The sequence below is a fragment of the Gobio gobio genome (assembly GCF_949357685.1).
Source record: "Gobio gobio genome assembly, chromosome: 14".
Taxonomy (NCBI): domain Eukaryota; kingdom Metazoa; phylum Chordata; class Actinopteri; order Cypriniformes; family Gobionidae; genus Gobio; species Gobio gobio.
The window spans coordinates 29,183,705-29,445,729 of NC_137107.1; the positions used below are offsets into that span (position 1 = coordinate 29,183,705).

At 39.7% G+C, this 262,025-nt stretch overlaps 6 protein-coding genes across 19 annotated transcripts; 3 read left to right on the forward strand and 3 right to left on the reverse strand.

The window, feature by feature from the left end:
- Positions 1-8,620: 8,620 nt before the first annotated feature.
- Positions 8,621-40,768, reverse strand: capn5b (calpain 5b; the record flags this gene model as incomplete). Its single annotated transcript, XM_079836024.1, has 13 exons — positions 8,621-8,803; positions 8,976-9,112; positions 10,320-10,370; positions 11,347-11,468; positions 12,836-13,032; positions 13,222-13,344; positions 13,454-13,649; positions 14,776-14,853; positions 16,076-16,269; positions 17,949-18,141; positions 18,243-18,451; positions 29,178-29,309; positions 40,604-40,768. 13 exons carry the CDS (start codon positions 40,766-40,768, stop codon positions 8,621-8,623), a joined length of 1,980 nt encoding a protein of 659 aa, XP_079692150.1.
- Positions 20,391-20,852, forward strand: ompb (olfactory marker protein b; the record flags this gene model as incomplete). Its single annotated transcript, XM_079835140.1, has 1 exon — positions 20,391-20,852. The coding sequence occupies one exon, from the start codon at positions 20,391-20,393 to the stop codon at positions 20,850-20,852; it is 462 nt and encodes a 153-aa protein (XP_079691266.1).
- Positions 40,769-52,931: 12,163 nt separating the features above from the next.
- On the reverse strand, positions 52,932-69,306 carry cul5b (cullin 5b). Of its 6 annotated transcripts, none has more exons than XM_079835077.1 (20): positions 68,946-69,306; positions 68,496-68,620; positions 67,757-67,866; positions 67,397-67,532; positions 67,128-67,304; positions 66,858-66,999; positions 66,624-66,769; positions 63,889-63,969; positions 63,605-63,743; positions 63,151-63,281; positions 58,137-58,244; positions 57,239-57,303; positions 57,001-57,133; positions 56,743-56,874; positions 56,530-56,653; positions 56,271-56,446; positions 55,486-55,647; positions 55,195-55,313; positions 54,481-54,604; positions 52,932-53,491 (listed from the first exon to the last, which is right to left on the reverse strand). In XM_079835077.1, exons 2-20 carry the CDS (start codon positions 68,517-68,519, stop codon positions 53,297-53,299), a joined length of 2,424 nt encoding a protein of 807 aa, XP_079691203.1. In that variant the 5' UTR covers positions 68,520-68,620; positions 68,946-69,306; the 3' UTR covers positions 52,932-53,296. The 6 variants fall into 6 exon arrangements, with proteins under 6 accessions (XP_079691203.1, XP_079691206.1, XP_079691204.1 ...); XM_079835080.1 differs by having other exon boundaries at positions 67,433-67,532; positions 68,496-68,573; positions 68,946-69,291; XM_079835078.1 differs by having other exon boundaries at positions 68,496-68,573; positions 68,946-69,291.
- A 45-nt stretch (positions 69,307-69,351) lies between these two features.
- slc35f2 (solute carrier family 35 member F2) lies at positions 69,352-77,012 on the forward strand. The gene is made up of 9 exons (XM_079835874.1): positions 69,352-69,483; positions 71,078-71,210; positions 71,308-71,480; positions 73,303-73,430; positions 73,532-73,691; positions 73,866-74,022; positions 75,727-75,779; positions 75,898-76,052; positions 76,295-77,012. The coding sequence occupies exons 2-9, from the start codon at positions 71,095-71,097 to the stop codon at positions 76,535-76,537; spliced, it is 1,185 nt and encodes a 394-aa protein (XP_079692000.1). The 5' UTR covers positions 69,352-69,483; positions 71,078-71,094; the 3' UTR covers positions 76,538-77,012.
- Positions 77,013-78,247: 1,235 nt separating this feature from the next.
- On the forward strand, positions 78,248-89,108 carry elmod1 (ELMO/CED-12 domain containing 1). 5 transcript variants are annotated; one of them, XM_079834730.1, is made up of 13 exons: positions 78,364-78,454; positions 78,873-78,946; positions 79,681-79,763; positions 80,318-80,463; positions 80,572-80,600; positions 81,171-81,268; positions 81,360-81,489; positions 81,639-81,772; positions 83,292-83,360; positions 83,752-83,775; positions 84,065-84,115; positions 85,541-85,674; positions 87,216-89,108. In XM_079834730.1, exons 3-13 carry the CDS (start codon positions 79,702-79,704, stop codon positions 87,389-87,391), a joined length of 1,053 nt encoding a protein of 350 aa, XP_079690856.1. In that variant the 5' UTR covers positions 78,364-78,454; positions 78,873-78,946; positions 79,681-79,701; the 3' UTR covers positions 87,392-89,108. The 5 variants fall into 5 exon arrangements, with proteins under 5 accessions (XP_079690860.1, XP_079690856.1, XP_079690857.1 ...); XM_079834731.1 differs by lacking the exon at positions 83,752-83,775; XM_079834732.1 differs by lacking the exon at positions 79,681-79,763.
- Positions 89,109-97,965: 8,857 nt separating this feature from the next.
- Positions 97,966-219,313, reverse strand: gria4b (glutamate receptor, ionotropic, AMPA 4b). Of its 5 annotated transcripts, none has more exons than XM_079835701.1 (16): positions 219,018-219,313; positions 216,049-216,207; positions 151,799-152,038; positions 140,100-140,284; positions 139,492-139,545; positions 138,825-138,983; positions 132,731-132,898; positions 131,652-131,756; positions 126,468-126,578; positions 122,970-123,176; positions 120,470-120,843; positions 108,038-108,236; positions 104,411-104,658; positions 101,285-101,399; positions 100,430-100,567; positions 97,966-99,752 (listed from the first exon to the last, which is right to left on the reverse strand). In XM_079835701.1, exons 1-16 carry the CDS (start codon positions 219,103-219,105, stop codon positions 99,588-99,590), a joined length of 2,715 nt encoding a protein of 904 aa, XP_079691827.1. In that variant the 5' UTR covers positions 219,106-219,313; the 3' UTR covers positions 97,966-99,587. The 5 variants fall into 5 exon arrangements, with proteins under 5 accessions (XP_079691827.1, XP_079691826.1, XP_079691829.1 ...); XM_079835700.1 differs by lacking the exon at positions 101,285-101,399 and adding an exon at positions 102,254-102,368; XM_079835703.1 differs by lacking the exons at positions 101,285-101,399; positions 151,799-152,038; positions 216,049-216,207; positions 219,018-219,313 and adding exons at positions 102,254-102,368; positions 140,498-140,633.
- Between the last annotated feature and the right edge of the window lie 42,712 nt (positions 219,314-262,025).

Genomic DNA, 262,025 nt, shown 5'->3' on the forward strand with positions numbered 1-262,025 from the left:
ATTTTTTAAAATCTTTTATTTCAAAGTCATGCCACAAGTTGACAAAATACAAAAGAAAAAAAAAAGTACTCCAAATAAGTATATCAAATAACCACAGTGTAACCCAGGAGAGACTTACACGCAAAATAAAAACACATTTAAACAGAGATAAGATACGGAAACCCTACAATCAGCAAAGATAGTATATGTCTGTGTTTGGTTGTTTGTTTTTTGAACACAAAATTCAATGGCTAGATATAAAACAGTAAACAAATGAGTATAAAATGCTGATAAAAGATACTTGTTATAAAGGTAATATCAGCTATGTTTCATAGAATGATACCATGCAAGATATTTTGTATATTTCTGTTTATGTATATATACGTCCGTTTCAAGTTCAACATCAGCAGAAAAAATACAAGAGTATCACAAGCTCATTCTCTGGACATTGACCCATGTCAAAAAAGAGCTACAGGATTCACTCGCTCCACAAGCATTCACTGGTTATTAAGGCTGTACTCTATCAAGATGCCTAGAGAAAGTCCAACATGGCATGACAGTATTTGTGACGGCGTGTGTTAAAGAAAAGAGGTTCACTCAGCCAAAGTACATGCAGCAGTCAAGGCCAGAGAGCCAGTAACATCACAGAGAGCAAAGAACGGCCAGCAGAAACACTCAGGAACATCATTCACGTGATCATATGAGTCGAAACAATGCCAGTGTTTCAGAGGATTTGAATTTGCCTCGTGACTGCAAGCAGTTAAAAGTCTCCACAACACAATACGTGTCGAGATTGTGAATAAATTACGCAAGAGAGTGAAACTAGGCATCCTCTGCAAATGTTATTGTTTCCTTCATACGTACATTGCATTAGCTGCGCAAACATTGGGTTACTGTATAAATTCCTACTGTGTATAAATCCTGTTTGTAAACAAACACAAACCCACATGCAATGTAAGATTACACTTTCACATGAAAGCAGCATCAAGATCCACTCGACACAACATGGCAAAGGTTCCTCTATTTGATCTGAAGCATGCACCACTATCCGAGTGAACCACGACCTTCTAAGACCATTTGAACGTTGCCAATTAAAAAAAAAAAAAAAATGCATTAAAGGAAACACAAACAATCGATTGAAATATAAGAAATCTTTACACCAGGACTTTTAAAGGCATTTGAACTTCAACAGTTCTTATTATATGCCATTGGCCACATGTGTTATTTGGCAAAATAGACCGAAAATAAATATAACAGGAAATGCATATGGCTCCAACTGTACTGGCACATTGGCATCTTTCACAGCATTCTCATTGAAATCAAAACCTACATATTTAAGCTTTGGATGAAATAAAGTAAAAGAAAAATGAATGGTTTGTTGTCTTTAACGGCTAAAGAGAAACCGATTAGATTTAAGGCTATTTATTAGTTTGTTTAGTCAGATTAAAAGGTATAAAGTGTGTAATTTCTGCACACATTACCTAACCGAACTGCACAAATTCCAGAACACGCCCCTCGTTTGCCATGGGTCAGACAAACAGATAGCCCTGCCCCAAACTCACCCCATTGGTTAAGCCAATGTTGCTGGTCAGATTGCTCAAACAAACAGAGCAATGTTTTGATAGAGCCACAGAACCACAGGGTTAGACTTCAGGGAAACAATTCACATCTGAGCTAAATTCTCCATATCTAAAAAGCAAAAACAAGGTGGCTAAGCCATATATGTTGCTATTTGAATTTATACTTTCAAATCAAACACCTCTCTGCTCAGTATAAACTGCTTTCTATTATCTAAATCAGTCAGACATAGAGGTCCAAACGGAGATAAGTAAAATCCATCCACAGACATGAAATTTTCCTTGCTAAATCCCCTGTTTAACCGTCATAATCTGGCCTGTGGAGGTACGAATGATGTAAAAGAATGACTGGGCTATTGTTGGGGATTTCCAATCCAATCTGGTTGTATAAAAACTGAAATGTAATGGAGCTAAAGAAAAAGCTTCATTCATCCCTGAAAAAGATCTGTTTGTCTCTGATGTGCCATACCAGCTAATCCATTGGGCTTTAGCGTGATCTTGTCATCCAACATTGTTACTCTGATTGGCACTGCATTGTTAAAACCTGGTATTTAACACTGTTTGTATTTCTCTTCTTACCACCTCTCTCTGTCTTGCTCATCTAGGTTTGAGTATCAATACTGGCTCAACTTTAAAAACATTACAAATTGTATAAACATTAGTCATTATAACCTAATGTTTGAGATTCTTATGCTACATTTTTGACACAAAATAGTAAAAACTGCAAACAGGCTCAAGGTAACTCTTCTACCATTTGGCCCTCACATCTGTTTCATTGCGGAAGAATTTTAAGATTATTATTTTATACAAAAAAGAACATTTCAGAGGCAATGATAAATAAATACATTTTAAATTAAATTAGCAAAGATGAGTTATGAAGGAATAAATCCTCAAATTTTCAAGCAGAAATCATGTTCATGTTCTTAATCAGTGTTTTTGTCTTGTGTTGAATAATTTTAACATCCTTAAAACAAAACTGCATAATATATTAAGACTTCTTCTCAGAGAATGTCTTGAATTAGGTGGTAAACTGCATTTATTTATTATAAATTGAGAGAAGTTTAAGCTTAAGAAAACGGTTTGCCATTTTGGTTAAAACAAATCTTAATATGTTATGCATGTTCTCTAGTATGCTTTTTCCCCCCAGTGTAACTGACATTCAAATCAGAGGATGATAAAACATAGCCAACCATGATAAAAGACTGATGTGGACTTAATAATTTTTTTCTCCAGAACTCACTTATAGTGACTGAAATCTTGTCATGAAGCATAAACATGACATTGTAGTGCACAAAGAGTTTTGTATCAGTCTCTGGTGAAACAGCACAACTAGCCATTGGAAAGGACACAAAGCTGGTGATGATAGTCACCACATGTCTGTAGTTACAGTGTAGTTCCTCATTTTCAAGAGAAGTTGAGAAAGAAAAAAAACCAAGGATCTTCTCTGAAGTACAGAATGTCTGTTAATGCAATCGTGCAGCAGTTCTTGCGAATCTCTAACAATGGCACATGCTGTTTGGCAGGAGTCTGACTAGAAAGTCATTAAGACACAGACAAATCCTTGTTTTACAGTCTCGCGATCCTCAGAGCAAGAGTGAGGTAAACCCAGAGATATTTGTGGGTCCAAAGGCCTGCTCCTCCATCTTTTGAGCACTGCTAGCACTGATAGTTTTCCCTTTGATTTAAATGTGCATAACCTTTTAATGGTCCTTAGGTCATATTTGAGGGCTAGTGGATCTCTCTCTCTCTCTCTCTCTCTCTCTCTCTCTCTCTCACACACACACGCACAAAGGTGACCAGAAAAAATGATAACAAAATCAGTACACGTGCACACACAACAGGGCTCAACAATAAGGACTGCCCAATGGCCCAGGGCCAGTGTGAAAGACTCTTGGGATAGCTGACAGAAAGTTTATAATTTCCACATGTTTTTAAGTCTTGCCAATTTAAACATTGTAAACCATTCAAGCACAATAAAACGCAAAAGAAAACTGTACGGAAAATCCTGTACTCAAGCAGTGTCTGAGGGTGCACACACCCAAAGCATGTGCACAGAAAATAGAGAATTTACTGCTCTTTCGCGTCTTTTTGCACTTGAATTGACAAACACATACAAAACCGTGTAAAAATTCCCGTCTTGCAGCATATTGTTGTAAACACAGTTGTTTATGTCTTTAGTGAGCGTAAACAGTTGAGAAAGAAAATGCATATGTCTCAGTATATTGGATCCGGCATTAGCTCTTAAAATGACAGCAGCCTAATAGACCTAATGCTGATCCTTAATGTTGATCAAACAACATCTATATAGTAAAGATTTCTGTACCTGAACACTACTGTTAGGCCTACCTGAACAAAAAACTGTTTATTTCATTTTTATCTATTGTATTTATTTGTGCTATTAATTGTAACTTGTTTATTTGTTTTTATTTTATTACTGAACTTTATATTAGCAAGGCTAGTAGTTTCTTTCTTTTTTTTTTTTTTTGCTGTGATGGTATCAAAATTAGAATCAATAATTTTGGTGTCTTAAATTTAGGTGTATCCCAAATCCCGGCATTTTGTAGTATAAATAGTGCGAGTAGTGTGTTCACACTGAAAATTCCAAAAAGAAAAAGTGCAATTTAAATACCGGATGATGCATTTAAATAACCGGAAAAAAACTTTGTACGAATTAGCTACCTCGTAAAAATACGTACAACTTGTCATGAGATCGGGTTGGAATGTTTGACACACACTCAACAGTTTTAGGCTATCATTCTCTATCAACTTTTGTTTTTACAGTACAAGGTTACATGGGTCAAAAACAGCGAAAACGGTACTTACAGTAATTATTTTAGTTATGTAGCGGGGTCAGTGAAAGTAAAAATGTGAACCACTGTCCCAACTGGGCCAATAGAAAAAATCCTTAGCATTGAGCCCTGTACACTATAAGCATATTTTGACCCGGTGTGATTGAAAACATTCAAAACAGCATAAATAAATAATTAAAAAAAAAACATTAACGTTATTATTTAAAAAGACTTGGATACATCTGATTTTTAGGCCACAGTAAAATGAGTCAAAACTAAATGTTAGTTATGTAAGTTTTTAGCTTAAAGGAACACTCCACTTTTTTTGAAAATAGCCTCATTTTCAAACTCCCCTAGAGTTAAACAGTTGAGTTTTACTGTTTTCGATTCCATTCAGCCGATCTCTGGGTCTGGCGGTAGCACTTTTAGCATAGCTTAGCATAGATCATTGAATCTGATTAGACCATTAGCATCTCTCTCAAAAATGACCAAAGAGTTTAGATATTTTTCCTATTTAAAACTTGATTCTTCTGTAGTTATACATCGTGTACTAAGACTGACGGAAAATGAAAAGTTGCGATTTTCTAGACCGATATGGCTAGGAACTATACTCTCATTCCTGCGTAATAATCAAGAAACTTTGCTGCCGTACCATGGGTGCAGCAGGCGTAATGATATTACATAGTGCCTGAAAATAGGCTCACTTCCGTCAACATAACCAACGTGACAACCTGCTTGCACAGAGAGCATGCTGGGGACTATTTTCAAGACCGGCTGAATTGATTCGAAAATGGTATAACTCTAGGGGAGTTGGAAAATGAAGCTATTTTAAAAACATGTTCCTTTAAGATTTCTTAATTTACCCCCAGTTTCACAGACAAGGCTTTAGCTAGTCCCAGACTACAATGCATTATTGAGCTGTTTTAACTGAAAGTAACTTGCACTGACATTTTTTAAAATATGTCAGAAATGCCCTAATTGAACAAAGGCCTAATCCTGGCTTAGTCTAAGCCCTGTCTGTGAAACCAGGCCTTCATGTTTTAAGATGACTTAGATTTTCATAAATTTGTATGCATTTGTATCGCATGCCGGATGTTTTTAACAAAGGGTAATTTTTAACTAAAATAAACGCTATTAAAAACTATGCATAAAACAAAAAATACTGAAAACTAGAACTGAAATAAAAATAAATTAAAGCTAAACAAAACGATAAAAGCACAAAATAAAAATTATATATATTTTTTTTAACTGAAATGAAAACTGACAATATAAAAATATAAGCTGATATTTCTTATATATGTATAAACATTAAAATAACTTGGTCAAAAGGACTACATACATTAACCCACCCTCTCTTTTGGGACGAATAGCTACACATCAGGCTGCTGGTTTCTCATCATAGTGATGACATTTTAAAATATTGTTTATAGCTGTCAAACTAAAGGCTAATTATTAGGACAAATGTCATCCTAAATGTAACTTGTGTTGTGGGACATGGCTTCTCAAATCAGTTCTATTTGGTCACCCAAACACACACACACACACACACACACCCACACACACACACACACACACACACACTTTCACACACAATATAAAATGCAGGATGAAGGTGAAATGCTCATCAAACTTCCCTGGCATTTTTGTAATGCCCATCCATGTTTTCAGGCAAAAAATGCCATGGCAGATAGTCCGGGTGGGCTTTTGGTACTTTGTATCCACTGGTAAGAGTAGAACTTGTCTTCATGCTCCAGTAGGCTCTATTACAGACTCCTGTTGTCAAGCGACGTGACCCGGAGAATCTGAAGAGGTGCCCGCTGCGGCCCACCGGTCACTGAAATCTTTCACCTAAATGAGAGCCGATCAGGTCTTGCTAAAGATCAAGGTCTCTGTAATCAGGTGGACCTCCACATCAGTGCATCTTGAGGGAAGCTGTGTGAACGGGCACATGTGTTGACACTGACTGAATATGTGATGAGTGAAAGCGTGGAGGAGAGAAGGGATGGAAAGAGAGAAAGGAGGGGGGGGGGGGGTATCGGATTTAAATCATTTCCCTGGGCTGGGCTGCATTCAGTGATCTGGCAGACGAAGCGAGGCTACCTTAGACCACCTCAGCTGCTCATGCAAACACAATGCATAGCCCTTTATTACAATATCAGTTCATGACTGGGTGGTATTAAAAGAATAGTCCACTGAGAAGTTAAAACGATGTTATAATTTACCCACCGTCATGTTATAAACCCATGTGCTGTTTTTTGTGGAACACAAAAACATAATTTTTGAATCTTAATGTAGCCATTTTTCATGCAACAGCATTCCGCTCCAAATTCACCTTATTCAAAGTCTTCTGAAGAGTATCAATAGCTTTACTTTACAAAACTGAATTCATTATTCACCTATAATCTTCCTCTCCAGTGAACCGTTAAATTAATAACCACTGGAAAACTGATCAATGAATTAGGGATCAAATGGTTCATTGAAAAGAACAGGCTCAAAAGATGAATGATTCATTCATGAATCAGAATGGACAAAGCTGTTTCCGAAATCGCCCCCTATACCCTTAAATAGGGCACTATTTGAGGGGACAGCCATTTGTAGTGGTGTCCGAAACCATAGTGGACATTAACGAGTGCACGTATTCAATCCCACAATGCACCGCAACAACGAGTGTACAACAGATGTAGACTCAACGGCTAGAGAATACCCATAATGCACTGTGAGAGTCGTGCGCCTTATGAATTTCCACGTCTTGCCAGAAGATCGCGCCCACAGCTGAATCAACCATTCATCTATTTTCCAAACTGCTGTTCCAATGTGGCAACAGTGTAATATTAAACAGTATAAATTCCTTTTTCATTGATTATTAAATTGCTTAATTAAGGTTTATACATAGATTCCATAGACAGAGTTCAATCTAAATCGTTTCATATTACTACTGAAGTTGCCAGTTTTGCACAAACTATGCAAAAGCGGCAGCCCTTCCGGCACACAAAGTGTCCGAATTCAATCACTCGTTTTCATTCACTCCCTCAAGTGAACTGTAATAGTGGACTAATGTAGGGAATAGTGAATGAGGGTATAGGGGACGATTTTGGGCACAGCCCAAGTTCAACTCACTGATTCAATTCTGTCACAGGTGTTCTCAAGTTAAAGGGTTAGTTCACCCAAAAATGAAAATTCTGTCATTAATTACTTCTCCTCATGTCATTCGACACCCGTCAGACCTCCGTTCATCTTAGGAACAGAAATGAAGATATTTTTGTTGAAATCTGATGGCTCTGAAAGGCCTCCATTGGCTCAATGGCACGTTACACTCTCAAGACCCTTAAAAGGTACTAAAGACGTCGTTACAAAGTCCATCTCACTACAGTGGTTCTAAAATAACTTTATGAATCGGCGACAATAGTTTTTGTGCGCAAAAAAACCCCTAAATAACGACTTATATAGTGATGACGATTTCAAAACACGGCCTCATGAAGCTTCGAAGCGTTATGAATCAGTGAGCCGAATGATGATTCGGATCGCGTGTCAAACCGCCAAACTGCTGAAATTTGGCGATTCAAACTGCTTATTCGACTCACTGATTCATAACGCTTCGAAGCTTCATGAGGCCGTGTTTTGAAATCGTCATCACTATGTAAGTCGTTATTTAGGGTTTTTTTGCACACAAAAACTATTGTCGCAGATTCATAAAGTTATTTTAGAACCACTGTAGTGAGATGGACTTTGTAACGACGTCTTTAGTACCTTTTAAGGATCTTGAGAGTGAACCGTGCCATTGTGCCAATGGAGGCCTTTCAGAGCCATCAGATTTCAACTAAAATATCTTCATTTCTGTTCAGAAGATGAACGGAGGTCTGACGGGTGTCGAACGACATGAGGGTAAGTAATTAATGACAGAATTTTCATTTTTGGGTGAACTAACCCTTTAACAATCACTGGAGCAGAAGATTATCACTGAATAATGACTTTCTGTTTCTCACATAAAGCTATTATATGGCTTCAAAAGTACTGTATGGATTACTGTGGTCACTACCAACTGTGAGGATTACTCAAAACGTCCTTTTTTGATCTATAGAAAACATAACAGCAAAAGGGGTTTGGAACGACATGAAAGTGAATAATGACAGAACTTTCTATTTCTTTGGGGTGAACTAACCCTTTACTGTAAAAAAAAGCAGAAATTTATAAGTGCTAAAGGCATTGAGGGTGAATGAGGAAACCAAGCTGAAAGTGTGAAGTGGTGATATGCACAAGGCTGCATTTAGTTTCTGATCAGATGTTGGTTAAAGTGGTGCAGGTGATCACGCGCACAGTCAGCGTGCCTGGAAGGTTGTTGTCTTGGCGACTACCCTTGTCTTTAAGGTAGACCGTGTGCTGCTCTTGGCGGTCGTTAGGGTCACTAAAGAGGGTCACCTGACCCAGGAAGGTGTCAACAATCACATTCTTATTGTAGATCTGAGTTCGTCAAGGAGCGGTCAGAGGGGTTAAGCGAGGGAAATAGAGAAGAAAAGCAGAAATAAGGAGAGAGAGGAACAGATCAGTGTGATCAGTACAGGGAAGGAGATCTGTAGCAGTTGGTGAAACAGACTGAAGGAGGAAGAGATGTAATTACATACTTCCAACTTACCTCGATGTGAATGCCTTCCTTTGGCTTTTTGCGGTAGAATATTCCCTTAATATCAAAATTAGGGCAGCGTGTGTCTTTGTGCACGGGGGAGCGAACTTTCTCCCCCTCACAGGTGATGATCACATATGGGTCAGAGGCTAAAAAAAAGAAAAAAAAAAGACACGTGTCAGCCACACACTTTATATAACAGGATTCAGTGCATACATTTGCTGCCTTTACCACTGACACGCTGCAAAAATATTATCTTAATCTGTATTTTTTCTAGTAAAAAATATTACAATTTAAAGTAACTATGTTTTCTATTTGAATATATTATAGAATATAATTTATTCCTGTGAAGTCAAAGTATTTTTATGGAACCTGATACATTTTTTTTTTTTAATTTTTGATGACTAAAAAGTTCCAAAGAAGAGCATTCATTTGAAATAGAATGTAACATTATTAAAAAATCTTACTGACCCCTACATTTTAAGCGGCAGTGTATTTTCATATTCAAGTCTAGAATAAATTTACCTTGTTCTTTGGATGCTTAAGACAAAAATAATGATTAAGAAAATTATTTTTGTAGTGCACCATAAAGAAACAAATACAATGCACATGCATTGAATACAGTCAAGTTGGAGATTAAAATTAAAAAATTAAAAAATCGCTTGCTCCGAACCTGAGTTCAGTTCCACCCAGTTTCCCAGCAGGTCTTTTTTAACATTACGGTATGTTTACATCATCACTGTGAATACCATTTGTTTACCACTTTAGCTAGGAAACAACTCTTGTTTTCTCTGAACAACCAAACACACTGAACTCTGATGTCAAACCAAAAGCTTAATTCATTCATTTACAACAAATTTCACAAAAAAAACTCCACAACCTTCAAAATCTTCAGTCACCAACTCCACAAACACACAGCACTCAATAACTCGGTAATAACTTTGCAATTGTTGTGGAATTCATCTTGGTTTTTGAGGAATATCTTAGCATATTTTTGATTTGTACACATTATCATTATTAGCTTTGGTAAAAAAAGAAAAAAAAATCACTAAGAACATAAATGCAGAACCACAGTGCTGAGGTGACAGAAACACTTAAGCAAAGGAGACAAAGGCACAGACTGACACTAGAGAATTTAGAGCACAAAGTAAAACCAGTCACACTGAAAACATGTTAAAAATGTGTCTTCATTGTGCATGACAAATGTGTCACTTTCACTATTCAGTGCTACAACTAAAGTAAATGAGAAAGTACAGTGTGGCAGATTTAGACACATTTCAGAATTCGAATGAATCTTGTAACATGCTCACATTTCTATAAGGGGAGGGAGATGCTAGTGGCTGCTAATATCAGTACCTCCTGTGTAGAAGTCAGAGCGTGTCTTGTGGGAGATCAAGCAGTGCAGCTCTGTGTGCGGTCAAAAGAGATTTCTATATGTAAAATGCTCTAGACTTATTAAGCAGCACAAAATCGGAATCTGTAATGGGTTACAGGAATAATTCATCATTTACAGTCTGTACTCGATGACAGAAAATCCATTTTTGGGTGAATTCTCCTTAAAAAAGGGTCTATGGGGAGAAATCAACTATGCAAATTGTTAGTATAATCACAATAAATGGAATCCAGAAGCAATACATTTTATTAAGAAGAGAAATCATAAATGCACCTTTTATCAAGGTAGATTAATAGTGTTGATCTTCAGCTATTAATTTTATGTGCCTCGAAACACACACTTATAAGGGGCTTTCGCACCGGAGGAATATTTTTATAGTTCCTATGTCTATTGGCGGAAGTAACCACTTTTTGGCGTGTTCGCACCACAGGAACTGAGAACGGTTTTAGCTATAGGAATGCTTTTTGGGGGGACTAAATTAGCTTTACTGCCATACAAAACACAGGCACCCACCATTTTTAAAAAGCAGTGTAAACACAGTTTAACTTTACATATAGTATACTTACACCACTAACTAACTCCACAAACATGGAAAACACAAACATTGAATTCTTTAATATGTAGCAGTGCAAGTTGTCATCTGAGATTTTTGTCTCTTAGCCCTCATTTTTACACTTTAAATCACATAACATATATGTCTACATTCCATCTCCGTTATCACGAAACCCACGACACACAACAAAAACACAGCTCCGTTCACAGCGTCCTCAAATCCTCCAGATTTTGAATGCAACTTAAATGACATCCCTGTTGATGGCACTTCGGAGTTACTACTAGTGGTGCGAATGCAACCAGGAAAACGGCCCTAGGGGGAAATTAAATTCCTGGGGGACCGCCCTGGTGGCTAGCTCTTATAATTGAGTTTCCATAACTACCCGGTGTGAAAGCCCCTATATATGTCTGTTATTTATATAGAAATAGTAGGCATACCTCCATTGGCGTCTTGGCCCTGCAGGCCGTTGGCACTTAATACGTGCACCTGGGTGACCAGCTGAGGGTAGCCGCAAATCCCAGTCCAGCATGTCTGAGGAGGCTCGTCCAGTGTTAATTCTCTAAGGAAACACAAGCAGGAATGATATGAGCCTTTCTGGCCAGGTACCAGTCTTGTTATAAAGGATGCACCGAAATTTCGGCTATTGAAAATATTTGTCCAAAACAGGTGTTTTCAGTTACGTGCCAAAATTCGACTTTTAATTAGCACTTCTCTGATGCCGCATTTTGCTTGTTTCATGCACACAATGTAGATAACACAGTTAAACACACCAGCTGTGCGGACACTAGCTCTGGATTGCACAATATTAATTTCTCGATTTTAATCGGTAATGATATGGTTTCTTAAATCTTAAAATATTTTAGTCTGTGCTGGTTTCTGTTGATGCATGAACTTAAAACATTAAACATTAGCAGCCATCCAATAATTGCAAGAAGCATAAACATGGGTGAACACCAGAAGGTATGCTGAAAGATACATTACAACTATTCAAAATGTACCATGAACCAGGGAAAGATGTTCAAAAATCATACAATGTCACTTTATGTACTCTCATTTTCAGTGGCGGCTGGTGACAAAAAATAATTTTTTTTGGGGGGGGGGCAGGGATAAATAAAAGACAGGGAAAGCAATAAAGGGCATTGCTAACAACACATCCAGCCAGCCACCTCGGTTTCTCATAACAAGCGCGTGAAACTCAGAGTGCAGCTGCGTCCTGTCACTGGCCTGCTGCTGGATTTGTAAATCGCGTTGGTCCGGGATCCTTTATCCTTTTTTTTCTTCCAGCGAACGCCTTGTGAAAGAATTTGGTTTAACTGCTGCCATCTCTACGAAAGTGATCATCCAAACAAGGTTTTGGCGGAGTCGGAGTGACAGTGTCGCCCGCGCACTTCCGCTTTAGTTGCCAAGAACGGAAATTTGAATGACAGGTGACGAGAACCAATCAGATTGGATAAAAGGAATCTTTAAGAAACCAATTAGAGACCAGTTTCAGGTCACATGCTGCCCGTAGATTTTTGTACTCAGATAGACATCCATTTGTCCGGCGTCCCTCGCGCATGAAACCGCATGAAACATATTGAAGAACATATAAAATAGTTTACCGATCAAAGCCAGTTTTTATTAAATGCTGAGGCTCTTACTAACAGCCGGCACATCGTATGAGTAAACTGTTTTATTTTTATTTCATTTTAATATCATTTTTGTACATGTGTATTTCTGGAATTTTGATGGGTGCGGCGCCCCAAGGCCCTCTATTGACCAGCCGCCACTGCTCATTTTGCTATTTATTTGCTCTGAATTACATATTTATACTCTTCTTAATGTACATATTTCAACTGAAACTGTACATAGAAAAAAAAAAGAATATGGCAAAGGGTTCATTTGGACAGTGCAGGTTGATCAGATTTTCTCTGAAAACTAATTTACTTGCAGTCTGAAGGCACATCAGTGAAGACTCTGAGCAGGAACTCTCCTTGTTGACCAGGGTCAAAGGTTGTGGGGATGATGACGTAACGCCCCTCCTTAAGCTCTTTCCTCAGAAAGACGCAGCGAGAGTTGATGTAGATCGACCCTGCGACCTTCTGCTGAGCTGAGTGCATTCTGTATTTTCTGTTCAACTCCACCTGGTGGTTGGACAGAGGCTCAATGAAGACAGAAATATAATATGGACTGACAGAATACCAATTGTATTTATTTTTTCATTCTTATAGCATTGGCTTTAGTCTCTTATACTATATGACAGGCAGATGTGAAGGCTTGTAATGTGCTGCAATATGAAATAAAGATTTTTATGTGTGCATTTAATTCTGTACCCTATGGATGTCAAATCCAATGGCCAGGTTCTCGCCTTTGCCCTCCTTGGGAGTAGCTCTGCGTTCCTTTTGCTGCAGGCAGATCAGCACCTCGTCTTCCACTTTTCTCACATCAAAAACATACTGTGGGCAGAAGCGAGCGTTAAACTCACTCCAATGAAGCCCGCAAGCTTTAAATGCCTCCAGGACAAGAACAACATTTTACAAGGCACATGCACACAGGCATACTGACCTGTGGGTTTTGCAGAAAAGTGGCTTTATGGTTAATGCAGCCTCCGGTGCGGTTGCGGAGCGGGTCGTCTCTGTGGATCCAGGATCCCCTCATCACCTCCTCCTCCCAGGTCTTATGTATGCTCAAGTAAGATGTGTTTATCAGTCGACACAGGATCAGGTCGGTGAAGTAGTGACAGAAATCCTCAAAGTTCATCCTGGTGATGCAGTTTATAGCCAGCAAGGGAAGTGAAGTTTATGATGACTGGAGAATTTAGGTGTTTATCAGATGCAGTGGTGTACAACAGTCCTAAACCTGGGATTCTTGAGATTTCTCTAATCAAATCTGATTTTAAAGCAAAAGGGCAATAGGGGAACAAGTTTTAAACCAACAAGTCAATAGTGGAACATATCAAATAACATGTTGATTGTTTACTTTTTACTCAAATTTGAACACTTTACACTTTATGGTAAGTCTTTACAAAAAGATTCAATTCGTTACGATGCATTAGATATCATGAATATCATGAATTGAAAAACCTGATAAATCATAAAACATAACACATTGTATTATTATTAATTTAGGTTTATGTCAATTTCTACATATACTGATACATTAGTATCATTATAAGGTGTTTAAATGAACATTTATGTATTATGAACAAACATTAATTAATAATAGTACATTACTTAATTGGCATTAAAGTGATTATTAAAGGCAATAAAAAGGAGTAGCAATGAATAACATATTTATTAATAAATTAAGGTTAACCTAAATTAAAAAATTCTGTAAAAAACAGAAGTTTAACCTTTCTGTAAAGAGTTAATTATATTATATTATAAATGGAATAAACAATCAACAATAGTTGATCTAAATTAATAAATTCTTCATTGTTACTACATGATATATAATATAATATAATAGTATATTTATAAATAAATTAACAATGATCTAGATTAATAAATGCTGTATTGTTGGAACATGACACCTAATGGATTAACGAACATTAATGAGTTTAACCTTATTGTAAAGTGTTAATATAATATAATAATATAATATAATATGAACAATTAGCAATATTTATTTATAAATTAACATTAACCTCTAAATGTATAAATGTAAATGCAAAAATTTTTGAATTTATTATTTGTTCATAATACCTAATGCTAATTTAGATTAGTTACTGCAATGTGTTACAATATAAACTACAAAGAATTTTTTTTTTCAATATTAAAATTGCAAAATAGAAGCATTTTTACTAGTGGTCTCAGACTTTTGAAACCCATCTGATTAGAGACAGTGATCTAGACTGATCTAGAAGGTAAGATCAGAGCAAGCCTCACCAAAACTCTCCATCATCCTGAACAGTGACGCCCAGTTTCTCTCTCTCACTCTTGCTCACTTTCTTCCACTCCTCTGAGCTACAAAACAGACCAGTGATTATTCGGCGTATACCAGACTGTGAGAAATAAACACACACACAGCACTATATACACTGACGACAGCCTGTGTCCATAACCATCAACTAAGATTTTCTAGGATGCTGTGAAAGAAATAGAGCACGTCACCAAGTATGGTATTTCTAATCAAGCCCAGAATAAATAATTCATCAAAGCAGAAATATTAAGAAAGATTGCTTTCACCTCAATAAGATTCTTCTGGCTAGCCAGTAAATAATTCAGAGGCCAATATAAGCCTGCCTGTTGTAGCACTTGAACCAAGTGTGATCAGAAGGATTGTGAAGATTTTCCTCTCTCCAATTACACAGCCCCGTTTTAATAATATGCTCTTTCCTGCAGTGGTGGATATTTAGGGTAGGTGTCATCAAACAAGAGGCAACACAGTTATTTAAATGAAAGGAGGTGGATGTCTAAACACCCTCAGACCTCTGCGTTTCAATCACAGCAGCTTCCCATTTTATACCAGCCTGCCTGCCTTGCTTGATTTCTCAATTTCACACCAGCCAGCGATAAGAATAGACACTTCGGCTATGTGTTATTTATAATGAAATCATCTCAAGAGGAGGGAGAGAAATGGTTTTCTCTAGTCTCTGAGGATGTATAGCACAACACTGCAAAAAGCGTAGAGAAGGCAAAAAGTAAAATCATTTCGGTATATGCTTGCACTATTTTTGTAGAGATTATATAAAATTGACTGTTGGGAAGATGTAAGAAAAAAGAAGTGTAAGAAGTTGTCTGATTACAATGCCACATCATAAAGCAAGTGCTCTGTCACATTGAGCTTTGGCGCTCATGTGGGAAATTTGGGTTTGAGTCTGGCTTGCAACTTATCTCCCTTATCTCCCAACATTTCCTGTCATAAAAGTGGCAAAAAAAGAAGGGAAAAAAAGTTGATTATCGTTGACAACACGCCAGGGATTCCCAATTTTTTTGTCAGCCTTGACCTACAATATTTAATTGAAGTACCCTCTGTGATTTTAAGTTAATATTTCAATAACTTAACAATACATTTGCATGTTCTTAGTTCTCTGATGTTGGTTAATGGTCCCATGAAATTTTTTATTGAAAGTAATTAAATAAACAATCAATTATTAGCTTTTCGTAAACTAACAAACCCCAAAGGCTTTCACAAATCCCCTGCTATACGCTATGCGACCTCCAATCCAGGAGGGGGCAGTCTCACCTGTCGCTCCAGGGTCCACTCCACTCCTTCTCGCCCCATGGGTTCCTCATGCGGATCATGTGTAGCTTTTCTGACTTGAAATATGCCAGCAGTCCATGTCCCAGGCGAACTTTACGAACGTCAGTCACCGCATATGCGTGGCCTTTCACTAACCCACAGTCCAGTCTTGCCTCCATGTCTTCTATCGTGGTTGCCTGAACACCAAAGGTCAAATTTCAGGTTGCTTGCAGAACATCTGACATTATTAAGTCTATCCAAAACCATAACCATCTTTATCCTTGATTAGAATGCAAGCACAATCCATGTCTGTGAATTATTGATTATGAATGGTCCATAATTACATAGTACAGTAAAATATAGTGATGTTAATCAGTAGGAGACAAGCCACGCCCATTTATTATTTACACTTGAATGAGCAGAGGACTTGCTGTGCAAATGAAGCTGACAATATACACAGGCGTGTGTAAGCACTATGTGACATGAATAATTGTATCGACATTATCAACACTAGGTTGGAATGACGGACAGAGAGTGACTGAACTTGGACATGGAAGGACTGTGTTGCGTATCAAATGGAGCATTTTTACATAAATGCAAACAGTCATTTTCTCCTGCACATTTAAACAAAACCCCTGAAGTTAAAGTGAAACTTGATACAGTTGCTTCTGTTATGAACCCTAGACAATCTCCATAAATTACAGACCTGTCTGGTACATGCTGTTTAACTGGATTCCCAAATGTTGCTTAATACACAATGCAGTCCTCTTAATCGACTCAAGTATTGAGAGGCATTTTATACAATATTCTATTGAAAAAAAAAACAACAACTATAAAATAAATACAAATTAGCCCATGATTTACTCACCCTCAAGTCATCCGAGGGGTATATGACATTTTTCTTTTCAGACGAAAAACGTCCTGGCTCTTCCAAGCTTTATAAGGGCAGTGTTGTTTTGTTTTTGAAGTCCATAAAAGTGCATGTATCCATCATAAAAGTGCTCCACATGGCTCCGGGGGGTTAATAAAGGCCTTCTGAAGCGAAGCGATGCATTATAAAGTAAAATATCTAGCTTCCACCCGAACGCCTTCTGTATTCAACTTACACAGAAAGTGTAGTGCCTCTCTCGCAGTTCAAAATGCTTACGCTACGTTTTATGAGATTGCACACCAGTTACGTTTTTTTCCGATCTGGCGGAAGCTAGATATTTTACTTTATAAAGTTTTAAATATGGATATTTTTCTTACACAACCGCATCGCTTCACTTCAGAAGGCCTTAATTAACCCCTGGAGCCATGTGGAGCAGTTTTATGATGGATAGATGCACTTTTATGGACTTCAAAAATGAAACAACAATTCACTGCCATTATAAAGCTTGGAAGAGCCAGGATCTTTTCGTCTTTTCTCATCTTTTTCGTCTGAAAAGAAAAATGTCATATACACCTAGAATGAGTTGAAGGTGAGTAAATCATGGGCTGATTTTCATTTTTGGGTGAACTAACCCTTTAATCAATAAAAAAGATATTCAAAAATGTTCACAAAGTTTCACAGATCATTTGCAAGCAAGTCACACACAACCAAAGATTGCTTTGACTGTGGGAAAGTACACTTTCATGAAAGAAAATAAATGAGAGCAGAAAAAATGATGGATGGTTGGATTAATAGATGGATGAGTGTCTGAATACAAATCTTGGCACTTTTGCAAAAGTGAGACATGAGACACAATAACATGTACAATATGTGCTCTGGGCTTCTACAATGTGTTTATCATGGGAATAAATATAATAATAATTCAAATGTAATCAAATCAAATCAAATCAAATAAAATCAGAATTGTGCTGATTGTATTGTAAACTTGCATTATGTCTTTCTCACCCTGATAGAGCAGCTGATGAGGCCATCTCGATTATGGACCTTGAGCACTCTTTCAAAGAGCTGGTTTCTGGCAACTTCATCATCAGCAAACTGGCCCTCCAGAAGGTCCATAGGTTCTGACACGCCGCCAGTGAAGTCCACCAGGGCATCGGAAGTGTTCCCACCATCCAAGGCTTCATAGCAACCATAAACTCTTGATTGGTACAGAGAAATAACTTAGCATTACTGTCATCACACTTTAATGTTAATCTCTATATAGATTCTTTTAATTTGTCTGCTGCCTGAACTGCTTACTTGGCATAGGCTTTTTCCACAAGGGCGCTCCAGAATTCGTTGCTATCATTTGAATGGCAGTACACCAGCTGGTTGTCCACCGTGGGGAGACGGTCATCGATCACCACGTCCATCCATTCCCCAAACCGCCAGAAACGGAAGTGGAATATTCCTGCATAAGAGTCTTCCTTCTCTGGATCCCATTCCTGCTCCTTCCAGTCTGGAATAACCTTGAAAGACACAGAAGTGACATGAGTGTTTACTAAAAGTGGTGACAAATCATAAGACATATTCAGCATAATTTTATTATAGTATTTATTCATATTTTAAATAGTGTGTAAAGCATGGATTCCATTATCATATCATTTTACTGCAAAACAAATGTACCTGCGGGTATTAATAAAGTAACCTAACCTAACCTAAATTTGCATTTTTTTATATTTACAGTTTTCATTTTAATTGTATAAGTCTTAGTTTAAGTCTTAGTAAATTTGTTGTACTTATTTTTTCTTTTTTTCAGTTTATTTTTTAGAAATTTTAGCTCTTCAACTACACAATTCAACTTACAATTAGTTGCCAAGACGACCTTTCTAATTTTTGTGTACGTTTTTAAAGTTATATTTATATTATATTATTTAATTTCAATTAATGAAAACTTATTAGTCAGACACAACTCCTGCTTTTGCAAAATAAGCTCTTGGTTCTTGAATTAATCAAATTAACTAATGTTTAAATATAACAGAATTAAATATGACATGAAAAAAAATTGACTAATTTTAAACAATATTTCATCAAAAGAAAAAATATGACAACACCAAAAAACTTTATAAAAATGAACTCTAAACCATATGAATTTCCAATACTGTTCAGTGTAATATTTAAAGCCACAATATGTCATTTCTTGCCGCTAGAGGTCACTTATTCAAAACAAAGGCGTAGCTTGATGACGCCTTGATTTCGCGGAGCTTTCATTATGCCGCAGACGAATGCTTCCGCTTATTCCAGTCATACGTATGTGGGGTAATTCAGTGCTGTTTAATCATTTTAGATACATTTGAGTGTGTTGAAAGTTATGTTATAATGCTATAATCTGTGCGTTCGCTCTGTGGCTACTATGAGACACTCATATTAGGCATGTTAAAACATGGTACTCGCGATAAATCAAGAAAACGAGTTTTAAAGAATAAGACTTACTGTGTTGAGCTATATAATAATGATTAGTTTTCTGCCGATGAATGTATCCAAACAGTTGCTCACATGTCTGATAAGACATACATTAAATATATTCATATATTAAAGCGTCTTTGGTGTTTCCATGGTTTCTACAAAACAAAACCGGAAATCGTGGGTAACGCGAGTATGATGTCATTGATAGCAGACGCACAATTACCACACAATTACCAGAGATGTATACTAGAAATCTGATCTCTGTACTGTCCCAGAGGACTCGCTCAGGATGAAAGAGATGCAGTTCTGCTATACCGCCTCCAAATCACCCTGGTGTCCAACTCACAACTACCCACTTGTGTTCTAACATTATCCCAAATGTTTCCAAGAATGTTTAAATCCAGAGATATAAGCAATTTTAACCAGCTGGATTTAAACATTCTGTTTCATAAATGCAGGTCAAAAAAGCAAGATTTTCCTGAATGTTAAAGTCTGTTGTGGGTAGGACACCAGGGTGATTTGGAGGCTTTATAGCTGAACTACATCTCTTTCATCCTGAGCAAGTCCTCTGGGACAGTACCGAGATTAGATTTCAAGTACACCTCTGTGGCAATTGTTCCAAGAGGAGCAGGTCCATTATCTGGACACATTGTGATACTGACTGCAGGTGACGCGCCGACCCACAGTTCTGTTCACCTCTAACAGAATCAGCCCCTGTTCTAGGTAAACTTTATGGACAGGTGAATGTGGAACAAACACACATCGATGTCTCAAATTCCCTCTTGAACGTGGCATTGCTGTTGCTGGGAGCAACAAACATCTACACAAAACCCCCCACTGTGAAATAAGTTGGTTTCAGAGCGCAAAGGCTCATTGTGGCACTTATACGCAGAAGACATCAGCAGAGAGCCAAGGGGGTCACACAGTGGATAAACAAGCCTAATTTGACCAGGCAAAAAATAAAACTTTGCAGTCAGGTTTCAAAACATCTTCTCTAGGAACATGTCTCTTGAGTTGACGTTCAACCTTGATATACAGCTGACAGAGATGATGCGTCTGCGCGTACAGTCTCTGCAGCAGCGGGGCCAGAAACGGCAGGATGGAGAACGTCTCCTGGGGCCTAGTGAGCACGTCTACAGCCTGGACTTCTCCCAACAGGCCCTGCATTTCACCCGCTGGAACATCCGCATGTCCGCCCCTGGCCGCCTCAACATCATTGCCACCTCCCAGCTCTGGACGCCCGACCTCACCCATCTCATGACCCGCCAGCTCCTCGAACCAACAGGGCTCTTCTGGAAAAGCGCAGACGACGATCTCATCCAATGCTACGAGGCTGACGCCCAGGAGTTCGGCGAGAGGATAGCCGAGCTGGCCAAGGTCCGCAAGGTGATGTATTTTCTGTTTGCTTTTGAAGACGGCTTGACTCCGGAGAGCATTGAGTGCTCCATTGAATTCCAGACCTGAAACCTGAAGGGTACGACGGCTTTTTGTTCAGTCTGCTTAACCTAGACCTAGTACTTTAAGTAGTTAGACCATAAAATAATGTTCCTAAAGATCTATAAAGTTATGACCATTTTATGCAATTTGATGAGCTGTATCTGTGTGATTGTTCATGTTTAGCTGTTTTTGTGACTGTGATGAGACTGCAATGGAGTTAACCCACTATAAATCACACTAATAATTCAAGAAAATCTAAATTATTCATGAATAAAAGCAAAACTTGTGCTTTTAGTAGTCGTAGTCATTAATCCTTTGAATAATTGATGCAAATAACTTTACTCGGTTGTAATGGCAGTGCCCTTGAGCTGTGGTCCTCAATCTTTTTGACACCAAGGCACCCCAATGTCCACAATAATATTCGAAAGCCACATGACTCTTCCAGTTGTTCATGATTTTCTGGATAAGGATTAACTCAAGGATAAGAATTTTTTAAAAATGACAATTTCTACCCCATACAATATTTTTTAGTTTGGCATAAATATATACAAATGCCCGTGGAGTTATAAGATTTTATTAATTTACAAGACTTTTCCAGATTTAGAAATGAGACTACCTCATATATCCAGTTTTTTCTAGACTGTGGGAATACTGGTTCTTCAAAGAAAAGTTGAGGGTGTGATTTAAATTTTAGTTGTTTTGGTTTATTTAAATTCTTTTTTTGTCTCGTTTTCAATTATTTTAAAGGTCCCATGGCATGAAATTTTCATTTTATGAGGTATTTCAACATTAATATGAGTTCCCCTAGCCTGAATATTGTCCCCAAGTGGATAGAAATGTTGATCGGTATAAAACCGAGTTCTGGCTGTCTTTCTCTGCCTTTGAGAAAATGACAGGCCAGACGAGCCAATCCTGAAGTCTCCTGGTTTGACGTCCAAGCAGGAACGGTTACCTCCCTTTCCCCCGCCCAGAGAATCTGGCACGCCCATGCAAACACTCGAGATCATTAACGTTACTTGTGAACGAGTGAACACTGGCAGTTTATCAGTGTTTGGATGTACAAATGAAAACAGAAGTCTTTCTTCAGTTCCTTCTGATCTGTGATCATTGATTTCTTATGTGTAGCTTATTATTTATTATTTGTGGACACGCAGCGGCTTCTCGCTCTCCCGACAGAACAGTGTTTTCTATCTTGTGAGTCAGTGTTTTTGTACGTCCTCGTCGCGTCTATCGGTTCTAAAATGTGCATACAGTCTTTTCTGTTTAACATCAGCAGTAACATCTTTAGAGATAAACTTCACACACGCCGAAGCTCGGCCTCCAACATCCCCGACCCCCAGTACTGCATCTGGCCCACAGCGGAGGCACCAAACGCGGCGTGAGATTAAGCAGAAGGGGGGTAAGCGTGAGGGTATCCGGCTAGGCTAGCCAGCTTTCCCCACAATAAACTGGATTACATTCGATTACTGCTGTTGTGTCTTTGTTTGCGCTGTGTAACGTTACTCAATGCGCGTCAATGACGCTATTCATATGATTGGAACATATATAGAAATAATGCTATACTCAACACTTACTAACTCGTTCATCTCGCTGTAATGGTACATTCCAAGTGTTACAAAGTTGGTAGAATAATGATGAAGAGGACTCGGTGTGACTGGGACTCGTGTTTATTCAGAACTCTCAGATACAAACACAATAAACTCGCGCTGACTGACAGCGCTCTCATAACTCAGTAGTTACTATAAATAACTTTGTTAGCAATCACTTCGTCTCCGTGATGTCCGGTTCGCGAACGAATCATTCTTTTGAATCGGTTCTTTTTAGTGAACCGAACCAGTTCACCAAATCGGACTGAATCGTTCTAAACGGTTCGCGTCGAGTCAGCGCTGATCCATAATTTACTAAAGTTACTAACTTTCTGACATGAGTGACAGCCCCTCCGACTAGAAATAAACTGATAAACTGAAGTATATGCTAGTAACTACAACAGTTCACCCTGAACTGAGACATGCTGAGAGAACTGATGAGAAGTGAACACAGGTCCATCCGTCTCTCTGGCAGACTCGTGCCTGCTCGTGCCTCGTTAAACCACGCCCCCTCCGCTCATTTAAAATGCAAAGATGTCAGCCAATCACAACAGTGGGCGGTTTTACTGAAGTCTCACAGCAGACACGCCTCTTGAAGCAGGGCATTCAGCCACAGGGCAAACAGCATTATAGAAAAAATGCCTTTTATTTCTAAATTATGACATTTTATGATGTAAAAATCATACTAATAATATAAGTACACCTCAGAAAACACTATAAAATAATAGAAAAATGCCATGCCATGGGACCTTTAAGTCATCTTGAGGCCACCTTGGAAGTTTGCTGAGGCCCCCTGGTTGCGAACCACTGCCCTTGAGTATGTCTCCATGCTGAGTGCATGTGATTAGGTGGGATAAAAGGTTGCTGCAAAGACACAGGGCATAGATAGTATCACACACACACCCTCATTTATCAATGCCCGACCCTGTCAGGAAAACTAATGACAGGACAGGGGAGAGGAGTCACATGGGAAAGCCCCATAAGTCATCTCCTTCATGGAGATGTGTGTTTCTAGGGGAGTGGACATGTTTCCCCAGGCAGAAGAAAACACCTCACACCCTGGGGAGGATACAGGGAGACTGAAACTTAACATTTATGACTAATTAACACACTTTATCTGCCTGCCACCACCAAAGCTACAAAAAAAAACTGAAACAAAGTTACAGTACTACCGGCTGGGACTCCAAGGTTTGTGTGTGTTTCGAAGCAGAAGTGGATTTATTCTGAAATATACTGCCGCTTCAGTGTGTACATTCATGAAGCCACAAGTGAGCAGATATCTCCCCTGTTTAACCATCATCAGGTAATGGTTCCTAACAGAGCACACAGCTCCTATGGCAGCCTGCCACTTACAGTCGCTAATAGTTTTGCTCATCCTCACAGCTTAACACACTCAATATATAAGATAACAAATAAATATTCAGATAGACAAGGCTTGACATTAACACCTACCAGCCTGCCAAATGCAGGTGGATTTCAGCAGCGGCGTGTAATGCAGTCACTCCTACTAGCCTCTTTGGCGGGTTGAATTTTATATATAATATATACATTTTTCTATTGTAGTCTTTTAAAAAGGCATATGAAATAATAAACTAAGTGCAATGTTGTGTTGTCAAAACTATTGATTTCGATACTGAAATATCTGAAGCGCTTCCAATACTCATTTTCTGCAGAATAGATACACGATACCAGCTGCGCTTTTTCATTCTCTCATCTCTCCGAGTTGACACACAAACCTGCCTCCCCTCACTCGTTTAATTTTCTCTAGATGAATATTGTCGGTGTTACAGGGCTTGAATTTTGCCGTGGGATTGTGCATATTGCAGATTTTGTGCTCACACACAAGTGCGTGCATATAAAGCCACCACTCAGTACTAAATCGAGTTCCCTTTCAAAGGAACTCGCACTGCATCACCGCTTTGGGAACGCCTCTGCGTGATTGCGCTGTGAAGCACGTATGTCATCAGTCCAACAGAGAGACAGAACGTCATAGGCGGGTGACATCATAGACCCGGAAACTATAAAGCACTCCGGCAAACACACGCCGTTAGCTTCTGTTGCCTTCAACAAGCGCTCTGTGTCATTGTTCCTGTCATTTCTGTGTTGTGTCTGAGTTCAGACTTTCTTGTTTTTCCCACAAAGTTTGCACTCACACTGACAAAAAAAGAGAGATTATGGCGAGCGAACAGCACTTCAGACAATGTGTTCCTCCCTGCTCATGCTACATCATGAGTGGGGATACACATTTGATGTGTGTTGTTTGTCTGGGTGAGCAGCACGCGCAGTCGGCACTCGAGGGTGTTTCGGCTGCGAGCATTGTGAGGCGCTGCCTCTTCGCGTGCTGCGATCCCGCCGGGCGCTCTTCGAGGAGGGCGTCCCGGTTCGCGTTCCCCACGGCACGGGTCCCGCTGCTGCTGAGGCTCAGTGGCGACTTATGTCGTGGGGTTCACAAAAGGATCTGTTGGAGGGGCTTGAGATGGGCCCTGCCCTATCTCAGCCTTCACCCGGCAGATCCAGCGCCACCTCTTTGGGTTCGGCAGCCCGCGCTGCAGATTCTCCCGCCCGGGGAGCTGCTGCGGTGCTACAGTTATCTTCCTCCGAGGAGATTGATATCTGTAGCATCGATGCAGGGGGTGAGGACTCGCCACTTCATTCCCCTGCAGGTGAGGAGCTAATGGATGTGCTGAGCAGAGCTGTGGCCAGATTACACATCGACTGACCACAGGAACAACATGAGCTTTGGGTTGAGCAGACGCTTGCGAGCCATCTCTCACCCGAGTCTGCATCTGCCATAAAGGCTCCGACTTTGCCCACAAAACCCCTAAAAGTGACATCATCTTTTGTGGGCAAAGCGTACTCGGCAGCAGGTCAGGCCGCTGCATGTCTGCACACTATGTCCATCGTGCAGACATACCAGGCTGATCTGCTTAGAGACCTGGGTGAGACCCACGAGATCGGAGTCGATACCATCAATGAGCTCCGATCTACAGCTGATCTCGCTCTCCGGGCCACCAAGGAGACGGCCAGATGCATCGGCCGTTCTATGGCAGCCCTGGTGGCCATGGAGAGACATTTGTGGCTCAATCTTACGGAGATAAAGGAATGGGATAAAAGCTTCTTGCTTGATGCGCCGCTGTCTCCGGGAGGCCTGTTCGGTGACGCTGTCACCACTGTTACCGACAGGTTCCTGGAGGCAAAGAAACAGGCGGCGGCGCTCAAGCAGTTCCTTCCCCGTAAGCCCCAGGTCTCGTCTGGGTTCAAGCTCCTCCCATAGGGCGCAGCAAAAAGTGAGTGTTGCCACTCGTACACCCCCTCAGAAAGGGTCGTCGGGTGCGTGGCGCTTGCAGGCGCAGCCTTCTAAGCCCAGGGCTGATCTGAGGACAGTCATTGTGGCGAGGAAGGCTGCGTCTAAAAAGTCCTGACGCCTCTGGGCCCAGGACAGTGAGGGTGATCCCCTCCGGGGGCACACGGTGCTCACCGCTGTACACGGTACCCGTACGTCCGCGGGGCCCTCACGGGGTCAATCCGCCAACCCCGCCTGAGTGCCGGGGCGTGTCGGGGCCCCGCGGGTCATCCGAGGATGGCCCGCACCCTCTTCGGAGGGAAACTATGCCGTTGAGTCAGTTGTTCCCTGCCGGTTCGCCGCTTCAGGGCGCTGCACTCCCGGTGCAGAGTACATCAGAGGCCAGCCTCGAGAGGCTGGTACCCTTAGTAGATTTGGTGTCAGAGTGGGAGAATCTGCCTCACATATCTCGTAGGGTCCTGCAATGTATAAATTTGGGGTACGCCATTCAGTTCAGATGCCGTCCCCCCAGCTTCAACGGGGTCCTCTCCACTGTGGTGGACCCCGAGGAGGCTCTGGTGATGACTCAGGAAGTACAGACTATGCTGCAAAAGGGGGCTATAGAGATGGTGTCCCCTGGAGATTCCGATCAGGAGGGACCTTCTCTCTCAGGCGGGCGGAGTCTTCGTACACTCCCGCCCGGAGCTGTGGAAACTGTGGGCTTGGCCTCTGAGGGGGGCCCAGCTCATAAGTTCCGGTCTCTTAACCGAGGTTGTTGAGACCATTCTACACTCCAGAGCTCCCTCTACGAGGAAACTTTACTATCTAAAGTGGAGACTTTTCACCTTATGGTGTCGAGATCGCCTGCGGGATCCAGTCAACTGCCCTGGGAGCGTGGTGCTAGAGTTCCTGCAGGAGAGATTCTCTGCTGGGTTAGCCCCCTCCACACTAAAGGTGTACGTGGCGGCCATAGCAGCTTGTCACACTCCTTTGAGTGGAGTTTAGTTAGGGCGACACCCGCTAGTAACCCGTTTCCTCCGTGGAACCTTGAGACTGAGACCTGTGACACGCACCAGGGTGCCGGCCTGGGACTTATCCATTGTTCTTCAAGGCCTTTCCGAGGCTCCCTTCGAGCCGCTCGAGGAAGTTTCTGAGAGGTTTCTCACTCTGAAAACTATATTTCTTCTTGCTATTTCTTCCCTTAAAAGAATAGGGGACTTGTAAGCCCTCTCTGTTGCACCCTCGTGCTTGGAGTTTGACCCGGGTATGGCTAAGGCCTTTCTCTCTCCGAGGCCCGGGTATATTCCTAAGGTCCTCACTAATCCTGTGAGACCTATTGTGCTCCAGGCCTTCTGTCCTCCTCCTTTTACGATGTCAGACCAGGAACAATTAAATCTGCTTTGTCCTGTTCGCGCACTAGATGCCTATGTCCACAGAGCTGCCCTGTGGAGGAAAACTGATCAGTTGTTTGTTTGTGTCGGAACCTCCTCGAGAGGGGGTCCAGTCTCAAAGCAGAGAATGAGCAAGTGGGTGGTCGAGGATATCTCACTTGCTTATGTGGCGGCCGGACAGCCCTCCCCTTTAGCTGTTCGGTCCCACTCCACTAGGAGTATGGCTGCCTCTCAAGCTCTTTTAGCAGGGGCCTCCCTGCAAGACGTTGTGATGCGGCGGGGTGGTCCTCGCCTCATACTTTCTTCAGATTCTACGAACTGGATGTGAACACTACTCCGGGGTCTCGGGTGCTCGCCTCTTAGCTCATGCCACAGGCGGGCATCCAGACTCGCATGGGGACGGGGGTATTCTCGTTCCCAAAGCGGTGACGCAGTGCGAGTTCCCTTGAAAGGGAACGTCTCGGTTACGACTGTAACCTTAGTTCCCTGAATAGGGAACGAGACGCTGCGCCACCCTGCCATACTCCTTGCATGCCCACAAGCGCCTTGTTTCAGGCCTTCTTCAGAAGCTAACGGCGTGTGACGTCACCCGCCTATGACGTTCCGTTTCTCTATTGGACTGATGACATACGTGCTTCACGACACAATCACGCAGAGGCTTTCCCAAAGCGGTGACGCAGCGTCTCGTTCCCTATTCAGGGAACTAAGGTTACAGTCGTAACCGAGACGTTCTTTTTAGCTGCTTATTGGGCTTAAAGTCAAATCCACAAAAAATAATGTAAAAATGCTGGTCTTGGCGACTATCCATGTAAACACAGTCAGTTATGTTTTAAGTGAACATAAACTGTTAGGAAAGAAAACCCATGTGTTACAGAATAATGGATCCGTGCTTCAGGTCTTAAAGTGACAGCTGCCTAATATACCCGCTGCCAAATTATGAGACAATATTTTTCCCCATGGTATCAATGTTACAATTGTGGCCAGTAAAATTGCTGCACTAGCCACACTTTCTGGTGAGCAAAAAAGTTAATGTCAAGCCCTGCTGACAGAACAAGCAGGTTTTAATCCTACAATGCAGATCTAATGGGCAACCTCTGCAGGCTTAATATACATAACGTGGACAAATCACTTTAAATTGTAATGTAGACGCATTTTTCTGTGAAACTGCTTTGAAACGATATGTATTGTGAAAAGCGCTATACAAATAAATGTGAATTGAATTGAATACATTATCAAGAGAAAAGCGATACATGTAGGCAAAAACCTAAAAAATGTTTGTGCTTGCGGAGCAATTTTTATTAATATAATAAATTCTTTAATTCTATACATTATTGTATAATAATCTTTATTGTTAGTTTTATTTTTGTATTGATGATTCAAAACCAAGAATCATATATATATATATATATATATATATATATACATTTTGAATTATCAACACAAAAAAACTAACAATAAAAAATGTAAACAAAATGTACAATAATTTTTTTTTTATCAAATATATTGATAAATATATTATTAAATATAATTCACAATATCAATGGAAAAGTGAATTAAAACTCTAAATATCATTATTGCATTTTATTTAAAATGCATAAATTAGTTATTCAAAATACATTTGTATATGTAATTTATTTTATTATTCAATTGACTGACATATGAAATACATTTTGGTTGCCAAGCAAACTACTAACAAAATAAATTACATTATATTATAATTACATACATTATTTTTAATAACTACTGAATAATAAATAATTCATGCTGTTATATTATTAAATAATCTAACATATTATTATTTTTATTTAAATGGCCTCCATATTCAAGGATGCTCTCCTTATCTTCCAAATGAACCAATGCTGAGTGTGTGTCTTCAACTGTGTCTTCTCACAGTTGCACTTCCATACTGAAAATCAATGGACATTGAGATGGAATCTGTTCCTTCATTTAACTCTGATTCAAGAAATCTCTCGCTTTTTCCCAAATATTTTGGTATCTCTATTTTTTTTCCATCTGCACGGGAGCAACGTCGCAGCTTAGAGGGAACATTACATTCATGATATACACATGTTTACACACTCCACTAACTTACTTTCTGCCACAGAGACTCTCTGGAAGCCAAGCTAGTGCAGGCCGCCACAAACCAGCAGTTTCCCAGCTGGCCTTGGTGCAGATCATGGGCGCTGATCCCATCCACAAACAAGTGAGGATCAGTGCACAGCTCCTGATGGAGAAACAGACACAAAGAGAGATAAATAAGAGTGTGAAATTGGTGAGAAGACAAAAACAACAACAAAAAGCATAGTGTGAATAGCAAACATGCACCGTGTACAAAAATATATATTATAAAAAAGACTGCAAAGACCATGGGCCAGATTTACTAAACAGGGCAAATTAGTGTGAGAGCACAAAACCAAAAAAGTGTGGAAATTTCCTGTGTGTGATCTAACACAGATACAGCCGGATGATTTCCATAATGACCAACACAATCTACCATGAGCAGCACAAATTAGCGTCTGGTTTAGGACATGCTTTTTTCGGCATTACAGAATGCCGCAAATACCAGTAAATTGACTAGCGCAAACCTTAGAAAATCAATTTGCATGATTCAATTAAATACTCTCCTCCCATAAATGTTGTTTCTGAAAGGGAAACTCACAACATATGTAATAAGGTCAGCCGCAAAAATAACCCTGTCCATGCCTTTTTAGTGCTAGTTTGAGACTTGTTACAGTACTTGCATATTGTTGCCCTTGACTGTCCTAGTTGCTTCTATTGCACTCATTTGTAAGTCGCTTTGGATAAAAGCATCTGCTAAATGACTAAATGTAAATGTAGTAAATCCTGACAGTATTTTTTAACACCAAAAGAGGGTTTGCGTTGGTGCAAGCTGTTAGTAAATCTGGCCCCATGTCTAAAAACATTGTCCAAAAATATAGTACATTTAGCTTCATTTTGGTTAATGAAGAGAGGGGAAACACAGTACAAGAAGACAGAAGCAGGGCACAGGCTCTTTAATTAATTTAATAATAGTTATGAATGTAGATGAAGTAATGCAGCACTGAAAGCTGTTATAAATCAAACGACTCTCCTTTGCTCTGACAGCATCTAGCACACCTCTGCACCGGCCTCGTCACAACCACCAGGACACATAGCCCTGAAACAACAGGGAGGGGGTGAGATTTGAAGTGACCTAAAAGTAAAGGTCTGGGTCCCTTTAAACAGCTGACACACACTGAGCACAGTGACAGCACTCACAGGCTATAGCTCATTTTGAATATCTCTCAGAGGAGCCGCCATAAATGAGCTCTGGTAAAAGAGTAAATGCTTTAAAATAAGCACCTAACAAACCGGTTTTGCCTTTTAAAAGCTTAGGGGTGATTCTTCTGATGACAGACAGACAGATAGATAGATAGATAGATAGATAACAAATATATAACAAATGTGGAAGCTGTTGGGAACAACAGCAACTCTGTTTGGGGATGTCCCTTCCTGTTCCAACATGACTGTGCACCAGTGCACAAAGCAAGGTCCATAAAGACATGGATGAGTGAATTTGGTGTGGAGGAACTTGACTGGACTGCAAAGAGTCCTGAGCTTACCCCGATAGAACACCTTTGGGATCAATTAGAGGGGAGACTGCGAGCCAGGCCTTCTCGTCCAACATCAGTGCCTGACCTCACAAATACACCTCTAGAAGAATGGTCAAAAATTCCCATAAACACACTCCTAACTTTGGAAAGCCTTCCCAGAAGAGTTGAAGCTGTTATAGTGGAGTATTAAACCAACGATTCAATGGTCCATTCATAAAGAGAGACATTTTCAGCCATTTGAACTAATAGAATGAATGAATTAATTAATGTTTTTCTCATTTACCACAATAATGACTTTAAATGATCTTTTGGGGGTAATTTCCCGGACAAATTGGATGTGCGATTAATTTGCGATTAATTAGATGAATTAAATCAGCACATCATGTAATTAATTAGATTAAGCACTTTAATCGCTTGACAGCCTTAATTAAAATATATATCACTGGAAGTATGATAACAGGTTCAGTTTGTAAAGGTGCTGTCACATTAGCGAAACGTCTGTGAAAATTAAGTAGGTCCATTGTCAATAGTGTAGTGATGCAGAAATTCCAGATTGCTTGGATTCCTATTGACATGAATGAATTTGTCCCATACAAAGGTAAATGTGACATATTAATTCCTGAGTCATGACTCATCATGAGTCTTTTTGAAATGACCGTCTCAAAATAGTAATTTGTTCAGGAATCAGACTACACTGGTTGCACTATATGTTTCTGATTCACTAAAAAGAACCAGTTCATAAGAGTCTTTTATTCTTAAATCAGACTATACCAAAGTCTGATTCTGAATCGTTTGTTCATGAATCAGACTACTGTTTTCTTGCCATTATTTTACAGTACACATTTTTGTATCTAAGGCTAATTCAGGTTTTTTCTTTTAATTTTGGATTTTAAGAATCAATATTAAGTTCAAATAAGAAAACAATAAATATCTACTAATCGTCTCACACTTATTATACTAAAAAAGTGTTTTTTTCCAGTGGTCATGTCTTATCTCGCCTAAGGTACCAATTGAGCCAGGATCCCCTGAAAATCCATATGAGCATGACACCCCTGCTGGTTCGGTTGGTCTCTGGAGGTATAAAATACATGTTCTCACTCTCACGACACTTATTTGTCTTTCACATTGTGCTATCCGAAATCATTTCCACAGCTCAGCAGGCAAGGACTCTCCTCACTACCCGGCCGGCACACATCCAGCCCAGCACTCGCAACATTTCATTCTTTCAGCGCTGGGCCTCTCTCACCCCCTCAACAACTTACGAAAAACCATCAGAGATGAGACATTTCATCATGCCCCCATGGTGTGCGAGAACGAAGTCCAATGATGTCAAATTGATGAGGCAAAACACACACACACAGCACACGGTAGACACACTTCTCTATTCCAGAGCCAAGAAACTGAGACGTGCGACACTGAAACTCTGTTTTTGTTTGTGGCCTGCATATAAAGCATGATACACACAGTGCATGACTGATTTTCCATCAGACCCTCTGATATTACCACTCTGTCATTCATTCCAGAATGTTATTCAGTCAAAGTTTGATTCAAACATACAGGAATACAAATTCGGTTTGGTGCGGCAAGTTGGTTCAAGCCGCTGTCGTCTCTCTAAGAGCAATGCTACAGTGGGTAATTTTGGATTTCATTTATCTGATTAAATATCAATCCTCTATAACTTGATTAATTGCTGCCTTCTCATTTCTGACAGTTCTTTAGAATTCTGATATTTAATCAACAAGTGAGAAGCAATGAATCTAACAAATCTATTCAAAACCTTCAAAAGTGCTCTGACTTCAGATTAATCAATAAAACACTTGTCTAATAAATGTCAGTTGTGTGTGCAGTTGAGTGAAAGAAAAAAAACCCCCAGACATTTATAAGAAAAAAAAAGGTATTTTATAAGAACAAAGGTATTTTAGAGCTCATAAATCAAATGAGCTACCTTGCTGTCTACTCTCTACAAAGACAGCTATCTACTAAGGTGGTATCCAAACTGAAACAAACCGTGCAAAACAAGATATTACAAATTTAGCCTGTTTACAAGATAGGCAGTACAAATACAGCTGTTCACTCTGGCATTCACATGTTGCTAAGCTAATGCCATCATAGGCTGCATAAAGGCTAATGAAATCATGTTAACAGCGCCACGTTGTTTAAATAATGCACTCGTGCCCATCTGTTCGCCCCTTGGGCGTGCTGGTCTGAAAACCATGTGTGTTCAGGCGCATTGTTGGCGCGTTGTTATTTTGAGACAACTGAAAACAACAAAACCAAAATCTGGTCTAAAGTCAATAGCACAGTATTGCATACAGTCTGCTGATTACACACATAAGGACGCGCAGCAGCACACAAACATTTTTAAATATAAAAATAAAAAGGATTCCTCTCTGGAGAAGCGTTCAGTCTTTCCTCTTTCAAATTCCGCCATGTAAATAGTGAATCCGCCATGGTGCGAGCACAACTGGCTTTTCAAGGGAATGGGAGATGAGACTCTGATTGGTTTATTGCACCTTACGCCCAAAACACACCCATGACTCTTTAAGAGAATAGATACAACCCTTTTTTTTTCTTTTAATTTACCTCTTAACAGACGATCGCGATCGTCTCTGAGCTCCGCCATCACTTCCGGAAAGTAAGGTCAAATTAGATCGTGGTCATAGATGTATAAGTAGATGCCTCATTATCGAATGCACGGATCAGTAGAATGAGGCATCTACTATCGATATATCTATGACCACGATCGAATTTGACCTCACTTTCCGGAAGTGATGGCGGAGCTCAGAGGTGATCGCGTTCGTCTGTTAAGAGGTAAATTAATAGCATAAATACTGCTCGGTTTCTTGCAGAAACTGATCGTTTGGCTAGATATGACCCTTATTCATCGTCTGGTATCGTTTAAAGCCCTTTGAAGCTGCACGGAAACTGTCATTTGGACCTTGAACCGTTTGTTGCCCATTGAAGTCCATTATATGGAGAAAAACCCTGGACTGTTTTCATCCAAAACCTTAATTTCTTTTCGACTGCAGAAAGAAAGACATGGACATCTTGGATGACATGGGGGTGAGTAAATTATCAGCAAAAGTTTATTTAAAGTGAACTAATCCTTTAAACTGGTTCCTACACAGGCAATTCACTATAGGTTACCTCCAGTCAGGCTAAACTATAGAAAACCTTAATAGGCCTCTCTTGTCACAGGGGCAGAGACAACACCGTTTGTCTCCAGCGTGCAATACATCAACCTTTATTTAACGAGCGTTTAGTCTCTGAGTTTTTTGTGATTACCTTCACAGCTAAAAAGCCTGAAAATGGACATAATATCTAAAAATCCTTCACAAGTCTATTGTTTCCCCTGTTCACTCATAGAACAAAGGACCCTGAGACAAAGACACAGACAGAGAGAAAGAAAATATATTGTTTGTGTGTGAATGCTCTTTTCAGAGGAGGGTTTTCAGTGGTACATCTGTGGGTTGGTAGCTATTATGGAGTGTTATGTGTGTGTGTGTTAAGAGGATGGGTGAACTGACTGATTCGAGTGCAAGGTCATTTGTGTTATAGCTCAGCACTCCAGCCACCTCTGCGAACACACACACACACACACACACTTTTTAATCACAGACCAAAATGGCATCCAAGGGGCAACCCTCTCCTGCGGCTAGGAGTTTCATGTGTGTGTCTGCTTCTTTCGCATTATCTCATATATTGAGAGTTCACACACTAATATGAGTCACACTGATTCTGCCTTGACCAGCTTTGAAATATAAGACAGATCGAACTGCCAGACCTATCACAGAATCAATGAACACAAACTCAGACACCAGTGAGCCCAGAGTATGGATAAATTACCGTCTATCACCCAGTCCACTGGCTTCAACTCATAAAACACAGTCTTTCTTCTCTTTGGAGAGTGGAGGTGACAAGAAATGGCAGGAGGGGAGGCAGAGAAGGATGTGGGTGGGAGTGAGGAATGGTAAGTGGTTAAAAAAGCGTGATCAAGGACCCAAGGGGGGAAAGACAGTGAAATATGAAGCAGCTGCGGTGAACTGCATTAAAGCTCCTAATGCCATTTACTCATTCAGAGTGATTTGTGGCAATGTCTTCATTCACGTCAAACATGGATGGAGTAAGGAGCATTTCATTTTTACAGTTCAGGGACAACAAACAACATGTCAACGTACGAAATCATTAGGCTCCTCCTTGATGTGGAGTGATTTAAAGTCAACATGGAATCAAATTTGCCTTATTGTGTATGGTTCATCCACACATTTTATTCCAAAGAAAAATAATGTGTTTTTTTTTTTAATCAAAATGTAACTTGCTTTCTCTGTGAATCATGATAGCTATTAGTTAGCCAAGTAGCTAAGCAGTCTTTCTACCTTTCAGAAGTGTGGGGTCAGTAAGATTTAAAAAAAAAAACTTTTATTCAACAAGAATGTATAAATGGATTGAAAGTGACAGTAAAGACCTTTTCTATTTCACATAAATGCTGTTCTTTTGAACGTTCTATTCATCAAAGATTCCTTAAATTATGTATCATGGTTTCCACAAAACTGTTAAGCAGCACGACTGTTTTGATAAAAGTAAGAAATGTTTCTTGAGCACCAAATCAGCCTATTAGAATGATTTCTGAAGGATCATGTGCCACTAAAGACTGGAGTAATGATGCTGAAACTTCAGTTTTGCCATCACAGGAATAAACTGTAAAAACATCTAAAAATAGAAAACAGTTATATTAAATTGTAATAATATTTCACAATATTACCAATTTTACTGTATTTTTGATCAAATAAATGCAGCTTTGATGAGCATAAAATGATTCTTCCAACCCTAAACTTTTGAATGTTAGTGTAGTTAACGCAGCAATTTAATGCAGGTTAAGATTAAAGGGATAGTTCACCCAAAAATGAAAATTCTGTCATTAATTCCTCACCCTCATGTCGTTCCAAACCTGTAAGACCTTCGTTCATCTTCGGAACACAAATTAAGATATGTTTGATGAAATCCGAGAGCACTCAGGCCCCTCCATAAACAGCTATTTAATTAACATTTTCAAGGTGGACTAAAGGACAAAAAAAATTTAAATAGTCCATGTGACTCCATGAAGTCCATGAAGCGACAAGAATGAACTATCCCTTTAAGGTTACGGTAATAATACCACCATATAAACTATTAAATACATCACATCATAGAAGTAATAAAAAGGGATAGATTGAGAGTCCATGTGTAGCAAGACAAACATAACTTGACAGAACTGTAATAAACTGTAAAAAAAAGTCCAAAATATTCCTCACAGTCCCATTAAGCATAAAAAAAGCAGGAATCCAGATGCAAAAATAATCAGAGCACCAAGCAGTCTCTAAGTTCTTATTTATCACTACAACACAATGAATCTGATATTAGCACTGTCTGCACTATTTTCCTAAATTCCCACATTCCCTGCTGCTGCACTGACCATTAAGGAGAAGATTTTAGCTTTGAAATGTTGAATTGCGGTAAAGACAGAACCAATCGTAGTGTTGACTTCAATTATAACCTATATTAAAGGGTTTGCTCACCCAAAAATGAAATTTCTGTCATTAATTCCTCACCCTCATGTCGTTTCAAACCTGTAAGACCTTCGTTCATCTTCGAAACACGAATTAAGATATTTTTGATGAAATCCGAGAGCTTTCTGACCCCTCCATAGACAGCAACACCACAAACACTTTCAAGGCCCAAAGTAAAGAGATCGTTAAATAGTCCATGAGACTCCAGTGGTTCAATCATAATTTTATGAAGTGACGAAAACACTTTTTGAGCGCAAAAAAACAAACAAACATAACGACTTTATTCAACAACCTCTTCTCCTCCATGCCACTGACCTACACGATTCACATAAGCACCACAACGCATGCATGTGGTGCTCAACCAATAGTGAGCGGGCGTTCTGCCGTAGAACGAACAACGTGAATAGCGTAAGAGAGTAAAACATCAAGGTTGAACCACTGTAGTCACATGGACTATTTTAACGATCTCTTTACTACCTTGAAAGTGTTCGTGGTCGTGGATTTCATCAAAAATATCTTAATTTGTGTTCCTTATGGGTTTGGAACGACATGAGGGTGAGTAATTAATGATATCAATTTCATTTTTGGGTGAACTAACCTTTTAAGGGCCACAGGAGCTGCTATGGGTTCAATTCAGACACCCCGGACTGGAGCACTTCAGTGTGTTTGAGCGAGCATAAGTGTGAATGAGATTCTGGGTCGGGCATCGTTCCAGGAGTGTGTGAGTGAGAGAAAGGGATAATTGACTTGGACAGGCTTGACACTTAGCATGCCCCTGGGCAAGACAGGCGTGGGAGGGGGGGTTATCACATTCCCAGCATCTCTGGGATTCGAAATGTTACAGATAGTTTTTAGGAAGCTGCAATGTATCATTAGCCCAGTAATGAAGCACAAGAAAACCATCATGATGCTTCAAGAAGCCTGTTGATGATTTCCCCACAGCCAATGAGGTTTTACAGATCTAATGTGTCCTTGTGAACTAACATTGACATGTTGTATCAAAAACAACCCCGTCTAACAATTCTCAGAAAAACAAATTCCAAAACAAAACAAAAACTGCAATTTAGTTTAGAAATTTCTGTGTCATCCGGTGATGGATGACAGACCTCCATTATGGATGAAAGCCTCAGGCTGACCTTTCCTTATGCCTTTGCTTGACTAACACAGATTATTGATTATACTAATGATGAATTACCAACCATATGTTACTATATATTGCACAATAACAAGCAGAATCCTATATTTAGCACATCTGTGTTGTGATCTACAATTTCTTAGCATCCTGCTGAGCATGTAGACTACTGTAAGAAAAAGACTAAAGGAAAGATAACATGCTTGTATTTTTGCAACTACGAACACTAAAGCACATAACCTACATTTAATGGAATACATGGGAATTTATAAGCAATGTTTAATTATTTAAGCAACATTTAGACGGTATTAGCATGTCTACGTTTTTTGTCTTGCACAATTATTCAAGGTTGGGCTCTGAATAAGATTGTTTCATGTTTTTGAAAGAAGTCCCTTTTATTTACAAAGGCTGCCTTTATTTGATCAAAAACATAGTATAAACAGTAATATTGTGAAATATAACCGTTTTCTATATATTAGTATATATTTTAAAAAGTAATTAAATAACAAGACCATGTCACATGATCCTACAGAAATCATTCTAATATGCTGATTTGGTGTTTAAGGGCCCTTTCACACCTGCCTTGTTTGGTCCGGATTTTTGGACTTTTCAGTTTGGTCCGAATCAAAATTATAGGTGTGAAACCTCCCCCGGACCACAGTTCGGACCAAACAGACAAAATTTCGTCCGACGAAAAAAGGTAGTCTCAGTCCAGATCAAACTGAACAAAGGTTCGGTTCATTTCTAGTGTGAAAGCATTTTCTGTATGGTTCTGACTTTCAGACCATTTACAGGAAGTTATTTTAAAATTTCATCTAGGCTATATTGATTATGAAAGGGTTAGGGTTAACAAAATATGTCAGAAGACAGAAGGTCAGAAATGATTTTGACCACTTCATTAAGTTTTGTTTTGTAGAAAGCCTTTCTTTAAGGTGAATTTCGTTTTGTATAAATTGTATCTTAATTTTAATCAATGTTTCATCAGCCAATTAGCCTTTCACCCGTGTGTGTCAGTGACCTTTTTTGGAGCAATACCTCCAGATCGAGGCAAAAGGGGTTACAGTATGCAGTGGAGGGATATATTCAAAATATAAAAATACGCAATGAAGGAGACACGACTACTATTGAGGCTAATGCTTACCGGTCTCAAGCGAAATCTGAGAAACCCCATGACCTGTACCTTAAATGCAACCAGCACAGCCTTGTGGATCAGTCATGCTCTTGCACTGCCGGGTAAGTTTTCTTTCATATGGTATGGTCTATTATTGTCTATTGCGAGTAGCTATTTTGTTCAAATACAAGGGTATGTTAGCTAGCTACACCTACATGTGCGTCAAAGCCATTCAAAGCTAGCTAACATTTCTCTGTTGTTTTGAACACAACTCCTCCAGACAATCTCTCGGGGTATCTTGTGTCCGATTTCCAAACGCCGTGGGCGCACCGCTTCACCATCTTGCTTGGAGTCAGTAGGTACGTTTACATGGAGCACTGTAATCGGTTTAAAATTACTGTGCTCCATATAAACACCTCAATCGGAATAAAAATGCCCAAACCGAATGAAATTGTTATCGGTTTGAGAGGGGTGGAATAAACCTTTTCATGAACCGATCAAACGAAAAATTCCACCATGTAAACGACCTGATCCGACTACTTTGAGTGTACATCTTTCTGTGATGTGATATACAGCGCGCACGCCTCCAGAACTGAAGAGCGCGCGCCGCGCTCACACCAGGCTAATGTTGACGAGAGGAAAGTTTTTCGGAGGTATTAAACTTTTTTATTTCATAACAAGTTATGAACATAATATTGGAATAATGACACAGACATAGCGTTTGTCCTAGGCTTCAATTTATTTTTCTGAGGTGATTCTTAAACTTTACAACAAATAATAAATAGCTTTTATAAAACTGTATAAGTCCTGGTGTCCGTTGAGAGTTGCCATTGCAACGGGGAACATTCAAGCTGCTGGAGAGGACGTGTCGATATTTCTCTGTTTCTCGTAAGTTATATAGCCTATATATATATATATATATATATATATATATATATATATATATATATATATATATATATATATATATATATATATATATATATATATATATATATATATATATATATATATATATATATATATATATATATAAAAAAAGTTAAACTGCTTCAAATTGGTTAAGTAACATTACCCATTGTCTTTAATTACTTTTAAAAAAAATATTTATACCTTTGTGATTATGGTATCTTTCCTTAATCATCTGAAATATTTATGCGTTTAGTATGTATATAGCCTAACATTAGTAATGATGCTGAGCAATGTTTGTCGGACCTGCTCACATAGTAACGGTTGCTATGATGTGTGATTGGACAGTGGCCGTTTCGGGAGAGGGGCCGGCGAAAGGCTAATTGCCTGGATTTAATAAATAAGAAGCAAATAGGCTATAGCAGACAATAATCGGGACATGGAGGTGCCGGAGCGATTACTTGCAGTGCTCTTGAACATGTCTCATAAATAAACCCCCCAAAAAATGACGACAGGACGCAAGTATTTCATGTAAAGTTCTTAAGTGCGCTCGCATAATTGCAATGTGAAACCAAACCAAATGTATAAAATGTATCAAAACATGTACTTTGGTTCGGACCTTGGTGCGGACTTCCAGGTGTGAAAACACCCTTAGAAACATTTATTATTATCATCAATGTTGAAAACTGTTAAGCAGCTTAATATTTTGGTGGAAATCGTGATATAGTTTTTTAAGGTTTCTTTGATGACTAGAACGTTCAAAAGAACAGCATAATGTTTTTAACATTATAAATATCTTTTCTGTCACTTTTGATTCATTTAATGCATAATTTCTAGATAAAAGTATTATTAACAAATAATAAGAACAGAAAATTATTTAGAGTTTGTATGTTTTATAATTCCTGTAGCTGAAACAGCAGACTAGCGCAAGCTGCGCAAGGAATGCTAAGCTCGCAAGTTTGATTACCAGGGAAAACGTATACAGTTGAAGCAAGCATAAATGTAAATGGATTTACTTTAAAAGGAACTGAATGTGTTCATTTTCAAGGGTCTGATTTAAAGGTCTAACAAAGCAAAATCAATATCTTTTTTTAACCTGGAATCTGCTAAAGAACCTCTTGGGAACCTGGAAATCACAAGCAATTCAGGCCTCCTGTTTATCTCATTCACTTTGCTATCTGCTAAATGAATAATTGTAAATGTAAATCGTGAGTTCTAAGCACTGACCCCGGGTCTTTTCCAGTGCACACGGCCAATCCTGTTACCCAGGTAGAAGAGAGAGTTGTCTATGGCCGGAAACAGTGGGTCCTCAAACAGCGCTCCACTCTGCAGACACTGCCTCTTGAGGGTGGAGTAATGCTGCCCCTCAAAGGCCTTCACAGAAGAGAACATCTTTCAGCCTACAGAAGGAAAACACAAACAGACAGAGAGAGAGAGAAGTGCCAATGTAAGACAGATGCAGTGCAGACACAGCACAAGGCGCTCTTGCTGCTGTTAAGATCTCATCACCTTCTTTTTCAGGAACATTTGTGTAGTCATGACTTTCTAGCTTGGTGTCTGTTCATTGTCTGTCTGATGCATAATGCTCACAAAAACAGCACAAATGAACTGAAATTTCCAGTTCTATAATTATTGGGTGGCTTTATGCACTTTTTGGAAGTATGGAAGAACAGGTTTTAGTAGGTTGGAAATGTTTGACAGGTTAGCAGCATCAAATCTTTTGTTTGAGGCACAAAAGTAAACTAGATATTCACAAGCACAAATGTATACTGTTTTGTATTTTTTTGAAGTTGACCATCATGTCCTTCCCTCGTAGCGACTGGACTGATCAAACACACAAAATCTTTACGATTTAATCTCATTAAGGACCCAGACAGGCTCCGTGATGGCTAGCTGCCCCACTGTGAATTTGCACCCTGATGCGGATTCATGCTTTTCAAAGACACTTGGGCTGTGTTCTCAAACGAGGGAACAGTATAACCAACAGAAACTCAATCCCCTATAGAAATGGAATTCTAGCCACTAATTAATTGACAATCTCTTAAATGAATGAACATGCATTTCCCCAGTACATTCTGTGTATCATTACTGTTAGTATATTGTCTGCTATATTATATAATATGTTATGCATGCTTGATGATAGAACTAGCCAACTAGTTAATGTTAGCCCATCTAGCTGATGTCTCCTATCAAAATATTCCTCATGTAATGACTCAAACTTTGGTGAACATCACTTTCTTATAGAATGCAGAGTGTTCATTTTATTTATCAGAATAGAAATTAACACAAATTTCCAGCTCACTCCATTGCGAATGAGTCAGCCCTTTGTTCAAACAAAGGAACTCTCCCGTCTGAGAACGCACCTTTGTCATTGGTCAAGCCAAACCTCAAAGGCTTGACATCTCTGTGGAACTTAAAAGGCCAACACAAAGTTCCCTCAACATTTAGACAGAGTGTCGCCTTCTTCGACCATCACATACGCTCTGCAAGTTCACTGTCATTCCTTTGCTCAACACGGAAGGAATCGATTGAAACAAGATCGGACCGAACTATCAAGACTTTCTCCTGCGACTGTATCTAGGGACGCCTTTCAAGGCAAATGCAAGTAACAAATTTGCTGTGTATATAAAGTAAAAGCTGTAAACCCCTTTGTTTAAACAAAGGCGCTCGTAGTCTTAACTGGTGGTTCTCTCAGGTTTAGACTATTTAATGCTTCATTCCTCTGTTCTGATCCGGGTTTCCATCACTTCCACTCTCCATTAGACCCTATGTTTGTATGATTTTGTGTTGTGCGTTTACGTTAGTTATGTGTTCGTGTTTTAGTTAAATAAACTCTTGTGCACATTCGTCTGGTCTGCTTGTATACAAAATGTCACTTTAACGAATCGATCATAGCTATGAGCTAATTCAGTTAAGTTAATTTGGTTAACTGATCCAAATATTCATAATTAATTGTAACGAGTTATGATTAATTATTAATATTTCCCCTTTGAGCTAATTTGTTACACTCTTATGACAACTCTCTGGAGATTGATATGGTAATGAATATGGCAATGTTAAAGGGTTAGTTCACCCAAAAATCTAAATTAGATCATGATTTACTCGCCCTCAAGCCATCCTAGGTGTATATGACATTCTTCTTTCAGGCAAGTTATATTAAAAATGTCCTGGCTCTTCCAAGCTTTATAATGGCAGTGAATTGTTTTTGAAGTCCATAAAAGTTCATCTATCCATCATATAACTGCTCCACGCGGCTCCGGGGAGTTAATAAAGGCCTTCTGAAGCGAAGTGGTATGTTTGTGTAAGAAAAATATCAATTTTTAAAACTTTATAGATTAAAATAACTAGCTTCCGGAGGTCAGCGGTACGAAAGTCGACTTGCGCTAAAAGAGTAACCCCTGATGCGATGTACAGGAGCATCGCAAGCTTTTGTAACTTTTATTTTAAAGTGAACTACTCCTTTAACCCCCATAACAGATCTATACAGGTGGAGCTGGGGAAGGTGGAGGGTTCTGAAAGACAGAACTGAAGAATGCTAACAGCAACACTACCGGTATTTGTTTGAATGTTGAGCCGCAGCTCATTGGCCGCTGATGCAACAGCAACCAATAAGCCAATCAAGTTAAAGACCAGTCAGCCTGCGCCATCTAGAGTTTCATGCCAGAACTAGGTAATTATTTGAATTCATTTTTCCATGTTGGTCTAATCATCTCATCTTATCTAAAGTATCTTATTTCATCTACACTACTTCTCAAAAGTTTGGGGTCAGTACACATTTTTTTTGCAGGAAATTATTACATTTATTCAGCAAGGAAGCATTAAATTGAACAAAAGTGACAGTAAAGAAATGTTACAAAAGATTTATATTTCAAATAAATTCAGTTTTTTTTTTACTTTCTATTCATCAAAGGATCCTAAAGAAATCACTGTTTCACTGTTATCAACATTGATAATAATCGAAAATGTTTCTTGAGCGGCAAATCTTCATATTAGAATGATTTCTGAAGGATCATGTGACACTGAAGACTGGAGTAACGATGCTGAAAATTCAGCTTTACCACCACAGGAATACAAAACATTTAAAGTATATTTTAAATAGAAAATAGTTATTTTAAATTGTAATAATATTTCACAATATTACTGATTTTACTGTATAATAAAAAATTATTTCAAAAACATAAAAAATCTTACCAACCCCACCCTTTTGAACAGTACTGTAAACCCTAAATGCCATATAAAATAAAACAAACTCTATTTGATCTACACATTGGTCAGATGTCGAAGTGTGCAGTTCTGGGCCAGAATAAGCTGCATTGTGAACCAAACAAAGTCGTAAGCGTACACCTGGCCAGACTCCATGAGAACGCAATTAGACTTGACACACAAAAGATATACGAACAAACTGCTTTTTAGAGATTGATTTGAAGGAACACGTCCCTCTCGTCTCGACAATCTACAGGACACAATTACTATGTCTGGCAGGAGGAGGTGATGTCACACGGCAGGAACTGTACCAGCAGAACAACCATGTCACTGTGACCAGGCGCTGCTGTGACACTTTTTCTTGAAATCCAGGTTGCACTGGAACGTATATCAGTAGAGAGTTGTATTCATCTCAGAGACTGGTAGAGTAAAAGCGATGCCAACTGGGATGAGTGTGTCGGATTAGCACCCCTCTTCCACTGACTGGGGAATACCTTTTTTTGAGAGCTATTCAAGAGTTTGAAAGTAGTTCAGATGAGCGAAACTAGAGAACATCTTATCCAGAGACGCCACATACAAAACGCCATATCTGTTCAAATATAAAGAAAAGGATCCTTCCGTCCATTTTTCTGCACATTGGCGACGACTTGTCTGAAATGCATGGTCAGTCTGTCAATCACAGCTCTCTCAGAGGCTAGTTTCGAGAGCAGAGCTGCGGTGAATTATTCATCTCCACTCCCAGACCTTCAGGAAGATTAATTATGTCTTCAGCTTTCTGCCCATTTTCTCAGCACTAATGACAGAAAACTCTAGCTTATGTCATTCTACGGCCACATTTCCACTTAAAGCAGCTCTGCAGTGAAAACGTAGACTATGTCTTCGGTTGATAACAGTTCCATTATATGGTCACGCAATATCAGGTTAACAAATGTAGGATGAAGATTCTTACATATTTTTTTTGACGAATTGCCGATGATAATTATGACATCATATTTGCATGTTATATACAGAAAAAATATAATGATAAATTATGGTTAGGAATATTCTGGATTACAAATTAAATAAACTCAACAGAATTTGGAGCAAAATCTTTTTTTTTACACTGCCATTCCAAAAAATTTGACCTGTAAGATTTTTTGGTTTTCTGCTCACCAAGACTGCATTTATTTGATTAAAAATACAAAAAAAAACAGTAATATTGTGAAATATTATTAACATGTAAAATAACTGTTTTCTATTTGAATATATTTTAAAATGTAAGCTATTTCTGTGATGCAAAGCTGAATTTTCATCATCATTATTCCAGTCTTCAGTGTCACATGATCCTCCAGAAATCATTCTAATATGATGATTTGCTGCTCAAGAAACAAGAAAGTTCAAAAGAACCGTATTTATCTGAAATAGAAAGCTTTTGCATTACAGTTCAAAAGTTTGGGGTCAGTAAGAATTTTAGTAAGAACTTAAAGAAATTAATACATTTATTCAGCAAGGATGCATTAAATTGATCAAAAGTGACAGTAAAGACATTTATAATGTTAGAAAGGATTCTATTTCAAATAAATGCTGCTCTTTTGAACTTTCTATTCATCAAAAAAATGTTACACAACTGTTTTCAACATTGATAATAATCATAAATGTTTCTTGAGCAGCAAAGCAGCATATTAGAATGATTTCTGAAGGATCATGTGACACTGAAGAAGACTGTAGTAATGATGCTGAAAATTCAGCCTTGACAACACAGAAATAAAATTACATTTCAAAATAGATTCAAATAGAAAACAGTTATTTTACTAAAATAAATGTAGCCTTGGTGAGCATAAGAGACTTCTTCTAAAAAACCTTACATACAAAAAACTTTTGAACAGCAGCATACATAAAGCAGAAATATAAAGATATATAAATATTAGATGAAAAACGTAAACTAAAATGTGAATTTGAAAAAAGGTTGCAAAAACGTACTTTAAAACATAAAAATGATGAAAGCGTATAAATGCTGGGTAAAAAATTAAAATTGTACTATAATTATTAATTAGTATGTATATATAAATACACAAACATGCATGTATATATTTAAGAAAAATATATATATAAAAAATATATATATATATTTATATATAAGATAAATTATATATACAGTACAGTACACAGTACACACACATATATGATGTAAAAAAACTTTTATCTTGGACGCGATTTAATCATGATTCATTTTTCCCCAGCACTAATAAAAACACAAATAATTGTAACATTTTATTACAGAAAAGCTTAAGTGATGTTACAGTGAGCAACTTTTATTACATGAAATCTTTTGTTTAAACGTATTATTTAAGCTGTTAAGCTGTATATTTTTTAAGGTTACATTTACATTTAGCAGACGCTTTTATCCAATGTTATGCAACAAGCAATTAATCTTAAGAAGGCAATAAACACGAGAAGTGCCAGTAATACGTTTCAGTCATCGTTCAAGTTAGTACAAGCTAGAACATGAGGGACTAAGGAAAAGTGAGAGCATAAAGGAAGGAACAGTGAAAGCTTAGAGGATAAATATATATATATATATATTTTTTTTTTTTTTGCAGGAGACAGTTAAGTGCTCACCGAAGAGATGAGTTTTCAGCTGTTTCTTGAAAAATAAGCGATTTTACTGTCCGAAAGTGTTTGGGAAGATCATTCCACCAGCAAGGAACAGTGAACGAAAACGGCTTGTGAGTGATTTTGTGCCTTTCTGTGATGAAACAACGAGGCGTCGCTCACTTATAGACCGGAGGCTCCTTGAGGGCTCGTCAACTCGTGAGAGAGTGGAGGTAGGAGGGTGCAGAGCCCGTGGCTGTCCTGTAGGCAAGCACCAATGTCCTGAACTTGATGCGAGCCGCAAACGGAAGCCAGTCTGGATAGATACACAGCGGTGTGACTTGGGCTCATTGAAGACAAGACGTGCTGCTGCGTTTTGAATCATTTGCAGAGGTTGGAAGTCCAGCCAGAAGAGCATTGCAATAGTCCAGCCTTGAAATGACAAGGGCCTGGAAGAGAAGCTGTGTTGCAGGCTCTGCTAGGAAAGGCCTGATCGTACTGATGTTATGCATGATCGTACGGTTTTTGCAATGTGAGTTTAGGGTTTATGGTCATGGTGTTAAAGTTGTAAAATTGGGCATAACTGTACACAGAAAAGATGAAATGTTTTTTTTCCACCACAAAAAAATCATCTTAAAGGGATAGTTCACCAAAAAAATGAAAATTACCCTATGAATTACTCACCCTCAAGCCACCCTAGGTGTACTTGACATTCTTCTTTCAGATGCATACAATCTGATTTATATAAAAAAAATGTCCTGGGTAATCCAAGCATAATAAATATAATTCATATACTTATCTTACTTAATCCTCACGGCTCCGGGGGGTTAATAAAGGCCTTCTGAAGCGAAGCGTTTGTGTAAGAAAAATATCCATATTTAAAACTTTTTAGAGTAAAAAATCTAGCTTCCGCCAGACCACCTTCCGTATTCAACTTTCACAGAAAGTGTAACACCTCTCGCAGTTTAAAACTCTACGTCTGAAGTCATAATTCATGCTTTTTTTGTAAGTTGAATACGGAAGGTGGTCCGCCGGAAGCTAGATGTTTTACTTTTTAACGTGTTAAATATGATAGTATAGTATAGATCAGTGGTTCTCAAAGTGTGGTACGAGTACCACTAGTGGTACTCAGGCTGCCTCTAGTGGTACTCAGAGGAATCACTAAATAAATTAATGTTAAAACACATACATTTTAATTTCATCTTTATTTGAGTAGTTTTTTGGGGTTTTTTTACATTTAAGTACAGTACAGTTTTAATTTAACTTTACAACACATTTTAATTTAATCATTATTTAATTATTCTATTTACCTGTATGTAAGCACAGTGCAGTGTTAATGTACAAATTGTGTATTTACAATGTTAACAACAATAAATTATTCTTATTATGAATAAACTGCCTCGTTTTTGAGCTGTGCAGAGCTGTAGCTGAATAGTTAGGCCTACTACGCTACTGTATTTTAATGTTGGTCATTATGGTGGTATTTGGAGAGCAAAATATTTTCAGAGGTGGTACTTGGTATAAAAAGTTTGAGAACCACTGGTATAGATAGTAAGTAAGATATTTTTCTTACACAAACGCATCGCTTTGCTTCAGAAGGCCAGAGCTGTGTGGATTAAGTTTATGAGTTTATGACAAAAAAAGCATGACTTGTGACTTCAGACGTAGCGTAAGCGTTTTAAACTGCAAGAGGCGTTACACTTTCTGTGCAAGTTGAATACGGAAGGTGGTCTGGCGGAAGCTAGATATTTTACTTTATAAAGTTTTAAATATGGATATTTTTCTTACACAAACACATTGCTTCGCTTCAGATGGCCTTTATTAACCCCCCCGGAGCCGTGTGGATTAAGTTTATGAAGGACGGATGCACTTTTTTGGTCTTAAAATTTTGGGCTGCCACTTACTGCCATTATAATGCTTGGATTAGCAGGACATTTTTTTAAAACTCCGATTGTATTCGTCTGAAAGAAGAATGTCATACACACCTAGGATGGCTTGAGGGTGAGTAAATCATGAAGTCTTTTTTATTTTTGGATGAACTATCCATTTAACGCATATTGTTTACGAAACACGGCTATACTTGTAACAATATTTTAACGCTTACAAGTTAATTTCCATTGTAAGAGCCTCATTATGAACCAGATTTTTGCTTTTATATTTCAAGATAATGAGGGACATGTGGTTATCAGTTTTTGTGGAAATCAACACTTGACCGAGCTTACGTTGCACTGAACCCTAAATGTTCCTTTCCAATGCTTTGTAGCATCTCTTTTTTTTGAAACAGAGAACTTGTGAGTTCATGACTATGGACTGGTTTGGTACAGGAAACGCTGTTGAGTACACTTGACTTGAGCACCTGGGGAAATGAAAACACAGCAGTTGGACAGCCAGCACGGCAGATGGTGCCTGGCCTTGTCTCGTGACTGACTCGTGACATCAGTGAGATGTCCACCATACAAGCAAACGGTCTCTCCTCTACCTCCCGACGAGAGGAAGCATGCAGGCAGTGCTGATGCTTGCAAGTGGAATTCACACTTCAGGGTACCAAACTGTAGAACTGAGAGATCAAAGCAGCAAGAATAGTATGTGATTATTATTATATGCATCTGTTCAGAAGCACAATATTGGCTTCATGAATTTGCAATGTTAAACTAAGGCCGACAGATAGAGGGCTTTTGACTCTCTCTCACACCCAACTTATGCACCTCTAGCTCATAAAAGTTTATAACCGGGGTAGTGAAATGATGTGGTTTATGGTCTCGGCACTATTAAGCATTTCGCTTCATTTGGAGAAAAAAAAAAACCAGAGACCCAGAATATTGATTTCCCAGAAAAAATGCACTGTATGAATCCCACGGGACAGCAAGGACGACACGGTGCACTACCAACTGAAACTCCTACTGTGGCATTAGAAGAGTAGGTGTTAAAAAGAGTAGGTAGTAAAACGAGTGAGAGCGCTAGAGAGGAAGCTGCACTGGATACCTGGCAGAGAAACAGTGCACCAAAGAGCTTGATGAAAACCCCCTCCCCTCTCCGACAATCACCATTTCAGGGTATCCCAGCTGCGTCACTGCGGCCACCTCATGAATACATGTAGTGTGTCATCTCACCAACCATACAGTACACCTAGAATTACCCCAGCACTCCATGACTCAGAATGTGCCTAAAACATGCATTGCTGAATCCATCACAATTGCAAAATACGCTCGATTCAAAATGTACTGCAGACAGTGGTGGATGGCTTACTTTTGAAATGCAATCTGGTTACAGATTACAAATTGAATGACTTTAGGTGATATCATCTCAACACTTATGGATATTACTTATTTATGTGGTGTCACAAACAACAATAATTCGGTAGTAATATTGAGTAATTAACACTCTTTTCATTAAACAATTAACTAGTTTGACTAGTAAACTTGTAAAGAGTACTAGCCCTGCTGGAAAATACAATTTGGTGGTTGTTATGCTGGCTTCACTTGCTCTCGGAATTATCGTAAATACGAGTTTCCCAGGTGAAAATTGCACATGAACGCCCTCTGATGTCGTGTTTACCACTGGGAAGTTTGTAAATAATTTTGATACCCAAATTCCTGAGATGTGCGATCAGTAAACTTTAAAACATGGTGGCGGGGAGAATTACTGCTGTGGCATGTATGATTTATTAGTTTTTTCCCTAAAACATCTAGATCGTCTTGCATTAAAGGTGTCATGAACTGGCTTTTTAAAAAAAATGTATACTGTTGTCTGAGGTCAACTTATGCCGTTTACGTGGTTTTTACATTCAGAAACATCATAATGAACAAGTAATAGGCTACTTTCTGCCTTGGTTTTGAGGCTCTCTGAAAAACGCTCGGTTTTGATGGGCGTGCCTCACTGAAGACTTGGACGTAAACCCCCACGGCTAGGATTGGATAAGATTTGCATATTTAATGAGCTTCAGCTCCCCTCAGTACATATGGGAATTGTTTTGAAAGCGTCTGGAGAAACACTCACAGGGCTCAAAAAATATCTTTATAAAAAAAAAGCAAAGATTCATCTCTCATCCACCCGCGATTGATTGGAATGTTATTTCTGTATCATATCGCCCGATCATCAGTGAATATAACCGCGAACCGCGCACACACACACACACACACACACACACACACGCACACACACACACGCACACACACACACACACGCACACACACACACGCACGCACGCACGCACGCGGCAGGCCGTGATAGCCCGTCTGAAAAACACAAAGCCCCGGGACTTTGGGCTTTGCGAGCACTGGCGTTACAAGTCCAGGTCTGATCACGAATGAAGCAATAACACCTTCTCCAGCCTGTGACAGCGTGCTAAGGTATGTAATCAATAGATATCAAACGATCTGTAACAATGCAGTACTAACACATATAAAAAAAACATGTTTTACTCACATAAGTGTGTTGCACTGTTCCTGTCGGATCCAATATAGAAGGCACAGCATTGTGTTTTAATCTCAATATGTCTGCAAATCCAGTCTCGACCTCTATCTTGTTTACAATCGATTCTGCTGTGAAATGAAGCGAACAAACGCACAATGTCTTACGCACGTGAGCTGGAGCCGGCATGTTTATTGCGCGACCCGTTTAGCTCCACAAGTCGGTGGGCGGGCTTGGGGCGGTGCTTCAGCGTCCTATTACGTCAATGGTCAATATATTGTGAGAGCTCTCGTTTTCTGGGCCTGGTGTCTATAAAAGCTTTTCTTTGACTAACAAGGACGTTTTCAGCTCTGAAACTTACAGGATATTCTTATATCACGATGAACTTTTATATACCAAAGGCTCAAAGGAAAGTTGATTTCTCAATTCATCACCCCTTTAATGTAGTGCATATTTACATTTGAAGCGTATTGTATATTTTATACACAGTGAATAATAGCCTGCATTTTACCAAAATTACAGAATCTGCAGAAAGCTGGACAGCATTGTAATTGTTTATATGGTTGTCAGTGCATGTGAGACATACAATGTTGGTTTTAATAAGATTTTCCCAATAAATAGGCAAGAATAAATGCATGATCCCTGTTCATTCCGACAACAAAGCACTTGAATGCAACAAGCTTGTAATCTCGACTACTGAAGTGGGAATTATGACATTTCCGATAGCACGTAAAGGCAGCATTATTAGATGGTTATTTGGAACATTAGCTGTGGCTGTTTTTTTTATAGTCTAAGATGATCATCATTAGCTGGTAAACAAACCAGTTATCAGTGTTAGTTATCACATTTATGGTGGTTTATGTAACATGGTGGCTTGCTAACCAGCTAATGACCATCTTCGGGTTAGACCTGAACTAGTTAGAGAAGTAAATTAGTCAAATTTATTAGCCCCACTGAAGAATCTGTATGGTATTTTGGAACATGGCAGCTGGTTTCTAGGCAGTCTAAGATGATCATTAGCAGGCAAACCAACTTGGACCAGCAACAAACATGCAGCTATCAGTTGGTTATACCAGTTTGAGGTAGTCAGGCAGATTTTTATAACATGGTGACTGGTTAACCAGCTAATTTCAATAGGTTAAAGTCATGAAATGTATGTAATTCATAAAAATTGTTATGTTGTATCTGATTAGGTCAAACATTCAAACAAACATGTCATCAGATGATTTTGTTGCATTAACAGTTCTGGGTTAAAACATAGGCTATTATAACGACTTAAGGACTACACACTCCTGTCAGACCGGTGGTCAAAGTTATCTTAATAAGAAACGCAAGGCGTGGGAACAACTAAAATTAAAAACGTGCCACGGAAAGTGATTTCCTTTCCTGTTCAAGAACAATTGGGCTCTGCTTTATCCGAACACACCGAACAGATGCAGTAGGCTTCCAGTTCACACACTACCTTTAAATACATGCCAAATTGTGCCGGAACAGCCACGAAGCTCCATCAAATAAGAGCGCGATATTGTTTTTTTCGCCGCTGCACGCGTCCCGTCAGGTGGCAAGATTTACCTCTCGCGCTCAGAATTAACATAAATCAGCGCGCTCATCTCGTGTGTACGGATGATTACAGTCCCGCATTCTAACCGTGTCATATTCGATCGGTTGTCACACACTGCTGGTGTAATAGATCAACACGGCCTCGTTGATTGTGAAATAATTCAATACCTGAGCACAACTCCAGTCCCACGGCGGCGTCTCTCTCTCCGGTCCTCCCGGGATCCAGCGACGTTCTTGCGGTCCCGTGCAACCGACGCTCTTCTCCGAGCTCCGGATCACCCTCTCACGCGTGTCAGGGAGGGGCCTACGAGCGGAGGGGGGACTCCTAGTCTGAGCATGTGCGGACGGAGGGGTAGACACCAATGTATGCTTAGACACACACACACACACACACGCGCGCGCGCGAGATGATGCATTATGTCATTTTTTTGTTGAAATAGGACCATTATTCAATAGCGTTAGCGTGTAACTCAACATAATACTATTATTGCAGTATTATAATCAGAAGCTACTGTCTATCTCGTCAGCACCATGGACAGCGGCAGTGTACGTTTCTAACTTGCCACTAGGGAGACAAACTAAGCAGAGACTGTGAGCTGAGGGGAAAAACTACTGAGGAGGAAAAGACGCCTGAGGCCTGCAATTATCTGCAACAACATACAATGCTGTTAATCATGACGATAATTTGATCACCAACAAGAAAACTGGCCTAAACATTACATTTTCTTAATGCAATTAAATTGCTTGTGATTGGATGTTCAGAGTTAGGTTGATAAGCCGGTGGTAAACCCAAAACAAAACACAGCTGGATGGCTTTTTCAATAATGTAAAGTAATATTTTCACCTGGGGCGTTGGCATCAAAGGTGACAAAACATAATCAAAAGATGCATTTAAGTTGCCCGAGATCGCTGACATGCATCAGATGCATATAAATTAGCTAAACAGAATTCTGCTCACTTTACTCCTCTATTTCTTCCAAAGTTCATTTTTATTCATTTCATAGATTTGTGTAGTAAGGCAGGGATTTCTCAGCAATTTCTCAGCGTGATGTGTGTTGAGACCTAGTCAGTCACCCAGCAGGCCAGGCTGGGCAATGAGCTGAAATCAGATATGGAATCCTCCAAAGGAGCGCTAGTGTCCCATAAAACGTCCCAGAGTGCAGTGGGCGTGGTCGGCTACGCCATGTAGATAAACGTGTTAATGTCCGTCTCGTCCCGTTTGATGTACTTGTGTTCTATCAGCCACTCGATCTGCTCTTTGATCATCTTTTTCTGGGGTAGAAACATGTTCTTTAGGATCTCCACCAGCTCCGTCTGAAGCTGGGCATTGCTGATCCTCTTCCTCATCTTCATAATCTGAATGATAGCTTCCTGTACAGAGTGAAGAAGAGGAGTTTGGTGACAAATGAGGTTTCCTTCAGTGTCTGAGAAATGTCTAGTCTAAAATGTTTCTCATGATTTAAGCTAAAATGTTTGAATTTAGCTTAGTAGACAAGTATAAACTGCCTGCATATGAATATACTTACAAAACAAACATTTTCATAAAAAAACAAAAATAGATGGGTGAGTTGGACCAGATGGTAAAGGAAAAGCAGCCAACAAGTGCTCAGAAACCCATCACCATCCATGCACCATACCCATCACAGAAAACTTTCTGCATTTTTACATTTTCAAAAAACATAATTTAGTATGATTTATAAGATGTTTTCATCATGGGGACCCCAAAAAGTCTCCACAAGGTCAACAATTTTTGGTATTACTATCTTTGGGGGGACATTTGGTCCCCACAACATAGGGTTTGCCATGACACACACGCATCTATGGAAGCATACGGGTAGCAATTTTCAATTTGAAATGGCAATGCATTTCGGTCATTTTTGTTTCCAACACCTGGTCTTGCCTTGATGCAATGATTGACAGGCTCGGAATGCATTTTCAAATCCACACTGAATTTTTGGTACTTTCATTGCGGGACATTGAATTAAAATGCAATTCATGTAAATGCAATTAAGAAAAATATTTTTGCTTGAACATGTTGAACATATCTAATAATTTCTGTTATACATTTTCATTTTGCAACTTCTAAAACGTTAAAATATATATTTAAATTATATGTTAAAACCAGTGTAGGAAATGGCAAATGTAAATTATATTATTGAATTTGAATGATCATTTTGCTCCAAACGTTGCACATATGGTATGGAAAATGTAGATTTAAATACAGAACTGCATTGCCGTTTTACATATTGCATTTCAAATTGAATATTATTCAGCCCATACGCTTCCATAGACATCAGACTTTATTTTAACAGACAGACCGACAGATAATGTGGCAGTGGTAGGTTCAATAACTTCAATACCTGTGTGCGTAATATCCTAAGTTGCACTATGCCCTCATTTTCTTCTTCACGCATTCTCTCTGTGGTGAGTTGTAATCGACCAATCAAATTGATCTTCCCTCTTTTCTGGACCTTTGAGTTTTTTCTGTGCACAAGAGATCATTTAATTGAACCAATGTCTGTTAAAACATGCTATTAAAAGAATAATATAGCAGTCCAGCAATATTTGTAATTAATAGATAACCTTTTATGTATATACCCTTAAACACCGTTCAAAAGTTGACTATAAAGACTTTTGCTTTGTACATTATATTTCAAATAAATGTTGTTCATTTGAATGATCATCAAAGAATCCTGAAACAATATTCCACAAAAATATGAAGCAGCACAACGGTGACTGATAATAAGAAATGTTTTTTGAGCAGCATATTCAAATGATTTCTGAAGGATCATGTGACACTTATGCTGTGAAAATTCAGCTTTGCCATCACATGAATAAATTACATTTTAAAATATGTTAAAGTAGAAAACACTTGTAATAATGTCATACTCACTGTAATAAATGCAGCTATGGTAAGCATAAGAAACTTACCGACCCCAAACTTTTGAACGGTGGTGCATGCAATGTGATGAAAATATACTTTCTATGCGTATGATTCATTAACACACTTTTTATAGTATTATTTGAATTATTCAACATTCTTAATCAATACAACAAGTGATGAGTGTCCTTACATTAAGGAAAACTCTTGATTGATGTAAAATACAGTGCCTTCCGCAAAGTCTTTAGGAGAGCCCACCACAGGTTCATATGACAGCACCTGACGCTTTAGTTTGGGGAAAGCTACAAGAGACTACACATTTAAAAACAACAAAAGTTAGGCAGTATTCAGCAACCAAAAGTCAAATCATATCAGATCCCTTCGTTTTCATTCCACAGGATCAGACCATGTTCATCCCATAGCTAACAGTCAATTGTTTTAAACACGAATTGGGGAAATGCCATCAAAATAAAGGCTCCGTTACCCAGAGGGTCCGGCGCAGCTCAGCGTCTGGAAGCTCCGTGGCTAGTTTCAGATTCTCAAAGCTGATCCTCTCTCTTGGCCTTTGGTTCCAGGCGAACAGCACAGCTAACTGGAATGTCGTGACTTCCAAATCATAATGCCCAACTTCATTCTTGAATGTGATCTAGAGATAGAAGAGATGAGATCAATCTTGACCTGTTCCCTTGACATGACGGACCCCTATAAAATGTCAAATTTGAAACAACATCCACTGTAGCAAGAATTCTGACATTTCAAAGACTAAATGAAAGTTTACAGCAACACAATTCAGAGTAGAGGAGCTTGTGAAAATCAAAGTTTAGTGCTTTTAAACTGGGCCGTAACCACAAGTCCCACTCAATAATTAGATATGACCAAATTGTTCATCCCCAATATTTGATATTTTTGATACTGTTCTGCTGCGCTCCATTACGCACTGCTCTGTTTGTAGTTGTCAAAATGAAAGGCGGCCAGTCAAATCAAACGAGGTTCACAGAGGGCAAGTGTGAATTCAATTTTTTTTATTCTTTTTCTTTATTCACTTAAATCCCTTTAATCCTTTATTTAATTACTTTAAATAGACCAAATAACCCCTCCCCCCACCCCATGTTCAAGACATGTTTGCTATTTTTTTTTTTTTTACTGATTACCGTATAAAACATACACACAACAAATTAATCTTCATGGAAAGAGGCACGTTTTTGGTCTCCCTTATTTTCACAGAAAGTAGAGCATGGCGTTATGCAAAGGGCTAAAGCTGCCACTCACAATGCCATTGGACATCAGATGGTGCCAGTGTAATTTTCTTCCACTGTGATTTTTCTTGTAAAACTCCTCAACTTCAGGAATGAGATCTTCTAGTTCGGTGGGCAACGATACAAACACTTTCTCTGAACTCCGAGACCATGCTCCCGCATTCAAGATCTTTATATTGACCGAGTCGGCTGTAGTGTCAAGACATAAATAATAATTAGTCCGAATGTACAACAGAATAGTTCAGAAGCATCAAAAGAAAGCCATATCTGACCTGGCAATGCAAGTTTGTTGTGTTTATGCGTTTCTTTGAAGGACTGATTTAAGTCTTCTGATACTTTGATGTCCTGGAACATTCTGGCGAGCTTGTTCACGTAATCTGCTGGCATACCAACCTCCTGTTCACACACACACCCAAGTCATTTGATAGAGATTCACGAAAAAGTCTTTCATCAATAATTATAAGCGTGCCCTCAAGCCCACTTACCCTGAGCCACTCCACCATGTTCTCTTCAATCTCACTGTCAGCAGAAATGTCAAGAATAAGCCTGCGCGTCAAGTGCGCTTTGTGATACCTCATGAAGACATCTTTGTTCTGAACATACTTTAGAACCAAGAGCTGTAATCAGTACATAAAAAGAAATAATTAACACATTGCCTCTGATTTGGCAGTGAGTAAGATTTTCAAAAAACACTGTCACAAGAAAACACAAATATTTAGTGGTAAATCCACCTACACACTCACCACTTCCTTCAGCTTGGCCTCTATTTCCTCTGAGGTGAGTTTCTTGCTCAGTGGAGTCTTTCTAAGGAGCATATCACAGTAGTTGGCCAGCAGCTCTGGACATTTGGACTCTGGTTGTGTTTTCAGACCCACACTGCAAATAAAGGACAAATAATCCAAACCACATCCATAGTAAGTAAAATATACCCCAGATCTACAGATAAAAACATATACATGTGTATATATTGAGATGTCTCACCCTTTCTGTCTTAGAGGGAGCTCTAGTTTAAATATTGTTGCGTCATTCACTACTGCTTTGTATGCCTGCGTAAATAAATACGCATGTAAAATATGGTAATAAAATAGGAATGAAAAATGGAAACCACGTCCTCTCCACTTCACTTTTCAACATGTAGAAAAGAAAAAGAAAAAAAAGATACACCATTGTTCAAAAGTTTGGGGTCGGTAAGATTTTTTGGTCACACTTTTGCCTTTATAAACTCCTAATTACTGCTTATTAATAGTTAGTAAGGTAGTTGAGATGTAGAATATGGTATTGCAGAATAAGGCTTATAATATGCGCTTTATAAGTACTTATAAACAGCCAATATCCTAGTATATGCATGCTAATAAGAAACTAGTTAATAATGAGAATTGGACCCTAAACTAAAGTGTTACCGATGTTTTAAAGAAGTCTCTTATGTTCAGCAAGGCTGTGTTTCTTTGATCAAAAATACTGTTAAAAACTGTAATATTGTGAAGTATCATTCCAATTTCAGATAATAGTTTTCTATATATTTAAAAATTTGGCAAAGCTTTATATCTTCAGCCTCACATGACGTCACAGAAATCATTCTAATATGCTGATTTGGTGCTTATTATTATTAATGATAAAAACAGTTGAGCTGCTTAATATTTTTGTGGAAACACAAAAAACTGGGGGGAAAAGTAACATAAAAACAGTATTTATTTGAAATAGAAATTTAAACGCATCCTTGCTGAATACAATTATTCATTTATTTTATTTAAAATGACCCCACCTTTTGAACAGTAGTGTATTTGTTTTATATAGATTATATGAATATATTGTATTGGGTTTTTTTTGTGAAGTCTTTCAAAGTGAATGCTTGAATTTCAGGTTAATTCTTGAGACTTACTTTATCCCTGGATGTCAGGAAACGCGGGTCATCTTGGAATGCTTCCTTAACTAATTTACTAAAGCGGTTAAACAATGTTAGGAGTTGCTCGACATATTTTTCAGAGTCCTGCAAAAATAAAACATCAAAAAGTCATACAGAGCATTAATTAAGAATTTTGAGAAATAAATTGGAGCCATATTATGCATATTAGTGACTAGTCTAAGAAACCCCCAGATGACAGTCAAAAACAGTCTGTATAAGAATTCTATTTAAAATAGTCAACTTAAAGGTGCACTATGTAACTTTTCCGTCCACGAGAGTTCGCCTGTTCAAAACAAAGGCGTAGTTTGATGACGCCACGTTTGAACGCAGAATTTTGTGCCTTTTAGAACTTCACCTCACAGCCGGTGGTAAAGAATCAGGATAGGACTCGAGCAGAAATCATGTTCATGGATGCGATTATTAACGTTACTGTAGTATGAAGCAGAGCAGGACCGAGTGTTGTGGAGCTGAGCAAGGCCGCTGGAGTGATCGTTAATGAGAAGAGCGGCGGGACTTTTATTGTGACACAGTCGCCGGCGGGACTTTTATTATGACACAGTCGCCGGCTCCACTTCCGGTTTTCCGATCATGAGTATGAGGTAACGCAGCTCTGTTAATCATATTAGATACATCTGAGTGTGTTGAAAATGATGTTATGACTTTACTCTGTGCGTTCGCTTGGCGGCTGCTATGACACTTACAGTAAGAGTAAAGCGTTTCTGCAGAATAAAACCGAGGGGAACGCAAATAGGACGCCATCGACAGGCGACTCCCTCACACGTCCCGGTTCCTTGGTTAAAATAGCAATTTCTCACAATTGACAAATAGTTGGAAAACATTTGGGATATTGTAAGTACTCAACTGAACAAAATATATAACACTTGCCTAGTGGTTTTTGGATATTTTACTGAATTGTTTTTTACATAGTGCACTTTTAATCAAATCAAAATCAAACAGTCAAATCCCATACTGAATTCCACTGAAAAATAGATCATATACATGCACTGTGCTTGCCTTGCATTATGATTATTGAACGTTAATCTTAAGCATTCACTTAAATCAACCAATCTAGACATATTTATTAAAGGAACACTCCACTTTTTTTGAAAATAGGCTCATTTTACAAGTCCCCTAGAGTTAAATAGTTGAGTTTTACCGTTTCTGAATCCATTCAGCCGATCTTTGTATCTGGCGGTAGCACTTTTAGCATAGCTTAGCATACATCATTGATTCTAAACAGTCCATTAGCATTTCATTCAAAAAATGACCAAAGACACTTTCAATATTTTTCCTATTTAAAACTTGACTCTTCTACAGTTACATCGTGTGCTAAGACAAACTGAAAATGAAAAGTTGCTATTTTCTACACTTATATGGCAAGGAACTACGTAATCATTCCTGCGTAATAGTCACGGATCTTCGCGGTCGTACCATGGCTGCTGGGCGCAATGATTTGTTGGTATTCTGTGAAACATGGTGGTAATATACACCTTCGACTTACTATCACAGCCCTTTACAACACACAGAACCATGGCTAATCACACAGGTAAATCCACAACACAATTTGTCGGCTGCAAGCCTGAAGCTTTCTCTGCAACTATATGAACTTAGTGCCGGTCACATTGAAAGTTACCTAGCTGGGGGCTACTTTCAGGCGCTGTCATATCATTGCGCTGCTGCAGCCATGGTACTGCAGCGAAGATCCGCGACTATTACGCAGGAATGAGAAAGTAGTTCCTAGGTGTAGAAAATCGCAACTTTTAATTGGTCTTAGCACACGATGTAACTGTAGAAGAGTCAAGTTTTAAATAGGAAAAATATTGAAAGTGTCTTTGGTCATTTTTTGAATGAGATGCTAATGGACTGATCAGAATCAATGATGTATGCTAAGCTATGCTAAAAGTGCTACCGCCAGATACAAAGATCGGCTGAATGGATTCAAAAACGGTAAAACTCAACTATTTAACTCTAGGGGACTTGTTAAATGAGCCTATTTTAAAAAAAGTGGAGTGTTCCTTAAAAATCAACGGAATCACAGGCAGTGCAATACCAGTAAGTACAAGCTAAATAATATTATAAACAGAATTCCTCAAATAAAAGTTAGTTAACATAAATCAGCCCATGTCAAGGTATTGCACCCATCGCTTGCACATCTGTGTTTGAACGTAGCCTTTGTAAAAAATATAAAGCAAAACGCAAATGTGCAAAAGAAACTAAAATGTAAAAAAAAAACCAGTATTTCCAATGTCAAAAAGTTTTTTAAAGGGGTGGTAAAACACATCCTTTCGAAGGCTTGATTGTGTTTGTGGGGTGCACTGTAACATGTGTTCATGCTTCGTTTTTAAAAAAATTAATTATTTTTCATATATTTTACCTTTATTCTACACTGCTCTGTCCCTCCTTGTAAAAACGGTCTGATGGTTTCCGGGTTGTATGAAGCCAGTCCCTCAAATAAACGCAATGGGCTCAGATTGATTAGCTGGCCCAGTGTGTTGTGATTCGCTAACCGCCTAGTGCACGTTTGTCGGAAACGTCACGCCCCTTACCTTTACCTTTGGTAGTATTAAAAACAAATGGCGTCAATAAAACCATACCAATTTGAGCCCGAATCGGACCCAGACAATTTTTGTGAAGATGATCGAGCAGAACCTGTTCAGTCCTCAAGAGTAAAGACTGCGGATCTATAGTGATCGCTAATGGCACTGTTACTTTTGTATTTTTAGAACGATTATAGCCAAATATCTGTCGCAAGAACTATTAACCCAAAACGAACACTAAACATTGGCTTTACTATAGTAGCCAAATCAAACACAGAACCATGTTTAGCATGCCTTTAGATAAACAAGCATGTAGATAAACAATACATAAAAGCTCTAATCAAAGAATAATTTACACTAATTCCAAGTTCGCTGTTGAGATTTTAAAAAAGTTTGTAACGTTAGGTGTTTGTCGGATAACGTTAAGTATGAATGAGCGTTGTCATTTGTTTACTTCCTTGCTACAACGTACAATTAACAATACGAACTATTACAGGAAAACACATCGACGAAAAATAAATCAGACTTACAGGTTGTGGCCCGTAAGCAGCTTCTGTTTTTAAATCCATCTTTCAGGACAAGCCGTTGTGCGAATCCTGCATTAAACTCGCAAAGATCGTGAAAGCTTTCCTCCGTGAAATGTGCAGCGGGAGCCGCGCGCCCGTTGTGCATTCACTCTGGCAGTGTTTATCTCGCGCAGCTGAACCGCGGCTCGTGTATTGCAAATACAGACGAATATTGTCCATTATGTCACATTTTCCAGTCTTCTCCTCCGACCCCTGTCTGTCTCGTGCTTTGATTTATGATGGGCAGCATATATCTGCTGCAAATGCGACCTGTTCCCCTCTGTCTCATACACACATGCATATAACATGTTGTATGTTAAACGCACTGCAACGCACCCCCGTCCCACAGGAAGGCTGAACAAAGTGGACCTGCAATCCGGATGAAAATAACAGCGTTTCGTCAGCATTGCGGCAACAACACTCCAGCCTACTAACTATACCACAACAACTCTTCCCCACAGCGATACAAAATGGCCTCGCCCCCTTTATTTAATATTCTCGGAGGAGGGATTTATGTAAATATTGGGACTGGTGATGTCAGCAACCCTGGAGGAATGTCTGTAGTCCCTACCGGCCGTTTGCTGTAGTCCTTAGAAATTGATTTCTTTAAAAGCAAATATCTCCCTTTGCTTTAAACTTTGAACGTTGTAACTTTGCAGATGTTGTTTATGCTCAAACAGCAACATTACACACTAGCTAAAGTTAGAAAAATGAAATCATGTTTTACCACCCCTTTAATGTCGACTAGCAACAGCAGTTACGTTTAGTCGAATACAAAATTTACAAGGAATAATAACAATAAACGACTTCCTATCATTCAGTGATTGCACTAACAACAACTGGACTCATGTATAGGATCTAGGCATGTGCCGGTATCAAATTTTCATGTTGCGATTAATTGCTGAAGCTTTTATCACGGTATACGGTATTATCACGATATTTAAAAAAAGTTGCAAAAAAAGTGTTGTCATACTATAACAGGTTTAAAAACTTTATTATAACAAAAGAACCAAACATTTAAATACAATAAAGCAATACACAAAAATGTATAAAGTAAACAAATATTTGAAACAGATTAAAGTGCTAAAGAATTATAAAGAACAATAGGTAACACTTTACAATAATGTCTCGCCAGTTAATGCATTAACATTAACAAAGAGCGAATAGCTACATTTTTACAGAAGTTATTCTTCTTTGATAATGTTAGTTTAAGAAAGCAACTGTTAGTGTAAGCTCAGGTCCATTAAATAATACAGTTACAACTTTTGATTTTAATAATGTGTTATTAAATGCTGAAATGTACATTTAACTAAGATTAATACATGCTTTAGAAGTATTTTTCATTGTCAGTTTGTTAATGAATGAACTAATGTTAAATAATGGAGCCATATTGTAAAGTGTGTGATTGAACAACAGTCAGAACATATTCAAACAATATCTAGGGCATGTAATTTAAAACTTAAAAAAAAAAATTAAGTTTGAAAATGACTTTAAGTCTAAGTATTAGGTTATGTGATGACGAGCACCGGATTGTGGTTACTGGGGAAATGGTGCTGTTCCATCAGCGCCCTCTGCTGTCTGAAAGTGAATGTGCACTTCAGTGCGTCTTCACGCCTTCCGCCATGTGCTCGGCTCATGAACGGTCTGTTTACATCAGTGCGCTACTCTTTGACGCGTTGTTCATTTTAAACGGTTGATGGGTAAAGTATTCTTAAAATACATTCTAAAAATCTGAATAATTCGTAATAAATAATTATTCACGGTATTTTGAAGTGCCCACGATAACAATATTGTGCATGTTCATTATTGCGGTATATCGTATTACCGTTTACCGGCACATGTCTAATAGGATCCATGATGCAACTGTCAGCTACTGTTTCCACTCACTGTAGTAATGGTCTCCGCTGAGGCCACCATATCAGCCAGACCTGCGTTCATGATATGATCCTCCAGGTCCTTCAGCATAGGCTCAATCCCATTGGGCACTTTGTCCATCAGTGAGAACATGAGGTGCAGCTCTGAGGAAACACACCAACAACAGAACAAACACACTTCAATAACAGTAAAACATATCGAAACAATTAAAATAAACATTTAGTTCCTGTCTAAGAAGCTCTTAAGCCAAAATTCACATGAATTAAACCAAGTATTCCTGATGCAAACATACAAATATTTGGGATTTCCTTCCCTTTACATATAAAATATATACATATTGTATATGTTGTCGTGTTTGTTTACAGTTGAAATGGGTTGGTGGACTTTAGCACACAAACACACAGATGGTGGGATGGGTGGGGAGGTGTTGGCAAGATATAGATGGGAACTGGGTCCCATTGCCAACCTGAACTTGCTGAGCCTTTGGTGCCAGAACTCCTGCCGTACTCACTCTCTGTCTCGTTCCGTTTGATCATTCCCGGACATTCGGCCAGGATTGTTTCTTTGAACGATGTCACCAGCGCATTCACACAACACTCCATTAGCTGAATGAACGCAAAAGGCACAAACTGAGCACCCGATGTTAGTATGCGAAAAAGACAAGTGCGCACTACATGCTGAGCATTATTTAATAATGCGGCACACCACGGGGTCTTGTTTTGGAGCATTTTTGGAGCAGGAAACACTCACTGCCTGGACGGAGTTACATTCACGTCTGGTTTCCAGATATCGAAGTGCACGCTTCTCCTCTTCTCTTAACTTGCCATCTGCCTGTCAATCAAAAGCGTCACATTGGAACAACATAATTATGACACTTCAGAAATGTGCTGTGATTTACAGTTCATACACATAAACGTTTGTTAAAAAAAAAACATCAGAGTAGAAAGCTGAAGAGTCAACTAGAGTTGTCATGATACTGAAACTTTAATATACCTTGTAAAATATCGAGTCTATAACATTATCGATAGGAAAAAACTGCCACAGCAAAACCTCAACAGTTAGAAAATGACTATGATCAAAAGGTCTGAAGGTGATTATATAATAATAAAAAATCATTATTATTATTATTTCTAAGACAGAATTACATCACTGTGAAAATACATTGCATTGTTAGATTAAAAAAATATTTCATAAGTATATTAATAATTTTACTTTCCACTACTTCTATCTTTTCTATTTTATTTTAATTTAATTTACAGCATTTCCTTATTTGCTGCTTTAAATGCTCGAGCTCTTTAAAGCAGGATGGATTCTGATTGCTGTTTTTATTGTTCATAATAAAATATATAACAACGATATCGTTCCAACCATATAGTTTCTCTGTGCCGTTATCATTATGGTTGTGGTTTTTAGAACTTTTTTAGATCTTGGTAAAAAAGAACGCCCATTGACCAAAAAGTAAACATCCATATTGACCGACCACCCCCCTGTATCTGCATGAAATGGTTTGGTCCTGCCTTAGCGCACTCATCAGTAGCCGCGTTTCCATTACAGATTTGCACAACACATTTTGCGATATTTTCTAAAAGTCGATAAAAAAATATAACTATAAATGACGGCGTTTCCATTAACTGATGTTATGCGACTAAAACCATTTTTTCACTCTCGTGATAAGTAATTCCAAAAATGATACCATGTATGTTGTTAGGTTTATATCCCAGCCACCGCCCGCCATTATTTTTAATGGAAGGAGACGTGTGTGTTATCCAAGCATTGATGGCAAGGAAAGCACCGTATACTTGAGTGGCACATATGAGGTGTTTCTGGGTGTTTCTCTCTCTTATCTGCTTCAAGCTCTTGATAAATTGTTGCATTTTCTATTCTACTGTCTTTTAAAAGTTTAATAAAGAACTCTGTCTCGTCTTCTGTCCAAACATACCATCATCTGTAAAGAATGATCCACTTTTACGTACACCAGGTAAGGTTATTGTGATGCATTGCTGCCACATATAGAGAAGAGCGGAATGTTTGAATTTGCATGGTGGTAACTAAAAAATTTTTTTTACCACTTTGTTATTTCGGCTTGGATTTTCGTTTGTTGGAAATATAAACTGAATTTAGAAATGCTTTTGAAATGAAAAACTTTGCGTTTAATAAACAAAATATATTTCTGAAATGAAGAAAATAATGACAATAACAATTTCTGAAGTGAAAAATAATCAAGTTTAAAATAATAATAATAATAACAATAATAAAGTTTCCTGCGTCCACGGCCTTTGTTGTTATTGTGAGTGTACAGAAATAAAAGTAGACAGTTTATAGTTTATAATTATGTCTTGCATTTATCTGTATGGCTAAAAATGATGGAGTATTGTGAGTTGTTTCCGCTGTCATAAAGGAATAAATCCATCAGAAGGCACGACGACTTCGTCAGCCATGGGTTAAAGAAAACGTAGCATATTAAGTTTCATAGTTAGGCTTTGTTTAAATATTATTATTATTTTAATTTCATATGTTGATTATGAAAAGTGAGCAGCATGAGTAAGGCTACATAATCAGATGTGGATTTTGAGCATGTACTTCATTGAATTTTGTTTCCTATAAAGTCTTTCTTTAAAATTAATTTCCTTTTGTATAAATGTTATCATAATTTTAATCAATGTTTCATAAACCAATTGGCTGGATTTAATAAACAATTAGGAAATATAGCAGTCAATATAATCGTGACATGGAGGCGTCAGCGACATTAATAGCATTGCATGTGAACTGGAGCACGTCTCACAGACATGAGAAATATGTCGCTTGAAATGTCTACTTTTAAACAAAACAATTCGAAATGAAAAGAAATAGGCTACTCTCTGATTATGTAATAAAATGTGCATTTCTCTCTTGGCACGTCCACTACTGCGGAGATGGCGAGTCAGCACCGTCAGCCGACATGAAAACTCTAGAGTTTATTGATAAACAATTAAAATGTCTCCTTGCTATTTTTGACACGTTCATAATCAATACTTTTGCCGGTTCTTTGAGGCAAGCTTAATGCGTGCGCTTCAGTGGGGATAATAATAGCCTTTTATATCGGTAGCCTACTCATTACGGTAATATTTTGATATATTACGTACGCTCGGGTTTAGAATTCTCTCATATTTATGTAATTAAATTCATAAAAGTGCTTAGTCAACAAATGGCTTAAATTAACTACTAGTATATAAAAAACTTTAGTCGGGGACAGCCCTACTTATTTCACATATTTTTGAACATGTCACAATGTGAATTCTGGGATGAGCGAGCCTCGCTGAGCGGAATGAGCAAGCTCAGCTGCGGCGCCCCTGCTCTGAAACATGGCGCAGCTAACTATATAAATAAATGCAAATGAGTATCAAAATAATTTCAAATATCCAGAATCGATATGTTATTTTTGACAACACTAGTGTCATCCAGGTTTTTCAAGTTAAGGCAGGACAGCAGTTTGAAAATACACTCACATATTTCATATAGTTCTGAACGCCATTCTGTTGTAGATAGGAAGGGGCTTGTGTCTTGTAGAACCTCTCTGTGGAATCCAGATATGCCTTCTCAAAATTCTCTCTATAGATCTGGAGCTTGTCATCAGGGTTGGAACACAAATTCACTGTGAGACAGAGCAGAAGACAAGAGTGTCCATCAGGAGAGGTCCATCTGGACAGAACCCGAGTGGCTTAGTATTATGATCGCTTTACCATATGACTCGCGCACTCCGATGACAAGCTGCGAGTCGAACGCTTCTCCTAATCTCTCAGCATGGACCAGTTTCATGGCACTATCCTGGAGCCGGTTCTTTATATTACAGAATATGGACTCGTTCCATGTGTCTAGCATAAGCTTTAGCAAAAAATAAGGAAAGAAATAATTAGGATAGATGTTGTGCATGTATTGTTACAATAATAATTAAATGATAATATAGATTCATGTAAAGCATATGGTCAGAATACGGAAAGAGAAAAAACCACCTTTCTAACAATACTGTCTTCAACGCTAGACTTCTTATTGCTCCCCTGGTTGCCCAGCAGGGTGATCTCTAACTTGCAGAAGGGCTTAGGTAGAATATCACACTGTGTGAAGAACTTCCTCCACTCTACAATGTAGGCTTTAAGCAAAGCCGTGTCATCCTGGTGACTGAGTACTCGCTGTAGATCAGAAAGAGTAAGAATAGACTCAGCATGCATTGATTACAGGACTGGGATTAATTTCTTCAGAGATATTTAAATATGATCCTCACTTTATTAAAGGTGCAAAAGTGGTATACAGTACATACTGCCTGTGCTTGCTTGATGAAATCTAGGATGTCTTCTTTCAGTGCCTGGTGAATCTTTGCCGGGCCTTTGTCGTCCCATAAACACACTGCATGGACGTCTCTGCAAGTCAAACACGGTATCAGGAGATCATTTAAAGTCTGACTGTACTCATTGTGCAACAATCTAACCCATGGTTTGTTGTTATTCCTAGTTGCTATTATTGAACATCAGACCCAAACAGCACCATCAGTTAAATAAATATAACACATTCAGTCTTGATGTACAGTACACAGATTCCTGATATTTCTGTCAACCCAGACTATGTCACACTGAAGACAACTTACGAGAATAAATCAAACCACTGCTGCTTAGTAACTGACTCCTGACGGAGTAACTTCAAAACAATGGGCCGCATCAAATCCCATTTGTCTTCAAACTGCAGGGAGCCTTTATTCTGAGAAAGGAGATGCAGGACAATAAACAGTTCTTTAATAATATGTTATGGGCTTTATGCATACAAATAAAAAAAAAACATTACATTTAATTTATTTTACTTTATGGCAAAAAAAAATCAAAAACACTAACAGAAGGTACAGTGCAATATAATATATGTAGATAGATTATTACAGCTTTATCATGCAATATAATATATGTAGCTTCTATCATTAGAGAACAGAGGCACCAGGTGAGCTTCGAGCTTGACATAAAGTAGATATGCACAGGCTGAATGAAATATGGCATTTAAATAATCAACTTTTGGTTTGCAATTTTATTCAGGACAAAACATATATCTATATTTTACATTCTCATGATCCACACAATGCAGCCTCATGATAGAAGGACGTTTTGTGGTTGTAGGTTGTGAGGAGAGACCTCCTAGAATAGAGCACTGAAACCCTAAACATTATAATAGCTAAAAACCTCACTAGCTACAATGAACAACTCGAACAACGTAGTTTCAAATGAAGGCGTCATGTAGCGATCTAATTAGAGGCTGACAGTCGCCGGGGCATAGGGTCACTGTCATAACACTAAGGGAGACGCAAACGATGCAAAATAATCGTATATCGTGGGACCTCCTACCTTCAATAAATTAGACGTCGCCATGTTTCTTCAACTTGGTCCCCGTGCAATCTCGCGATGTTTGAGAAGGTTTGGTTGCTAGGGAGCATTGAGACGGACTGCATCAGCAGCACTGTCTGATATTGCTGTTTATGCATACATATTCGCGCGCCACACACACACACACACACACACACACACACACACACACACACACACACACACACACACACACACACACACACACACACACACACACACACACACACACACACACATAAAGAAAATATCCTTTTACTTTTTTGTCTTTATTAATAGCGCAGTTTATGCTTGCATCTCATACAGCTTTTGTCTATTCTGTACATACTAACAAACTAGAATTAATTTTGATATAAGATCACACAGCTGTTTTATCATCATACCATTAAGTAGAGCCAGTGTGATAAACATTTAATAAATAAGAAATATTACCATTTCATCTACCAGGGTCAAACGAATTGTCCTGTCCTTGCGGGTTTAGTTATCACCCAAATTGTACTAACTTATCGTGACAACGTTGATAATCTGGAGCCAGCAGGTCTGATCGAGGAAGGACACGAAGAGTTCTTTCCCATAACAATCTGAAGGACGACCAGCTGCAACTGTAGCTGCAGATAAAAACTCGTTTTAAAATCACATCTCATTCATCATGCTAGAAATAAATGTAACGGCTGTTAAAATGGCCTTTCCAAACTATTAATCTTTAAAACCACTTAAGAAAATTTCTTTTCGATTTAGGACACCCTATACATGTTCATTGCACACAACTTCCGTGTGTGCTGCCATTGGTCACAATTTAATAAATAGGAAGTACATGAAGCTTCAATTGGCTGTTTGGGGAAATGGGCGGGGCCTCAAGTTGACCGAGCGCATTTATGATCTCTCTCGCTTTCATTGAAAGATGATATTGTGGTTGGATATATATCTGGTTATTCGTACACTACGGACATGACGGATCAGTTATATCCAGGTAGTTAACAGACCCTTGGTTTTATTATTTAACTTGTAAACACGTGATATATATATATATTTTTTTTTTAGCTTAGCTATAGCATGGCTAACTCTGATGGAGATAGTGAGATTGAGAAAGTCTAAAATGCAAACTAATTCATTATTTTCTATGGACGAGATCACCCTATTTTGATTTGTGTGATCAAGATATGTATTGGTCTATTCAATATTGTCTATAAAGTGCCTGCAGCCTGACCGGTCGCCACGTGCCTTGAGTTGTGCCGCACTGTAACAACACCATCACAGCTTCACATGTTCCGCATTTGTGGCCGAAGCGCTAGTCTGCATATGTAAACAACAACAGAGTCATTCAGACAAACTTGAGGCCATGAAATAGGTCTTTATGTAAAATTCTTTTAATTCAGTTTAGAGGGTGTCATATAGGTTTTTAAAGTATGTTGTACACTTTTATTTAAAGGAGTAGTTCACTTTAAAAGGAAAATTACCCCATGCCATCGTGCCAAAGCAGAACACTGAAGTTGAGCATTGGTAGTTAAAAAGTATATACATTTGAATTTTTTTGAAGAAAATGGCAGATTTTTTCGTTAAATTAAACCCTATTCCTCGACTGGGACCATGCAGAGCTCGTTGAAACCCTTTGAAACTGCATTGATTTGGACCTTCAACCCGTTGGTTGCCATTGAAGTCCATTATGTGGAGAAAAATCCTGGAATGTTTTCCTCAATAAAAAACGTTATTTCTTTTCGACTGAAGAAAGAAAGACATGAACATCTTGAAATTATCAGGAAATTTTCATTTTTAAAGTGAACTAATCCTTTAACTCCCGTAGCCTTGTTGAGTACAGTTATGATGGATGGATGCACTTTTTTGAGCTTCAAACTCAATGGACCCCGTCACTGCCATTATAAAACTTGGAAGCGTCAGGATATTTATTAATATAACGCTGATTGTGTTCATCAGAAAGAAGAAAGTCATATAAACCTAGGATGGCTTGAGGGTGAGTAAATCATGGGGTGATTTTCATTTTAATGTGAACTACTCCTTTAAGTACTTTACGTTGGTGAGTATTAAAAAAGGTGAATTTCCTTTTTATTTTTGAATTATGACCTTTAAATTACATTAAAGGGGCTATATGCGTTTTTCTGAAATTTAAACTCGCAACTGACACCTGTGGCCAAAAAACAGAACTGCTCTCATTTTCTGCTCGCTCTCGCAGCGGTGGTGACGTCACATCCGCAGACAGCGCGGGAAAAGACGACCCGCCAGAAAATAGGAAAAATAGGATACAGGCTTATAGGTGCACCCACTGTGAGCGGACAAGGTGTCAGTATGCTCATCAGGAGATGTTTGAGTCATAAATGGTAAAATAAAAAGGCTATTGTTACGTTTATTTTGGGGAAAAAGTTGCATATAGCCCCTTTAAACAAGGAAAGCCTTTTTTTATTAAAGAGGCCCAGCTGAGGTCAGCATTATTGGGCATAAATTCCTGACGAGATTAAGATTATTTTCTCCATTAGTAACTAGATGTTACCCAACATCAAAGCCTGTGAGTTTGATTGAAGTTCTTTCTACACTTTCTCTGAATTTTCCAGGTCTCTATGTGTGAAATATGGACCGTGAAGTGGTAGACGACTCGTTTGCTTATGGAAGCTTGGGAACTCTCAGCCGCTGGAGGAAATTCCTTTGTGGTCCACGGAATCTAACCCTCAAAGATGTGTTTACATGGTATGATCACTCTCTTGGTTTTAAAATGCTTTTAGGTTGCAGTTGTCTGCATATTGATGGTAATTCTTTTATAGTAACTGGAGAATTGAATTTACAGGCAGCTCTTCAAAACTATTGTAATGGGTCAGGCCCTGTCCATGCTGATATGTGGGACGGCAGTTACATGTCAGTATCTGGCAGATGCTGGGGTAGAGACGCCAATGCTGCAAAGCTTTCTCAATTACACCTTGCTGCTGCTCACCTATACTTTAGTCCTAGCCTTCAGGAGAGGTACGCCGCAGCACACCTTCCCTGCATGGAATCACTCACTCACTGCTTTTATCAGATGTATCAGAAGGGCAGAATAATATTTCCATGACCATGCTAATCATAGCATTGCTCCAGATTTTAAATAAATTTATTTATTTCACCCTAAAATGAAAATTGTGATTTACTCATCCTCAAGTTGTTCCAAACTGTATGAATTTCCTTCTTTTGCTAAACATAAAATATGTTTTATACCCATAGAAGAATATGGGTAAACAAACTATAAAAAGAAAAATATAATCTTTTGTGTTCATCAGAAGAGAGAAATTCATACAGATTTCGGTAAGTAAATGATGACAATTTTCATTTTGGGGTGAACTATCCCTTTAACCCTTTATGACCTACAGGGGCACCCACGCTCTCATTTGCGTGTCTCGGTTTAAGAGCCAATAGATACTGAAACCAAATGGGTAGCACAATAATTCTTTTTGCATGCAAAATCAGAGATGTTACATGTTCCGATCAAGCCTCCAACATGCTCCTGTTGCGTTGTTTTTATCCCTTTAAGTCAAGCACTAACTAAAAACAAATATAGATTTCACTAGGCGTTTTCGCTTATAACTTCATGAAACATGCACAGATCGTAGAAAATTACAGCATTATTTACAGCAGATTCTTACGATTAAAATGCATTGCATTGATCACGAGATATTCCTCATGGAGGAACAATTTTAGAAATGCCCATTAGGGGGCGTTAAGGGTTAAACAAAAAGGCTACCTTGGTTCCAAATGCTGTAACTTTTCATTACTTTATGCTATCACCACAAATTGTGTATTGATTAATGATCAATAGTTTTCCTCCTACCTTATTTCCTTCCTGAGTAATTGCGTGTCAAATAAGAAAAAAAAGTATACATTTTAATAAAAGTTTTATATATGTTTTTGTCTTGTCAGCAGTTTCTCAGCACAGAAATGTCCAAATTTAATTAATATTTTCTAAACGATGCCTACCTTTTGGCTCTCCTTGCTATAGTTTTGGAGTTATGAGTCTTTACTTTTGTGTATGTCACTCAGAAAAGAAGAAAAACTCTAAAAATGCCTTCAGGTCTTAAAGGGTTGTGGCTTAATGCTGTCTTCACGTGCTATCGGAATGATCGTAAATACGAGTTTCCTAGTTAAAAATTGGACATGAATGCTCTCTCAAGTCGTATTTACCACTAGGAAGCTTGGGGATAATTTTGATACCCAAGTTCCCGTGTTGGGCGGGCCATGAACTTTAAACATGGCGGAGGGGAGACCGATTGCTGCTGTGACTTTATTTACTTCTTTCTTTTTTTTTTTTTCAGAACAGCTACATCACCTTGTCTTGTCATTTAAAGTAGTGCATGTTTACATACAGTATATGAATAATCATTTAATAGCAAAAATTGCCTGTATTTGACCTAAATTCCAGATTTGTCAGCAAGCTGACTGACTAGATAGAGTAGAGGATATTTAACTGGTTGTCATTGAATGGGACGCTAAATTTCATTTTGGCTATAATAAGATTTTCCCAATAAATGGGCAAGAACAAACCTGGCGTCCTCCTTGACACCTGTTCTTTCCAACAAAAAAGCACGTAAATACTACAAGTTCATAATCAAAACTTCAGTGGAAAGTAGGACGTTTCTGATAGCAAGTCTTTAAAATATCATGCGAGTCTCCTTAACATGCAAAATTAAAATGTACTACTCAACAAAAAAAAAAAACTCCAGTTTTCCTCCAGCAATGCAATTTAGTACAGAAGATATGCTGTATATATTTTTCACAGCAAAGAATAATATATATATATTTTTTCATAATTTAGGTGAAAGTAATATCATTCAAATTCTAAAAACAAAGTGGTGGAAGTATTTTCTGATGGCTCTCACGGATGTGGAAGCTAACTACACTGTTGTGAAGGCGTACCAATTCACTACGCTTACAAGTATACAGGTAAGACTTTTTTTTTTTTTTTTGGTCAATTCTTTTTTTGTAGCGTTTGTGTCTTATATATTATATTATAATTGTAATATAATAACTGTTATGTGTTGTAGCTGCTGGACTGTTTTGTGATCCCGGTTCTGATGGTGCTCTCGTGGATCTTCTTGAAGACTCGCTACAGACCATTGCATTTTGTAGCTGTGGTCGTGTGCATGTTTGGGGTCGGGGCAATGGTAGGAGCGGATCTGTTGGCGGGAAGAGACCAAGGCTCAAGTGAGTACGGTATTTTATACTGGGGGGCGGGGGGGGGGGGGGGGGGGGGGCTTCTTCATCTTGATGAAGAAGATGCATAAAGAATTTATCATCGACTGTTGTTTGAAATCTTACACAAAAACAGCTGATCTCTGTGTCTCTTTCCTGTGCTTTTCTGTGTTATTGTCACTACAGGTAGTCATGTGTTGTTGGGGGATGGACTAGTGCTGGTCAGTGCTGCTCTTTATGCAGTGTCTAACGTCTGTCAGGAATACACGGTGAAAAACCTGAGCAGGGTGGAGTTCTTGGGCATGATAGGGTTCTTTGGCACCCTCATCAGTGGTGTGCAGATGTAAGTTTTATTTCCACCACCTCATTTTAAAAGTATAAACCGGTTCCAAGTGAAATGCACACATCATGACATAAGGCCTGGCTTTTGACAAAGAGAAGCTATATATGTAAGCTACTGTGCAAGTTTGGGGTCTGTTACAAAAGATTATTTCAAATAAATGCTGTTCTTAAAATGACCCTATTACACTATTTTAAAGGTTCCTAATTTTGTTTTGGAGGTCTCCTAGAATAGGTTTACATGCAACCAAAACTAATCATAATAGCAATAATATACATTGCATATCACATCATTTCTCAGAGTCTGAAAACGATTCATTCAAAGATTCGGTCTCTCTAAATCCCTTCTTTCACGAGAGCCAACTCTGCTCTGATTGGCCATATGTCTGTTGTAATTGGCTCACAGCATGGGGCAGAAACTGAACAGCTATTACCATATTGGAATTTCAACTCCAGAGGCTTATGATATGAATGATGTAGTCGGTTTTTCTGTATCAATTCAAGCGTGCGTCCTTACACTTGGATTTGCAGCACTGAAAATTGTGTCTTCTCGACATGTCGATGCCGCGAACCAAACTCTTCCAGTCTCAGCTACAACTACAGGCAGCCAATGAAGACCATAGGCTGGCATTATGTAAATTTGTTACATTGTTACGTAGGTTTGTAATATGAAGTGAGACTTGAATTGCAGACGACTTTCAGCAGTTCAGAATCGATAGCTTTTTAACTTTATTTGCTATGCACTTTGACCTTTAAAACTTTGCAGACCTTTTACATTCACATTTTACATAACGGCTATATTACACACTGTATTAAAGGTAAATATTTGATGTTTTTTCCCATAGGCTTTTGGATTATTGCTAAAAACAAGCTCTGTGATCAACAAAAGTTTATGATACTTACACATTTTCTACATCAATCTAATTATCACAGATGATCACAAGTTTAATGAATTCTGAAGCCTATATGCAGTCGCCAGAGGTAAAAAGCTAAAGGTAGGCTATAAACGAACTATACCACGGTCCCACGATTCACAAATACAACGTCACCACCACTAAGCTTCCGATAACTCTTTCAGTTTTTATCTAAAAACAAAATTTTCCCAGAAGGTTTGAGTTAGAATAGTTTATAAGAGCACAATTCTAAGCATAATGAGGCTGTAAAAGCGGACTGAGCTCAGCATGACTGACTGCCTCTGTAGTCCAATTTAGCCACTTAGTTGTTAGCAACTGACTTTTTCAAGATGTGTAACCGTTTAAAAAAACACGAGTAATACTGATGTATTTCCTATCGTAAAATAAAACGGCAAAGTTTCTTGAACCTCATTTCAACCATTTAAACAAAACCCCATTGACTTCGGAATTATGGAACCAGAAATACTAAAATGTTAACTCGCTTCCGCGCTTTGGCCTACAAAGTGATGTCATACCTGCACCACTCTATTGCAGTTTCTCTCATTCAAGTCCACCGTCTTTATATGTCTATAGTCTTTGATCATGTGACACTGAAGAATGGAGTAATGATGCTGAAAATTCAGCTATGCACCACAGGAATAAATGACATTTTAGAATATTAAAATAAACTGTTTTAAATTGTAATGTCGTTTTTTTTTTTTTTGACTGACCCCAAACTTTTAAACATTATTATAAATGTAAGTCATTAGCCCTAGTTCTTTTTGGGTGAACTATCCTTTTTTATTATTTTAAAGGGCTATACTTGAATCCAAAGCTATACCTGTCATCAGCTGGAACTGGAGAATTTGTGAGTAACTAAGTGTAAAATGCTACCTTTTCATTGACATTGGCTTGAAGATAATATTATCTAGTCGTCATTGGAATCCATCATCAGATAACTAAATGATTGCATTTGTATTCTGTAGGCCTGCTGTTTGTTGCGTATACTCTGTGTATGTATGGGCTGTACAGTTTTATGCCTGTCGTGGTGAAGATGACCAGTGCCACTGCTGTAAACCTCTCACTGCTGACTGCCGACCTCTTCAGCCTCTTCTGCGGCCTGTTCCTCTTTCACTACAAGGTGAGTAAAAAATACATTTCCAGAAAATCAATAAAAGTGCCAGGACACAATGTTTAAAACCTTTTCCAATACCTTCATCTCATGCTAAAATGAAAATCGGTAAGGGGTGTTGATGTGTTTGCACCGATTCTTGATATTTCTGTGGATACTTGATTTATGTATTAAATCGTTTATTTAAATATTTTTTTTATTGGCTTGATCACATTGATATTTTAGTTTTAAAGCACTTTCTGTCTTCACAGTTCACCGGCCTGTATATTGTGTCTTTTGTGGTGATCACACTTGGTTTCATTATGTTCAACGTTGTACCAACCTACACTGGCGATCAGCTGAATGCCACTAATGACGGAGCGTACCATCTTGCTTCATCTGCGGATGTCCATCAAGACGGAGACGTAGATCGGCTGCACAAGGAAGGACATGATCTGGATAGGATAGGGTCCAATCACCAAGCGCATTGCAATGGGCTCTATTCCCTGACATAAAGCTTTACAATGTACAGTAATGGATTTCACAGATTGTCTTTAGAAGAGTCTGTCAATTTTGCCAAAGGTGGTGTTTAATTCGTTTTTTTTATGGATTTTAAATCCACTTCAGTGTGCCTTCAGTCTGTATTTTTATATACACCAATTTGCGTATAAATGTTATTTAAATCTGCTGAGATCGAAGTTCAGTGCATTCAAACGAGAAAAAAAATAATGTAATGAGCTGTACAGTACTACCTTAGACCACTAGAAGTGCTAACATCTCAATGAGATGCTGTTAATAGTATTATTTTTTTTCTTTTTAACTTGAGTTACAAAATTATAAAAAGTTATGAAAAGTTTTAATGTATGTTTTGTTTCTGTATCCACATTTGGAGATATTATTTATGACCATTAAAGTGTTTTTATGTCTCATAGTTAATCCGTAATTGTGGTGTTTGTCAAATGGCTTTACATTATAAAGTTTTTGGCCTATAAAACAGATGTTTTCAGACTCCTGGTCCATTCACCCAGACTTTCAGCCAACCCAGCAACTGCGTAGGAAGTTATTAACCTAATAGTTCTAAATTGTATGAATATAAAAAATGGGTAACATTTCACAATAAGGTCCCATTAGTGTGAGAAAGTTCAAGTTTACAGAGGTTTCGTGTCAGTACCACAACATAAAGTTAGACTACATATAATGTTGAATATAATGTATAATAATGCAATGGGGGAATATTTGTGGGTCCTCCTGATAATGCCAAATGTCATGTATGTTACCAGCAAGAGTGGCCTACATTATTTTAAATATATCTAGTGACAGTGCAAGCATATTCGTAATAATGTTTTTTCGAAAGTTCAAGTTTACAGAGGTTTCGTGTCAGTACCACAACATAAAGTTAGACTACATATAATGTTGAATATAATGTCAATGGGGGAATATTTGTGGGTCCTCCTGATAATGCCAAATGTCTTGTATGTTACCAGCAAGAGTGGCCTACATTATTTTAAATATATCTAGTGACAGTGCAAGCATATTCGTTATAATGTTTTTTCAGCTTCAGAATCATGAATATGTTTACTCTAGTGTCACCAGCGTGTCCTGTGCATTGGTTACCAGCACCAAGCATATTCATTCCCACCCCCAATGTAATACGAAATTTAGCACTAATAAATAGTCAATTTGTTGTTAACCTATTACCATATGTCCCAGAGTATTGCTATAATGTATCGAGTTCAGTAGCGTACGATATGTATCGAATCGAATCCTACTTTAGTTTAGACTTATTTTTCATTGTTATTTTTTCCAAAAAAGTCGAGGTTTGTAGACTATAAGTTTTCAACTTTTCTTGTCTCTGTTGTCTGAATATTTGAAGCACCCCTATATGAATATTTTTGGTACGATATTATTGATATTTCTACTGGAATTATGACAAAGCTGCTTGTTTATAAACTTATAAATTATATTGATATATTAAAATAATTTTATGATTCCAGAAGTTTCAATAAATGTTTGTTAGAATAAAATGTTAATTTAGAGTTAGATTGTTAATGTATCAATAATCATTTAAGTACTATAGCCTATAGGTCCTAAGCCCCAAGGGAGGCTAGAAGAGAACAATATTCCAATCTAAATGATGGGAATCCAGTTATCTATATACCTAACCTAGGCCTATGTATAATCTATACATTGGACTTGTCTTTCTGTAAACGACTTTTGTAATGTAGGCTACCTCAGCACGAGCACAGGCAGTGGTTCGAGTGACAGGTCTGTTGGGGTCTTTCCGCCGCCGTGCGGCACAGCAGCGCTGCATTGCGATGCTCTGAAGCGCCCGCCCTCCCTCATTCACATGCTCATCATGGAGGAATAACAGGTACCTGCCTTACAGAGAGAGGAGGACAGGCATATTCCCATTCCCAGCGACATCTTGAAACGTATGTTCCTGTCATTTATTTATCTTTTATCAAATACTCAGATGTATTGTTTGATACGCAGTTTTCACACCTTCATGTGTGGTGTAGAATAGAGAACAGAGCAGTATAACTCCTAATGCTAAACAAGATGTAGTCTCGACGGTTAATGAGTCAGATTGGTATTATATAACCTGTGGTATTTGACTTTATTATAAACGACTCATGTATGATGAAATAACGCATAATACATTAAATATATGAAAGTGGAGATTGTACGTTGGTTGTAGGAGCAGTTGCCCACGGCAACGTCTTAATCCGCCTAACGCCACACTGACGACCTTAAGACATTATCACTATTTGTATCCACGGCTGTTTAATACAATACAACAGTTAACGAAAGATACATTGCAGTTTTTATTATGAATTGTGTTTCGTGCAGGCGGTCAGACCATCTGCGAGTGTGAGTTGCACAGTTGTAGCAAAGCAGACAATCACAATGAAGCATTTTCTAAGGTAAGTAGGCTACGTCTTATTGTTTAGTGACATGCATTTTAGCTTATTATTATTATTATTATTAGAAGCTGAAATGTCATTGCTTTCATTTTCCATAAAATAAATAAATAAATAAAAATCACCGGTAGGTTTCATAATGCATTGTTGAATGGCCCAATTATGTCATTGATGTGGAAACAGAAATGAAATAATTATTAAGTATTGTAATCAGGTAGGCTAATAATAATAATACAATATTGCATGCACTATTGCTCATGGCCCAATTATGTCATAGATGTGGAAACAAATAAATATTAGGTGATCAATTATCTTATATAGTATTATATACAAGCTATAATATATCATAGATATCAAATATACCCCCCCCCCCCAATTTACTCAAAGGCCTTTTGAGCCTATTTTTGTCAGCAATAGCTCTTAAAATGTAAGCAACTGATAAATACCTTTTAATTAACAATCCCTTGTTGAGTTGTCCCCTGACTTTCAGTTTTAAGTGCTTTCTTATCAGCCTCTTCTCTTAATTATATTGTTTACAATAAATTATGTTGAAATGCACTAAACCTAGAAGGAAGTTGCTCCCAGTGAACCAGTATAGTTTTGTATTTGGCCTAAACCTTTAGAGGTAGAGACCAGACAACAGCCTATTATTAAAGTACTGGAAAAGGCAATGATCTTCAAGACACGTCACTCCTGAACAACAGTTTTCACAATAACACCTTTTTTACAAAACGCAGGTTTGACCTCAAATTCATTGCATGCCGATGGGGAGGCAGGTCTATCCTGTGAGCAGTAACTCTCAGCAACCGGACTCAAACAGGTTTATTCCTAGTCCAGTGTGTTTCCTGTAGTAGAACGCAGTTAGATTAGTATATAATGGATGGATGGATGGATGGGTGGATGGATTCAACCATGCATTGATTTAAAAACAGATGCATACAGTAGTTAGACATGTCATGAATACATACTGCTTAATACATGCAGGACACGAAACCTGCTTAAAGAATTATACTTTCACAATTATGTTTCACTTTCATCACACACATCTTTGCAGAACTGTGACCCATTTCATCATCATGGCCCACTTATCTCTGTGTCTCAAAACACAGATATGCTTTTCAATACAGGGATTTCAATACTAGCTTTTGTAGACCAGAGACAAATAATGCATTTCTCTTTGAACAGCAGTGTTCATGGGAAGCACACATCTGATGGTTATGCAGTTCAGGGTTATTGTACTCAAATATAATGAGCTTTCAAAGTACCCCAGTGGGTACGCTTTATTCTGGGACAGAATACACAGGTGTATTAGGCCTATCAGTATTGGACTTGTGTCAGTTTAGTCAGGCCTCTTTATTTCTTTGAATCTTCTAGGGTACTGACCCAGTTGCTGGTGTTCCTTTACTGTAAGTGTTTGTGGCGGGGCCTGAAGTTTGTCATCAGGAAGGTGACCGGACGATGTGAACTTCAACGCATCTGTTACAATAACAAACCTGGTGCTCGAAGGACGCTCAAGATCGGTAAATACTATCAGTACTAAATACTATTTAGTGGTACATCTACAGTAAAATACACTATATCATTCTGTATTGGCACATTTTTGATGTTAGTTTCCTTTAATTTCACAGAATCCTCACTCAAATGTTCTAAACATGAGGTGAGTCATGAGGTTGTTGGTTTATGAAAACAAATATTTTTTACACATTGATTGTATCTATTTTACTGTAACAATTATTGATTATGAAATGGTCTGTATTTTGAAATGTATGTAATATAATATTATTTAAATATAATTAAACTAGCAATATTTTAATATACTAATAGCTTTTATTTTTAGGATATATTTTCATTTTAAATTAAGTTTGTCATTTTGTTTTGTGCTTTTGTCCTTTTTGTTAGTTTTTTAATTTTCTGTTTAGCTTGAAATTATGTTTATATCATTTTTAGTTTTAATAATTTTAGTACTTCAAAATTTCAAATTTTCATTTAAGTTTTTGATCTATTATTTATATTTATTTCAGCTTTATTTCAATTAATATTTCAATTAATTGAAATATTTCAACAAATTTCAATATTACTATTAGTTTAGTTAACAATATCAACACTGATTATAAGCTGATTTAAGGCCCGTCTCAAAAAAGGCTACATTTTTGACATATTATGGCATTTTTTTTGTATATTAGCTAATAACTGAATAATCTTTCTTTCAATTACTCTACCTCCATAGCTTTTGCAGTCTGCCATCAGCGTTCACCCAGATTCTGTAGAGAAAACGATTGATGATATTATGTCCCTGAAAAAGATCAACCTCGACACTAATCCACAGTAAGGACCTTGTCATTTGCTGATACAGTGTATTCATCTACAAATACCTCACTTTTTCAACACATATGCTGTATTTCTTGTCTTCTTCCAGGCTTGGCATCTCACTCCAGGCTTGCCTTCTCCAGATTGCGGGTTACCGAAACCTAGTAGTGGAGGTGGAGAAGCTGCGAAGAGAGCCGTATGACTGTGAAAACCCAACACATGAGGAGATGCTCATGAAGGTATTAATGGTTGCCAGTCTTTTTTAATGACTGAGAAATATGTTATAGACTATTATAATTAAGAACTTCAGTAGTTAAAAATGTAACATATATAATGTAATAGTCTGTAATAGTGAAACCTTTCTCAAATATCTTGTTTTTTTCACCAGCTGTGGAAGGAACTCCGTCCTGATTCTCCTCTCTCTGGACGCATCTCAAAGCAATGGTGTGAGATTGGTTTCCAAGGAAACGACCCCAAGACTGATTTCCGGGGCATGGGTCTCCTGGGCTTGCACAACCTACTGTGAGTAGCCTAGGAGAATCTGCTGAAGTGAAATCAGTACAAAAACATTAGATCTTTATATTACTTTAAACAAATACCAGACATTAACTCTGTTCCAAAACATAGTGAGCCTTGCTGTCTACTAAATAAAGGCAGCTATACCTTTTAAAGCAGATATCCTAACCATTATGGAGCCTAATAAAAGACCAATTTAGAATGCTCTACATAGGCATGCACAAATAAAATAGCAATAGATTTTGCCGTTAGCATGTTGCTAAGCTGACAACACCATACTTTAATAAACATTAAATACATAACATACATTGAGTATAATACGTTTTTGAATGACACTGAACTAGTTTTTATTAGCTAGCAAATTTTGACGTTAGCATGTTGCTAAGCTAACATCACCATACTTTAATAAACATTAAATACATAACAAATATTGAGTAAAATAAGTTTTTGAATGACACTGAACAAGTTTTTATCAGCTAGCAAATTTTGACGTTAGCATGTTGCTAAGCGAACATCACCATACTCTAATAAAATACATAACATACATTGAGTAAAATAAGTTTTTGAATGACACGTGAACTAGTTTTTATCTATACATTTTGACATTAGCATGTTGCTAAGCTAACAACAATACTTTAATAAGCATTAAATACATAACATACATGAGTAAAATAAGATTTTGAATGACACTTGTAGTTTTTATCAGCTAGCAATACATTTTGATGTTAGCATGTTGCTAAGCTAACAACAATACTTTAAGCATTAAATACATTACATACATGAGTAAAATAAGATTTTGAATGACACTTAAGTAGTTTTTATCAGCTAGCTATACATTTTGACGTTTGCATGTTGCTAAGCTAACAACAATACTTTAAGCATTAAATACATTACATACATGAGTAAAATAAGATTTTGAATGACACTTAAGTAGTTTTTATCAGCTAGCTATACATTTTGACGTTTGCATGTTGCTAAGCTCACAACAATACTTTAATAAGCATTAAATACATTACATACATTAGTAAAATAAGATTTTGAATGACACTTAAGTAGTTTTTATCAGCTAGCTATACATTTTGACGTTTGCATGTTGCTAAGCTAACAACAATACTTTAATAAGCATTAAATACATTACATAAATGAGTAAAATAAGATTTTTTTTTTAATGACACTTAAGTCATTTTTATAAGCTAGCTAACAAGTTGAACAAAATCATAATCTAATCAATAAACACTACACTAAAGTAGTAAAGTAGAACTACACTAAACTACTTTTTTCTCATTACTTTGTATTATAGAATTAAATAAATTCATATTATAAACAGAGTAGCCTATTTCATTTACCATCTTAGATTTGTTTTCCACTGAGCTTGTTGCACTGACTTAGCATTTGTTCAAAACAAAGTATCTTAGGGGGTATCTTAGTATATTAAGTTGCCTAGCTTTTGGAACTCTATATAGTTATCTCACTAGGTTTTTGAACAGAACAATTCAATGGCTAATTTTCTCTCGTTTATTTGCAGATATTTTGCAGAGCACGATAAAGCCACCGCTCTCCAAGTTCTCCATGACTCCTTGCAGCCCAAACACAGGTCAGATCTTTCAGATAGTCCTCTTGGGTGGTTCCTATGTATACTTTACTGTATATACTCAGTTATGGTACATTTTTATATCCAAAACCCCCCCTAAATATGATTGATGAGCTTTAAGACATATTTAAGCTTTAAACACATAAGCAAACACAGCATCAGGATCTCAACCACAGGATGTCAGTTAGGGTGTAGTTCCCCAGAAGCCTCTTATCAGTGTATTGCTTTTTACTGTGTGTGCATACCGTGTTTATGTTAATAGGTGATTTTTTTCATGCCGTGTAATTGATCAAACCTTCAGCATGCTCCGTCACCATCATGCACATCATGCACCCACACATTCTTTTTTTTTTGTTCCTGCTTCTTTTTTTATTCCCTTCACTGTCATGCACAGGAACCCTTCCAAAGAGGAAGCCAGGTACTCCATTTTTTCTCTCTAAGTAAGAAATTCATTTGATAATTTTGCCTCGATCTAATGGCTGTATTTTGTTGTTGTTTTAATCTTGAAACGCCAAACCTCACCTCACTCTAAACACAAGGCATTATGCTCCATTGTAACGTTGGTTAGTAGCTGTGAATGCTTTCTCTTTTCTCCAGTCTCACATGTGTAATTGTCGTTGTTGACGTATTTGACTGCATTATATTAGCCTTTTAAGGACTACTTGCACAGGATTGAGTGGACGCTAACATTTTGGTTCTTCACACAGCAAGATGAGTAAAGCTGAGTGGGACAAGAAAAAATTTGACAAAGCGATTGGGTGAGTTCAGAATATTGCAGACTTTCACACACAGCCAAATTTAGTGACCAGAACAGAAACTTTGTGCTTTTTGTTTTCACTTGGGCCAGTAAGCAACCAAATCACTGTTGCAACCTCACAGCAACGTCCTAAAAGCTCTCTGAACACCTTTGCAACCACAAAGGAACACCCTGGAAAGCATCCACAACAGTGTAGCAACATGGTGGACACTTTTGTCTAGGCAGGCAAGCACCGCTCTTAAAGGGATAGTTCACCCAATAATTTACTCACCTTCAAGCCATCCTAGGTGTATATGACATTCTTCTTTCAGACGAATACAATCAGAGTTATCCAAGCGTTATAATGGCAGTGAATGGCAGCCCAAAATTTGAAGCCCAAAAAAGTGCATCCATCCATTATAAAAGTAATCCATACGGCTTCAGGGGGTTAATAAAGGCCTTCTGAAGTGAATCGATAGGTCTGTGTAAGAAAAATATCCATATTTAAAAAACTTTATAAAGTAAAATATCTAGCTTCCACCAGACCGCCTTCCGTATTCAACTTGCACAGAAAGTGTAACGCCTCTCGCAGTTTAAAATGCTTAAGCTACGTCCGACACCATCGTCGCGTCAGTTATGTGTTTTTTTTTCCGTAAGTTGAATACAAAAGGCGGTATGTCGGAAGCTAGATATTTTACTTCATAACGTGTTAAATATGGATATTTTTTTTACACAAACCCATCGATTCACTTCAGACTGCCTTTATTAACCCCCCAAATGGATTACTTTTATAATAGATGGATGCACTTTTTTGGGGGTCATATTTTGGGCTGCCATTCACTGCCATTATAATGCTTGGATTAGCCAGGATAATTTTTAATATCTCTGATTGTATAAACTCTGATTGTATTTGTCTGAAAGAAGAGGGTGAGTAAATCATGGGCTAATTTTCATTTTGGTGTGAACGCCCTTTACAGAAAATAATAAAATATTTAATTTAACAGTGGTGCTTTAAATTAAAATAAAATATAACATTTATTTCATGAAACGATTAATAAAATAAAATAAAGTATTTTAGTTATTTTATTATCACTACATTGTAGAGTGGTATTGCCTAACACGGAGAGCAGTTCTTAAATCTGCGAATGTTAAAAATAATTCTGCTATGTGTGCAGTAGCTATTAGTAGTTGAGTCCCTGAACCCTGCTTCTGTGGCAGCGCTGATGCTTTGTGTGAGGATTTGTCATGAGCTTTCATGATGCATTAGCTCTGATGTGTAGCATGGAGCCTGTTAAATCGCTGTGCAGATGACATGTGCACACAGAAACAGATGTAATCACACAGACGAACACTGGCAGTGTCTTAACATTTTATAATGTGTATTTACACCAAACAAGGATTTCTTTTACATTGTGTTTTGTGCTGACCCAAATCTTTTGTGGCGCAGATACTCCTTTGCCATAGTTGGCATTAACATCACAGACCTGGCATATTCCCTGCTGGTGAGCGGGGCTCTGAAGACTCATCTATACAATGTGGCACCAGAGATGCCAAGTCTAGTGCACTTCCAACAGACCTTCTGTGAGTGTTATCATAATGTTGCCATTGTTCTTGTATACAGTGGCAATAACAAGTATGTGAACCACTTGCAGAATCTGTGAAAATGTGAATAATTTTAACTAAATAAAAGAGATCATACAAAATGCATGTTATTTTTATTTAGTACTGTCCAGAATAAGATGTTTTACATATATATATATATTTTTTTTACATATAGTCCACAAGACAAAAAAATATCTGAATTTATTAAAATAACCCCGTTCAACAGTTTATGAACCATTCATTCTCATTACTGTGTGTGGTTCCCTGGATGATTCACGGCTGTTTTTTTGTTTTGTGATGGTTGCTCTTGAGTCTCTTGTTTGTCTTGAGCAGTTAAACTGCCCGATGTTCTTCAGAAAAATCCTCCAGGTCCTGCACATTCTTCAGTTTTCCAGCATCTTTTGCATATTTGAACCCTCTCCAGCAGGGACTGTATGATTTTGAGATCCATCTTTTCACACTGAGGATGATTGAGGGACTCAAACACAACTACTAAAAAAGGTTCAAACATTTACAGATGCTTCAGAAGGAAACACGATGCATTAAGAGCCAGGGGGTGAAAACTTATTGAATTTGAAGATCAAGGTAAATTGTACTCAATTTGTCTTCTCGGAAACATGCAAGTATCTTCTGTTGCTTCTGAAGGGCAGTACTAAATGAAAAAATAAATAAAGATATTTAAACAAAATAAGAAACATTTGGACATCTTAATCCTGCTCGAAAGTTTTCACCCCCCAGCTCTTTATGCATCGTGTTTCCTGCTGGAGAATCAGTGATTGTTTCAACCTTTTTTAGTGAGTTCCTCAATCGTTCTCAGTGTGAAAAGATGGATCTCAAAATCATACAGTTCCTGCTGGAGAGGGTTCACATATGCAAAAGATGCTGGAAAACTGAAGAATGTGCAGGACCTGGAGGATTTTTCTGAAGAACATTGGGCCGTTTAAAGGGATGGTTCACCCAAAAATGAAAATTCTGTCATCATTTACTCACCCTCAAGTTGTTCCAAACCTGTATTTGTTTCTTTGTTCTGCTGAACACAAAATAAGATATTTTGAATAATGTTTGTAAAAAAGCAGATAGAGCAACCATAGACTACCATAGTATTTTTTTCCCCTACTATGGTAGTCAATGGTTGCTTTATCTGCTTGGTTACAAACATTCTTCAAAATATCTTCTTTTGTGTTCACCAGAACAAAGAAACAAATACAGATTTGGAACAACTTGAGGGAGAGTAAATGATGACAGAATTTAAATTTTTGGGGGAACTATCCCTTTAACTGCTCAAGACAAACAAGAGATTCATGAACAACCATCCCAAAACACACATCCAGGGAACGACACACAGTATTGAGAATCAAGGGTTCAACTTTTGAACGGGGTTATTTTAATAAATTCAGCAATTTTTTTTGTCTTGTGGACTACATATAAAAAAAAATATGTAAAATATTTTATTCAGGACAGTACTAAATAAAAAAATGTGTGTGTGTGTATATATATATAACATTTCTTGTTTTTCTTAGGTTATCTGATGCAGGAGTTCCACAAGTTCTGGACTGAGGAAGATCCGTGTGACATCATGGAGTTCAATCGCGTGCGCACCAAGTTTTACAAGCATGTCCTGAAGCAGCTGAAGAACCCTGACATGGCACTGTGTCCTCATTTCACGGCCTCTGACCTTCACCTGGTCAACCTGTAGCTTCTCATTCATCTCAACTCTTCTCATCCTTCTCAAGCCCATGTCTCATTACTGCCAACTGCTTAGCCGGTCTATTTTTCACACATTCTCTCACCGATGTCTCCTCCAGCCCATCTGACCAGAAGCAACCGAAGATCACCAGCACTGCTGAAGACCATGTTGATTGTACGTGCGCATGGCAACAGTGCACCTCATTACAGCTTTCACAACGATTGTTATATATACAGCTACTGTATGCTGAAGTCTTAATCAGCATCTGAATGTGGATCGGAGGGAGATCTCTCCCGATTGGACAGGGCTCCCTATCCACCAGTAGGTAGAGCTGTTGGTACATATTAGATAAGACAGTGAGCTTCAGGCATGCGAGAGTTTCTTCCCACATCCACCGCAGAAGGCTGCACTGATACCAGGCACACTTAGAAACAGGTGGCCCTTGTTTGTATACAGTATCATATACTTTTTGAGCTGTTTTATGAAGGATAACCTTTCTTTAATTATTGTGAGTCTGTTAAAGGAATATTCAAGGTTTAGTACAAATTCAGCTCAAACAACAGCACTTGTGGTATAATGTTGATTACCAAAAAAAAATATTTGGTTTACAGTGAGGCACTAACAATGGAAGTGAATGGGGCCAATTTGTAAAATAAAGAATATAGCCTACATGTTAACATGATTTTAGTGTGAAAAAAATTCTTAACCTTTTCTGCGTAAAGCTATGTGTTAACATGACAACCCTAAAACGACTGTGAATACAATGATTTAAACAGCTTGACAACTCAGAAAATACGTTTTAACAGAAGAATAGATGTTGAACATTATTTTTGTGGTAATCAACAGATGCTGCCAAGCCTAACTTGCATTGAACCCGGAGTAGCCCATTAAACTGAAATGATTTCTGCTTGCTGCATTCACAGATAATCATAAGTTCATAACCATTACCATCACCGTCACATTCTGAATTCTACTATCAAATACTTACATAGCCTACTATATGTTGCCAAGAAATCAGAGCTTAAAATCAAATATTTACTTGCCAAATATGGTAGGATAATGTGTGTTTTGTGAATGTTTTCATGCAGAGCACATGATTGTTTTACAAATGTATTAGTGTTGATGTAAAAAATATGGAATGTTCCATTTTTCTGTTCTAGCACCAAAGCAATAAGTGACGTTTAGAACAGTTAGTAGAACAGTCTTGTTTTCTTTTGCACAAGTGGTGCCTCTATTGTGTTACCAAGACACTAATTATAATAATTAATGTACAATCCTAAAGTTTAGCCCTAAGTGTGAGTATTTCAGGCTTTTTGTTTTTGTTTTTTGGCCTCTTCAGCATTTCTTTAACTTTTACAGTTGTGTCACATCACAAATGCATGTTGCTTTTTTGTTTATGTTTGTCCATTAACCCTTAAACACGATGGACGTTCACAGGGTTTGCATGATGGTTTAGTTTTTGCTTGCAAAATAATTGTGTTATCAGAATGTCACTTAATTTTAGTGTCGTTAATCGGTGCAATGAATGTCCATGCTACTGGCAGTGTTAAGCAGCTTCTTTTTAATAGCTATTGGTTGAATTGTGTTTCCACATGATTTTTAATGTGTAAAAATTGTCATATATTTCCCATTGCAGCACTTTTACAGATAAAGCACTTGCTGTACATAAAGCCTTAGAGGTGAAATCCATTGAAACATTATTAAAGATCTTCATTATGCATGGCTGAATATTTATGTATCTGTTCAGTTTTTGTGTTTTCTTTCACAAGCATAACACTCTTAAACCTTAAACCCTAAAATAAAACAAAATTGGTTCCTGCAGAAGCTCAAACGTGCTGCGTGACATGAGAATGAACCTCATAGGTTCTTGCTGAAGCTCAAACGTGCTGCGTGACATGAGAATGAACCTCATAGGTTCTTGCTGAAGCTCAAACGTGCTGCGTGACATGAGAATGAACCTCATAGGTTCTTGCTGAAGCTCAAACGTGCTGCGTAACATGAGAATGAACCTCATAGGTTCTTGCTGAAGCTCAAACGTGCTGCGTGACATGAGAATGAACCTCATAGGTTCTTGCTGAAGCTCAAACGTGCTGCGTAACATGAGAATGAACCTCATAGGTTCTTGCTGAAGCTCAAACGTGCTGCGTGACATGAGAATGAACCTCATAGGTTCTTGCTGAAGCTCAAACGTGCTGCATAACATGAGAATGAACCTCATTGGTTCCTGCAGAAGCTCAAACGTGCTGCGTAACATGAGAATGAACCTCATTGGTTCTTGCTGAAGCTCAAATGTGCTGCGTAACATGAGAATGAACCTCATTGGTTCCTGCAGAAGCGCAAACGTGCTGCGTAACATGAGAATGAACCTCATTGGTTCCTGCAGAAGCGCAAACGTGCTGCGTAACATGAGAATGAACCTCATTGGTTCCTGCAGAAGCTCAAACGTGCTGCGTAACATGAGAATGAACCTCATTGGTTCCTGCAGAAGCTCAAACGTGCTGCGTAACATGAGAATGAACCTCATTGGTTCCTGCAGAAGCTCAAATGTGCTGCGTAACATGAGAATGAACCTCATTGGTTCCTGCAGAAGCTCAAATGTGCTGCGTAACATGAGAATGAATCGCATTGGTTCTTGCTGAAGCTCAAACGTGCTGCGTGACATGAGAATGAACCTCATAGGTTCTTGCTGAAGCTCAAACGTGCTGCGTGACATGAGAATTAACCTCATTGGTTCCTGCAGAAGCTCAAACGTGCTGCGTAACATGAGAATTAACCTCATTGGTTCTTGCAGAAGCTCAAACGTGCTGCGTAACATGAGAATGAACCTCATTGGTTCCTGCAGAAACTCAAACGTGCTGCGTAACATGAGAATGAACCTCATTGGTTCTTGCAGAAGCTCAAACGTGCTGCGTAACATGAGAATTAACCTCATTGGTTCTTGCTGAAGCTCAAACGTGCTGCGTAACATGAGAATGAACCTCATTGGTTCTTGCAGAAGCTCAAACGTGCTGCGTAACATTAGAATGAACCTCATTGGTTCTTGCAGAAGCTCAAACGTGCTGCGTAACATGAGAATGAACCTCATTGGTTCTTGCAGAAGCTCAAACGTGCTGCGTAACATGAGAATTAACCTCATTGGTTCTTGCAGAAGCTCAAACGTGCTGCGTAACATGAGAATTAACCTCATAGGTTCCTGCAGAAGCGCAAACGTGCTGCGTAACATGAGAATGAACCTCATTGGTTCTTGCTGAAGCTCAAACGTGCTGCGTAACATGAGAATGAACCTCATTGGTTCTTGCGGAAGCTCAAACGTGCTGCGTAACATGAGAATGAACCTCATTGGTTCTTGCAGAAGCTCAAACGTGCTGCGTAACATGAGAATGAACCTCATTGGTTCTTGCAGAAGCTCAAACGTGCTGCGTAACATGAGAATGAACCTCATTGGTTCCTGCAGAAGCTCAAACGTGCTGCGTAACATGAGAATGAACCTCATTGGTTCCTGCAGAAGCTCAAACGTGCTGCGTAACATGAGAATGAACCTCATTGGTTCTTGCTGAAGCTCAAACGTGCTGCTAACATGAGAATGAACCTCATTGGTTCTTGCTGAAGCTCAAACGTGCTGCGTAACATGAGAATGAACCTCATTGGTTCCTGCAGAAGCTCAAACGTGCTGCGTAACATGAGAATGAACCTCATTGGTTCTTGCTGAAGCTCAAACGTGCTGCGTAACATGAGAATGAACCTCATTGGTTCTTGCAGAAGCTCAAACGTGCTGCGTAACATGAGAATGAACCTCATTGGTTCTTGCTGAAGCTCAAACGTGCTGCTAACATGAGAATGAACCTCATTGGTTCTTGCTGAAGCTCAAACGTGCTGCTAACATGAGAATGAACCTCATTGGTTCTTGCTGAAGCTCAAACGTGCTGCGTAACATGAGAATGAACCTCATTGGTTCTTGCTGAAGCTCAAACGTGCTGCGTAACATGAGAATGAACCTCATTGGTTCCAGCAGAAGCTCAAACGTGCTGCGTAACATGAGAATGAACCTCATTGGTTCCAGCAGAAGCTCAAACGTGCTGCGTAACATGAGAATGAACCTCATTGGTTCTTGCTGAAGCTCAAACGTGCTGCGTAACATGAGAATGAACCTCATTGGTTCCAGCAGAAGCTCAAACGTGCTGCGTAACATGAGAATGAACCTCATTGGTTCCAGCAGAAGCTCAAACGTGCTGCGTAACATGAGAATTAACCTCATAGGTTCCTGCAGAAGCTGAAACGTGCTGCGTAACATGAGAATGAACCTCATTGGTTCTTGCAGAAGCTCAAACGTGCTGCGTAACATGAGAATGAACCTCATTGGTTCTTGCAGAAGCTCAAACGTGCTGCGTAACATGAGAATGAACTTCATTGGTTCCTGCAGAAGCTCAAACGTGCTGCGTAACATGAGAATGAACCTCATGGTTCCTGCAGAAGCTCAAACGTGCTGCGTATCATGAGAATGAACCTCATTGGTTCCTGCAGAAGCTCAAACGTGCTGCGTAACATGAGAATGAACCTCATTGGTTCTTGCAGAAGCTCAAACGTGCTGCAGCTGTCAATAGAGGGACAGAAATCTCTCAGATTTCATTAAAAACATCTTAATTTGTGTTCTGAAGATGAACGAATTCTTACGGGTTTGGAATAGCATGAGGGTGAGTAATTAATGACAGATTTTTAATTTTTGGTTGAACTATCCCTTTAAATGGATTATTTGACTTCTGGGTACACTTTAAAACTGACACTTAATATGTATCAAATACAAATCACACATCTGTAAAGCATGTTCAGAGTTATTAACCAGTGTTACCACAGTTACTTTGAAAAAGTAATCTGATTACTGATTGCTGATTACTCATTTAAAAAGTAACTTAGTTACTTTACAGATTACTTGATTTTAAAAGTAACTAAATTAGATTACAAGTTACTTTATTAATTCAATTAAGCAGCTGCCGACAACACCCCTGCCGCCTCAACATAAAAATGACAACCGTTTTTGCCAACACTGACTTTATTGGAAGTGCATTTTTAACAGTAACGTTAACAATGTATCTCCTGACATTTTAAGTTGAAATAAAAAAATATTTCCTGAAAAAAAAAACATGTTTTAATAAAAAATTTAATAAAGTCTTTCTTGACTACACTTAATTACATAAATACATAAATACTCTCCCCGAGACGCAAGAAGGAAGCGGAAATATATATTTTTACTAAGGAAAATGACAAAAATAGTAACGCACAGTCCCTTGTATAAATTACTTTAATCTGATTACTGGTTTGGAAATAGTAACGTGTTACTGGCATCACTATTATTTACCTATGTTTGAGTTCAATCTCCTGCTTCAATTCTCTCACATAATAAAAAGCAGTCCAAATTAGTGTTGTTATTGTTAACTAAAATTATTAAAAGTTATTTTCAGTAATTGAAATAAAGCTGAAATAAAATTATAATAACCAAAATAATTAAAAGTTGGAGTCCTACTAAAACTAGAACTGAAATAAAAATAGAGCTATATTGAAATACAAAAAAATACATAAATAAATAAATTAAAAATGCAAACGCACATAACAAAATAACTAAAATGGAAAATAAAGATAAACTTGTCAAATGAAAACTGAAATATAGTATATACAATTTTCACATTATGCACTTTATCTGTATTCACAGAATACCCGGATGACCTTACATTAGCCATTTTACATTTACAAATCCAAAATGAAAACAAAATTATAAAATCTAAATTAATAATCTAAATATTAAATGAAAAACTAAAACTGAAGTAAATTAAAGTTATATAGAAATATTAAAAATAATAAAAATATCAAAACTCATTACAAAATTACTCAAATGAAAACTGAAATATCAAAATAAAAGGAATTAAAAATATAAGTATTACATATATATAATAGTATAGGCTATCTATAATCAGAAAACAGCACTCGCACAGATAAAAAGACGGGTTATTCTGAGTTGAATCGCACGGGGGCAGTAACGTGCAAGATATCGCGAGCACTGTCAGGACTCTCGTTCATCCTCAGAAAGGTTCGTTTTGGAGAAAACAGCCATGGTTGAGATGCGATAGCATGAATGATGTTGTGCTTCAAACAATGAATTCTAAATAAGTAACCTACCTAATGCGTAACATTAATTATTTATAAGACATACCCGCGAAACTTTAACACTTTATAAAATATGTCAAATCAGCTGAAAAAACATCTTAAACAAGCAAGGCTGATTTGCTAGTCTTACCCATAGGGTCTTACCTCGTCTTCCAGGCTGGCCTGACTGATCTGTTGACTAGTTTTAGATGGGATTTGGGCACTTTCAACTGGTCAGACTGAGAGACCATCTTAGCTAGGAGGAAAATGAAAAATCCCCAAAATGAAAATCCTGTCATCATTTACTCACAAGTTGTTCCAAACCTGTAGCCTATGTATTTCTTTCTTCTGCTGAACACAAAAGAAGATATTTAGAAGAATGTGGGTAACCAAGTAATTGATGTAGGCTACCCCATTGACTTCCATAGTATTGAAAAAAATTATGTCAGAATTTTTTTTTTTTTTTTGGGGTGAGGTATACCTTTAATCCAGCTAGGTATAAGGCTGGTTTAATGTGTTTTTCAGTAGAAGACACATTTTGATACAATATTTAGTTGCACGGCCAGAGATTGTGCAAATTTATGATGCAAAAAGTGCCTCTTATCTGAGACTACAATGCCTGTGTGATGACAAAAGGTGTTCAGTCTTCTCATAAACACAGGTTATGGATTAGACAGGACTATTATTTACCCACTCATAACAGTCAAGGCCTAATGCGACATGACAGCCAATCTGACATCAGACACACTCTGTCACATGCAAGTTCCTGTTTCCCCAACACGTGCCTGATTGTGGAGCGGGCCAGTGACAGCGTTTAGCATAATGTCCAAACATCTCATGACAGGGGTGTCGAGAGGCATTAAGAGACCTTTTAGCATGATAAATAATAGGAGCTCAAACCGAGACCAGGCATTACCATTAACCAATACAACAATCACAAAACACAAATCAATCCATAAAATTTTCCATAAGATTTCGCATCAGGATGCACATTACTTTATGATGATCATTTTAAAATGTCTTTACGCCAAGCATGCAATAGTAGAGTGCTACAATACTTCTAGTATGCATTGCAGTGATTCCATTTCAACGACCGTCTGGTTTCATTGCCTGTGTTTATAACAGGATACCACTGCACTCATACTGCATACTAGTTGCTTAAAATAACTGAAGCAGTAAGCAGTGTAACTTTATTTAATTTAATTTAACTATACATGTTCTAAAAGTACCATACTGCTTGCTGGAGTATCGAATACACTGTTCACTTTATGTAAATGTTCTGTTTTCACAGAATACCCAGATGAACTAAACATTTGCCAATATTGGATTAAAAATGCAAAATAATATTTTTCTTTTGTTTCCGAAATGACCGAAGAAAATATATAAAAATGTCAATATGTTATTTTAAACATCTTATGTGTGTATGAAATGTCATACCCTTTACGTATGCATTACAATACTTATACAAAATGTAGTATGCAGTAGACAATGAATTCCATTCCAAATGTGCATTGCACAAAATTTGGTCAGGTGACCTTAAAAATGTGCTTCGCGTGGTAACATTAATTGGTTTAATTAAAGTTAAAACATTATTAACTGAATAAGACACCAACAAAATGAGTTGTGTAAGCGTCAGATCAGGTAGAAGTAGTTCCTTAACGTATTATCAAATAGGGATGGACGTATCGATATGAAGTATCGATATATCGATACTGATGTGAGCATCGAAAAGTATCGGTACTCAAATAAAAATATCGAAACGCAGCTCTGAACAATACTCATCAGAAGACAAAAAACATATGTTTGAGTTATTTCACAAATAGAAATTGTAGCCTACATAGAGCAATTACTCTTTAAATGTAATGTTAAAAGCTGATATTGATCATGTTCTATACTGTAACTAATGTTAATATAAATCTTGTCAGAATAAAAAGGTTGCATTTTATGAGAGCAACTTCCTGTCACTGGCAGTCCCTTATGAAAATTTAAAAAAAATGTACTACAGTGACCATAGTTCAACTAGTGTTTGTAGATTTCCATGGTTACCACTACAAGTAAACATATTTTAACCATGTGTAAACAAAAATATGATATAAGTTGCAATTAAGGCATATTGAATGTTAAAATTCCTTTCAAATGTAATGTTAAGTGGGTATCTTTACCCATTTTACTCTTAGTGATTTTAATAATTTAATACATTTAATAATATAAAAGTTCAGTTTAGAAGTATCGTATCGGTATCGGTGATACTGGCCTTATAAGTAATGTTATCAGTATCGTATCGAAAACAAAATAAGTGTTAAAATAAACTATTAACAAATGCTCATTTTCACTGTTGACTTCATAGCGACCGTCACGCACACAAATCATAAGTAGGAACGTACGCACAACACCTAATAAATAGAGTGGTGCAGGTATGACATCACTTTGTAGGCCAAAAACGTGGAAGCGAGTTAACATTTTAGCACTTCCGGTTCCCTCGTCCCAAAGTCAATGTTTTTTTTTTCAATGGGATTTTGGTTAAATGGCTGAAATAAGGTCTGTGGTGAACAAGCTCAAGACACTTTCACGTTTTATTCAACGACTTAAAATACAAAGAGATATCGGAAGCTTAGTGATGGTGACATTGAAGTCAAGGGACCGTGGTGTAGTCCGTTTATAGCCTACCTTTAGCTATTTACTTCTGGCGACTGCATTTAGGCTTCAAAATGAATAAAAGTTGTGTTGATCTGTGAGAATTATCTTGATGGACAAAACGTGCAAGTATCATAAACTTTTGTTGATCACAGAGCTTGTTTTTTGTGATAATCCAAAAAGCCAATGGGAAAATCCTATTGGGTTTTTATCGAGGGAACCAGTGCGATGCTAACTGCTAACCTACAAAGTGACGTCATTCCTGCACCACTCTATAGAGGGCGCTTTGGAAGGTTTTTTTCACTAATAAGAACAGAGGGCGGTTTGGATCCCTGCAAGCTCCACATTTAGGTGACACTCGCAGCTTTTATCCTATACGTGACCTTGAGGGTTTGATAACGGTAGCTCGTTGTTAAAATGTCAGCGCTGCATGCATCTGAGAACGCTAGCTGAATTGGTCCTAGTATAAACAACACCTATACTTCAAATAGTAAATTAACAAACCGGCATGAAATGTGGGCTCAACACTTTCTGCTCGCTGAGGTGTACATTTGAGATGGTCCTGGATGACATACTCCTCAAGGTCATTAGCGTGTGCTAACATATGTACCAACATCTGTTAAAGGAGGGCATTTAGGTTTTCAGAGCCAACCGCTGTTTTCCTGCAATATTTATTTGTATTCCCATCATGCGCCACTTTGCCCTTTCTGCAAGGATTTCTGTAGGGGAAGAAAATCACACTATTTACATTAATATCATACTTTGTGTCCGTTTCTCCAAACAAGGTCATTTTTACCCTCTGCTCTACAAAAGACAAGTGAACTTCAGGGCACTTGCACGGGTGAATACTCAAATAACATTTCTAATAGATTCTGTCCCTGAAAAATAATTGAATATCTTTTTGGTCATGCATAGTCACGACCACATGCATTAAGTTTTTAATGAATGCTCTCTGCGTGTATCTTAACTACCTATAATGCCTCTCAAAGAAACAATTACTGTCATTAAGTACTTTGGTATAAAAGTTGTTGTTTTCTCCCTGTCAAATTGCATCTGTTCCAGTGTCACTGGATCCAACTCTCTTGACCCTGGCATGCTTAGTGACTAGAGTACAGATATATAACTCAGAGCATACATCACCAATGTATCACATATCATATTTATGGGCAATACCAACAATTGTGCTATATTGGCTTGTTTATATACATGGATTTTCACTATATATTGATGATTTTACACACATATTTTCAGTTAAATGTTTGAAGAGAATATTACTGAGGAAGTTAGTTAAAGTCAAGTCTGTGGAACATATTTTGAGAATTTTTTGCCCCCATAATACAATAACCAAGATAACATTCTTGACATTATCTTATTTTGTTATCCACTTAAATGAAGTCATACAGGGTTGGAATGTGAAATTTGACAGAATTTAGTTAGATCCTGTGCTAAGAGTTCACTGGCTAAGTGCTCACGTACTTACATTAAGCACAAAGGAAGATATTTGGAGGAATGTTTGTAACCAAGCAGATCTCGGCCCTCATTGACTACTATAGTAGGAAAAAAATACTATGGTAGTCAATGGGGGCCAAGATGTGCTTGGTTACAAACATTCCTCCAAATATCTTCCTTTGTGTACAGCAGAACAAAGAAATTCACACAGGTTTGGTACAACTCGAGGGTGAGTAAATGATGACAACATTTTCATATTTGGGTGAACTATCCCTGTCTGGATTGGATCTTGTAGAGTCCAGTCTCTGTTTGAGCTAGATGTTTTTTGTTCTTGGGACCCAAATAAAGACACAGAGGTGAAATTTCATGTCCATTGATATTTTACTAAAAAATGATCAAAATAAATATTTACAATTTTAACATATTAACCTAGTAAGGACACCACTTTCATCACAGCTTTAGAAACCATGGGGAAAAAAACCTAATGCCAGTCTCCAGACACACTGAACTTCAATATGCATCAGGATCATTGTGTGTGTGTGTGTGTGTGTGTGTGTGTGTGTTTGAGACAGAATGAGAGTAGAAGGCAGAGAGGAAAAAGAGGGAGAAATACAACGAGAGACAAACATTGTGTGCTTGAGTAAAAGTACATGTGTGTTTATCGAGACGAGGTGTTGTTGGAACAGGAGGAACCATAAATTGCACTTTGAGATCAAATGCAAGTTGAACAGAACTGGGCAGAGAAAGATTGATCCGTTTTCCACGATGGTGTCCTGAAGCTTTGAAATTGTCCTTTCGTCCAGACGTCCATTGCTACAGTTTCTGGAGAACATGCTAAAGGCCTGAATGAGGTTACACAGTGTTTTTCATAAAAAAGGCCAAAGCTGAACTCTGACAATGGCTCTCACGATACAAACAGTGTCTTCAGAGGCGGTCAGTAGAAAGAACGCTTTCTATTCTATTTCTATACACATTTGCGCAATTATTGGTTTCTTGTCCAATTTAATTTCTTTATATCATTCATAAAGACGCCTGCTCTAAAATGAATGGACAAACATTTAATTACTTCTCAGTATTTCCATTTTTTTTCTTCAGTAATCACATAAAATCAAAAATAAAGTATGCTTTTGTGGAAAAAAATAAAACAGTCTAGAGGGTACCATGGTCTACGACTGCACAGTGATTATGCAGGGCATGGCTTGGGAAAGAGCAGCGGCTGAGATGCACTGAGAGTGTGTGCCACATTCCCGAGAATCATGGGCGCATAGGTCACTGGCACTGATAACATGCCCATGTTATTAAATCCATAAAAGTTCATGTACATCTACATATATCAAATCATCTTTTTAATGTTTTCTAACCATTATTGCGATGACTCCTTTGTCTAAAGATGGTTTAAAAAGAGAATTACACCCTGTCCACTACAGAATCGGCTATTTACAAATTCATTAAAAAGCAAGCGAGTTGTACAGTCTTCTATTTACAAAACGATGTAAATAATTTATTTTAGTTATGATTTTATAGAATATATATATATATGAACTCTTCTTCACAGTTTATTTAATAAGTATTCATTAATACCATATCCATGTTAATAATACCCTCTTGGGCAAACAAATGCCCATTTTTAACTACGTTAAGATGTCGAGTTGCTGTGTTTCGGTTTGGCGAGGGTTATGGCAGAGTGTTAGAACGAGCAGCTCATTTTTTTTACCGCCAAACAGGCTATCAAGATTCAGTTGAGTTCGCTGTTCTCTTTCTTCCCACCTGCTTCACCCTCAAAGGCAGCACGAGTTCTTTGAATGTACATGACGGAAACGCAGAAGTCTGTGCGATAACCATCCTTCATAGAGTATAGTATCTTGCGGTGGCACCTCGGCACCTTGCGAAATCTACCTTGTCAGGTGGCGTCATTTCTGTAGGGTCGGTTTTCTGATGTCTGTTTTGCGGTCTTGTGGAGTTTAAGGCACTTGAATGTTTTTGGTATTCACGGCAAGTCGGACGACACCAGAGCCAGTCCGGAGCTCTGCCGCAGAGACGGGCCGGAGTGGACAGCCTTCGGGCAGTCGGGAGTCAGGACGCGCCCGTTCTCGCCCACGCTCCCCGTAATGGACAGGCGCGCCTTGTTCCGCATGGCTTCGGTGAAGGTGAGCTGCGTCCGGGGAGAAAAGACAAACGGGGACAGGGAGAACGGAAGTCAGCTGTGTGCATTTAAGAGCCAGAGCACTATTATTTGAATGAGTGCACATTATCAGCAAGCACATACAAAACACCAGATTATGACACAGTTCAGCGATGAAGCATCTCAAATACATCTGGCATAGTCCTTTGGAGCTAAAAATTACTTGAAATTGACAACTAGGGGGTTTTCAAGACTATGCCTGGAGTGAAATGATCGTCTTAAGCTTTGTTTAACTATTCTTCCCTCTATAAGAGAGGTTACCGCACTGGCGTGTGATTACAAACATGTCCAGGGACCTCGGTCTTCAGCATGCACAGATTATGTGAATGCAGGTCTCCGACTCGGAGTACACGTGGAGGAGACAGAACAAGGACGTCACAAACACAAGAAGCTTTACCACGGGCTCACATACGGCAAGCTACGGCAGCGAAAACAGAGGAACTCCACTTACGACTGCCGGGCACCTACGTACATCTGACCTCCTACATCTCTACTCCTTCAGTGGCGTAGACGTTGTAACCCTCTCTATATGTGGCTAAACTCTGAGTGCTGTGGGTGGGACTGGGGCCTGGGGAGGGATGGGGGCTGGGGAGGGGGACAGGACTGGGGAGAGGAGAGGAAGAGGGGCGACGTTCAGACTGTTCCACCTTCATTCTCTTGGCTTCGTTTCGGGACTTGTAGCAGAACTCGATGAGGGCCACCAGCATGGCCAGGCCCAGGCCCCCGACCAGAATGTAGAAGACCCCAGCCACATTACTGAGGCTGAGGGCCTGTGAGCTCTTGTCCTGGATGCGAGAGGAAGGAAAGGAACAGGAAGACAGGAAGTTAACGGGGCAGGAGCGGAGCGCACGTACACACACACACACACACACACACACATTCAGAGCACTAGTCTACGAATCTACTCGCTACCAAACACATTCACACACATTTACAGTGTACAGACAAATCAATTCATATCCTCCCAATCAACCTTTCGCTTGCAGGCTAATCTGAAAAGCTGATGTTTTTTTTTTTGTGGCGAATTCTATAGACAGGCATCAGTGCTTTGACAGCAATTTAAAGGGTAACAATTAGTATGTAATTACAGGAGATGTTTTTCATTTTTACTTTTGGCTGAGCTCTCAAATGGATCGCTAGCTCCATGTGCGATTACACACTGCGGGTTCTCCGAAACAGGATTTAACTCCTCGCTGTGTTCTAGCTTATCTCCACAGGTGTCGCATTTCTCGCTTCACAAAAGTCAGGCTTGCTTGGTTTGTCATGCAAAAAGAAATCAATGGTACGCTCAGCTAAATAAACTTGGGACACCCAGTCACTTCCATTCCTCTCAGGTACTAGGTATGTTACTGAAAACAAAGATTTAGTGTGGAGAAGCAGGGCATGCTGGAACTATCTTACTTGGTGCACATCTGAAATCTCCCTACAGATGAGCATGCGCTAGATACTGGTGACTTTCTACCTCACTGAGCATTAGACAACAGTGATGGTCCCAGACTGACCTTACTTCCCGAGTCCTTGGGTCCACACTCGCCCTTATCGTACCACCATTTGTTTTTCAGCTTGTCTAAGATGCCTGATTCGCTCAGTTTCAAAACGGCAAGGTTTACGGGGGTTCTTCAACCGCGCAGAGGAATGTAACACAAATAACATAAATAACATCATAGGACATGTTATTTTATGTTATTCACTCATAACAGCTGACACAGCAGTTGCACTGGCAAAGTGACCGAGCCAATGGTCCCGTTGTAGTACATGTCTCTGTGCTCCTTTTAGGGGAACAGTGTTTTAGGGCCTGGCACTGGAGCCACAGACATATGAACGGGACCTTGCTCCATCGCTTTAGGTAACGGGCGCATACTGCCACGGCCTTCTTCTCAATCAACACTGGAGGCAATTACTGTTAAACCACAATTATTGGAATATACCACGGGCACCAACCTTTCTGTATCCCTCTAACCAAGGTCATCATTATAGATATGACTGTTTGGTTTCATTTCAATTTGGATATAATTACAATCAGTTTTAGTCGTGCATATTAAATCAGTTTTATTTTGTTCAACTGCCTCCGCCTTTAGATCATGTCTTCAATACATAATCATAATGCGACACTGCAGCACCTGCAAAGACAATGAATGTTCTCTGCATTCCTATAAAAAATGCAGTTAATGCGCCTCAGGAGGAGAATAACAGCAACTGAAGAAACTGGATGTAAAAAGACACAACTACTTCAAAAGGAGAAAATGTTTCCTTGACAGGAAACATGATGAATGACACAAGATCGACGAGGGAATCTGTGCCCAGTATCCACAGCGAATATTTGTGCTCTGACAGTAATTGCGTTCCTCTCTCTCTCTTTCTCTTCAGGCTAAATAGGGTCAGGATGAAGGTCAGCTATGCGTTTGCGCCCCGGCAGATGCTCCCGTTACAGAGGAAACTGTTTACCCGCGTTGGTTGACATAGTGGCTAACCTTCTCACCACCTCCTCCGCTGCCACACTCTCCTTTGTCGTACCACCACTTGTTTTTCAATTTGTCCAACAGGCCTTGTTCATTCAGTTTTAAAACTGCCAGGTTAACTGCACTTCTTGAAACGATAAAACATAGTTTGTCAGTAGCAGCAGTTTGTCATAGTTGAGCAGAATCCAATCAGATTAAATAAAGGAAGAAAGAAAGGGGTGGAAAGCTCTATAGATTAGTCGCCCGTCCCCACCCCACTTCCCCTTAGAAAACACAGAACCACGGAGGACAAACCTCTCTTTCCCTGTTTTCATGTTAATTCACACCAGCCTTATTTGTCTACCCATAACACACACCTCCAGATGGAGGAATGGAAAAATCAATATCTGATGACCGCTTTAAACCCCCCTCCCCAACCCAAGCTATAGCCTTATTTCCCATCCTCACTCGACCGCTTTACAATGTCCTCAATATTGCGGTGAGATGCGCAGAGGGACCTCACCATATTGAATGCCTGTTACTTTCCTTATATGCTGCTTACAGACAGTTTAAATGAGCACTGAGGGTTTAAGCCTCTGAAAGTGCTGAATGAGTTTGATCCTATTCCCCAAACCCCTGCATTCCCACCTTTGGCTCAGCCACAAGGGAGCTGGCAATGCAATTCTGTTCCTAAATACCAGATAACACCTTTCCCTGCAGTTCTCAGAATGCTTATAGCGTCTGTAGGTAATGTTCTATAAATATAAGCAGAGCCTATTAATTAATGTCATTCTAAGAACTTGCTGTCACATACAATGTGGTCCAAAAGTATAAAAGACCAGTGAAAATGCTTTTTTGCATTTTCAAATTGAATACTTGCATTGTAAATTACGATCTTTGAGGAACAGCATCTTGTGCTTAAATGGAAGCAAGAACTTCAGACCTTTTAACACTTATTTAGGAATAGTACAAATTCTAAAATATTTACTAAATTTAAATATTTCATCATAATAATTCGTTTTAAACGAATAATAATAATTTCAAAATCATAAAACTTTAGGATGATTTGAATAACAACAAAAAAGCAAGCTAACAAACAAACAAACTAGAAATGAAGCATAATCTAAAATATTTATCAAATTAAACACATTAATAAATACATTACATTTGTTTTAAATGACACAACCCTAAAACATTATCTTTCAATGACAATAAATAAATAAAAATAAATGTGAGCTAGAATCATAATCTTAATTATGATCAAAATAGTCAAAATAATATCAACACATTCATAATAAAATCACCTGTTTTAAACGTTTAAATCCTAAAACGTTATATTTCCATAAATAAATGAATACATTTCTATGATGTGGTCTCAGACTTTTGGACCATTGTATGAGTCTGATCTAGCTAATCTACGATCTAGTTAAGGGTCAAATGTATATGATGGGAATGATTCAAGAGAGGTTTATCCTGAATGCAGTTTATCTGAATGCAACATTAATAAACACGCAGCCCACAGGAACAAAGAACGGGACAGGGAAAGAATGTAGTGAGACATCTGAGCTGAGGAGGGGAAGAGAAAGAAGAGCATTAAGGGCACTGTAGATCTGAAGCCGTGTGAATCTCCTGCACTGGTCTGACATCACAACAGCAGGAGAAAAGCTGCTACGCCATTGGATGCTCTTCCCCCCGGTATCAGGAGAAGAGTCAGACAGACCACGGTAACTCCTCAACAAAATGGCTGATCTTGGGAGCTACCGTCATCTGTAATTGACTCTTCTCCGCCTTTTCTGTACATGCTTCATGCTACTTTAGTGCTTTTTAATGTCTGTACCTCCCAGTCTACGTGGGAAAGAGATTTGGGTAGCGTCAGACTAGGCAGAATATTCACAGGCTTCCAAAATTCACATTCTTTGTTAAACATCCAGACATTTCAGCTCAAAAAGTCAGTGGCATCAACATGCATGCATCAGTTTGAAATTACCTGCTTGAGGCTACATAAAAATAAAAAAAAAATGAGAAAAAATAAAAACAAACACATATAGCGCTAGGTATTCAAGACCATTAACTGCACACAAGAACACATGAAAAAAGCAAAACAAAAGAAGAGAAAAATAGAAATAGGCACGCCAGGGAAGGTGGAATACCATAACAACACGTGACATATTGTTATACTACTCCACCCACCTTAACTGTGAGCCCTTGGGCGTGGCCACCCCGTAGCCTTTGGAGTCCAGGTTGCCTCCCACTTTCATGGTGTCGCAGGGTTTGCGCTGCTCCGTGTACTCGTTCATTGTGGACTCCAGCAGGAAGGCGTACTTCCCTTTGGACTTTCTCACCCGTGCCACGCCCTCTCCCGTGGTCTTCGTGAACACCGTGGGTTCGGCCGACTTCATGTAGCTCCACATTTTCTCATAAACGGCGATCTTTGACCTCTGAAAGTTGGGGTAAAGGTGTAGAATGCCAGTGAAGTGTACAGGGTGCAGATTATTTGTTAGACATTGAATTAAATATTCAGAGGTTCTCAGCCTTGTGGGATCATGGGAGATTTATTTATCTTATTTAACATTTATAAATGAATAAAATCATCTCTGAATTATAAATTATTATAGACTTTACTCAATGTGCCTTTCAAAGGTTTAAGGTCAGTAAGATTGTTTTTAATACTTTTATTCAGCAAGGACGCGTTAAATTGATCAAAAGAGACAGTAAAACATTTATAATATTACAAAATATTTATATTTCTAATAAATGCTGCCCTTGAACTTTCTATTCGTCAAACAATCCTGAAAAAAAATCCACTGCTGTTTTCAACATTGATAATAATAAATGTTTCTTGAGCTCCAAATGGATCCAAAGGATCATGTGACACTGAAGACTGGAGTGTCATTACAGGAATAAATTACATTTTAAAATAGTTATTTTAAATTGAAATAATATTTTAGTGATGTAATAAATGCAGCCTTGGTGAGCATAAGAGACTTCTTTAAAGGTCCCATGGCATGAAATTTTCATTTTATGAGGTTTTTCAACATTAATATGAGTTCCCCTAGCCTGAATATTGTCCCCAAGTGGATAGAAATGTTGATCGGTGTAAAACCGAGTTGTGGCTGTCTTTCTCTGCCTTTGAGAAAATGACAGGCCAGACTAGCCAATCCTGAAGTCTCCTGGTTTGACGTCCAAGCAGGCACGGTTTCCTCCCTTTCCTCCGCCCAGAGAATCTGGCACGCCCATGCAAACGCTCGTCGAGAGATCATTGCATCATTGCTTGTGAACGAGTGAACGCTGGCAGTTTCTCAGTGTTTGGATGTACAAATGAAAACAGAAGTCTTTTTTCAGTTCCTTCTGATCTATGATCAGTGATTTCTGATGTGTAGCTAATTATTTATTATTCGTGCACACAATGCGGCTTCTCTCTCTCCAGACAGAACGGTGTTTTCGTGTTTTATATCTTGTGAGTCAGTGTTTTTGTACGTCCTCGTCGCGTCTATCGGTTCTAAAATGTGCATACAGTCATGAGTTTCTGCTCAACATCAGCAGAGATAAACCTCACACACGCCGAAGCTCGGCCTTCAACATCCCCGACCCACAGTACTGCATCTGGCCCACAGCGGAGGCACCAAACGCGGCGTGAGATTAAGCAGAAGGGGGGTAAGCTTGAGCATATCCGGGCTAGCCAGCCTAGCCCCACAATAAACTGGATTACATCCGATTACTGCTGTTGTGTCTTTGTTTGCGCTGTGTACTCAACACGCGTCACTGACGCTTTTATTTTATTTTAAAAATAATGCTATTATCAACACTTACTTTTAACTCGTTCATCTCGACAGCTGTAATGGTACTTTGCATGTGTTACAAAGTTGGTAGAATAATGATGAAGAGACGGACTCGGTGTGACTGTTTATTCAGAACTCTCAGATACAAACACAATAAACTCGCGCTGACTGACAGCGCTCTCATAACTCAGTAGTTACTATAAATAACTTTGTTAGCAATCGCTGAGCTCAGTCTCTGATACATTAGTGATGTCCGGTTCGCGAACGATCTTTCTTTTGAACCAGTTCTTTTTAGTGAACCGAATCAGTTCACCAAATCGGACTGAATCGTTCTAAACGGTTCGCGTCTCCAGTCAGCGCTGATCCATAATTTACTAAAGTTACTAACTTTCTGACATGAGTGACAGTCCCTCCGACTAGAAATAGACTAATAACCTAAAGTATATGCTGTAACTAAAACAGTTCAGACATGCTGAGAACTGATGTGAAGTGAACTCAGGTCCATCCGTCTCCCTGGCAGACTCGTGCCTGCTCGTGCCTCGATAAACCACGCCCCCTCCGCTCATATAAAATGCAAAGATGTCAGCCAATCACAACAGTGGGTGTTTTTACTGAAGTCTCACAGCAGACACGCCTCTTGAAGCAGGGCATTCAGCCACAGGGCAAACAGCAGTATAGAAAAAATGCCTTTTATTTCTAAATTATGACATTTTATGATGTAAAAGTCATACTAACAATATAAGTACAGCTCAGGAAACATTATAAAATAATAGAAAAATGCCATGCCATGGGACCTTTAAAACACCCAGAAATTACAGACTCCAATTTTTGAACGGCAGTATATATTAATATATATCCCATTAAATGCAAATAAACGATTAATATTTATAGTTTTTTCAAGTGTTATTTTTATCTATGAATAGCGCTACACTGTCATTATTATTAATATTTTTATGTTAAATATTGTCAAATGTAGGCTACAATATTATCTGAACCCTAAAAGTGAACAGTCTGTTCACACTGTTAGTTTGGTTCGTTTGGTCCGGACCAAAAATAAACAACAAAATAATTTAGTTCTGGTCCAAGATACCGAACCTAAACGCACAGAAATATGTTCACAACCTGATTGGTCGGCTTTTATTACGTATATTTTGCAACTGAACATCCAAAACAATGCATTATGTTGCTGGCATAAATGCGCTCGTTGTATGAGCGTAGCCTACATATGATGGTATTTTGACCAGCTGAGAACTCGTGAAGAGCTTATAAAATGTCTAAAGAAGTCAAAAGCGGCAAGAATTCCTCTATCACACACACAAACGAAGATCTGTTGCGAGGAGATGCGGTTCTGATGCCTGTACCGAACTGCGATGGGCAACATTACGACTATGATGAGAAAAAACAGGTATGCATGAGCATTCAGTCCTTTTTAGGGTCGCATCTCGTAACATCATGTCCCGTTTTTGGTTCGTTTACATGTTTTCGGTCCGTGTTGTGTTCATATTTCATTAGAACCGCACCAGAGATAATTTGGAAGAGGACTGAGACCCATCTTCTCAGTGGTCTCGGTCCGCTTGTTTGGTACGCACCAGGGTTCGGGTGGCAGCGTTCACACTTACTCAGATGAACCACACTAACAGAACAATCACACCAGGGTTTGTTTTAATCGAACCAAACATGCCAAGTGTGAACACACCCTTAATTGACAATGAAAAATGTATATAAAGTAGTAAAACCTGTTGCTGTTTGCCAGTTTTAAAATTATACATACAAGATATAGCTAGGTTAATTCTGTGATGTGGGGTTACAAGAATAAAAAAATTTGTTGTGGACCAAAAAAGACTGAGAACCCCTGGTGTACTTAAGAATTAAAAACATATATTTTTAGCTTGGTTTATTAATCTGTGGGTTTTCACTGATTCTCGTTTTTCTTCTAATACAGCACTTGAAGTCTTCTCGGTCTGGAGCCATTTCCTTTCACCCCTCCTAAACAAAACACTCCCGACCTCCCCTCAACCCATTAGCTTTGCCCACTCACCCTGAAGAACTCTTTGGTGGAGCCTGAGTCAAGTGTACCATACGCTATGTCTGTCTGCTTGGCTAGGTCCTCAGCGCTCTCAATGGGCGACACCATCCTCTCCACAGTGAGGAAAGCCGCCAGGTTGGCTGTGTAGGAGGAGATGATGATGAGGGTGAAAAACCACCACACTCCACCCACGATACGTCCAGATAGAGACCTACACCGCCGGAATGGATGAGAGTGGAGAGGAAAATGACCATTCAAGGAGAGTTTGAAGGAGCGGAGAATGACAGTGCAATGAAAGAAAGGATAACATTGAAAAAAAGAAGGGAAAAGGAAATTGAGGAAAGCAGGAGGAGAAAAGGAGAGAAATGTTCTGTCAGACATCTTTTAGAATCTAATACAAATTAAATGCAAAGCCTTTGTTAGTTCAAAAACTCAAAAAATTAAGTTGTTCCAAACATGTAGGATGTTATTTCTTCCATGTACACAACTGTTCAAAAGTCAATGTTTAAAAAAAAAAAGAAAGACACATTGTATTTACCAAAAAGTGACAGTAAAGACATTTACAAAAGGAATGCTGTTATTCTTTCTATCCATAAACGATTCCTGAAAAGACATGACGGTGAGTTAATAACAAAACATCTTTTTGCTGATCTCCCTTTAAAATCAGGTAACCAGTAGTTCCTATAGTGACCCTACAGAAGGTACAGATCTTCAGTAGCTTACGGTACAAAACTTAGTCTGTCAAAACAGTCTTTCAGTGCCGTGATCTTTTAATTGACTCTGTGTAGGTGAGGGTCTCCTCCACTAAAAGGGAGATCTCCCTGACCGGTTGCCATGAAGACAGATTGGCTATTTAGAGTGGGCTGGCAGGGACGTCAACCATGATGGGGGCGAAGTGCTAAATCCCAACGCTGTTTAAATTCTCACCTCACCCCGATCATGCATATCAGTTTACAGGATTGCATTGTGAATTTATGCAGGCTTATCCTTTTTCCGCTGTCAAGAAATGGTTATAATAATTAGCTTTTAAGAATGGACTCGAGGTGGGCCGCCACCCTCCTGAGGTTTGAATCAGAGAACACTGTGTAACTTAAAATCCACCACTAAACGCTAACCTGGATGCAGACGCACCATTCAGGCCTAGTGACGTCGGGGTATCAGATGCGCCGGGGCTCGCGTTAACAGCGGCTAATCGATTTGACTTCATGAGACAAAGCCAATTTAATAAGAGCCTAAATTGAGTGGACGCGAAACCAGTGAGTCACCCCTTGGCCCGCTCTGCTGCCCTGCCGCTTGGCATACAGTATCATTCATAAAGACATATGATCCATGAACAAATAGGAATTCTCTCTGGTCCTCATAATGTCATTTCTTGTAATACAGACCCTCTGATCACAGCTCAATGATAAGAATCAAACTGTCTCTGTGGATTTCACACATACTCACAAGCACAAAATAAGCAAACTATTACCAGTGTATCCCTCAAAGCAGTTCATTATCAAAGCAGTGCCATTCGAGCTGTGAAATGGGATGTGTTACTGTCAGTGAAACTCTGCGCATTACTCACTACGCCGCTTTTATGCAGATTTCCCATCGCGAAGAACACATCAGCATGTGTGTATCTGAGCAAAAGTAACATTTGGTGAATTTATATTACATTCTGAAACGTTCGTAGAGGTGTATCCTGGTAGAGTCAAGAAGAGAGAATGCCGGGAGTGAAAGGAATGGAGAGACCTTGACATGCCGCAGATAAATGGAAAGGTCACTGCCTGCAGCCACAGTGAGCCTCCAGCATTTTATTTATTCATGGCTTCCTCTCTACTGCTCTGATTAAGATTTAATACCTGCAAATCAATTTCTCCATGCATGAGACTAGAGTCATTCACAATCATACTCCACATTACTGATCTCTGCTTCCACTGGCAAATTGGAAAAATAAAAAAGCAAGCTCCTACATTAACTCATTAAAAATACATTCATTCCTATTTGGGAGCAATTTCTGTCTCTTGGCATTGTCGTATACAGCATGTGGTGTCTTCAAACACCTGGATGTCTCAGTATGGCCTAAACATTACAGGAACGTTGATGTGTTACTTATAAAACAGAGCTGATTGCGTTGCGCTGAAACGGTTTCTCATCGAGAAGAGAAGGTATTTTTTTACATGGGAAGTGGTCAAGTGTTTATCCCCATAGTTTGTATGCACTTACAGAGGCTTTATCAGAGATCTTCAACGTTTTTGATGTCAAGAATCCGCAAATATGATGATCCACTTTCTAATATATATATATATATATATATATATATATATATATATATATATATATATATATATATATATATATATATATATATATATATATATATATATATATATATATATATATATATATATATATATATATATATATATATGTATATATGCACCAGTCTTCAGTGTCACATGATCCTTCAGAAATCATTCTAATATGCGCATTGGCTGCTCAAAGAACATTTATTCTTATTATAAATGCTAAAAACAGTTGTGCTGCTTAATTTTTTTTAGGATTCTTTAATGAATAGAAATTCTAATCAATTTAATACATCCTTGCAGGATCACTGCTATCACAAAATCTCTCTCCTCTCACGAAAACCCACGAGGTGAAGATGTATTAAAGGCGGCATGAAATCAAATTTTACAATTCGTATTTTTATATTAATATTGTAGTGTTTACTATAACTGATTTATCTGTGCACTTCATTATTTTTTAAAAATTAATTTACCCTTATAATCTTTAATCAAATATGTTAACTTTCCCTCCCCCATCGAAACGACCTCTCTTCTCTCCCGGTCATGTGCTATGGCGCGAGGGCGGGGTTATCGCCCCGTCTCGTTTCTGCACCTCCTCTCAGAAACATGTCACTGATCGTGGTTAGGTGCATTTTTCTCGGTATACACAATACCTTCTTCAAGAAGGACTTGAGGCAAAAAGAGAGAAATATATGAGAAATAAAAGCTTTTTTTTTAATGTAAAAATTACTCAATATAGTCGGACGAACAGCTTATCGTGATGACTCGCACTGAGGAATGCATTGTGTGAACACGCGTACGGCGCGCCCCCTTTATAAGGGAGAGCTGAGAAAAAAGCTTTACAGAAATAAAGCCATAAAAGGCTTAAAATAAGTCAAATCTGTAGCATAAACCAGCGAAAAGTGAGGAAATATGCTCAGTAACATTATGTAGAAAATATTTAGAGAGAAAATATATTTATTTAAAAGATAGATCGATTTTTTTCTCCACAACTGAATGCAAACTTCAAATCTGCCTCCATTTTGTTAGCAACGCCCCACTTCCAACGATCCAATCAATTCCCGAAGGACGAAATCAAGCCTCGCCCTAAATTTTTTCTAATTTCAGAAGCCGTTTCACTCGGATATACGTCACAATAAGGAGAAAAAGACGATCTCAACTTCCGTTTCATGCCGACTTTAACTCCACTTTGAAACTGTGGGGAATTAGGTTCATACAGATGTGTGACTGTGTGGTTTGTTCCCGCCCCTTTCAATCAAATGCAGGCGCCACCTGATGAAACACTTGAAGCTTCATTTAGCCAAAGTCACGTGACATGGGTGTTTCCAATCACAGTTCAGAGCAGTGTTTCGAAACAACTGCGCTTCGGGATCTCCACAAAGCGCCGAAACGTCAGTTTCATGTCAGCCATCCCTAGGGATAGGTTGCCACCTGTGAAATAAGTCCATTCGTGAAATTTCCTCACTACTGAATATTTCTCAGTCACCAGTTAGAGGTATTATAAAGTGGAAGCAATTGGGAACAACAGCAACTCAGCCTCGAAGTGGTAGGCCACATAAAATCACAGAGCGGGGTCAGCGCATTCTGAGTCAGCAACTTTCTGCAGAGTCAATAGCTACAGATGTGGCCTCCAGATTAGCTCAAGATCAGTGAGTAGAGATCTTCATGGAATAGGTTTCCATGGCCGAGCAGCTGCATCCAAGCCTTTCATCACCAAGTGCAATGCAAAGCGTCGGATGCAGTGGTGCAAAGCACGCCGCTACTGGACTCTAGAGCAGTGGAGACGTGTTCTCTGGAGTGACGAATCACACTTCTCTGTCTGGCAATCCGATGGACGAGTCTGGGTTTGGCGGTTGCCAGGAGAACGGTACCTGTCTGACTGCATTGTGCCAAGTGAAAAGTTTGGTGGAGGGGGGATTATGGTGTGGGGTTGTTTTTCAGGGGTTGGGCTTGGCCCATTAGTTACAGTGAAAGGAACTCTTAATGCTTCAGCATACCAAGACATTTTGGACAATTTCACGCTCCCAACTTTGTGGGAACAGTTTGGGAATGGCCCCTTCCTGTTCCAACATGACTGCGCACCAGTGCACAAAGCAAGGTCCATAAAGACATGGATGAGCGAGTTTGGTGTGGGGGAACTTGACTGGCCTGCACAGAGTCCTGACCTCAACCGACAGAACACATTTGGGATGAATTAGAGCGGAGACTGTGAGCCAGACCTTCTCATCCAACACCAATGCCGGACTAAACAAATGCGCCTCTAGAAGAATGGTAAAAAATTCCCATAAACACACTCCTCAACCTTGTGGAAAGCCTTCCCAGAAGAGTTGAAGCTGTTATAGCTGCAAAGGGTGGGCCAACTCCATATTAAACCCTACGGATTAAGAATGGGATGTCATTAAAGTTCATGTGCATGTAAAGGCAGACATCCTAAAACATTTGGCAATATAGTGTATAATAATATATCTATATATGAATATAATATATACATATACATACACACACACATATTAGACTCAAGTCGTCTTGCTTCCTGTCTGTGCACGTTCATGTGTTTTGGAGGAGGTCTGGCTTTGGACAGTGATTTGCAAGGAGGGTGGGATCGTATGCTTTAAATGCTAGCAGGCTAAGTTAGCATTTCCCAGATCACCTATGGCACCTTTAATGCAATCATAAAAAAACAACAATATAAAAATACACGTTGTAAAATCTTTTTCTTTTCGTTAAACACTTCTGTGGACCTTCTAGCATCCCCCTTTGTGGCTGTCTGGAGGTCCCCTGAGTCTGACCCCAGTCTGAAAGCCCCTTGGCTATATCACTCAAGAGTTTCATGACTATTTAATGTGGAATCAGTGTATTTACTCAAGATTCAAAACCGCTGGAAACAATGCTTCTCTCTCTGTTTAACAGCTGTCCTTTTTATTCTCAATCTCATGCACAACAAACAAAAAAGCAAGACTCACACCAATTGCCATGATGACAGCAGAATTTAGGGCGGTTGCACCTGTGAGTTCAAGGGCAGAGAAATCCACCGCTGCTCTGAGACAACAGACAAATTATTGTCCACTAGTGTCCACTACAAATAACTATGTTGACAGGATTCCACTAAAGCACCAATAGCTTTTTGAAAATAAATCCAAACGTCACTGATAACCATGACACACACTCTCTAGTCTAGAACAATACCCATCATGGCCAGCTCCTACAATGCATGTCATGCGCACAATGCCCCTATTGCTTCTAACATGGAGAAAAGAGAGGTTTTCAATTGCACTTGAAAATTTGAAATTTAATTACGAAAACCCCCCCACAAGATATCTTGTTTGAAAAGGTCAGATTTTACGGCATACTTCACTTGAAAACAAGTCATCTGACTCGGTCACGTGCATTACTTGTAACGCAGCACATAATACTTGCTATTTCAGGGATGCGTTTCATCTGTGTATGGTCATAAATCTAAAAAGGAAATTACAGTTCAAGGGTATCAACTTTTATCCCAGAGTGTCTTATGTAGATAAATGATTTGTGGGCTGAAATGATCATTTTGGCATGGAGAAAACCTGGGGCAAAGCTTTCTCTGCTATAGCGTAATCTCCCTTCTCTCATTTCCGTCACTGTTACAGCACTGGCCTGGTGAGTCAATCATATCCTTACATCACTCCCATGATCTCTCTCTCATCCAAGCCCCACAATCATTCCCAAGCCATCTGAGGAATAAAAGAATCAGTGAATAGAGGCAATTACTGGAGCAAGATCGGCCATAAAAACACAAAAGTAGGAACAGAAGAAGAAAGCAAGAGAGAGCGGGAAAAGGAAAATTGTTCTTTGACATACCAGAAAAAACATGTTTGTAAAACGAGAGATGAAATCCTGGGTGCTGAGAAAAACAGAAAATATATTTTTTTGACCAACAACAACCTCACATTTTCCATACATCCCCTCCATTTAAGTACACACGCAAACACGAGCATTCTTGAAAACATTCGGCAGCTTCACACACACTTGAATAAATATTACCCAGTCAGTGCAACCGAAGCACTCCAGGGACTTGACACTTCAAGAAAAAGCTTATCGAAAGGTTTTTTACATAAGGGCTGCAACTCCGTTTTTTGACTCGCGACACAATCTTACAAGCCGCATACCGAGCCTATGACTATCATTAGCATATCTTAATTCCCCGTTCATCCCATGATGCAATTTCAAGAGGCTTCATTCACTGAGGCTACGTGTGTTTGAATCAGAAAATGAGTTTTTTTAATCTTCCCATGTCTGATAGGGTCCGCTGCCCACATGCATTACAACTACAAAATCACAGCAATAGCGCACACGCCAGATGCTGGCTGTTTCCGAGGCCCAGGAAGCTGCTCTACCTGTCTGCTGATGACACCTGCCAGCCCGTCTGAGCTAAAAACACGACAGGGAAAACAGGCAAGAGTTATGACCCTGTCCGGCCCCATCACACAAGACGCCCTCAGCATTTTTATACCCCATCATTCCCACATCATCCTCATCAATCATCTTCCTTACAAACTGTGAACAAGAAGTATACACGTAATAGAGTGGGGTGCTGAATGACACTGAATTAATTACATGTGGATTGACAGTAAAAAATTATAATAATAACAATAATAAAGTAAAATGCCTCAAAATGACAAAATCAATGCCTTAACATACCAGTGCAGTAAATCAATATTTCAATGGTACATGATTCAAGCTCAAACTGTGCACTGTCTTATCACACAAGCTGAAGTGTATCATTTCTGCACTACTAGCATCTCAAAAATCGAATATAACAATACCAGATAACGAACTGAGAACTATAATTGTGTCTCTTAGAACAGGACTTTTCTTAAACCAAATATAACGATCCACTTGCTAAAATATAAAGGCAGCAATATATTTCCTGTATAAAGATTCAATAATACGGTGAGAAAAATATTAAAGGGCATGTCTAATACTATTTCATGCATTCAGACTCATTTACACTGGTAAAGAGTTGGATTCTCATGCTAAACATGGCGAGTTGGATGTATGACGGAGTATTTCTGTGCTAAAATACATTCCTTCAGGGTTCGTATAAGTTTCGGAACGTTTTTTTTTAGAGTATGGTCCTGTATGACGTCAGCCTGGATGCCAGACAAACTTAGCACTTAAAATGTGTGTTATCTTGGCAGGGCTGCCTGCCTAAATTCGCATTCCTGGGTCTGTATATCACATAATTGGGGTCGCTTCAACCCGCGGACATGGAAAACAACCCGCGGACTTGGCTACACAGTGCAGTTGAGTTCTGTTGACATTTGACAACTAACGTTGTGCTTCGCTCCGTTGCTCTGATTGGTTGTAGGTCTAACCAATTGAGGTCTTTCTTGGTTCGGTTAAAACACGCCCTATAATCACAACCCAATGGAGCAGTATCAGACTCATATTCTGACTAGAATTGACCAGATAACGAACTGAAGACCTCCGTTCATTTCAAAACACTGCATCATGAAGCTTCGAAGCGTTATGAATCAGCGAGTCGAATCATGATTCGGATCGCGTATCAAAACGCCATACTGCTGAAATCACGTGACTTTGGTGATCCAAACCGCTGAATCGACTCACTGATTCATAACACTGCGAAGCTTCATGATGCAGTGTTTTGAAATCAGTCTTTTTTTTTGCGCAATAAAACTATTCTCGTCGCTTCATAAAGTTATTGTAGAACCACTGTAGTGAGATGGACTTTATAACGACGTCTTTAGTACCTTTTATGGGTCTTGAGAGTGTGAAGTGCATTGTGCCAATGGAGGCCTTTCTGAGCCATCATTTCAACTAAAATATCTTCATTTCTGTTCCGAAGATGAACGGAGGTCTTACGGGTGTCGAACGACATGAGGGTAAGTAATTAATGACAGAATTTTCATTTTTGGGTGAACTAACCCTTTAATAAATCCTTATCTTGAGCAAAATAAGCAAGCTGACATTCAGTACAACCTATATATTTTATTTAGAATTCATACAAATGTAATTTACGTCTTTTAGTTTGTCAAGAGATTTAAAGCACTGATTTTAAAGAGCGCACATGTGCGTACATGCTCTAGTACGTAAGGACGAGCCAATGATTGAATCTGGAAATAAAGCAAAATAAGTGAGAAAAATTTGAATTACTCCTCAGATGCCATGTTCATAATTTATAGCAAAAAATCTAGCATTAATTCAACCTTAAACGGATTCATTAAAAGAAGTTTTATTAAAAGAAGGTTTCATCTCCACCACCTGCGTGACATTAACCAACGTGGTTGAACGACAAATTTGCGACAATACGGTTTCTGGAAACAGTCGTCAGTAGCTGGTTGATTTCTTCAATGATGCATCGTACTATGGTAGTTAAGCAGTGAGTTATGTCGTTGTACGGGAAAAAGAACATGCCCATCAACGAGCTTCGTTCAGGTTACGGACTGCACAGGACTTGCTCGAGAAAGAATTGTCATTTTGTTTTTAGACCACGAAATCAACAATGTCACCAAAGAAGTGTGTTTTTGGTTGTGAGGGAAAGATAACCTTGTTCAGGTTCTCAAAGAACCCAGTGTTAAGGGAACAATGGATGCAGTTAGTTTTTCTGGTATTCCAGTGACAAATGTTTTATAAACAAGGCCCAGTTCGATGCTTGATTTGCAGATCATTTGAAACTGAAAGATGGAGTGGTCCCAGCGATAAAAGTCATGAGTCGGAACTGCAGGTGGTAAGTAAAACTGCATCAAATGTCTGTGTTTTGTTGGCAATCGGCACGTAAATGCATATTAATGTAAACAACACGAATGTATAGTGAATCAAAAGTTATCCAGGGATAATGTCATGATGTATTGTGTGTGTGTGTGTGTGTGTGTGTGTGTGTTTGTGACTCGAGCTCTGCCGACGGCACGCCTCCATGAGTCCGGCTGTTTTTCGGAAATAATCGGTACAGCGTATCTGTCTTTTATAAATATGATCAAACTAAAGACTTTTCAGAGATATGAAGGATGCAATACTACTCTACAGATACTCAAGATTAACATGAGATTGGCAGAAACTGTGTGTTATGTGCCCTTTAAGTGTGATATTATGAAGACAACATGACTGAATAAATGGTTTGTCATTCTACTAAATCCAAAACAAATAACAAGAACAACAATGAAATAGTATTATTATTAGTAGTAGAGGTATCAGTATTATTATTACTATATCTAAAAAAACAAATAATAACAATAGTAACGATAATAACAATTAAACATTAATATTATCTTGTATAAAACTAATTAACACTGTGATCAAAATATTAATGGGCCCTTTTCACTGATGGTGATGACTCGTTTTAACGGTCATCAACATAATAAATTCTGCAATGTTTAACTTTTTTTTTTATTATGTACATTTATAACATTATACTTTGTATTATATTATCTTTTCTTCAAATGACAAGAAACTAGTTAATACTGCTGTGAGGGTGTTTCTAATACAGCGGCTGTGGGAGTTTCTCTCTTCTGACTGTCGTAATCAATCTCTCTCTATTTTCTTACTCTTTTTGAAAGTTGTGCAAACACTATTGTGGATATTTTCTTTTGCTATTTGAGCAAATGGCAACACACAAAAAATATATTTAATGTAGTCTCTCATTAACCACTACAGAAGATTACCCAACTATGACGATTTCCGCTTCTGAGAAACCCGGAAATGTAAAAAGGGTCAACTGTGATATTACGAAGACAACATCATGATAACAAAACTGAATAATCTGGAAAACTTGTACTTTTCATTATATTAAATGTGTATGTTTTACCTACAACTACAAATGTTTTTCGTAAAAAATATATGTGCAAATTTGTTTTTTATTCTTACAGTTAAAAACTTTCCCTTCCTTGCACCTGCTTACGACCCTCAGGAAAGTTCACAGAGCCCAGTTAAAAAAGACAAAGAAAAACCTGTCTATATATAATCTTATACAGAATATAATCTGTCCAGTGACAGATGGGTTTGGCTCCACTATGCTTAAAGTGAAAATGTGAAAATGAATATCAAATCAATCAAGCGCTTCGCAGGGCAGTACAGCCCTGCGGGATAAGAAAGTATTTTTACCATCAAAAAATTACACACTTTAGCTGTTAAATATGCATAAAGCTATAAAGTGCTTAAGAAAAAGAAAGCAAATCTGCACAATTGAATAACCAGTAGGCTATTAGAAGAGGAGGAGGAGGAGGAGGAGGAAAGGACAAGTACCGACACCCGCGTAACACTGCTGTGCAACTGCGTCATCTTGTCTAAATCAAGAACACTGAGGTAAAGGCACATGCTGACTAAAGAGAATTAATGGCATGTACTAAAGAAAATTAACGAAAGTGCTTTTTCCTGCTGTTTTTCACTGTTTATCATTGGCTCCAATCCCTATTAGCTGTATGCAAAAACGATGAAGTGCATGATTCTTACAAGTCCTAAATGGGTCCTCTTAAGCCAAATTAAAACCATAGGCCCTCTACAGCACTGTGATGAACAGGCTATAGAGCAGTGAAGATAGACGCTATGGTTTTGACGGCTCTCTAAGTACCTGCTGTCTTCCTCCATGTGCTGTGCTTTTTACTGCTCTTCTCTTCCCCTTGGCCTGTCATGAGTGATTTCTTATCTGGTAGGGGCTGAAAAATAAAGCCTGTTTTTTTCTCTCTTCTCTTGATAACACTTCTTAAAGAGCTCTATCGTGGTCATGCAGGTGCTTATTGCACAGAGAAAAGAGAGAGCGGGAGGGGGCGAGTGAGTGAGTGAGAGCCAGCGCTGAAACGAGCCTGATGTTTTAAACCCGCAGGCGAAGGAAGGAGCATGAGACAAATAACAAAACAAACTGCCACACAGAGTAACAATGAATGACTAGCACATTTCCTGTGAGATTTGAGAAGTAGCCAGCAGGACAGACGGGCGATATGTGGACATCAACGGCACATAGCAATGGGGCAATGAGCGATCGCATTGTTTCCGGAGCACACCGGACCGCCCACTGGCTTCACTAACAGTGAAATTCATCAAGGTGCAAAGTGGGGTGACACCTCAATTAACTTACTGAGGAACAAGCGAGACAAGGGTGATGTATTCAGTACATAAACAGCGAAACAAGTTCAAGGGATAATTCACCCATAAACGAAAATTCAAAACCTGTTGGTGGAACACAAAAGAAGATATTTTGAGGAATGTTTCAACTGATTTTGTCCATTCCCAAAAATATCTTGTTTTAGAACATAACATCATTTTTGGGTGAACTGCCCTTTTTAGACTGACACTTGCTACATACAAATGGAACATGACCATATCGGTAAACAAATTTACAGGCACTCCATTCGATTTTAGTTGAAGTATAACAACAATTATTGAATCCTAATATTGTATCATGTACACTGCCATTCAAAAGTTTGGGTTATACTTGAAAGAAATCTCTCTTCTGCTTACTAAGGCTGCATTTATTTGATCCAAATACAATAAAAGAAATATTAATACAAATGAAAATAACTGTGTTCTATTTTAACATACTTTATTGATTTGAACATATTCCCTATTGATGGCAGAGCTGACTTTTCAGCATCATTACTCCAGTCTTCAGTGATCACATGATCCTTCAGAAATTATTCTCATATGCTCATTTGGTGCAGATGAAATCTGTTTAAAAAAAGCTGCTTACTATTTTTTTTGCGTTCTTTGATGAATAACTACTTTTATTTGAAACATTATAAAAGTCTTAGTCACTTTTGATCAATTTAATGCATCCTTGCTGAATTTCAGTAAAAAAGTTCAATCTTACTGACTCCCAACTTTTGAATAGCAGTGTATACTTGGAAAGACTGCAACTCGATTATAATTGTGCATGTAAATGAATGATGCCGGCTGTGATTGGTTGTTTTCCCACTCCCCAAAGATCCAAAGCACATACAATGAATAAACACAGTGTTAAATGCAAGTTCTCCCACTTGGCTTGCCTGTGTGTTCTTTAATTCAGATTTGCATGAAACTAGTCATCAAATCACTATGGAAACTACAGCAAGGACTCTTTCAGGTATCAGATATGACCATATCAGAGAAATGAACTGTGCTAATTTCCACTGCAATATACGTGTCTAGTTCCTCTCAAGAACTTAGCTCAAGAAAATTCTCGTTTGCTGACCTGGGCGAGATGTCGCAACCCTGCTGCATGAAGGCTCCCAGGGAGAACCAGAGACTGTTGAAGATCCCAAACTCATTGGGGGGCTGGTCGCTAGGCAGACCGTCAGTGCCCTCCTCGGGCTCCTCGGTGTGCCACTCGTACGGGCTGAAGCGGCTGACCAGGAAGAGCACCACGCTCACGCCGATGTAGGCGAACACAATGCACATCCAGATCTCGTAGGCCAGCGGGTCCAGGAAGGAGAAGACACCCGGCTTGGATTTCTGGGGCTTTTTAATCATGATGGAGATGCCCAAGCTCATGAAGGGTTTCGAAAAGTCTATAACCTCCTCCCGGACCAAAGTGATAGTCAATGGGGCCACAGCGATTTCCGCTTTCTAGAACAAAAGCAAAAGCATGTGTCATATCAATGTTTTTCTTTAATCACTTCCTGTGCACACTTGTTTACAAACAAAACAGACGTAATGACATTGCTAAGTTTATTAACTAAGCCATTTGACTGGATAAGCCGATGCAACACTAAATATTTGCAGTTTTTATATCCAAAGCTGAGACCTCATATTTGAACATTATATTCAGATGAGAAAAGAGTGAATAAAAAGAGAAAATAAAGCATAATCTGCTGATTCCCACCTCTCCTTGCATCACATTTTACAACTTCTCTAATTGAACAAGGCTTTGCATATTAATGGCAAAAATTCAAGCAGTTAATCCAAGAGGCTTAATACTGAGGTTTAGTTTTGGAGGAGAAGGATAAACTAATCAAGGCAAAAAAAAAATGCTTACAGCACAAGATAGAAAAAAAAAAAACTGTAGAGTCTAAAATCTGGCTGCAAATTTTGCTGCATGGTAAATCCAAAAACGAGATTATTGTTGGTGACTTAGTGACATTTTAGACCTCGACAGGGCTGCGTACGGCTATTAATCCAAAAAAGAAATTAAAGTTTCTCATAGCTGTCCGACACTTTCAAGAGGAATAAAAAAAAGACTTCTGGGTTGTGTTTTCCAGTGCTCAGCAAAAATCTACGAGATGACAAGCATTGGCTCTATGCAGTGTTCATTAATAATCATCTGCCTCTAAAACGTCTTTTTTTCCTCTTCACCAGACACGGAACTCAACATTTACTCAACGTGAATTTTCAGCATCATTACTCCAGTCTTCAGTGTCACGATCCTCACGAAATCATTCTTAAATGTGACCACAAAACCAGTCATAAGTCGCACAGGTATATGTGCAATAGCCAACAATACATTGTATGGGTCAAAATTATCGATTTTTCTTTTATGCCAAAAATCATTAGGATATTATGTAAAGTCATGTTCCATGAAGATATTTGGTAAATGTCCTACCGTAAATATATCAAAAACGTATTATTAGTAGTAATATGCATTGCTAAGGACTTCATTTGGACAACTTTAACGGCGATTTTCTCAATATTTCGATTTTTTTGCACCCTCAGGTTCCAGATTTTCAAATATTGTGCTATCCTAACAAACCATACATCAATGGAGATTATTTATTCAGCTTTCAGATGATGTATAAATCTCAATTTTATTTAAAAATGGACCCTTATGAATGGTTTTGTGGTCCAGGGTCACATATGCAGATTTGATGCTCAAGAAACATTTCTTCTTTTTTTTTCTTTACGATTCTTTGATGAACAGAAAAGAACAGCATTTATTTGAAATATTTTTGTAACATTGTGCAATCGTTACTATAAAGTTTGATCAATTTAATACCTATTTAAAGTATTACATTTCTTTAAAAAAATAAAAAAATAAAAAATATCACTGCCCCCAAACAGTATAACTGTAGTGCTGGGAAGGTTACTTTGGAAATGTAATAGGTTACAGATTACAAGTTACCCTATTTAAAATGTAATAAGTAGTGTAACTATTTTGTTACTTTATTAAAGTAATGCAACTGATTACATTTGATTACTTTTCTAATTTCCAGCACTGAAACTTTTTATCACTCGCCACGGTGGCAACACTCAGACAGGTTGTAGCCTAAAGCTTTCAGCGGCAATGTGGATTGATGTACTTAGCAGATGTGCAGATTCAAACAAGAGAGCCAATCAAAAGCATCCGAATGGCATCGCTTTACTAAACAGCCTTTAAATGTCAGGCGGCATCGTGCACATCAAAAAGCGGCAAAGCAACAAATTAATGTTATTCAACATATCATAGCTTTTTACAGAAAAAATTCAGATGTAACCCCCTTTGTAATCGTTAAAATTTTCACAAGTAACTTTCTCAGTAACTGTAACTGATTACAGTTACATTTATTTTGTAATTAAATTACGTAATCTAGTTACATGTACCAAAAAAAAAAAAAACATTTGCCTGTCATTCTAAACAAATGTTCCTTTTTTTTGTTCCGTTTTTCCAAATTTATTGCAAAAACACTTTAAGAATCCTGCTTCCTGGAAGCATACAGATGTCATCTATAAATCTCATGCTGAGTCAGAAGACTGCAAAAAGTAAGAGGAAAATAATTTACCCCGTACACCAGCTCCCCAACCATCCCGTTCCAGATCTTTGTCTCTGGGTCCCGAGCTCCATACTTTCCATCCGGCACGATGGAGATCTTATACTTGAAACCAATGTGTTTAGCGATTTCAAATGCCAGATCCACGCAGTATCCCTCATATTGCTCGTTCCCCTCGTACAACTCCCAGTTCTTCTTCAGCATTACATACGGCCCTTCCTGAACGGACAAAACAACAAAGTACTTTCAATGGGCAACATGTTACACTTTTGTAAACCAGCAAGTGTTGAAATTTAGCCATGCTGTTAGATTTAATTTGCATTTTATATTCTAAATACGATATACTGTGGAGTTACAGATGAATAAATCTGTTTTAGAAGAGATATTAAAGATAATTACAGCCATTATGTACGCATGTAGCTAATTGATTCACTAATCAAAAGTTAGCCATAAAGAAACTATTGAAATAAGAACATATTGCTTTTTTAAATGGACACGAGTCAATATTTTCCCAATATTCTTCTTCCTTAATAAAACCAATAAAGATTTTCAATCAGGGTTTTTAGTGTAAGAAAAGGTGTATGAAACCATAACAAAGGGTTCATAAAAGCATTCAAATTTCATATAAAGCACACAAAACGTGCACCATGTACTGTACATGATTCAAAGCAATGATAACTGACCCATACAATTAATCACTACAATTTATTACAATTGCCTTGCATGCCTTTATCAAACATCAAACATTTAAATAGGAAACTGCTATTGCAAATCTGTTACACGCAATGATGCAAAATGTTGATTACATTTCAGAGGAAAAAGGAACGATTCTGTACAAAAAAGCCACACCACGTACACAAACAGTCATTCTTAGACATCAGTATGATGTACTGTCATACCAAACAATACCTAAAACAATACAGGTGCTGTACAGCAGCAAATAGAAATGTTTACCTGCAAGTAGACAGCAGAAGATTTACATAAAAATCCTGAAAACCTGCTTTCCTTTTTACAAATATTTTCTAAGCCATATGGCTAGCCTAAAATGATGAAAGGCAGAAAGCCCAGTAGGGAGAATTAAATATTTCACACACAGCAAATAGAGCTCTCCAAACTGAATGTCAACGGAAGATCCGTTTCATCTCAAATTTGTTTGATGTATGAGAATGCAGCCTTCTCCTAAAACCTTTTTTTCACACGCACAGGGCAGTGATGTTTTTCTACAGGTAAAACATTTTTAAAAATGAAAAAAAAAAAAGATTCTAGCGTGTGTCGCTGGTACGGCTTAAGCGTGGGTGAACTGTATTCTTGCGTGGTGTATAGCCAGTCATGCAAATTCATGTTCTTACAAAGACCACATAAAAAAATTATTCATCACTTACAACCTCTAAACTTAAAGAATAATTCATTCTGAAATGAAAACCATTTATTCACATCTGAGTTACTTTCCTCTGTGGAACACAAACGGTCATTTTGACTGCCTTTGGGACCTATTTTATGCCGCAGGTGCACTTAGCGCATGTCCAAATCCACTTTTGCTAGCTTAAGGACGGAAACAACGGTTGACGCGCCAGGTGCATAGTCTAAAAGGAATGTACCCATTCTCTTAATGAGTCATGGGTGTGTTTTGGGCGTAATGTGCAATAAACCAATCAGAGTCTCATCTCCCATTCCCTTTAAATGGCAATTGCGCTTGCACCATGGCGGATTCACTAGTCACATGGCGGAATTTGCGAGTGGAAAGACAGAACGCTTCTCCAGAGAGGAATCTTTTTATTTTTAATATTTAAAATGGTTTGTATGCTGCTGCATGTCCCGCTCCCTGTGTGTGTAATAAAAAGAGTGTACACACATTGTGGACCCGCCTACAGGCGCATATATTACTAACGCGCCCTTTAAATAACACAAAAAATACTGTGCTATGGACTTAAGACCAGGTTTTTGTTGGTCAATTGCGGTGTTGTTTTCCGTTGCCTAAAAAATAGCAACGCACCAACAATGCGCCAAAACTCATTTTCAGACTAACACGCCCATGGGCGAACAGATGGGCGCTAGTGGAAATGCTATTTAAACAATGTGGCGCTGGACGTGAAAATGATAACTGCGTCTGACTGAAATGAGAAAAAAACACTTTGCGCCAGGTGTATATCGTGATGCTTTCATTTTTTCACCTTTATTGTATGTCCAAGCTGCTCTTTTCCACACAATGAAGGTGAATGGTGACCACGGCCAAGATTTTCCATTGAATACGAATAGTGATTTAAATTTCATTGTATAACTTCAAAAGATTTGGAAAAAAGCACATGCTTTCATGTTGCTTTTTTTGGTTGGAAAATAAGCAGCATGAACATTCTTCAAAACTTCTTTGGAATTCCATGGATCATGAAACAATGAACAGTAAATCTGAGGCTATTATAAATATTACATATATAGTACAATGAGAAAATAAATCCTTAATGAATGCAAATAGACAGTAATGATGGTTTTATATACAGTGCGCTATATACATATGTACACAAAACCCGCATGCTATAAAAACCTGGTTCTTCGATACATGTGATATAAACACTAAAGAAAAAGACTTAATTTGGCTTCCATGTGTCCGTCCAGTTTTCCTATTCTGGCATCACATCTTCTCCATTCATGATTGAGTTGCTTATTAGAGCTTGTCTTGGTCTTCGTCCACAGCTCGATTTCTCATTGTTCCTTTCATTTTGGCTCAGGTAGTAGTATCCATGTTTTTGCCCTCAGTTCTGATTTGTCTCTCTGTCGTGCTTCAGTAAGTGCTTGATTTCACCTCTGCAGAGTCCATCATCTGTTCAGTTTCTTAATAAGGGGTTCCTCACCAGGGGCTGAAAAGAGGAGGATTTGGCTTCAGGTGCGACACTCCAAAACCTTAGCATTTACCAATTATGTGTCTGAACGTCCATTACATCCTTGAATCAGTGCATAAACATGGGCAATACTGTAATTTACGATCTCCAAAATGTATAGGAAACACAAAATACAGAATGCATCCCATTCATGCAGTGTTTTAACTCACATAATATTACAGTGGACAAAATTAACAAAACAAAATACAGCCAAAGACACCAGCTCTGGTAACTTTTTGACAGTACGTGAGAAAGGCAGATGATGCACACGGCGTATTCACAATGCCATGGCAGCACACATTTAACACAGCACTGTTGAAAGATGCTATTCAGCACACGTAAAAACATTTGGGTTATCTGGATGGACAGCGGTATGACTGACAGGTCACACAGAGAGATAATGTGCTTTGATGAACAGCGCAGCGCAGCTGTGAATTTCTGCAGTGTTTGCGGATCGTAATCTTTTTGTGTGCGCATGTTATGAAGAAATTCATCGCCATTGCGAAATGTTCATTTTTTCACCATGTGTATGAGAGGGACTCTTGGTATGTGGAAGCTTTCAGATGAAGGACAAACACCACAAATTATTTTATTGTAAAATGTGTCAAATAAAGTCTCAGGAAATGCTGCTACTCACCATAATAGTCGTCACAATCACGGTTCTGTTCTCCATGCCAGACGTTTCATTGGGAAGCAAGGCTTGGTCCTGGGTCAGAACCAACTTATCAGCATCATTCCAATATCCAATCTGGAGATGGTACAAAGACGAGAATGAGACTCTAGACCCAAAAGAGAGCAAGTCAATACATTCAAGTGTGTGTGTAAATGAGAAAGAATTTGACGTCTAAACCAGCCTAACTATTCATCCTTTATCTAACACCTTCTCTACACGATAAAAGTCAATGGGGTCCAAAACAACAGCTTAAAATACATTTAAAATATCTTCTTTTGTGTTTCACAGAAGAAAAAAAATCATATGAGTTTTTGAACTATCATTTTTGGACAAACTATACTTTTATCCTTTAAGACTATAAACTACCGTTCAAATGTTTGGGGGTTCAAATGTTTCTTTTTTTAAAGAATCAAATAATTTAATTCAGCACGGATTAAAAGTAAAAGACATTTGTAATGTTGCAAAAATGTCAATTCATCAAAGAATTCAAAGAAGAAAAAAAAAACACTCAACATTGATAATAATAATAAATGTTTCTTGAGCAGCAAATCAGCCTATTAGAATGATTTCTGAAAGATCATGTGACACTAAAGACTGGAGTAATGGCTGTTGAAAATGAGCTTTGTCATTAAAGGAATAAATTACATGTTAAAATATATTCAAATAGTTTATATTTTTAACCAAATAAATGACTTCTTTCAAAAACCTTAGAACGGTAGTTCAAATTTATTTTGTAAGGGTTTATGTAGATGGTAAATATGACTGTTGTTATATTGGTGGCTTAAGAAAACTGTGTTGCTGCATGTAACTTTTTGCTGTGGGGTGAAAAACTGTCATGCAGAAGAGACACGAGCAGCGGCGTGTGCCCGTGTCCTTACGAGACCCAGTTGAACGGCAGAAAGAAGAGCCAGGCTCCAGCATCCGCCTAAAGCAGGGCTCACGACTGCCTGATAAATGACTGCCAAGCCCTGGCGGCTGACTCCTGTGCTCCCCTCCTTCTCCTTTTCCCATCACTCTTCTCCGGGTGCACTGCCCAACAGCAGCCAGGAGCCGCCACACTCCATAAAGCAAGCCAGAGGCGGAGGGCTCCTCATAACTTTAGAAGAAGGTGTGTGACACGAGACCTTATGGTACAGCTCTGCTCCTAAAACCACCAGGGCATTCAAGGCTGACCTTTGTGTATTATTTTAAAACTGTACATTTGGTTGTAATTAACTACGAAAAAACTTCTCTGACAATTTTGTGATTAGCAATATGAAATTTGTAAAAAAAAAAAATTGTATCCAGTCAGTATTTGATTTTATTTTATTCTGTGTGTATCACGAATCACTCCCGAAACTGTAATATATCACATCCCATGCGTTTGCTTTCCACTATTCTGACCACTAAGTAATATTATAGTGACAAAAACTTGTTTGTTCAGCACAATTTGTTCAGCAATTTTAAAGGTCCCATGGCATGGATTTTTTATTTTATTGAATAATGTATTCTGAGGTGTACTTATATTGTTAAGGTGCGTTCACACCGGACGCGATTCGCGCGATTCGCGCGAGTGATTTACATGTTAAGTCAATGCAGAGACGCGAAATGGCATTCTGCGGCGCGATTCGCGCGAATGAGGCGGCGAGATTCGCGGCGGCGAGAAGGACGCGACTTGAGCGTTTTGAACGCGCGATTCGCGCGAAACGCTCAAGTTGAAAAATCTGAACTTTGGCGGATATTTCGCGCCGCGTTAACCAATCAGGAGCTTGCTCTAGTAGTGACAACAATGAGGAGAAAATCTGTATATTAATATCTGGTTCAGACAATATGATTATCACTGTGATAACATTAAATGACATGAAACACAACCCAGTCTCTTTTTGTTAAATGCAAGTTTATGTATGATCAATAATACAAAAGTATAAGTAATGTATAACAAGCTATACATGAAATAAAGTAAACAATGCAGTCAAACATTCAAAGTCAGTGCTAGTCGGCTAACGTTACAACTGCAACTTACAGTTATAGCCTAAAAATATAAAGTAATGAAACTTATCTTTGCCCTCAGCCTAAACGATTTGCCAGGGAACAAATTATAGATCCATGAGACCAAAGATCGGCCGTTACAAGACGAATTATAGCTCGAGACACACCACAGAGACATCAGAGCCAGCGGTAGACGGCAGAAGGACTGGCCGAGGAAAGGTTGCCCTCGCCGGCTTTCACGTGCGCTGAGCGCGCTGTCCGCTGGAGCTCACAGCTCCGACAACGGCAGATAAAATGTTCAAATAGGCACTGTTTATGTAAATAAACCACAGATTTGAGATTTAAACAACTACATTATCGACTGAAAAAGTCTTAAAACTACGTTTTGTCACACATTAACAGTAGATATGAACAAAAAAAAAGACATGTAAACACAGCCCATGTCAGCCATTTCTCAACGAGACGAGCTGCTGGCGGAAGCCCCGCCCATGACGCGAATTCGCATATGTTGTGCAGTGAATGTCACGCGCGATTCGCGCGAATTTCACGCGCGATTCGCGCGAGTAAACTCAAAATGTACACGCGTCCACCTTCGCGCGATTAGCGCGAATTATTCGCGCGAATCGCGTCCGGTGTGAACGCCACATTAGTATGATTCTTACATCATAAAATGTAATAATTTAGAAATAAAAGGCATTTTTCCTATACTGATGTTTGCCCTCTGGCTGAATGCCCTGTTTAAAGGGGCGTGTCTGCTGTGAGACTTCAGTAAAAAACAGCCACTGTTGTGATTGGCTGACATCTTTGCATTTGAAATGAGCGGAGGGGGCGTGGTTTAACGAGGTCTACGAGGCACAAGCCTGCCAGAGAGACAGATGTCACTTCTCAGCACGTCTCAGTTCAGTGAACTGTTGTAGTTACTAGCATATTCTTCAGGTTATTCGTTTATTTCTAGTCAGAGGGACTGTCACTCATGTCAGAAAGTTAGTAACTTTAGTAAATGATGGATCAGCGCTGACTCGAGACGCCAACCGTTTAGAACAATTCAGTCCGCTTTGGTGAACTGGTTCGACCGGTTCACTAAAAAGAACCAGTTCAAAAGAACGATTCGTTCGCGAACCGGACATCACGGACCAGAGACGGAGCGATTGCTATCAAAGTTATATACTGTAACTACTGAGTTGTGAGAGCGCTGTCAGCGCAAGTTTATTTTGTTTGTATCTGAGAGTTCTGAATAAACACGAGTCCCAGTCAAGCCGAGCCATCATCCTCCTTAATCTACCAACTTTGTAACACATGTAATGTACCATTACAGCTGTCGAGATGGACGAGTTACGAGTAAGTGTTGATTATAGCATTATTTTGAGATAGATCATATGAAAAGCGTCAGTAACGCGCATTGAGTACACAGTGCAAACAAAGACAACAGCGCAGTAATCGAATGTAATCCAGTTTATTGTGGGGATAGCTGGCTAGCCTAGCCCGGATACGCTCACGCTTACCCCCCTTCTGCTTAATCTCGTGCCGCGTTTGGCGCCTTCGCTGTGGGCGAGATGCAGTACTGGGGGTCGGTGATGTTGAAGGCCGACCGGCCAGTGCAGCCGAGCTTCGGCGTGAGTGAGGTTTATCTCTAAAGATGTGGCTCTGCCGATGTTGAGCAGAAACTCACGACTGTATGCACATTTTAGAACAGATAGACGCGACAAAGACGTACAAAAACACTGGCTCACAAGTTAGAAAACACAAAAAAACACTGTTCTGTCGGGAGAGAGAGAAGCCGCAGTGTGTGCACAAATAATAACGTTCTGTGTGAACTTGAATAATTAGCTACACATCAGAAATCACTGATCACAGATCAGAAGGAACTGAAAAAAGACTACTGTTTTCATTTGTACATCCAAACACTGAGAAATTGCCAGCATTCACTCGTTCACAAGCCATGATCTCTCGAGGACAAACAAATATGGCGCTGGCATGGGCGTGCCAAATTCTCTGGGCGGAGGAAAGGGAGGTAACCTGGTATGACGTCATAACAGGAAAATTCCAGATCAGCTCGTCTGGGCTGTCCTTTTCTCAAAGGCAGATAAAAGACATCCAGAACTCGGTTTACACCGATCAAAATTTCTAGCCACTTGGGGACAATATTCAGGCTAGGGGAACTCATATTAATGTTGAAAAACCTCATAAAATGAAAATTTCATGCCATGGGACCTCTAAGTCGTGTTTTGTTTATGCTTGTAAAAGCTGTTTTACAGAGCGCGCTCACACAGTGTTGCCGTGTCTATTTATTAGAAGCATTTTTTGGGGGGCTTTTTGTTTAAGCTTGGCTCACAAAGCGATCGCGTTTATGAAGTTATTAAAGTGAGCAGTTGCAGATTGTGATATTTTCGTTTAAATTTCGATTTAATTTAGTTTTCTGTTTTTATGGGCTTGTTCGTTTTTCTAGCAAGATCTGGCAACAAGAATGAGTCAAGGCTCCCTGTGATTTCTTGCACCGCACACACAGAAGAGAAACATCTCAGACTGAAAAATACGTCATTACAACTAGTTGTTCAGTTCGGTTCTGTACACACTGCATAGAATTTGTGTAAATGCGGTTATCAGCAGCACCTGCATTTTTCGGGAGTTAATTCAGTTATAGATACTGAAATTTACTGAAATGTGTGTACAGAACAGGATTAAGCACTAAAAGGTGAATTGACAGCTGAATTTAACTGCAGTGTGTGGCCAATTATTCATATGGGTTTATAAGGCATCTAAAATGGCTGTAAAACAGTTTTCACCATGTAAAAAGATGCAGATATGCATGAAATGAGTATGCGGTGAAGTACTGTAAGAGAAGTAAAAGATGTTACATTGTACAAAAAGAAAACGCTGACTATAAAATAACGAAGGCTCATCAGGGTCTCCTGGGATTGTTCTCACAGAAACAGCTGCATCAAGTGAAGCACAGAGCGTTAAGCACATTGAGAAAGACAATGAATTAGACTGAAATGACACTCGACAGATGTAGAGAGACAGACCAAAAGCAAAACATGGTTACACTTTCTCAGAATCAAAGATGAATACAGAAAGAAACACCCTGACAAGCACATTTTTTTGTCAGATATATATATATATATATAAAAAAAAAGGTCTGTGGTGACTTCTGCAATGCTTGCGACAAGAATGACATCTTACCCTTCTGGGGCCGTTACTTTTTAATTCGAAAACATCCATTGTGTAGTTGACTCGGCGCCCGTAGTGGTCGAATTGGACATTTCCTGTTAATCCTTGGAGGCGCACCTGGATTACAGTGATAAACAATGTAATTACAGCTTATCCACCCACTGCAAAGCACCTCGAAACACTTTCATTTACACATTCGCTTACTTTCTTGAACTTTTACATCACTTTCTTCTGGAAGTATTACCCCACATCAGTGTTTCTCAAACGGGAATCCATCTAACATAATCAGAAAATTCTTTGAACTGTGAATAAAAATCTTAAAATCCGAAAACCACTGCAAGCGATACAGAGCCATATCATAAGCGACATTATACTATAAATTGTGGAGCTCACATCAGCAGCAGAGCATGTCAAATGTGGGAGAGACAAATTCAAATGTATTTCTTATCTATCCGAGTATAATTAAAAGCAATTTAGTAATTTCCTGCTGATAAAACGCTCATGATTCAGTTATTCATAGTATTTTTATATGTTTGACATGCGCGTCGTGATTACTGATGCATAAATAAGCAACAGTATTTATAAAGTGCTGTAAATAGCTAGTTTTATTGTATGTAAATTACTCAACAAGACTTTTTTTATACATTGCTATGTATATATTTATTTATTTGTTTGGGAGGTGGAGTTTTTGGGGTCTGAGAACAGTTTGGCGTTATAAAAGGGGTCCTTGGATTAAAACAAGTTTGAGAAACCCCACCCTACACAACATCACACTTCTCTCTCTCGCTCTTACTGTGCCTCTATCAGTCTTGTTTTCTCTCTGCTGCTTTGGTTCTCGCTCTCTCCATCCTTATAGTTTTCTCTATTACACCTTTCCATTTCCCCTGTCACTTTCCACTTTCCATCAGTTCAAATTTGGACATTTCGCGTTTTTCAGATTGTCGATTACTGGCCCTCTTTCACCTCACTGCCTTGTTTTTTTCCATAAGACATTTATTTCAGCTGTCTGTCTTCCTCCCATGGAAACACTTCACAAAGCCCTTCTTTCCCATCTAATATAAAGCCTGCATTTGCTCATCTGTGCATGTGACCTGTTTGAGTGTGCGCTCCATGTCGATGCCCTGGTTCCAGGGTGCAGCAGGGTTGGCCAGGCAGTCTCCGGCGTTGCCCCTGCGGGAGATGTCCACCTTCTGCCTGCGAAGATTCCGGAAGGCTTCTGCCATCACCATCACTCCATCGTATGTCAGAGCGGAAGTGTACTACAGAAACAGAGGGTCATGGAAAGGTCAACATATACATATACAGTAATGGGGTTTTAAGGGTTCAGTTTGTCAACATTAGTTAGTGCATTAGGTATCATTAAATGACAATGCATTTTACACCATTTATTAATCTAGTTAAAGTTAATCTCTAAATGTATTGTTAGTTAATCTATAAATAAATACTATTATTCTTTGTTATTTCCTGTTTGTTAATAATGTTAATTGATCACATTTTAAAAATATTTTTGTATTTGAATAATTTAACATATTAGAACTATAAGCTTTGCTGATGTTAACATATAACATTATTGTAAAGTGCTACTATATATACCATAACATGTATACATATGAAATTGAGATTTATACATCATCTGAAAGCTGAATAAATAATTTGATTGTAATACTTAATCCATTGATGTATGGTTTGTTAGGATAGGACAATATTTGGCCGAGATACAATTGGAAAATCTGGAATCTGAGGGTGTAAAAAAAAAATCTAAATATTGAGAAAATCGCCGTTAAAGTTGTCCAAATGAAGTCCTTAGCAATGCATATTACTACTAATAATAAATTTTTTATATATTTACGGTAGGACATTTACAAAATATCTTCATGGAACATGATCTTTACTTAATATCCTAATTATTTTTGGCATAAAGGAAAAATTATTTTGACCCATACAATGTATTGTTGGCTATTGCCACAAATTTGCGACTTATGATTGGTTTGGTGGTCCAGGGTCACGTATATGTAATAGTATATATAATATATTATTATATTAATTACTACCTTTCAGGTTTTCAAATTTGGGGTCACAAGGATTTTTCAGGAATTCAGCAAGGACACATTCAATTGATCAAGTCACTGTAAAAGACATTTATAATGTTTTCTATTTCAAATAAACGCTCTTGTTTTGAACTTTCAAAGAATACTGAAAAAATATGAACGGTTTTCAACATAATAAAATTATAATTATTAATGTTTCTTGAGCACCAAATCAGAACATTAGAATGATTTATGATGGTGTGTGGATCAAGTGTGGAGTAATGACGCTTAAAACATTGTAATAATATTTTACAATATACAAATAAATGCAGCATTGGCGAGCAGAATATACTTCTCTCAAAAAGATTTAAAAATCGTACCAACCCCAAACGTTTAATACACATGCAGGAAAGCGCTGTCAATTATATAGTTGAGTGGTCTTTTTACAAATTGACCAATCAAAATGAAATATTCCTGTGTAATGTTATTTATAAGTGCTTTGCATATTAAGTGTCTACTATAACAAAATGCTGTTTATTTCATTTCAGTCAGTTAACCTGATTACATTAGGTTTACACCAATGAAAGCTATTTGTAATGGTTGAATAATCAAAATGGGGTTAGGTGTCCTCACGAGCAGAGGACAGCCAAGTGGTCTGTGTTTTGCAGCTGCATCAAGGGGAAAAAATAGAGAGCAAGGGACAAACCAAAAACAGAAACACACATGCTTGTCACTGCACATATTAGGAGCAGGCAGAGCATGTGAAATCAGTGAGCTCTGACACAGTAGCTATGAGGCGCTTCCTGTTCAGATTCTGGTGGGTGGGAGTGGGGGCAGGGCCAGTCAGCTGCTATCGGAGGCTGCCCTGATTGCACCAATAAGTGGCTTGTGCTTTTTCGCTCTGCCTCGCTGAGATAAAACGGCACAGAATGAATCACTGGAGGCAACGTACGGTATTTTTACAAAGGAAACAAACCGCAGCTAGGCATGCGCGTTTGTGCTTTAGAGGACTGATGCTTCATCCCCATGTTTTTCATCTGCTGTTGTGTTTTTCATTGCTATTTTAGAGAGTATGACGTCATCAAACTGAGTCAGACAAGGTCACACGAGCTGCTCTTATTTACAAGCACACGGTTAAAGAAAAAAACACCCCTGTGTGTTCAGACTGTCCTGCTTGCTTTATGGTTGAAAGAAGCCACTCTTGCAGTGCTGAGATGGTTTTTGGATATCTAGTGTACGGTAAGAGCTGAGACTATTTAGACCGTTACAAACACAACACAAAACACACAGAACGACCCCTGGGCTACAAACGCATACAGGGAGCAAAAGATGGAACGACAAAGCGAGATAGAAATCAAGAGAGAGGTAACAGGACATTGAAGAAAGTATTTAAAGGGATAGTTCATCCAAAAATGATGTCGTTCCACACCTGAATGCGGTTGTTTTTCCGAAAGTACACTACCATTCAAAAGTTTGTGGTCGGTAAGATTTTTTTGGAATGTATTTAAAAAGACTTTTATTTTGCTACATTTCAATCAAAAATACAGTAAAAACAGTAAAACTGCGAAATGTGACCCTGGACCACAAAACCAGTCATAAGGGTAATTTTTTTTACATTTAGATTTATACATTATATGAAGGCTGGATGAATAAGCTTTCCATTGATGTATGGTTTGTTAGAATAGCACAATATTTGGCCGATACACAACTATTTGAAAATCTGAGGGTGCAAAAAAATTTACATAATAAGAAAATCGCCTTTAAAGTTGTCTAAATGAAGTCCTTAGCAACGCATATTACTAATAATAATAATTTTACCAAATATCTTCATGGAACATGATCTTTAATTAACATCCTAATGATTTTTGGCATAAAAGAAAAATCTATAATTTTGACCCATACAATGTATTGTTGGCTATTGCCACAAATATACCCGTGCGACTTATGACTGGTCAGAAATATTATTGCAATCTATTTTAATATCTTAAAATGTCATTTATTCCTGTGATGAATTGTCAGCATCATTACTCCAGTCTTCAGTGTCACATGATCCTTCAGAAATCATTCTAATATGCTGATTTGCTGAAGCATTTCACTGAATGCCTCTAACGAAGGCACATAAATAATAACAAGATTTTCATTTTTGAATGAACTGTCCCTTTAAGGCAATGCGTTTATATTTATTCTCCCACAGTTTCATGGCCCAACATTAATTATCAAAGATGGTGTTAGGTTACTGACTCCCACAGGACAGAAAGGAAGTATTACAATAGTTGCAGTTTAATCACATCGGCTAAAGCCCTAAAACACACAGATTGATCCCTGGAGAAAGTGTGTCCTCACTAGATAGTGCCTTCAGGACTCTTACAATAGCCTCAGCAGGAAAAGCTAACAGCTCAGAGATTTGATGAGGTTTTGGGGTGTCAGTCGTGCCGCTGTCTGAGAAGGGCTTATGGGAGTCGCTTGTATTTGGGATGAAAGAGATGCCAAGTCAAAATACCACAGGGCCGTCTGTGGAGCATATATGTGGATCCGAGCATGTGTTGACATGGCTGGACCACAGCATCTCATTTACACCCCGTTTGCTAGTCCATGGGCGTCGCTCCCCATCATCCTGCTCTGGCCGGCGGTGTGCAGTGAGGAGCAGCCGCCTGTTAAAGCGATGTCCCCTCAGGCCACGCCAAAGGGATTTCCGTTACCGCGGTGCATCACCAGGCGGGGATCAATGTAACCGCCCTCCAAAGAATGTCATCCTCATCAGGCCCCAAGGGGAAAGTGAGTCCCAGTGAAAATGGATCAACAAAAAGCTTGCTTTCACGGCGCAGACATGAACAGGCATATCAAATCGCGGGCAGGATTCGGCTGGTGAGACTAGAATGAATGAAACGGCTTATGATAATTTAGGTGTATAATTTACAGTACCGGTCGACACTGTGTTTTCTATGTAAGAATATTACTTGAATGTATCGGCACAATTTCTTGAGGTTATGTCTTTGACATTTTCCAGTTCCGGTATTAAATGAGCAATTCATACTTCTTTTGACCATCCATCAATCCATCCATCCATTTCCCCCATCCATGCAACCACCCCTCCACAAAGAAAACCACCCATTCATCCATCCATCCAACTTTACCTTCTGCCACCCACCCATCCATCCATCTTTCCTTTCTTCCATCCATCCATCTTTCCTTTCTTCCATCCATCCATCCATCCATCCATCCATCCATCCATCCATCCATCCATCCATCCATCCATCCATCCATCCATTCTAACCAACCTTTCATTTCTTCCACCCTCCCATCCATCCATCCATCCATCCATCCTAACCAACCTTTCCTTTCTTTCAGTCTCCCATCCATCCATCCATCCATCCATCCATCCATCCTTTCTAACCAACCAACCTTTCCTTTCTTCCACCCTCCCATTCACCCATCCTTCCTTTCTTTCTAACCAACCTTTCATTTCTTCCAGTCCCCCATCCATCAATCCATCCATCCATCCTTTCTAACCAACCTTTCCTTTCTTTCAGTCTCCCATCAATCCATCCATCCATCCATCCATCCATCCATCCTTTCTAACCAACCAACCATCCATCCTTTCTAACCAACCAACCTTTCCTTTCTTCCACCCTCCCATTCACCCATCCTTCCTTTCTTTCTAACCAACCTTTCCTTTCTTCCACCCTCCCTCCCTCCCATCCATCCATCCTTTCTAACCAACCTTTCCTTTCTTTCAGTCTCCCATCCCTCCATCCATCCTTTCTAACCAACCAACCTTTCCTTTCTTCCACCCTCCCATTCACCCATCCTTCCTTTCTTTCTAGTCAACCTTTCCTTTCTTCCAGTCCCCCATCCATCCATCCATCCTTTCTAACCAACCTTTCCTTTCTTCCACCCTCCCTCCCATCCATCCATCCATCCATCCATCCATCCTTTCTAACCAACCTTTCCTTTCTTCCACCCTCCCATCCATCCATCCATCCATCCGGCTGTCCGTCCGTCCATTCTTTCTAACCAACCTTTCCTTTCTTCCAGTCTCCCATCCATCCATCCTTTCTAACCAACCGTACCTTTCTTCTACCCTCCCATCTACCCATCCTTCCTTCCTAACCAACCTTTCCTTTCTTCCATCCATCCATCCTTCCTAACCAACCTTTCCTTTCATCCATCCATCCATCCTTTCTAACCAACCTTACCTTTCTTACACCCACCCACCCACCCACCCATCCTTACTTCCTAACCAACCTTTCCTTTCTTCCATCCATCCATCCTTTCTAACCAACATTTCCTTTCTTCCACCCTCCCATCCATCCATCCTTTCTAACAATCTTTCCTTTCTTCCACCCTCCCATCCATCCATCCTTTCTAACCAACCTTTCCTTTCTTCCACCCTCCCATCCACCCATCCTTCCTTCCTTTCTAACCAACCTTTTCTTTCTTCCACCCTCCCATCCATCCATCCATCCATCCATCCATCCATCCATCCATCCATCCATCCATCCATCCATCCTTTCTAACCAACCTTTTCTTTCTTCCAGTCTCCCATCCATCCATCCATCCATCCATCCATCCATCCATCCATCCATCCATCCATCCTTCCTTCCTTTCTAACCAACCTTTCCTTTCTTCCAGTCTCCCATCCATCCATCCATCCATCCTTTCTAACCAACCTTTCCTTTCTTCCACCCTCCTATCATTCATTCATTCCTTTCTAACCAGCCTTTAATTTCTTCCATCCATCCATCCTTCCTTTCTAACCAACCTTTCCTTTCTTCCACCCTCCCATCCACCAATCCTTCCTTTCTAACCAACCTTTCCTTTCTTCCATCCATCCATCCACCCATCCATCCATACCTTCTGCCACCCACCCATCCATCCATCTTCCTTTCTGCCACCAACCAACCAACCAACCAACCAACCAACCAACCAACCAACCAACCATCCAACCCATCCATAATGGCGATTCATTCTTTCTGCCTTACTCAACTATGACAAACTCATATAAAAGCAGTGGATGTGATCATCAGACTCTTTATGGAGATTTAAGAGCTCCCCTAAAGTGGCTGAAAGGATTCAAATGGGACATGCGTTTATGCATTTATGCTAATATATCTAGTTTCAAAGTGGTTCCACACTGGACCGGGCCGTGTGACAGTACCTTGGGTGGTGCGTCAGAGCCAGGGTACTCGCGCTGGTCCAGCTTGTTCCAGCGCTGCATGAGTTTAATAACCATGGGATTGCTGAAGTCCACCAGCTGAAAGCCTGTCACATTGGCTCCCCCATGCATGAAACGCTCCAGATTGATGTCTTTAAAACCCTGCCAGAGCAAAGAAGGGGAAATAGTAAGAAATACAGATAGAGAGAGAAAGAGAGAGAGAGAGAGAGAGAGAGAGAGAGGGAGGGAGGGAGGGAGGGAGAGAGAGGGGGAAAGATTATTAAAACGTAGTTGGCAATGCAGCGCTACGATAAGAGAAATTCCACAAACATTCATATCCAGCTCGCCTCTGTGAGCCAATTCCGTGCACAGCCAGAGAGCAAAGAGAGAGAGCATGCTCTGCAGCTCCCAGCATCATTAAAACACTGTCACCACCGCTCACTGGAATACGAATTAGTCTCTCAAATTGACGTATCTTGCTTAAAGAAAAGTGAGGATTAAGAAAGAAAAAGAATGAGGAAGGGCAGGAGACAGCGAGGCCAAGACAACTAGAGAGAGAGAGAGAGAGAGAGAGAGAGAGAGAGAGACCAGTAGAGTGGAGAGGAATATGTAGAAAGTATGACAAGCTGACAGGGAGAATAAGGCGATAAAGGAATACAATTTAACTCACCAAATTTGCCATGATGTAATGGTAGCCTTTGACATGCTTTCCAACACTCACAATCTGTGGAGATAAACCAGACATTGTAGTGAGGGGAAATTCCAACGGCAAATACATTTGTCAGCATTTACCCAGAATGAATGTATAGCAGAGCTGTAATCCGCTGGGAAAGCCGAATTCCACTGTTATTAATTATTTCTAATCAAACACGCTGCCTTTTCCAAAACCGCGCAGTAATTTGAGGAACATTAAGGCAAACACCAGCTAGAATATCGTAAATTGACTTTGACAGCTACAAAATGCTGCAAAAACAAAATATCAAGGGATCAGTTTGTATGGAATAAATAATATGCCTGTCTAATGTGTCATTTCCGCAACGGAATGTTCCCTCGGGACCTTGTGCATGTTTAATTCTCTTTAGTGAACTCTGATGCATAGTGTTCAGTTCAGTGTATGGACCTTTAAAAACATTTTTAACCATTTAGGGTATTTGACTCTTTCCCACAATTCAACAAAAGAAACATAAATATATTTCAAGTTATTTTACAATAATGCATGCATCAGAGGGCTAAACGGGACACTTTTTATATCAACCTGACAACATGCCCTTATCTCACCTGTTCCAGCATGTTGTTCAGTCTCTCTGCCTCCAGGTCTATGACAAACGTCTTTTCCTGCCTGCGGTCCAGGTCTTCCAGAAGCTGCCGATAACTGGCATCATTAAAGTTCTCGACACATATAGCGCTGACCTGCCAACCGTTCTGGCCTGCCTTTTCCATGATGGCCTGTAGTATCGAATAACCTATGACAAAAAAGGGACAGTGAGGCATTTGATCAGCGTGTGCATCAAACCACCGAAGGCTTGAACCATTGAGCCGCGGCTCCAATTTATTCAGAAAGAATGTGATTTGTGGCATTCTCAGTGAGTCATTCCTGCACCAGTGCGGTACTCTCATCTGCAACTGCAGGCCTGTGAGCGATCACATGGCACAGATCGTAGGGCGCTGATACGAACCTCCCGTCCTTCCACGAGGACTCATTTTAGGCCTCAATCCCCACCATGGAAGCTTACAGTCCCAGAAGCCTCAACAGTGCTCAGAGAAATGGACAAAAACACACTCTTCTTTTCAGTGCTTTAAACTAATCTCCTGCATCCCTAAAATAGAAGCCATCATCATGCAGGCGTGTCGGTAAAAATGGAAGTCAGAGAGAGCTGCTTTTTGTCACCTTCTCCAAGGTGTGATTGAGGCTTCCTGAGAGCTCCATTACAGTGCTTGCGATTCCAGCTACAGTCCTCAGTGCTGCTTGTACTAATCAGACAGGGATGGTGTTGGATATGTTAATCTAGCTGTTTGAAATAGGCACTCGGAGCCTCTGAGGCCCACTTGACTCCAAGATGAGCAGATGTCCCTGTAAAACGGACCCTTATGGTCACAATCAGAATTTGGCAACGTAGCTCTCTCGGTTCCACTATTTAATAGATTAACCTCTGCTTGATCTGGCATCTCTTTGGCTCAATCGGGTGCCGAGTCTGATTGCTACCTGTTTGTGCCCTAAACTGCCAAATGGGGAGGTATTTACGTTAGTGTATGGGTCTATCATAGATGGATGACAATAAAGAAAAAGATATTTTAAAGAAGCCACCCGGTAAAAATTATATATGCATCTTAAAGTGATAGTTCACCCAAAACTTTAAATTCTGTCATCATTTACTCACCCTCAACATTGTTTCAAACCTGTATGACTTTCCTTCTTCTGTGGAAAACAAAATAAGATCATTTGTAAAAGTCTTTTTCTTCAATTCAGTGTTGATTTGGGCCACACTGACTTTCATTGTATAGACAAAGACAGTTATATTTTATAATATCTTTGTTTTGCATTCTGCAGAAGAAAGAAAGAAAGAGGTACAGGTTAGGGATGGCATGAGGGGGAGTAAATGATGAGAGAATGAGTCATTATTTCCAAAAATAATATTTTTAAATATAATTTCTAAGGTAAAAAGTGTATTTGCAAATATTAGGAAATGCATGAGTTGCGTGACATTTTAACCTAACCTAAACTAACAAACAAATAAATATATTCAATTGATAAAAATATATATAATGTATATGTTTGTTTCAGAAATGAAAAACATGCATTTAAAAGAGAGGTAAGAAGACAAATCAATTAAAATCAAGATATTACAGACAGGCACTAGGGGTGTGTTAAAAGGGGTGTGTATTTAATCCATTCATGCAACTGGCAGACACTTTTTATCCATAGCATTTCAAGGTATGCGTTTTATCGGCATGTGTGAAAAACAAATCCACAACCCTGGTGTTGCAGCATCATGCTTGTACCAGTTGAGCTACAGGAACATTATGCATTAAATGCTGGTTGAGCAAGCACAGTGTTTACCAATGCCCTGATGCTCTTGGGATACATGAATATAAATAGCCATGAATTAACATATCAAAGAGCTGTACATTATGGCTGAAGTGGACATTTCAACATGTGTTAAACAAACAGCAAGCAGTCAAGTAGCCTGATTACATACACATTCACACTAAAACACACCAAACCTGCTCTACACTCTCAATATCTGCAGACACCTGCAGTATCGACCACTAACTCGGAGCTAAAATTCATCTGCCATCTATTTCAAATCTCAGCCTCTGCTGCTAATAATTCAAGCCCCCAGCTGAGAATCGAGCTCTGATTAATAGCTGATAAATCAGTAGCTAGGGGTGTCATGTGCATATGTGAATATCCATGTGTGTGGAAGAGCCAACGAAAACCAGAATCAGCTGCCAGCGTCCGCTACACCGCCACCCCCCCCATCTACTATCCAGCTCAGCAGGGGGATGCAGCCCTGTGTGTGCGTGCGTGCGTGCGTGTGTGTGTGTGTGTGTGTGTGTGTGTGTGTGCGTGCGCACACGTGCGTGTATGTGGGGTAGGCATAGATAGAGAGAGAAGGGATAGAGAACAGACCATGAAAATGCAGTGAAGTGCCAACCTATTACACTAAACCATTCATCATGTCCACATCCCGGTCAGATTGTATCAGAAGCTCTCACAGCAGGCTGAGTCTAAAGCAACTCAGCCAGTAATCTAAACAAGGACCATCAGGACAAAATCTGTGCTTTTCAAGACCACAAAAGCACTAATAATGGCCAACCGGTAGGACATATAAAATATATATGTTGAACTGAATGTCTTTTCTGACATTTGACGCAATCATTTCAGAAGTGACGGGGGCATAATGTTCACTGTAAGAGCTAACCACTGACCAAAGTTTTGTCATTTTCTCTGTTTTAAAGGAATAGTTTATCCCAAAAATAACCGCATAATCTGTATTACACTATATAATCACTCCAGTACTTTTCAAAACACCTTCATCTGTCATCTGTTGAGTTTATGCCTCACTCAAATGTACGCTAAGGATAGTTATCTGTCTCTAAATTATCACTGCATAAACTGTTATAAGCGGTTTTCAATGCTTATTTTTAAACATTAAAATTATAAATGATTATATTTCATTTATATGTATATATTTATAAATAATAATAATAAAAACAACAACAACAACAACATATAAGAATAACAAAAGTTGTTAATAATAATGTATAAAAATAAATAATTGTTGTTAATAATAATACTTATATAATACTACTATTCATAATAAACTTTTTTATATTATAATATAATAATACATAATACATAAATTGATAATTCTTGGAATAAAAAGTAGGCTGTATATTAATATAAATAACAGCCTACTTTTCATTCCAAGAATTATCAATTTATGTATTTATATATTTATTTATTTATAAATAGGAATAGTTATTATATTAATTATATTGTTATTATTAACAACAACAACAACAACAACAACAACAACAACAACAACAACAACAACAACAACAATAATAAAACCATTACATATTTTAAATGCACATTGTATATAATAAACACACTCCATATTAATACACTGCTTGGCAATCAACAGCCATTTTCTATTCAAATTATTAATTTGTGTGTACAAGTAATTATTTATAAAATAATAATACCAATAAGAATTTTTTTAAACAAATAAAAACAATGTATTAATAATAATCAAAATGTTTGCCTTCTTTTATAATATTGCCGTTGCTGCTGCAGTGCTGCTTAATACAAGCAATAATCCTCTCAAGGCTGTGCATTACAGTAAGCATTACCAATAACCTGTATGGAATGTATTTTTCCAGATGCCACAAAATCTATTTTAAACATGTTTTTGTTTTTTTTAAAGAAAAAAAAAAGTGTATGGATGTGCGGAGGAGGACATAAACTGCAATCTGCAGTTGGTTCATCTTCCAACTATGGATTTTACAGTGGTTACAGAAACAACATAAAAGTGAATGGGTAAACATCACCACGGCCTATCTGTAGAAAAATCACTGTAATGTGCAGTCTCTCTCGTGGATTTATTGCTTTATGTAAATAAAAAAAAGTCTTATTTATTGTATAAACACTTGATAAAGTAGATACAAGGATCTTGAACGCTCTGATTTTGCTAACATTTAAAAAAAGAAACTTGACTTAGCTCACCATATGGAAACTTTGCAAATAAGTGGCATATGGGATGTGAAAGAAAAAAAACATGCCTGTGGCAGATGTGAGAGGACCAATCATAGAAACTCCAAGAAATCCGCATGTCAGGAACATCCGTGATATGACAGAGCAGCGCGTCTTATACTTGCACGAGACAACACAGATCAGTTGTGTTATTTATAGGATATTTTGCAATGAGCCCTTATGAATTACAGTCTCAGATGACAGGAGGATATTGTGCTCATCTTTCAAAGGAAGTCGGTGCATGCATTTTAGAAGTGTGTCAGACCTAAAGCCACAGCTCACCTTCGGGACTCCTGGGATAGTCTCAGTCTAACACAGCAGAACAAGACGAGAAAAGAAAATACATTGATGGAGAGGATAGGGGAGAGAGACATGCAAGAAAAAAAGAGAGTGGCTGTTTCTGGCCAACAAACTGCTCATTAGAATAACTGGGAGTTTAAGACCTGGCCCCATCTCCAGAGAATAAGGCTCTCTTTTAATAACAAGCTCCCTGGAAATAAAATTCTGAGTGGCTCATCATTCCTGGTCACCTGACTCCATGAGACAACCAATAAAGTAGTAGTTATATTGATTTACTCCTCAACATAGCTGACAGTAATCAACTTCTACATTTACAGCGTACATTTACATTGTATATTCAATATGCTCAACCTCACACATTGATCTAAACCTGCATGACTTACTTTCTTCTGTGGAAAATAAAACGTTTTTGGTGAAAAAACATCACGTAAAATGGATTCGTATGACTTAAACACTAAAGTCCAAGTTCCCTTTCGTTCAGTCACTACGACGTAACGTTAGTGACTAACGAATGGGGGTTTCGCTTAGAAGCCTATCAACTTCGAGTTTTGAGAAAACGCCCAATGGCGTGCCAATGCCATGGGGCATGCGGAATTTGCATACGTAGCTCCGCCTCACTGCGTGAGTATATAAGGAAGTACGAGGCAATATCGCATTATGTTTCTGCTTTCGGAGCCAAGAGTACCTACCTCTTCACTCCTACAGCCTTCTGAGACTCTGTCAGCTTCTTCGAGACGAGCAGCTTTCCAGTCGGTGTTGGTGTGACGGCGCGTTCCAGTGATCGCATACTTCCTGCCTGCTGATCTGTGCAGTGGTCCGCCTGACAGCTGGTGTGTGTTTCCCTGGGCGCTTCGGCATCGACTGCAAGGTTTTCCTCTCACAAAAAGAGCTTGCGCGTGGCACGTCTTTTTCAAGACGGCTCGCCCGTGCACTTCCGGGTGCGATCGATTTTCCGCTGCTGTCTGAGGACGCATTCACTGCTCGAGCGTGTTTGGGCTTCAGCGCGCACGGGCAGTGTTTGCGGATGTGTCACGTTTCCATTGCGGGGGCGTGACCATCGCGATGTCACGGTCGAGACTCAATGATCTCCGTGAGGAGAGAGAGTCCCCTCTGCCACACCCCAATCTACCGTCCCCGAGTGAGATGGTACTTTGGCTGGTGGCCAGGGTGACCTGAGGGCGGTGCTGTGGTATTAAGAACCCCGACGTTCATTCCTCGGGCCACACCCCCCTCTCATACATCGCTTCCGCGAGTGTTGGATTGAATCTACGGCCCGTCTCTGACGCCCCGTTCGTTCAGTTCACGCTCCGGATAGCAGTGAGATGTCGATCGCCGCATCCCAAGGTGGGCTGGAGTCCTTTGGGGATGACGATTAGGTTGTGCTCCGCCTCCGGGTGTGTCAGCACTGCCTGATCTGACCTAAAGTTGACAGCCATGTTATCTCGGGCAGCCGCGAGTCTCGCGCTGGTGTGGAACTCCGCCCAGTCGCGGGTGCTCGTGGTTGCGCGATTGGTTTTTGGGGGCGGCACCCGACAGCTGTTGGGCCCCGCCCCCAATGCCTTTCGCTCCCGGGGTGCATGAGGAGATCACGCGGTCCCGGAAGTCCCCGTGCTTCTCGCGACCGTTTGGTGGCCTCCTCCGCCTTCTCTGCCCTTGATGGGGCCGCGGCCTAGGGTACACTGGGGCCCCCCCCCCCCCCCCACTGTTGAACTCTCTGTTGCGCACTACGGTGTCCACAGAGGGCTTTGACGTGGCGTGGTGTGGCTGTCCTAAGCACCCCCCCAAAGCCTGTGGGCTCGTCTACTTCGGTGGCGTGGTCCCGCAGTGCTACGGGCAGGCCGCCGCCCCTTTGCACATGCACAAGGGTGGAGCCGACCCAGGGCTCTTCATTGAGCTGCGTGCCGCAACTGACCCCGCCCCCGGGCGGTGAAGGTGGCCACACGCTCCCTGGGTCGGGCGATGTCCACAGCTGTGGTCCGGGAGAACACCAGGCCTTACCTGGTGATGTGGAGGACGTTGAGCGGGCCCGCCTCCTCAACTCACCCATATCCCAGGCTGGCCTCTTCGGCGGCGCGGCTGAGAACTGCGCCCAACAGTTCTCGGCCGCCCCAGAGCAGACTGAGGCTGCAACACGTACTGCCCCGGCGGCCAGCTGCTGCACCAGCCGCCGGCCCAGTCGCCTCAGTCCGCTCGCCGCCGAGGGCGCCCTCCCTCTTCCCGCCCGGCCCCAGCAGCAGCCTTCACCTGGGCCGCGCCGTGGAGGTGGTTGAGGATGTCGCCCAGTCCGCTCCCCAGACTGGTTAAACGCCAGGATGGAGGTGGACAACTCAGAGATGGGTTCCAGTTCTTCCCAGGGGATGGTAGCAGGGCCTCTCCTTCCCCCGGTGGAGGGCCGGGGGAAAATCCTTCCGCTGCTGGCCCCCGGGCTAGCAGCGCTTGGGAAGAACTCATGTTCCTGTCTCTGAGCACCCAGAGACCGGTGATGACAGTGCGCGCCACCCTCGGGTCTCGCCACTCGCATCCCTCTCTGTCGCCAGCCCCCTGGCAGAGCAGACCCCAGTGGAACGCGAGTCCTTCCCTGGTCTCCTCTGTCAGGGCGCAGCCGTTAACCGTGCTCCGACCCGGGGACGCCCAGCAGCCTCCCCTGTCCGCGCCGGTAACGCTGCCTCGCTGCCCCACCCAGGGTACGTCTGTCGTCCGGATGACCCCGTTGGTGCAGTCTCTGGAAGCCTGGCTTCAGCTTCCGGGGCTGTCCCGCTGGGCTGCCCGGACCATCAGGCTCGGCTACGCGATTCAGTTCGCGCAGGCTCCTCCCCGTTACAGGGGAGTCCGCTATACCATGACCGGGGCCCATGCCCCCGTCATGCGTGCGGAGATTGCCACTCTACTGGCGAAGGGTGCGATCGAGCCTGTCCCTCCAGCCGAAATGAGGTCGGGGTTCTACAGCCCCTACTTCATTGTACCCAAGAAAACCGGTGGGTTACGGCCAATCCTGGACCTTCGCATCTTGAACCGATCCCTTCACCGGCTTCCGTTCGAGATGTTGACTGCGAAACGCCTTTTCGAATGCGTTCGTCCGTACGATTGGTTTGCAGCGATTGACCTGAAGGACGCCTACTTCCATGTCTCCATCCTTCCTCGACACAGACCGTTCCTACGGTTTTGCTTTCGAGGGGCGGGCATACCAGTACGCAGTTCTCCCATTCGGGTTATCTCTGTCCCCTCGCGTCTTCACGAAGATCGCCGAGGCAGCCCTTGCGCCCCTTTGGCAGCACGGGGTCCGCATCCTGAACTACCTCGACGACTGGCTCATACTAGGCCACTCTCGAGAGCAGGTTTGCGGACACAGAGATCTGGTTCTCCACCACTTAACCCGTCTGGGCCTTCGGGTCAACTGGGAGAAGAGCAAACTTTGCCCCGTGCAGAGGATCTCTTTTCTCGGTATGGAGATCGACTCGGTCGCCATGTACGCGCAGCTTTCGAGCGAGCGCGCGCAGTCTCTGCTGACTTGCCTCCGACAAATCGAGAGCAAGAATGCGGTTCCACTGAAACTTTTTCAGAGGCTCCTGGGGCATATGGCATCTGCAGCCGCGGTAACGCCGCTCGGATTGCTTCATATGAGACCGCTTCAGCACTGGCTTCGCGATCGAGTCCCGAGATGGGCATGGCAGTCTGGCACGCTCCGGATCCAAGTGACTCGGGCCTGCTTACAGACACTCACCCCGTGGTCGAACCTCAGCTTTCTACGGGCCGGTGTGCCCTTAGAACGAGTTTCCAGGCATGTTGTCGTATCGACGGATGCTTCTGCCACGGGCTGGGGTGCCATGTGCAATGGACAAGCAGCCGCGGGCTCCTGGACAGGACCCCAGCGCCTCCTGCATGTCAATTGCCTCGAGTTGCTGGCAGTACGGTTCGCCCTGCACCGCTTCCGAGCGTTGCTGAAGGGTCAACATGTGCTTGTCCGGACAGACAACACGGCCGTAGTAGCGTACATCAACCACCAGGGCGGTCTACGCTCCCGCCGCATGTCTCAACTCGCCCGCCATCTCGTCTTATGGAGTCAGAAGCGCCTGAGGTCCCTTCGTGCTGTCCATATTCCGGGAGTCCTGAACCACGCAGCCGACGAGCTCTCGCGGTTTCAGCCTCTCCCGGGAGAATGGAGACTCCATCCCCGGACGGTTCAGCTGATTTGGGAACAGTTCGGCGACGCACAGGTAGACCTGTTTGCCTCCCACGACTCTTCCCACTGCAGCCTGTATTATTCCCTGACCGAGGGCACGCTCGGCACGGATGCACTGGCGCACAGCTGGCCGCGGGGCCTACGCAAATATGCGTTTCCCCCAGTGAGCCTACTCGCACAGCTTCTGTGCAAGATCAGGGAGGACAAGGAGCAGGTCCTTTTGGTCGCCCCGTACTGGCACGGCCGGACCTGGTTCTCCGAACTCATTCTCCTTGCGACAGCCCCTCCCTGGCCTATTCCTCTGAGACCGGACCTCCTTACTCAGAGACGGGGCACCCATTGGCACCCGCGTCCCGACCTTTGGAACCTCCACGTGTGGCTCCTAGACGGGACCCGGCAGGTTTGAGTGGCCTACCACCTATGGTGGTCGCCACCATCACTTCCGCTAGGGCAGAGTCCACTCGGCATGCCTATGCGTTGAAGTGGAACCTCTTCGTCACCTGGTGCTCTTCCCGCCAAGAAGACCCCTGGAAATGTCCGATCGGGTCCGTGCTTGAGTTTCTCCAAGAGGGGCTGGAGCGAAGGCTGTCTCCCTCCACCCTCAAGGTATATGTGGCCGCAATATCTGCCCACCACGATCTCTTGGAGAACAAAAAGGTAAGTCAGCACGACCTGGTCATCAGGTTCCTGAGGGGAGCTAGGAGACTGAATCCTCCTCGCTCTCCTCTCGTACCCTCTTGGGACCTCGCAGTAGTACTAACTGCTCTGCAGAGACCTCCCTTTGAGCCTTTGCGGTCGGTTGATATTAAGTTTCTGTCTATGAAGACGGCTCTGCTGACCGCATTGGCCTCAGTCAAGAGGGTCGGGGACCTGCAGGCATTTTCGGTTGACGAAGCGTGCCTGGAGTTCGGGCCGGCTAACTCTCACGTGATCCTGAGACCCCGGCCTTGATATGTGCCCAAGGTTCCCACCACTCCGTTCAAGGACCAGGTGGTGAACCTGCAAGCGCTGCCTTTGGAGGAGGCAGACCCAGCCTTGGCATTGCTCTGTCCAGTACGCGCTCTCCACGCCTACGTAGACATGACGCAGTGTTCAGGACCTCAGACCAGCTCTTTGTCTGTTATGGTGGAGAGCGGAAGGGAAGTGCTCTCTCAAAGCAAAGGCTGTCTCACTGGATAGTGGACACCATTGCTTTGGCTTACCAGCAGCAAGGCCGACCATGTCCCCTTGGTGTGAGGGCACACTCCACCCGGAGTGTGGCTTCCTCTTGGGCTCTAGCGCATGGCGCCTCGCTAGCAGACATCTGCAGAGCTGCAGGCTGGGCGACACCCAACACATTCGCCAGATTCTATAATCTCCGAGTGGAGCCAGTGTCCGACTATGTACTCGCCCCCCCGAGGGGCCGGTGTTGGGCCAGGCTCAGGTGTCTTCGCTTGCTCGCCACTCCACTCCACGGACTGGATACGTGCGATATTTTCCTCAGGTGAGCTCCCCGAGAGCCCTGAGCTCCTCCAGCACTGTCGACGCCGACATCAGTTCAGTCTGCCCTTTCGAGCCCAGACCCTCATGTCCGGCCAGGTGCCCCATGTGCATGGTTCCCTCCGGCGACCCCCACATGTGTATTTCACCGTAAGTCTCCGCAGTGAGCGGGTTTCTTCCCTTGGCGTGTCCCCGCCACCCCTAGGGTTAAAAATCCACCTTCGGCTGGTACCCTAGAGATCTTCCATATGCAACCCTCTCCGGGTCATATGTGTCTCTTAAGTCCTCCCCACGGGTAGGCATCTTGGCATTCCCTCACTGGGATATGCTTCCCAGTGTACCTTGGTAATCCTGTGTTAAGTGGGAGTCCTTCGTCCGTACTAGTCTTACGACAGGGTACTCACACTTACGCAGGGCACTGGAAGACAGCTGAGTGGCGGGATTATATTGGGACCCCCATTCGTTAGTCACTAACGTTACGTCGTAGTGACTGAACGAAAGGGAACGTCTCGGTTACGGATGTAACCCTCGTTCCCTGAGGAGGGAACGGAGACGTAACGTCCCCTTGCCACATCGAGCTGTGTTGCCTGGAACGCAGGAGTTCAGTCTTGGCTCCTCAAGCAGGTAACATAATGCGATATTGCCTCGTACTTCCTTATATACTCACGCAGTGAGGCGGAGCTACGTATGCAAATTCCGCATGCCCCATGGCATTGGCACGCCATTGGGCGTTTTCTCAAAACTCGAAGTTGATAGGCTTCTAAGCGAAACCCCCATTCGTTAGTCACTAACGTTACGTCTCCGTTCCCTCCTCAGGGAACGAGGGTTACATCCGTAACCGAGACGTTCTCTGAAGTCACATGACAGCTTTTTGTGAGGGAGCAGGCCAAATTTGTATTCTTTTTCTCTGAAAATCTTGCCCTAGATGTTTAAAGAAAGTCCAAAACAGTTTATTATAGAACTAGCAAGACTACTTTCAAGAAAAATCTTTTGAGTCATATCTTTTAATGAATCATTTACTCCAGTTCTGAATGACTCCTTCCCGATTAGGAATGATTCTGTTCTCAAATTCAACTTAACTGACTCACAGACACTTACTCACTTACCCGTTCGCAACAACTAACAGCCATTGGAGAGGAAGATTATCAGTAAATATTTACTTACATTTTGGTCTGTTCATCACACAAGTCATTGTATGGAATTAGATGAATTTGAATATAGTGCATGATTCATATGGACCACTTTTAGGATAACTTTACGATTCTTTTGTATCCTATTTAAAGCTTGAAATCTTCATTGTAACTGCATGAAAAAAAAGTGACCAGTTAGATTTGTAAACCAACTGGTTTAATAAAAAAAAAAACTAACTTAAAAGAATGAATTGTTCTCAAAAAACAGATTCGCCCCTCAAGTTTGGCTCACAAAAAAAAAAAAACTTGCATGGTGCTTTTTTTTTTACAGTGCTTTTTGTCTTTTTTGGAGCTTGACAAACGTGGTCACTATGAACTGCTGCTGTATGTAAGTTAGGTATGTGAATATTCTTTAAAATTTCAATTTCAAATGTAAAAAAAGTCATGCAAGATTGGAACAACATGAGATTAGCATTTTTTGGGAAAACTATTTTCCCCTACAGCATATTTATTCAAAGCCAGTATATACACCTATAAACACTGGCACTTAATTACATTTCTCTGATCTAACTAGCAATAGACACGTGTATGAGCATAAGTAGGTGTGTTTCTGAGCTTTTTATTGTCTTACCCCTGTCGGTATCGTAGAGAAAGACGAACCGATTCCAGTCGTAGTGGTCTAGCAGGCTGAGGAGGGCCCCTCGTATGGATGGCCGCAGCTGTAAGACAAACTGGCTCTCGCCCTCTGTGGGGAAACTGGGCGTGATGAGGGAGATGTGCAGTGCGCCGCAGAAGGATGTTAGCGTGTGAACCGACCTCTTGTCGTACAGTCCGAAAATGGCGAACACACCCCGCGAGTACTGCGAGCAGACTGCAAAGCACAACAACAAAGAGGAAGAGAGAGAGAGTTAGATGCTTAAAACATTAATTACACAAAACCTAAGGGAGTACTGAACATTTACCTGACTTCAGAGCATTAGGACGCAGCTTACATTAGTGTTCTAGTGTAGGGCTTTTCCGTAGGTGTTTGAAACATTAATGAAACAACCGGGGAGAACCTTCCACCACCTGAACAAGTACATTTATTCTCTATATGAATACTATTACCAGATCAGCTCATTTTTGCATCATAGTTTTGAATGATACACAGGAAGGGCTAATTAAGAAAACAAAATACAAAAGCCATTATTTAAAGGGGTACTTTAGCGCTGGGAAGATGAATGTGTATTTATGTAGTAGAAATGTGAAATTATTTTTGAATCTGGTGCCTTCTAGACTGAGAAAAGACAGAAAATGTATTTTTTGTCTCAAGTGGATGAAAGACAACAATTCCCAGAATGCACTTGCTTCGCTGCTCAACGAGGCCACTCCCAAAGCCACGGCTACTGGCACCATGACACCGCCCCCACCGTCGTTTTGATTTTCATAGTAATAAAATAATTTGGTTCAGTTAGAGAATAGACACCGCAATTAAAAACTGAACGTGTCTTTTCAATAACGTGTGAGTGAGCCGAACGAAAGTCACGGCACAAACGCAGCAGGAGTCAGATTTCATTCATCACGAGAGCGAAGAGCTGAGGTAAGCGCGGCAGTCATTCACGGCGCATGTCCAGTCTGGCGCGTTTTCAGATCATGCCTATGGAAGCTTAACTTTCATAGGAATTCATTGAAAAGTTGAAACACTCACTTTGCTCTGCACCGCTCCGTTATGAATACCCGAGCCGAGCGGCCGTGCGCATTTACATTCTGTGAGTGAGATCCCACCCCAGTGGGTGGGTTGAAAACATGTGGAACTAGCTCCTACTACTGGCTGTAGTCTCTAGCCTCTGGCCAAAAAAATCTCAGATGACGCAAAATGAAGATATTTGCGTCATCGGAGGATTTTTTCCAGAAATAAAATGCATAATTCTCTCGTCTCAGGGGGACATGAGGGGGGAAAGTACGATAATTTGAATATACTACCAGGTTTCTACTGATACAAAGCTTAATGCTAAATCGCTTAACACAAGGGGCCCTATTATACATATATATACTTTTACTATTATACTATTATAGTATATACAATTATATACTTTTGCTTGTTTAACGACAGAAAAACGGTCAGCACCCTAGGCGCATAGTCCATAAGGGTTGTATCTATTCTCTGAATGACATGGGTGTGTTTGGGGCGTAAGTGCAATAAACCAATCATCTCCCATTCCCTTTAAATGCCAGTTGCGCTTGCACCATGGTGTATTTGCCATTTACATGGCGGATCTTGCGAGCGGAAAGACTGAACACTTCTCCAGAGAAGAATCCTTTTATTTTTAATATGTAAAAATGTTTGTGTGCTGCTGTGCGTCCCTGTGTGTGTAATAAGCAGAGTGTACGCGTGTTGTGCACCCGCCTGTAGGCGCATATTACAAAGCGCCCTTTAAATAACACAAAAAATACTGTGATATTTTGAGGCAACTGAAAACAACTGTGCCATTGACCAAAAAGATCGTTTTCATCTGTCTCAAAATAGCAACACACCAACAATGCGCCTGAACACACCTTGTTTTCAGACCAGCACACCTATGCTGGACATGAAAATGACTGCGTTGGGCTGAAACTTGCAAAAAACACTTTTTTTTGTACTGCATTGCGTACAATAAGACCAAGGTTATTTTTGAGCCCATCACCTAAGTTATAAATATCATGCGAGTAATTACTCTGGGGTATATAATGACAACACTGAGTATATTAATTAGATATTAAAAACCTGGCCAATACAAAAACCCAATAATTATTTTCATGTTATGGCTGACAACCAATAACGACCAATATTCAAATTCCACACTTTTTAAATAAATACAATCAAAATTATTATGTGTATGCTTAAATAAAAACAATGTTTTTGCTACAAGTATATTTAGGCATCAAAACATTGTGATATAAAGTATATTTGCCTAATCTTCACGGTACTTTAGACCGCAGTGGAAACCCTGACAGTAGCAGGTCTGGGGTAAAAAAGTTCCAGTAAAAAAAGTTCCTGGTACAAATTGTTCCGGGTAATTTCGGTGGAAACGGGGCTAAAGACTAGTGTAATGGCTGCTGAAAAATCACAGGAATAAATTACATTTTAAAATAGCAGTTATTTTAAATTGTAATAATATTTCCCAAAATGACTACTTTACTGTATTTTTGATCAAACAAACCAATCCCATATTCTGTATGCTAACGGGACCATGCTAAACAGCTAAACCTTGCCCCTTGATTTAACATTGGAAAAGCTACAGGGTGCCTGCTTTCTAAATTGACTTTTCACGCACACAAAAAAAGAAAGAAAAATGGAAAATTGGATCAGTTCTGTGTGGACTTGCTCATTATTGAGTCGCTGCAGCTGTAAGTGGCAGCAGTTTCCAATATACACTTTATATGCTGTATGATAATGAGCTCCATGCTGCTTTTCCTTGTGTTTTTGCAATTCTGAGAAACTTAAGTCACTGCAGAACGCAACGTCTGATCTACTGCATCCGTCTGAAGAGAGTAGTTAAACAGGCCCGTCTCTGAAAATGTCTCTCATGTCTGACAGTCTTGCAGTTATTGTCAGTTTTCCCCTTTTCATATTTCTTTCTTGCATCAAGTCCGACTTTGCAGCTTTGAAGCTTAACTGCGTTACGCTAAATGGAAAAAATGCTTGGCTTTGATGATTTTTGCTTTCCTGTTTCTGTTCCGAACAAACAGCCAAAAAGACAACGGCATGTAAAAACTAACAACACGTATTGTACGCTCATGGCAATAAGGGCATTTTTGTCATTGTATAAGTAGGTTTGTCTAATCGATGGTATCATAATTACATATGGCTGAAGTGCTTTGTTGTAGTTAGTTATTTTTGTATGATTGGCACTAGCATGTGTATGAAAGTAATTGTGGATTATTAGCAGGATCTTATTGTGCCATAAGTATAGGCTCTTTGATCATGGATGTGCTAAAAGCACGATCTCTATGACTGCAGACTACATCTGCCTCGGATTGGGGGAAGGGAACGGAAAGACACCTGGATCTGTCGGTGGGGAGCATCATTCCCGCAGAGAAGCAGAGGCCAGTCTCTCTCTCTCACACACACACGGTTTCCATGTGTTATGGGTACTTTCCATAGACATGAGTATTATACCATACAAACGGTATATTATATCCCCTAAACAAAACACTTACAGAAAACATTCTGCGTTTTTAAGTTTTCCCAAAAAATAAAATAAAACAATATACAGAGCCAGACAAGAACATACAACGTTTCCGAACCTTTTTTGTGTTCTGCACATGTACAGCCTCATTATTAAGGCACAAGTACCTGACCAAAAAACAAAACAAAAAAAAACACAGTAATGTGTACATACGACACTATACTTGATATAATTTAGCATCGAGCCATCGACAATATTATTAAAAAGCAAAAAAAAAAAAAAAACGTATTAGCATAAGCACTATTGTTCAAAAGTTTAGGGTCTGTAATATTTTTTAAATGTTTTTGAAATAAGTCTGCAAAGCTGTATTTATTTGATAAAAAATGCAGTCAAGACAGTAATTTTATTACAATTTTTTTTTTTTTTAATACATTTTAAAATGTAATTTATTCCTGTGGTGGTAACGCCAAATGTTCAGCATCATCATTCCAGTCTTCAGTGTCACATGATCCTTCAGAAATCATTTAACCCTTAATCGCCCCTCAAGTAGGGTTTACGTTTGAGTCCCTTGGGGTCAGATAGACCCCAAACTTTTCCAGAGCGATTGCATAAGGAAATATAATTTTTTTACATGGAAAACTATATATCATTTTTTTTATTTACTTCTCAACTATACATTTATGCTGTGTTTTTGTGGGTATTTGGTAGTTTTTTTACCTATTTGCTGCACAAATACCTAACTATGTCATAAATTAGCTCATTAAAAATTTTTTTTTTATGAAAAAATCACTTGAATGATGATCTTAAATAAATATAAATAGTTTTTGGACATTGCTCTATGTGTTAGGGATAGAATACCGCCATCTGTAGGTTTGTGGAAAAACTTTAGGAATTATAGTTAAAGAGAAAGAGAGTGCAATGACCACATTATCCAGGTCCAGAGGTCCATAGGGAAGTTATGCAAGAGTTAAGCTGCCTTTCATCTTTCTTTTATTTGCCCTTTTCCCTCTCTTTCTCATGATTGTTCCATGTTGCATTTGTGCTCTAGTATTTGTCCTTCATTTATGTATGGAATTTTTTCAGATTTATGCCAGTTTTGTTGATTTTATTTGCCAGTTTCTATAAAAATGCTCTCTGTTGCAGTCACACACATGTGTGTGTTTGTGTGTGTGCGTGTGTGTATGAGACAGAAAGTTCGTTCCACTTTGTGTTTATGCTCTAGGACCAGATCTTGATATAAATGTAGACATTTTCAGATTTATACTGGATTTAGTAAAAAAAATTTGACAAAAAAAGTGAAATTTTTTCATTTTTTACACTTTCCCATTCATTTTCAATGTGGGGTCAATCTGACCCCGAGGGACTTTTTTTTTACACACCCTTAGAACAACCAAATCAAGCCCAGATTTTTTGTGCATGTTTAGATAGATTATTTAGGAAAAGTCACCGAGTCTCATGGCCCTGAGATGAAGGGAACACTTTTAAAAAATGGAGGAAAAGTCCAGTGGGGTCAGCTGGACCCCAAGGGACGATTAAGGGTTAAATAGGCTGATTTGCTGCTCAAGAAACTTTTCTTATTTTTATCAATGTTGTAAACAGCCAGGCTGCATAATATTTTTTTGTGGAAATTGAAATGTATTCTGCCACAAATGCCATAAACACAAGTTTTAAAATACATTTGTACATTATTTTCTCTTTCCTAAAAAAAAAATCATGAAATTAATATTATTTTAATCTATTTCCATTCAGTTTTAAATAATTCAACCTATTATTTGTTAATTATATATTATTATTATTTCCCTGGTTGGGAATCATTGCATTAAGAACAGTGATGTTGGGTCTCCTTATTATATTTACCCACCAGTGTAAACCACACACACGCACACAACCAGCAGCTCAAAAAACTTCAACATCTGCACACCACTTGAACAATTTTGTCTGAGACCTGCATACCAAGTCACAACACCATAGGCTAGATGTTTATCCAATCAGGGAGAGAAATAAGATTGCAGCAGATTTTTCACACTGCAGTCGCTGATTTGCACAGTTCACCCTCTTTTGAATGCTGCTGAATACATTCTCTCACAGTGCATGTCACACCACATATCCCAAATGAATATCTGCCACAAAATTGAGCACAAAGAGAACAGTATTGTCAACTTTCCCTCTTTTACTGTCAGTTTCCTGTCTTCCTATAATCCACACAGCACTAGGACACACACAAAAAACGTTTTCCAACATTCACAACACTGAATTTAATTGATAGTTTTTAAAAATGTTTGATGCATAAGTCAACAATATTTCTGAAATTAAATATAGTTCTGTGGCCAATATATAATTGAAATGTCTTGTGTTATCTATGACTATTATGAATGTAGTACTGTATATAATACTGTCAGACTAGACTACAATACATCAACACAAAAATGTAGCACCATTGAAGCTTTAAATTAATGCTTGTCCACTGATCATGACATTACGTGCATTCAAAACAACGCAGAAACGCTGACAGATGCCGCACAGAATTGCTATAACACACATTTGAAATTGCTTATCTTTATTAGGACAATGCATATTTGCCATAAGACTAATTAATCTGAGGCTTGGAAAATTAGTAATTTTAATTACACTCTAAAAAGTGCTGTGTTAAAAATAACCCAAGTAGGGTTGAAAATGGACTAACCCAGCAATTGGGTTGTTTCAACCCAGCAATTGGGTTGTTTTAAGCAAACATTTAACCCAACCGCTGGGTTAAAACAACCCAAATGCTGGGTTAAACAAACCAATTGCTGGGTTAGTCCATTTCCAACCCAACTTGGGTTATTTTTAAAACAGCATTTTTTAGAGTGTATAATTGAATTAGATATTAAAATCCTGGACAATACAATACCTCCATTAATTATTTTCACATTATAGTAGATAAGCAATAAATGCAATGTATTAAAACTCTTTACTTTAAGAAATAAAATTACAATTATATGAATACTGAAAAAAAACAAAGTTCAATCAAATGTTTTAAATTAATTTAGGCATGAAAACATGAAAAAATTTGACATCCTGGATATTCTTTTTGACATTTGCTAAAGATTACATTTAACAGTGTTAATAAATTATTATTGTTTTCAAAGATTAAGAGTCCATTAGATGACAGCAAAATTATCTTAAATATCTAAATACAAAAAATATTAAAATTGTCTGATATTTATCAAATTCTGAAATGTTGTGATATTAGTCGATAATTGATATTGTAGCAATACATGCAAAATATACCTATTTATAAAACTAATGCTTAAACTAATCCTTACGTCTGAATGTCTGATGCATATGGGACACTTTTCTGGAAACACTTCAGGAGTTTCGAAGTCGTCATCTGATTGGTTGAATTCTACAGGATGTCCGCGTTGCGTATCTTTAACGGTCCGCTTGGAAACAAATGCTACGACTCCTCAAAAGTATGTGAAGTTAGCGGCTCCATTGTTGCAGTAAATTTGGACATCCTTCTTGAATGAATCATTTATAGAAGCACGTCGGTCTGTTATTGCAGAGACATAGACTTTACATTTTCAAGCCCCTAAACATGACATGGAACAAATCGAACTGTGATTGGTTGCGTTACATGTCAGTCAAATGTCCTCTTGGGCGATCCTCGACCAATGAAAGCTGCGAAAGAGTCCAGACCTTCTGCTGTCAGTCTGAAGGTCTGGTTTACGTGAGACTAATCGAGACATGAGCACGCATCCAAAACAAAGCATGACCTCTGCACTGAACTGCTATATAAAGCCACTAAATGCAATCAATAATAATAATCAAATAAAAAGATAAACTGAGCCTGGTAAATTATAAATAGGAGACCTTTTGTAGAATTATAGCCTAAAAAATACGAGCCTAATAGCCTGACATTTCCAAGGACAGCTCCAGCCAAGGGAAAGGCCACCAAAAATAGGGATGTCTGGTCATCCTAGTGTCAAATGCATCATCAACGACAATGGGAATTCAATGTTTTTGTAAAGTAGTAGCTTCGAGACCAGAATAGTCCTTTGGGGGAAACCACAGTTAGATTTTTGATCTCGTTTTGGTCTTGAGACTACATAAGTGTTACATGTCACACTTCCTCTGTCTGCAGGGCTGGATATCTTCTAAAGTCAACACATATATCCCTGGGGAGAAAGGAAGTGGGGGTAGGGTGGAGGTAGTTGCGCTAAAGGGGACATGGAGGCTGCTTGTAGCAATCAAGACCGCAATTACTTTAGCTAGATTCACACCAAACACTCCTCCAATCCAGCAACCCCCTCTAAACAACCCAAACTCCAGCTTAGTTGTTTTCTCTGTCAGCCCGACCTTTTTAAAGAGACCACGTCTGTTTAGGAAAACAACCCAAGGAAGGTTTTATTTGACATTTTCAAAAAGCCACAGCTCAGATGCCCTTTGTGTGTACTCAGGATACTGTAAACAGCGTTTCAAGCGGAGACGTATGTTTCCCCTTAGGAGTGAAAAGGAGGATTGGTTTTTAATCGGCTAGATTTTATCAACTGTTCTATTAGAGTTTCGTCAGCGATGACGCAGCTCAGGGATTGGCAGTTTCCCCACTGCAACGGTCCATTTTGCCACGGCCCACACTAACAATGACCCCTAAAGCGCCTCCACCAACATTCCACACAAATGAACAAGCAGGTCAGTGCAGTTATCCCACACTTCCATAATCGATGCATGTCTCTGTGTGTGGATCGCACAATCTACATTCTGTTTTATATAACATCAAGCACATTTAAAGGGGCGGTTCACCTAATAATCAAAATTCTGTCATTATTTTCTCACCTTCATGTCATTTGTCCACACAATTAAAGTCGATGGGGTCCAAAACATTATTGGACCCCATTGACTTATTGTATGAAAAAAAAAAATCAATTTTCAAAATTCTTTATATTCCACAGAAGAAAAAACACCATACAGGTTTAGAATGACATGAAGGTGATTAAATAATGACAGAATATTCATTTTTGGGTGAATTGTGACCTTGTCGCATTTTCAGCGCCCCAACCAGAAAAGGGCATTTACGACATGATGCTTAATTCTGTTCAGGCTTATAGCCAGACGCTTGACATCACCAATAGGTAGCTTGGATATTTTATAGGAGGGTTTCAGGTTAGCATCTGTGCATCTGCAAAATGAATGTTCCCCAAAGGCGAAATAAATCTGCTTTGCTCATATGATCTATACAGGATTCACAAACAAAGTAATTTATGATGCAATAACGGCTTGCAGGTCTTGCCTTCTGACCCCCGTAGTCAGACACCTAAAAAGCCTAGCATACGTAAGGGGGCGGTGGGGGGGAATAAGTGAGGCTCGACTGGCTCCTGATTCTATGTAAACCATGAACTGCAGAAAAACAGATCCCGCTTTCCGCTTCACGCATCACCGCCGCTGACAGCTTCACTCGCAGTGCGCTTGACTTCATCTCCCACAATGCCTCTGGGACAGAAAAGATGGATTAGTTGTCCCTGTCTGCCCGGCCTCTCTCCTTCAGACCAGAACCTTAAAGATTATGACAAAAAAATGTGGAAAAATAAGGCAAAAAATAAGCAATCATTCAATAATGGAGAAAACTGTAGTAGAAAGGCAAGGGAGGATTTTGATTTCATACCATTTTAAAGGCAGTTTAGTAGGGAGTTTGAGGGTGATGGCTCTTATTTCAGCGTGGGAGGCCATGGAGAGCATCCTTCAGTGAATGACTGCTTTATCAATACTAATAGCCTAACCCATCCTCTGGTCACATGAGGAAAACTAACCTTTCTAAGGGTTAAACTGCTGCCTGTCACTACACAAGAGATATAGATATTCCCACTACATAATCCCCCCCCCCCCCTTTATTTTATTGTTGGGTGACTGGGGAGTGATGTAACATGGGAGGAGTTGACATTACCAGTTTAACAAATTAAGTTGCCGTCACATTAGTGAAATTCTGTGGGCAAAAATGATCAATTGTCTGTTGTCAACAGCGTAGCAATGTATAAAGCAAAGCTCACACAGAAGTCACTTTAAAACCAAGCAGATTTCTGTTGATTTCATCGCAGTGAATCCGTGTGAACAACTTGAACCCAAAGCGAAATATGTATGATGACTGATTATGTATATTATTTACACTATATTGCCAAAAGTATTGGGACACCCCTCCAAATCACTGAATTTAGGTGTCACACTCATTTCCATGGCCACAGGTGTATAAAATCAAGCACCTAGGCATGAGAACGGGTCACTCTCAGGAGCTCAGTGAATTCAAGCGTTGTACCGTGATACGTTGCCATCTGTGCAATAAGTCAATTTGTGAAATTTCCTCACTACTAAATATTCTACGGTCAACTGTTAGTGGTATTATAACAAAGTGGAAGGAGTTGGGAACAACAGCAACTCAGCCTCAAAGTGGTAGGCCACATAAAATCACAGAGCGGGGGCAGAGCACGCTGAGGTGCACAGTGTGCAAAAGTCGCCAACTTTCTGCAGAGTCAATAGCTACAAACATCGTGTGGCCTTCAGATTAGCTCAAGAACAGTGCATAGAGAGCTTCATGGAATGGGTTACCATGGCCGAGCAGCTGCATCCAAGCCTTTCATCACCAAGTGCAATGCAAAACGTCGGATGCAGTGGTGTAAAGCACACCGCCACTGGACTCTAGAGCAGTGGAGACGTGTTCTCTGGAGTGTTGAATCATACTTTTCTGTCTGGCAATCCGATGGACGACTCTGGGTTTGGCGGTTGCCAGGAGAACGGTACTGACTGCATTGTGCCAAGTGAAAAGTTTGGTGGAGGGGGGATTATGGTGTGGGGTTGTTTTTTAGGGGTTGGGCTTGGCCCCTTAGTTCCAGTGAAAGGGCTCTTAATGCTTCAGCATACCAAGACATTTTGGACAATTTCATGTTCCCAATTTTGTGGGAAGAGTTTGGGGATGGCCCCTTCCTGTTCCAACATGACTGCGCACCAGTGCACAAAGCAAGGTCCATAAAGACATGGATGAGCGAGTTTGGTGTGGAGGATCTTGACTGGCCTGCACAGAGTCCTGACCTCAACCCGATACAGCATCTTTGGGATAGGACTGCAGCTATCGATTCTTTTTGTAATCGATTAATCTGGCACTTAATCGATCGATTAATTGATTAATCTGATAAAAAAATGTGTGTGTGGTTTTAAACAACCAAAACAAATAATGCAATTTAATTTATTAATATGCACAACAGGTTTCATGCTGTAATCTAGCCCTGACATCAAAGTAAATATCTGTTTTATGTAGATTTCAACACCTGCAGCATTTACCATTAGGCTACTAACAATTAATATATAATTTCTGGGGTGAGCCTATTTGCTATGGTAACCTAGCAACCTGTGTGTGTGTGTGTGTGTGTGTGCAATCGTGCCGTGCGTGAGGAAGAGTGATGCCCCAGTCAGACCAGTTGCTTCATTGCAGTTTGGTACGGCAGAAATACATACATTCATTTTCAATAGAACGCTGCATTTGGCTTGCATCACTTGCATTGCGGTGCATTTTAGGTGAAGCATCCATTCGAAAAATCGCGTCACAACACCACGTGCCGGTGTATACAGTGAATGCATGCTGAAATTATTGTTGCGTGGCAACATAAAAGTTTAAGCATATTTGATGCATTGCCGCGATTGGTCTGACTGACGCGTGAGAGAGTTGAGTTAAATTCCATAGGAATGTTAAATTCCATTAGTTCCATTATCGAAGTTTTTGCCTCGAGGAATTTTTGTAATCGAGTTAATCGAGAAACTCAAAGAATCGTTTCAGCCCTACTTTGGGATGAATTAGAGCGGAGACTGCGAGCTAGGCCTTCTCGTCCAACATCAGTGCCTGACCTCACAAATGCGCTTCTAGAAGAATAGTCAAAAATTCCCATAAACACACTCCTAAACTTTGTGGAAAGCCTTCCCAGAAGAGTTGAAGCTGTTATAGCTGCAAAGGGTGGGCCAACTCCATATTAAACCCTATGGATTAAGAATGGGATGTCATTCAAATTCATGTGTAAAGGCAGGGCAGGCGTCCTAAAACTTTAAGCAATATAGTGTGTGTTGTGTGAATTCCTATTGAAATTACTGCAAAAATTTACCAAACAACAGTAAATGTGAACGTACCTTTAGAAATTAGCTACAGGAGTGTAAACACAATGACAGTAGAAGGTGTAAATAAAAATGATGATGAAAGAAAAGTGTATATTCATGCTTATTGAATGAAAGTCATCTGAATGATAATAAGAGCCTCTTGTTTAATTTGATACAAAACATCCACATAAGCTTTTAATGTACAAGCTACAATTCCAAGTTGAATCAAAATCCTATCTTCTTTTACTTAGTTGAATCCACTTGATAAAACAGATTAAATTCCTCTCCTGAGACCGGCATGTTCGATATTTATAGAAAAATCACAGAGTGGCTGAATATGATTTTTTTTTTATGGGAGATGTTGAAGCACAACTGTACAGACAGAGACAAGAGAGAGTGTTGGCGTCACTCACGCACTCAAATGCGCACTGTGACTAATGCTGGGTGGCAAATGAATAAACTAACACTTGTCAGTGACATTTACAAAATTCGTCATCACAGGCATTAACGTTGAAAGGCGAAAGAGAGAGAAAACCTTTGTGGAGTCTCTTCTGGAAGCAACGGTAATCACATCAATGAAGCTTGAGATGTACACCTGTAACATTAAGCACTGCGGTTTATTCCCATGACCTCACATCCTGCTGATGTCACACTCACTGCTGCTATTTGTACAAACTACACAAAACACAAGTGCGAAGTTGCTATGCAAGATACCACGTTTTAGCCAAATTCTTAGGCAGCATTGCATTCTTAAAAAACACAATCCCTTGATGCAAGCTACAACCAATCAGTTGAACTTTATTATGTATGTATATTGGTCCTCATGTATATATCATCCTCATGGTCATGGACTATACCAGATTTGCCAGTTTTTGCTGTGTGATCATGTTACCCTAGATAGTCTGGCCACTCTCCATTGAGAAGCGTTAACTTCCTTGAAGGCGGGTACTCTGTTGTAGTTTAAAACTATTGGATCTGCCCAGAGCCACTCTGGATCTGCCATAACCAATCGCTAATGTTTGGTCGTGACGTATGTCATCTCAAACTAGCGCATGCCACTTCCTCTGTTCGCTGATTTGTTAAAAAAGGGACAAATGGTTACACTTGGTTTGACACTGCAAGGACGATTGGCTATCTTTCCCTTTTTCCTGTAGCAACGTCTTAGGCATCTTACATTACTGTTTATTGCTCTATTCACATCTACAGTCCTCATGCCCCCTGCACCAGGTCTTTGGCATGTTCACACAGGTGACCAGGGACCCTGGGCATCTATATAAATTAAATAAAGATTAATCCTTATTAAAGCTTCAAAAGTTCAGTGAGTAATTTTGTATTTTGTTCTTTGATTAACATTAATGACAGACATCACAGCAGCAAGTTTATTAGGCTGCTGTCACTTCAAGATCTAAAGCCCATGTCGCAGATCCGGATCTGACACGCATCCAATGTCCTCACAACTCTTTGCCTTCATTTAATACTTTTTAACTCATTTAAGACTGTGCTTACGAGGATACTCAAAGCAGGCATTTTGGCATACTTGTGTATTTTTGTCCATTCAAGCGAGAAAGAGAACTCAATGTGGCTGTGTCACACAGAGAAGAGATTCACAAACAGCGCACCAGTACAGAGTTCTTATTTTTGCATCTGATCACGCTTGAATGGCTTAATAGCACTGATGAATGATAGCGTGATTATATACTGTAGCGCAGCCAAAGGATGACAGAAAAAAAATGATGCTGCATTAATTAAATTAAATATTTTTAACGTGTTAAACTGAAAAATGACTTGCATGCGTTAACGCGCTAATTTTTAAGCCCTATAAAGAAATGAATACTTTATTCAGCAAGAATGCAATAAATTGTCATGAGAAATCATATTTGCCTTTATCTTTTGACATATAACAGGTCTTTGTATCATTAAAACATCCTGCAATTTCATAGCTTCAAATGCACTCCTTATGATAAACAAAGTATTTATTTAAAGGAACACGCCAACTTTTTGGGACTTTAGCTTATTCACCGTATCCCCCAGAGTTAGATAAGTCCAGACATACCATTCTCATCTCCGTGCGTGCCATAACTCTGTCTGACACACTCACTGCTAGCCTAGCTTAGCACAAAGACTGGAGGTAAATGGCTCCAGCTAGCCTACTGCTCAATAAGTGACAAAATAACGCCAACATTTTCCTATTTACATGTTGTGATGTGTATAGTTACATTGTGTACTAAGACCGACGGAAAATGAAAAGTTGCGATTTTCTAGACTGATATGGCTAGGAACTATACTATCATTCCTGTGTAATGATCAAGGAACTTTGAGCCATACCATGAGTGCAGCGGAGCAATGATATTATGCAGCACCTGATAATAGTCACCAGCGCTCTAACCTGTGCAAGCAGATTGTCACGTTGTGTAGCGGACCCTGTCCGAATGATGGCCAGACTTTACTGATGTTTCATAGAGTTTATTGAAACCGTTTGATCTCCAAAAAATCACTGTAAGAGCTGAACAAATAAAGCAAAGAAGTGCGCATTAACACCTCGTATACAAAGTCTCTCTCTTTATAGCATTATCATCAAAATACAGCGAAATACACAAAAATACTAATTACAGATGACAGTAAATAAAAGTACCTACTTATTAAGACCATAGACTGTAAAAAAATTTGGACGTAGTGTCCGTGACATCACCCATAGGATTCTGATGAGCCGTTCTGAAGCGCAAAGTATGGACGAGATGGCCGTTGCCATCTAGGCCGCCTGTCATCGCGCGTCACTCCCGGATAACAGAAAATGGGCAAAAAGGCGGGACGTGGGCGGAGCTTAAGTGACACAATGACTAACAGACAGCCGATAAATGGTTATCCACCTGTCACTCGAAGTGGCCACGCCCTTAATTATGCAGAACTTTAATGCTTTACATAATGTAAACGAATGAGATATAAAAAAATTCACCCCCCTCACAGTTGTCATGAAGGGCAAAATTAGCCGTATAGACCAAAACCACAATTTGTACCAAGCTGAAAACATGTTTTATTCTGCTGTAAAGTTGGCCATTTTAACTTGGGGCTCAATGAGATTCTGCTCCCTTCTGGAGTCTGTCCCTAGCGGACAGTCGATGAATTGCAGTTTAAGGCACTTCCGTATTGGCTTCAAGAGAAACTGCGGGAGGTTGCCGCTTGATTAAGACAGATAATGCAGACCTTAAACCTATTTAAACACACAGAAATGTCAAAACTCATGGTACGGCAGTACAATTCCTTGATCATTACGCAGGAATGATAGTATAGTTCCTAGTCATATCGGTCTAGAAAATCACAACTTTTAATTTTCCGTCAGTCTTCGTACACGATGTAACTATACACATCATAACATGTAAATAGGAAAATGTTGGCGTTATTTTGACAATTATTGAGCAGTAGGCTAGCTGGAGCCATTTACCTCTAGTCTTTGCTAAGCTAGGCTAGTGGTGTGTGTGTCAGACAGAGTTATGGTGAGAATGGTATGTATGGACTTATCTAACTCTGGGGGATATGGGGAATAAGATAAAGTCCCAAAAAGTCAGCGTGTCACATCAGCAACTCCAGAGCAAGACATCAACGAATAGTTATATATCATCGCACCATAGGCCACGCCCACTGGCATTCAGTTGCTTAATGGCTGACATTTGTCTACACCGAAGGTGAGCGGCACATCAAAAGCAAATAGATCCATTATAATCAATCACTGATGCTGTCTACACTGGATACTGTGAAGCGGGTTTAGTTTCTGACATGTTTCACGCACTGGAGTCTATCAACAACAGGACAAATGAAAGAGTGAAAGAATGTTTGCTTCGACAGGTCCAGTTTAAACAGCTCGTTTGCATCTCTATACAGACTTCAGAAGGATCCCAGCGCCGGAAACAAGTAGATGTTTTCTTTATGGCGTCCTGCATTGCATTGGAGGATTATATGTTTATTCAGAGTATTTTCTTTAGTCAGCGAGGTACAGTGTAATGGAGAGTTCGCAAAGAAACGTTTGTTGACAGATGAAGCAGCCAACTGGATCTGACAGCAGCTGCAATGACGGGTTTATATGGATAAAGTTTTCAATAAACTTACTCGTGTGGGGGCGTAGATACTATTTCCTATACAATGACGTTAGCCAATCATAACAGTGGCCATTAACTGACAAGCCTTAAAGGAGCCACCCACAAAACAGATAATTACAGACAGACGGTTAGAATGAAGGTTGAAAATAATTGTTTTTCCATTTATATATATATACACACACACACACACACACACACACACACACACACACACACACACACACACACACACACACACACACACACACACACACACACACACACACACACACACACACACACACACACACACACACACACACACACACACACACACACACACACACACACACACACACACACACACACACACACACACACACACCTAAAAGATTATTAGGAACACCATACTAATACTGTGTTTGACCCCCTTTCGCCTTCAGAACTGCCTTAATTCTACATGGCATTGATTCAACAAGGTGCTGAAAGCATTCTTTAGAAATGTTGGCCCATATTGATAGGATAGCATCTTGCAGTTGATGGAGATTTGTGGGATGCACATCCAGGGCACGAAGCTCCCGTTCCACCACATCCCAAAGATGCTCTATTGGGTTGAGATCTGGTGACTGTGGGGGCCATTTTAGTACAGTGAACTCATTGTCATGTTCAAGAAACCAATTTGAAATGATTCGAGCTTTGTGACATGGTGCATTATCCTGCAGGAAGTAGCCATCAGAGGATGGGTACATGGTGGTCATAAAGGGATGGACATGGTCAGAAACAATGCTCAGGTAGGCCATGGCATTTAAACGATGCCCAATTAGCACTAAGGGGCCTAAAGTGTGCCAAGAAAACATCCCCCACACCATTACACCACCACCACCAGCCTGCACAGTGGTAACAAGGCATGATGGATCCATGTTCTCATTCCGTTTACGCCAATATACACATATATATACACACCTAAAGGATTATTAGGAACACCTGTTCAATTCTTCTGAAGACTTCTGTTATATCGGTTATATGCTCTATCTCTCTATCTATCTTAGTTAGATACATTATAGATAATATATAAAACTGTAAAAGCCTAAAATACAATTCAGCAATCATCTACTAAAAGAGATACTGTCTGTCCCATAATTCAGTCTGCTTTATGGTAGGATACACAAGTAAAACACCACTGTGAATACTTAAAAATGATGTGCTTGTGCTGCACAATGAAGTTCTTCCTCTGTTCCGCCAGATCCAGACATCAGTAAATCATCGGCACGCTGATGTTTATCTAAGCAATCAGACGATACATATTCATATCCTTGCAATGATGACATAACACAAGCAAAAGTGCCTGAGATGAGGTTGGCATTTACATATCACAGCGTATTCCTAAAAGTCACTTCCTGTACCGAGTCACCGTCTCTCTGAGATGTGTCGTCTCTCTGTCTCTTTTCCTTGACACTGCACAGACGCTGTTTCCTCAGTTCTTGACAAATACAGTTCTCTCTCTTTCAACATTTCTCCTGCTCTCCTCTACGGCTGAATGCCAGGGTGTGCCTTGCAGGGGAGAGCTGGCCCATTTCTCTCTCTCTTTTTTCCCCTTCTTCTATCCCTCGCTCTGGTCTCCGTGGTTTGTGGTTGACGCATCTCTTGTTCCTTCTGTTGCCTGTCTTGTGTCTCTATCCTTCACTCCTTTTCTTTTGTTGTAACTCTCTGTATCCTTTGTGACTGTATTTTTCATCTGCTATCTTTGTGTTCTTTCTGTCTTTTCTTTTGTGCCCGCTCTCCCCGACTGCTCCTCCTCCTCCTCTCCCTTTCTCGCTCTCACTCTCTCATGTTCGCATTCACATGCACTTCCTCAGAGAATTCTTATTTATTTACACATTCGTACAGCCTTAAACTGCACGCTGAGCTCAAGAGAGAGAAAAGCGGTTGACAAAAAGATTCCAACCTAGTCTAGCGTCTATTTAAACCTGAAGTCCATTTATAGACTCAGAGCACAATATCACCTAAACCAGATGCAGAGTTATCTGTCAATGAATGAAAGAAGTGAGAAAAACCAGAAAAGACCAGAGCAGATACTGTTATAATGAAAGAGAAAACATTTCCCCAGATAATCCTACTTTTCTAGAAGCAGGTAAAAGCAAAAGTTGGTAGTTGATGCATAAAGTCCATGGAGATGTTATGCATCAGCTACTTAACACGGACTTAACTTAGTAATGTGATATGCATTAAATATTAAAATTGAAATTAAAAATGGATTTATGTTCAATTTAAATTTAGATTAAAAATTAAATGTATAAATAAAAGTTAAATTCCTAATCAGAGGTATTTGGAAAGATTTCAATTAGCTTAATTCTCTCTATAAAACAGATTTAAAAAAAAGTGCCCCTATTATGCTATTTTAACTCTTTCTCCGACAAACACAGAATTTTCCATTATTTGTGAGAAAACACTTCCCTGGCAAACACAGAGTTTTCCGGCTATCTGTGTTTTCACTGTTATATGTTACGCCTGAGAATAGACAGGGAGAATAAATCACGAGAGATTGAGTGATGTTTTCTCAGTGATGGCATTTACTCGTACATTTCATATTGAACACACATCTCATTCACATACAGATTGGTCACAGTAATATATATATATATTATACATACATATATACGTCTCCTTTTTGTTGTGAAATATAAACGTATTACCATACGCAAAGAGTTCTCAAACAACATCTCATTTGTCACCTTTAGAGACTAACACATGAATACAGCTGTGTATCTTCTTACAAAAACTGGTAACAATTACCAAGATAAACAGTATGAAACATACTCCAAAATATATAAATGCCCTTGAACTTTTCCAGGTGGTAAAACCCATTTAAAGGGTTAGTTCACCCAAAAATGAAAATTCTGTCATTAATTACTTACCCTCATGTCGTTCGACACCCGTCAGACCTCGGTTCATCTTCGGAACAGAAATTAAGATATTTTAGTTGAAATCTGATGCCTCTGAAAGTCCTCCATTGGCTCAATGGTACTCTACACTCTCAAGACCCTTAAAAGGTACTAAAGACGTCGTTACAAAGTCCATCTCACTACAGTGGTTCTACAATAACTTTATGAATCGGCGACAATAGTTTTTGTGCGTAAAAAACCCCTAAATAACGACTTACATAGTGATGACGATTTCAAAACAAAGCATCATGAAGCTTCGAAGCGTTATGAATCACTGAGTCGATTCAGCAGTTTGAATCGCCAAATTTCAGCAGTTTGGCGGTTTGACATGCGATCCGAATCATCATTCGGCTCAGTGATTCATAACGCTTCGAAGCTTCATGATGCTTTGTTTTGAAATCGTCATCACTATGTAAGTCGTTATTTAGGTTTTTTTTGCGCACAAAAACTATTGTCGCCGATCCATAAAGTTATTTTAGAACCACTGTAGTGAGATGGACTTTGTAACGACGTCTTTAGTAGCTTTTAAGGGTCTTGAGAGTGTAGAGTACCATTGAGCCAATGGAGGCCTTTCAGAGCCATCAGATTTCAACTAAAATATCTTAATTTCTGTTCCGAAGATGGACGGAGGTCTGACAGGTGTCGAACGACATGAGGGTAAGTAATTAATGACAGAATTTTCATTTTTGGGTGAACTAACCCTTTAACGTTACTCGTTAGCCCCGGCTGCCATGTGCTCCACATGTATATGTAACGTACTAACATCATACAATAAAACTTCCATTCTCTATCAACTATATATATCCATACATGTCTTCAACATTTAAACTCATTTTTTAAATGCACTATAATCACTTCAGTGATCCGTTACCTGAGAATAGACAGGGAGAATAAATCACGAGAGATTGAGTGATGTTTTCTCAGTGATGGCATTTACTCGTATGAGGCGCCTCTCGCGATGACGCGATCTCACCTGAGAACATTATAGCGCAATTCTCGCGATACAGCGAGACATGAGCAATGTAGCGTATAGCGCGACTCTCGCGATACAGCGAGACATGAGCAATGGAGCCAAGCCTAACGGATCTACTATGCTATAACATTTTAACCCTTAACATAAACATGACCAAATAAAAACAAGGAAACTCATTAATTAATTATTTCCCATTTCCATCTCCTTTAACCATAAACAATGATAAACTAGAATTATATATTGAACAAAACTCTGACTATTATATATTGAACAAAACTCTGACTGCTACTGTGAACTACCCATTACATATACGCAATAACGCATCTTCTGAATGAGTACAGAATCTCCTGATCAAAACACAGGAGAAGAAGACGCAAAAAAACAAGCGATCGTATGCAAGCAGATGCATATGTAAAATAACGTGCATCATCAACATTAAACATCATATAAATCAAAACTGCCTAATGTTACTGAAAGAAATGCCAACCCAGAACAAGCTATAGGACTGTGCAAGCAGTAGGGGTGTTGATGGACTCAATCTACTCCATCTGTGCTCTGAATCTGATCTGTTTTTTTTTTGTTTAAAAGCAGATGGTCTGCTCTTTATTTTTGATATGTTGCATGCTCAGATATTCATACAACAAAATATTCTATGGGCCATTACATTTTTGAGAAAATGATCAAATACCCTGGCGGTGTTTTTTTAAAGGGGTGGTAAAACACATTCTTTTGAAGGCTTGACTGTGTTTGTGGGGTGCATTGTAACATGTGTTCATGCTTCGTTTAAAAAAAAATTGCCTTATTTTTCATATATTTGACCTTTATTCTACACTGCTCTGTCCCTCCTTGTAAAACGGTCTGATGCTTTCCGGGTTGTATGAAGCCAGTCCCTCAAAAATACGCAGTGGGCTCAGATTGGTTAGCTGGCCCAGTGTGTTGTGATTCGCTAACCGCAGTGCACGTCGGAAACGTCACGCCCCTTACCGGAGGCTGTTCAGTATTATGCTGCCTTCACGTGCTATCGGAAATTTGATAATTCAGATTTCTGAAGTCGTGATTACGAGCTCATAGCATTCAAGATTCAAAATGTGAGGGCGTTCATGTGCAATGTTTACCTAGGAAACTCGTATTTACAATAAATCCGAGAGCACGTGAAAGCAGCATTAGAAACAACGGCGTCAATAAAACCACACCAATCTGAACCCAGAACATTTGAATGAAGATGATCGAGCAGAACCTGCTCAGTCCTCGAGAGTAAAGACTGCGGATCTATAATGATCGCTACTGAATGGCACTTTAACTTTTGTATTTTTAGAACGATTATAGCCAAATATCTGTCGCAAGAACTGACCCTAAACGAACACTAAACACTGGCTTTAACTAGTAAGTTAGCCAAATCACACACAGAACCATGTTTAGCATGCCTGTAGATAAACAATACATAAAAGCTCTAATCAAAGAATCATTTACACTAATGCCAAGTTCGCTGTTGAGATTTTAACGTTAGTGTTTGTAACGTTAGGTGTTCGTCGTATAACGTTACGTATGAATGAGCATTTAACAGACTGGTTTGCAGAACAGCGTTGTCATCTGTTTACTTCCTTGCTACAACCTATTACAGGAAAACATATCGATGAAAAATAAATCAGACTTACAGGTTGTGGCCCGTGAACAGCTTCTGTTTGTAAATCCAGCTTTCAGGACAAGCCGTTGTGCATATCCTGCATTGAACTCGCGAAGTTTGTGGAAGATCGTGTTGTCCTCCGTGAAATGTGCAGCGCGCGCGTCGTGCATCCACGCACCGGCAGTGTTTTTTTCACGCAGCTGACGTTGTGCAAATCTGGCATTGAAATCGCGAAGACGGTGGATGTTTTCCTCTGTTAGATGTGCTGCAGGGAGCCCTGCGCGCGCCTGATTCCCCGCTGACTCCAACACACGTGCATATAACATGCTGTATGTTAAACGCTCTGCAACGCACCCCCGTCCCAAGGAAGGCTGAACAGAGCAAGTACCCCAGACCTGCAATCCGGATGAAAATAACAGCGTTTCCTCGGCATCGCGGCAACAACACTCCAGCCTACTATACCACAACAACGCCGCGATACAAAATGGCCTCACCCCCCCTTATTTAATATTCTCGGAGGAGGGGTTTATGTAAATATTGAGCCTGTTGATGTCACCAACCCTGGAGGAATGTCTGTAGTCGCCTGCTGGCCGTTTGCTGTAGTTCTTAGAAACTGATTTCTTTAAAAGCAGATATCTCCCTTTGCTTTAAACTTTGAACGTTGAAACTTTGCAGATGTTGTTTATGCTCAAGCAGCAACATTACACGTTAGCTAAAGTTAGAATAGTGAAATCGTGGTTTACCACCCCTTTAAAACGCTGGTGGGGAAAGTGTTTCCTAATTTGGGTTTGGAGGTCTCCTACAATAGGTTTGCATGCAGGTCAAAAACACTTTAATTTTCTCATAATATGCATTGCACATGACCTATTTCTCAAAGAGTTTGACAATGGTTCGTTTGAAGATTCAGCAGGCACGTGCAGAGGGGGGGGGCTTTGGGTGCTCGAGCCCCTGCCCTTTTTCAAAATGCATCAAAAGTGCCCCTCTCAGACAAATATCAATGATAATATCGTGGTCAATAAAACTAAATAAATGTGATTATAATAACATGACAATGTATACAATAGTAACGAACGGCTCAAAAGTCGGACAATTTCTATTGAGGCGTTGCCATAACGCGTTGCTATGGGTTGCGTGCGTTTTGATTGACCGCTGATTTTCCACTGCTCGGAAACGGCTCTCGAGCCAAATATGGTCCTTTCAGAGAGTGTGTGGCCTTACGGGAAAAAAGTAAACCAATATTTTTTTTTTCATCCATAATCAGAGCTAATGTGTTGATTTAATTACAAATCTATATATTATATAAGTATTACACAATTCACCAATGCCCGTTTGTCATATGTTACACCAACCAATCATGATCTGGCAAAGCAAGTTCAAATTCCATTGGGCGATGTAAAGTGGAGCGGTAATTTTCTGTTCTTATTCATAAATCGGTTGAAAATTACATGGACAGACTAACTAACTATTATTTCCTGTGGTTTGTGTCATATTTTACATTCCATCACTAACTAAATGGATTTTAACTGACAACAAACAAATCCCTGCACAAAACCACAGCAGCAAAAGTCGCATTAATGGTAAGTAGTGTTAAATTCACTTGTATTTATGTATATTGATACACCGTTTACTATTTCATGAAACTATCAAAGTTAACAAAACCCAAGTGCCGCCGGCACCTACAGGCCTATTATATGAAGTGTAGGCTGGCGAAATGGTGACGTGAAAGGACTTTATTATATTAACTTACCATTTTTGAATATTATGCAGCATTATAAGTCTCTTATGTTCATCAAGCCTGCATTTATTTAATAAAAAACAGCAATATTGTGAAATATTACTAAAATAATGGTTTTCTATTTTAAAATAATTTAAAATATAATTTATTCCTGTGATCACAGCTGGATTTTCAGCATCATTACTCCACTCTTCAGTGTCACATGATCATTCAGAAATCATTCTAATATGAGGATTTAATGTCAATGATGGAAACTGTGATACTCTTTTCAAGATTCTTTGATTAATAAAAAGTTAAAAAGAACATAATGTAATAATATTTCACAATATTAGGATACTGTTTTTTCTGTATTTTTGATTTGATTTTTTGATATATATATATGCCCCTTTTTTACATTTGAGCCCCTGCCCCTGAAGAACTCTCTGCACGGCCCTGAGATTCAGTCTCTCTAAACCCCTCCATTCCGAGAGCCTACTCTGCTCTGATTGGTCAGATGGCCCAGTCTGTTGTGATTGGTCTTACCACTTACAGCACAAGATGGTAATGAAAGGCTTATTACCATATCTGAATTTTCACTCTGGAGGCTTTCCTTGGTGCTATAGTGATATGAACATGAATAATGGCGTTGATTTTTCTGTATCAATTCTAGCACAAGTCCTCATGCTTTTGAGATGAATGCAAAGTGGATTTGCAGAACTGAAATTGGCATCTTCGGAACATTTTGACAACACAAACCGAACTTTTCCAGTCTCAGCTACAACTACAGTGTTTGAGGGCGGGTCAAAGTAGACGTTGTTTGCAGGCAGCCAATGAAGACCATAAGCTGGCATTATGCAAATATCTTACATTGTTATGTAGGTTTGTAACAGGAATTGCAGACGACTTGTTTCAGCAGTTCAGAATTGATTCTTTCTTTTAGGAGACATTAACTTTATTTGTCATGCACTTTGATCTTTAAAACTTTGCACACCTTTTACATTCACAGCTATATTACACACTACATGAAAGGTAATATTTGAAAAAGCATAATAGGTAATCCTGAATAATCTCATTATTTATTTTTTATTGTTTTATTTAAGAAAATAAAGCAAAACATTTGCATAATGTACATAAATAGAAATTAAAGTGACATTAATAATATTGTTTCGTTGCCTGATGACAGTGGTCATGGACACTGCCAGCTCGCGCAATAGCACGTTTGGGTACTGACGCCATTGTAGAAATCTTTGATTTGTCACTCACAAATAATTTAATCCACAACTGAAATTGTCAGAGTGGTCCTGCAATGTAACAAACTAAATTTTACAAATACAATTATTCCATGAAATAAAGCTGCATGCATAATAATTATAGAAAAAAAAAAAGAAAAAAAAAACACAAAATGCTTTCACAAACGTGTGCTCAAAATGTACCATGGCTTATCAGTTCCAGTTAAATCACAAAAAACAAAAAGCAAACAAATGTGAGATATAAATCCACTGACATGGAGAGTAAATTCTGAATTATTTCAATTATTATAAGTGAAAACTATGATGTTAACTTCTCAATATTAACTACGCAGCTCCTTAAAAAGGGTAGTGTTTGGCAAGACACAGGAGTGATGTAAAAGAACACCATATGATGCATATTGGTGAGTAAATATGAGAAAGGCTCTCAGGATGCCCTGCGCGCCTTTGGGACGTTAGTAATTCAACCCACTCTTAAATCAAATCAGCACAAAAGAGAGGAGGAGGAGGATGTTAGTCTGCAATGCTCTGGGATTTGGGTCTAGACACACACACACACACACACACACACACACTAGCTCTGTCCGAGGACGAAGGGATTTTACAACACAAACTGTCAGACCCATTCACCCTCAAGGTGCAACTCCTCTTACACACACACTTTCCCAGAGCACTGTGGGAGAAACATCTCCATATAAAACATCACAGTCAAACTATAACTCATATAAAGCTCCTAAACTATTAGCGCATATGAATTAATATACATATGTTGGTTTTCAACTAATTTCCAGTTTATTTGCCTTAGAGATTAGCATATACTGTATATGTTATCATACTGCTGATATTTTATTGTTAGTGTTCCTAAACAGCTAAAGTGACAATCAAAATGGAATAGATGGTTTAAGTATAACCATTCAATTACACCAGCCGTATCTACTGCAGTATAAGCTGCTGCTTTTTCAGAAGAAACAAGGAGAGGTTAAGGCTTCAGTGGCACAAATCAGATCTAATATGATACTCTTTTAACCTATACACAGGCAGCTTTCCTTGGCAGCTATCAGAGTGAGAAGAACAAATTATACCAGCCATTATGATTCACAGCCCTCCTCCGCCGGCCAATCACTTACCCTCATTCCCCTGAGTCACACACACCGTCATTCTTTTCAACCTGTCAATCAGAACTGGAGTCTGACACTGCATATCCAGTAAGGACCTTGTTATTTTATAGAAGCAAACGTAAAACACGCAGACATGTTTATGCGCTTTCAGAGACCCAACTAAAGACATTTTGGTGCACAAATATAAAACTAGTATTTAGGTGGGTATATAGGTTATAAAAAAATAAACTGCAACCAAAGACGTCAACATAAGTGATGCATGTCTTAAAAAGAAAGAAAACATGCCACATCTTAAAGCAAGAAATGTTCCTCTGGTGAGCCACAAACTCATGATCAGGAAGGGGACTGAAAATATTCAGATATTGCAAAATATAAAATATTGCAAATTATAATGTTGTAATAAGCAAGTATAATACAAATTCAATCTTTGTTTGATTCAATTTGTGTAAACGTCTGTGCAAAACCTTACTACGTAACAAGAAAAATGAATGTTTTAGGATTATTTCAGTCATTAAATAAAAAAACAGCAGGTTATGTCTCACCCATTTTTAATCGTGAATAGCAATGCAAGATTCATTTGCGCTTGTGTCACTAATTCAAATAAATCCACGATTTTCTATTTCAATCCTGGCTAATTACAGTCAGAGTAATTAGCTCGGAATACAAACAGTACAAGGCTGCGATATTTACAAAGCCACAGAAAGGAGAACAAAGGGACGCATGGCATTTTTTGACACTGGCACACAGCCACGCTTCTTTCCTCAGCTATCAGGATGAATTTCTGGCCTATTTCTGTCCAGTCTGCTAGTCTTCCATAAAGCATGTATGAGACTGTATATATTTCTTTTCACATCTATCTGTGTGCTTCCTCTTGGCCTTGCCTCCCTCAATATTCCTTTTTTTCTGTCATATTTTCCCTTTCGGCACTCTGCTGCCTCTCTTGTTTTCCATTTCTGCCTCTCAAGTTTAGATAAACGTGACAATTCATGTCAGCACTCGCCATCAACCCTCTTATAAACCATTCAATGATCCTCTGTTGTACTCGCTCTCAGAGAGAACATCGTAATGGCAGTGGAAACAGAGAGATCCAGGCCTGTCTCGCTCCGTGTGGATCATTAGGGCCCCATTGACACACACCATCCCAACCGACTGATGTACAGAGCCACACAGGCACTCAACGCAGTCGTTCGCACTTAGCTTGATTAGAACTGCCTGTTCTAATTAGCGCAGGAAGAGGGGCAGCGATACACCTCCTGCCTCAGTTTATCCAGCTCAAATTGTAAACTGTGATGCGTCACAATCAAGTGCCAGGGATTACACGACTGATCCAGATATTATTTAGCAGGAGTTAACTGTCACTGTACTGTGCCAACACTTACAGATATATATGAGAGTTTTGAGTCATTCACAAACGGATTTCAATTGAGTAAGCAAACAAGACAACAGCAGAATTAACATGAGATGCAAATCGAAGAAATTCACATAACTGCTGTATGTCATTTGTAACTAGAAAAGAGTTTGAGTCTCAATAATATCTGAGAGTTTACAGATATTTACAGTAAAAAGTCGAAGTATAGCCTATGCCTTGCATACAGAGCGATCAAACACACGGTTGTCGAGGCTGGCATGTTATAGAGCCGTTGAGGGAGATGGCTCAGGGCTGCGTTTCCCAAAAGCATTGTAACAATAGCCACCAACGGTCTCTACGATCAACCTAGGTGTATAATACTTTTGGGAGACGCAGTCCTGGTCTAATATTGTCGTGTTCAGGTAATGTAACGCGGACAGCCACGCAATTATTTTAAAGTCCGTTTACACTGAAATGCAACCCCAGAGTTTTCAAACTAAAACGGGGTCTGCAGTATTTTCAGAAGTGTCCGTTTTCGAGGTTCGAAAACGCTGGAGTAGTGTAGACGACAGGCGTAACCGTAACAAAAGGAAAACGCACTAGTGCAAACGGGGCCTTACAGAATTACAGGCACTGAGGGTGCTTTCACACCTGCCTCATTTAGTTCGGTTGAATCGTACTAGAGTTACTTTTCCCCTTTGGTGCGGTTCGTTTGGTCAGGTGTGAAAGCAGCAATCGCACTCGGGTGCGCACCAAAAGCGGACCAAACAAACGTACCCTTGAAGAGGTGGTATCGGTACGCTTTCAAACGAACTCTGGAGCGGTTCGTTTGTGGTGAGAACATGATCCGACCTCGAACAGACCCAACAGCAAAAATACTGATCATTTTTGGACTAAACCAGCTACCGTAGTCAGCTGCGCTGTGCATTATGTGATGAGGAAGTGTTTGTTGACAGTTTGCACTTTAGCATGGCAGCTCCATAGAGAGTAAAAGAAATGGACAGAGCGACCCCATAGACTTCAAAGGAGAAAACTGAAGTCAGATAGGAGCACTCACTTCCTGATGGCTGAGCGTACTGCGCAGCCTCGGACTGAGCTTGATGACGTAGATGTGACGTGAGCAAGTTGTCTGACAGTTCTAAGACTTCTACACTCTAAAAAATTATTCCGTGGCTTAGTAAATATCACAGTAATAATTAACTTTATTAACTTAATAAAATCTCTAAATATCATTTACTTGAATTTAGTGTTCGAATAACCAATTATTTATTTAAAATATACTTAATATATTTGTGAAATTTCCATCAAAATATTTGAGAAAGGATAATTAAATCGATCTGTTTTAAGAACCATAAATATTACTTAATTAAAATCAAGATTATTAATCTTTAACACACACTGAAGAAATTGAGTAACTTTACTCGATTATAACACTGCACCCCTCCCCCGCCCCTTGACATGATGACGGCTCGACGGTTGAGTGAGCGCGCAGGCTGTTTGAATTCTCTTCAGTCTCCAGAGCAGTTCCTTCTTCTCAGCGTTGCAGAATTGGTGCATTTCCTCTGTGAAATTCAGGTTTGTGTGTTTTATTTTATATATAAAATCATTACTGTGCTTAAAATTATTTTATTTAAGGCAAAACAACATACAGGGACGCAATGTGAGTCACCTAAACAGGTGTGGCATCTGTCTTTGAAGCCAAAGCACACAACTTTATTCCTTAAGATAATGAATATAATTAATTTGGATGATAAAATGTTCTTAAAACTGTACTTTGTTTGTTTATTGGCAGGTTATGGAGTCAGGCGCATTGCAGCATCTTTGAGCTACGAGTGAAACGCAGGAGCGGTCTGAAGGTCAAAGTCCACCCGCAGAGCGCGAGTCCATCTCAGGCTCGAGAAGCAGCGCTGATAAGGTGGAAATTGGTTAACAGACAGGTTGATTACACTTGAATTACTTTTAAATGTTTAATTTTTACTTCTAAAATGTTTGTTACATGAGCTTAAATGTTGTAAATATGTTGTAAAATATTGTATACATGTCAAAACTGTAATATATGCTGTATTGCTTTACTCGTCGACAATAAAGGCCAATGTCATGTATAAGTGTGGTGTGGAGTATTTAACAAAGGTTTAGAGGAAATTAAAGTTAATATTAAAGTTATACTATAAGAGTTAATATTACTCATAAATAAAAACAGTTAATTTTACTCATAAATATTGGTTTTTAAATTTTTCCCCCCAATTTTTTCTACTCAATTTTATTTGTAAATGTACCAAATGTAGTTACACAGATCTACTTAATTTTTTTACTTGCAAGCCTCATAGAAATTTGGTCTGATGACCATATTTGGTCCCAACTTTCAAAAACTCACAAGAACAGCGCGATCTTCGCTTGAAGTGACGAGTGATGCGCGCTGGCTGTTTGCAGTGCATTAGAACGTTGTTTTCAAACCGCATCCGCGCTTCATTATAGAAATGTATTGTTTGCATATTGTGGTGTATACAAACAATGTAATAGATTATGGCCAGGGACAAAACAAGCCCGCGCAGTTGCAGTTTAGGAAACACACCATGGCCAATGAGTGATGTGGATGTTGTCATGTGACTGCATTTTGGTTCGTTTCAACTGGTTCGGACCAAAGCAATCAGTGTGGTGTGAAATGCTACAATGTATAATTGTTTGCCCTTGGTTCGAACCAAATGAAACAAACTAGAGATGTGAAAGGACCCTGATAGAATGAATGACAGACAGACAGACTGATTGAACAAGTCAGATAGACAGACAGACAGATAGATAGTTATACTGATAGAACGAGACAGACAGATAGATAGATATATAGATAGATAGAACGAAAGAAAGAAAGAATGATTGATAGAATCAAAAGAATGATAGAACCATATATACATAGAACGAAACATAGAACATTAGATAGAATGAAAGATAGAACAATAGAACCATTGAACGTTAGATAGAATAGATAGAACAAGATAGATAGAACTAACCCTACAATAAAACAAATGAACGACAGAACATAAGATAAGACCATAGATATAAGAATGATAGATAGCACAATAGATTAAACAATAGACAGAATGATAAAATTATGGAACTATAAAACAATAGATATGTTAGAAAGAATGCTATAACAATATAACAGATTTAAAGATAAAGAACGATATAACGTTTTAGACAGATAGATAGACAGATAGAAAGACAGACACAAGGTCATTTGTCAAAATAAAAGCAGTAACGAGCAACAGAGAACCAATGTTAGAAGGAAACACAAATATAAACTTGGAAATCTCAATACAGTTTAACAATCAGATACTGATGATTTTTATTTTTATTTTCTAGCAGAAACAGTAAATAAGCAAAAAATAATAAAAATTATAAAAATGAATGGATAACGGAATTGCAAATTTAGACCAATCAAATCACTCAGTATAGGGGCTAGCTATAGTTTGATACCAAATGGTGGTTTGCAGTTATTGATCAGTTTGATTGGGCATCAAATTTGATCAATGAGCTTGTAATATTTAAAGAAACTAGAAAGGGACTAAATAATGTTCCATCTTGGTGTCAAAATTTAACGTAATGGGAAATATCATGTATTTAGTTAAAAGAAGCTATTTGTATGCATTAAAAGTATATTTAAATATTAAATGAATGAGTAAATAAATACATTTCTGATGTGGGGAGAAAGAAGACCTGATGTTTGGTGGACCTGATGGAGCTAGTCGCATTGGACTGAGCCCAGTGACTAAAGAACTGTGACCACAGCCTGACACCGGCACTCAGATACTGCACAGACATTAGTGCTACTGACTGAACAGACTCCCACATCATTTGATCCAAGTCAGCGAGAGAACGCTGAATGAAGCCTATTGACTGAGCATGGCCAATAATACATTGTACACAGACACGAGAGAGAGAGAGAGAGAGAGAGAGAGAGCTGCATCCCTTGACAGCTCTCTTTCTGATTCATATGAGCCTTTGTAGAACAATATGCACTCCTGCATTCACCAGATTACCACATTAGACAGAGGCATTGTTGAGGATGTTTTGAATGCATTTAAAGCAGAAAACCCCTCTGTGTTCCGATAAAGAGCTCAACAGGCTCTAATCTCTGACATTTCCTCTTTTTGACTTGATGTCTGATTCAATGCCTGACTCCAGTATGTTATGCTCTCTAAAATTGGTAAAGGAACAACAAAATGTTACAGAAAGATATGGATGTGTCACGTTTGTTATTACATCAATGCGGACGAGGGAGCTTTTCTCAGTCAGTGCCACGAGTTTCGGTTACACTCAAGGTTTGTAGAGGAAAAGAAAGCTTTGAATGACTAACTAGACAAGAGTGCATGATTTATGAGATGAATCTGGATTTCTTGCCCTGTTAACACAGTCACCTGCCACTTTAATAGGTACAACCTTGCTAGTTACGTTTTTTTTAGTTACAGTTTAGGTTTTGGTTTCCAACGATTATGAAAACGTGATAATCGAGATAATATGATCATTGTGCCGCATGCCGTTCCTTTCCTTTCAAGAGGTATGCTCTAACCCCTCATTAAATACTGCGGGACATGCTTTATTTTAAAAAGAGTGCATTAAACTTTTTCAGGCAGGGGCATAAATGGTCAAATATACACAAAAATATGTAAAAATGTTCATCAAAAATCTTGGTGAGTATTTACTTAAAGACAGTCAGTTAGGCTATGTCTTAAGTGAATAAACAGTTAGGAGAGAAATCGGATGTGTCATTATATTAGATCCATGCACTTATGCAAATGTGCTGTTTGTGTTATTAATGTAAAAAAAATGACAATCACTCACTGCTCTTGACTAAATATCTTTAGTAGGTTTTATTAAGATTCAATGTATATTTAAAGGGGGGTGAAATGCAGTTTCATGCATACTTTTTACACTGTTAAAGACTTGGATTCCCATCCTAAACATGGACAAAGTTTTAAAAAAAATTCTGTGCCAAAAATACTCCTTCCGGTTTCTCATAAGTTTCGGAAAGTTTTTTTCTAGTATGGGTATATGTGACGTCAGATGGGGCGGAATGTCCTTGTTTGGGCTCCTCTCCAGAAAGGCTTTAGGGAAGCCGGCTGCTCTGCAGTCACAGGACTTCACGGAATCAACAATGTCACCAAAGCAAGACAACCCTGCACAGCTTCCCAAAGAACCCAGCGTTAATGGGACAGTGGATGGAGTTTGTTTTTCCGGAGCAGGAGTTGTGCAAGTGTTTGTTTCCCTGAATTTTATAAACAAGGTACAGTTCAACTCCGGATTTGTAGCTCGTCTAAAGCTGAAAGATGAAGCAATCCCAGCGATTAAGGTTCACGATCGTGTGTTAGTATACAGCAGGCAGAGAGTAAAACTGCTTCAAATGTCTATCTGTTGTTAGCTATCAATTCCATTGTTTTTCCATGTAAACATGCCTAGCTCAACGCATTAGCAGCGCGCGCTCGTCATTCTTTAGCTCCGCCCGAACGATACGCCCCCAGCCGCTCAGCTTTTTTCGGAAAGACTCGGTACAGCGTATCTTTCTTTTATAAATATAATAAAACTAAAGACTTTTCGAAGATATGAAAGACGCATTACTACTCTATAGGTACTCAAGATTGACATGAGATTGACTAAAAATGAGTGTTTCACCCCCGCCTTTAATTCATACAGTGAAGACTATGCAGTGTTTTAAGGTTTAATTACTATTTTGACAACTCTCTGATTGTTTAATGCAATACTGTGTATTAAATTGTCCATAGGCTAGTTCCAGTCTGGATATTCTCGATAGTACATCTCAAAACTCAAATCAGCTAGCCTAGAAATCTAGGCGCACCCTAGCGGCAGAAAATGTATTTTGCCGCGAATGTAGTCTAGCAACTCTCGATAGACCTGAGAGCTGGAAAAACCAAACTCTGGTCAGGCCAATCACAGCGTGTGTAGAGTCGGTGGGCGGGCTTATCATAATGACGGCACGTCACGGCAGAGTTGCGGAGGTTCTGCATGCTACTCGTAAACAAAGAAGCTGAGGAACAGCAGTCTTTTGAATCGGATTTAGCCGCGACTCTGGAAGACTTGGACTTAAGCTTTTCTTTGAGAAAAGAACAAAGAACGGAACTGAAGTCATTCTTAAGAAAAGAAGATATGTTGGAAGTTTTGCCAACTGGATACGGCGAAAGTCTATCAACTAACGTTAGCTCAGCTTCACCTTCTTCTTTGGTTGGTTGAGGCGCTCATGGCGCTATCCAATTGCGTGCAGAGGGAATTTGAAAGACAACCGTTTATCCCGCCCCTCGGATTGAGCCCTGTCAATGGTGAGTTTCCAGACCCAACATCTTGATGTGGGTCTGGCTTGTCAGGCTACAAATAAGCTCAAACCAGTCTGGCCATTCACAACAAGGCATTTTCACCCAAAGAACTACCGCTCACTGGATATTTTCTCTTTATAGGACCATTCTCTATAAACCCTAGAAACAGTTGTGTGGGAAATTCCCAGTAGATAAGCAATTTCGGAATACTCAGACCAGCCAGTATGGCACCAAACACCATGCCGCATTCATATTAAATCACCTTTCTTCCCCATTCTGATGCTCAGTTTGAAATTTAGCAGATCATCTTAATCATATGCCTAAATACATTGCTGCCATGTGATTGGCTGATGAGTATATATTTTTGTTAAACATTTGGTTTTCTGTGCTGGAAAAACTCATCAAAAGTCACAATTTCAAGAATTTTATTTTTCATTTATAGCCATATACACTCACCTAAAGAATTATTAGGAACACCATACTAATACTGTGTTTGACCCCCTTTCGCTTTCAGAACTGCCTTAATTCTACATGCCATTGATTCAACAAGATGCTGAAAGCATTCTTTAGAAATGTTGGCCCATATTGATAGGATAGCATCTTGCAGTTGATGGAGATTTGTGGGATGCACATCCAGGGCATGAAGCTCCCGTTCCACCACATCCCAAATATGCTCTATTGGGTTGAGATCTGGTGACTGTGGGGGCCATTTTAGTACAGTGAACTCATTGTCATGTTCAAGAAACCAATTTGAAATGATTCGAGCTTTGTGACATGGTGCATTATCCTGCTGGAAGTAGCCATCAGAGGATGGGTACATGGTGGTCATAAAGGGATGGACATGGTCAGAAACAATGCTCAGGTAGGCCGTGGCATTTAAACGATGCCCAATTGGCACTAAGGGGCCTAAAGTGTGCCAAGAAAACATCCCCCACACCATTACACCACCACCACCACCAGCCTGCACAGTGGTAACAAGGCATGATGGATCCATGTTCTCATTCAGTTTACGCCAAATTCTGACTCTACCATCTGAATGTCTCAACAGAAATCGAGACTCATCAGACCAGGCAACAATTTTCCAGTCTTCAACTGTCCAACTTTGGTGAGCTTGTGCAAATTGTAGCCTCTTTTTCCTATTTGTAGTGGAGATGAGTGGTACCCGGTGGGGTCTTCTGCTGTTGCAGCCCATCCGCCTCAAGGTTGTGCGTGTTGTGGCTTAACAAATGCTTTGCTGCATACCTCGGTGTTAATGAGTGGTTATTTCAGTCAAAGTTGCTCTTCTATCAACTTGAATCAGTCGGCCCATTCTCCTCTGACCTCTAGCATCAACAAGGCATTTTCACCCATATGACTGCCGCATACTGGATGTTTTTCCCTTTTCACGCCATTCTTTGTAAACCCTAGAAATGGTTGTGCGTGAAAATCCCAGTAACTGAGCAGATTGTGAAATACTCAGACCAGCCCGTCTGGCACCAACAACCATGCCACGCTCAACATTGCTTAAATCACCTTTCTTTCCCATTCTGACATTCAGTTTGGAGTCCAGGAGATTGTCTTGACCAGGACCACACCCCTAAATGCATTGAAGCAACTGCCATGTGATTGGTTGATTAGATAATTGCATTAATGAGAAATTGAACAGGTGTTCCTAATAATCCTTTAGGTGAGTGTGTATGTTAGCAATTTCAGCAAAAACATAGCCAGCCAATTTACCTTGAAAACAAGTTTAAATCAGCAGAATTTGTAACAAAAATATTCAATACATCACAGAAACTGTTTAAGGCATAAAGACATACGTTTTTATAAATATAAACAGGGCAAGTGACCATCAACTGGCCTAAAACATCCTCAAACTGGCCTGGTAACCATTCGTACAGTTTTGTCTTAATAAATAATTAGTGGTGTATTGGACTCTATCAGTCCATATACTAAAATAAATATCTCCTAAACACATGGATTTAAACTCAAATAATCATTGCCCTGATTGTTCCTCTCATCATTCAGTTAAACACACTGCATGTGTGTCTAATTAGCTACATGATCTCCACAGGATTTAATTATGTAGCAGCTCTGCAAGAGAAAACAGAGATATTTTGTTTGTCTGTGGCACCACAGCATAACTAAAGTTGATGTGTGGCTCCTAGCTACCGGCACTCTGAGCCGAAGAATGAGAATAAACCAGGTGTGTCTGGAACACCAAATTAGGCCACTGCAATGACCTAATGAGAACAACATCTCCCAAAAACAGTTTGTTTCATTGTTTCTCTTTTTAAAATAAGAAGCCCTCATGGGCTAGTGTCTTCTGCATATTAGTATTTGCTTATATGTGTGTATTGTGCACTGTGTGTAAATAACAGGCTGTGTAGTACACTCGTGTGTGTGCGAGTCTGAGGATATGGCATTAATATGATTGATTCGACCACGCGCCAACAGGTTTGCCCCATGGGTGAATAACTATGTGTGTTTCCTCCTGCTGATCTTGGCTCTGTGTGTAGTACATGTGCGGGAGAAGGTGGGGAGCTGCAGCATCTCCTGGCAGTGTACACTGCTGATCACCTCTAAAAAGAAGCGCTCAGGGCATTTCCTACATAAAACAAAGCATTTGCACAAACATGAATACGTCCCACTGCAAAATGTCTGAGAAGGAAATCATGCTGGCTTGACGTTACATTTAATCCTGCAGCTTTTATTTCAAGCATAATAAGGCAAAGCTATTCATCTTATAGGATCCAATAATATTAGCAGAAACGAAAGAATACACACGAGAAATGCAAAAGCTAGAGCAGAGCATATTTCTGTCAAATAGCAGCTACAAAGCCGTATTTACCATATTTACAATTGGTAGTTGAAAGGGAAGAGTTCAAGGGATAGTTCACCCAAAAAGGAAAATTAGCCCATGATTTACTCACCCTCAAGAAGGAGGGTCAAAGAAGGTGTATATGACATTCTTCTTTCAGACGGATACAATCGGAGTTATATGAAAATGTCCTGGTTCTCAAAGCTTTATAATGGCAGTGAATGGCTGTTTCTGTTTTGAAGTCCATAAAAGTGCATGTATCCATCATAAAACCTCCAGGGGGTTAATAAAGGCCTTCTGAAGCGATGCGTTTGTGTAAGAAAAATATCCCTATTTAAAACTTAACTAACTGTAATCTCTAACTTTCGCTAACTGCCGCACGCGCGTTCACGAGAGACTGGAGTGAACTATCCCTTTAAGGATGTTCAACAGAAACTAAAAAGACACTGGGCTGGCTACTGAGAAGCTGTTCAAATACTTGTGACAGATTTCATGCGGACACATTGTTCCATCACATCTTCTGTGTGTCACAGCTGAGGACTGAACCTTGTGCAGGTTCTGTACAGAGCACTGGCTGAAAAGATTTCATGGTCAAGGACAGCTGTCTCAACTGAACATACTGCTCTTAAGCACAATTCTCAGGAAACAGCAGTGGCAGACACTTTCCACGAATAGGGTACAAAATAGGGCCTGAAACATTTTTTCCCTTCAAATGTCAGTGAAAGGAGGCTGTTAACCTTCAGAAAATCTTGATCATCAACCACAGGAGGTCAAACTAAATATTACATGAGCTGTTTTCTATTAATTTTATATGATGTTTGCAATTTCTGAAATCTTGATACTAAGATTTGTGAGATATTTCTACATACAGATTCTAATTTAAAATGAAAAAGACAAAAGTTATGCATTATATATATATATATATATATATATATATATATATATATATATATATATATATATATATATATATATATATATATATATATATATATATATATTGACCTATATCTATTATATATTATATTTGAACAATATTTAGTTCAAAATCTTGAGGTCAGTCGCATTTTTTCTGCAAAGAAATTAATACTTTTATTCAGCTAGGCACATTAATCAAATGTAACAGTAAAGTTCTCTATTTCATATAAATTCCATTGTTTTAAACTTTCTATTTATTCGAAATACTGAAAAAAAGGGACACTTTTTCGCAGCAAAATGGTTTTCAACATTAAAAATAATGAGAAATGTTATTATTTCAGCATATTAGAATGATTTCTGAAGGATCATGTGACACTGAAGACTGGAGTAATGATGCTGCACAGGATAAAAATACTTTACGTAGAAAACAATTATTTTCCATTGTAATATTTTTGACAATATTACAGTTTTTTATCTTAACTTTATTTTTAATCAAATAGATGCAGCCTGAGTGAGCAGAAGAGTCTTCTTTTAAAAACATGTAAATTATATAAATTAATTTATTAATGTTCAAAAAAAACAGTTGGTTATTTTTTTATTAGCTAATATCTTACATGATTCTTAAAAAAATAAAACAAATTGTGATTTGTGCCTCTAATGCTTTTTTTTCAACACTAATTTGTACCCTTTTCATGGAAAGTGCCAGCAATAGCATACGAGTACGATTCCAGCGAAAGCAGCAGGGCGCCCAGCATGTCACTTCCTGTGTCCAGCGGTGGCAGTGCTGCACAGCGCGGGCCCGGATACAGAGGGACTCCAATGAGTCACAGGCTCTATAAATCTTTATCAGGGCCAGACAGTGCGCCTGTGACCTCATTATGGACTGTAACGAGTATTATCGACACCGTTTGGGCCTAGAATTTATCTCTCTCTGTACCGCTGGCCTAAGCTCATAAACACACACAACGCCAGGGCTTTACAAAGACTGAGGAGTGTAAGTCAGCCTTTACTGGAACTCCACTGAGCCAGTAAAGCACTATGTCAACCCCTAACTGTGCGACAACCATTCACGGACCCAGCACAATGAGACTAGCCCTGCTGTTGCCTATTCTTTTGTCTGTGACTAATGATAAAAAACCCATTTATCCGAATGGCCTTTTCTCTTTCGAAAACCGAGAGAGCTGGGCTAAAAATAAACATTGATTGCATGAAGCATGGCGAGACTCCTGCCGCTCTGAAATGGAAGAAACGGGAGGCTACACGCAGCACGTCCACTTCCCCTTAGTTTTGAGACGTGCTTTAAGACGACTGGCGTTCAAAGAAGACAAGAAAGAGTGAAAATAGCATTCATACGGAGATGCAATACTTAGGGATCCTCTTGTGTTAACACCTGCACTTTACCCCCACAGGCTGGCGAGAGGTGACCAGCTCAAACTATTAGCGTTCTCCTCCCTCTTTGGTCCTGACGGGATGACCCCATCACCATGGAAACACTCTTTACGGCTCTAAAAGGAGCGCTTTTTGTACCTGTAATTGCCCCGTGTGTATGCGCCCCACAGCACACACAAACACAGATTCACACGTGCACACTCGCATCATTATTCACGTTCAGCTGCTCTCTCTCACACATACACATAACACTGTCTTAATATAGAAAAATCACTCTCCTTGCCATGCGTCTTCCACCACATTTTTTGCCAAATGAGCTCTTACATGCACATCTAACAAGAAGCAACATATGTGTAGCTAAGGCTGAGTTTGAATAATTAAGAGAAGCAGGCAATGATCTTTGTTCTGAAAAATATGCAAGAATAGATCAGTGTAATTGTTTGGAATTATTTTATGTAAGAAAACCTGTCATGAAAAACATAACATTGCGATCTGTCATATAATGATATCTTCTTCCCTTAAATTTAAAGGGATTGTTCCTTGCTGTGATCCACGGGTCAGCACTTACAAGCAGAAGAATGACTGAGTCATATAGCGATCTGTCAGGGTCATTTTTCCCACAGGTCGAGTTTTTTTCTACAAATGTGTGTCAGGGAGGCTTTGATTGACAGCTCTTTTCTAAAGGCAGAATGGAATAGAATACTGAAATAGAAAGAAGCCTGATTATGACCTCACTGTGTTCTGAGTAACCAGAAGCGTCATGGCCATTCAAATTGAAGGATGTGAACCACATGCTCCCACAGATTTCTGAGACAAATACCTTTTGAAAGCAAATGTACTTTTTCAAAAGTGTCTTTGATAATTATGCTTAATTTAGCTCAATTATAGTAGTTTAAATGGCGTTTTCTAAAATGTTGCGACCAGTGGTGGGACGTTCTCTGCTGGCCTAATCCCTATCAGAATCTCGGACTTAAATTTTAATATATTTTTTTCCATGAATGTGTGTTAAATTATTCCCAATAGTTTCTTAATTTCGTAGCTTTTCTCTTGGTTGCGCTGCTTCCAGTAGTGTTTACTTATGTTAGAGCTTTTATCCAATGATATTACAGGCATTGTGTGTTCCCAGGGTCAAATAAATCTGCCTTGAGGCCTTCAGAATCAATATTGCGGGCGCCTCTAGGTTAAAAAGAATGGCAATGAAACTGTGTGCTTTAACCAATCAGATAATCACTCCGATTTAAACAGCCAATCAGATTTCGAGTTGGCGTGACCGGGCCATCTAGCAGGCATAAAATAACGTTGGCATTTTCACGTCCTTTGATTTGATGGTTAGAGAGCATACTGTAACTAGTGGCCTAGTCAGAATAACTAGCAAGCCGCACAAGATAAAACATCTGTAGTTTTAATAGCGTTTTTTTCAAACCCCAGTGGCTGACAGAGGAGAAGAAATTAATGTATTAATTAACATACTTACAAAGCCATTTTCAAAATCCCTGCATACAGCCTTCTCCAGTTTATCGCACAGTCACGGAACCCTATTAGATCTGTCCCAGCTAAAAATGAACTAATTGCCATCACTGATTTTGAAGTCCCGCGGATCTCCTTGATTTATTTGAGAGCATGGATCAGCTGCACACATTGGCATGTTTGTGTACAAATAATCATAGCCTATTTTGGTGAGTAAGGTATAATGCATTTTATTTAAATTTGTTATATCCTACAGTCAACCCTGGGCTGGCTAATCCGTGCCCCATTTTTTCTGTGATGAATGTGATTTATTTTTTTCTTGTACATTTATGATCAATTTTTTTTAATTATTTTTGTTATTAATAAATTATTTTCAACATTTTCATACTGTTAAAATTGCGAGTTTTGTGGGTTTAAATCAATTTTAATGAAAAAATTTGTAAAACTTTGTTGAAATAAATGTCATACTGTGGGTAAGATTTTTCAAGAACCATTTAGGCTGTTGTGTTTTCTTTCCTGTAGAAATTGCACAAAAAACGCACAATTTGGGAGAAGTCAAAAGGTAGCCTACTACAAAAATGCACGGAAAACCCGGAGTGGATCGATGCTTCTGTTAGATATGATGTATGTGGCTGCAGTGAAAGGAGACTTGTTCAATTGTGTCAATTGGGTTTCCTGCGTTAATAATTCTTAAATGATTGAATAATTTAATAATTAATTCTCACTTCATGAGAGACGCAACGCCCTGTTATACTGTGTTTCTGTATAATATTAATGGTTTCTATAGCTGTGGCGTCATGATGATTTTATTAAGAGGTGAATTAATTCAGGTAGGATACCACTGAAGGCCTAGGTGTGAAATGCACGGCCCGCCACTGGTTACGACAGAAATCACGTTCATGTGTTTAAATTTGGCTAGTTAAGTTATTGAGTTGTCCCATATAGCAACCATCTGATGGTCCAAAACTGTATGACCCAAATACGATATTTTTTTAAAGGTCCTGTTCTTCGTGATCCCATTTTTCAAACTTTAGTTAGTGTGTAATGTTGCTGTTAGAGCATATATAATACCTGTAAAATTATAAAGCTCAAAGTTCAATGCCAAGCGAGATATTTTATTTAACAGAAGTTAAATTATTTTATTTAAAAAGTTAAAAAGAAAAAGTTTTTTTTTTTTTAAATATTATAATTAATGTTAAAATATTTATAAATTAACGTAAAAATGTATCATGTTTCCAAAAAAGTATTAGGCAGCACAAACGTTTTCAGCATTGATAATAATAGGAAATGTATCAAATAAATGTAGACTTGGTGAGCATAAGACACTTCTTTCAAAAACATTTTTAAAAAATCCTACCATACCGTTACTTTTGAGCATATATTTAATATATACTGTATAAAATATATTTTATATACAAGGTCAGAAAGTAATCTGGGTCCCCTTACATGCAAAACAAAATACTGTATATATGCTGATCAAGCATAACATTATGACAGGTTAAGTGAATAACACTGATTATCTCTTCATCACGGCACCTGTTAGTGGGTGGGATATATTAGGCAGTAATGTGTGTTAGAAACAGGAAAAATGGGCAAGCGTAAAAGGATTTGAGCGAGTTTGACAAGGGCCAAATTGTGATGGCTAGACAACTGGGTCAAAGCATCTCCAAAACTGCAGCTCTTGTGGGGTGTTCCCGGTCTGCAGTGGTCAGTATCTATCAAAAGTGGTCCAAGGAAGGAACAGTGGTGAACCGGCGACAGGGTCATGGGTGGCCAAGGCTCATTGATGCACGTGGGAAGCAAAGATGTTACTTTGACATGTACAACCTAAGCATTGTTGCAGACCATGTACACCCTTTCATGGAAACGGTATTCCCTGGTGGCTTTGGCCTCTTTCAGCAGGATAATGTGCCCTGTCACAAAGCAAAAATGGTTCAGGAATGGTTTGAGGAGCACAACGACTTTGAGGTGTTGACTTGGCCTCCAAATTCCCCAGATCTCAATCCAACCGAGCAGCTGTGGGATGTGCTGAACAAACAAGCCCGATCCATGGAGACCCCACCTCACAATTTACAGGACTTAAAGGATCTGCTGCTTACATCTTGGTTCCAGATGCCACAGCACACCTTCAGGGGTCTAGTGGAGTCCATGCCTCGACGGGTCAGGGCTGTCTTGGCAGTAAAAGGGGGACCAACACAACATTAGGTCAATGTTATGCCTGATCGGTTTATATAACAAGTGACTATAAACACAACAAAGCGATTTATCTCACCTAGTGCACAAAATACATTAAAAAAAGTATGAGGACTCCACAAGTAACCTTTTAATTCAGACAGAACGAGTAACCAGTACCAAGTCGACTTTTGAAATCCATTAAAACCATCGGATTAGATCTCCTGTCAGTTTCTCCTTTCATAGGATGCTGGGAGCAAGAACCTTGTGTTAAACGAATCAATAAGCACTCTATAAAGTTTCTCCCTAGACAGGCTAACAAACCTCAGTAGAGAATCATAACGGCTTTAAAATTCTCGAACCATCATTTGACACATACACTTCATTAGCTGAGAGAGTGATTTATTACACAGAGTTATTCCTGATGTTAAACATATCCTTATAAAGCCAGTTGTGTGATCGGTCATGGCACCCTCACATACAAGCCTGTGTGTGGGCTAAAACGTAAGCGTGTCTGCGTATTCGGCCGCAGCTCATTCACTTTGCAGCCGAGCCCTGCCGTGTAATTGGAAAGCACCCATCTCCACAGAGCCTGGCGCCCTGCCCACGGCCCATATAATTGAAAGTGTGCTGTGCGTCGTAAGTCCAGCATGGCTATGGAACACAGGCCTCTCTCAGCAGCTGTTCGTCTGCCTGCACCGTAATGACAAAGCACTGTGGGCCTGGAGCGCGTGGAGGCCGTTCCTCTTCTTTTTGATGTGTGGACTCAAACTCAGCAGTCCAGAGTCATACACAGACACACACATACATATACATATATATATATATATGTGTGTGTGTGTATAGAGAGAGAGAGTGAGAGTGAGAGAGTGAGAGTGTGTGTGTGTGAGAGAGAGAGAGAGAGAGAGAGAGAGAGAGAGAGAGAGAGAGAGAGAGAGAGAGAGAGAGAGAGAGAGAGAGAGAGAGAGAGAGAGAGAGAGAGAGAGAGAGAGAGAGAGCGAGTATAACTTGGCTTTGGCGGAGACATACATGGTAGTAGATCTATAGCACAGTCACAGGGATGATATATATATATAATATATATATATATATATAGTTCTGCCGTATGTACACACATTACATAAGTATAAAGATAATGAGCCTTCATAACACTACCTATTAAACAGACCATAGAAACAAGGCATCATTTACAAAGTGATGTAATTGTTTAAAAGCCCTAATTATCTGATAACAAATGTAGCTTAATTATGAGATCCAGATTAATTGTTGAAATTGCTTTTATCAATATTTGCTTATATTGCTTAAAAAAAGCCTAAACATGAAGATAATTCAAAGCCATTATTTGATTGTGACAGATGAAAAAATACATCACAAATATTATAATATAAAATATTAAATTCTCTTTTCCACTTTCCAGTCAAGTTTGCAGTATATTTTTTAACTGTTGCATTGCATTTTTGTTTTTCAGCATCTCATTTCATAAGTGCCATATTTTTAAGATGCTGTGTGATATTTTTATTTCACCACATTTCAAATATTTTTTTTGCATTACATTTTAGCCCTGAAGAACCACCAATGATTAATGAGTTGTAATAAAAGGCCAAGGGTAGAAAACGGCTGCACAGGGACCGAGGTCAAAGTTCAGACCTCACACTCTCCCTTTACAACAGTGCCTCTATTTATTGGCTGGATTAAGTGAGAGAAGGACACTTGGGATGGCAGCCGGCCACTGAAGAAATCCCGTCAGTCATTTGGAATGTTATGAGATAAAACCATAGACTGTGGTCGTTTATCAAAGTAGCGCGATGATTTAGGAGTGCAATTTGTGCGATCTTCAAAAGAACAAATGAATTCATATCGCTCAATAAAAGGACATACCACAATGACCGCAGAGTGTATAAGGAAACATTTGAGTTGTCCACTGCAGAAGTTTTAAGAGAAATCATAAATAAAAGAGACAGATGATCCCTTAATATGCTTATATTTAGGATTGCTTATGCAGCATTATAACAGACATGATTACCGTGCAGAAGAGACACCTGGGTGCTTTGTGTACAGGATGATGCAGCAAATCAAGCATCTCCCCTGATAGCTCATTTAGCCAACTCTTGAGCGTAGGCAATAAATGTCCATTCTCCTAAGGTCTATTTGAGCTAATCTAGTGTATTTTAAGTCATAATAAGCCACGGTGGTTAATTAGAAACCACACTGCTCTGAAGCCGCCAGAGGAATAACCCTGGCTGGCCTTAAAATGTCTACAGGGTGTGTATACTGTATTAATGCCTTGATCAATACAGCCAAAGCTTGGATAAAAGACAACTTGGGGGATGGACTGAAATCACTATATTATAATGTCCTCAAACCCAAATCAATTAGCTATTTTTAAGCAATATGATATTGCTTTTATATAACAGTTAACAATAAACAAGAAGTTAATTCTGACTTGAGGCCTATTCAGCTAATACTCTACAGAAATTGAAAGTTATTCAGTCAAGAGCAGTGAGTGACTTTCTCTTAGTTTTTTAAATATATTTTTTTTAATTAACATTAGCCCCTTTCGCACAGAAATACTGGTAAATTATCGCTTTTGTTTACATGAGTGGAGTCAGTGTATGCAATGGCGGACGTAGCTTTTAATAACTCTGAAAAATAATTGTATACAGATACATGCGCAGTTATCTCATTGTATTGCAGAACAGAGGCACCAGAATGCAATAATACAACATAGTAAGGTAAGCGTGTGAAGCTTCAGTCCACTTCACTGAGTCCAAAGTAAACTTGCAGAAGGGTTTCACTAAGCCCATGGCATCCCTCAGTGCATCTGTGCCGTGGATGGGACCCATGTGGAAATCATAGTGAGTTTTACCTTTTCATGTGGACAGAGATTTTTTTAAAACCATGCTTGTGTGGACGCGATTGTTTTTTAAAACGGAGGAGGAAAAACTCCAGTTATAAAAATACCCGTGTACGTGTGGACTAGGCCTGAGATAAAGTAACACTGCGTGTCCACTGGCGTAGAGCGAGTTGAGCAAACCAAGCGTTTTCAGTTCATTATGGAAGTCGAGCTTCACGCTTACACGCGTGTCCATTAAACTCACACCAAAAGCGCATGCATCACTGATCTACATAAGTGGCGCTCTCATAAAGCTGCCTCTCAAACAGCTTGCGAGTACCAAATTGACTTCTTTTTCATGGCTTATTTTCCTTAAATGATCAAATATATACAAAATTATGTAAAAATGCCCGTCTTGGCGAGTATTCAGGTGAATAGTAATAGAGTCAGATTTGGAACGTAAATAGATGACAAAAGAAAACGCATGTTGTGTACTAGTATATTGAGTCTGTGCACTTAAACTCTTAAAGTGACAGCAGTCTAACATTCCTGTTGCTGTTTGCCATGTTAATCAAAGAACAAAATACAAAGAGAAAATCACTTACTGCTCTTGACTAAATAACTTTTGTAACTTTAATTGTAAGCATTAAGAATTTAATTTTTACAATGAAGACTATCCAGTGTTATTTTATATTTGATTACTTTCATTTTCTGTAGCCCATTTCTTACCTGAATACTACTGTTAGACCCACCAGAAAAACTTAAAGCCATCTTTATTTCATTTGTTATTCTATTTTATTCTATTCTATTCATTACAGTATGTAACGTACAGACAAGTGGAGAGAGACAAACAGTGAAACATCCCCAGTGCTGTTATATTGTTATATCAGATCTTTTGGAAAGATGCTCAACCAATCAGATTCGAGGACTGGAACTAACAGTTGTATGCTAAATGATGTATAGAGAACAGACAGGAACAGGAAATTCTGTTTAGCCTGATCTGTGTATACGAAAATTCACTTACAGCATCGCTGATCAAATCCCAGCTTGCATCTCTATTGCTACGCTCCTTTCAATTAAAAGCTCCAAATTATGTGTCAACCTCTTTGTATCCCCTTTTAAATTACGGTTTCATTGCATCTTCCTATCTAATTTTAGTCAAGAAATGATGCTGCCAAAGGAGAAGAAAAAAAAGAAAGAAAGAGAAACGGCAATGAGAAAGATTGGGGCAGTACACAAGAGAGGCTTCGAGTCTAGTCTAACTATCCAAGTAATTAACAGTAAGCAACAGAGTTCACACAAGTCCTCCTTCCGTCTACACCTCCCCCATTAAGAGTGTCAAGGGAAAGGGTAGTTACATAACCAACTCAACAAGGTGGGATAAAATACAGCATAAAAAAATAAATAAATCAAACACTTCTCCCATAAAAAACACAGAGTGGATCTTATGCAATCAGTTTAACATTTATTCAAAATACCTAAAAATGGGAAAGTCAAAATTGGAGATAAAATGGTTAATAGAAGCAGAGAGAAGCGCACAGGCAAACGCAATCGATAAAATGGGAAAGAAAACAGCGGAGACCTGGCAATTTTGAAAACTAGACAATATGCAAATTATATGGTTTTCAAAAATTAAAGAAGAAAAAAACAATTATTTAATGTGAAAGGGTATTCAAATCTTTTTTTAATCACACTCCCGTAAGTCTTACAATATTACAATATAAACATTAGATGGAAAAACGTTACAATGCGTGTTGTCTTGTCAACTAACTGAAATAAGTTGAACTACTAAAGTTACTAAAACTAAAGCTGAAATGAAACAAATAAATGAATGTATTTTCTTTGTGACCCAATATACATATGTTGTATTTTTAAATACTTTAAATATGATAGAAGAACAAAACATTAAACTTTTTTATGGTGTTGATCTGACAAAATTATTTGGGAAAAAAAGGGGTAAACTACAGCTACAGGTTTTATTTTATTATGCTAAACAAATGCATAGGAAAAACAAAAAGTTCACAGGAAAAAGCATACATTGACTACAACATTTTTTACAACATTACAACATAATTTATTTCTGTGACAGCCATGTCTGGACATTTTGGCGTTTCATTGCGTCATCACAATTGACTCCAAGTGCAACTACACAACATGCTTACACATTTTTTAAATAATTTGAAATAAGGGTGAAGATGTCAATTTTCCTAGGCCAGACATCACTTTTGGCCACTACTGTAAGACATGAGGGTGAGTACATAAAATTTTTGAGTGAATTATACCTTATAAATACAGTAAGCTGAGCCATGGATCAAACTAATATTGCAAATCATATTAGAATGTAAATTGCTGTAAATAGCCGACACAGAGCGTTACGACGTCTCCCATTCACTTTTCTACATTTTCTCCTCCCATACTTTCACTCATAAGAAGTCAATATCACATCATTGTTTGTTGTTACTCTTTGTTGGTCAAGTTCAAAGGGAAAATATTAAAATTCCAGTGTACAAAACAGGGAAATCCAAACGATGCCTGGAATAATAAACCTGTCTGGTCTTGTACTCTGTGCCATTCCTCACCACCAGGCACTTCTTCATCTTTTCTCCCGTGTCAGCTCTTTGTTGCATTATCCATCCTTCCATCCATAGCTTTTCATTTCGCTGTCTACACCTCTCCATCATTCTGACTCGCTCATACGCAGAGGTGGCTGACTGCCTCATATCAAGATGGAGGTGTGTAGTGCTGATACAGTCATTGCAGACGAGGATGGGGCTACAGGCCATGACCGATCAAACGTTTTGGCTGTGCCATATGGCAAATGACAGATCTAACAAACAAATAAAACTGATCTTACTTCGTAGCAAAAAATGGCTGCATACTGTATGTATCTCATTACCCAAGAAATGTGATTCAGCAATAAAAAAATAAAAATCATCAGATATGATGCATATCATCTTACTTATCAATTGCTGCTATCAGAAGCACAGGGCAAATCAGGACAGCTGTGAATAAGGAGATCATATTATTTTCCCTAATCCTCTAAAGAAAAGTGACTCAAGTGGAAATAAGCCAGCAGAGGTCATATTTTGTAGAAATACTTTGTGACTCCATCTTGTTCAAAGTCATCTTTCGCCATGGAAAATGTCTTCGCAATCAGGATTCTTAATTGCACTGATGATGACAATCCAGAGACCTCATCAAACATGACTTTACCAATCTCGTTGTACTGATTCTGCCAAGCTAATGACGAAGGACTTTGGCAACTTTTCTCCCGCGCCACCAAAATTACACTTTATATTGTGTTGTATGATTCCATAGCTTACAAAGGCCTGTTGACACTAAGGATGTTAACTGTAACTATAATGTTTTAAAGGGGGTTATTTCATGCTTCCTGACTTATTTACACTGTTAAAGAGTTGGATTCTCATGCTAAACATGGCCAAAATTTCAAAAATGAGTTGTACGTATGACGAGTATTTCTGTGCCAAATACACTCCTTCAGGATTCGAACAAGTTTCGGAAAGTTTTTTTTCGAGTATGGCCATGTATAAGGCCAAAAAGGGTGGGATTCCTTGTATGGGCACTTCTCCCGGATGAGTGCATGTGCTTATCAATGTGCTTCATTCGAGTTACTGGAGCGTATATATCTTTTATCAATATGATAAAACTAAAGACTCTTCGGAGATATGCAATACTATATAGGTACTCAATATTAACATGAGATTGGCAGAAACTGTGTGTTATGACCCCTTTAATAATCGTTATAATTGTACGAGTCCACACTAAAGCTATCCACCTTATTTTTAACGTAAGAGTGGGTACAGACATTTCTAAATTAAATGTGCAAGGCTTCCTGTGTCAGAAGCTTTCAGTTATTTTAGCTGTACAAAAACAGTCTGTAATGCTTCTTGATATTATTAGGGCCCAAGTCCTGGAAGGGCAAAGGTATGAAACTCGGTACACACAGAGCTCATCGGGCCGAACAACTTTCATGCTCTTAGTTATACGTCAGCCCAACAGGAAGTGAGCTCACTATGCTTATTATGCTTATTATGGGTTGTTCGGAAAACGCATGCTCTGGAATTTTATATACTTGGCGATTCACCCGATCAGTGCCAAACTCAGTCAGCATGGAGTCAAGGCATTGCTAAATTGCGAGCAGATTTTTGATATCTCAAACGGTTTGGCCGTGGCGAGGAGACAAATTTATGGCGAGAAAAGGGAAACAGGAAGTGTGCTATAAATTCTGCATACATTGACTGATTTTGATTAAACTTCAGCTGTGTGTTCATGGGTGTCACTATTGTGAGTCAAAGTTATAGCGCCACCAACTGGCAGCAGGAAGTGTGTCGCTTTCAAAATGCTTTGAAATCATCTTATTTTTACCCGATTTACTTCAAACTTCATCAGTATGATGTCAAAACATAGCAAATGTAAACCTGGTAAGCACTTCTTGATATTGTAAATATTGTTGCCATGGCAACACATCAAACTATAATATTATTTTTCTATGCTTTTGAGACTCTTACAATGCTTCAAATTACATGAAACTCGACACACACATCAGACATGCTGTCCAATAGATATGGGCAAAGACAAAATGGCAAAAGTGGGGGAAACATGCTGTGGACAAAAACATGCTGTTTTATCTACGGTCACCAAACTCGGTATATATATTGTTCTCCTTGAGCTGGACAACTTTCTAATTTACAGTCATTAGCACCGACCAACAGGAAATCAGTTATTTAGGGCCCGAGGTATGAGGACCCTATTGTAATTGCTCAGCCTATCATTCTTCTTCTCCCAAATGAATTGCATTTTTGAGGGCCTAAACATGCTCAAAAACTCATGAAACTTTGCAGACGCATCAGAAGTGGTGAAAATTTACATTTTCAGAATTAGGCATGGCAAAATGGTTCGATAGCGCCACCTACGAATTTTCAATTAAGCGCCATTCACGCTTCGTTTCATGTATGAGTATGAAAATTCGGTAGACGCATTCAACAGCCCAATACCTACAAAAAAGTCAAAAAGTGCCAAATCTGAAAAACCAACAGGAAGTGATATATTTTGAATTTTCTTTGCTTAATTGTTGCAGTTTTTGCCATTGCTAGACGTTGTACTTTAACAAACTCCTCCTAGAGATTTAATCAGATCAACATCATATTTGGTCAGTCTAATCTAAAGGCCTTTGCGATGTTAAATTGTGAAGATCTTGAGTTTTCCCTGAAGGGCGTGTCCGTGGCGGCCTCACAAAGTTCAATGTTTCACCATGAAACAGGAAGTTGTTGTAACTCGGCCATACAATGTCCGATCTCCCCCAAAATTCACATGTTTGATAAGATTCCTGGCCTGAAGACATCTACATGCCAATATTCAGTCAAAGTTACAGCGCCACCAACTGGCAGCAGGAAGTGTGTCACTTTCAAAAATGCTTCGAATCACCGCCTTTCATCTGATTTACTTCAAACCTCACCAGTATAATGTCAAAACATGGATGAGTTTAAAATGAATGTACTAATTTTCAGATCAATATATTTATTTCTAAAATATTTCTTCTAAATCTGACTCTCTCTCTCTCTCTCTCTCTCTCTCTCTCTCTCTCTCTCTGTCTGCCCTGCCCTCTATCACCAAAAGGTGACAGTGTTGTGTTATTTTTGAAACTCTCTCTTTCTCTCTGCCTCTGTGTTTGTGTGTGTGTGTGTGTGTGTGGAGGGGGGATGGGCTGATGTCAGCTGCCTGCAGCATACTACAGCATTCTAATGGTGTAAAGTTTAACTCATACCTTTGTAGGCGTAAATGTGGCATATTCAGATGACTTTGATATAGTTATTTTTACATTTAACGGGTTTAAATTCATATTGCAGCAAATGATAACTTCACATTTGAAATTAAACTATGGCACTATATCACTATTCAGACAGGACTAATTTTCTAAATGACTGTAGTAAACGTTGCTTGTACGGGAAGAAGGAGGCGGGAACATTTAATCAAAATAAAATGGCGGCGACAGCCCCTCACGGTCGACTGCCGCCTACATACAAACAAACACAAAATGAAAATAAAAAGCTGCAGCCCCTCACGGACGACTGCAGCGAACACAAAATAAAACATAACACAAAATCCAGGCCTGGTCCTCTCTCGACCCTCACTGTCGTCGCTCCTCCTTTATACTCCCTCACTCCTCCGCAAGGGCCGAGATCGCTGCGGCTCGCAGCTGGCGCTCATCCTCTCTGATGAGCGCCGCCTCGTCCCGCCCTCACGGTCCCTCGGCCTCGCTGCTCGCCACATACCCCCAACGCCCTTCGCAGGCCGGGGGGCACTCCCGAGTCTGCGCTCTACTCCTACTCGGCCCATCATCGCTGATTGCAGCTTTAATATTAATTAGTTATCGTAATCATAAACACACAGGTTTGTAGTGGAAATAGTTTTACTGTTGTTTACTGCAGTTTTTACTAAAGTTTTAAATATGGACATTTTTCTTACACAAACCCATTGATTCATTTCAGAAGGCCTTTATTAACCCCCCTGGAGCAGTATGGATTACTCTTATAATGGAGGGATGCACTTTTTTGGGCTTCAAATTTTGGGCTGCCATTTACTGCCATTATAATGCTTGGATAAGCCAGGATATTTTTTAATATAACTCAGATTGAATTTCATCTGAAAGAAGAAAGTCATATACACCTAGGATGGCTTGAGGGTGAGTAAATTATGGGATAATTTTCATTTTTGGATGGAACTATCCCTTTAAGATATACTACCATTGGCTCTAGACAAAAATATCTATACTAGTATATCAGTAACATAAACACAATAAAATATTCTGAACCATTTCCACGCAAATTTTTGCATTCAAACATGTGATTTTAAGGTTTTGCCAGAATTCTCTTAACTGAATTGGGAATGCCACAAATGGGATGTTTTGTTGGTTTAGGATAAAATATTTCCCTCATGAGACAGTATATCTAACTGCAGAACCGCAGAACCACACATCACAGAAGTCTGAGGACAGCAGCTCCTGGCCAGCAGCGTCAGACCGGAAGTTAATCACATATTCCGCTTCAACCACTAACCCTACCCTTAATGACGCTATAAGCTCCACCCCAACAATGGTCTGAGACTGGCGCTGCTGTCCTCAGACTGCTGTGACATATGGCTCTGCAGTTCTGCAGTTGGTTATTATTGCTGCCATGGCCCCTCCTAACATCCACAATCACGTCCAAGGGGACCATGCATCTGTGTTTCCCCTGTAGCGGTGGTCTGATCCACTGGCAAAAAATTATGAAAGGAGGCTGACAAAGCACTGGACCTGCCAGAGGAGAGTTGAGGGACAGCCACCCCTTCCCCAGCATCAGCCCATCCCTCCCTGCCTGTCGTCCTTGTGCGTGGGTCTAAGGTGATCCATCATTCCAGCCCCGTCGTGTTTCTGAAGCACAGCTTGAAGGACAGATGATGCCAAAGGTAAGAATCCCATGGGGGAGAGAAAGGGACTTTGAAAGAGGTTCAGAGGGTTTCCAATCTATCGGCTCTACCTGGCCTCGACGGAGACAGTTGCTCAGTGAAGCGAACACTTTGAGGCAGATACAAAGGCTTTAATCTGTGGAGATATTGGCGCAGCGTTAAGATAGATGCAGCAGAGCCCACTGAAAAGAATCCATAGAAAATATCTGGCCTCGACACTAGTTAAAGAATTTCTCGAGAATGCTTTGGGGGACAACAAAGCTTTTTTTAAACATGAAGAAAATTGAATTTTGATAAAAGCGATTGATCTGTGAGATCTGAATACAAAAAAAGGACTAATAATAGTATAAATGTGAAGACATAGGCCTAATGTCCAATTCATTTTTTGAATCAGTGCTGAGTTGTACCACCTATCTCATTTCATACACTACCGTTCAAAAGTTTGGTGTGGGTTAGATTTTCAAGTACAGTAAAAGCAGTAATACTGTGAAAAATTATTACAATATAAAAGTTTTCATATAAAAGAAAGACGAAGTGGTCCCAGCGATAAAAGATGACGGTCATGAGTCAAACCGAAGGTGGTGAGTAAACCTGCATCAAATGTTTTGGCAATCGGTGCGCAAGTGCATATAATGTAAACATCACAAACGTATAATGAATCAAAAGTTATCCAGGGATATTGTGATGATGTATTGTGTGTGTGTGTGTGTGTGTGTGTGACTCTAGCTCTGCCCACGGCACGCCTCCAGGAGCTCGACTGTTTTAGGAAAAAATCGGTACAGTGTAGATTGCCAGAAACTGTGTGTGTTATGTGCCCTTTAAAATCTTTACTGTCACTTTTGAACTGATTAAATGTCTCCTTGCTGAATAAAAGCATTCATTTCTTTCCATAGTAGTTTATATAGAGCTGAGAAGTCCTATTAACTGTACTGAACCAGTTAATTAGCATAGTTTGTGCAAATTAATGACTCACCGATCTAAACAATTTACTGATCAAATAAATGATTCACTGACTCATTTCCTTGCACCTTCTCTTTGACAAAATTTTTTAATTGTTTTTGAGTGTTCTAGTTTCATTGCATTTTGTAATACATTTAGAAAATACCCTTATTTAATCACAAAATCCTCATAAATAAATATTTAAAAAATATTGTGCCATTAAATAGCTGGTTCATGTTTTGGACATCCCTATGTTATCTCTGCACTGTCCAGCCATATTAACGTCTTGTTTGAGGAAACCCTTTACCGCTGCACACCCCTCCTTCCTCTCCGACATTCCCAGTAGCCCAAACAATCGCCTCCATCCCTTCATTATTTACAGATCCTCACCAGAACTCATTCAGATGGACGCCAGAGCCCACTGAAGCAGGAGGATCGAACCTAACCCAAAAATACTTCCCAAAATCCTCAGAGAGCCAGCCGCCAGAGACTTTCAATCAAAAGGTGAATCCCAACCACTCAAAGGGAGTCCAGAGCCCTACCTCCAGGGAAGAAGAGAGGAAATGGCTCAGCAGAGTGCAAAAAGACATTGTACCACGCATTTACTAAAACATGTCGGCACACTGCAGACTTTTGATGAAGAAAAAACAAGTAATGAATATACAATGTAGATATTCTGTCTAAACAACAACATGGACCAGAGGTTTTCAAACTGGAGTCCGGAACCCCCCAGGGGGCAGTCAATGGGTACAAAACGGATACATTTATTTTATTTATAAATTTTTTTTCTCTGAAAAAGTTTGCATTGTAAAATTACATCAAATTTGACATTATGTTTTCTAATGGTTGGATATCATGAGGTTAAATATGTTTTTCTACTGACAGCAAAAATGTTCAGGTTTATTCATGTACTCTAATGGTGGTTATTATAATAAAAAGTAAATATTTTTCAGATAATATTGTTCAGATTTATAATATGAAATGCTAAAATATTCATAAACACATACTTTGATAGTATATGGGCCTTTATACACACGCCTTTATATTTTAGGAAAGAGGTTCCTCACTAGGGGTGTGAATCATCAGTGGTCTCATGATTCAATTTGATTACGATCATCATGTCAACAATTCAATTCCATCACGATATTCAATATTACTGCACATGGCTACATTTTTCTCAATGAATACAAGCAGTCAAATATATGAACTCCATTTTTGTTTTATGTGCTCCTTAATGTAGCAAACATCAAACACAACTTAAGTCTGAACACAGCAGATGACAGGAGCATTTACATCTAACAAACACTAATAAATACTAAACGTGCATGAAACTGTAGTGTACTTAAGTTACAATAACATTAAAACACTTGCACGCACAAACACACGCTGTAGATGTTAAAATAGCGGTGCATTTTGCGTTTCGCCTTCCTCCGCCATTTTACGCTAGCGCGAATGTGACGAATGATGTCAGAGAAATGTCAGTAAGCTATAATTGATTATGGTCTATTACTGCATTGTTGCAGAATCGTACACATCCGCATCGCGATACATCAATTCAAGGAACACTCCACTTTTTTTGAAAATAGGCTCATTTTACAAGTCTACTAGAGTTAAATAGTTAAGTTTTACTGTTTTTGAATCCATTCAGCCGATCTTTGTATCTGGCGGTAGCACTTTTAGCATAGCTTAGCATACATCATTGATTCTGATCAGTCCATTAGCATCTCATTCAAAAAATGACCAAAGACACTTTCAATATTTTTCCTATTTAAAACTTGACTCTTCTACAGTTACATCATGAAAATGAAAAGTTGCGATTTTCTACACCTAGATGGCTAGGAACTACGTTCTCATTCCTGCGTAATAGTCGCGGATCTTCGCGGCCGTACCATGGCTGCAGCAGCGCAATGATTCGTTGGTATTCTGTGAAACATGGTGGTAGTATACACCTTCGACTTACTATCACAGCCCTTTACAACACACAAAACCATGGCTAATCACACAGGTAAATCCACAACACAATTTGTCGGCTGAAGCCTGAAGCTTTCTCTGCATCTATACGAACTTAGTGCCGGTCACATTGAAAGTTACCTAGCTGGGGGCTCCTTTCAGGCGCTGTAATATCATTGCGCTGCTACAGCCATGGTACTGCCGCAAAGATCCGCGACTATTACGCAGGAATGAGAAAATAGTTCCTAGCCATATAGGTGTAGAAAATCGCAACTTTTCATTTTCAGTTGGTCTTAGCACACGATCTAACTGTAGAAGAGTCAAGTTTTAAATAGGACAAATATTGAAAGTGTCTTTGGTAATTTTTTGAATGAGATGCTAATGGACTGATCAGAATCAATGATGTATGCTAAGCTATGCTAAAAGTGCTACCGCCAGATACAAAGATCGGCTGAATGGATTCAAAAACGGTCAAACTCAACTATTTAACTCTAGGGGACTTGTAAAATGAGCCTATTTTTAAAAAAGTGGAGTGTTCCTTTAATTTCAAAACCCCAATCCCTCACAAGGAGATACTCATATATTTGAGGCTCCGTATCATTAAAAAATGTGAAAATCCATGATATTCTTATTTTGACACAGCTTCAAATTATTGACAAATCTTTGTCAAAACAGATATCATGCCGTCAATAAAAGGAGAATTGGAGTTGCAAGTAGGAAGCATGACTCTCCATCAAACAACTTGAGATCACTGGAGATTTTCACCCCCTTTTCACTCGCACTGCAGATGGCTGCAGGAAACAACTATTGATTCAGGAATTACAGTGAGACTTATGCAAACATCAGACCCACGCATTAATGAGTAAGTTGGAGGAAAGACAGACAAAAAGTTTCCATGTTGTTGAAATACTCTATCCATGAGACAGAAAGAGTGAGGCAGAGGGAGAAACAGTGATATGGGATAGATTCTGTTCACAGAGGGATCCAATCTGGAGAAACAGTCCCTACAAGCCCCTGGCTATTTTCGTCACCGTTTGGCTTGTGTGGTTTTCTCTCCATTTTTTTTTCTTTTTCTTTTTGGATAGCCAAACCCCTTGGAAGAGAAAGCCTTCTGAGAGAATGATGGGGACAGAAGGACACTGTGGCTTTAAACACACATATGGACACAGCCCTATCTGTTTGCCACATAATCTTCTCTGTTGACAGACCAAACAAAGCAAAGAGACTCTTGCGGTGTTCATAGGGGCTTGATTGAAAGCTTCATACATTTTAAAACCAGATGGAACGGAACAAAGGCAACTAGCTGAAGACATTATTTTGCACACTGTTTCCATACAGCATAATATCCTCTAACAATCTGTTCAGAGCATCCTGTCTCTGTGCTAATAAAAAGAAAGAGTGCAATAAAATAAAAGAGCATAAGCTTGAACACAGTATTTTAAAGGTGCATTGTGCCACTAGCGGCACCAAACAGAACTGCAAATATAATATATAGAGTATATGCTTCGCAAAAGGGCAAATCAACAGCACACAGTCGGCTGTCAAGGGAAACTGAAAAATACTGTCCCATAGTTCTAACCCTAAAACACTGGATGAGCCAGAGTCATAAGCCAAAACCATAAGAGTTTGGTTAGCTTCAAAATATTAATTGAGATATTTTTAATGAAACCTGAGAGGTTTCTGTCCCTAGGGGCCAGATTTACTGAACAGGGCAAATTAGCGTGATAGCGCAATTCCTTAAAAGCGCCAATGGGAGTGGACAGTTCTGCGTGTAATCTACAGAAGACACACAAATTAAAGGACACAGACGCAACCGGATAATTTCCATAATGATCAACGCAATCTACCCATTAGCGTCTGGTTTAAGACATGCTTTTTTTGGGCGGTAAATAATGGCACAAAATTTACGAGCGCAAACCTTTGTAAATCACCTTGCGTGGTTCATTTAAATACTCTCCTCTCATAAATTTTGCGCCTGAAAGGGAAACTCCAACAAATACATATGCAATAATGTCAGCCGCAAAAATAACTGTGTCCACGCCTTTTCAGCGTTAATTTATTACTGCGCATCTTAGACAGTAGTTTTTTAATGCCAAAAGAAGGTTTGCATTGGTGCAAGCTGTTAGTAAATCTGGCCCCAGGTAACCAAAACTTAAAAGATAAAAAAATATCATAAAGGTGTTGTAAAATGAATCCATATGAATTAAGCGGTTTGGGCTGCACAATTAAATAGCAATTAACCTTAAACCGATTTGGCTTATTGCGATTATAAATTAAATTTCTTGTCAGTAGTAAATGCTGCTCCGTCTGAAAGCACTGCGAGTTTGAGTCGCTTATAACGTGCATTTGAAAAAGCAACATTTTACCAAACATGAGAAGCATTTATGAACCTCTTGACCAACAAAAGACAACATTTAATAATATGTTTTTACTCAAGACTTACTTCATAACTTAGTTGAGCATCTCTTCTGTGAGATGATGTGGCACACAACATATTATTTAATAGTATTCTATCCACCTTATTTTGCAACGCGGACGTAAATACGATGTCGTACTTCCTTCTACTGTGTTAGACTTCCGTTTCGCTAGCCGGTAGGTAAGGAGTGATGTAGTGGGAGCATGCACAAAACACTATCAAAGACAGTGATAGTAAATATTTACCACAATATATTTACCACACCCGTGGTTTATAACACCGTGAGAGGAGGAAATTAAGAAGTGCCCTGACATGAGGACATTTTCATTTATTTTGTGTTGTCGCTCAGAGACGGGTCTACAGGAGCTCGGTTAACAAACGCCATCTCTGCATATTTTTTGTAGCATTTGTGACCATTTTACTCCAAGCCCTGCTCTAGTGGCACAATAATATTTCCGATATCTGATATAACAAGAGGCTCTCTGGGGCTAATAACTGGAAAAGTAAACATCACAAATGTTTTCCTTGCTGACCTCTTCATAAATGAATTAAAAGCACCAAAAACCCTTCATCCAGCTGCCGTGCTCATATTATAAAGCAGCGTTCACTCATGTGGCGCTGTGAGTAAATAGGTTGAGCGTAGCTCTGTGGAGAGGGGCATATGCCCATGTGGTGATGCTATCATGCACACTGATACGACAGTAGGAAACAAACTTGTCTCGACTATGACTGAATTACACAAAAAGAGGCTTGTATCAGCAATATGCTGCAGAGTTGACATACCCACTGCTGAGAAGCTGAAAACATGCCCAATTGCACGGCTGTCCTAGAGGTCACATAAATCCCTACTATGCAAAATTGCCCCTCACCCTCCCCAAAAACACGCATTTGTCATTCCCCGCTTAATTTAACCATTGACTGTGTAAAATAACACTGGAGAACTGAGAGGATGGAGAGAAAGAAACAAGCGGCTGAAGGCAGAAAGATCATTGGGAGGGAATAATCTGTCCTTTACTCATCCTCTCGTGGCAGCGATGGCTCCCCAGCGAGGAATAAAAGCCATCATGTGCAACACACTGCAAACAGAGCTGCAGACAGCCACAGAGGAAGGAAAGGAAAGGATGAGATGCCGAGGATGTGGCACACCACGTCAGATTGCTGGTAGTCTGACTACTATACAAGCAGAGCTGCCGCTCCTCTGCAGTGATTTACACTGCACTCAAAATGGCGAGTGACGGACCGGGCGATTAATCTGTTTAACTGAAACCAATTGTTCATACACAGTAATAGGACAGGAACTTATCAGGCTGGCTCAAATTACCACCAGGACGATGCTGTGTTAATCTGCTGAGAAGGTTAAACGGGCTATATAAATTTCAGACAAATTCATCATCCTTCAATGGGCCAACTCTATCATCAGAGACAGGTCTCACAGTGTAGACAACACAGCCTGTTATGATTCCAGATGAGGAGTATAAGGGTACATTTACACGACAACGCTGTACTAAAAACTGAAAAGTTCTTCCTTTGCGTTATTCGCGTAAAGATAACAACAATGTCAAAAGAAAACGATCCCCGTTCACACGGATCTACGAAAACGACTAGAAGCGCTGTATTATGCCATGTCACAGGGGTCAGCATGGGCACCCTGACTGGTCTGTGGCTATGCAGCCCCATACGCAACAAACTGCGATGCACTGTGTATTCTGACACCTTTCAATCAGAACCAGTATTAACTTCTTTTTTTGTAGTAATTTGAGCTATAGTAGCTCGTCTGTTTGATCGGACCAAACGGGCCAGCCTTCGCTCCCCACGTGCATCAATGAGCCTTGGCCGCCATGACCCTGTTGCCGGTTCACCACTGTTCCTTCTTTGGACCACTTTTTATAGATACTGACCACTGCAGACCGGGAACACCCCACAAGAGCTGCAGTTTGGAGATGCTCTGACCCAGTCGTCTAGCCATCACAATTTGGCCCTTGTCAAACTTGCTCAAACACATTCTAACACATTAACTTTGAGGACAAAATGTTCACTTGCTGCCTAATATATCCCACCCACTAACAAGTGCCGTGATGAAGAGATAATCAGTGTTATTCACTTCACCATCACAATGTAAATATATATATATAGCAATATATTTGTATATTTTCTAGAAATAATTTCATCACAATAAAAGACAAAGAAAATTGACTAAAAAGTGTAATTTTTTTTTACTTATATATGCTAGAAAATTTACTAAAATTGACATTTAAAAAAAAAATTTACAAAAAGAAAATTGTACAGCAAAAACCCCATTTTCATATTTTACTTTAACTTCATATTCAACTTTAAATTCATATTCGTATTCAACTGAAACAGTGGCATACAGTGCAAAACACTTCTGACACCCTTATCGTTGAGCTCTGCAGGTGATATTAGAGGGACGGTCATTTTTTTTCTAGAGAGAATTTAATTGGACAAAAGCTGTGTAGCGCAATAGGAGACATCAAAACATTCCTCCAATTTCCCTGGAAGAGACTGCCAATTTTAAATGTGTGTACCTGCTTCATTCAGTCGTACACTAGATGGCTTTAAAAGTAACAGGAGAGCTGCAATTCTCCTATTTTGATTTCATGGGGTTTATGATGCTGTCTCTGCAAGAATTTAAAGAAAAACATTTCTTGTGTAGCATATTTTTAAACTTTCCACAAAGCACAACTACCTGGGAAGCACAGATCATCACATCGCTTTATATCACAGTAGATAAGGAACTAGAAAATAAGGAACACTGTATGCTGTGGTTAGAGCCAAACACTGAAAATTACGTGAAGGAAATAGCAAGTGAACTGCATGGGAGAAGGAGGAAGAACTATAAGTCCAGGCACAACCGTGGCTGATCTACACGATTACCCTCTGACCCCATGTCAAAAAATACTGAGCATGATCCAACTCTCTACAGACACACTGAAGCTCGAGTCGCTATTGGCTAGTCATTTTCTTTTTTTTTTACTCAAGGCATGCAAGTGAATGCAAATGAAAAAAATCTACATACATCTACATAAATATAAAATATAATTTTCAAACACTATTAAAGACAAGTAAACAGTCTAATAAAATACCACAAATAAACACAATAGAACAAACATACAAATTAACTTTTGCTTTTCAGGTTTTTCAGGTAGATCTAACAGTAGTTAGATACAGATTAAGTACAGAAATTGAAAAAAAAATTATAAATGTAAAAACAAAACAAACACTGCATATTCTTCACTGCATAAATTAAATATACATGAATCCTTATTAAAGTTACAAAAGATTTTCGGTTAAGAGCATTGAGAGTTTTTTTTTTGCAGCGAGACTTTTGTTGTTTGATTTACATTGAAAACTTGGACATCAGCAGGAATATTAGGATGCTGTCACTTTAAGACAATGCAAATGCACAGATCCAATATACTGATACACATGTGTTTTCTATCTCGATTGTTCACGTTCACTTAAGACATAACCAACTATGTTTACTAGGATACTCGCCACGGCGGGCATTTTGACATCATTTTGTGTGAAATTGTCCAGTCAAGCACAAGAAGACGTGAAAGTACTCAACTCAGTATTCGCATCCTGTCAGACGTGGCTTTCTGGGCTTTCCGTCAGACGCACCCAAATTATATTTTGCGTCTTTGCAAGGCTAAAAAACGTGCAAATAATAAACTTTCATGATGATGCAACACTGGCGCAATCGGGACAGTGACAGTTCTGTCAACTCTTGGCTATCGGGCAGCCCTGTCGTCGAGCCCTGCATTTAGATCTAGCGCGTCAATTCTCTTAACATGGCATGTGTAAAAGCCTCTCTCTTTATCTCACATTGAGTGTGCTCTGCATGTGTGAGAGAAAGTGACAGAAGGCACTCTGAGCCAAGCGACGGTGCATAAAGCTCAGCAGGCAATGAAATTATATCTGCGCTAAACTTATTTTTTGCATCGAACTCAATCCCAAGCAATTGAAATCGTACAATTTACTAGCCATCGGCTAATTAAAAAGACATTAATCTAGTCACCTAGCAACCCTATACAACCCTATGTATAATTATTATATGTATATAAATATGCACACATACATGTATTTATTAAAGAAATGTTTTTATATTGATATATAACATAAATATATACTAGAGATGCACCGATTGCAATTTTCTTGGCCGATTCAGATTTTTTGTTCATGAGATCGGCCGATGCCGATTTTTGCAGATTCCGATTTTATGTCTAAGAACTATAATTGACAGCATATACAAACAAAAATCCACTTTTTCTTCAAAGCTAATTTTTTTTTATTCTAAAATAAATTAGATCAAGTGAAAAATAATTAACCATTTAAGCATAATGATTACTAGTAGTAGAGACGTATTATTATTACATAGAGCCACCGCTAAATCTACAGTAGGCTACAACAGTAGCCTAAAATATTCTGTCAATTAATTTTTTTAAACCAAACTTTTATTTTGACGGGTTGCCGTGAAGACGGGTTGCCGTTGACCTTGAGTGTCTGTGTTCATGATTTGACCGTTCTCTCAAATGAAACTGTAAATTCTCATGAAGTGACGGTTTATGCGTTCGTCTCATCATCCAGCGCCATGAAGTCCATCATTTCTTTGTAATTGCTTTGGTCTTTTCGCTGCTTATACCAAGGAAAGATAGGAGAGGCTGCAGACCTGTGGCTGGCTCTGAGCTCTGGCCAGCTTTAGCCGTTTTACCTTTACTAACGTTACCTTCTTCAAACTGAGCATGTTCCGCGGGGTGATGGAGTTTTAAGTGTCTAATTAGGTTTGTCGTGTTGTGCGCTTTCCTGGTGGTTCCCCCGCAGGTTATTTTAACCTTACAAGTTTTACAAATGGCATAATTAGTGTCTTCTAGTGTTTGCATGCGGCTGTGAGCGCGAGTGTGGCTCTGATGTCAACGTCGCGGCAGCGCTCATGCTCACAGCCGCATGTAGACGGATCGGCTCAAAATCGGAGACGTGAGAATGATCGGCCAATCACCGATCAGGCCGATCATGCAGAAAATTGGCCAATTCCGATCCCTGGCCGATCAATCGGTGCATCTCTAATATATACAGTATATACATGCAAATATTTCTTAAATATACATGTACGTGTGTGTATTCCAAAATTCATAATAATTATACACAGTATACACACACACACACACACACATATTATGTAAACAAACTTTTATAAATCGCGATTAATCGTTTGACAGCCTTGATATTTTAATTGAATTGAGGACTGGTGGTGGTGTTTAAGATATTGTTGGTCATTCAGTGTTTCTGTAAAAAAATTCAATAGATAATAGTAATTATTATTAAGATAATACTACTACTAATTCCTCTACCAATAACAATATACAACACACTAAGGATTGATGAGCTGCTGGGTTCATGAATGTTAATCACGTTGTCTGCGTTCGCTCGAACTGATTTGCTGAAATCAAAACAGGGACAGTAATAGATGAGCACCAGCCAATGAGATAGCCGTTTGCGCATTAGTTCCGCCCACTACCTGAGAAACCAGCATATCTTCTGCTTGTTCTTAAAAGCTGAATAATTCCAAATGAACTATTTTGACAGTCCATTCTGCATGGTATGCAAGACTCTCTCTCTGTCTCTCTCTTTGCATGTGTGTGAAACACAGCTAGCGCTCTCAGCAATGTGACGGCGAGTTGTGCGCCTTCAACACTAGAGTTTACGGTACGTCAATTACAGGGATGCTGCGCATTTGTTGAGCTAAACTGAAATAGACAGATCGCATGATGGAGCGAGTGAAAATATATCTATGCTAAACTTATTCTTAGCCTCTAACACACACACTGGCGAGTAAAATCTAAGCATTTATTAGCCAATGGCTAATGATAGATATTATTTAGTTGCCCAGAGTGAAGATTTACTCGCACTGTAAAGGGTTGTCTAGCATGACATTTGGTCGCATATGCAAGTGATATACTCGCATTGTAGAGGGTTGTGATTGGAAGTGACAAAAATATTTGACATAATCACCTTATTGTGATCGGCTTAAAGGCCCGTTCACACCTAGGATGATAACTATAAAGATAACGATAAAGATATAGTTCTAAAAAATCGTTCTCGATATTAATGACTAGCAGAGTTCACGCCACAGCTATAACGATAATGGCACAGAGAAACTATATCATTGGATTTTTCCAGGTGATGAACGATAAAAACAATGACAGCCAATCAGAATCCATCCAGCTGTAACAAACTTAAGCATTTAAAGCGGCAGACAAGAACCCGCTTAGAATTAACTAAATGAGATCATCCACAGGTGTGGACGCTAATATAGTTATCTTTAAAGCTATCGCTCTTGGTGTGAATGGGTCCTGAAGCACAACCACCATTCTGAACATGGGACCACACAGGAGAAACACCAGAAGGGGATCATAAACAAACTTTGGCAGATCTAGACTGCCATAGAGATTTGTATTATTGCAAAATCCAAACACAAACACAATTTATGCAATGCCAGCACATATGTCAGCAGAATGCACGCAAATGCATTCAAACATTCACACACATGAACACACAGTGAGAATACCCGGCTCAGGGCATTGGGGGAAGGGTGCATACACAAATATATTGTATACTTGCTACATGCACTTAGCCTGTATTTGTGCCAGTTGAGAGCCGGAGGACAGATTTCACAAAGACACACCAGTGCTGACTGGATGGAAGGTCTTTAGTGCTTCTGTTCAGTTCGTGTAGCCAGTATGATTCTCATTAGCCTAAATTGTTTTTACTATTCACATTGGAAGTGGGACTTGATCTGAACCAACTATTTCCTACAATATCACCTGCTATCCTCTCAAACCCTATTTCTCTAGCTAATTAAACAGCATTAATGTAAATAGCCATTATAAGCAGGTTAAACTCACAGGCATTGGTCACGGCAAAGCTGTTGGCTGTTTCAATGTTGTCCACGTGGGGTACCAGGTTAAAGGGGGCCTCGGATGCATTAGGGCTTGTGTTGTGAAGAAAAATGGCCAACCGAAAGGCAGTGTACTCCTGATCTGTGTTCCTGATGAACAGCCCGCCTGCAGGAAAGAGGGAGAGCCGTAGCGAGAAAGAAAGAAGTGAGGAGGAGAAAAATAACACATTGCACCAAAGACGTCAAATAGGAAACCGGCTATTTGATTAAGAGGAAAAAGAGATATATGGGTAAAAAAATACACATGGTTCGAGGATATTGAAATTCAAGTAACATGCCACATCAGGTGAGTCAAGTGCACACTCTAGTGAGCTTTCACAGGCGAATAACACCATTATGCACATATATGGCTTCTCTCTGGAATATTAAAATGTATGTTGCACTATAAACATGTTTGTAATTTTAACAGAAGAAATAAAAATAGCACAGGAAAAATCTGGTTAACCTTACCATATTGATCAGCCTTACCAAATATAGTGAAAATCATATATATATATGCACGAGAGAACTTTATATTAAACGATTTCAATGGGTTAATAAACAGGTTGTTGTGGCAAGTATACTTTGGCAGGTGAGTGTTCTGCAACTTGAGTTTTCTTCCCCAGCGCATAACTTGCCTTTTGCGGTTTATTCTTTTCTGTAGATGTCAGATTCAGATAATAAAATGCGTATTTCCGTTTTACTTGTCCTGAGAGCAAGCAAGACGCCGTTAAACTTCAGGCTTCTCAGCGCGAGCACGCAAAAACGTGCGCATGCGCATAAACCAGATGGCGTGCAACAAGACGAATTTAAATCCTACATGTAATGTAACACAAGTAATTATATTTTTATGAGAACAGTAACTTTAATGGGATTATAACATGTAATGTGTAATTAAATCTCAAAAAGTCCCTTTATTACATTTACAGGAAAATGGTTAGAGCGTTACACAGCTCAGAGGAGGGACTGTGTGAGTTCCTGCAGCAAGTAAAACTAACCATGTCTTTGGGGGGACCAATTCAAAATGTTTATAAAGCATAAAGAAACAGAACAGTGAATATAATTCTAGTTGGGAAATAATAATTTTGGGACTATTTACAAATAATATTTGCATTAATTCACATCAAATAGAAGTCCCGAGATTCTTCTACAATTCATTTGGCTTCCTCAGTGGTCTGGGGGTAGAATTTTTGTAACCAGTGTCAAATGTTACGGGTTCTAATCAACCCTCATATAGGTTTTTTCCCTCATTAAAATCAAATATGTTCATCAATGAGTGTATATTAATAGCAAAGAAGCAGTTTTGTGATTTCACCGGAAAGAGAGTCTCCGCAACGGCATTATGCAATAGATTGACCCGCTCATCTGTGTCAAGACGGTGTACGAGCCAAAAGAAAATTTCATAGTAACATACAGAAGTGCTGCGTAATGAAGTGCAGCAGAGCAGTGCAAGAATTTCAAATATTGAGGGGGGACAAAATTTGGCCATTTCTAATTATTGGGGAGGGACTTGTCCCCCTCAATGTCTATGGTGGTTACGGCTCTGTCCTGCAGAACATTCTACCTTTTTTAGCAGTCCTTTATAAAAAATGATAAAAGACTGCTAATTTATTTAGAATATACTGTTCTGCTTTTAAACTGTGAATACGCAGTAGTTGTTTTGTAGTATGTTGTTTATATTTTAAAGCTTTTTATAATATGCAACATAGCCAACATTGGAAAATAAAATCAAGCTAATATGGGGACATTCTAAAACGCCACATGTAAAAATGTGTTACCCTGATGGTATGTTTTATACATACATACATATATGCACTGTTTCTACATGTTTCAATGTGGAAAGGCCAACTTTGATTTATTTGACTTTCTGTTGACGTATATATAGTTTCTGGTGGTTATCAATAGGCCTATATTAAAATAAATGTTTTAGCTATTCAACATTTGTGGGTTTCTCTAGTGGGCGGAGAGTGTGAAATGTAAAACCCAGAGTGGAGCTGGAGCCGAGTGCTTACAGAATGCTTTGAGCATATCTATTGCTCCATTCCACCATATTCAGTTCCATTCTGGATTTCAATCTGTGCATTGCTTGGTGACACGCAAAACTTGACACTTTGGCTACTTTTGAACTATTTTTGTTGGCTATTTTCTTTCCAAGCTTCTTAATATTAATAATTACATAGTTTTAAATAATAAACTTAATAATAAAGCCTATGCAAAATGTAACAGGGCAACAAAACGCCTCCCTTTAATGCTAGAAACGTACACCATATTGAATTCCACAAAATCACAGCTGCTAGGTTTTTTTTTTTTTTAGATGTTTTAAATTTTATGGATTTTTTTACAGTGTGATTAAGGCATTACATTCCTTAGAAAACAGTACACTTTACATAATTTCTGTAAAAGAATAGGCTAAGAGAGATCATGTATCTCACAGGCACCAGGAGTCTCAGAGCTCATGACACAGGGCTTGATGCAGTATTGGAATAAATTAAGCCACTTTCTATTCACGAGGTGGTGAATTAATATTTAAGTCGCTTTGTGATCATTTATCCGTACTATTTTGATTTCACAAAGCATTCATTAATAAATAAATAAACTTTAATTGCGTTTGTGCCCTTGTTGAGAATGATTCATCTTCAGAACAACATCCCGTTAGAGCCACGGAGAGCACTGCAGTGGTGCCATAACCAAAACGTGGCACGCTGATCTGGTTGACAGCTAATAACAAACAATCAAAAAGTATCCAACAAAATAACAGTTTGCCTCTAAAATAACCCTTTGCTGTCATACAACAAATCTACTTCCAACCGCATTATTTGCGCACTGACATTCGCAGTTGACCCCCACTGCAGACGGTCTTATTTTTGTCATTCATTTGACACTGTTTACGGCACTTAACGTGAAGCTCGTGCCTTTGAGAAGCATCGCCGTACTTACCGATTTGAACGCTGCTCGGAAAAGCACCCATAGTGAGTCCCCAAACGCAAGAGAATAGCAGTAAAAGCTGATTACAAGAAATCCTCATTTTGTTAGTTCAAATTTGTGAGAGACATTGAGGATGACGTCAGTTGGGTAAAGGACAGAAAGGAGAAACGTTGTTAGAAATCCATTCTTGCCGGGTTTTTCCCCTGCAGTGGCACGAACCCTGGTGCGACTCCGTCCGGCGGTAGACGGTCCACATGCAAGATGGGGGGAGCGCGACAGCGGTGGGCAGTGTCTGCATACACACACACACACTCATCACACATGCGCCTTCTCTACACCATCACACACACTCATTCTAGCTGGGGTTCGTGTGTTCTTTCTCTTCCAATGCCAACACAGCATACTTCTCCTGAGCCGAGCGAAAGCTCATTAATAACGCGACCACCCTGTCGATTGGACTATCCCATTGAAACAAAAGCTAAGTTGGACTAGTTAGAACATCGACTATTGTGGTGCATACAGGTGAATGATACGTGCTGTTTTGTGCAGTCCAGAATATTTTATGCAGGCAGCATAGGTTATGTGCATTATTGTACAAATAAGTGTCATATCTAACAGCATATAGGCTATGAGAAAAACACCACCAGTTAACAAATTACTGTGGTAAGAAAGTACAATTTCACATTGATTTGCTATCATGTTAATGGATGTTGTTAAATGTAAGAACTGGAATTAGGAGGTTCTTTTTCGTTTTGATATCCCAACATCCACACAAGCTTTACATGAAAAACTAGAAACATCATGGCTGACCATAAAGGAGGGTTGTGACACTTTTTTTCCAGTGTATTTCTACTGGACAGTATATCAAGGTTTGAGGCACAAATCCTAAATTTAGACACTGAAACAAAATGTTAGAGGGCAGAAAGCAAATGGCAGACATGAGTCTTTGAAAGAGACTAAAGACATTTAACACATTCTGTTGACATTTAATGAATGACCGCTGAGCTTTCATTTTCTGGTCTTTAACTCCCTATTCTATTCCGGCCCATAAATCATACTTTTCATCGCAATCTCAATTTCCTCCTTTTCTACATCACTCTTACTGCTTCAGTATAGGAATGCTGTCTGTGAAAAATGAGCAGATATTTGGTTTTGTACATTGATTGTCTAATGCCACAACTTGTTAAGTTCTATGGTTCTTTAGAGAACTATGTATTTACTGGTGCTTTAGAGAACCCAACCCAGAAGCCAGTACCCAGCTAGAAATAGCCGTCATTTTACCGTCTCGGTTAACTGTGAGTTACCCACTTTTAGCCCAAATAACCTTGAATTTGGTTTGCTAAAATAATTTAATCATGTATGCAAAGTCAACAGCGATTACAAGCTGTTTGGTTTCATTTCTTTGACATGTTCATGTTCTAGAGTTCTAGATGACTAGTCTATTTTTGGACTATGGTTAGACGTGTATTACATTTTCACTGACAGCCCACGTTTTGCCTTGTTTAAGCCTAGACGCAAGGGCTGTGTTTGGACGGCTATTAGACGTCTTTTAAGTGCAAAATTGCTTGCTGATTTGGAGAACAAAAATAATTTTTTACAGGTGAATGTTGTAAGACCCTTTGCCTGTACTCTCTCAAATACTCTTTATGATGGCTTTAAATGAGTAAATACTTGCAAAGTGACTTTTAAATGTCACTTTGTCGTTTGTCCTCCATCAGATTTGAATGGCTGAATCAATTACGCAGCTTTAACCAACCATGGCATTCACTGTGCGTGAACAGACATTCTGTATAGTGGCGTCAACTGCAGTGTCTCTGTCCAAGGTCCTGAATCTACGCAGCCCCATTGAAATTCAGAACAGAGCATGTGCAAAACATATTCACTTCAACCTCTATTTTATATCTATAAAGAAGTTTACTTGTTTACATTTTTGACACGCTTTTATGTTTTAAAACCAAAGCTGTGGTTTCATGTGTATATGCTCTAATAACATTTCACAACATTTAATGTGCAATTATGGAGCGACTCAACTGGAGCACAGCAAAACAGGGCATATCATTAACAGACACACATTTTCCTAAACAGGAAAAATATATACACACACACACACACACACACACACACACACACACACACACACACACACACACACACACACACACACACACACACACACATATACTATATATATATATGTGTATGTATGTATTGTGACTTCATTCCCCGCAGGTCATCATAATATTTTTTCCCATGATAGGTTATATTAAACTTGTTCGCAGTTAAAGATCATGGACATAACATTCCTTCTTTATCAGACTGGTGGTAAATGAGGTGTCCAAAATCATTAGTCTCTCTGCCTTTTTCATATACCCAGATGCTGGTCTCTCAGCAACTCTCAAGAAGTCAATTGCGTCGCCTGTTTGGTTGAAGCACAAAATTAAATTGGCTCGACTGGGTTGTGAGATTGGGTCAATGCAACTTCACAGAGACTGCTGAAGGTTCATATTATATTCCTCGGTTTTGTTGACTAACTGGCCTCCCATTGGCTTCCTCGGACTGAGGATTCTGCTTCATTTTGGAGCTATTCGTATTGATACAGTTCATTATCTTTTTGGTCTGTGATGGCATAGCGTCACGATTCTGTTTGATGTCAACACTGACTCTTGCACGAAAGCTGCTCTGCGACTCAGAGACAAGAATCCAAACAATTGATGTATTATGAATCACAGTTTTTAAGGACTTGAACAACCTGAAAATCCAGGTATTTAGAGTGCAACGCTAAGAGAGATAAAGTGACAGCGAGCGCAGTGAGTCTTCCTATCTTGAACGTCCTCATATTCATAATATTTAGCCTGCGGACAAACCCAGAACTGAAATGAGATCAGTCAGTTTGCACTGAGAAGGATGGATCAATGATTAATTGAATTTCCTTGCATTTTTGAGGAATGTCTTTAAAAATTCAGGGGTAATTCTATTGACGGCACCCTATCGTGAATGCATGATCGGTTGGGAGCTTGTTATGGGCGTATGTGCAATGTCAAGTATGCTTTAGTCTGAAACAAGGACTTTTGGTGCTGAAGGGGGAATGGAAAAATCTGCCCGCTCGATCTCAAATAAATCCTTTTGCTGCAGAAAGTATTGATGCAGAAATAGTTACCGCACAACAGAAGGCACAAGCCTTCTGGACTCGAGATGGGTCGAGATGGATAATACAAATTGATTTGTACCAACTGACAGGTGCAAAATAAAAAATGTAATGTTAGTGTGCTGATGTAAACTCATATCCGTCAACAGATTCATTGGGATTACAGTAGATCAATGATTGATGTGGGCCTCGTGAGGTTTTTCTCAGTGCAGATGGTGTGAATGAAAAATGCTGCGGTAGGTCTATGGCACGGCCCCTCGGGGGCCTGTGGGGGAGCGAGGGGCTTTTGATCAGCTATCGGTGCTCAGGGGTCTTCTCTCGGACATAGGGCAGATTAATATAGGGAAAAGGGCAAACACTCTAATTTCATGCATTGATCCACTGTAGCCCACTAGTGATTCTCACAGACAGGGTCAAAAATTAACTTTTTGCTACAGCTGCCAATGAGAAACATTTTCGGCCATCAGTTTTATTTTAAAAAAATTTTCCTGCATCATATGCCATAAGCCAGTATGTAAATGTATATGCATGTGGGTGTGATCACGTCTGCTCTTTATGCAAAATTACTTATAAACAATAACTCCACATATCCTTCTGTTTAGAGAGCCAACAGCATTTCAAACACTTCCCTTTTCCCTGGGAATGTGTAATTGTACCAATGTCGTCACTCTTCCATTTTCTCGCTGGTTACTCCAAGGGACGAGCTGAGTCAGATGAGGTAAGGGGAGGGATTGGGGGGGGGGGGGGTATTTTTAGATGGCATTTACCATTTACCCACCCCCCTCAGGGATCAGCACCTGCATTGGAAATGCAAACAGTGATGTATATGAAAGGAGGAGCAGTAATCAGTAAAATAACAAAGAAAGGAATAATGTGCAGGCAAGTGTAAAGAATAACACAATGAATAATTGGGTGGGATGGAAGGTGCAGAGGACAATTAAAGGCCTTATTGAACAGCTATGCAAGTCATACATTGAGAACAATAATTTAGTACATTATCTCTGAAAACGAGACGAGGACATTGGGGCGATCTGTTTATCTTATAAGAGACGCAAGTGATCGCCACCTCATGAACCCTACACACATTTTGGTCTTGTACACTTGTACACTGTACAAGTATTTACAATAAGTCGCACTGTAAAAAAAAATCAGGTCTCCAATTGGAAATGTTCTAGTGACTGATCACATATTTTTTTTTTAGTTGGCCTAATTGAATTTCTGTGAATTAAATTGCATCAATTCATAGAAATTCAATTTGGCCAACTGAAAAATGTAGATGTGATCAGTCACTAAAAAATGTTTTTCAATTGGAGACCTAAATTTTTTTTACAGTGCATGGCAACATGTTTTATCGTTACTTTACCTCATCGAAATAAATGAGGTAAATTTCAACCTTTTGAAAGTTAGACGAGATTAAAATAGTTGAAAATGTACAGCCAATACTTACAAATTTAAGGCAGCAGCTGAATTTAAACTTTAGTTTTTACAGTCATTGTATGTATATGTATATATATATATATATATATATATATATATATATATATATATATATATATATATATATATATATATATATATTGGGAATCAAAAAGTTTTATTATTTCTTAAAAGGAAATACAAATACATGTATAAATAATATTCACCAATAAACAGTTAATCATAATTTTATATAATTTCTTAAATAATAAAATGTATGTATTTTATATCATAAATACAAAAATATTTTTTACATACATTTTTAAAAATATCACAATATTTTATATAATGAATATTGCATAGTGTATATAAGTAACTATTTATTTATGTAATTATTAAATAAAATACATAAATAATGTTTCAGGTAAAAACATTATAAAATGAAATCATTGAAAATATAGGTAACAATATTTTACAGTGTCCTTGTTACACATTACATGTAGTTACTGTAGTAATAACTATAAATTATGCAATTATAATGACATCCAACTAAACCATCCTGTATTCCTACCCATAACCCTATAGTAAGTACATGTAGTTACTTAATATTACTCGGTACTTAAATGTATAATTACACTGTAACAATGACACTACCATATATTAAAGCGATCTCTTTTTTTTAAGCTAAAATAATTTTGACATGCCTAAATTAATTTCTTCTCAGCAGAAACATCATAGAGCTAAACATTTTTTGTCAGCATGAAACATCTCGTCCATCTTCATTGTCCTGATGTCTGACCCCTTCTCATCTCTGGATCTCTGAGTCAGTGTATGAGGAGAGTTAACGTAGCACTTGCTTGGCACACTTAACGATTTATTGACTGACTGATTGATTGCTTCAGTCTCACACACACAGGCTAACACCTGCTATACAGGGAGTGTGTTTCTGTGAAGCGTAACATTTTAATTGAAGTCTTAGTGTGTGTCTTTTAGACTCTTGCACTCCCTTTCTCACACTAACACACAGGAAGCCAAGGCTGTCCATCAGCCCTGCAGTAAGCAGTGAGTGAGTTCCTCATTCACATTTACAGATTTCCATTTCCGCACGAATCTGTGGCCTTGTTTTTACAATGAAAGGAAATAAGGCCTTACCTTTGCTGTCTGTCAGAGAAGCTTACTAGCTTTGTCGCCTCTGAAGACAGGAGATAATGCGCAAGAGAAAATTAGGCAGTCGTGTGTCAAAACGCAGCAGAGGCGCATTAACCTCTGCAAGTCACAGGCGCAGCAAAGGCAAGCCTTGTTTCCCTCTCCCTCTCCTTGTCACTTTTTCTCTTATTTCCTTTCTTTCTCTCTGATAACAGATCAGCACTTCTTGCAAGACTAAAGAGCATCCCCATTGGCACACTGCAGTACTGTATAATTCCGAAATGACCTTCAAAGGGTGAGAAAACATATTCAGCAAGCATGGGCAGGCCGGTGTTTCACATGATGTGATTCTCGAATCAGGTCTTTCAAACCTCGCTTTTTGTTCCCATATCTCCCAAGACTGCCAGCAGGGTGGATGAAGATGAGAATAATCATGAGATCTGCTGGCACTACTTCACTTCCATGTTTTTCTCTATGAGTTTTTCTTATCAGCGGACAGCTGGCTCGCCGACGCTCTGCTGCCAGGTTAGACAGTTCAGTGGGGGTTTCTGTTCACCTCATCCTACATTGTGAGCCTTGTGTGTTTTCTTTGACAACCTATTTTGGATACAGCGGTTTGCTAACCAGTGACAGACTGGGCAAAAAAATTTATAAAGTGCCTTGAAAAATAAAGGAAACTGATGGAAAATGGACAGAGATTGTTCATGATTATTTTTTATTGATTTAATTAAGGCCATTTTTCGATTTCATACAAAAAAAACAAGCATATCACTATTGATTACACAGCTATCTAGAATACTTGATTCTCATTGCTCAATTGTGTCATCCTAGCTTGACAAGCCAGACCCACATCAAGATGTTGGGTCTGGGAACTCACCATTGCCGAGGGGCGGGATAAACGGTTGTCTCTCAAAGAAGAAGGTGAAGCGGAGCTAGTTGATAGATTAAACTTTTGCCGTATCCGGTCGGCAAAACTCCGACCACATCTTCCTTTCTTAAGAATGACTTCAGTGCCGTTCTTTGTTCTTTTCTCAAAGAAAAGCTTAACTCCAAGTCTTCCAGAGTCACGGACTAAAGCCGATTCGAAAGACCGCTGTTTGCCAGCTTCTTGGTTTACAAGTAGCACGTGGAACCGCCGCAACTTTGCCGTCATTATGTTAAGCCCGCCCACCGACTCTATACACGATGTGATTGGCCTGACCAGAGTTTGTTTTTTCCAGCTCGCAAGCCAACAGAGAGTTGCTAAACTACCCTGGCTGCAAATTAGATTTGAGGGTGTGTCTAGATTTCTAGGCTAGTGTCATCCATCTGTCTGAAAATGTATTACTCACCGTCATCCATGGCAACACTAGCATGTATATCATCCAAGCTTAAATTGGTGATGTAGCAACAGATCTTTTCTTCCACATTGATGTAGATTTGAGGAAAATGGATTATCAAAAAAGAAAAAAAAAGTAGGGCAGGGAGTTGGTTCTATCCATCTACCCGCTTGTTAAGTCACGCCCACGGACCGCTGGCTGAATGTCTGATGCATATGGCACGCTTATCTGGAAACACTTCAGGAGTTTCGAAGTTGTCATCTGATTGGTTGAATTCTACAGGATGTTACCAGGATCAACTAAACGCTGAATTGTCAAAAGTATGTGAAGTTCGCGGCTGCATTGTTGCAGTAAACGTGCACAACGTTCTTGAATGAATAATTTATAGATGCACGCCGAACTGTTATTGCAGAGACATCGAATTTACATGATCACGCTCCTATACGTGACGCGGGAAAAAAAACATGGTTGCGTTACATGTCAGTCAAATGTCCTCTTGGGCTGTCCTTGACCAATGAAAGCTGCGATGGATTCCAGACCTTCTGGCATACACTAGCTTGATGTAGATTCGAGGGAAATGGATTATCAAAAAAGTAGGGCGGGGAGTTTGTTCTATCCATCTACCCGCTTGTTAAGTCTGATGTAACACGTCACAGTTTCCGGGTCCAAACACTAATATATACTACTGAAAAACCATGATCCTAACCAGTGCTGGGGTAGTCTCACGTAGACAGACCTTCTGACTTACGCCAGAAGGTCTGGAATCCATTGCAGCTTTCATTGGTCAAGGACAGCCCAAGAGGACGTTTGACTGACATGTAACGCAACCATGTTTTTTTTCCGCGTCACATATAGGAGCGTGATCATGTAAATTCGATGTCTCTGCAATAACAGTTCGGCGTCTGAGGCTGAGACTAGTGCTGGGGAAACTAATTGTGTTACTTAGGCCTAGTCCACACGTACACGGGTATTTTTATAACCAGGCTTTTTCCTCCTCTGTTTTAAAAAATAATCGCGTCCACACAAGCACGGTTTAAAAAAAATCTCTGTCCACATGAAAAAGCAAAACCACGCCATGATTGGCTGCCTGATTTCCACATGGGTCCCATCCACGGTACGATGCACTGAGGGCTGCCATGGGCTCAGTGAAACCCTTCTACAAGTTTACTTTGGACTCATGTGACAGGTAACTGTACACGGGGGCAGGGCCCAAGTGGACTGAAGCTTCACACACTTGCCTTACTATGTTATATTATTGCATTCTGGCACCTCTGTTCTGCAATACAATGAGATAACTGCGCATGTATGTATCTGTATACATGTGATATGCGCTGTTAGCAGAGTTATTAAAAGCTACGTCCGCCATTGCATAGCCTCGACTCATGTAAACAAAAGCGATAACGGCTCACAATCTGACGTCAAACAAAGGAGAGAACGGCGCACACTTCGAGTTAACAAGCCGAAATCTCCGGTTTCACCATCTACACGACAACGCTGTAACCGGAGTTTCTAAAAATCTTCACCCTGGTCGGCGTTTTCAAAAAAGTCCGGTTTCAGTAACCGGATACTGCGTTGGCGTGTGGACAAACAGCCAAACCGCGTAGAAAAAGGTGCGGTTTTGAAAATACCGGTGTTCGTGTGGACAGGGCCTTAGTTACTTTTAATGGAAAGTAATGTGTTACTTTTTTGTCACCTGGACTGGGCTTTCTTTTATTTTTTTAATAACAACATTAAATAATTTTTAATTCACACCAAGGCTGTATACTAATTCAAAGGCTACATCCTTCAAAAGACTTAAAAAGCCATGCCTTCGAAGGCTGCGAAGGTCAGACTAAACGTTGTTAAAAGGGACTAGCCTACAGAGGTTCATGTCGCCTAGCAACTGTGACATGTGCCGTTGATGAGTGACAGTAACGTTTGTACTGGACTTTTTTGAAAGTTATTTTAAACTGTCTGAAAACAAAACCGAGTTCACGAACTGTCTAAATATATTCACCATGGTCCATTTCTGTATATAATAAAGAGTTTAAACTAAATATAAATGCATCTTAGTAAGATTTAAGTTTTATTATTTTTTTTATTTTTTACAATTTCTGGATCACAGGAGATTAGGAAAAACAAAACACAAATGTGATGTTTGGTTCAATTTTGCTTATTGGTATGGTTGAATTGGATCATCGAATGTGAGCAGCAAAGACATAAATATATTTGTATTATTTAACATATTTAATTATTGCAGGTTTGCATAATAATCTGAGTTTGCATTTTACTGTTTTTATTCTTTTCAAAGGAATACTGAATCTGTTTTTGTGCATACAGCACTCACAACGCCTCTGCACGTCACTCCTGATTTCTATCAACGTGAGCGCAGGACAGGTGTCAGTCAATAAATGGGAAATAAAAGTAACTTGCATTTGAAAAAGTAGCTCAGATATTTTGTTGTAAATTTAAAACTAATGCATTACTTTACTAGTTACTTGAAAAACGAATCATATTACATAACTCGCATTACTTGTAATGCGGTTCTCCCAACACTGATCCTAACCTTTATCACCATAGTCTATACCGAAATGCTAGAGGGCCAGACAGAGATTCATCTTTTGTGAATCGTTTGGTGTCCACGGACACTGTGAGCCCAGACACAGTAGTGTACACCATATAAAAAAGCTTACCTTAAAGCTTACCTGTGCTATGAATCAACATAAATGGCTGTTGAGATAGTATTCTCACTTAAAATGAGTGGAGGCTTGGACCCGGATATGGTATTCCTTACTTAAGTGAATTGCTGATTAGATGGAGGAAGATCTAATAAAGGGGTGGGTTTAAAGATGCAGTAAATGATTTTTGAAAAACACTGAGAGTGGATCGGACCGAGCACCACGACAAACTTGTAGCCAATAAGCAGTAGGTGGTGTGTCCACTCATGATGGGGAGGAGAGTGAGCTGAGCAAGAGGGAGATTTGAAAAATGATTGTTGAAAGAGAGATTGCTGAGAGAGACATTACAGATATTAGCTCAGCGGGATATCACTGGGAAAAGAAGGGTTATGTTCAGGCAAGAGCTTTAGGACCCACGTTAATATTAGAAACGCTTTCCAGCGCTGGAGAGACAATGAACTCTTGCTTGTAAATACTTGTGTGTACTGTTTTCATTTTTTTTTTTTGTGCCTTGTTATTACTTCAGTATTTTTACTTCGCTTCTGCTATGATAAAAAGAAACACTCTTGGATTGCATGTTCGTGCATTTTGTAGGCGGAGCAGTGAAGGGAGGGGTGTGTTTGTTTGGGTTGATTGCAAATATCAACAATGTTCAACAAAGATTTTGAAAAATCACATACTGCACCTTTAAGTGAACTAAATGACTGGAGAATTCCCTCATGCATCACCAGAAAGAAGTCTGTTTCATTGGACGATCCAGTTATGACATTTACAAGGTCAAGATATAAGTAAAAATGAATCGTTTACAATAAGATCTGTAATATACATTTAGAAAATAGGATGACATTTTCCAACCTGATCTCATGAGAAAACGTAACTATTTTACAAGGTGGCGATTTCGTATGAATTCCTATGATTTGATTTGACCCCTCCATAGACAGCTATTTAATGAACATTTTCAATTAATTAACACTTTCAAACACTTTTAATTAACACACAGTTTACGTTGGCCAGCTCCTGCGTCAGCATCACACGCGTGTGTCGCTCAAGTGAACAGCATCAGCCAATAGTAAGCCGCCGTGCTGGCGTAGCTGGAAGCGCTGTACTGTACCGCCATCATGCGTCTCAATTAGGCCTATTGTATGTATTAAAAATTACCTCAGAGGACTTTGGTAATGATATTACTGTAATAATGCTGCAGTATTTTGACTTTGTCTGTTTATCTTGTAGGTTCTAGTGTGGATTTAAGATAATATAAATGTAAGACAATACAATTATTTCAACTTAAATCAACTAGCCATGAAATATGATTCATAATGTAAACAGACAGACAGTCATTATAGCAAAATAAACCCCTTTAGGGTGATAAAAGACCATTAATTTTCCAGACATTATCTATATATTCCAGTGGTTTGACTGGCTGCTTAGTTGGCCAACATCCATTAATGTTCTGCTATTGTTATCATTATTGTGCTTTTCTTACATTCTCTTTCGCTTCTTGTATTTCTGACCTCAATACCCTCTAATATGCTTTCTCTTTTTAATCACTCCTTGCTATTCACTCACACTCACTCGCTATTAATATTCTACACTGAAATGTGCTTGGAAAGATATTTTGCTTTCCTTTCATGTTCAAAACTTGAACTACAGTCATGTGGAAACACATTGTGGATGCACACAGGAAGAAATGCAGTAAAATTGAGGCAGATTTGTCGTGTTCATTTCAAATTCAAAGGAAGTTTGCTGATTCAATCAAATCCCTGCGAAGGCGGCAAGCACAGTTTTAGCTCTGCATGTCTTCCAGATCTGCAACGGCATAACAAAATGTTACAATTTATGAAAAAGAACATATAAAGCACTCATCCTAAAATATTAGATATTTATAGACAGAATTCACACTCAGCACTTATTAAAATGCTGACTGTTAAAACTAATTTTGAAAAATTGCTCAGTTAAGATCTAACAATTGAGAGTAGATGAGGTAATTTGATTTAAGATGAAATACAGTAAGAAATTACTTGAGATGACTGAAGAGATGTGTAGAAACAAGCCCTTTATTCTACCAAATGAAATGAAAATGTTTTATTCCACTTTGTCCTCTGCATTCTCCCTGCACAGGGGGTGGTACTTCTCAGAGGGAATTCAGCCCTGCACTCATTATTCTTCCTCTTTTCTCTTTCTTAGGCCAAATATGGGAAATATGAGATCCAAATAGGTCAATAAAGGATGGGTTTATGCCCCCCCACCACCACCACCCATACTACTACATTAATATTCAGACCATCTGCAAAGCTAAACACGCAAACGCATATATTCCCCCAGTTCATCCACTCCTTGACTGAATAATCATGGGGAGATTCAAACGAAAGCTAGATACTTGACTACACCAATGCAGGGCTTGAATTGATCTTTTAATGCTTTTGTTACATCTATTTTAATTGTTACTCAGTACCTAAAGTAACTCATATTAATTTGAACCAGTGTTGTTAGGTTCGGTTCGGCTAAGGAGATGGAGTGTTAAAAATCACACAAATGTGATGATTAAAGAAATTAAGCTGGCTTAAAATTAATCAAACAATCAACATTCAATTGTCAAAAGAGAGTATACCACTTCCTTTAAGATAAAGAGTAGTTATATTCTCAAGTTTTTCAGTCCTTTTGTGTGTGGTATACACACACACACACACACACACACACACACACACACACACACACACACACACACACACACACACACACACACACACACACACACACACACACACACACACACACACACACACACACACACACACACACACACACACACACACACACACACACACACACACACACACACACACACCATCAGATCTTCTTCTGTGTCTTGTGCTCTGTGGGACTTTTATGTTGAAGTTTCTCTGTGCATAGTCTCTGTGTTCTTTACTGTGCCCTGTTTCCTGTGGCCATGTTGTAGTTTTGTAGTTTTTTTCCATTTTCATTAGTCTGCTCCAGGTGTGTCAGGTTCCCTTGTTAAGCTCGTTTACCCCTCTGTCATGCAGGTGTCTGCAGGTCCCTGTGTTTTCTTTGTTTTTTCCTCAGTGTTATTTTGTTCCTGATTTATGGTATGATTGTATCGCCATTAAAATCTCCCTACATTTGGATCCTCATCTCTGCCTGCAGTCTTTGATTTCCCTCATGTTCTGTGACAGACATCTGCGGACACAGGCTGTAGCCCCGGGCGTGGCGGCAATCCTGGCTGAAACCCCCAGGCTTGACCCCACCGCAGAGACACCAGCTGCTCGCACCGAACAAAGTGGTGTGTCCTCCAGACTCGACGCCAGTACCTATGGACTGCCCTAAAGTCTTCATCGGCAATGATCATGGCTACCTTACTTGGTGTCCATGATGGCTGAAAACTTTGGCGTGGTGGCTACTGAATCGACTCCCACAGTCAATACTGAGCAGCTCAGCTGCAGTGCAAGACCCACGTGGCATTCCAGCGTCCAGTCAGGGTCCAGTCTTCTTTCCCCCCCTCGAAAGAAGTTCATCAGGCATACTTCATCCATCCCGAGTCCTGAGAGGACATCCGTCCCTGTCCCGAGTCCAGAGAGGACATCCGTCCCTGTCCCGAGTCCAGAGAGGACATCCGTCCCTGTCCCTGTCCCTGTCCAGAGTCCGTTGACGTCTCATTTCCCCGTCCAGAGTCCGGTGACGAGTCCTGTGACCTCTCCTGTCCCCATCGAGAGTCCTGTGACGTCTGTCCTGTGACGTCTCCTGTCCCCGTCGAGAGTCCGGTGATGAGTCCTGTGATGTCTCCTGTCCCCGACGAGAGTCCTGTGATGTCTCCTGTCCCCGACGAGAGTCCTGTGACGTCTCCTGTCCCTGTCGAGAGTCCTGTGACGTCTCCTGTCCCCGTCCAGAGTCCGGTGACGAGACCTGTGACGTCTCCTGTCCCCGTCGACAGTCCTGTGACGTCTGTCCTGTGACGTCTCCTGTCCCTGTCGAGAGTCCTGTGACGTCTCCTGTCCCCGTCCAGAGTCCGGTGACGAGACCTGTGACGTCTCCTGTCCCCGTCGACAGTCCTGTGACGTCTGTCCTGTGACGTCTCCTGTCCCTGTCGAGAGTCCTGTTACATCTCCAGTTGCCGTCGAGAGTCCAAATAGGTCTCCGGTCCCCGACCGGAGTCCAGGGAGGGCTCCGGCCCCCGACCAGAGTCCATGGAGTGCTCCGGCCCCCGACCAGAGTCCAGGGAGGGCTCCGGCCCCCGACCAGAGTCCATGGAGTGCTCCGGCCCCCGACCAGAGTCCATGGAGTGCTCCGGCCCCCGACCAGAGTCCAGTGAAGGCTCCGGCCCCAGACCAGCCTGTTCCACACAGGCCACCTGACCAATCTTTTCCACACTGGCCACCTGCCTAGCCTGCACCGCCCAGGCCACCCGACCAATCTGCTCCTTACTGGCCACCTGATCTGCCGGCTCTGCCCTGGCCACCTGATCCGCACCAGTCCCTATCCTGCTTACACTCTGCGCTCCCTTCCTCCACCCTCCCCCTGTTCTGCCGGCGCTTCACCTCCCTCCGGGACTGGTTGTGGAGCTTCTGGAAGCTGCTCCTTTTTATATATATATATATATATTAATAATCTCTCTCTCTCTCTCTCTCTCTCTCTCTCTCTCTCTAAAGCGAGAGAGCGAGAGAGAGAGATTATATATAAAAAAAAATTGCGCACAATTTTTCAATTCAAGGATTCAAGTGTCCCTATCATGATTTTTCGAATATTAGCTTTCATGTAGTGTGTAGTATGCAATCGCTGAGGATTGAGGAAGCCTCTGGAGCTGGAATTTAGATTTGTTTCCGACACGTACTGTAAGCGGTAGACCAATCACAACAGACTGGGCCGTCTGACCAATCAGAGCAGAGTAAGCTCTCGGAAAGGAGGGGTTTAGAAAGACTAAATCTTCCAATAAATTGTTTCAGACACTTTGAGAAATGAGCTAAAGTGCACTGTATATAATGAGAAAATAAGTTGTTTTTTACCTGATTCCAAAACTAAATTAGAAACCTTTAAAATAGCATAATATTGGCACTTTAAGGTTACATTTTTAGAGTAATACATTGAGGCCATGTTGGGTCTCCTTGGCTACAAAATATGGGAGCTGTCAGACACTGCAGAGGTTTATATGTGTGTCTGTGTCAGGAACGAAGCTGAGGGGACAAAATTGAGTCCTGCGGATCTATAGTAGACTACTACAAAAAAATGAAGAAGCCATCCATTTCAGGTAACACTAGAGCCTCTTTTTCAGTTTTGTGTTTGTGTTCCTCTCCTGTCTGTATTAAAATACCTATTTTAACTCGACAATAACACTGCTTTAAAATATGCAAACACCCCTAGACATTTGTTAGACGGAGTGTCGCTAAAGCATAGAGTGTCCATTTGTAATTTTCCATAAAGCTCCTTGAAGAGGAGCTTCAATTTGCATTGAAATAGAATTGTTCACTCTCAATGCATTCTAAATGCAATACAGAAGATAAATATGTACGCCGTGGATTGTATGGATTGACAGTCTTTGTAAGTCATAAATAACATTTTCTTTAGGTTTTCTCTCCTAGGTGTTTACGCATCCTGTTTGCATAGGAAAATTCATACTATACGTATAGGCTATGTATTAAGTATACACATTTCACATTCACATAAAAGGAAAGAGGCCTTTAGAGAAAATAGTGAGCCTGAATCTAAATATTCATGGCAGTCTTTTTTTCCCCTTCACAAACCTAACAAGTTCACTATATGGTTGGATTCCTTTTGAAAAGCAGACAAAAAAACATCAGCTGGCCTGAGGATCTAATTCTGTAAATTAAAAAAAGAAATATGAAATGCACATTCACTTCATTGTATGTATTAGTGCTGCGACAATTCTGTGAATAACTGAAGGTAAGGAATAACATAGCAGACTTTTTCTTGTGTGTGTGTGTGTGTGTGTGTAAGAGAGAGGGAGTGACTGTATGAGAGAGCGTCTGGTCTGGGTGAATTGGACAGGGCCGGCAAAATTGACTACACGGAGTAAATGATGGATGGAACAGAGAGAGGAGAACCTATGAGCCAGACATATGGAGTTGGACAAACAGTGAAGGAAAAGCCAATAAAGAGAAGTATCTATTGGCCACGGCCAGGAAATATTATTGACCTGGATGACCTCTTTATACCGTTCCCTGCACTTTTGCAACAAGAACAGAGAGATTATTACAGAGCAATGGTAGATGGTTAACGTGCCCCTTTTCGAATATTCCCTTTCATGCAGTGTGTAATAGAGCTGTTTGTGAATGTAAACGTTCTGCAAAGTTATAAAGTCGAAAGTGCTCAAAAGAAAGATTAGACTCTGAACCGCCTATAGCCTACTAGTCATTTGTGTTTCGATTCCCACTGCTTTAAGGTTGACTGCTTCTCAAATCTCGTTCAACACCGGATTCGCAAAAACACTTGCTCTTGAAAGATGGATCAGCTTGCTCCTCAGAATCACAACCTATAAGTATGAATAATTATTGATGTATATATTTTCAACCGGGTGTTCAAAATACGTAGTTCCCTTTCGTTCAGTCACTACGACGTAACGTTAGTGACTAACGAATGGGGGTTTCGCTTAGAAGCCTATCAACTTCGAGTTTTGAGAAAACGCCCAATGGCGTGCCAATGCCATGGGGCATGCGGAATTTGCATACGTAGCTCCGCCTCACTGCGTGAGTATATAAGGAAGTACGAGGCAATATCGCATTATGTTTCTGCTTTCGGAGCCAAGAGTACCTACCTCTTCACTCCTACAGCCTTCTGAGACTCTGTCAGCTTCTTCGAGACGAGCAGCTTTCCAGTCGGTGTTGGTGTGACGGCGCGTTCCAGTGATCGCATACTTCCTGCCTGCTGATCTGTGCAGTGGTCTGCATCCAGCTGGTGTGTGTTTCCCTGGGCGCTTCGGCATCGACTGTGAAGTTTCCTCTCACAAAAGAGCTTGCACGTGACGCGTCCTTTTCAGGATGTTTCGTCCGTGCACTTCTGGGTGCGGTAGATCGCTTTTTTCTTTCGACGGGCACGAGCGCTGTGTGACGTGTTTGGGCTTTCAGCACGCTCAGGCAGCGCTCTTGGATGACTCATGTTCTCTCTGCGGGAACCTGGCCATCTCAGTGCTTCGATCGAGACTCCGTGAATTCCGTGCTGATGCCGGAACGAGAGTCCCCTCCGTCCCCCCCCAATCTGCGGTCTCCTCTGGAGGCGGCACTTTGGCTGGTGACCAGGGTGATCTGAGGGTGACGGTGTGGAATAAAGCTCCGACGCTAGTTCCTCGGCCCACACCCCCCTCTCAGGCACTTGACCCGGCCCGCGCTCAAGCGTCTACATCGGGGCCGGCTCCTGCTGTCCCGACTGTGGCGTTTGGCGCGGCGGAGGAGGAAGTGATGTCTATCGCCGCATCACAAGGTGGGCTGGAGTCATCTGAGGATGAGGATTCGGCTGTGCTGCCACCTTCGGGTGTCCCAGCATTGCCCGAGTCGGACCCAGAGTTGACAGCCATGCTCTCTCGGGCCGCCGCAGCGCTTGGACTGGAGTGGAACCCTCCGCCTCAGCCCGAGCGTTCGCGGTTGGATGATTGGTTTTTGGGGGCGGCGCGTTCGGACACCCGTCCGGCCGCTCCTCCAATACCTTTCTTCCCCGAGGTGCATGAAGAGGTCGCGCGTTCCTGGAAGGCCCCGTTGTCTTCCCGTGAACGTTTGGCGGCCTCTTCCGCCTTCACCTCTCTCGATGGAGCCGCGGCTCATGGGTACACTGGGGTCCCCCCAGTCGAACGTTCTGTTGCGATGCAACTGTGTCCACAGAGCGCTTCGTCCTGGCGTGGTGACCCAAAGCACCCCTCCAAGGCCTGTAGGTTTTCGTCATCTCTGGTGGCGAAGTCCTATAGAGCTGCGGGGCAGGCCGCCGCTTCTTTGCATACCATGGCAACTCTTCAGGCTTACCAAGCCAAGTTGCTGTGCGATATGCACGAGAGAGGGGCTGATCCAGGGCTCAGCAATGAGTTGCGTGCCGCCACCGACCTCGCTCTCCGGGCGACGAAGGTGACCGCGCGCTCCCTGGGTCAGGTGATGTCCACAAATGTGGTCCAGGAGAGACACTTATGGCTCACCCTGTCTGATATGCGCGACGCCGAGCGAACACGTTTCCTCGACGCCCCCATATCACAGGATGGGCTATTCGGCGGAGCGGTCGAGAGCTTCGCCCAACAGTTCTCGGCCGCTCAGAAGCAGACTGAGGCTATAAAATACATCCTGCCCCGGCGGTCAGCTGCTGCCTCCACCCCACCGCCCGCGCAGGTGCCTCAGCCTGCTCGCCGCCGAGGACGCCCTCCCGCGGCTTCCTCCGCCTCTGCGCCACCCAAGCAGCAGCCTCCACCCGGGCCGCGCAGAGGCAGCCGCAGGAAGGCGTCCCAGTCCGCTCCAGCCCCGCAGCCCGCGAAGAAACGCCAGGCTAAGCGGCGCTCCTGATGCGGACGGCTCAGGGATGGGCAGTTCTTTCCAGGAGACGGCGGCAGGGCCGCTCCTTCCCCCGGTGGAGGGCCGGGGGAGAATCTTTTGTTCAGCTGCTGGCCCCCGGGTCAGCAGCACCCTAATGTGGTTAAAGAAAGAACTGACAAACCCATCCCTGAGCCCCCAGAGATCGGTGACGGCAGTGCGCGCCACCCTCGGGTCACGCCACTCTCGTCCCTCTCTGTCGCCAGCCCCCTGGCAGAGCAGACCCCCGTGGAACGCGAGTCCTTCCCTGGTCTCCTCTGTCAGGGCGCAGCCGTTAACCGTGCTCCGACCCGGGGACGCCCAACAGCCTCCCCTGTCCGCGCCGGTAACGCTGCCTCGCTGCCCCACCCGGGGTACGCCTACTGTCCGTATGACCCCGTTGGTGCAGTCTCTGGAAGCCTGGCTTCAGCTTCCGGGGCTGTCCCGCTGGGTTGCCCGGACCGTCAGGCTCGGCTACGCGATTCAGTTCGCGCAGGCTCCTCCCCGTTACAGGGGAGTCCGCTATACCGTGACCGGGGCCCATGCCCCCGTCATGCGTGCGGAGATTGCCACTCTACTGGCGAAGGGTGCGATCGAGCCTGTCCCTCCAGCCGAAATGAGGTCGGGGTTCTACAGCCCCTACTTCATTGTACCCAAGAAAACCGGTGGGTTACGGCCAATCCTGGACCTTCGCATCTTGAACCGATCCCTTCACCGGCTTCCGTTCAAGATGTTGACTGCGAAACGCCTTTTCGAATGCGTTCGTCCGGACGATTGGTTTGCAGCGATCGACCTGAAGGACGCCTACTTCCATGTCTCCATCCTTCCTCGACACAGACCGTTCCTACGGTTTGCTTTCGAGGGGCGGGCATACCAGTACGCAGTTCTCCCATTCGGGTTATCTCTGTCCCCTCGCGTCTTCACGAAGATCGCCGAGGCAGCCCTTGCGCCCCTTTGGCAGCACGGGGTCCGCATCCTGAACTACCTCGACGACTGGCTCATACTAGGCCACTCTCGAGAGCAGGTTTGCGGACACAGAGATCTGGTTCTCCACCACTTAACCCGTCTGGGCCTTCGGGTCAACTGGGAGAAGAGCAAACTTTGCCCAGTGCAGAGGATCTCTTTTCTCGGTATGGAGATCGACTCGGTCGCCATGTACGCGCAGCTTTCGAGCGAGCGCGCGCAGTCTCTGCTGACTTGCCTCCGACAAATCGAGAGCAAGAATGCGGTTCCACTAAAACTTTTTCAGAGGCTCCTGGGGCATATGGCATCTGCAGCCGCGGTAACGCCGCTCGGATTGCTTCATATGCGACCGCTTCCGCACTGGCTTCGCGATCGAGTCCCGAGATGGGCATGGCAGTCTGGCACGCTCCGGATCCAAGTGACCCGGGCCTGCTTACAGACACTCACCCCGTGGTCGAACCTCAGCTTTCTACGGGCCGGTGTGCCCTTAGAACGAGTTTCCAGGCATGTTGTCGTATCGACGGATGCCTCTGCCACGGGCTGGGGTGCCATGTGCAATGGACAAGCAGCCGCGGGCTCCTGGACAGGACCCCAGCGCCTCCTGCATGTCAATTGCCTCGAGTTGCTGGCAGTACGGTTCGCCCTGCACCGCTTCCGAGCGTTGCTGAAGGGTCAACATGTGCTTGTCCGGACAGACAACACGGCCGTAGTAGCGTACATCAACCACCAGGGCGGTCTACGCTCCCGCCGCATGTCTCAACTCGCCCGCCATCTCGTCTTATGGAGTCAGAAGCGCCTGAGGTCCCTTCGTGCTGTCCATATTCCGGGAGTCCTGAACCACGCAGCCGACGAGCTCTCGCGGTTTCAGCCTCTCCCGGGAGAATGGAGACTCCATCCCCGGACGGTTCAGCTGATTTGGGAACAGTTCGGCGACGCACAGGTAGACCTGTTTGCCTCCCACGACTCTTCCCACTGCAGCCTGTATTATTCCCTGACCGAGGGCACGCTCGGCACGGATGCACTGGCGCACAGCTGGCCGCGGGGCCTACGCAAATATGCGTTTCCCCCAGTGAGCCTACTCGCACAGCTTCTGTGCAAGATCAGGGAGGACAAGGAGCAGGTCCTTTTGGTCGCCCCGTACTGGCACGGCCGGACCTGGTTCCCCGAACTCATTCTCCTTGCGACAGCCCCTCCCTGGCCTATTCCTCTGAGACCGGACCTCCTTACTCAGAGACGGGGCACCCATTGGCACCCGCGTCCCGACCTTTGGAACCTCCACGTGTGGCTCCTAGACGGGACCCGGCAGGTTTGAGTGGCCTACCACCTACGGTGGTCGCCACCATCACTTCCGCTAGGGCAGAGTCCACTCGGCATGCCTATGCATTGAAGTGGAACCTCTTCGTCACCTGGTGCTCTTCCCGCCAAGAAGACCCCTGGAAATGTCCGATCGGGTCCGTGCTTGAGTTTCTCCAAGAGGGGCTGGAGCGAAGGCTGTCTCCCTCCACCCTCAAGGTATATGTGGCCGCAATATCTGCCCACCACGATCTCTTGGAGAACAAAAAGGTAAGTCAGCACGACCTGGTCATCAGGTTCCTGAGGGGAGCTAGGAGACTGAATCCTCCTCGCTCTCCTCTCGTACCCTCTTGGGACCTCGCAGTAGTACTAACTGCTCTGCAGAGGCCTCCCTTTGAGCCTTTGCGGTCGGTTGATATTAAGTTTCTGTCTATGAAGACGGCTCTGCTGACCGCATTGGCCTCAGTCAAGAGGGTCGGGGACCTGCAGGCATTTTCGGTTGACGAAGCGTGCCTGGAGTTCGGGCCGGCTAACTCTCACGTGATCCTGAGACCCCGGCCTGGATATGTGCCCAAGGTTCCCACCACTCCGTTCAAGGACCAGGTGGTGAACCTGCAAGCGCTGCCTTTGGAGGAGGCAGACCCAGCCTTGGCATTGCTCTGTCCAGTACGCGCTCTCCGCGCCTACGTAGACATGACGCAGTGTTTCAGGACCTCAGACCAGCTCTTTGTCTGTTATGGTGGAGAGCGGAAGGGAAGTGCTCTCTCAAAGCAAAGGCTGTCTCACTGGATAGTGGACACCATTGCTTTGGCTTACCAGCAGCAAGGCCGACCATGTCCCCTTGGTGTGAGGGCACACTCCACCCGGAGTGTGGCTTCCTCTTGGGCTCTAGCGCATGGCGCCTCGCTAGCAGACATCTGCAGAGCTGCAGGCTGGGCGACACCCAACACATTCGCCAGATTCTATAATCTCCGAGTGGAGCCAGTGTCCGACTATGTACTCGGTAAGGACCAGGTTCAGGTGTCTTCGCTTGCTCGCCACTCCACTCCACGGACTGGATACGTGCGATATTTCCTCAGGTGAGTTCCCCGAGAGCCCTGAGCTCCTCCAGCACTGTCGACGCCGACATCAGTTCAGTCTGCCCTCTCGAGCCCAGACCCTCATGTCCGGCCAGGTGCCCCATGTGCATGGTTCCCTCTGGCGACCCCCACATGTGTATTTCACCGTAAGTCTCCGCAGTGAGCGGGTTTCTTCCCTTGGCGTGTCCCCGCCACCCCTAGGGTTAAAAATCCACCTTCGGCTGGTACCCTAGAGATCTCCCATATGCAACCCTCTCCGGGTCATATGTGTCTCTTAAGTCCTCCCCACGGGTAGGCATCTTGGCATTCCCTCACTGGGATATGCTTCCCAGTGTACCTTGGTAATCCTGTGTTAAGTGGGAGTCCTTCGTCCGTACTAGTCTTACGACAGGGTACTCACACTTACGCAGGGCGCTGGAAGACAGCTGAGTGGCGGGATTATATTGGGACCCCCATTCGTTAGTCACTAACGTTACGTCGTAGTGACTGAACGAAAGGGAACGTCTCGGTTACGGATGTAACCCTCGTTCCCTGAGGAGGGAACGGAGACGTAACGTCCCCTTGCCACATCAGCTGTGTTGCCTGGAACGCAGGAGTTCAGTCTTGGCTCCTCAAGCAGGTAACATAATGCGATATTGCCTCGTACTTCCTTATATACTCACGCAGTGAGGCGGAGCTACGTATGCAAATTCCGCATGCCCCATGGCATTGGCACGCCATTGGGCGTTTTCTCAAAACTCGAAGTTGATAGGCTTCTAAGCGAAACCCCCATTCGTTAGTCACTAACGTTACGTCTCCGTTCCCTCCTCAGGGAACGAGGGTTACATCCGTAACCGAGACGTTTTGTGTTTTATATTGTGCAACTTACGTTATTATTGTCTTTGGCCACTATTACCTAAAACTGTGTAATGCAGATTATTGGTCGTTCTTACTACTTTGAGTAAAGATAAAGGATGGAGCAAGAATTGTTTTACAAATGTTTATGTTACATCAGTCATTCGCATTAGTGCTCGGCTAACGTATGTGCTGTTATTGATACAGTTCCCGCATGTGCACCGAAATATACACATGTGTTTGTTGATGGACATACACTTGTTAATGCTGATAGTGAGGAATTACAGTTACAATATCTTATAATGTACCTCAAACTGAGTATCACTGACACATGTCCTGCTCAAGTCATCCTTGAGATGGAGGTTCGGGTATAATAACTAGTTCTTCCAATGTTTCATCATTGGATTCGTGCTCGGATTGATATGGTAAAATAGACGCCATCATTACTGCCTTTACAGTGTGTACAATCGCTGAGCTTTAGGAAGCCTCCAGAGCTGAAGTTCAGTAATAGTAAAGGGCGCTTAGCTTCTGACACGTGCTGTAAGCGGTAGACCAATAATGACAGATTGGGCCATCTGGCCAATCAGAGCAGAGAAACTCTCATAAAGGAGGGATTCAGAGAGACTGATTCATCTGTCGAGTCGTTTGAGAATCATTGAAAAATGTAGAGATGTTCAATGTGCATTATGAGAAAATTAAACTGCTTTTTGAGCTTTGATGTATTTAAACCTATTGTAGGAGACCTCCAAAACTAAATTAGGAACCTTTAAAATAGCATAAAAGGGGCACTTTAAATGCTAAGTAAACTTATTGTTTTTTTAGAACAGATTTTATTGATCTTTGATTTTCACAATTCCTACTTAATAAAACGTAAGCTATCTCTTGATAATATAAATCTTAAATCTGCTGACCTTAAACCAGTACACATTTCTCTGAGAATAAGAAATGAGAATATTGTTTACTTTCTATATGCTGATGTGCATTCCCAGCATGCAGGGAGGAGTTTTGTTGTTCCACAGAATCATTTATTAGGGATTAAATGGAGCCTGTTCTGCTTCGGGGATTTGCGTGAATAGTTTGGATTGTGTTATTAGGTTTTATTTTTCATTTACTGGAATATGTTTTATGAGAAATAAATATGAAAACAGGGCATAGTTTGTCTCATTTCATTTACATTGTGTGTCCCGTTTAGGTTGCTATACAGTGTCCGACACTGGTCTGAAAGTGCTTGAGCGGTAGACTGTTTGTGGACGTCTATTTATTGCATTGACCAACTTTGTACATACATTTTGTGGCCATTAAAATATTAGTTAATATCTACACCCTGTAGCCAAATTTGAGCTTTTTGAAAATAGAATGTTTTCATACTGACTACCAGCTGGCCCCTTTTACCAGGTCTTTTTAAGTTGGCTGGAAGTAATTAAGACTGTGCAGTTAAGAAGCATGGGAACCCTCTTAATTAATAAGACAAAGTATTGAAGTGGGAAAGCTAAATGTGCATTGTTTAATATTTCATCGTCACTTAAATTGCTTTTTTACCCACAAGATATCCCCCTCTTGCAGCTAAAATGCAAGACTTTACACCCCTTGTATCACATAATTTTGTTTTGCTTTAAAACGGATAAAACCCCTAAGCCATGTCCTTAGAGAGAATAACAACAGAGAGAGAGAGATACCTCAGCTCTCTCCATTGAAGCCTTCGCTAGAACAAACAGGGCGCAGATATGCTGAGGTGTTACATCTAAAGGTACTACATCTTCCTATAAATAGGGTGAAAATTCAAAATAATATAAAACTGCTGAAAACCAGACTGCGACATTATTTTTCCCTGCCTTTTATTCTTGTGTAATTCTGAAAGGGCCTTCAATCAAAAAAGACTATGGCTCGATTTTTTCCTCTGTTGCTTTGGAAGAGGTAAATGAGTAAATCCGCAGTGCACTGGGATTAGAGCTTGGCAAGAGTAGTCGAATAATTGTCAGTTGCTTAAGAACTCAAGGTACAAACATGCAGAAGTGCATCATTCCTCAAAATCGATGCGCTATTAGAGAGGTGATAACATGATTTATTTTTCTGTTTTTGTCTCTGCTTTGTTGTTGTAATTGTTCTGGAGATCTGCTTTATAAAATTCTCTGGAGAAGGTGAAATGATGAGAGCGATGCCTCATTAAATGAACAAAACTGTTTTCTGTTGTCCCAAACAGCTGTCCCCGAAGACCTTATTGATCCTAATAAGATTATAAAAACACTGCAGTAGTTTCATAAGCTGTGATTCTCACAAGTTATAGAAACAGGCAAATCTTGTTTGGTGGGGAATATCATTTTAGGTCTTTTGATGTCCCCTTAAAGGGGCTATGAACTGAATTGTTTAATCATATTTCCTGTGGTGCACTTATAATGTTAATATGATTTTTTACATAAAAAATGGTCTTAATTTAGAAATAAAATTTTAGCCTCTGATTTAAACGCTCTGTTTGAAGGGGCGTGTCTGCTGTGAGACTTCAGTGTAAACACCCACTGCTGGGATTGGCTAGCATCTTTGTATATGATGTATATCTTTGCATATGAAATAGCTAAGTAATGTTTAACTCTCTGGAAACCTGGCACCTTTTTACTATTACAGTTCTCAAGGTTAACTAATCGTGAAAAGTGTTGATTATTGCATTATATTTAGATCTATGGCATTATATTTAGATTGTGGCATGAAAGGTTGATGAGCATTGTAGCCAAGCACATAAATGCAGATCTCCACCTTATTGAAGGGCAGGAGGTCACTAGGAAGCCCGGCTGCTACTAGTGTGTCTCAAGAACCGAAAATCTCTGACTCTTCTGTTCCGACAGGCTAGCCCCGAATTTAGTCAGGAATAGTATTTTAGCCTTTAGTTAAATATGCTTGTTATTTTTATTTCTTATACATGGTATTTTTTTATTTCTTATGCATATGTTGTGATGATTCTATCACTATTTTAATACCTTTTATGTAAAGAATTACTATTGTGTATGAAATGTATAAATTAACTTGCCTTGCCTTGATCTCGTCATTGAAACTTGATTTCTGCACACTAACGGATGCTTTCATCATAACTGACAGTGCAAACACAACACAATGTAAATAAGAGAGTTTTGGCACGAGTCCAGAACTCATTCACTGATAAACTCGCGCAGTTTGATTGACAGCTCCAGCGATTGCATATTCTTTGATCGCTTTCTATGTATAATTTAATCACAGTTTAAATTAACAGATGATTTTCATCCCACTAAGAGAAACAATGTGAAGTTCACTGTTTAGTCACTGGTTTGATTTACAGACACCGACAAAGAACATCTGACTGTACATGAATCATACATACATACATATCAGAAATCACTGGTCACAGAACCGGCATTAGAATTAACAGGATTACTTAAAATGTTGTTGTGGCAATACTGTCAAGTCCATATTGTAAAAGTCTGTTTGCAAAGCCTGCGCCGAAATTGCGACTGATTTACCAAAGAATCCACAGTGAAATTGTAAGGCCCGCCCAATCGTCCCAATGATTGCTTACGATTAGCGGGTGAAGGTTTCTTGCGTGTTCGGTCTTTTCAGTCGGGCAAAGTAATTTAATTCCAATTCACCTTTATCTGACTCCATTTTATCATGACCTCAAATTTAAGTTAGAATGCCGATTGGTTATAAGGTAATTTGCATAACAATTTAACTACACATTTGATCCTTCTATTTGACTCTTTACTCTTATCGAAATCATTCATTCGGTTCTCAGAGTTGCACAGGGTCCTCACACAGACAATCACAAACTCGCCAGTCCAATCATTAACCAGAGATTATGGCTAAAACGATTTAACAATGCCGCCCATGTTTGCTATTGTTAAAAAGTACCCATGTAGCCACCTACAGTCGCCTATATAACAACTTAGTTAAAGTTGAAACAGTAACCAGAGGTTATGGCCAGACAGAAGACACTCAGTGTTATGGGCTGACCTGTGTAAAGGATTGCGCCCTGACCCTTCTGCAACATCTCCTTAAATACCAGACCAAAACAGAAACCTCTTTTAAATGGAAACATGAGTTCACAATGAGAATTTGCATTAATCAAGTCCTATAGACCTGTAATTTACACTTTATTGAGGACCAATTGGCAGAGGACACAGACACCACAATAAGCAAAATATCTCTAAACTCTTAAAACCTTTGTTATCTTTTGCTTTACTTCTGTGGGAATGAGACCTTTGTACCAGTTACACTGAGACGTTTCAAATGATTCCAAACATGTATAATACTGTAGTACTTGTTCACAATAACCCATGTAGATTTTGGGTGAATTTCAACATATGGAGAGGAGAGATGAGGGTGAGGGGAATGAAATGCAAAATAAGGCAATACTTGGGTGATCAACTCAGTGGGATTTCGTCTTGGATGGGGATGGTAATTTCACAAGAGAGAGTTCAGATGTTAATTTCCTTAGTTTTCTCAGAGAGTTGCCATCTCTAACAGTTCTTACAGTTTTCTCCAGTCTTAAAAACGTATGGCATACAAATAAATAATGCTCAACTGAGACATTCATAATGTTGAAAATAAACAAAATAACCACATTCACAGCAGTAAGATCCCTTGGAAGGTGATGTTATTTGTTGTCCATCCTGTATTGTTCTTCTCTCCTCGTCATCTAACTAACACGCCAGTGGGCGGAGCCAAAGTTGCAATGATGAACTGACCGTTGATTTTCTTCTGCAGAGGCTTTCTTTCATGATAGGCACATTCCACAATGAGTAGTTTACTGGGCTTGGTAACAATAAAAGCTGTTTTTGAACTAACAAGGAAGTTTTCAGTTCTGAAACTCATATTCTGATAGTATGATTACCTCTTATATGTCAAATCTCAAGGAAAATGTAATTTCTCAGTTGACTTAAATCAGCTAAGATCAAAAAAGGAAAACCTGTTTTCCCCCCATTCAATATGACTTTCAAATTTTTTCCTATATGACCAAAAATTCCTGACCCCTAACCTTTGAATTGTTGTGTATTTCATGAGAAAAAACACAAGGCATAGGCCTATTGTACTGTGATAAATGAAAAGTTTCCATTTGCAAACGCTCTCATTGTGAGAAAATCACATTGCAGTGTGCTACGTACAGCATTAAAATACAGAAACCAAAACCTAACACTATGCTGGGTTTCATAATAAAACACAAAAGGATATGTCTGTGTCCTTTGTTGAACTCCTTCAGTTTCACAATGACCTTCTGAACAAGTGCCATAAAAGGAACAAAGCCTGTTTATTGGTTACATCACACAATTTGTGATATAACACATAGACTGCAGCTCCTTCTTCTCTCAAAACTAAAAAAGGATAGGCATTTCGTAGAGCCCTACACCTTTTCCAGTGATCACAACTCTAGCAATAACAGTTGTGCCATCACCTGCTTGAGGATGAAGTGTTGGAGAATGGCAGAGTGTAATGAAGAACAGCTATCTTTTTGTTAGACTATCTAACAGAATCAAAAGCCTCTAATAAGCTAAAGGCTCTGTGACCAGTGCCTGTCCATTCTGAGGACCGATTTCAGCTTATCAGAGGACTTCAGTGTCTCTGCTGTTGCTTTCTCTTCTGTTTATCCTCCAGATTTTTTTACACTTCACCAAGAGGAGGAAAAGGATTTAGCCAGAGACATGTTGACAGCTATGAACAGTTCAGTTTCTTTAAAAAGACAGGCAGAGACAACATCACATTTAAGAGTATGTTTGTAACACTGTATAAGAGCCCTCTCTTCTTTTCACTTATACATCATCCAGGTTTATCATCCCCTGAGACACTAACCATTTAAGCCATTCATTTTTACAGTTTAAGCCACAAGAACAGATTCTTCCCACGGATCTTAAGAGCCGTCGAGCTATTCTATTCTAAGCTTAGAAAGATTGATTATCACTGCCTCTGGATATTTTGGCATGATGCAAGGCCATACAAAGCCGTCGTAACATAAAGAAATGCCACGTGGTAGAAAAGGAAACACTGGAATTTATCTTATTTTAACATCCTTTACTCAGCCAAGCTCGAATGGTGAGATTCTTGAATACTGGGAAATGCTGAGAGGTGAGAAACTGATTTAATAACACTGATTGATGACACTACAAAAACACATAACAGATTAAAACAGACAAAAATAATTTCAATGTCATGCTTTACGAAAACATTTGCGTTGGTGAATTATGTATTAAATTTTATTTAAATATTAGTAATACCCTAATATTGTGTTGGTCCCCCTTTTGCTGTCAAAGCAACCCTGACCCTTCGAGGCATTGACTCCACTTGGACTGAGATTTGGGGAATTTGGAGGCCAAGTCAACACCTCAAACTCATTGTTGTGCTCCTCAAACCATTCCTGAACCATTTTTGCTTTGTGGCAGGGCGCATTATCCTGCTGAAAGAGGCCACAGCCACCAGGGAATACCGTTTCCATGAAAGGGTGTACATGGTCTGCAACAATGTCTAGGTAGGTGGTATTTGTCAAAGTAACATCCACATGGATGGCAGGACCCAAGGTTTCCCAGTAGAACATTGCCCAAAGCATCACACTGCCTCCGCCGGCTTGCCTTCTTCCCATGGTGCCATGTGTTCCCCAGGTAAGCGACGCACACGCACCCGGCCATCCACCTGATGTAAAAGAAAATGTGATTCATCAGACCATTGGCCGCCCATGACCCCGACGCTAGTTCACGACTGTTCCTTCCTTGGACCACTTTTGATAGATACTGACCACTGCAGACCGGGAACACCCCACAAAAGCTGCAGTTTTGTTGATACTCTGACCCAGTCTTCTAGCCATCACAATTTGGCCATTGTCAAACTCCTTCAAATCCTTACACTTGCCCATTTTTCCTACTTCTAACATATCAACTTTGAGGACAAAATGTTCCCTTACTGCCTAATATATCCCACCCACTAACAGGTGCCGTGATGAAGAGATAACCAGTGTTATTCACTTCACCTGTAAATGTGATATGTGTATATGTTATTCACTTCACCTGTATACCTATACACCTGTACATGTTTTTCGTGTTCTTTAATTTAATTGTTCTTTAAACAAAGAGTTTTCGCCAAATAAATAAATAAACTGCAATCTATATACTGCAACCACTGAATCAATGAAAGTTATAGATCTCGCCTCTCATTTAATTCTGGTCAAAGAATTTCATCAACATCACAGCATATATTTTCACAAGTTATGTATTGTGGGGGAAAAGCTGTGAATGCTGGATCCATCCTTGTGCCTCAACTTCTCCACAGGCCTCTCCCATCTCTTGAAGAAGACTTGGTTGTAAGGGTTGCCATCATATACTTTCCATCTGCAAGAGGAGAATATGCTGGAAGGAACACCATCCTGAAATGTGGGTGATGCTCAAACCACTCTTGCACCAGTGTCCAACACAACTACACAATTTCGCTAAATTTGCTCTTGATCACTCTGCAGAGAGTGGATTTCAGTGAGGGAGTTAAAAAAATGTAGGAGCCTTTCTGTGTTGTATGACCCCAAGACAGCGTTGTGTGCCACAAAACCAGTGGATTGCAGCACTTGTTGTCCTGGGACATTGACTGTGGCACAATGTTTCTATTGGGCTGAACTCTCTGTCCAGCTTCCCTCAAGGAAAGACCATAATTTATGACATGGCGGGTGGCTCTGATTTATTTTGAAACCCGTCTGTACACTATCCTTCCTCTCCTCCCTCCTGTTACATTTTGCTCTCCCCTTCCCCTCTGTCCATGTCTTCTTATAATTTCTGCTCTTGCTCTTTCCACTAAATCCATTTGCCTCATCTCTTCTCCCTCTACTCCTTTTCCGACATCCTCAGCTCTTCTTGCTCCATCTCCCCTACCTATACCATATACTCCTTCCCCCTAATATCTTTCTACCTCTTCCACTGTGCCTCTCCCTCTCAATATTACCCTTCCTTTATCCTCTCCAAAACCTCTCACTCTTACACATCTTCCTTTTCCCATTCTTCTTTCCCCCTTTTATAGTTTTTGCAATTGAGATAGCTGTGTTAACAATTAGGATATGTACATTTCCTGTGTTGTGTGTATTACTAACTCGGAAGATCTTTATTTGGGGCTAATTGAGAACCTTCCAAATGCAACTGAGAATTTAACAAATAACAGAGATTTGTTTGTTGTGTTTGCAAAAATGGTGCACAAATGATTGTGATTTTTGTAAAACCAATAAAAAAAGCTGTAATTGTTTTTTCCCCCTTATATAGCTATTAAAATTTAGTTTGGCTGTGTGCACTGTTGTGAACACATTTGATAAATTTGTACACAATTTGAGAACATTATGCATATGATTTGTAATTTGTATGAAATGAATGAAAACTTACAATCTATTTAGGACAATTACAAAGTGTTCAGATCACGGGTTAAGCCACTGTCACACTACACTTTGAGCATTTCTACTGACTTTTCGATATCTACAAACACTGTACAGTTGCAAAATGTCAAATTCTGGGGCATCTTTTTAAAAAATATAATTCAACATATAATACATAATTAATTAATTAATAATGTGTTACATTTATATAGCGCTTTGCTAGGCATTAAGCGCTTTACATATAGAAGGGGGAATCTCCTCATCCACCACCAATGTGCCGTAAAACTGACATCATCGGAAAAGGAACGGCATTCCAGGCCGGAAGTTTCTTTTCAGATTTTGATTAAAGATTACCACGGCAAACCATTTTTTTCTGCATATTAACTTGCACGGATTAATTGTTCACCTAAGACCAGTAATGTTTGCTAACAAAGTAAATAAGGTCGATTTTGATTTCATGAGGACTTTAATGGGACAATAAAAGCCCTCCTTTACACCTATTCCTAAGCCTAAATGCTTTTATTATTATTAAAAATTTCGTTAGGCACTTTATTTCCATTTTTAGAACAATTTATTAAAATTTGTATTGAAAGTAAATGCCTTTCCGATGTGATATGTGATAGGAAAAGAGAGAAGAGCGAGCTCTGCAAAAGGCGTCAAAACCTAGATCTTTAAGCCTTATGCTTTACTGACTAAGCCACTGAACACGTTGAAATACGCTCGTTATTTTTATTATCTTGTTTTTCCCAAACAGATATTGTTAGGCAGAGCTAGTGCGAATAGCACTTGCCAACAAGGCACGCTGTTTGCACTTGCTGTAAATAGACACTCCGTATAAATAAAATCATACAGGTTTCAAATGACTCATGAAGGTTTTAATATTTGAGTGCTTTAGGTCTTTTATTAATTATTTGAAAGGAGATATTCATTTAGTGTGTTTAACCATTGTAACCTGATTTAGACAGGGATTCTTGATGATCCTCTACCTCATTTTGTCACACAGAGTATGCTCTCTTTTTAGATTCCTTTTATTAAAATTGCACATTCACACGATGACTCATAACACTAATCCTGCTCACTTGTCACATGCAGTAATTCCTTGCGAGTGCACTGGTTTTCAAGGGCATAAATCAATAGTCACTGCCAGGGCACTGTGCCGCTCTTTAAATAGAGCTGTGACTGCAGTTGGCCCTGGGTAACGGTAACACAGCCGAGAAAGCCTTTCAAACCAGACTCTTGTGAATCAGATAAAAGAGGTGCTGACTTAATGCTAATGTAAACTTTCTAGGCCTAACTTAAAGTCTCTGGATTCAGGGCTCACATTTGATTAATCGAAGCATGACTGAAAGGTTATTTAACTTTCATCTTCCAATAAATCTCACTTTCAAATGCCTTATCCAGAACATAACCGTGTGATTACAAAGAGATTCATTTAAATTGTTTAATCAAAAAGAGCTAAAACAGCAGCCTCGCTCAAACAGTATTGAGTAGAGGCAAATTCGTCTTAAAATATGAAATGCATTTGTTTGAGTAGGTCTACAACAAGCCGACTTCAATATGACCTACGAGATTTATTATGCTCGTAAAACGCTTTGTAAAACAACTGTATAAAAAGCGAAATCAAACAAAAATGAAGTTGTTTTCCTTTTCCACATACAGAGCCTTCATTCATTCCCAGCATGATTGGAACAACAGCAAGCAGATGTTGCAGTTTGATGAGCAGACACACAGCTCTTGTGGAGGGGGTCCGAGCCCTGTGTTTGTGTAATCAGCAATGAACGAGCGGCTGACTGCTGGTATGATGCTCTCCCAGGCTCCAACCCAGGCTCACATCTTGGAAAAAAAAACCTGCGCTTAGAACAGATGGACGCTTCGGAGAGGCAACTCAGATAGGAAAGTAAAGAAGATGCAAGATACAAGTCTAGATTCTTTTCATCTGAAATTTCATCTTTGCACTAAATGAAGACAGTGACACCAGTTATCAACATGTCATGTTGCTTTCAAACATCACAATGCCTGTGGAGAAAATGTGACATTGACAGCAAAGATTTTTTATGCATGACAGTATAACAAAACTGTCAGCATTTTATGACGGTGCAGCAACAAAGACCTTGGAAAAACAGCAAAGGCACAATCGATCTGTCTCCTGCGGGTTTCTTTCACTGTGCTCTAGTCAAGAATGGTTGATATTACCTAAATCACAGAGCCACAATGTATTCACAAATACTTTATATAATATTTATATATTCATTCTGTGCTTATACAGACACTCACACCACTGCAAAACAACCGTTTCTCTGGATTTACTATTTTTGAGTAAAATGTAATTTTTTTATTTTATTCTATTTGATCACAACTGGTCAAAATATCACAAAAAGATGCATTTTTTTCAGACCTTGAATCATTTTAAAAAGGTAAATAAGTTTATATTCATTGTTCAACAACACAATACTAATATTTTAATGTAGGAAGTTTTCAGGAATCAATATTAGGTTACTAAGCACAGCTTTCATGTGTCTTGGCTTGCTCTCAGTCTTTCACATTGCTGTCGGAAGACTTTATGCCTCTCCTGGTGCAAAAAGCTTTGTTTGGTGGCTTGTGACCTTCCATCTTCCTTTTGATCACATTCTAGAGGTTTTCAGGGAGGTTCAGGTCTGGAGATTGGGCTGGCTATGGCAGGGTCTTGATCTGGTGGACCTTGATTGGCTTGGCTGTGTGGCATGGAGCATTGTCCTGTGGAAAAAAACAATCTTTCAAGTTGGGGAACATTGTCAGAGCAGGAGGAAGCTAATTTTCTTCCAGGAGAACCTTGTACGTGTCCTTCACAAAGATGGATCTGCCTGCTTCTGATCTCTCTGATGAGTCCAATTTTCAGCTTTGCCCAACACCTGGTCCTCTACTGGTCAGACAGAGATCTGGAGAGACCTAGAAACCACAGTCTCTCACTGTGGAATTTGGTGATGATCTGCAGGTTCTTCAGTAAGGCTGGAATCTGGCACATCTGTCTTTGTGAAGGTTGCATGTACAAGGTTATCCGAAAACATGGCATCTTTTTTGTTATTTTGACCGTTGTCATTTTCTGCAAATAAATGGTCGAAATGACAATATTTTTATTTGAAACTTGGATGTAATGTTGTCAGTAGTTTATAGAATAAAATACAAATGTTAATTTAACTCAAACACATATAAATAGTAGCTCCAAAGAAACTAATTTGCTAATTTTGCAGTGGTCTCTTATTCGAAAGCTGTGTAAGTTTAATGTGTAAGATTATTACATTTTAAAATACTCATAATAGGAATACAGTTACTTTGATTACATGTTACAGTTTTTTATTCACTTTGGTGCTCTTTTCACAAGTAAGGTGTACATTTTCAAACCTCTTAGTACTAATATCACAGCATATCATCAAAAGTGTAATCTTTTCAAATGTTTCAGCATGTTTTCAATTGTGTTAGAACACAACACAACATAAGTGCTTATATAAGCATTTCATTCACAGTAACTGCTTTTCATAATGCTATTATCATCAAACTTTTCATTTGCATCTCTTTTTGTTCAGTTTAATACATTTGTCTATTATTTAATCCATCTGATATTAATAGTTAATCAGTGGTCATCATTTGGTACATCATCTATAGATTTCTATAGATAGTTGTACTGTAGTTTCTACTTTGTTTGCAAATTCCGATTCGGATAACCAAACGTAATGAATTATTTTTACATTATAAGCGATTACCACTATGTTTAACGTGTGTGTGTGTGTGTGTGTGTGTGTGTGTGTGTGTGTGTGTGTGTGTGTGTGTGTGACAGAGAGATTTGCAATTTGTGAACATAGAGCAGGATAGAGTACAATGGAGAGGAAATGTATAACATCAGATTGATCAGACACGCATCAGAAGAACTGAGACAGATGGCATCAAATACAGCATTTTACATTACAGTATGCCACCATGTGATACTGTAAATAGATTACCATGGTAGAGACTGCCACATTACTGTAACTCACCCTTATAAAGGTCAACTACAGTATAGATTCAGTCATATGGCACAATGAGAACATTATGGATTTTATGTTACGTACGTTAGGTAATGTAAGTGTATTTTCTAATGTGGCATCTGTAGCCTGCATTAAAAAAAAAGAAGTGAATGCTGGATCCATCCTTGTGCCTCGATTTCTCCACTTGGTTGTAAGGGTTGCGATCATATTCCATTTCCAAGAGGAGAATATGCTGGAAGGATAAAATCTTTTATATACACTGCCATTCAAAGGTTTTTGATCAGTAAGGTTTTTAATGTTTTTAGAAGAAGTCTCTTATGCTCACCAATGCTGCACCAATTTATTTGATTAAAAATACAAAAAAATATATTTTTTCACAAAAATATTGTGAAATATAATTAAAATAACTGTTTTCTATTTGAATATGTTTTAAAATATAATTTATTTCTGTGATGCAAAGCTGAATTTTCAGCATCATTACTCCAGTTTTCAGTGTCATATACTGTATGATCCTTCAGAAATCATTCTAATATGATGATTTGCTGCAAGAAACATTTATGATTAGTATCAATGTGTCACAATCACCAGTGAGAGTGCCCCTGATTACCACCTGAGGGCACTCCACCCCGGACTGTCACTCCATCAAGGACTACATCTCCCATAATCCTTTGCCCGAACTCATCAGCACTCATTGATTACACCCACCTGCTCCCCATTACCTTGTTAGCTCACACTATATAAGCCTGGTCATGTCTATCATTCATTGCGAAGTCTTGTTTGTTGTAATCTGCATTTCTGAGTCGCTGGTTTTGGATTTCTTGCCTGTTCCGTGGATTACCCGTTTGCCTGTCTCTCCTGTCTTGTTTGCCTGATTGTACTGATTACCTGTTATGACTTCTTGCCTGTTTGTTGACTACGAGTGTGGATTACCCTTTAATAAAGCTGCATTTGGATTCTCAAAGCCTTCTGTCTCAGAGCAGTATGTTACACAATGTTGAAAACAGTTGTGTACTTTAATTATTATTTTTTCTTTTAGGATTCTTTGATGAATAGAACGTTCAAAATAACAGTATTTATCTGAAATAGATGTTGTGTTTGACTGCTGTGAAAACATTTGAGAATTTTGTGCACAGTGTTTTGAAAAAAAAAATAATGCATGTGATTTGCAATTTGCATGAAATGAAATAAATTTTACAACCTGTTTAGGACCATTACAAAGTGTTCCGATCAATGTGTTAACAGTTTTGAGAACAGTGACCTGAGTTAGGAGAAATGTGGCAAATCGATTGAGGAAAAACTGTAAATGAACTGATTGTTAAAAGTACTAAATTGAAAGATCATGGTTGTGTTTTGGTGATTAAACCAAATGTTCTCATTACATGTTACAATAATCTTGCATTTGAAACCGTAATTATGTGGACCGAAATGTGTATAACTGTAATGTTTGAAGCTATTACAAGTGTGATCAGTTAAGATTTGTGTACAAAGAGCTCTGAAAATGTACACCTTACTTGTGAAAATGGTACCAAAGCGAACTGTATCAGATCATCAACTGTATCTGTAGTCATTGCTTCTCCCTTTTACTTTTTTTTAATCTTTAAATTTTTTCTTTCTAAAAACGCAAGAAGTGACGTTCAGAAGTGTTCACTATATTTTTAATCAAACAAATGCAGCCTTGATAAGAGACTTATAGATAGATAGATAGGCCTAGTTTTTCCATATCTAAACCATTGCACTTGAACTCAGATTCAAGTGCATAGAATATTATTTAAAGTGGTTATACATATTTTCTACAATCTCTAAATATAGGTAACTTTCAAACACAGTTTGATTACAGTCCTAAACTGTCCCAAAACGTTCCCATTACTGTCAGTCAAATAGGCCCAGCAGAGTGTGGGGAAAAACTAACTTTGAGTCTCCTGCCAGGTGAGGCAATACCTCAAACACCGAGCAGATGGACCGATTACACACCGACAGTGCTCGCAAAGGGGGAACCGACAGATCAGGTAAGCCATCACAACTTACAGCACAGAATTAAATCTCTACAAGGAGGAGTGAACTGTCCCGCCGAAAGATCAGTAATAGTTAAAAATGTCTATCTCTCTCTGGGGGAGGCACCAGACTCACCGTGTAAGTTAGACCTTGATTATTCTGAGCTTAGTTGCACTTGCTGCTCTGCTCATGTTGTTGAGATAAAACAGCTGTGCCTCGGTGTCTCCCGAGACAACAAAACTGTTGGAAAGGTTTATACTGCCTCAAGGGGATGTACACTTCTGAGAAAACGACAATCCCAACCTCGTTAAAACCGTGGCAGTATGGGTAATGATTGAGTAACTGTAGCCTGGAGAAATCATCACTTCCACGGTCGGCAGATGCACGCAGGTTGAGCTGAACTCGCTGCACAGCTGTGGAGTTCATTAGAAAATATGAACAACAATTTAAAGCAAAGTTTGCTCTGTATGTTAATGTACGGGTGAAGAAAAAAGTGAATATTTTCTTAGTAGTCCTCTGTATACTTCACTGATGTTTCGAGCTTAATAAATATTGTATATTTAAAAGCAATACATTTAGAATGTACACCAAGGTCAAGATGAAAGCCACAGCTGTGAGTTAGACAAGGGGTTGGCCTAGACATAGTATCTTGAAAATATAGCCACGTTTATCTGCAAGTACCATAATCAATAATGTATTACTCTAATACTTTAGCTAAGATAAAACCGGCATATCATCAATTATTTATTGAAACAAAGCATGTGCCCGAACCTGAATACCTTATTCAAAAAGACATGAATAATCACGTCAAAACGGATAATGAATTCTACCAAATAATAAATGTCTGACAAAGAATAGGGGCGATTTCTTTCTGAAACTGTTTGAAGTCACCTGCAAAGATATACCATATTTTTTCCCCCCTTTTAAGGTTTTTAAAATTATAAATGGAACAGTTACATTTAAAAATAGGTTCTATTTCAATGCACTTTCCATTTATGCTATCTGAATACAGAAACAAATAATAATGGTGTCGCTGGACACTCCTTATTGAAACCATTCTTTTTCATAACAAAAGACAATCTATTTCACACCAGAGATTTTCAAAATTCTGCACTCACAATACTCATAGAGTCAAATAACATGTACTGGATACTATCTATACATTATTAAATATATTTCAGAGATGTATTTGAAAATATTTCATGATTAAATGCAAGAAAATTAATTTAGCACATTTCATTTATCTGTCACTGGCTTGTTTTCTCCAATGCTGGTTGTGATGGCAGTGGGGTTTGCTGTTGGCACCACTGACTCAGCTAAAATGAATTGATTCTTGGTCTAACAGCCAGATGTTATAATGCCAAGCCAGATCCCTCAATAAGCCAGTGGCTGGAAGGATTATCTCATAATAAGAGAGCATGCAAATTATTTAGAGGGAACATATTGTGTGATTTGTTCAAATCAGACAACATAAATTTCAATGCACATTACCTCCTGGATTTAGCCACCTGGAAGGTTCCATTGTTGCCTAATAATGCAGTGGCAATTATTCCTCTTATAAGTGTGACCAAAGCGTCCAATAATCTACTCTGAGTCACTCGACCAGCGAGATTCATGAGAAATGCGAGATGTAACCTTTTGAAATGTTTTAAATTGTGAAATTGCAGTGGCATTTCATTCTAGCCAGCAACACTGATTACTCACTGATTCGCTTGAAATTATTATCAGCTTTTTTCGTGACCTTATCAGTTGCTTGCACCAGGTTCCAGCTGCTGTGGAACACTATGGCTGGCAGGGCATACCAACTCTGGCTGGATTTATGCTGGTTTTCTAAGCTTGTTCACCACCGCAACTGAACTGATTTCATGGTAGCACACATTTTAAATTAAACATGGCTACTTCTAATTTGCTGCAGGCTTGCTTCTTTATCTGTTCCTTTTCTACCCAGTCTCTTAGTATATTCGTGGATTCACTTAAACATTCATCATGCCCGAACTGAGGGGATTCTGGCTGTCACTTAATTTGCATGAGATACGATCCATTATTCAAGAGCCGATTTAATAATCATCTTAAGGTAAAGAGGGGAACCCGAATTCGAGGAAAACATTTGTAGCCTTTGTAGCCAGGTAATCCTGGCAGGCTAAAATAGTGGTTCCCAACCCTGGTCCTGATGTTTTATACCATCATCCCTGTCCTCGTCAGAGCTCATTTCCCAGTACATTCAGCAACTGTCTCATATTTGCGATCTCAAACATATTCTCAAAACTATCATTTTCAACATCTTCAAAATCAATATTTCGATCGCTGACAGCTTCTTCACCAGATCCACCATCAAGTGATAGTGACACTAATATCTGATTGCGTTCAGTACTTGCTCTGCAGTAAATCTCTGAGCCATTTCAAGTTTTGCTGATGATACTTCCTATTTTTTGTTTTCTGCCTGCGGTAGTCACTTCATCATTGTGTATCAGGCATGCCTTCACTTAAGGTGAATCAAATTATTCAGTCGTCAAAGATCCAATTATTGTTGTGCAGAAAAAAAATATACACTGTTCCACAACTCGGGTCGTTAGCGACCCTATACAATTTTTTTAAAACATTAAAACATCAATGGGAAAATTTGTAATTGTTCTTGTTATATTGTTTATAATGAATTGATTGAGGAATAATAAGAAGGTTGATGTCTAACTTTAAAAAGTGAATGAGAAGGAAACTAGTGAATGACGTCCCAGGTCACTAAAGACCTGAGGTATGTGTTTAAAGGTTAATATTTTTACTGGAGTAATATTTTATTAGGGTCTTTGTACTTTCACTCAAGTACTCAATTGTGTCCACCACTGCCGATGCAGATCTGACAGAGTTCTTCCTGAAATACTCAGCGTCAGCAGCACTGCATATTTTTTGCACCTGTAGTCGTTTCTGCAGGAACCAGGGTCTAAATGAAGTTCCGGGTAAATTTTTCCTCCTCCAAACGGCCCTGCTCACGAGGTAGTACTTTTTCAAAGTTAGGGAACTTTCGGGGATGGGACTTGGGCGCCGAACATGCTGATTGGTTGAGCTAACGCAGCATTTTATTTCAACCAGCATTTTTAAAAGTCTTTTGTGAGGTTCGTTCTGCGTTCAGTAAATAAATATCAATCTTGCTCTTTCTATCCGATGGCGCGCGTTGTCTCAGAAATCTCACGGTCAATGTCCGTAATAGCTGATAATAATATACGTTGTCTTATTTTAAATCAAGCTTTACGAGCTTTCAGAATACGCTTAAGTATCAGTGCTTGTCTCTTTTCCGCAGTTTTGTTAATTACCTCTTTAGTAAACAAATACATAACTAGCAAAAGCAGCGCTGCTTGCATCTCCTCCATACTTGTTATATTGTTGCAGACAGTAACGCACAAAAATTATTACTGTCCGTCGGTGACTGGGAGGAACAGTCGCGCGCATTCCCACGTCTCTGTACTAATTTGCCTAATCTTCACGGTACTTTAGACCGCAGTGGAAACGCAGACAGTAGCAGGTCTGGGGGGAAAAGGTTCCTGTAAAAAAAGTTCCTGGTACAAATTGTTCCGGGTAATTTCGGTGGAAACTGGGCTAATGTAGCCTATAGTTAAAATACCTATTATGAGTTTTTTTTATAGTAGTATTTTACAAAAAGATAATTTAATTTTCTATTAAACATTTCTTTTTCCAATCAGATCTTTAAAATTATATTACAGCTCAAACCTGGCTGCAAGATTGTAAAATTGTCTTTGAGGGCAAACACAATGCCCTCTCATTCCTTTCAGTGCTACCCTCCTTTCTCTGTTTTGTTTCTGTGCTCTCCTCTCATAATGATCCCCCATGAGGCAGAGTATAAAAAAGAATCATAACTTGAAGGAAAGAAGAATCAGTATGCAAAACAGCCTGGTATTCTTGTCTGTTTGTGATTCAGCAAAGAGCTTGTCAACAAAAGCTGGTTTGCTCCAGTAGAGGGAAATCAGAAGCCTGTGAGGAAGTGCAAATGTGTGCCAAAACAGGGGTTCAACACAACCGACATTTCTGTTCTTATTCAACCTGAACACCATAAAGGAAATAGTCGAGGATAATAAATTACACATTAGGCTCTTGGCAGTGCACGTCAAGTGAGACATAACAATGTTTTTTTCAGTCTTGTATCCTCATACTTCTTGCTGCTTGTATTATGTGATACTACGTCCAAAGTGGGGATAGGTTGTGTGACACTATATGCAGTGTGCTGGTAAAAATGAATTAAACGTTCAAAAATCTGCTGTTTGTACTGTGATATCCATGGGACGATTTTACAAAATCCAACACTGACTGAGCAAAGTAACTTATTCTCCAAGTTGTTGCAAATAGGCACTTCCAGAGTAGACTACTTTGTTGGTTATAATGGGAGTAATTCAGATGTGCTGTGCCACATGTGATGCATCCAATGGTTGCATTTAAAAGCTGAAAATGTGTCATCTGCAAGCAGGCTCAGACAATTATAATTGATTATTGTTTTGAGACTTTTTTTTAGTGTTGCATAACGTAAAGCTGTTTTAATGATGCTATTTGTTATGAATGATATATATTAATATTCTGCATAAAATAACTATATACGTATATAATACTCATACCGTGCATGGTAAGATTTGGTCATACATCCACCCCAATGGAGCTGAGATTTGATTTATCATTATGACCATGTTACCACACAAAAGCTCTTCATGGCCTATAAGCAACCTTACAAGGTTCTTGTCATCCGTTTAAATCATCCCCGCTTTCCTAAAGGAGGTGTGGTGAAAAGGTAGCCTATTGATATTCAAATGAGGGACAAAGAGGCTTCTGTTAGATTTGATGGGCCATCAAACAGCATCAGTGTCTTACAGAAATGTCATGTAAGGCTTTGAAGGAGAAGGCCTGATCGACGGTTTCACCGCATGGCCGGTGGAAATGCAGAGTTTGCCCTTTTGAAGACGCTGACACAGTCCCTGAGTAGTCCCGAGCTGTTTCCAGCAACCTGTCATGCTTCTTCTAGATGTTCTCCTGATGAAAGGAGGGGAGTAAATAAAAAAGACAGGGCATCAGCACATACAGTCATAAGCTGTTTTCTACAGAAGCCTAGATGGATCCCATAAGTCTCACATTCAGCCCCTTATTAATTGAATCACTGTACAACATTTAGGCCCATTTCACATTGCATGTATAAGCAGCCTGTAAGCGTCACTATAGTGCAACTGCAACATGCTTTCACTTTCACAGTGTTTCTCCTTTTTCTGTATTTTAGAGGGGTCATGACGTGGATTTTTTAAATTACATTCCTCGAGGTTCACTTATTATGTCATAAATATAAATATACATGTAGAAAAAACGTAATTTACAGACAAAGCATTATGAAATCATTTACTTAAGGTTTGTGATGCAGCTGCTGTCAGATCCAATACAGTTGGCTGCTTCAGTTCTGCCTCAAAATGCTCCAAACAAACCTCCGACGCGACCCGGGACACCATTAAAATAAATCATCCACTTGTTTCCGATGCTGGGTTCCTTCTGAAGTCTGTACAGAGATGGGAATTTAGCTTTTTAAACTGGCTGCATCAAAGCAAACGTTCTGTCACTCTTCCATTTGTCCCATTGTCGATAGACTCAAGTGCGTGGCACATGTCAGAAACTGAACACGCTTCTATATACAATATGCAATGTAGAGAGTATCAGTGATTGATTATAATGGGTCTATTTGCTTTTGACATGAGAAAATATCCATGACTGCAGATGAAAAATGAAAAATATTTTACAATCCCTGAAGCAGTCTGTTGAATATTAGAATATTAAATACTGGAGTGTAGGCTTTATTATTGAATATTATCAAACAACAATAATATAGTTTGTTCTTTGTCACACAGTCTGGTTGAGTGTTCAGTTTCAAACAAAACTGAAGAAGACTTTGCATAGCCAAAAGTTTAATTTGAACATATTACATTTAAACAATACAATACAATCTGTAGATTATGCTTGAATTGTTTTGGCTGCATTCTGGTTGCATTTACACAGCTTTTACCAGCAGATGTTCCCAGTGTGCACAGTTTAAATGCTTCGAAAATGAATCATTTTGCAAATGACTTGCATGAAGACTCTCCTGCTGTAGAGACCATGGCAACAGACGTGGACAACTGCGTAAAGTCTAGTGGCACGCTGTTGTAATTTTGTTCAAACATTATGGACCATGGCATGCAGAACAAAATGAGGAATCAAAAGAGGACCGGTATCGATGTGGTGTTTTCGAGATGGCGAGAGCTTTGCAAAAAACTTTGACTTGACAGAGATGCCGTTCTTGCATGTGCT

What these genes read in the sequence shown, in the direction of transcription:
- cul5b (XM_079835077.1), bottom strand. Translation starts at nt 68,519, where the DNA reads ATGGCGACGTCTAATTTATTGAAG. An exon ending in TTCAGAACTATATGAAATAT is followed by an intron (nt 63,970 to 66,623) that starts GTGAGTGTATTT and finishes TTTGATTGACAG; the next exon opens with GCAGATGGCAAGTTAAGAGA. An exon ending in TTAGGATATTACGCACACAG is followed by an intron (nt 53,492 to 54,480) that starts GTATTGAAGTTA and finishes CACTCTGTACAG; the next exon opens with GAAGCTATCATTCAGATTAT.
- slc35f2 (XM_079835874.1), top strand. Translation starts at nt 71,095, where the DNA reads ATGGACCGTGAAGTGGTAGACGACTCGTTTGCTTATGGAAGCTTGGGA. An exon ending in CTCATCAGTGGTGTGCAGAT is followed by an intron (nt 74,023 to 75,726) that starts GTAAGTTTTATT and finishes ATTATTTTAAAG; the next exon opens with GGCTATACTTGAATCCAAAG. An exon ending in CAGCTGGAACTGGAGAATTT is followed by an intron (nt 75,780 to 75,897) that starts GTGAGTAACTAA and finishes TGTATTCTGTAG; the next exon opens with GCCTGCTGTTTGTTGCGTAT.
- elmod1 (XM_079834730.1), top strand. Translation starts at nt 79,702, where the DNA reads ATGCCGATGGGGAGGCAGGTCTATCCTGTGAGCAGTAACTCTCAGCAA. An exon ending in AACCTCGACACTAATCCACA is followed by an intron (nt 81,269 to 81,359) that starts GTAAGGACCTTG and finishes GTCTTCTTCCAG; the next exon opens with GCTTGGCATCTCACTCCAGG. An exon ending in TCCTTGCAGCCCAAACACAG is followed by an intron (nt 83,361 to 83,751) that starts GTCAGATCTTTC and finishes TGTCATGCACAG; the next exon opens with GAACCCTTCCAAAGAGGAAG.
- gria4b (XM_079835701.1), bottom strand. Translation starts at nt 219,105, where the DNA reads ATGAGGATTTCTTGTAATCAGCTTTTACTGCTATTCTCTTGCGTTTGG. An exon ending in ATTACATCATGGCAAATTTG is followed by an intron (nt 138,984 to 139,491) that starts GTGAGTTAAATT and finishes TTGCTCTGGCAG; the next exon opens with GGTTTTAAAGACATCAATCT. An exon ending in TGGAGCGCACACTCAAACAG is followed by an intron (nt 131,757 to 132,730) that starts GTCACATGCACA and finishes ACTGTAATCCAG; the next exon opens with GTGCGCCTCCAAGGATTAAC.